The sequence below is a fragment of the Caenorhabditis elegans genome, chromosome V (assembly GCF_000002985.6).
Source record: "Caenorhabditis elegans chromosome V".
NCBI classification, from domain to species: Eukaryota; Metazoa; Nematoda; class Chromadorea; order Rhabditida; family Rhabditidae; genus Caenorhabditis; species Caenorhabditis elegans.
Window position 1 is genome coordinate 1313233 of NC_003283.11, and position 251820 is coordinate 1565052.

A 251820-nucleotide genomic window follows, 5' to 3' on the forward strand; every position below is an offset into this window, starting at 1 on the left:
AAATCAAAAAGTTCAGTGATCTTTCGGGTGGCTAGCCAATCTATCCAATTACAAACTCGTTGTGTTCAAAAACAAAATTCTACTGAAATAGACATTTAGAGCAGTCTGAGACTATAAAAAAGTCAACGAAGAATAGAGTTTCAGAGTGAAAAAGATGAAGGAAAATGGGAAGACGCTTTCAACTTTTTGGGGGTGGGGGAGCACATGAGAGGGAGTAGAAGGAGTACAATGAAATTAGGGGGCGACATAATGAGAAAATTTGGGCAGTGGAAGATACTGGATGCATTCGGAGGACTATTCGAGAAATGCTAAATGAAAAAGAATGTGTATGGTTTTTTTTTTGGAATTGTAACTGTTCACACTGTGGGAAAAAGTTATATCCACATGATTGTGGAGCATATGGATTTTGTCGAAATTGATGTGTACTCACAATTGTTGATAGCAATATCACTTATTAGTGAAGACAATATGAGGACTGGTGAATACAAGAGGACCATTGAGCAATCGCTCAGTGGCTAGGCATTGGGACTTGAATCACTTCCATTCATAATCACCTCCTACACAGGAGGGGGAGAACAACAGAGAGTAGGCGAAAAGAAGGTCTGTCGCCCTATACCGGCAGACAGGCCGCATAGTTCAAACTGTAGATAAAACATCTAGTGTACACAGGACCACACAACACTAAATGCTCTAAAAATGATCCAAAACAACCGAACATCACAATAAAACACTCCAAAAAAATTTAGATTGTTCATAATTTCCGGTCGAAATTTTGGCAAATTTTGGCAAATTTTGAAAAATGTGAGCTCTTGACGAAATCCAAAGCAACGGCGCATGTCCCGACCCCTACAATTTTTTAATACAATTGATTAAAGGAAAATTACAGTAGAAAAAATGTTTTAAAAAAACAATTTTTTTTACCGACTTTCGATGTTTTCAGTGGCAAAAACTGTGTAATTGTCACTTTTTGACAGTCAACAAAAAATGTTCAATTTTTTTTTGAAATGTTTTATTATGGCATTCTGTCATTTTTGCACCATATTAAAATCTAGAATTTCGTCCACTTTTCTTTTTTGCAGCAGCTGGAATTAATTTTTTCTAAAATTAAGACCCAATAATCCATATTGTGGTAATTTATCCCGCGAACAGTATAAAATTTTTTTTGGTTTTGGCCCACTTTAAAAATGTTTGGAAATTTTTTTGGGAAGTCTCATTGAGAAACTTGGTAGTTTTATGCCTGTTTTGGGTCTTTTTAGGTTTAGTTTAACAAAATAAATCGACAAAATTTTTAGACTTTTTTAGGCAATTGCCGGATGTGTCTTAATTGCGAAAATTGTGAATTGCCAATTCAACGAATGAAAGATCAAAATCTGCACATTTTTATGAGTTGGTCTAGTATAAATCAGTTTTTCCTCCTTTTTTTGGGGATTTTTTTTGAAAATGTGTGGAATTCCAGAAAATTCCGAAAACTATGATTCTCGAAATTGCTAATTTTTTCCAAAAATGAATTTATTTGGCGAAAGGTATTTTCGAGAAACTAGATTTTTTGCCAGCACTGTATAGCGATGAAGTTGATGGGAATGAAATTCCAAATGCCAATTATGGTAACACGACCTGCTGTTAGAAATTCTCGTATATCTAGAATATCGTTCGTTCAAAAAAATCTGGTTAGTTTTTGAAACAAGTCCGCAACAATTTCCCAGACCATGATCAAGACCAGTAATTGTTGATAACAAATATTGTGCTAAATCCAAAATCCTGCCGCCAACATGAGTCTCGTGTGGGCACGAGTCACAGCTAAATAAACGTGAGGTGCAGGTGTCGGAGCCCCTTGACAGTCTGTATAAAAGCATAAATTTTGATTCGTTGTTCAACTCCCATTGATCATGTCTAAAAATCTGATATTTTCATTAATCTTGTCAACAGTTTTCATTGCAAAAGTGTCCGGCGTGGTTGACGATGCAACTCGACAAAAAGTTCAAGATGCTCTCCTAGAAGCATTGGCTAAAATCAGCTCTGTAACAGAACCATCAGTTCCAGAAGGATCCATAATCTCATCGCAGAATGCAAATGAAGACTCCAAGAAGTTGCAGTTCAACTCTGAAGTTTTAGAGTTAGCAAGTCAAATTCTTGTGGAAAAGTATGGAGTTGAAATACTAGATGCAGCAAACGTAGTGCTCCAGGAGCTTCAATCAGAAACTACCACCGCTGAAAGCAAGTGACAAAGATTCAACTTTTTTGAATTAAAGTAGTTTGTCTGATGCTGTTAATGAATAGATTCACGATTGTAAACTGTATGTTGAATTTTTAAAAAAAGTAAAATTTTTAAATCGGCAGTTTGCAGTTTGCCAATTTGCCAGAACTTTTTGAAATCCTTTTTAACCTCAAAAAGTTAAAAGAAAAGCCATTTGAAAAGTTTTTAATTCCGATTTATTTCAGTCAATATTACAGACAAATTGTGTACAAGACAAGTAACAATGCCATAAATACAAATGACAAAGTACATAAGGAACCCGTATTTCGATATCTCCATTGATTATGTGAATAAGAAGAAGAGTACTGTAGTCGTTTGGCAATGTACGAAGACGCGTATTCTCGTGAGCCAAATGGTGATGAAAAACAGTCTTCTGAGTTACATTTCTCCGTGGCACAAAAACACCAATGTTCCGTTATGTCGAACTATAATTATTGTTAATTGAGTTTTCATTTTCAAATTCAACTTTTAAATATTTTTGACAAAGTTTACCTCTTTTTCAACTTGAAAAACTTAAAATTAAACAAAAGATTTATGGAAGAATACAGATATTTATAGAAGTTTATAGGAGTTTTTTCATGTAGAAAATTTACAGATAGACATGTATAGAAAAGGTATAGGCATTTATAAAATTTTATAGAAAATTTATAGACTTTTTTCAGAAGTTTACAGTTTTTTTTTAAATTTTCTTGAAAATTCTTAAAATTTATAGAAAATGTATAGAAATTTATTGAAGTTTATAGAATTTTTTTCATATAGAAATGTAGTAGATAATTATAGAAATGTATAGAAAAGGTATAGACATTTATAGAAATTTATAGAATTTTTTAGAAGTTGACAGATTTTTTTCTGAAACATGTTTCAGAAAAGTTTTGCAGAAAATTTATACAATTTTTTAGAAGTTTACAGAATTTTTATTTATTTTTTAAGCTATTAATTAAAGTTACAGTATTGACCAATATTTAATTCAGTTTTGAGTATGCGATAATCTTTCGAGTCTCTCAAATGAGTTTTACAGCAGAACATCAAAGAAAAACCAAGCACGAATAGTCTATTGTGTACTTCTTTTGCTACAAACTTTTCTGAATAATAAAAAAGTTGTGTTACCTGATCGAAATCATGCGGTAGGTATTCTCCAACATGAGACGGCCGGGAATGAGCGCCTAGCCCCAAATGAAGATGCTGATCATCTGTTAGAAAACTTGCAGAACATCCTCGGCCAACACCTGGAATATTAAAAAATTGTTTTCACAGCTCATGGAAAATGGAAATTTCAAGAATTGTTTCGCAAAAAAATCGCATAACAAATAAACGCACCGAGAACTTTTGTGTGTCCAGTTTCCTTATTGGTACCATTCAGGTAAAATACAAAACACGTTGAATGGCAACTTTGTGTGAGATCGGAGATATAGTCTCTGAAACCAGTGAAACTTCTGATTAACATGATTAGAAAGAGGGTGGTCGCCACGTGAAATACCTGCTTGTACATTCAGGATCACTCGTTGATATGTCGTAGTTTCGTTTTAGGAAGAAGTGACGCCATTGCTGAATTATTCACTTTTTTTGAAACATCTTACTAAGTTTTGTAGCAAAACCTATGTATGAGTAATTTTAAAAAATTATCCCCTTTTCCAAAATTTTTTTTTTCAACATAAATTTTCCTTTCAGTTTTCGGTATTTATGTTTTTTTTCTGAATCCTCGAATTTTCTTTTTTTTTCTCTTGCTCTCCTCGGCCTAAGACTAAGCCCGAGCCTAAGCCTAAGACTAAGCATAAGCCTAAAAACAGGAAAATCCTAAGCCTAAATAGCTAACGCTCGCCACTGACGCCACGCTGACGCCTAATCCTAACCCTGAGCCAAAACCTAAACCTAAGCCTAATCCTAAGACTATGACCAAGCCTAAGCCTAATAACCCTAAATAGCGTCAGTGCTAACGCTCCCCCACTGACGCCAAGCCTATGCCTATGCCTAAGCTTAGACCTAGAGCTAAGCCAAAGCTGAAGTCTAAGCCAAAGCCTATCCGCACTCCAAAACATGTTCAATCGTGTTTAAAAATTACAGTGAATTTTTTTAAAAACAATTTTAGGCAATGATGGTTTTTGAGCAAAAAAAAAATTTGACAATGAAAAAGTAAATGAGTATTTAAAAAATGATAATGGCTTTTACTATTCTTAAGGTGAAATATTACAGTTTGGGCCTGACAAAATATGCTTTGATCTATTCAGGTTTACGACAAACATTAATATTGCAGAAAATGTAATATTTTATAAAATTTTTCAGAAACTTACCCAGACAATAAAATCATTTGCACATGAGTAACATTTTATTGCGTGAGCCGTATGCCACGTGGCAAACGTGAAAAATAAAAAGACAAGCCGGATCAGCGGAGATATTGCGCTCCAAAAGAGCATTGGAGCATAGCCAGAGACGTCTGAAAAAGAAAAAAAGAGAAATGCACTTTTTGTGAATTCGAGTGTTAATTTTGCAAAAAGTTTAGAGTGTTCGAACTTGATGTAGAATAATACAATATTTTGGAAAAGCCTGAATAAAAGAAGGATGGATAAGGCTAAGAGAAATAAAAACCTAGCGATTAAGTAAGGCGAGTAGTAGGAGTAGGAAGCACTGGGAGAGAGGGGGGGGGGCGGCTGAGAGAAGAGTATAATTGCATTTTGGGCTCTTCTCATCAACGCCTTTTTGTCGACTGCCTGTGATATGGATTCAGCGAAAATAAAAGAAACACGGATTTCGTTTTTGTAAATATTGAAAACTTAGATAAATAACTTAAAATCACGACTGTAGAGCACCTGATACGCGGAAATCGAAAAAAGGTACGCCGTTTTTAGTAAGAGATTATTCAGTGTTCAAATGATAGACTTAAGCTTAGATCTTGAAAAGTTAACATTTTGCAGCATTATATGTACATTTCAAGCGTTCATTATTAGTTTTTTTAAAATTTTTATTTCTTTTTTTCACTATTTGTGTGTGTGTGTGTTTGTGTGTTTTTTTTGTGAATTGTTGAATTATCTGAAACTTTTTTTCTCTCTCTTTCTCCAACTGCCCAGCCTATGCCTAAGCCTAAACCAAAGCCTGAGCCTACGCCTAAGCCTAAGCCAAAACCAAAGCCAAAGCCAAAGCCAAAGCCAAAGCTTCAGCCTGAGTCTAAGCCTCAGCCAAAGCCTAAGCCTAAGCCTAAGCCTAAGCCTAAAACTAATACTAAGACTAAGCCTGAGCCTAAGCCTTGGCCTAATCGCGTTGATCGGCCAACAGGAACCCCCTTAAAAATTTAAAAAAAAAACCGGAAAATCCTAAGCCTAAATAGCGTCAGTGGCGAGTGTAAGGCTACGCCCAAGCCAAGCTTGAGGCAACGCCTAAGCCTAAGCTTGAGCCTACGCCTAAGCCTAAGCCTGAGCCTAAACCTAAGCCTAAGCCTAAACCACAAAAAACATGAACATTTTTTCCAGTTCTAATTCCCAATTACCATCAATTATATTGCCGTGGTTCGGGAAAAAAATTCAAAAATAGTCCACATGTGTCAATGACGAAATTTCGATTCTTGAGCTTTTGATTTCTAAAGTTGCCTAATTCAAATATTTTTGGCAACTGACAATTCCGAAATTTAAAAAAACTATGCTTCTTCAAAATTTTGAATTTCCATCTAGCTGAGTATAAAAATATAAATATCTCAACTTAAATGGATGACACGCAAAGTAAGCTCAAGTGAAATGTCAAAAGGGTACTTGAATCCTTTTTTAACCGCCTATCGGCTATTATTCGTGCAAGCGTCAGAGGTCCGAAAAAAATTGGGCAATGAGTTTTATGACGGAAGAGCTAATCTGAATGCGGGAGGCCTCACAGAAACAAATTTCGCCCCAGCGAAAGTGGTGTTCATCATTCCCCACTACTAGGAAGAATATGTGTTCTCATCAGGATGTACTTGACACGCCAACGATTTACTACGAGAAATGAGTTTTGGAATGTGGCTGAGAAAATAGGAATATTATAGAACAGAAATAAAGTTTTGTGCAAAACCAAGATATGGGCGGAGTCGGTTTTTGAGCATTTTGTAGGTGGAGCTATATATAATAAGAGAAGGTAAAACCTCACTGGATTTTTTTTTAATTCTAAAGAAGAAACGGGAAATGTTTCAGAATTTGAAAAAAAACTATAAAAAAGTGAGGGAAGAGCTAAAAGAACAAGGCGAGGGGGGGGCAAATACGTCGATTCACGGGAGCCGTGAAGCGGAACATGATAGGAGAAGATGAAGTAGTAGAAAAGAGCAAGATGGAGCTCAACTTGGGACACACAAATGGACGCCCGAACCTCTTCACCGGAGCTGCTCCGCGTTCAGTGACGTTTTGATCGAATTGAAAAGACAGACGTGTGTAGAATTGGACTCCTGATGGATGCCGTTTTTGGTGGATGGCTGGGTAGATAGAAGGAATTTATTTTGATGGAAAAGGAGGAGGTATTATAAAATTGTGGCTTACATGCCAAAAAGGGTGAGTGGGAATGGGAAGATGTAATGAGAAAGATGTCCAAAAAGTGACCGACACTGAATATGGAAAATATTCCACTGAAACGGTTTTTCTAAATTTTTTCTAAACTAAAGTTATATAATTTTGCTTAAAAAAGGGTTTTTTGACAGTTCAATCGATTTTTTAGAACTTTCCAAGAAATGTGAACTTTTTGAGTTAATATGAGCATTATTGTAGATTTAGGCTTAGGCGTTGTCTTAGTGTTAGGCTCAGGCTTAGGCTTATGCTCGGCGGTGGAGAATGGAAGATAAAGAAATTCCAGAAACCTTAATAATTCAGAAAAAGAAAAAAATGAGACATTCCAAAGTCGGACAAAAAAAGCCATTTAAAAAATTGTCGAAACGTAAGCCTGGGAAAACTGCGAAAAGGCGAAAATTTCATAGAAATTTCTTCGGAGATTTTTTTCATAAGGTTTATATAAATTTTATCAGAAAATTATAGAACGATTTAATTTTTATTTCAAAAAAATATAATACATTTTCTCGTTGTTTTTCGCACGAAAATTCAATTTCAGGAGATTCATGACAGACATGACAACTTTTTGTCATGTCTGTTCACGACAGCCATGACAAAAAAGTTTGTCGGAATGTGGCGGTGGCAAAAAAAAGAAGATAAATATAAAAAGAACACACATAGCACACACAAATAGGCAGCAAAAAGAAGCAAAAAGAAGGTGTCACGGTGAGCGCACCGAAATCGTCGGAAATGCATGAAAAACTGCAAGGGAAAGTGTGTGCATTTTCATATCAAACCAGGGGGGGGGCAGAGCTCCAGTAGTCAACTCTTAGGCTTTTCTTATTTCGCCTCCGCTCTTTCTCCTTTTTTTGCCAACTGTTTGAAGTGAAGGAGGGTAAAAATGTTGCGCCGCCGGTCACTATGTCCTTGTCTTGGAATTTTTGATGAGCCAGAGAAATTTGACGGACGAGGGGGGAAAGTGGCTATTCGAATTTTTTATTCACCATTTTTGTTAAAAAAAATACTGAAGACGTTTTTTGATAATTTTGATAATTTTTCAAACAATTATAACTCCGAAACTAGAAAGGCTATCAAAAAATTTTCAACTAACAAAATATTTTTCATGACTCTGTCCATTTGTTTTCATGATTTAAAATTATTCATTAAAATCATGGCAAGATGTAAAGCGGCCGACATCTCGTGGGTTTATTATTGAGAATAATTACTTAAACGAATGCCTATTTATTTTTGAACTTGTTAGCCAGTGGGAATTTTGTCTAAATTATAATGATCCAAAACAACCAAATATCATTAAAAAAACACTCCAAAAAAATTTAGATTTTTCATAGTTTTCGGTCAAAGATTTGGCAAATTGCCAAAATTTTGAAAAAAATATGAGCTTTTGAGAAAATCTAAAGCATGTTCCGACCCCTGCAGTATTTTAATACAAATAATTAAAACAAAATTACAGTATAAAAAATGTAGGAAATAAAAAATTTTTTGTCGACTTCCAAAATTATGAGTGGCAAAAACTGAGTAATTGTCACTTTTTGACGGTAATTGAAAATTTTTAAAAATTTTTAAAGCAATTTATTCTGATATTTGGTCATTTTGGCACCATCGGAGTAGTTTTTAACACTTTTTTTTAAAACACAAATTTTTTTGAACAGTTTTATTTTGATATTCGCTCATTTTTGACATAAAAGTCCCAGCCTTGATTCAGCAAGTAAAAAAATACTCTAGAATTTTGAAACGAAAAGTTGTAAATTCTCCATAACTTCAGAAAATTTGCCTTAATCGTATCGGATCGATATAGGTATCGAAACTTATAATGCTCAAAAAATATTCAAAAAATTAAAATCGTGTAGTTCGTAAAGCTCAACAAAAACGAAGCGATAAGAGAACCCGAAAGATACAAGACAGAGTAGCCGCATTTCAAAATCTGTGACCATCAGTGGCATGCGGTAATTCAGTTGACTATCGTCGGGTGTCGAGTTGACAAGATTTCAATGTTTCTAAGGCAGGAGGGCAAAAAGAGAAACGTATGAAAAAGAAGGGAAAGGAGCAAAAAGTTTTGAAACTCTCTCTCTCTTTCCTCGTTTTCTCCAATACCACCGAGCCCCCCTTTTACATAGGTCCCCCACACCCTTCCCTTTAAACGAAAATCTTCTCCAAAATCTGCACTATTTTTTCATAGAAGCGGCATGCACACGCAATAGAGGGAAGGCCCTCCCATTTTCGATACATTTTGGTCATTGAAATGCGTTCCGGATGTCCGATAGAATTTGAGATTCTGTACGTTTTAAGAAGTGCCGAGCCTCCCTTTGAAATATTTCAAGTGGTGGTGGTGGTGGATATATAATGACTTTTTTTGAGGAGATAAAATGTGTGCAATGTATAAAATGGCTTTAAAAAAAAGCTGAAACCAAAACTTTTGTAATAGAATTTATGTTAGCGCCGGTTTATTATGCTTCGCTGGGATTTCAGAAACTGACTGGAATTTCGTAGAAATTCATTTAACAACCTAAAAACCTTCTCCATCTGTTTTCAGAAATTGCTGTTGATGCACTTAGAACATTTAGACGTGGTGTCAGAGTGTCCCATCCAGTTTGATCTACGTAGATCTACGAGAATCACGGAAATTTAAACGCAGACTTTTTAACTGATTTCGCATCATTAAGAACGTGCTGACTTCACTTCTTTTTTTGGGGAAAAATTATCGATTTTTTGTAGATCGAACAGTAATGGGACAGCCTGACACCACGTGCACTTGAGGGTTAATATACAATAGTGTGATAAAGCGGGCGAAAAGAGGATACGCAAAGAAACTAGTGTCTAATCGGTTCAAAATTAAAAAGAAAACATTACAAAAGAAATGTATATTGAACATTATGATTTTCACCTGATAAATAAATATATTGTTTATTCACTTACATTTGGCATATGTTTGAAAAATTTAGGATAAGTTTTAAAAATATTTATATTTTTTAAAAGCAAACATTCTCTAAACTCAAAAACCAAACAATTACGGCGAAGCCTACACACAACATTTTCTAAAGTTTCAGACACAAAAGAACAACAATGGCTTCCTCATACTCTTCCTCACTTCCCCTTTTTTGAACGTCGTTCATTTTGAAAAGAAAATAAAAGACGGGAGGCTTTTTGAACGTCACTGATCGTTAGGACTGGAAGACCAGAGAGCTATTTTTTTGAATTTTTTTTTTGAGAAAAAGTTTATTTAAAAAACGCTTTAAAAGATTTTGCGAATTATTCATTATACAGAATTTTCGCTCTGTTCGAGAATTTTGCAAGTTTAAAAAAAACTAAATTATGGATTGATGTAATTCATATTTTTTCTAAACTAAAATAGTATAGCTTGATAATTCTGACAGATGAACAAAAAATAAAATAAAAATTGAAAAAAAAAACCGAAAAAATATGTAAGGACGTCCGGCGGCACATTTTATGATTTGTTGGACGGCGATAAATCTGAAGAGGAGGAGCACGACGCCCCAGAGCAATGGCCTTCAAGAACAAAGGATTACGGAGGGGTGAAAGGGGGAAGGAAATAGGATTATACAGAAACTAGGGGCAAGGAAAAAAATCTAGAAAGCGGTGGTGCTGGAACACAAAAAAGAAATTCGAAAACATGTGTAGTTTGTAAAATGTATAGTTGTTTGCATTGAGATAGATACCCTGCTTCCTCTCAACAAATCCGGCTTACATAGTCGCGGTGGAGGAGTTCTATATATGAAATTATTTCAATTTTGGCGGCGGCGGGATGGTCCCTCAGGAGAAGTTGATGAACCCGAATGTGTAGACTACTATGTATATATTTATTTATGAGAAGGAATAAAGCTAGTCACATTGAGATGTGTATGTGGGGATATAAGTGAGAACATGAACAACATGTTCCTATTTTTCTCGCATTTTTTAGAATTGTGTTTTATGTGTTATAGCTAGGAAAGAAACTAGGTCTGTCTGCCATCATGCCAGCCTATTCATTTTTTCATGAACTGTGTAGTGTTCAATTACTGATCGCTCGCAGTAGGGCCGTTGAAGGTAGGTTGAAGGCCAAAATTAGCTACCTTGAAGGCATGACAAAAACCTAGATATCCAAAGTGGGGGCAGACTAGGCGTTAAAGGAAGGTAGGCGCCTTTGCAAGATCTCCCGGAAGTCCCTGAATTCAAAACTGTCAGTTTGCAGGTGTGTAAGGTTTCAATTTTTGTTCTTTTGTCAGCTATCGAGCTAAATTCGTAGTTTGCACGATGAGCATATAGGATAAGTATAGCATGTCAGAGCTTAAAACAAGTCGTCTTGATGTTTCAGTTTAGGATTGATTTTTGAATCATGAATCAAGGGTGACTATCGTGTCAAATTTATAACGAAAAATGTTTTAAAAAAATTACAGACAATTTACACTGAAAATTATTAATTAATCAGTTACCGTTTATTCTCTAACGAGGAAAGTAGAAAGAATTCTTCAAAAATAGGGAAACCCCGAAAAAAATATTGACAAATCGAAACATGTAGGTTTTTTCGATATTCCTAAAAAACTGAAAAACCTACACCCTTGTTATTTATGTGGTGTTACAACATTGGGTATTAAAAATATAAAGGAAGTGTTTCAAATGTCAAATTTTAACAATGAATTATTTTTCAAATCTTAATCCATGCTATTTTCAGCTATTTAATTGTTATCTTTAACAAAAAAGGTACTATTCAACTAATCCCAAGAACGACGGAAGAAGTTTTGATAAAGGGAGTTTTTAAGTTTTCAAAAATCAAAGAAACGGCTGAATAAAATTTGAACTCCCGCTGAAGTTAGTGACGTCATTTTTGATAATAAAAAAATCATAAATTTTTACAGGTCATTACGAATTATTTTCTATCATTTAAAGCAAAACAATTTTGACTCTGCTCCACCTTTAATTTCGAAAAAAATTTCTTTGTTTAAAGCTGGAGTATGAAAAATGTAGGAAAAACATTTTTTTTTGGTCGACTTCCAAAATTATGAATGGCAAAAACTGAGTAATTGTCACTTTTTGACAGTAATTGAAAATTTTTAAAAATTTTTAAAGCAATTTATTCTGATATTTGGTCATTTTGGCACCATCGGAGTAGTTTTTAACACTTTTCCCACTGGCATTACTCCACCTTTGTTGTTTCAGCTATAGTACCATGGCAATTATAAGCTATGGTAACTATGGTAATTTATTTTTGGAAAGCAAAAACAAATATTGAGGACAATTTAAAATCTAAGACACGTACTCTATTGACGAAATATAAAAATACAATAAGAAGTTCGCAAAATTCAAGAAATAATCAAAGCTTTTAATATGAATATACTGATCCATTTTGAAAAAGGACAAAAAGCTGAGCACGAGATAAGTAGAAGTACGAGAGACACTAACACTCTCTTAACACTAATGAAACCCTATGCAACTGGCGCATTTAACTTGTGGCTTGTTCTTGAATTATTCATCTCTCGCTCTTGCTCTTTCTTAACTTTTGAGGGGTTAGTAAACGCAAAAATAGTGGCAAGTGAGCACTAGTGAACATGAAACGAGATAATTAAATGTAATAGTGGGACGTTAGTAGTGTTCAAATACGATTGTGAATTATTCAGAATGCTTTGAACAGAAATTCGGGGCCTGGCGACCACGAAAATAGGAAAAAAGAATAAACACCTGTTCAGGGAATTAGTGAACGAATTTTTCTGGCGAAGCTTGTCATTGGGAAAACATTGGGATTTGAGAGCGAAAAGAGAACACGAATGGGTATTTTGTCCGAGGGAAGAGTTGGATAATCTATAATTCCAGATTTTTCCATGAAACCATGAAACTAGAACTAAAATATGTTTTTTTTAATGTATTATTTTCTGGTTTGTGTATTTGTAGAAAAATTCAATTGTTTTTTTTTTGAATTTTCAATTAGCAACATTAAAAAAATTGTCCTTCATTCCGTTAAAATCTCCACAGTACTCTTAATTTTTTCCAAACTACTGCTACACGTTTGGCATTTCTATCCCCATCCAAAAAATCCACTTGTGCTCAGATGCTATATTTTTCTTGTCACTTGTCATTCTACCAATAAACAACACCCGAATCACTAGCTGTTCATCATTCTATGAACACACTGAAAATAAACAAAAACATCCGGAGTAAAGCAACAAGAAAACTGATGATGATGTTGTGTAAGATGAAGCCGTCTATATGGATGATTCTGAGCAACTAACAAGAAAGAAAACGAATTGAGAACACCTGCCTCCGCGAGATGAAAAGATGAGATGAGATTGACAAAACGTGACTGACAGGTTGAAAGTAAAGGCTCCCGACAAATTATTAAGCGATGCGTTGTGGTTTGGGTCCTCGGGGGACAAGTGGCGTTGGACAAATTATGGAGAAGTTTTGAGGGGAAACGAGAAACACCTGCCTTGGAGTTACCTCCGATCTAATTTTGAATATGGCTGCCACTCAACTGGTGGTTGTGAGAAAAAGCTGATTAGGAATTTGAATGAGTTTGTGGTCATAAATTTCCATTTCAAAACAGAAAATTTTTCATTAAAAATGTTTCGATTTACTTTGGCATTTAAAATTTTCAAACTTCAAAAAGTTTTGAACTGAAGTTTTTTTTAACTTTCAAAGTATTTTAAAATTCTTTATTTTATTTTTTTTGCAGGAAACAATACAAATTAGGGGTGGGCGGCAAACGATTTTTTTCCGGCAAATCGGCATTTTGCCGGAATTGCAGAAAAATGGCATTGCCAAAAATGTTCGGTAAACTGTGGTTTTGCACTTTTTTTTTTTGGAAATATAAGAATTTCAATTTTAATCGGCATCTATTGTGGAAAGTAAGCAAATTCTATGCAAACATCTAGAAAAAAACGGGAAAATAATTTCAAAAAGGCACAGATTTTTTGTGTTCCCGTCCTATAAAAATTCCCTCAAACAAAATTGACGGTAAATCGACAATTTGCAAAAAAAAAACAAAGTTTCGGGCAAATTGCCAAACCGACAATTTGCCGATTTGCCGAATTTGGTGACAAAAAAATTGCCGAACCGCAACTGTCTATATGCTATACATAATTGCTACACGTCAAATTGGCAAATTGCTGGTTTGTCCATTTGCCGAAAGCTTTGATTTTTGCCAAAAAATTGCCGATTTCCCGTTTACCGAGCATCAATTTGCCGGATTTTTTTTACGTGTGAAGAACTAATGAAAAAGAAAACATCACTTTTTTCAAAGACAAAGTATGAAACAGGTTGATCTCTAGCAGGTAATTTGATCTAACCTTTCATCTTCAATATTTTAAAAATAAGGATTTCAAAAAAAAAGTTTCAAAAAACTTCCTTGGCTCCACACATTGATCGAAATTCTCGGACACAGAGAAAAATGAAAAAGTGTTGTAACGTGATCATTTTGTGTCCCGAGGCGGTGGCGGTGATTACACATGTTTCCCGTCACCATCACCGCGTCCCGAAAAATAATGACATGAGCAACAGGTCGACGAGAGGAGAAAAAGCAGGAAGAGAATGAGGACACATCCATTTAACACACGGCTCCAGCGATGATGATGGAATGACATGTACACTTGTTCTTCGAGAAAAAGATAAAAACAATGCGACAAGTAAAGATATCAGGAAACAGGATGTTTTATTTTGACTTTGAACCCAGATAAAATTCAGAACACATGTTTTTAACTCTTTATGATATTAAAACTTATACGAAGAATGTTTGAATTTTTGAAAATTATTTACTAATAGAAAGAGGGGGAGTTTTGTGAACGCTTCTTGTTAAACGGACTACGCTCTGTGGGAAAATTGCTTTCAATCACGCCTTGGGGTCACAATGACCGAATATCATGATGAAAAAATTCAAAAAAAAATTCAATATTTTAAATATATGATTTTTTGAAAATTGATAAAATAAAATCTCAGTTTCCCCCCCCCCCCCCCCCCTAATTCCTATTTGAATTACCGCTAACTGATCTCGCTTGCGCGATTTTTATTTATTTGAATAATTAAAATTGTTTTTTATTTTAAAGGCGAAGTACCGAAATCTGGGAAATATTTTTAAATGACTCCAAATTTTCCCCTAATTCCGAATATCTATGTGAAAAAACTCAAAAAAAAAATTGCCTGATTTTATATTTGAGATTGAAATCGCGAGCTCAAATATAAAATCAGAGAAATTTTTTTGAACTGTTTCACTTCGGATATTCGGAATCAGAGGAAAATTCGGAGTCATTTGAAAATATTTCCCAGATTTCGGTACTCGATCTTTAAATGTTTGTTTATTTTATAGATTGCGTTTTAAACAATTTCCAAGATTTGCTCATTTCTTATGCAGGTTTACCCTAATTACTGTATTTCAAATTTTTTCGATACATTAAGCTGGCTGAAGTAACATGAATTCGGTTGTATGATTTAAAAACCAGAAAAATGTTTGAATTGGAAATTTTTTTTGTGAACAATGGGTTTTCAAAAGTTTTTACAGCAAAACGCATAGTTGGAAATAATCTCAGTCATTGAAATTCTTATGGGTTTTGTGATTTCTTATGAAACACATTGTTTACGAATATTGTAGTACTTAAAAAATTTATGTTATAACTAGAATTACAAAAAAATGGAGAACAATTGACATTTTGAATAATATGAAAATAATGCACTTTTCATTTAAAAAAAATCATCTTGCTTAAAAAAATCATCTTTAGAGTTATTCCATCTGAAAAACTTGTAAGTTTACCGAAAAACGCCGTTCATTATTTATGATCTGACTAACATCTTGATCTCCGCTTCCAAAACAGTTTACCTAATTCTAGATAAAAAATTATTAAACTGGAGAGTCTGAAAGAAAAAACAAAGAGATACAAAGGATATATGGCAAAGAGAATGTTGAATCAGGAGAATAGAAAGACGTGTATCCGATTTCAGGTCGCCGACCCCCTCTGAGGTAATCGGAGACATGAATCCGTCAAGTTGACTTTCTTTTTTGGTATGTATCACTCTGAATTTTGTTTTTAAAGAGAGAGAGTATTTTTTAGAGTTACTTGGAGTTTTTTGGAGTGGAAAACAATTTTTTTTGAATAATACGTGGAACCTAGGCCACCAAATATTCCAGGCTATATGTACAAAATTTCAAATAGACTCCAAGAGTTTTTGAGAACTCAAAATGGAGTTTGGATTTTGATTAAAATGACCGAATACATATAAAATTTATTTACATTTTAGAGGATTTTTTTTTCAATTTTGCAACAAAAAAATTTCAATGGCAAAGCTGACCATGGCCACTTTTTTATAGTTTCAGACAAATTCAGCGTTTTTAGGTTGTTGTGTTGTTTTAAATGTGACGTTTATAATTAAAGATGGAGTAGCGCCAACGATGAAATGTTTTAAAACATGCCTATGGTACCAAAATGACCGAATATCATGATAAAAAATTCAAAAAAATTTTCTAAATTTTATATGATTTTTTGAAATTTGACAAAATCTCAGTTTTTGCCTAATTTCTATTTGAATTACTGCCAATTGGGCTTGTTCGATGGAGCGCGCTTGCACGTTTTTGAATTTATTTATTTTATTTTTGTTATTTCCCACCGATTTTTAATGTTTTCGGTGTATTTTTGCTTGAATTTTAGAGAAAAAGTCGAAATAATTGCAAATTTTTGATTAAAATGCAAGCGTACAGGCGTAAAAATAAAAAAAGTAACGCGTTTAAACGATTTCGAACCTGAATTAATTAATTTCACAGATTTACGCCTGTACGCTTGCTTTTTAATCGAAAATGTGCAATTATTTTGAAAATAGTTGAAATCGCCAAGAGGAATTTCACCGCAGCGCGTGGAAAAATGTCTGCATTTGCGCGTGATGGTGTTTGCACAAAATACACCGAGGGGTCGAGCCAGAAACCCTTGCGAAAATATTAAAAATCGATGGCAAATAACAAAAAATAAAATAAATAAATTTAAAACCATGTAAGCGCGCTCCATCGAGCAAGTCCAATTGGCGGTAATTCAAATAGGAATTAGGCAAAAACTGAGATTTTTTGTCAATTTTCAAAAAATCATATAAAATTTAGAACATTTTTTTAAATTTTTTTTTCATGATATTTGGACATTGTGGTACCATACATACCTGTGCGGCATTCGGCATTCGGCATATGCCGATGCCGGCATAATGCCGGTTTTTGGAGCACGGCATATGCCGTTATGCCGATTTGAAAATTCACGGCATATGCCGAAAATGACGTTATGCCGAAAAATAAAATGACCGGCATAACGGCATAATGCCGACATTATGACGGCATTATGCCGTTTTTTTTTGCATTTTTGGCTTTGGTTTTTTTTTGTCAAAAACTATATTTTCACAATTTTCGTGTATCCGATGAAACATAAAGATTATGCAAATAGTAAGGTTTCTACGCAGATTGTTCCATTTTTGAGATTTCTTGAAGCTTTTTGCTCGAGCATTTGGAAAATTTCTGCAACAATTTTGGCTTGACTCGAAAATTGTCTGAAAATGCACCAATATGTTTCAAGGCGTGTACATTAAAGGGGGAGTAGAGTTTGTGGGTATTTTGTTTAAAGAGACTAAAACTGGTCCAAAACCACCGAATTTCATAATGAGACTTCGCAAAAAATTTTCACAAATTGCCGGTCAAATTTTCGAAAAAAAAGAGCCAAATTTTGCTAAAAGCTAAAATTTCGCACACTTTTCTTTGCCACAGCTGCTGGGTTTATGTTTTTCTGAAATTATCATCCTTTAATCCTTATTTTAGTAATTTATCTCGCGGAAATTCGTTGATTAAGACAACTTTTAGGCCGATAGCATCCAAAAATGATCAAAATTGGATGCCTAGCGGCTCAAAAGTTGTCTCAATCAACGAATTTCCGGCGAGATAAATTACCAAAATAAGGATTAAAGGGTGATAATTTCAGAAAAACAAAAATCCAGCAGCTGTGACAAAGAAAAGTGCGCGAAATTTTAGATTTTAGCAAAATTTGGCTCTTTTTTTTTCGAAAATTTGACCGGCCATAAAAAATTTTTGGAAATTTTTTGTGAAGTCTCATTATGAAATTCGGTGGTTTTGAACCAGTTTTAGTCTATTTAAGCAAAATACCCACAAACTGTACTCCCCCTTTAACATACTTACAATTTTTTTTGCACGTTTTCAGTAATTTCCATGATATAAAAAACAAACAGTACACTACCAGAGTACTCCATTAAATATTATTTTGAAAATGGAAAATTTAATGTTTTGCGAAGAAAATGAGAATTTTGTGTGAAATTCTCGAAAATCTCACTAATGATCCGTCAGAAGTTGCTCATTGGACTTACATATAAGATCGAATGAAATATATCTAATATGTAAGTCGCATGAGCACCTTCTGACGGATTCCTTGTCAGGGTGTCCCATAGCATTTGGACGGTCGACTTTTCAAATTTCTGCTCTTTTGCCTTCAATTTTGAAATGTAAGTATAAAATTGTAGATACAGAGGTTTTTTGGTATGCTGCATCCGATGTCAATATTAGTTTCCCAAAAAAGTTTGCAGATGCCCTATACAGCTCAAGTGGAGAGGGTTTCATAGCTGTTGGTCGCATTAAAGTACTCCTACAAAAACATAAAAACATCTAACCAGTAACCCCAACTCAATATCTTGTCAAAAGCCAAAAATTGTGCATGCCTGTAGTGCTACGTCACATACCAAAATCAGACGAATACTATTTTTTAGATATTGGTAATGATATAAAGCACATGAAAGTTTGATTGAAAACATTTAAATCTTGTTGATTTTTTTGTAACTGGAAAACAATAGTTAAAAATGCCGAAATGCCGAATGCCGAATGCCGGCATAATGCCGGTTTTTGGAGCGCGGCATATGCCGAAATGCCGATTTCAAAATTCACGGCATATGCCGAAAATGACGTTATGCCGAAAAGAAAAATGGACGGCATATCGGCATATGCCGATATGCCGAAAAAAAATTTTAGGCGGCATATGCCGTTATGCCGTTATGCCGAAAAATTCCGAATGCCGCACAGGTATGGTACCATAGGCATCTTTTAAAGCAATTTCGCCGCTAGCGCTACTCCACCTTTAAGTTGCTAATGAAATTCCAAAAAAAAAAACACGTGGTGTCAGGCTGTCCCATCGTTCCACTTCACATCAAAAACTTACCTGACGCCACGGTTTTTTAAAAACCTTTAAACTTGAATGGTGGCAATCAAAGTGATTAAATTATTCATTTGGAATCCCTTGCGAGATAAATTGAAAGAGCCTGTGGATTATTAAAAAAAACATTTCACCCATTTATTCAAATCAATCACCAAGTAAATTCACTAAAACTCCACAAGATTTGGAACATCGGCTAATAATTTTTCTGCAGAGTCATCAGATGTGTTGTTTTCCTCATCTGATCTTTCTTCGAAATTTGGATTTGTGTTGTCTTCTACGTCAGTGATCAGAACTTCAGAATTTTTGGCACTAATTTGTTTTCAGGTCTCTCCACAGAAATCAAATTTGCAATGGATGTTTTATCGACTAACACTTCGCATTGGTCAAACTTTTCCGTCGCTGTCATTTCATATTCTTCTCCAGCCACAATGCCACCATCCTCTTCAATGTGATCCAGTTCAAAATTTGGATTAACATTACGCAAATCCTCAATGTCTTCTGAATTGGCAATTTCTGGGGTTTCAACACTAGAAATCAACATTTGGGTGTCTCCTTCCAAGGTCGAATCTGATTGAATATCTTCCATAGCTTCTTCCATTTCAATTGCCACGTCATCAGCCTGTCTTCGATATTTGACTATTGGAGTGAAGGGATTTTGTCTGAAATATAAATAATCATTTTATAAGCTTTTTGGGAACATGAACTTTTGAATATTAATTTTTTACAGAACTCGATAACACCTTTTCAGGGTAAGAATTTTCAAACAGGGCTTCCATTCTTATCGTTTCTGAAGCAGATATATGAACCTAGTGATGAAACTAGTGAAATGTATACTACTAGATATACATAAACTTTGACAATATACTTGAACTCTAAGCAGGCCATCAATGCACTTACCTAGAGACCCTCAACTCCACATTTTGATATGCGTACATTCCTACTAAAGCTGCCAAAATTGAAAAATAAATTAAGCAAGCCACCACTTTGGACAAAGTTTGAATAGTTCTGTCAATTTTCGAGGAAAATATAGTGGCTTTGAACACTGTCTGGAGGCGGTTCGTTTTCTTCGTAACTGTCAGTCTTTCCAGAATTCGAGAGGACGCGGTTTTATGAAAGTCTTCATCAAACGGCACATTATGAGATGAACATAGAACTATCTGGAATAATTAAAAGTGGAGTACCGAAATCTGGGAAATATTTTTTAATTGACCCCAAATTTTCCCCTGATTCCGAATATCTATGTGAAAAATTTCAAAAAAACTTCCCTGATTTTATATTTGAGCTTGAAATTGCGATTTTCAATTTCGTCCCCATGAGATTTTTCAAACGCGCGCACAAATAAATTCTCATTAGAGCGCGTTTGCCTCACTTAATTTTCTCCATATATTTTTACTTCATAAAATACAACAAAATGAACGAAAATAGCTGAAAGAAGTAAAAATATATGAAGAAAATTAGATGAGGCGCTCCAATGAGAATTTATTTTGGCGCGCATTTGAAAAATCTCATGGGGACGCAAATGAAATTCGCGATTTCAAGCTCAAATATAAAATCTGGGAAATTTTTTTGAAATTTTTCACTTAGATATTCGGAATCAGGGAAAAATTTGGAGTCAATTAAAAATATTTCCCAGATTTCGGTACTCCATCTTTAAGGAATTAGGAACATGAAAAAAAAAGAAAAAAAACTAAATCTTAGAATCAGAAGCACAGAAATTGAACAAGTTCTGATAGACCATATTCAAAAATTTTAAAAATTTGTTTCCGTTTTGAGACTGAATAAGACTTTAATCTACTCCCTGTTGAGCTAAAAAAAAGCCCATCCACTTGTAAATTACCTCATATTCCGACTGCATTTCCCCTATCGCCGTTCTTTCAACAGTTGCAAAAACTTTCGATTCTGTCTCCAATTCAATAAGGACTTCAAACACGACAGCTTTCGCTTTTTGAATCTCCAAATCCATTGCTGCCAGCCAAATACGTGTGCCGCATATCGGACAACAATGCCCAAAAGGTACAAATGAGTCGATGCAAAGCTGCTCGATCCCTTGACATGTGATATACTCACAAATAGTTGATAAGGTCTGTAAGTGGATATGAACCTTTGACCTTTGAATTGATATTGATACATTGTCTCTCTAGAGCACACTAGATCCTTATCTTTATCCTCATATCTCTTTTCTACTATGTACGTGACAGTTTAGATCACATTACCCCCCTCCCAAGGTTTCCGCTACTAAACACACTAAATACATCAAAATTTGAACCAATTTTTTCAAATGTTAAGTGCATAATAAACAAACGACCGGCTCTCCGGGGTTCATCCGCTCTCGAGTCTTTTGAATCTGTATCAGTGTCTCGAGACAGTCTAAAGATTCTTTTTTATTTGGATTGAAATGTAGATGACTACGGTAGTTTTTTACTCTGAATCAGAAGAATTGTTTTGTAAAACATGACTTGTCGTAAATTATTTTGTTTGGTCAAAATTCAAAATGTTGCTTAAAGGTGGAGTAGCGCCAGTGTGAAAAGTGTTAAAAACTACACATATGGTGCCACAATGACAAAATATCATAATAAAACTTTTCAAAAAAATTTTGAAAATTTTGGCAGGCTGTCAAAACTTTGACCGGAAGTTTTGAAACATCTAAAAATTTATTATTATGATATTCGGTAGTTTCGGTTCATTATAAGTTCATTTAGGCAACATCCTCACTGACGCTACTCCACCTTTAAACTTATGGACTCGCCGGTATACTTTGGCAATAAAACTATGCAAACGCGCTCTACTTCACGGCCGAGGATTTTTCCTCGTCCGCGCTTTTGTTAGGCCATGTTTGAATTAACAAACGGAGTTTTCTAGTCCCCGGGCATTCAATTAAGGCCGCCAGCGAGCACGTGCTTATTACAAAAATAAATTAGAAAAACCCAGAAGTAAGCGATAATGTTTAATTTGTACGGAATACTAAATTTAATAATTTATGTATTTAAATTTCGATTGAGATGTTTTTCAATACATTAAAATCTCTTAACCTATTTACAAAAATTCACGTCTTCGTGACTTCCCTGCAGGCCTAAACGCATGCCTAGCGGACAGTAGGCACGCGTTTAGGCCTGCAGGGAAGGCACGAAGGCGTGAATTTTTGTAAATAGGTTAAGAGGTTAAGAGGACACACACATTGAAAATTCATACCAAAAATTACCAAATACAATGGCCGTTTTCCGATTATCTGATGTTTACTAATTTTCTAGTTAGTTGGAAACACCTAATATAGATGTCAGATAGTTTTCAATTTTCCAGCATTTAGGTTTCAGCGGGAACCTCTTTCTAAAAAAAAATTTGACGTCACAATCTTTTTTAATACAATTTAAGTTATAATTCTTGCGTGACGTCATGCATACTACCGAAAAATGTCTAGCTTAGTTTGCTAAATGTATCGTATGACATTCAATTACACGTGTTATAAAAAAGATCATGTGATCTGCAGTTTACTCGACTATTTGCGTTGAGCTTAAAAACCAATTTTTCTCAAATTCACTATTAGAAAGATCTAGAACATAAAACTTGCCTTAGAAACATAAAACTTGCCTTATTATTGGAATTTGAATTAACTCTTCCATGGGGGTCTTCCTCAAATCTCACATTTGTGACGGTAATCGCATCGTCAGCCAACATTCTCTGTACGCCGCCTTGATCACTCTCTTTCGCCCAAGACGGTGCCAAATTAATTTGAAACTGTCCCTCTATACTTCTGAGTAACAGGTTGAAATCATCAGTGGTCATTCTCTGAAAATAGATCAATCATATGACTTGAATTTCAAGTTGTTGGACAATTTTTCATCGCCAGACGATATGGGGGAGCCCGCTTTGTTTGACAAAACACTTGACTAATTTTGTGTTAACTGTGCTAGTTGTTGGCAACTTGTTAACTCAACTTTTTGATTTTTTGAACGGTTTGTGACATAACATCAAGCACGCCAAAAGACAGAAAATATAACTATTTTCAAATGGCGGAGTTGGGCTTGAAACTTATCTTTTAAAAACTACTACCAAATTTGGTAGCACGTGAACATAGAGGCGCATGTGAAATTGTAAGAGTTTCTTGGCACAGGGATTTGGAGTTTTTTTCTGGTTTTTTGGGATTTTGCTTTTTTTTTTCTTTTTTTTCCTTTCTTTCTTTTTTAAATTCCTTTTTTTCACTATTTTTTTTTGTTTTTTTTTCTGAACTCTTAAATTTTTTTGGAATTTCTGTTGTTTCTCTTACTCCCCCGCCCAGCCTAGGCCTAAACCTAAGCCTAAGCCTAAGCTTAAGAGTAAGCCTGAGCCTAAGTCTATACATAAGCCTGAGCCTAAGACTACGCCTAATACTAAACCAAAGCCTGAGCCCAAGCCTGAGTCAAAGCCTTAGCCCAAGCTTAAGCCTAAGCCTAAGCCTCAGCCTATGTCTGAGCCTAAGCCTAAGCCTTAGCCTAAGCTTAAGCCTAATAACCCTAAATAGCGTACGCTAACGCTCGCCACTGACGTCAAGCCTTAGTGGCGACTCTATCTGTTTAATGTGATTTTTCTTATCAGCATAAAATTAATTAAAAAAATTTTTTTTTGGCACTCTGACTACTGAGAACTACAGTGAGAACTACTGACATTTCTTACTTGTACCCCTCAGAATTAAAAAAAAAATTTCAACAAAAAATTTATACCTGAAATCGTTTCAATACACTTTTTTTCGGAAATCGAGGCCCGTAAATTTTGGTAATAAAGTTGTAATATTTTAGTGAGGTTCTGATTTTTTAAAATCGATATTCATTCGATGTCGACTCCAACTAACAAGTTCCTCCAAGTTCCAAATTGAATCTTCATCTTAAAATAGTCCAAGTTCATTTTTTCTCGTCTCAAGGGAATACATTTTCTTCCTTGTGCTATGTTTTGTTGATTTTCATACTTGAGTGTTATTCTCTCTATCTCATGGAATCACTAATTTTCTAAATGTTCCTTTTACGAACCGCCCGACTAATTTTTGTGACATCTGAGAAATGTGATGTTTGTTCTTATTTTTCCGAAAGAAGGAAGTAAAGATTTGTCTAGGGCATTTTTTAAGATGAAGCATGAAAAATGGGAATCCTTTTTGAGTTACATTAATTTAATTTGAATTACTGAACCCGTTTTTGTGGTCCAGATTTTTTTTTCGATTTTTGCTTTTGTCAGAAACATTAAATTTCGAATTCCCTGTAAAATGGTCAATAAAAATTAAATCTAAATAATGTATTGGGAAAATACATTTTTGAAATTCCCGTCAAATGATTATTATGCACAATTGTTTCAGCACCGTTAGCCTCCTTCATCACGTCCAATCAATTGCAACATGAACCCTTCCCTTTCGACCAATGTCATAAAGATTGCAGATGGGAAAAAATTTAAGATGTGCCAACTATGCTGTTTGGTAATTGGCACACCAGCATACTTGGTACATACAATTTCTACGTCACAACATCTAGACGGTTTTTCCCCACAGCTGGCCCCCACCATTCAAGGTGTTTGTCATTCTTACAATTTTTCGAAAAGACAACGCTTTGCCAAATTATTCGCGGCTTTTTCATTGAATGATTTCTGCTTTTCAATCGCATGCACATGTCCTTATTCTTTATCCGGGACCCGCTCTCCTTTTTTTTCTAAAAATTCTTTTCTTTTTTCACTCTTTGCCCTATGTTTACTAGTCTAATTGCTCATCTCTTTCTCTTTGCATCTCTCAAACTTAAAAACTCCCACTCTTCTCCAAAAACAATTGAATTTTACAATTCCCCTCATCTATCTTCGATGTTTCTTCTTTTCGAAGATCAAGGATTGAAATGTTTTATATTTGACAGATCACACAGTCTCAAAGCAAATTTAATGTAAAAATGTGTAAACATTTTCCGTAACTGCATTAGTATGGCATCTACATCGAAAAACTTAAATTCAAATAATTCGATGAAAAAATCACAGAAAAGCCAAGATTTGGGTGAAGGCAGTTTATTTTCCGAAATTACAAAAAGGAAAGAAAGCTAGAAACAAGATAAGTTTAAGCCTAAGCTTACGCCTAAGCCTAAGCCTAAGCCTAAATTTAAGCCAAAGCCAAAGCCAAAACCAAAGTCTAAGCCTAAGCCTAAGCCTAAGCGTAAACCTAAGCCTAAGCCTAATCCTAACCTACTTTGCATTTTTGGACCGTTCTTCCATATCTTACAAAATTGTTAATCACTGCTGGCAAGCTTTATTTTGGAAAGCCCATTCTTTGCGCTGGCTTGAATATCTCACAAAAGTGTAATCCTGCTAAAAAGTAGTCTACGGATTGATGTTCCCAGAATGCACATGACCCCCAGAAAACCAAAGAAAATGCAATTATGTTGCAGAGCGCCTCCCACCACATTTCCCGCCCGGTTCAAAGAGGTCATCATCTAGACCCACGTGGTATGGGATTTCATTTGGAATCTGTGTGTGGTGCACGCTAACCGCAAACAAGAAGCCCATCCGTTCCGCGTTTGTTCTATTTAAGGAATCATTTATTTTAGGCATAAAATTCAGATTTCTTTATGTAGATTGTGAAATTTGATTTTTTTCCCAAAATGGAATATTTTTGTTGATTTGTTGATTTTTAGGAAATTGAAAAATAACTTAAATTTTTGGTTTTTTTTCTTCTTTTAAAAAATATGTATTTTTTTAAATGTTTTTTGCCATTAACAAAAAAAAATGTAGCAGAAATTAACTTTAATGGTCAATTTTCTGAACTTTTTTTTTAAATTTTTTGTTATTCGATTTTCCCTTTAAAAAATCGAAAAATCAAAAATTGACACCATTTGCTTCACGTTTTAGCAGAAATGAAATATTAGAGGACAAATTGAAGCGAAGTCGAAAAACAGCCAAGATGTGGGCGGGGGTTTCACATTTAATCGTCTTCTTGGTTTTAATTATTTAAAAAAATTTTTGAAAACATAATTTTTTGCGTTCAATTTTCTACACTTTATACAATATTAATTTAGAAAAAAACCTTGTAAGGTGCCAAAAGTTGATAGAAATAAAAAAAAACGGGAAACGTCCAATAAACAGGTGGAGCTTAATTTTAGCGTATTATCTTTTTCAATAATTTAAATTTGTTTTGTTTTGCCTCTAAGATCTTAATGTTTCGATAATACATAAAAGTGATTTTTAATTCAAAATTCCACCGAAAACTAATTTTTCAAAAGTCTTAAATTAGATCTTAAATTCCATTCCCTTTGCATATTGTGCTCCGTATAAGGACAAAAAGTGCGAGAATAGTTGATGAATTATTAAAGATACAATTGTCGGACAATATTGAGTTACTAATTGGCACAAGAAGGACATTCGATACTCGTTGTTTCTCTTTCCTTCAAATATAAAGTTTTCTCTTCATTTTTGACACGGTTTCGTCTGCCAAAAGCTGTTTTTTTCACACCGGTTTTTAATCAATTCTTCATTTTCTTCATATCAAACAACGCAGCACAATCTCATTTCATGCAGTGTTGTTGTTGTTGTATTTGGAGGCCTCCGAAAATCTGAAAACCTCTTCCGAGAAGCACGGAGGTGCTATCTTCTAAATACGATCGGCGTGCCAAAAATAAAACTGCATTAGGGATTTAATTAGAACTAGAGTCTTTCTTGGAGTTCACCAAGTGCTTGTATTCAGAAATGTCTTTGCCAAAAATGACATTGTCATAGTCACCATGTCAAAACACTCTGTTCCCATCATAAAATTAAAATCACTGCCAGTATTCAATAAATTAAGTAATGTTATACGATCACCTCAATTAATAGATGCGGAACAGTGATGTATGGCAAAATTGCCAAATTTGCCCTGTTTGTCGATCTCGGCAAATTTCAGAAAAGTAAATTTGCCGAATTTGCCGAGCTCGTAGAAATATCAAAACATTTATCATTTTTTGGAGCTTGCTCAGCATGGCTAAATTGCCGAATTTGCCGAGTTTGCCGAGGTCGGAAAATTTGCCAAATTCGCCCTGTTTGTCGAGCTCGGCAAATTTCAGAAAAGTAAATTTGCCGAATTCGCCAAGCTCGTAGAAATATCAAAACATTTATCATTTTTCGGAGCTTGCTCAGCACGTCCAAATTGCCGAATTTGCCGAGTTTGCCGAGCTCGGCAAATTTTCCAAACTTGCCGAATTTTCCAACTTTGGCGAGTTCGGAAAATTTGCCAAACTTGCCGAGCTTGCCGAGCTCAACAAATTTTGAAATTTGCCGCACACCCCTGATCCGAAAAACTTTAATTTCCGAGCTTTCTTTCATTTTTTTTGTAATTTAAAAATAAAATAAAATAACTCAAGGACCTAATTTTTGACAGAACCGCGTATTTTTAATTTTTTAGATAAATCAATGTACTGATTCCGAAATGTTGCATACTTGAAAATTTTAATTTAGTATCACTTTTTTTTTTTGAACGCCAAAATTAATTTTGACACGGAAAAAGTTCCCATTGCTCTTTTCCGTTTCCTAGGGCATGCGTCATTTCAGGCACCAACGTTTAATTTGAATCAGCTTTCGCGTTTTTCGATTTTTTCGAAATTGAAAGACGAGACCGCACTTGAAGACGTCGCGAAAGACGTAGGAAGGAGTTGAATGCAAACTTTTAAAGTACGCTGAAATGTGTCGTTCAATGTACGTTTTTATCAGGGTTGGTGTGTTTTAGTGCGAGAAGGCTCTATGCCTGCCTACCTGCCCCTACCTACCGTACTTGTGCATTTCCGAGAATATGTACATAGATTGACAAATGTCTTAGTAGTTAATTTTTGAAGTAAGTCGACTGTACTCATCTTTTTCACGTTTACTGCACGTGTTTCCCCCGAAAAATTATATTTACATACAGATCACGTCATAATGAGAATGAGGGAGGATCTCTCATGATCTCGAGTTTCTCGAAAAATGTTATTGATGGCACATAAGTATGACGAAACTTGAGATGACCCATGAGCCAATTTCTTGACTTTCTATATGTTGCTCTCCCGCCATCTTAAGGTTGTCGGCTCTCAATTTCACCCGAGTTTCCTTTTTTGGCACGTTTCATTATGTTTAGCATCTAACGTATGAGTATATTACTTGTGTATATTATAATCCCTATTTTTTTTGAAAATGATTTGTAAAGCAAAATCGTGTCTCTTTGTATTTTAGGGATCATTTTTTGAATTTTCATTTTCTGGAAATTTTTTGTTCTCTCTTGCTCCCCCGCCCGGCCTAAGCTTAAGCCCCAGCCTAAGCGTATTCCAAAGTTCAAGCCTAATCCTAAGCCTAAGCCTAAGCTTAAGCCTAAGCCTAAGGCTAAGCCTAAGCCTAAGCCTAAGACTAAGCCTAAGCCTAAGCCTATTCCTAATCCTCAGCCTAAGTTTAAGCTTAAACCTAAGCCTCAGCCTAAGCCTAAAGCGAAGCCTAAGCCTGAGCCTAAGCCTAAGTCTAAGCCTAAGCCTAAACCTAAGCCTCAGCCTAAAAATGTGGGGGGTATTATATAAAATTACCGAATTATCAGTGTAAAATGCCATCTGTTGAGCAATTTTTTGCACCTCATAAACCCACTTCCCCCAAACCTTTTTCCAAATTAATAGCCAATAAACAATGATCAAGTGGTGCATGATCTACTGCTCCACATTTCTTATCACATCTTGGTTTAGAAACAACTGTTGTGACCCTCTGCCAAGATACACACACAGACACAGCAGAAGACATTTTTCACGCGGTTTTTCCTTGTTCTTCGAGGGGGTGCAAAGAAATTGAGAGAAGGAGCAAAAAAAAAACGCACCGAGGCAATGTCAAGAGTTTTACGGCACAAAAATCTTCACTTGTTCATTTCGGGGCAATGAGGCGACGACCTTCTGAACTCTTGCGAGTTCTTAGAACTCAGCTAACTTTTTGTTTTTCTTTTTTTTTTCTCACTTGGTTTTTGTGCCAGGATTTTGTATGAGTTTTCTAAGATTTTTAATTAGTTTACTAATAAGCAATGTGTGGGGGTTTCCTCAGTAGTTTCTATTTCAAAGACTTTTAAAAGTATGTGACGCCACCCTCAGAACTTTACGAGTAAGCTTTGGTCACACTGAAAAAGCACACTGAATTAAATTTGGTGCATTTTGATAGTTTATGATATTTTAAAATTTCGTGGGAAGCCAGGCATTCAAGCATATGTGCCTGCCTACCGCTTGATTTTTCTGCAATGTTCACGTATAATTCGACAGCAGGTATGCTCCGTGTAGCTCAATATTCCAATCAAGGCATTTTTTCGGCAAACGCACAAAACTGCTTATTTCATACATGATAACCCAATTTTTTTCATCCAAAGTTAATATAGAAATGTAGAAAAAGGTTTGTTCTATCTGAAAATAATATTTATTTTTGTTGAAAAACTTCAATAAAATAACCTCAAATAGTACCTGAAAGTTGTAGTTTGCCGAAAAATTTTCAACGGCATTTTTTCTGCAAACAGCGACTTTCAGGCACTATTTGAGGTCTTTTTCGAGCTTTTCAATAAGAATAAGTATTATTTTCAGATAGAACAAATCTTTCTCTACATTTCTATATTATTTTTTTGCTGAAAAAAGTAGGGTTTTCATGTCGAAAAAATGCCGCACAGCCATGTTTCCAATATCCCAGTGAATTCTCCAGTGCGTACTTTTTTTTCGAAAAACTTATTTCCTTCTTTGCCACTTCTGCAAGCCTTCCACTTCTACCAATGAACCATTGAATTTACATTTTTATTCAATTGGTCCGTAAGTTCTTTCGGGAAATGAAGTGCAAACCGAATTTAGACCCTTTTCTGGCACTTTTTCTCCCATTTTTCTTGCCTTTCAATTTTGCACCACATGAAACTTTGCAAAAAGACACCGAAGACCCACATGAACAAAGTCCATCGTGTTTCGTGTTCATTCACCAGCTCTAGACATACAAACATCTTTCAATTCTTAAATGTCAGTTGAAAAGGTGAAAAGGCGCGATTTTCAATGTGCCTCTGGCAGTTTATAATTGCAAAGAGCCTGAGAAGCTACTCTTTTTGGTCCGACTTTTTTAGAGGTCTAGCCAGAAAAAAACCTATGTTTTTTTTTTAATTTCTGATCTTGACGCGACACACCCTTATCAGTGTTGGGACGACCCCGGTCGTTCGCAGGAACGCCTTTCCTCACATATTTTTTATGTGCCCGACACTTGCAGGGTTTGGCGCTTTTTACGCTATTTTGGCTGTTGGCGCCAGCTGACAGCCGGCATTTCCTCATGAATTTTTCGTGCTCCATTGACAATCGCCTGCCGGACAACGCGTGGAAAATTGTCGTGTACTCCACACAGGCAAATACATTCAGCTTTACAACTAAAATCGAGCCGCGACGCGACACGCAACGCGCCGGAAATCTACCCCAGATATGGCCGAGCCAAATTGGCCTAGTTCGGCAAACTCTTCCATTTCAATTTATGAGGGAAGCCAGAAATCCGTGAGTTATTTGGCGATTAAATTGAAAAACAGCTATTCAAAATGCGTTGTGACGTCACATTTTTCAAAAATATTTTTTCCCGCCTTTTGTGTGCAGTGGAGCCACGTACAACAATATAGCTACTGGGCAGGGGTCATAGGATCTCACAAAGACAAAATCTTCTATCTAACTGTTAGCAGAGGCTCCATACTGATTTCTATGCAACACCAAGCATCACAACTCACCCCGATCCCAGATTTTCTCACTCCAAGTACATTTGACAAGTAGACAAATATACAGGCTAGTATATCTCTGTGTGTGTATGCTCAAAAAATTCAGCGTCGAGCTCTCTTTTTCTTGCTCTCTCGTACTGTGCTCCTGTGTCGGTGGAGCTCTTGGCGGCTTTTGGTACTAAACGTTGTATCCGCCGAACTGTAAACATAGACACTTTTGATGTCTCATTCTCTCTTGAAATAGGAGGCTGATTGGAAAGTTTCGAAATCCACTTGAGTGTTGTTTCGAATGTTGTAGCTAATTTTTCTTGAAAGATTTTTTCTACGAATAGAATTATCCCGTCACTTTTTATTCGCGAATTCTCGTACCCGAACCATTTTGAGCTTAAGCTATTATGACTCAATTATCACCCCGAGGCGAAAAATTCTTCCCGCCGTCTAAACTATTTTTCTAATCCGTTTTTTTCAAAGAAATTTACGCTTAAGCTGAGGAGAGTGTGCAACTGACATGAGCCTACTTTTCCTTTCCTTATTTCAATTATTTTTTCTTTTCGATTAAGCATTTGATTTTTTGGCTAAACCCACAAAAGTTCAATAATATAAAAACGACTAAAATTTGAACAGTTTGCAACGGCTCTATATTTGAAAATATTTTTTTTTGAATATCAACAGTACACACTTAATTACCTTTGTCTTACTTTCTTACTAGTTTTAACATTTCAAAATTATCTTCTCAAGTTCTGTTTTTTTTAATTGAACACATTAAAGGTGTACCGAAATCTGGGAAATATCTTTAAATGACTCCAAAGTTTTTCCTGATTCCGAATATCTAAGTGAAAAAATTCAAAAAAATTTTCCTGATTTTATATTTAAGCTTGAAATCGCGATTTTCATTTGCGTTTTTTCGAAATTTTCATTCATTTTTGTTGTATTTTATGGGTTTTTTTAGAAAAATATATTCTGAAATAAAATAAAAAAGAAATAAAAATTGATGGAGAAAATCGAATGGGGCAAATGCGCTCCACGGAGAATTTATTCAGGCGCGCATTTGAAAAATCTCATGGGTATGCAAATGAAAATCGCGATTTCAAGCTCAAATTTAACATCAGGGAAATTTTTTTGATTTTTTTCACTTAGATATTCGGAATCAAGGAAAAATTTGGAGTCATTTAAAAATATTACCCAGAATTCGGTACCTCACCTTTAAAGCATTTCTTCAATCCTAAACTTTTGAAAAATGCCAGGCTCTACAAAAATTGGTGTCACACCAAATTTTCGACGTTGAAAAATCAAAAAATCATGGTCCAAATGTGTTCTTTGAAAGCTGTGAAACTTTTGAAATTAGATATGGAATACGTGACAAAAATAACATTGACCTCTGGATTTAGAGATTAAAACTTCATAAAACAGTCCGAAATTGCTGTGAATTTAGTTAGTTGTTGTACCGCTACACAATTTTCCGATTGCTCCTTGAGCTCAGCTTCTCATATTAAAATTAAAATTTCAAATGCAATTTAAAATTAAAAATAACTACGATATAGTTCATTCATTTGAAAATTGACACCTCGTTGAGAATTCCCACTTTTAAAGATTTAAAGAATCTTCAAAAATCATTAAAACAACTTTGAGCAGAAAGTTGAAATTTTCGGTGCTCCAAATGAAAAATTCGAGTCAATTGTCAAATCTCTTAATTTACAAAAACGTCTTATTATCAATCAGTCATCCCAATTGGTACATTTCAAAAAATGCTCTTTCAATCTTTTATTAAAAGTGTATGTACTATATTCTAGCCCATCCATTTGTAATTTGACACCCTCCACTAACACTCCGAGATTTCGGAAAAAAACATGAGTATATAAACTTGAAAATTGTTCTTTGAATGTATCATAGATAGCCTTTTGTTTTAAAACCTTATTTTTGAATTACGTGTTTCTCCTCTCGTTGGTAAACCTACAGTACTCCTACCGGTCATCAATTTCATTCTGAAAGGGAGCTCCATAAGGTAGAAGCCCACTTAAGACGCAGCCACGAAAAAAGTGTGCTCCAAAATTATATCGTTGACAGCTGCTCATTGACGGTTCCTCACATTTTCCTTGCTTGGCGCGATAGATAGATTTTTTCTAACTCGTCACCTTAATCCTTATTTACCATAAATTTTTCTGACGTCAACAACATATAAGGTTCCATGAAAAAGGGAAATATTTGGAAAATAGAGGCTCCTATTCTTCATTCTTTTATTTCTTTATGTATTGTATTTACCAGAATCACTTCCAGTCATTTATTCCCAAATTGAATAGATAACTTTTTCACATAATTTTTCATTAGAAAATAGACATCTAAAAAACAGTGGCATTTGCTAACTATAAGTTTTGAGTGTACCTTCACCACTGTGAGCCCCTGGTGGCAATTCAAAAATTTAATTTTGCGAATAAAAAAATTTTGAAAAAATATAATTTTAGAACAGTATCATTTTCCAAATCTTTTGGGACAAATCATCCCATTTTCCCACTCCATTTCCAAACTTTTTTATTGCATTTTTTTTCTTGTCCTATTCTCTGCCGATTTTCGCCCATTTTTTCCCAACCGTCCCCCGCGTCCTTCTCCTTCTCTTCCTCTTTTCTTCCTAGCTCTCTTTTGCAAAATCTCCAATTTCATTGTTTTTTTTTTCGAGGAATTCGCACCCATACTCCCGAGTATTACTACCATTAATTTTTTGTTTTGCTTTTTGAAACAGAAATATGTAGTAATTAATTTCCTTGTCGTACCAAAAAATATGAAATTGCACAGTAATCCTATCTTGTTTTCAATTTGGTATTATTTTATTTCGATCTTCGTCCGTTCTGCGAAATGTAGTTTTTTTTCTTCGAAAAGAAATTATTATTGTAATATTGAATGCATCTTCCGCGTATTTCAATGGACACCATTATCTTTTTTTTAATTCACCCGAAATTGTTTTCGTAAACTCAAATTTTTTCAGGTCCGCAACATAATTTAAAGGCTCAGCGGAATGATTTCTCCAAAGTTCTTCGTTTTCTAAAATTTCTCAGAACGCATGCTACAATCACGATTTCTCATGGCACATTTTTTGGAATTTTAGTTTTCTATTCAATGTTGTCGTCCGTTTTAGTTTTTTTGTTTTGCTATCCCTTGTAATCTAAATTCTTGAAAAACAAGATTCGCCGGGCGTCTCGAAATATAGTTCGTTAGGATTAAAAAATTTCAGTGAGTTTTTTTGAGTTTGGATTGCGTAAAATTACTAGAGGTTGTAGATTCTGGAGTCACGGATATCTGGCTTCCCTCATAAATTGAAATGGTAGAGTTTGCCGAACTAGGCCATTTTGGCTCGGCCATAGCTGGGGTAGATTTACGGCGCGTTGCGTGTCGCGTCGCGGCTCGATTTTAGTTGTAAAACACGCAGTGGAGTACACGACTTTCCCACGCGTTGTCCGGCAGGCGATTGTCAATGGAGCGCAGTTGAAAATCTGGGTAAAATTTTGGCTGAGTTTTTCAAAGCTTGAAATAAAAATAGGAGTAATTTATTATACTTTTTTTTGAATTTTTTTGAGTACATTCACACAAAATTTTTGATTAAACAAAATTGGGCTACCTCGTATCCTCTCGCTAGAAGACCTATATAGAAGGAAAAGTGGCTAGAAACCCAGAAAATGTCGGCTGCTATGAAATGACAGTAGACAAAAAAAGCTGTCATTCATGCTCTCTTAATTGCATTTCATAAACAAACTCTTGCCTGATGTAATTCGAATTTTCCAACTTGTTCTCCCAAGTATCCGTTTCCACTTCCACCACATTTCCCGATAAAAAACTGAAAAAGCTGTTTCTCTCCAAACAGCCACCGATGACGCACGTCATTTACTACTCAGATGATCAATGTTTCCTTTTATCTAGTGAACCTAATTTCTAGGGTACATTTATATACCGTATTTCCTCTATTAGTATTTTACACGACTACTGTACTTTGAAAGGTTAATTTGAAATATATGAATAAATTATTAACTACAAAACTATAGGAAAAATGAACTAACAAATGTTTTGTCAGTTGAAAATTTTGGTAATTGTGTATAACATGTTGAAAGTAAATTTAATTTTTTTTAAAATTTATTAACTTGATCTTAACACATTTTTCCTTTTTATGTCCCGTTTTTTCTTGTATCTGGGCACAGACTTTCTGTGTTTTTTTGTGTTTTTCTTTCTTTTTGGATTTTGCCATTTTAGTCTTTTTTCTTAGAATTTTTACTCTTTTTTCACGGGTTATGTGTTTTTTTTCTTTTATCTTTTCTCAGAATTCTCGAGTATTCTTGATGTTCTATCTTCTATCTTCCCCGCGCGGCTCACCCAGCCTACGCATTAGCCTAAGCTTAAGCCAAAGCATAAGTCTAAGATTAAGCCTAAGCCTAAGCCTGAGCCTAAACCCAAGCCCAAGCCTAAGCCTAAGCCTAAGCCTGAGCCTAAGCCCAAGCCCAAGCCAAAGTCTAAGCCTAAACCAAAACCTAAGGTACAGTAAAACGCTTTTGTAAATGAATGCAAAACGAGTAAAAAAATAGTTGAAAAGTTTAAAGAAGTTAGACAAAAAGAGGCAACATACATATTTTTCAACAATTCTAAATTTTGATATCATGCTTCAGAAGGAAAACAAACAAAACACCATATCTATAGAATAGTCAGATTTTGACGTTTTCATTTTTTATAGAAGCTACGTCATCTAATGTCACATGAGGCATTTTTGTGACAGATTTCCTGAACATGAACATGAGACGCTTGAGCTTACTAGCAAATAACTTTTCAGACATGAATTCGAGAAATGGTATTTTTTCGTTCAAAATGGGTACAAGAAATACTAATATTGACACATCAGTTTCAGAATATATTTTATAACTTTTAATTTTGTTTACAAAAGTTTGACTTTTTAGCTTTAAAGTTTTCGTACCAAGTGCCAAGATAAAATATGACAACCAGCATTTTTTCTAACCTATAATTATTTGCCCTAACCCCTCACTCACTCAGTCAGTTACTCGAAAAAGTTTACACAGAAAAACACTAATTCCGACGTACCGAATTAACTGCTAACCTGTCAAATTCAGTCTTTTGCCATGCAGGCAATGCACTTTTCCCCAAGTTTTTTTTTTTTCAAAATTAGCTCTACAACTTTCATCCTCGTAAAGCCCCTTCCCGCAAATAGTTCCGCTTTTGAGACTTTTCAGGAATTCCGACCAAATTTTCCCAATTTTTTATGTATGAATAGAGATCGTGGCTAGTCTAAAAGTGTACGTTGATATCTGTCAAACAAAATTTGATATATTCGGATGGAGTCGGAAGATGAAAGATTAATTTTTGAAATTAGACAGTTTGCCACATCTTCGGGTACACTCTTCAAAAACACAAAAAGTTAATAATTTAAATATTTTTTTTGATTCTTGAATTTTCTGAAAATTCGTTAGTGTCTCTTTCTCAACCCGCACAGCCTAAGTCTCAGCCGAAGCCTTAGACTAAGCCTAAGTACAAGCCTAAGCCTAGACCTAAGCATAAAAATGAGGGGTATAATATACAATCAATAATTGGTAATTGTATATTATACCCCTCATTTTGAGGCCTAGGCTTAGACTTAGGCTTAGGCTAAGGCTAAGTCTTAGGCTTATGCTTAGGTTTAGGCTTAGAATTGGGCTGAGGCTTAGACTTAGGCTTAGGCCTAGAATCGAAGTTCATCCAAATCCGCAGCATATTTCATGTGGTCTGTTTTTTACAAAATGCCACTGTATACGGTCCTACTGATCTTCATTTCAAAAACCGACAAGGAACATAAATAAGTTGTTGAGAACAACTACGTGGGCACTTGAGAGTCAGACAACACAGTCTTTGAGCATTGGGGAAAGCCTTGACTTTTGTTTGAGGAGTCAAAAATTGTATAGAACGGTACAAAACTTTCCATCAAATTTCACAGTTTCCACTAGGAAATTTTTTCTACTCAACCAACTAAAATTTATGCATTAAAATGGCTTCAACCCAAAAAAAAACCAGTGGATTCAAATTCCAATCCTATCAGTTTCAACCTAACATGTCCTTTCCAATACACCTAATTGAATAATCCGTGTATACACATACACATACACAAACCCAATATCAACACAGGAGGCGGACGGACATTCATTCAATTTCACTCAATCTTCTTCTTTTCCTCTCATCCTTTTCTCTCTCTCTATCTCAATAGTCACAATGTGATGGTGTCCCCAAGCCGGAAAGGGCTCTGTCTTTCTTTTTTTATTTCCATCCCCCGGCGCCACCATCGCCACCAACACTTTGTTGGTGTGTTGACATGACAAAAGATGATGCCCCCGAAAATGAAAGCATCATTCATCAGCCGCGGCGGAAGCCCGGACATGTGCTCAAACCAGGAGCATTCGATTTCCTCCATTTTCCCATGTTTATGCTTTTGATTCATTTTATCATATTAGCTCGAGCTTACTATTTGTTTTGGAAGTTGTTATTTTAGAAAATTCTAGTATACTGTAAAGTCCACTAAGATCAAATTGAACAAATACAGTACCCACAGAGATATTTCAAAATGGCGGCTGCGCAAAAGGGAGAACGCTTTTAAGGGGACTTGAAATCGTCTGAAAACAAGTAATTTCATAATAAAATTTCTTGAAAACTTTTCAAAAAAAAACGTTATGGCGGCTTAAAATAATGACCTTAAATTAGTTACAATTTGAAATTTGACCGACTTGGTGATGTAGCAGCTGTTGGAGACTAACTTTTTTGGAATTACCGTCTAATTTTGGTTAATAAAAATCTTGAGTTTTCAAATTTATTTAGTTATTTTATTTTATTTTCGGTTAAAACAATTTCCCCACATTTTTTCGAAATTTTGTCAGCTAACTAGAAATGTGTTCGATTGCCCAAAATCATATTTTCTGATTGCCCCCAATGATCTTATATAAATTGTCAATTTCCAAGTGGGGTTCCAGTTGGAACCAAGGTCTATTTCCTGTATTCATCCATCAGCCTTCTATAGAATCTATTTTAGAATGATCTATGCAAAATGACTTTTCATACTCATTCTAGGCACAATTTTGTATCTAAATTCTTATTTTGAAGTTCCAGAGTAATCGGTTTTCTTTGTAAGATTGAGAATTAACATTGTTCCAATTAAAAAAAGTTGACTTAATTTTCGCCCTAACCAGAAAATTTCTAGACTCATCTATAATAAGTTCGTATTGTAATGACACTTTTTTTTTCTAATTTGAGCATTTCCCACTCAAAAAACTGAACCATTACCCGTGCCACCATGATCAATCATCCATAACTTTTCTTAGCCGAAACACCCATGTGATCTTTTTTTTCCTCATTTTTTATACTGGTCCCATCCCAGCCCATCTTCACCTTTTATTCCCTCTTCTACCGCACTTGCTCGCAAAATCCAATCGAGTTAGCTTCCCGTCCGCGAAAAGTCCCATAAACCGTTTTTTATTTATTTTACTTTAGCTTTTCAATCACCTCAAGCTCGAGACCACGAGACGTAGTTTTTTCTCAAGAAATTTGATTTATTCAAAAAAGTGTGAAACTTCTGGAGCGGTGCCAAGTCCATCCAATTAACTAGGTGCTTACATATTACATATTCTCGGCTTGCAGGATGTAACTTTTATTGTGTTGTTGGTTGAAAGAAGAGGAATAACTGAAGATTTTAGTCATATCGAGCATCCATGTTTGCAAAATTATTTTCTTTGCGTTAAACTGGAATGTTTAATAGATCATAGATCAGAGTTTGACATAATGTTTAGGCCTTTTTGAACTAACTATAAGACAACAAATATATAAATAATTCATATTTTCAAATTTCAAAAACACATCTGTACCCGGGCACCTATTTTACATATTTATTGAACCTTATTATAATTGCTCTTTCCCACCCTCAACTTTATCAGTATCTGTTTTGACCTGAAAATTTATGCTTTCCTCCTGCATTAAAAATCTTTTTCTCAGAAATTTGAACCGCCGGAAATCTTGATTTATTTGAAAATAACTTGCTTCCTTACTTCTTCATCAGACACTTTTTGAACGAGAACTTCGATGTCCTCAATTTAAAGTTGCACACAAAATGTACACTTGTCTCTGTCTTTTAATTTAATCCGTATCCCTCTTTGAGTTTTCTTCGGCTGCTACTAAAATTGGCAGAGCTTCTGGGTTCGGGTTTTTTTTTCTTCTTTTATAACTATATGTTTTCCTTCTCCGTCACATCGTCCTTAACTTTTCCAAAAAATTATCATCATAACTCATTTTACAGCTCGAAAAATGTGTCAACAATGAATGCAACAATGGCGCCACTCACAACGACTATATCGCCACTATATGAAGAACATGATGATCCATACATCAACTACAGTTTGTGCTACACACCATTGCATGACGAAACATATAAGTGAGCTATTAAATTGTCTTCTGGAGATCTTCTGGAAAATTCGAGAAAATTCTGGAATGTTCTAGAACCTCCTGGAAATTTCGAGAAAATTCTGAAATGTTCTAGACCCTTCTGGACAACTCGTGAAAATTCTGAAATGTTCTAGATTTTTCCGAAAATTCGAGAAAATTTTGGAATGTTCTAGGGCGTATTGGAAAGTTCAAAAAAAAATTCTGGAATATTTGGAACCTTCTGGAAAAATCGAGAAAATTCTGGAATGTTCTAGAACCTTCTGGAAAATTTGAGAAAATTCTGCAATGATCTAGAACCAACTGGAAACCTCAAAAAAATTCTTGAGTGTTCTTGAACCTTCCGGAAAATTCGAGGAAGTTCTGGAATGTTCTACAACATTCTGGGAAATTCGAAAAAATTCTGGAATGTTCTAGAACCTTCTGGAAACCTCTAGAAAATTCTGAAATGTTCTAGAACCTCTAGGAAAAAATGAGAGAATTTTGGAATGTTCTAGAACCTCGTGGAAAATTTAAGGAAGTTGGAATGCTCTAGGACGTCCTGGAAAATATTTAATTTCAATTTCATTTCATTTCCAATTTCATAAACTTGGAAGAACCCCTATAATTGTTTCTTGAAACAATTTTGACTTTGATCGGAATATTTATTTTCTCAACTTCAAAACGAAAAGTTTACAATTCTCATTTCAGACTTTGACCTTAGAATCAAATTTGATAAAAGCGCGGAAAATCAAAGCCAGGCACATCCGTTTCCGCATTATGCAAAATGCTTCCAATAGTCCAACTTTTCAACATTTTTCTAGGAAAAACTAGAAAAAAAAACAGAAAACTCTTTTCAGAACGTTCTCCGTGATTCTCAATGGATACATAACAACCGGTGTCATATTGTTCGGAACGATCGGAAATCTGAATGGTGTCAAAAGTGTGCATGTCACCTCGTTGGACAAGAACCGCGGAGTGGTTTTGGCAGTTTCCATGCTGGCGCTGGCCTTCTGGGATACTGTACTCTTGTGGTCCGCGTTTTTCTACTACGGTGCAAAGAAGTTGAACGTGTTGAACAATCTTTATCTGGATCGGCTCAACACAATTATTCCATACTTTCATGCACTGTCACACGTGGCAAATACTGCATCGGTTGGTTTACATTACATTAGTATTGAAGACAAATTCCGTACAAAAATAAAAAACAGTCAAGATGTGGGCAGGGATTATTATTTTCACTATATATTTTTTATTATATTTTTTTATAACAATTTTATAATAATTTTATTATATTTTTTTAGGAAAAAAAATTTTGATCGAAGCTGTTGATTTTGTTGCAAAAATTCTGGTAAAATATCATAAAATTGAAGTACTTTACATTTTATGCAGGCAAACTACACTAACCTTATTGAAAAACCAAACGTGTGCTATAAATAATTCAATAATTTTGGTGCTACAAAAAATATCAAAAATAACATGAATTTGCCGGTCTGAGGGATCTGGGGTCTGGGTACTGTAGGAGTACCGTAAGATTACTGTAGTTTTGGAAACATAAACTTTTCGTCTTTTGAAGGGATATTGGTCTGGGGTTAGTTGGGGGATATGGTCAGGGTACTGTAGTAGTACTGTAGGGGTACTGTAGGAATACTGTAGTAGTACTGTAGGGATACTGTGGTAGTATTATAGTAGTACTGTAGAGGTACTGTAGGAGTACCTTAAGATTACTGTAGTTTTGGAAACATAAACTTTTCATCTTTTGAAGGGATATCGGCTTGGGGTTAGTGGGGGGATATGGTCGGGGTACTGTAGTAGTACTTCAAGGGTTCTGTGAAAAAACTTTCTGGAAAAATCTGGTAACTTCTAGAAGTTTCTAGAATAATTTGGAAAGTGCTAGAATTTTCAAGGAAGATCTGGAAAGTTTAAGAATTTTCAATAAAAATCAAGATATCAAAACAAAATTTTCAACACAACAAATTTTCAGATATGGTGTGTTGTTGCAATAACGATACAAAGATTCATGGCCACCAGAGATCCCTTCCGAACTTCTCGAACAACGGTGATAGTTCAATCATTTCGAACTGAACGACGAATATCATTCATATACTGTGCAACATATCGGAGGCTATTCAAAATGCCACTCTATGTATCCTTATGTGCTCTGCTGTTCAATCTCCCGGCATTTTTCGAGATCCGAAGCAAGTCTTGTTTCAACAGGGATACCAATGAAACATTGGTGACTCTAAGTCCAACAAGGCTTCGAACAAATCCATACTTTACTGTGTACCGAGTCTGCTCGAGAATGCTTATGGTATCAGTTGGGCCGAATATTCTGATAGTGTGCATTAGTGCACTGACGCTTTGGTTCCTCAGGGGATCGAATCGATCGCGACGGCAATTGTTCCAAATGACGGATAACCTATTAGAACGATATGCTTCACGGGAAAGTATGAACACTATGATTTCTGTGATGCTTGTGGTGAAGTTCATATTATTCCGAAGCTTGACATTCTTCTTGGACATAATGGAAGTCACAGTTGTCATGATGGATAACTATTATATTATTGATATTAGTAATATCTTGATCCTGGTGAATTCTGCGACGAATTGTCTGATCTACCTTAAAGCGACCGAATGGCTGAATTCCCGGTTTGTAGAACGGAAAACTATCAAGCGAAAGAAGACTATATGTGATTCTGGGTAAGTTTGAGATGGTAATAATTCATTTTAACAAGATTAATAATTGTAGACAACTTCTCGGAGACAGGTTGTCCATTTTGAAGTCATCTTGGGAAAAAGCGAACGAGATGACAAATGGAGAAATTGGAGTGAGAGTCGCGTGGAACATGGTTCGGAAACATCCGAATTTGTGTAAAAACGATGTAAGTTTTATGACTGTTATACCCTAACATGAATCACTGTCGGCTTCTTGCTTGAATTCTCAACTTCCCTAAAATTTGTTGCTCTTTGCCTAAAAAATGATTGGTGCTCTTTATGCCAAATCGATCAAATATCGCATTTGCTTCGTATAGATTTGGAAATTTTCGATTAATGTACAGTGTGTGATAGGGGTACTGAAGTTTTACTTGGATGTTTGTCAGAAACTTCTTTCTTTTATATATATACTTGAAACCAGCCAGAAGGTTCTAGAACATTCTAGAATTTTCTCGAGCATTCCAGAATTTTCTCAAACTTTCTAGAAGGTTCTAGAACTTTCCAGAATTTTCTCAAACTTTCTAGAAGGTTCTAGAACATTCCAGAATTTTCTCGAATTTTCCAGAAGGTCCTAGAACATTCCAGAATTTTTTCGAATTTTCGAAACCGTTCTTGAACATTCCAGAACTTTCCTAGAATTTTCCAAAATTTCTAGAACATTTCAGAAATTTCTTGAGTTTTCCAGAAAGTTCTAGAACATTCCAGAATGTAAAAATTTTTAGGGAAAACTTTTGATAAACGCTCAGCGGACATGTATCCGGGTCTGCGGTGACCTACTCAAACCCCTATAGTAGGTCATTTGTCCCAACTTTCAACACTTCTATAAGAATGAGTGAGCGGTAGAAGTATCAGAGGGTTACTGTAGTTTTTGTACTAGTGCTCCGTGATAATCTTCCAAGTTAAAACTCTTTCAGGAACCCGAAAAAGTCTCCCTTCTAAACGGTTCATGTAAACGTAGTATCGATCATGCCAAGTTTCAAGAGATCGGAGGTCGAATCACCTCCTTCATATCAGAGCTGCTTGAGCTCATGCAAAATAATCAACCAGAAAGCGTAAGTATATCAAAGGTTTTACAAAAAAAATCTGTTTTTTTCAGTATATTGTTATGAGAATCCGTCGTGTCGGTGCGGTGCATTATGATAAGGGAATTGTGTTCACATCGTCCGTTTGGAAAGAATTCAAGCACACAATTCAGACGATCATATCAGAAGTTCAATTCTCGTCACCACAGGTAAGTGGAAGAGTTTCAAATTTGAAGCTGAAGTTTTAGGCTCAAAACATTTTCCACATTTTTACAGGAACGAGAAGCTGCTCTCGACGCATGGAACATCTTCATCTCATTCATAATACGAGAGATGAAAATGGGAATTTGGGCAATTGGTGACACAATTGGTCAAATGCCATGACTTTTTCCTAGATCTCGCTTGGTTTTCTTTTTTGCTTCAAAAAACTTGTATACTTCCTTGTAATTCTCCTCACATGTTTAGTCATTTATTTGTTTCTTTTTTGCCTTATCAGCTTTTTGTACTTTTGCGCTATTCCGTCACTCACCAAAACTGATCCCTTTTTTACGAGTATGTGCCATACCGAACCCCGACGCCATATAATAAAGCATTATTTGTTTTAAAAAATATTAGTCTTTCAGGTGACCCACGCCTGCCTACTTGTATTTGAGGACACCTATTTCACGGATTTCTGGCTTCCCTCATAAATTGAAATGGAAGAGTTTGCCGGATTAGGCCATTTTGCCTGGGCCACTTTTAGGGGTAGATTTACTGCGCGTTGCGTGTCGCGTCGCGGCTCGATTTTAGTTGTAAAACTAAATGTATTTGTCCGTGTATATTACACGGCACTTTTCCACGCGTTGTCCGTGTAGGCGATTGTCAATGGAGCGCGAAAAATTCAGGATGGCCAGAACCCCGTGCTATTTTACAACCTGTCCCGAAGACTAATTTCTACCAACACTAACCTCTCTCTCGTAGAATCGGAATGAATTTACTTTGACCGGGAGATCCAAGTACAGTTGAGCACTTGACATTGAGGAAATTGTCACGGAGTCCTAAATCTCGAATTAATGAAGTTTGCAACGCTCAAAACTTACAAACTCTGCTGGTACTTGATTCATGTGCAGGAATAGATTCTCATCGGGAACCCAATTTTCTGGGTTGTAAAAAGAGGTGGCATGGTCACCATATCGGGAGAAGAACACCTCTGAAATTTTGTTTTCATAAATATACAGATTTTAATGATTTTTAGGATGTTCAAGGGCCGGCAAACATACCGATTTTTTTTTGAAAATTTTTCTAATTTTCGAAAAAAAACAGGAAGTTTTTCGAATCCATACCATAACAAACCTTGAGATTTTTTTTCGAGAATTTAAAGAGAATCCCAAAAAAGTTCTGAGTGTCTGCCGGGCCCTGAACATCCTAACAATCATCAAATCATCAAAAAATTTACAAAAATTCACATTTGGAGACATTTTACGGATTAGCAAAAGTTTGATTTTTGAATAACGTCTGTGTGCTCGGTCTTCGTAAAAATCAAAATGAAAATCAAAAACTCAATTTAATGTTATTTAAACATTTAAATTTTAAACAAAAAATATTTCCCGCACACCCCATGATCTCACGTTTACCTTTTGGCTTTTCCAAATCGTTTTTGGCACATTGCCAATTAGCAGTTCCGCCCAAATCGACACCATTGTCAGTAAAAACTAGTAATCCATTTTTTGGTAGAACTATCGATTCCACCTGAATTAAAATTACAATTTTTTTCACAAAACATTTATTTAGATTACATTCACATTGTGATCCAAAAAAGCTACTACTGGCATTGTGTCGTCGAACCGAATTTGATCTCCTGAAATGTTCGATATTTTCAGAATAGTTTATAGAAATTGAAAATTTTCACAAATTTTACATTTGATTGCTTTTGAAGTTGCTTAGTTAAAGCCTAATTTTAAGCCAATGCCAAAGACAAAGCATAAGCCCAAGCCCAAGCCTAAGCCTAAGCTTAAGCCTAAAACAACCTGAAACAACTGTTTTGTGCGATGGTTTTATTTTACCTACCAATGCACGGAATTTCTTCATGCTCCCAGTTATTAGCATTACTTATTTCACTGGGAGCATTAAATGTGAAATGATTTCCAGTGGCCGTTCCAACACAAAAAAGTACTATTAGGTTTTCCATTGCGTGCTACAAAATTAAATTTCCAGTTATTGGTTCAAATAGTAATATTTATTAAAGAAAAAAATAAGAAAGAAAAGTATGAATTGTCTAAAACTTTTTAGATCACAAAATAGTGGAATGAATGGTTAGGAGTAATAGGAATGCGATGATGATAATTTGTTATTGGAAATTTGATATTCTGAAAAAGAAGAGAATGAGAGATGGGATGTATAGATTGGAGGGCAGCAATTAAATAAACAATCATGTCACAGAGTTGCAGGGGGGAAATTGATCAAAAGTGCTCATTCTAACACACATTTTCTAGCGATTTTTGTTCATGGATTCTGATTCTTGAAGCGATAATACATTTAGTTTTAGGCATAACTTCTAATATAAGAATTTTAAGAGAAAATCAAACAAACAAATATACTAATCATCATTGAAAGGAACTAGAGTATGCCATTGAGCAACTGATCGTCTTGGGGTTGCTAACATGTCATTCCATTGTTTTAAAGCCACGCCCGTGGCACATGTTCCAATAATTACCTGAAAATCATCATTTATATTGGGTGGAATAACTTTTTAAATAATTTTTAAAAAATACAATAATTTTAATTCTAATGAGCTTTTGGTTTTTTTAATCTGGGGTACTCTGAAAGTTTTCAGTCAACAATATAAGACCCTTTTTAAGACCGATTTTGTTATTCCACGTGGTGTCAAAGTGTCCCATCTTGGTTTGATCTTTGAGAAATGCGGGAGAAGAGTCGCAGACTTCTCAAATGATTTGCATTGTTAAGAGCGTGCTGACGTCACATTTTTCCGGGAAAAAAATTCCCGCATTTTCTGTAGATCAAACCACAATAGTATTCGTAAATTTCTTAACTTTTGCTATATCTTATTCATGCAAAATGCATAAAAACTAAAACCCCTTTTTGAAAATTTCAAATTATTTTGCAATTGGTATCGCGGGTTGTTTTATTTTCATCGGAAAACACTAGTGTGAATAGTGTAAAAGATATTTTTGAGAGAAAAAACAATTTCAACTCACCTGTCCAATTCGTTCATTGGAACCAACTCTATCGTAATCGGATACCGTCACATGAAGGTGGACTCGCTGAAATTTTTTCATTTCTGTTTTTCTTGTTTTGAAGAAGAAGCCAATTTTAAAGGTGGAGTAGTGCCAGTTGGGATTTTGTTTAAATACACTTATAATGATCCAAAACAACCGAATATCATAATATAACACTCCAAAAATTTTCAGATTTTTCATAATTTCCGGTCAAAGTTTTGATAAATTGCCAAAAGTTGGAAAAATATGCGCTTTTGGAAAAGGAAATCCAAAGCAATGTCGCATATTCCTACCCCTACAGTGTTTTAATACAAATATTTAAAACAAAATTCAAGTATAAAAAAAGTAGAAAAAAATTTTTTTTTTGGTCGACTTCCAAAATTATGAGTGGCAAAAACTGAGTAATTGTCACTTTTTGACAATAAATAAAAATTTCAATAAATTTTTAGAAAGTTTTATTATGATATTCGGCCATTTTGGCACCAAAGAACTGGTTTCAACAATTTTCCCACTGGCTCTACTCCATGTAATGTATCGTTTGTGGGAGTTTTCTGAATGGCATCTATACCAATTATTATTGTTGAAAAACATATAGTCTTCTTCTAGAACAAGGGTGTGCAAATTTGCCGAATTTGCCGAATTTGCCGAGCTCGGCAAATTTTCATATTTGCCGCTCACCCTTGACCCAGACCAGTAAATTGTTGCATTTATTTAGTGAAAAAGGATTCATCAAAAAAATTTTCAGATTTCAAAGGTTTTTGAGCATAACGGAAAAGATCAACAAGATAATAAAACTAAAGATTTTCAGTTATCCTTTTTGAATTTTAGAGCTATATAGAAAAATTGGATAATCAAAAAACAGGCAGGGTTCGACAACTGTGGCCAAGTTTTTTAGAATTGCTGAGCCCCCCCACCTGCATTTTTTCCGAAGTAACATCAAAACTGAATGATTCGTTATAATACGGATTCAACGTCTTCATCTTGATTGTCGTCTTTTTCTTCTCCAGTCGTTTAGTGCCCATCATCAAATATATCTTGACATACGGATCTGATAAGCCAAGCACGTCCATTTTTTTCAGATTTTTGCACTCCATTACTACCACAGACAGCTTGTTCTTGTTTGGCACGTATCTAAGGGCGAGACAAACTTCTCCAAGCCGATTTTCTGGCGGGGATTCTATTAAATCGGTTCGTTCGAGTGTTGCGGCTAGATCCACTTTTCCCAAGGGAATTGAAATTTGGCCAATCTGAAAAATTAAAAATGTTATGAAATAGTGAAATTTCTCTTTAGTGTTTTTTTTTTTGAAATTTGAACCAATGTATTTGATTGTTCATTTCGAATTCAAAGCAAAGGCAAAGGTATACGCATTGGTATGAAAAAAAAAGTTTTGGCATGTTGCCAATATTTTAATTACAAATAGTTAGAAGAAAATTACAGTTAAAAAATGTAGAACAAAAAAACTTTTTTTGGTCGACTTCCAAAATTATGAGTGGCAAAAACTGAGTAATTGTCACTTTTTGGCAACAAATAAAAAAATTTCAAAACCTTTTTTTGAAAAGTTTTATTATGATATTCGGTCATTTTGGGACCAAATGAGCGGTTTTTAACAATTTGCCTCACTGGCGCTACACCACCATAACCCTTCCCAGAATTTACAGTTACCTGGTCATGTTTTCCAAATCGATCAAAATCGAACACATTAAGAACCAAAGTTTGACCTCCAATTTCATTGAACGGAATCTTAAAATTATCTTTTCAGTATTTTTTCAATGTTGTGAATATTTCGCTAACTTACTTTAAATGTGAAACTCTCGTTAAAAACCGGATTCAACGACTTTCTCTGTACTTTTGTCTGAAGCTTCTTCTTTTTGTCGGGAAGCAGAAAAAGTTTCACGTAGGGATCCGAGGTACCACCCAGATCCATGGCAGGTAACTCTTCGGCTTGAATAATTACCACCGTGAGCTGCAAAAAAATGTTAGTTCATATTTTCTAAATCGGAAACTTGTTTTCTCTTACCGAGTTTTTATCAAAATCATAATCAAGTTTGTATTGTAGACGACCGAGGAACTTTTTCTCCTTGTCCTCGTCTTTCTTTTTGGACACTGACATACTGCAAAGAAAATCATTAGTACACCAACATAAGCTCACTGAATAATGAAAAAAGTGGCAAAGTTCAATTACAATGACTTTAAATTAGTGGTGATCAGGGGTGTGCGACAAATCTCAAAATTTGCTAACTATAAGCTCGGCTAACTTTGCAAATTTGCCGAGCTCGGCAAACTCGGCAAATTTGGCAAATTTGGAAAATTTGCCGTACATAACAAAATCGTAAAAATTCAATATTTTTAGCGAACAATTTTTCGGTGTGTGCGGCAAATCTCAAAATTTGCTGAGCTCGGCAAATTTGGCAAACCTCTTTTTTCAATATTTGCCGAGCTCGGCAAACTCGGCAATTTCGGCAAATTTGCCGCATACCCTTGTTGGTGATGTGAAATGCACAATATATTCACCACTAATAAAAGAAAAAACAAAACAAAACTGTGGGATTCACAAAGTTTGTTTAATCACTTCCTGGCGCAGTACTGCACTAACATTGTGAAGTCACAAGCCTCACTATTTAATTTATGTAGAAAAATTCAATTGAAGAAAATTGTAACAAACAAAAGTTCTGACCGTGAGAATCGCACTTATAGCCTGGAATAGCAAACAACAACAAAAAATTCATGGAATCATTTTCACTTTAACTCAACTCAAAAACCGCAAGAAATATTACAATTGGAAGATAAAAACACAAAACGAAACACAGAAACGTCAGTACTTAAAACGCATCCCACCCTTGCCCAAACAAAGGTTTTTATTTGAAAAAGAGGGTGTAAACCCTCCTGCCCGCCCATATATGTATTTTTACTCTTTTTGCTCTATTTGTGCTTCTCTCATTGACATTCCCATAAAGAATGCACTTTTTAGTCAGGGGGAGCCGCATGAGGCCGGAATAATTTTATTGGATTCGGCACAGAAGCCGATGCACGGGGGACCCGTCTCAACTTTTATTTAATTATTATTATTGGGAATATGGGTAGTATGACACTTTTTTCAAAAAAAGAAAAATAAGGTAGTGTTTGTTCCAAAGAGCCATTATGCGGGCGTGGCTAAATAATGTTGGGACATTTGAAATTTGATTTTGAATTATAATAAAATCAAATTTACGTATCCGTATGTAAAATCGTTAAACAAAAGCTGTGTGACGTCATGGCCAAAGAGCAGCCGACATCAATCGAGGTCCGCATATCTCACGCGGTGTCAGAGTGTCCCGTTTCGGCTTGATCTACGGGAATTGCGGGAATTCAGACGCAGGCTTCCCCACTGATTTTGAAAGATCGTGCAGACGTCACATTTTTCAGGGGAAAAAATTCCCACATTTCTTGTAGATCAAACTGTAATGGGACGTGCCTGACACCGCGTGATATCTTACAGTGCCGACAAATTTTATATTCATTTCAGGTGCCCCACGTTTGAACCGGTGTAATTTTTTTCCAGATGAAATCTAATTAAATATTATTAACGATAAAAAATAAGAAAATCAGTTATAGGCTAGATTTTTCATTTGAAAACCGTGATTAACTACACTACTTTCCAAGTTATAGCACGTTAGGAAAGAATTATCAAAAAAAAATCCCATTTCTTGATTTTTTGTGGTTTTGTATTGAAACTTCTTGTATTAATCGAAATAGTTTTTTTTCGCAATATTTTTACTAAAATTGCAAATCAAAGGTAGAAATCTAATAACTGATTTTCTAGCAAAATAATCACAGAAACTAATTATCGGTTTCCACTGAAACTTTTTAAGATGAAAAGCACATTGCTTCATATACGTATTTGCAACACGTATCATCTCACCGGAGCTCAACAACAACGATGGAAAAAAAGAACTAGATGTGGAAAGAGACCCCACTACTTCTACTCGTATTTCTCTGAAATTTCTAATGAGCAGGCATGGGGAAGTTACATTACACGGTGGAAATGAGAATGCATAACTGAGTTAATGAATAGTAAAAACTTCGTCAACGGGGAGTTTTGGCGCGAGACTGGACGTGCATTGTGTTGAAAATGGAATGAGAAATTCGGGATGTATATATGTATGTATGTATTAAAAGTTGAGTAGAGTCGTTTGTGGATTTTGCATTAATAATTTTTTCAAAAATGTTATGATTTTTTTTTCTAGTTCTGCAAAAAAGCTCAAATAAAAAACTTTTTGCAAATTTTTTCATGCTCAAAATTTTTTTTTTCCACAACCATATTATTTTCAAAGTTGCCACATGGTATCACAAACATGAGTAAAACAACGAATTCACAGGATTTCAAACACACATTTCCAATTCGTACTTATTTTTATAGTACAATGAAATCAACAAGATTCACCAATTTCACTGCAAACAAAACTTTACATTTCGGCACAATTTTACCAATTTCTCACATCAACTCTCAAAATAAATCAAACACACTCCAATACGTTCATATTATAGTTTTACACAATTTACCTGAAATCAGTGTCAGACATGGCTTTTTCTAGTTTGAGCCTGATAGAAAAACTTCAGCCCAAATTCTGAAAATTAATAAAAATGAGAATGTCGAAAAATTCAGCTACGATTAAAATACACAATTTAATTATTTAAACGAGTGTTTCAAAATTCAAAAACACTTTGAAATAACAAAATATTAACAACTTAACTCAGAACGTAACAGCCGACATCTAACGGGTTTGTTTTTGAAAGAATTGAAGTTACAGTTAAAAAACAAGCAGGATGAAAATTTTTACAAGATAAATTCGTGGGAATTATGGTACCTGAAAAATGTACCTATGTCGTATTTTATCTGAATTTAATTGCGGGTGTTCAATGATTGACCTGCCTGCCGGTACCTATTCGTCTACATTTTGGCTCGACGAGCTTAGGTTTCTATTAAAACAGACGGATTAAAATATTATGAAATCATAACATTCTTGATCTTCATTTACGTTACATTCCTGCAACGGAATAATGTTTTGCCTTCATTTAATTAACGATGCTTCAGTGCTCTTTCTGATGTATTCAACTGGACCCTATTAGTTATTCAAATAATTTTTCTGAGAAAAATTGCAAAAGATTCACATAATCTCAAAATCGAAAACCCAAAAGCGTTCGACGAAAAAAAAAATTTAGCTGATCACCATGAAGTTCCGGAAAAGACGAATTGAGAAAAGAGCAACCCGCGTATGTTTTTGGCAGCAGAAGAGTGAGGAGCTGTCCGTCAAGGGAGCATCTATCTATTCAAACCACTAATGTGAGCTCAGCAATGCGTAAATACTTCGTTAGAAAGAAAACGGGCGGCCCAAAAAAAAAAAAAGAAAACGGGGGAGAAAATAGGAGGAAGAAAGAAGATGAGTGAGCAAAAATTGAGTGAGCACGCGCAACACTACAAAGAAAATGAACAAAAAAAAACGAAGATTTTTTGAAAATCGAGAAAGGAATTCAAAAATTCCCAAGAGTAGTTCAGAGACCGAGTTTTAATTTTTTTTTTTCGAGGTGAAGTAGTGCCCGCTAAAGAGCATGCTCCAAGGCTTTTTGAATTTCCCGCCAAAAATTTTTCTCAGAAAATTTAAATTCCCAAGTTTTCTCCGAAATTTTCAAATTTCCCACCAAAATATTTTATTTGAAAATTTAAATTTCCCACCAAAAAAATTTTATCAGAAAGCTTAAATTTTCTACCAAAATATTTTCTGATTGTGAGAATATTTAAATTTCCCGCCAAAATATTTTTTTCAAAAAATGTAAATTTCCCGCCAATTGTTGTTGTAATTTTTGTGCCTGTGCGTTGAACCGTTAAATTTTGCAACTCAAATCAAACAGTGAGTTTAATACAAGATTCAATTATCAAAAAAAAGAAAAAAGCACCTGCGTGATTTGAAAATTTTGAATATCAGTTTTTGAAAAGTTGCCTGAATTTATTTATTTTTCAAGGAAAAAGAAATAACGTGGAACCGAAAAAAAACTACATATTTCAAGAAACAAAGCATAACCACCCCTTTCTCGACGTCAAAATGAAGAAAAAAAGGAAATGCATAAAATCTATGCACGAACTAGGTTTACAATAATGGGCGATAAAACGACGATAAAGTTTTTTTTTTCGATATTTCAAGATTTTCAAAATTTGAACGTTTTCAGAAAATCAAAAACTGAAGAGCAGGTTTTATGCCAGAAAACAGATTTCATAGCGTTTAGAAATATTTTTAATTGATTATTTTTCTAATAAAGACAACTGCTACTATACTGAAATTCCAATCTGAAAATGTTCAGTGCATTTTTTGTCGACAAATTTGGCAAACCGGCAAATTGCCGGTTTGCCCATTTGCCGGAAATTTTCATATTTGACAAATTGCCGATTTGCCGATTTTCCGGAAAAAAACATTGTTTTTTCCCCTTTTCATTAATATTTTCAAAATATATGTAGGAGCATCATAGGATGCGTACAATTTTACCGATTGAAAATGAAATTCAGAGATTTCCAAAAAAAGTGCAAACCCACAATGTTATTGAAAATTGTCATCAATTTCTAAATTTCAACAAAAGCTATAGTAAAAACGAAAATATGTCAAAAACAGACTAGAAAGCCTACTGTTAATCCTGGCAGTGACTTCTCTTTTAAAAAGCGGAGAGAAAAAAATTGTGGAGAGCTTGAAAGGGGAGAGCGCTCAAAATTGAATCGTTGTCCTATACAAGAAAAGAAGAAGAAGAAGAAGAAAAGAAAAAAGGGATGAGTTCTTTTCATGACAGCTAAAACGAACTTGTCAAGTGTGAAGGGGGGTCGGGGGATAGGATTTTTTAAGACGAGAAAAATAGGGGTAGAAGTCCAAAAAAAAACCGGAAAAAAACACAACAAAAATTTTCATTTTGAAACGTCCGAAAGACACGTTTCCCCGTCTTTCATTTTCATGTTGCTTCCTCTTTTTTATGTGCATGTGAATAGAAGTCGTCGTTGAGCAGTAGCCAGGAAAAAGACTACTGGAATATGTGAGCGTGTCAGACGGAATCGATAGGAGCACGAGGCTTGAAGACGTGAGACGCAGCGGGGAAAACGAAAAATGAAAAAGGTGGTGGCTCTTTGGATAATGCTTGGGGGCATTGTATCACGTGAATGATGCTATGTTACATTGCTAGATTGGATTAAAGAGAAAACTTCATACATACTCAATTTTTAATCGGATCATTTAGTTTGAGAAATTAGAAGTTAGTAAGGAGTCTGCAAGTTAGATTTAATATTGTATTCATTAATAGGTTCCCGAAAGCTTCTGGAATTTTAATCTTTAATTTTGCAGAATATTATTGGCACTAATATCAGTGACCACGATTGTTTTAAAGGTGGAGTAGCGTCAGTGGGGTTTTCCAATTTTGTGTAAACATACTTATAATGATCCAAAATACCCGAATATCATAATAAAACATGTAGCATGTTCCGACCCCTACAATATTTTAATACAATTTTTTTAAAGTATAAAAAATGTAGAAAAGAAAACAAATTTTTAGATCGACTTCCAGAATTATGAGTGGCAAAAACTGAGTAGTTGTCACTTTTTGACCGTAAATAAAAAAATTTCAAAAAAATTTTGAAAAGTTTTATTAAGATATTCGGTCATTTTGACACCATAGGAGTGGTTTTTAACAATTTCCCCACCGGCGCTACTCCACCTTCAAATACAAACAATGCATTGAATTTTGAAAAACGCGAATCATAAAAAACAACAACTTTTTTGGTCGACTTCTGAAATAATGATAGTTGAAAACCGAGGCTAAAAAGTTCATTCTTGACTATTTTTTGAAGTCTAAAAGTTATAATGTTCTCCTTTTTACAACAATTCTAAAAATGTAATTTTCATTTGTCAACTCTTACTATGAACAAAGTTATAGCGCTTTGAAGTTTTATAAGTCTCAGAAAATCGCCTTATTTGAATTATCAACCATATAGTGCACGTCGTGTCAGACTGTCTCATTACAGTTTGATCTACAAAAAATGCGGGAATTTTTTCCCATAAAAATGGTGACGTCAGCACGCTTTTAACCATGCGAAATCAGATGAGATGTCTGCGTCTCCCCTCCCGCATTTTTTAAAGATTAAAGCGAAATTGTATTTTCTGACTCCACGTGATAATGGAGATAATCTGCTAGTCGGCACATCGCCACCCCACCATAAAACCCTCAAACATATTGTCTGTGCACAAAATATTCTTGCCTCTGGCAACCAACCTTCATTGGTTAAATTAAATTTTGTATCAGAAATTTGATTTTACGTTTTTGAGTTTAAAAAAATCAATTTTTATTTTTGATTATAATTTTCTGAGGCTGCCCTTATAAGTCCACAAAACCTAAATTTTAGCAATTTCTTTTAATTTTAAGTTTTCGAAACGCAACAAAAAGCCGGAGACAAAAAAAAAGAGTTCTGTCAAAACTCCAAAAATTATTCAACAAAAACAATGGCAAAAGAGTGAGCATAAACGGTGGTGCATAAGTGGATTGGTGAATGGGGGCTGCCAATTTTAATAATATTCATCGTATTCTGGCATATCCATTCAGTCAACACAACGAAAAAAAACAAGCAATTGGTATGTATCTCTGCCTCGCACACAAGAATTTCCCTTTTTTATGCATTTGGACATACAAATAAACCAATTTCATTCAATTTCTCTTCTCCATTTTTTTGGATTTTTTCGGGAGTGAGAATGAAGAAGAAGAAGAAAAAATTGGAGCTAGAGAAGTGTCGGAAGCATTGATTGAGATGCATCGCCTCATTTCGAGTTTTTTTTTATTCAAGACGAGGGCGGCAAGAGCAAGCAAACGGAAGATCAGACAGCTTGTCTGGGAGAGAGAGAGAGAGGGTGGAATGGGTCAGAGATTTGGAAAAGTTGGTTTTTGACTTTTGGGTCAGTTTTTCAAGAGCGGAAAAAAAGTAATCAAATACAGAAGTTTCAACTAGGGCTCCCATGGAAGGCAGGCGCCACACGCCTGCCTCCAGCCTGCCCGCTTCTTGCCTCATTTCTGCGTTCCGGCGTGAAATCAAAGGCTTGGTTTTAGCCCCACGTAGTGCAGCGGCCGACATTTTTTGGGTCCAGCGCCGCACTATACAGAAGGCGCGGATCGGGGCGCCAGGTAGGCGGAGGTCGCCGCAAGGTAGGTGTTTTGGCGCCTGTCCTAGGTTATATTGGCAGCAAGGAAATTGTGCAAAACCGATTGTGGTGCTAAATTCAAATTTTTTGAGAAAACATTTTGGCGGGAAATTCAAATTCTGACAAAGAATTTTAGCGGAAAATTCAAATTTTCTGAGAAATAAATTTGACGGAAAATTCAAATTTTCTAAGAAAAAATTTTGGCGGAAAATTCAAATTTTCTGAGAAATTATTTTGGTGGGAAATTCAAATTTTTTGAAAAATAATTTTGGCGGGAAATTCAAATTTTCTGAGAAAAAATGATGGCGCGAAATTCAAAATTTCTGAGAAATAATTTTGGCGGGAAGTTCAAAATTTCTGAGAGATAATTATGGCGGGAAATTCGAATTTTCTGAGAAAAAAATTGCTAAAATGCCTAAAACTTGATGCATTTCTTCATTTATCGCATATTGTAATTTCGGCTGAATAATCTTGGTTATTGGAAAATGGAAGAAATTTTTTGCTTTTTCCAAATTGTGAAATTGAGCTCGTTTAGGAAAAGGAAATTAGGAGCATAAATTTGATTTCGTTCGTAGAAAAAACCTCATTAGAAAACCATGAATTTCGATCATTTGTCAGTATTTCAAAGGGTAGATATAGATTTTGAAAACGTGGGCTATAAAGTCATTTCAAGAATAAAATGAAACAAATCCGAATGTCATGGCGTTTTGGGAGGGATTAAGCGATGAAATATGGTTAGGGATTATCCGTGAGAACTCTTTTCCCCCATTCTTCAGTTTAGTTTCAATATCTTTATTGTTAGAGATAAGTCTGCCGTGATAAAAAAATGTACCTACGTGCCTACCTTATGCCTACATGTCGTACCTATTTGCTTTTGATTTGTTTATTTTATAGGCATAGGCAACAGACATACAAGCTTTTTCGGGCCTGTATTTTGAAACTAAAAAATTTCGCCAAAAAAAAACATTCGACGCCGTTGGTTTCAAAAACAAGCCAACGGGAGATATTAAGTATGGAGTGGTGTGTGAAAAATAGGCAAGTGACACGAAATCCGATACGTTTTCGGTTTTCCCATGTTTCCAAAAACGGAATGGGGTCGCGCAGACCCTATTCTCCCTGTGACCGCGAGCCAGATCCTGGCTGTCGTTAGGTAGACATGAAGTAGGCACGTAGGTGAAGGGAGTAGGTATATGTATCGTAGTTAATATTTTCGAAACTATATAGTCCATATAGACTCACTCGTGAATTTAAAGGCACATGCTAGTTTTTCGGTGGGTCTTCTCACAATTTTTAATTTATTTAAAAAAATAAACCTGAAAATTCTTGTGAACGTGGCGTGTCTGGTATACCCATGGGTATATAAGAGATTTTTATAGCGTGCCAACCAACATGCAATTCTAATAAAATAATAAGCATTCCTGCTTTTTTGAATTCTAAAATATTATGGACATGACGATTTTTTCCGGCAAATAGGCACATTGCCGGAATTGAAAATTTGCGGCAAATCGGCAACATGGCAAACTGCCGGAATTGAAAATTTTTCGGCAAACCGGCAATTTGGTACATTGCCGGAATTGAAAAATTCCGGCAAATGGCCGGAATCGAAAATTTCCGGCAAACCGGCAAACTGCCAGAACTGAAAATTTCCGTTAAATTGGCAAGTCGGCAAATTGCCAGAATTGAAAATTTCCGGCAAATCGGCAAGTCGGCAAATTGCCAGAATTGAAAATTTCCGGCAAATCGGCAATTGCCGGAATAAAAAACTTCTGGCAAATTGTTAATATGCCGGAATTGAAAATTTACGGCAAATCAGCAAATTGTCACATTGCCGGAATCGAAAATTTCCGGCAAATCGGCATATCGCCGGAATTGAAAAATTCCAGCAAATTGGCAAATCGGCATATCGCCTTAATTGAAAATTTCCGGCAAATCAGCAAATTGCCAGAATTGAAAATTTCCGGTAAATTGGCAAGTCGGCAAATTGCCAGAATTGAAAATTTCCGGTAAATTGGCAAGTCGGCAAATTGCCAGAATTGAAAATTTCCGGTAAATTGGCAAGTCGGCAAATTGCCAGAATTGAAAATTTCCGGCTAATCGTTGATACGACGGAATCGAAAATTTCTGGCAAACCGTTATTATAGCGGAATTTTAAAAAAATCTGCAGATTGTCGATTTGCCGAAAATGTTCTACACATTGTGGCTTTGCAAATTTTTTCTGGAACTTTTTTATACATTTCAATTTTGAAAGGCAAAATAATAATTCCGGCAAACCGGCAAACCGGCAATTTGCCGATTTGCGGAACTTGGTTTTTATTGAGAAACTATAAAAAATCGATGAAAATTTGAAAATTCCACACCAACAAAAGTTTGAAATTACAGTACCCTTTAAAGGCGCACACCTGTTAGCATTCAGCAAAACAACGAAAATTGGCATTAGAGCGCACATGCATTTTTTTTCAAATTTAACATATATTATTCAGAAAATGACTTTTATTCTACAAAAAAGACTTCACAAATGCTAGTCTAGTGAAAACTTACGAAAACATGGCGCACCGTCGTCGTTTTAATTCTCCCGCTCAAAGCCAATAAGTCGTCGTTCCGCAGAGCAGCAGTAAAATCTAAATTCATTTGAAAATTGAATTTAAGAAAAATTTTTTCTATTGCCAGACAACAAAAACACAGAAATTTCGTATAATCGAAGAAGAAAAAACGAGAGAAAATTGTTTGTGTGCTGGAATGAAGCGAGCACCTCGATTAATTAGAAAAGAAAAATAAACGACGATACGGGGTAGTGGTGAATCCAGTGGGGAGCAGCAGAAACAGCAAATAAATATCAACTAGAGCTCTTCTTCGCCTAATGATTCTGGCCAATTGGAAGAGCACACACACACACACACACACACACACACACACACACACACACACACACACACACACACACACACACACACACACACACACACACACGCTTGCTCATGAATTATTCTACTACTACCCTGCGGCGAAGTTTGCGCCAAAACTACGGTACCCGGTCTCGACACGACAAATTTCGAAAAAGGTGTGCGCCTTTGCGCCTTTAAGGATTACTGTAGCTTCAAACATTTTTTAATTTTCCATCGATTTTTTTTATCGATTTTTTAGTAGTCTTCCTACAAAAACACAATTACTGATTTTTGCATAGATTGTTTAGTATTACCGGAACACGATATTATGAGAATGCATTTTGCGCAACACATTTGACGCACAAAATATCTGATAGCGAAAACTACAAAAATTCTTTAAATGACTACTGTAGCGCGTGTGTCGATTTACGGGCTCGATTTGCGAAATTTTCGAATTAAAAAATCGATCTCGTGTAGTTTTCGCTACGAGATATTTTGCGCGTCAAATATGTTGTGCAATACGCATTCTCAGAATTTTGTGTTTCCGTAATATGAAAAATGTTTCAGGCTTTTTAAAAATAAATAAATGAATTTTTATCGATTTTTTATAGATTTCTTCACGGTTTGAATAAAAAACTGTAGGTTTTGTAATAAGCAAATATATTTTCAACGAAAAAATATGAAAAATCTATGTTTGAAGCTACAGTACTCTTTAAAGGCGCACACATTTTTCCAATTATCAAATAATTGTCGTGTCGAGACCGCGTACCGTACTTTTGACCCAAAAAATCGCACATTGTTGCGTCATGGTAATAGTGATTGTTACGAGAACACAAAATTCTGAGAATGCGTATTGCGGAACACATTTGACGCGCAAAATATCTCGCAGCGAAAACTACAGTAATTTGTTAAATGACTGCTGGTGTCGATTTACGGGCTTGATTTTCGAAATTTCAAAATGTTCAAATTTCAAAAATCGAGCCCGTAAATCGACACAAGCTCTATCGTAGTCATTCAAAGAGTTACTGTAGTTTTCGCTACGAGATGTTTTGCGCGTCAAATATGTTGTGCAATACGCATTCTCAGAATGTTGTGTTTCCGTTATATATAACTGTATGTTTTTTTTTTTTTTAATTTAGGTTTTCAATTTTTAAATGAATTTTCAACGAAATTTCGGAAAATCGATGAAAATTTTTGTTTAAAAAAGTGCATGCTTTCTAATAAATATATATATTTCCAGCTGAAAACTTTAAAAAATTGATGGGAATTCCGTAGTATTCACCGTAAGTTTGAAGCTACAGTACTCTTTAAAGACACACACCTTTTAACAAATATTTGTCGTGTCGAGACCACTTACCGTACTTTTCCCCCAAAAACCGCAATAACTAGTTTTTTAGATTAAAATTCAAGATTTTTTTTTTTAAAAGCATACTTCTACGAGGACAAAATGTTAGCTATGCTACAGCTTCATGATTAAAAATTCTTCAGACTTTTCGATTTCATGATAACCTGACTTCCGATGCTTTAATGCAGGAAGAGCCGCCTAAAAGCTTCTGGTTTTTGACCAAAGATTTGAGAATATTAAAGACAAGTGCACCATCTTATTTGGTTGGAATTGTTGAAATTCGCAACGTCATCATTGAAGTTAAGCGATGGGTAAAGTAAAGCACAATAGTAATAATAATGGTGGTGGTGTTGATGAATGATATTACATAAGGAGCAACACAAAAAATGGAGAGAAAAAATTGCGGGAAATTCAGAGAAAATACGAAAAAAAATAGGGAGTTTTCAGTGGAAATTGGAATGAAAATGAAGGATGGAATGAGAGGAAGGGGGGGGGGGGGGGATCGCGATTTTTCCCGGTGCCAAAGCCGTTTTCAAAAAACCCAAGAAAATGCGCGTGCCAGCTGCAAAAAAAGGAACGAAATTCAGGCAGCACAGCAAGCACGAGAGGGAGAATTCTAATTTCAATTCTAATTCTATGGAGATGTGAGACGGGGATGGCACCAGAAAAACCCAAATACTAATGGAAATATGTTGGGCAGCTGCCTGCCGGCAGAACTGAAAGTCAGAAGTTCGTCTAGTTAGAATGCCAAACTGAAAAACATCTAAAAGACGCAGCATATCTGACTTATAACACATGGTAGGGGGAACAAAAAATGCGAGATTTCAAGTACTTGAGACGTCTGGGGAGACACGGAGAAAATGGAGGGTGATGAGGATCATAGAATTGAGACAAAAATAGAAGGGGGGAAAAAATGTAGCGACCCATAATTCATGAAAAAAAAACACGCAAGAATTCAATTTTTTTTTTAGAAATGTTGTGCAGCAGCAGCAGCAGCAGCAGCATCGTTCGTCGAGACCCGTGAAGTTGTTGGAGTGGCAGTTGGAGTGCTGAGCGCCGAGTCCGAGGTGGATTCAGAGAACGCGGCATTCCGAAGATCCGAGACATCCGAAAAACGATCCGACGATGATTGGTGTGTATCATTGCTGCTTCGGAGTGATGATTGTGACATTGCAGACAATCGACCGCTCATCGATGTTTCGACGCGTTGCGAATGTTCGATTTCCTGGAAAAAATATTGGTTTTTTTCACATTTTTTCGCGCTCGCTCCATTGGCAATCGAAGGTCGTGTACTCCACACGGACAAATACATTTAATTTCACAACAACAAAATCGAGCCGCGACGCGACGCGACACGCAACGCGCCGTAAATCTACCCCGGCCGTGCGTGGTGCGTGGCCGAGTCAAAATCGCCTAGTTCGGCTTTTTCCACTAAATTACCTGGAAATGATTGACTCTGGATCGTACCAAACCGCAATTGTTACTCCGTAGAATTGCAACTGAAGGACGAGATTCAACTGACGTTTTCCTGGTTGGCAGCGCCTGAATTTGGTTTTTATTTGCAGAAAAAAAACAATAACTACAATATTACGGGAACACAAAATCCTGAGAATGCGTATAGAACAACATATTTGACGCGCAAAATATCTCGTAGCGAAAACTACAGTAATCCTTTAAATGACTACTACTACTGTAGCGTTTGTGTCGATGTACGGCCTCGATTTTACGAAATTATGTTCTTTTCGAATTTTGATTCATTTCAAATTTCGATTTCATTCAATTTTCGTTCGTTTTTTTTTTTCCGAATTTTTTTGTCATTTTTGTGCTTATTTTTAATATCGATTAATAAATTATTATAATTGAAAAACGACAAATATTGGCTTCATTTTGATGAGGAAACTCCTACAAACGTATATTTCACAACATTTCCCGCCCATTGCAGGTTTTTTTTCCAGATGAAACCCGGCAATAGACGGGAAATAATGTAAAAATACGTTTGTATGAGTTTCCTCATCAAAATGAAGCCAATATTTGTCGTTTTTCAATTATAATAATAATATAATTTATTAATCGATAAAATATTAAAAATAAGCACAAAATTGAAAAAAAAATCCAAAAAAAAAAAAACGAAGGAAAATTTTGAATATCAGTGTCAAAATTCGAAAAGAACTCAATTTCAGAAAATCGAGCCCGTAAATCGGCAGTCATTTAAAGGATTACTGTAGCTTTCGCAACTTACAAACTCATCAGTCGCCGATCTCAACGCATTTGTGTATTTTCCAAACTCGAAGTAATCAGTGGATGATCTTGGCGACAGCTGATTCGACGAAGATCCTTGAGCTGCTGGTGGTGCCGATCTCAATGCTGTCGGAGTTTCATCGATGCTCTTCGTTTCTCGAAGATTCGCTCGATTCGGCACCGAAAGCGTCGTCGACTTTGATGAGTGAGTGGCTTGCCGGGCAAGCAGCGGAGACACTTTTTTCTTCGGCGGCATCGGCAATTGCGGAAGCTTGAACTGTGTCTCATCTGGTACCCCAGCAGCAGCAGCAGCAGTGGAAGCAGTGGCAGGAAGCTCGAATCCATTGTCGATCGTCACAGATCGAATAGGCAGCTTCGGCGAGAACGGATTCGACACGCGTGGATGTGATGGAGGAGTTGGAGGCCGTCGTGCATGGCCGCCCGATATCGAGATTCGTTTCATCTCGCTGACAGCATCCAACGAGACTTTCGAGGTTCTTTGCGGAGTAAGATGGGGTGGCGAGTGTGGAGGGATCGGCGGCGGCGGCAGAGGTGTAGATCGCTCAATTTTGACGGCCAATGGAGAAAGTGTGTGTGATTTTGGAGTGAGATGATTGGTTCTGAAAAATAGGTATTGTTTCCAGAAAATAAGATGAAAATTGAGATTTTTCAAATTAAAAAAAAATCGTATAAAATTTAGAAATGAAAAAAAAAATTTTAAAACTATGATACTTGGTCATTGGCGCTACTCCACCTTGCTTTATTGCTTTATTGGACTCAAAATTGTCTGAAAACACCGAATTTCATAGTGATACTTCTTGAAAACTTCTCAAAAAAAAGTTATGACGGCTCAAAGTTCGGCAAAATAAGGCCCATTTTCAGCTAAAATCAAAATGTTTCCCAACTTCTAGGTGTCACAACGCCTGGAACTTAATTTTCATTTATTCACCACATTTTAATAAATATTGTGGTCTTTGGCGTTAGGCGTTTATTCGCTGATTTAAGTACTTTTATGGTCTTTGGGGCCCAAAATGTAACGTTAAATTGTGCCCCAAAGACCATAAATGTACTTAAAACAACGAATAAACGCTTAATCAAAGGCCACAATATTTATTAAAAAGTGACAAATAAATAAAAATTAGGTTCCAGACGTTGCAACACCGAGAAGTTGGAAAACATTTTGATTTTAGCGGAAAATGGGGCTTATTTTGCCGCTGAACTTTGAGCCGTCATAACTTTTTTTTTTGAGAACTTTTCAAGAAGTATCACTATGAAATTCGGTGTTTTCAGACAATTTTGAGTCCAATAAAGCAATAAAGCAAGGTGGAGTAGCGCCAATGACCAAGTATTATAGTTAAAAAAATTTTTTTTTTTTAATTTCTAAATTTTATACGATTTTTTTTAATTGAAAATTGGAAAAATCTCAATTTTCATCTTATTTTTCACCGATTTTGCATGTCTCCAGTTCGATTTTAACTGAAATTTGGAGAAAAATGTCAATATAAATGCACATTTTCAACTGTAAACATCATCAACTGTACAAGCGTAAAAAGTTGCATTTTAATCGAAAATATCCATTTATTTCGACATTTTCTCCAAATTTCCACTAAAATTAAGCTGAAAACATGAAAAATTGGGGAAAAATAAGCAAAAAAAAAAGGTTTAATTCGATGCAAATTGAGATTTTTTAATTTTTCAACAAAAAAAAAGGTCACTGCTGCTGCTCAAACGAATCCCCCAACCTAGGAGACGATGTGATCACTTGCGAAGGCGGCGAGTTGTTCGTTATCGTCACATGCTTCAACAGCGGCGACATCAGGGAGCCCGAGTCTCGCCGAACGTCGGATGATGGCATGTCGAGCGGAGATTCTGTGGCTTTCGAGTATGAGAGACGAGCTCGGCTCTGCCGTCGCGACAGGCTAGGCGTCCTCGTCACAGATATAACCTGTTTGGTTCCAACCCACGCGTGACCATTCTCGTGTGAAAGTTTCTGCAATTAATATATATATATATTTCTTTTTAAAGTTTCAAACTTTTGTTGGTGCGGAATTTTTTTAATCGATTTTTTATAGTTTCTCAATACAAAAAGGGGTGGGCGGCAATTTTCGCCGTTCTGTAAATATTTTTGTCAGCAAGTTCGGCAAATCGGCAAATTTTTCCGGTTTGCCGGTCTGCCGGAAATTTTTGATTCCGGCACATTGCCGATTTGCCGGAAATTTTCAATTTTGTTATATTAACGATTTGCCGGAAATTTTCAATTCCAGCAATTTGCCGATTTTCTTGAAATTTTAAATTCCGTCACCTTGTCAATTTGCTAGAAATTTTCAATTCCGGCAATTTGTCAATTTGCCGGAAATTTTAAATTCCCGTAGTTTGCCGATTTGCCAGAAATTTTGAATTCCGTTTATTAACGATTTGCAGGAAATTTTCAATTCCGGCAATGTGCCAATTTGCCGGACATTTTCAATTTTGTTATATTAACGATTTGCCGGAAATTTTCGATTCCGGCAATTTGCCAATTTTCCCGAAATTTTCAATTCCAGCAATTTGCCGATTTTCTTGAAATTTTCAATTCCGGCAACTTGTCAATTTGCTAGAAATTTTCAATTCAGGCAATTTGTCAATTTGTCGGAAATTTTAAATTCCCGTAGTTTGCCGATTTGCCAGAAATTTTCTATTCCGTTATATCAACGATTTGCCGGAAATTTAAAATTCCAGCAATTTGCCGATTTGCCCGGAAATTTTCAATTCCGTTATATTAACGATTTGCCGGAAATTTTCAATTCCGGCAATGTGCTGATTTGCCGGAAATTTCCAATTCCGACAATTTGCCGATTTGCCGGGAATTTTCAATTCCAGCAATTTGTCATTTTGCCGGAAATTTTCAATTTCAACAATTTGCCGATTTTCGTGAAATTTTCAATTCCGGCAATGTGCCAATTTGCCGGAATTTTTCAATTAATAGATATTATTTACCGTCGGCGTATCCATCACCATTGGCGACGTTGCCATGTCACAGAATTGCTTCATCCTCTTCACATCGTTCAAATCCTTTCTCAACACGACTTTCGGCGTGTTTTTTGGCGTCGTCGTCGTGTGTGGCGACGACTCTTCTTTCAACACATCCATCGCCACCAGTGGATCTGCTTTCAGCACATCCGTCGTCGATTCCACAGCCATCATCGATCCATTGAGCACCATCATACTTTCCGTGCTGATATTTCTCATCGCGGTGGTGGTGGTGGTGGCGGCCTTGTTCTTCCTTCCCGCTCGCCGTGACCTCGCTTCCAGTGCCTTCTGCTCCAGCAGCCACTCCGAATGATCCACATTGTTCGTTGCATCCAGGGTGTCATCAGTCGTCTCCTCGCAGTCCGCCTGATTCTCCTTCTCCTCCAGCGATGAGCCGCCATCTTTTCGATGTGGCAGGCCGGCGCCCACAGTGTTCGGCCGATTTCTGCGGAGCCTATTGTTGTTGATGGGAGCCGTGTGACGTCGGTTTGTGAGCTTAGAGGACCTCGACTTCTCGCCCAATATCACTGTATTGCGTTTCTGGATTTTACATTCTCGCTCACGTTGATGCTCGGATATGAGAAATTCTGAAAATTATTGCATAAATTATCTATTTATTGAAAAAAAAGGCCCATTTCGCTTTGATCTACGAAAAATGCGGGAGAAGAGACGCGCGCAGACATCTCATCTGATTTTGTATGGTTAAGAGCGTTCTGACGTCACAATTTTTCTGGGCGAAAAATTCCCGCATTTTTTGTAGATCAAACACTGCAATGAGACTTTTTGACACCACGTGTTAATTATTAATTATATTACCGGTACAGAGAGTGTAGATAGTTAGAGAGTGACAGACATCCGGAACCCAAAGGGGCGGGGCGCGCGGAAGAGACGATTTGTGTCGATTTACGAAATGATGGCAACGAGGAAAATTTCGTAAATCGACACAAATCGTCTCTTCCGCGCGCCCCGCCCCATTGGGTCCCGGATGTCTGTCACTCTCTAACTATCTACACTCTCTGTACCGGTATTATCACTACAACTTTTCTCGGTACGAGGGACGAGGCAATGCGGTTTCTAGGCCATGGCCGAGGATCCAACAAGATCTACCGGCAATTCATTTTTCTTCCTTTTCCACGTGTTTTCTTTTGTTTTTCACCGATTTTTTCCGTTTTTTTCTTATTAAAATTATTTAAAAAATTAAATAAAAATTTTTTGCAGATGCTAAAACAATTTCCAAGTGAAAAAAATTGTGTTTTCAGTCGGCCGGTAGCGGTGAAAGTGGTCAATGTAATATGATGGATTACAGGAATACCAAAACTCAAACTTTTTCCTAAACATGGTATATATGCTGCTTAGATGCTGAAACTACCTGATTTTCATAACGAGACCGCTGAAAAAGTGTTGAGATTTTCAAAATTCAACTTTTTTGGTGAAAAAGGCAAGATTTTCGCACAAAATGTTGAATTTTGAAAACCTCAAAACTTTTTCAGCGGTCTCGTTATGAAAATCAGGTAGTTTCAGCATCTAAGCAGCATTTATATCATATTTCGGAAAAAAGTTCAGTTTTGGTTTTCCCGTAATCCATCCTATTACATCGGCCACTTTCACCGCTACTTGCCGACTGAAAACACAATTTTTTCACTTGGAAATTGTTTTAGCATCTGCAAAAAATATTTATTTAATTTTTTAACATTAATTTTAATAAGAAAAAACGGAAAAAATCGGTGCCGTTAAATCTTGTCGGATCCTCGGTCAAGACCTAGAACCCGCATTTCCTCGTCCCTCGTCCAAAAAAAAAGTTGTTGCAGTGAGATCTAATTTCTCACCTGCAACACTCATCTGCTCATTGGACACCCGTTGTTTCGCAAATCGCATCGCATCGGTATTCTGATCGTTAGCCGACAGCCGTCGAAGAGCTCCACCACTGCTGGGGACAACTTGCTGCTGCTCGTGCTCAAACATTTTCGAAATCGTATTCTTTCCGCTACCACCACTTCTCGGTGCGGCGTTCGTGTTGCCTCGCCGATTCTGATGGCTTCTCGATTGTCTGCCAGACGCCGTTGATCCAGTCGACATGGTATTCGACTCGTTTCGCGCCACCTTTTTCCGATGATCCGTGTACAAATCCAGTGTGTCTGCTGTCAATGGCGGCTCGATGGCAGCAGCAGTGTGTCCAGTCATGAGTCGCTCCGGACTTGGGCTCTTGGCTCGCTTCATGTTCGACAAGCGATGTTTAAGGTCGCGGAAGCTCGGCAGAAACGATGCGGACCGCTTTTTTTTCGACTCCAGCAACTCGCCCTTCTTCCGCGAAGTCACTATTTTGTGAACAGCTTCCGAGTCTCGGCGGTGAATGGCGAGTGACGTCGACGGGCCGCCGGCTCCAGCTTCTCCTCTCTGGTGGAGCGCCGCTGCTGCTGTTTGAGCGATATTCGACGATAGACAATCCGCATCAGACGACGACGTCTCGTATCCACTGCTCATGCAACGTGGCATCGCGCTCGAGCTTCGGAGCATCGCGTTACTTGTCACGTACGGATCACGACGGACACCAATTAGATTGGCCTGAAATTGATAAGAAATTGGATTTTAAATTGTGATTTCGAATATTTTAAATGAGGACTAACGATTTTTGGACGATTTTGAACGAATTTCATCACGAAATTGATCAAAAATTCGGAAAAAAATACACTTATTCTTGCTAAAATCTCAATTTTTTGCCACTTTTCAGTGTAGCATCTGTCAGAAGTTGACTTTTTCGGAATTTTCATATTTTATTGCATATTTTAGTGGTTTATTCACTTAATTTCCTTTAAGGTACATTTAAAGGGGGAATAGAGTTTGTGGGTATTTTGATTAAATAGACTAAAACTGTTCCAAAACCACCGAATTTAATAATGTGACTTCTCAAAAAATTTCCAAAAATTTTTTATGGCCGGTAAAAATGTCGAAAAAAAGAGCCAAATTTTGCTAAAATCTGAAATTTTGCACTTTTCTTTGTCACAGCTGCTGGATTTTTGTTTTTCTGAAATTATCACTTTTTAATCCTTATTTTGGTAATTTCTCGTGAAAATTCGTTGATTTTTGGATGCCTATCGGCCTAAAATTTGTCTCAATCGACGAATTTCCGCGAGATAAATTACCAAAAGAACGATTAAAGGGTGATAATTTCAAAAAAAAAAACAAAAATCCAGCAACTGTGACAAAGAAAAGTGTGCGAAATTTCAAATTTTAGCAAAATTTGGCTCTTTTTTTTCGAAATTTTGACCGGCCATAAAAAAATTTTGAAATTTTTTTGTGAAGTCTAATTACGAAATTCGGTGGTTTTGGACCAGTTTTAGTCTATTAAGGCAAAACTCCCACAAACTCTACTCCCCCTTTAAATGTACCCTAATAAACGAAATTAAATGAGAGAAACCACTAGAATATGCAATAAAAGGTGATAATTCCAAAAAAAAAAAAAAGTCAACATCGGAGAGATGCGTGGGCAAATTTCGAGATTTTAGCTAAATTAAGTGTCATTTTTCCGAATTTTTGATCAATTTCGCCGCGATTTTTTCGTTCTTTTCAGCAAATTTTGAGCATACACGTTCAAAATCGTTAGTCCACCTAATAAATATGTGTTGAAAATTACATTAGTAATCAATAATTTAACCGCCGCCGTGTTCACACTCATATCCTGCCGCTTCTGCGCCAAAATATCCTCCTTCGAGCCACGACGGATCTGTGAAGTTTTGCGCGGATCGTGAATACCGTCACCGAAGACACTTCCGACGAGAACGATTGCCAAATTTTCAATCGACATCTTGTGCTGGTCACTGTGAGCGGCGATCTGGAAAAAGGAACCGAGTTTAAATGAAAAATTGCATTTTTCGCGCTCCATTGACAATCGCCCGCTCGGAAAGTCGTGTACTCCACACGGAGACAAATGAATCTAGTTTTACAACTAAAATCGAGCCGCGACGCGACACGCAACGCGCCGTAAAACTACCCCAAATATTGCCGAGCCAGTCGGCAAACTCTTCCATTTCAATTTATGAGAGAAGCCAGAAATGGAAGAGTTTGCCGAACTAGGCCATTTTGGCTCAGCCATATCTGGGGTAGATTCACGGCGCGTTGCGTGTCGCGTCGCGGCTCGTTTTTAGTTGTAAAACTGATGTATTTGTCCGCGTTGTCCGGCTTGTCAATGGAGCGCGAAAACGTCATGAGGAATGCCAGAATTCCGTGTCAAAAAATCAAAAAATCCACGAGTCACATACTCTGTACAGCTGTCTCATCACATATCCCAGCGTTGAAGCATGCACATCGGAGAGCAGCGGTGTCTGTTGCTCGATTGTGCGATCCTCCAAGTAGAAAATGTCTGCCATCTCGTCTCGCGTCATCAGGAAACTATCCGAAATTCTCGCTTGGCACGCTTTCTTCAGAAGTCGAGCTCGACACTCTTCTGAATCGAGCAGCGGTGGCTTCAGATCGCGAAGAAACCGCTTCACCATCGTGCAAACGTCGATAACACTGTAGTCGTTAGGAATGTCGCTCTGCCCTTTGTAGATTGCCTGTACTTCGGCGCGATTCAGCCGAACAGAGTTTCCTTCCTTGCGGAAAATCCCGTCAGTGTCCATTCCGTGCTTCGAAATGATGTTGAACGCGTGCACAATGAACTTGGGAACCTCCTTCAGACGTATTCTCGTCCAGCCGGTGCCGACGTTCACGTCCAGCGTGACATTTGTTGAGCATACCTGAAAAAATGCAATAAGTTATAGATTTTTTTGGAATGCAGGAGCTCCTAGTCCTTGCTGCGCTTCGCCTTTTTTGCCTTTCCACTGAAAATAGCTGATTTATCGAATTTTTAGCTTTAAAAAAACAATTTTCTCTGCATTTACCCACAAACCTTTTGAAACTTTTTTTGAAACTTTTTTTGTCCACTGGTGGTGAAATGGTTTGAATTTGAAGAAATCAACGGGATTTTTCACATTTTCTAAATATTTTTCTATTAAAATCGATTTTTTAAAAAAAAATCCCGTTGATTTCTTCAATTTCAAATCATTTCTCAACCAGTGGGCGAAAAGAATTTCATTTTAGTGATTTTAAATTCGATTTTAAAATATTTTCACTGTTTAACAAAAGGTTTCTTCGTAAAATGCAGAGAAAAAAATTTTCAAAGCTAAAAAATCGATAAACCTGCCATTTTCAGTGGAAAAGCCAAATACGGCTCTTTTCGGCTTAAAGGAGCGCGTGCTGCAGCAGCACAAACCTCTCCAAGAGTGTAGCTTAATTTATTGGATTTTGGTCCAGCGGCGGCGGCGCCGGCCGTCGTCGTCGAGCCTTTCCGATACACCGATGACGACGTAACGACACGAAAGTCGTTGTGTTCCATATAGTCTCGGTCAGCCTGGAGAAATAATAATTTTAGAATTGAAATATAATTACAACAACAAAAAAGTAGAGCGATACACACGTTTATTATTTTTGCAGAAATTTCGAAATGATTTAATTTCTTTGAAAATTGATATCGAAATGCAGAAAACTCAGGTTGTTCTATCTGAAAATAGCATTTATTTTTGTTAAAAAGCTTGAAAAAGTCCCGAAAAACTTTCAGAGGGCTTTTTCAGGCTTTTCAACTCGTTTTCTACATTTCTATATCATTTTAAGATCAAAAAACCTGATATAAATCAATTTAAGAGCACGGTTGAGTCGAAAAGCTCATCATTTTTCAAGAAAATACGCCAAATAGCATTAAAAATCACGGAGACGGCTTCAAAATTCGAATAGTGAGAACAGCGCGCCGAGTGAAGCGGGGGGAGAGGTCCGCAAACACCGGCACGCGAAAATGCAGAAATCCGTTTTTTTTCTCCAATTATTAATTAATTAATGCGATTTCTCATGTTCAGAGGAATAATTACTTGAAAATTGAACGTTTGTCGAAATAAATGCATAAAAGCCAAGCATGTTTAGCTAATTTCTGTGAATTTTTGTGGTTTTGAATAGAAAATAGAAAAGATTTCGGCGGGGAGATCTGTTCCGGAAGAGAGATTCTAGATTTCTCCCTTTTCTTCTGTTTCCGACACTCATAACCATCTGAACATCTGGGTGATCATCTGGGTGAAACGACATCTGCTTGGTCTCCCAGGAGGCAAAATATTTAGAAAATGGAATTATTTTAGCCGAAAACTCACCATATGTATAGTGTCGAGAACGCATGCACTTAAAGAAAGATGAGTCGTTGTTGAAATCTGAAATTTAGAATTTTAGTTGCAAAATCGATAAAATCATGGGAACTATTAAACAGTCGGAAGCGGTTAACAAGACGAGATAAGAGCGTGCTGCTGATAATCGCAAATAATATATATATTTATTAAGAATGAATATGTTTTGTGTTGTCGAGAACAATTTTTCAATTAAAAAAAAGAGAAAACCGTCATGTTTTATTGGAAAAGACGACACGTGCGATTCCAATCAGGTGCATTAAATTGATTAAAAAAATTACACAACTTATTACTTATGGAACACAAAACGCTGAGAATGCATATTTTGCAACATATTTGACGCGCAAAATATCTCGTAGCGAAAATTACAGTAACTCTTTAAATGACTACTGTAGCGCTTGTGTCGATTTACGGGCTTGATTTTCGAAATTACGAATAAATTAATATTTTTTACTTCAAAAATCAAGCCCGTCAATCGGCTACAGTAGTCTTTTAAAGAATTACTGTAGTTTTCGCTACGAGATATTTTGCGCGACAATATGCTGTGCAATACGCATTCTCGGAATTTTGTGTCCCCGTAATATGCAAAATTCAGGAGTTTGAAAAATAAATAAATGAATTTTTATCGAAAAATTATGGAAAATCGATGAAAATTCGAATTTTTATCGATTTTTTGAAGATTTCATTACGGTTTGTAAACACTGTAGGTTTTTTTAAAAAATAAACAAATTCATTTTCAACGAAAAACTATGAAAAATCGATGGAAAGTCCGCAGTAACAAAAGTTTGAAGTTACAGTACTCTTCAAAGGCGCACATATTTTTCCAATTATCAAATAAATTCGACGCGAAAAATATCTCGTAGCGAAAACTACAGTAATCCTTTAAATGACTACTACTGTAGCGCTTGTGTCGATATACAGACTCGTTTTTTGAAATTTCAAAAATCGAGCCCGTAAATCGACACAAGCGCTACAGTAGTCATTTAAAGAATTACTGTAGTTTTCGTAACGAGATATTTTGCGCGTCAAATATGTTGTGCAATACGTATTCTCAGCATTTTGTGTTCCGGTAATATGACAATATGTGCTCTAAAATGCTAGTTTTCATCGAGGCGGAAAATTGAGAATTCGTGATTCCACTGATTTCGCTCTCACCTCGTTACCCTCATTTTTCGGGTCATTAGGCTATCGTACACAAACACACACGTGGTGTCAGGCTGTCTCATTGCGGCTTGATCTACAAAAAATGCGGGAAAACACTCTTAACCATGGAAAATCAAGTGAAAAGTCTGCGTCGTCTTCTCCCACATTTCTCGAAGATCAAACCAAAATTGGGACATTTTGACACCACGTTTAAACCGAGGCGAATAAAAAATAGTGTCGAAGGACTAAATAATTGTTTTTTTTTGGCAATTTTAGAAAAATGCAAATCTTGTGACATCAGTTGCGACGTGCCTCCTACTCAATCCCAACTCCTTAGAGACGTCGTGTGGTCGGCTAAGTTGGTTCTTACTGATTTTTGGAAGCGACTTTTTTTGCAAAAATCTAGCTTCTGCAAGTGAGCAGTCTTTTTATATTGCTTCGAAAAAAAAAGAGAAAACCTGGGAAACTTAGAGTGAGAACAAAGTAGTAAATCGCGCCGTAAAACTCATTAATCTTTTTCAAAGTTCATCCATTCCGACAATCGGCGACTATTCGCCGGGCAGGCAAGCGCGAAGAAAAAACGGGATCGCTATTTGATTGTGGGAAATTTAAAATTATTAGGGGTGAGCAGCAATCGCTGGTTTGCCGGAAATTTGCCGATTTTCGACAAATTACAATGTTGCCGATTAAAATTGAAATTTTGAAATTTTGAAATTACCAAAAAAAACAAGTGCAAAACCAGAAATTTCCGGCAAATTCAGCAACTCGACAATTAGTAGGTTTGCCGATTTTAAGGAAATTTTCAATTCCGGCAAATAGCGGATTTGCCGGAAAATTTCAATTCCGGCAAAATGTGGATTTGCCGGAAAGTTTTAATTACGGCATCTTGCAGATTTGCCGGAAAATTTAAATTCCGGCATATTGAGGATTTGCCGAACATTTTAAATTCCGGCATATTGCGAATTTGCCGGAAATTTTCAATTCCCGCAGTTTGCCGAATCGCCGGAAATTTTCAATTCCTGCACTTTGTAGATCTGCCAGAAATTTTAAATTCCGACAATTTGCGCGATTTGCCGGAAATTTTCAATTCCGCCAAATAGTGGATTTGCCGGAAATTTTCAATTCCGGCAAATTGCGGATTTGCCGGAAATTTTCAATTCGATTTGAGCAACTCACTTTAGAAGATGTATATATTCAGTGAAAATGTAAAGTTCGAAAATTAGAAATAAACTATTTTTCTAAACACTTCAGAATTAAAATAATCGAATATAGATATAAATTTTCCACGTTTCTGTTCCAATTTTTATTTTTCACGGGATTCTGGCCTTCCTCATTGCATTTTTCGCGCTCCATTGACAATCGCCTGCCGGACAACGCGTGGGAAAGTCGTGTACTCCACACGGACAAATAAATTTAGTTTTACAACTAAAATCGAGCCGCGACGCAACACGCAACGCGCCGTAAATCTACCCTAGATATGGTCGAGCCAAAATTACCTAGTTCGTCAAACTCTTCCATTTCAATTTGTGAGAGGAGGCCAGAACTCCGTGTTTTTCGTTTTTAAGAAAAAAAAAACAAAACGACGACTATAATACCACGGAAACTGTTCATTGTGTGTGTGCGCCCCATAACACACGTGGAAACTTTTTGGCATTCTATGCAGACGGAAAAAAGGAAGAGAGAGAGACCAAAACAGCTGCACAAAAAATTGAGGAGCGTGGGTGTTCGAAAGTACTGAAAACCGAGACACACTTTTCTCCGGAAACAAGTTTCCATTAATCCTAGGATAATTGCCAATAGGCAGAGATGAACACTACACGATAGCTTACAACATTCAACACCATCAGATGAGGAACGATTAGACAATTTCGAAGTGGGGTTTCCTATGTGGCCGATAAAAAACTCGGCCACTAATTCACGTGGTGTCAGGCGGCTGTAGCATTACGGTTTCATCTACAAAAAATGCGGGAATTTTTTCACAGAAAATTCGTGGGTGGGCGGCAAATCGGCATATTGCCGGAATTGAAAATTTTCGGCAAATTGTGGTTTTGTTCTTTTTTTTTGGAAATTTCAGACTTTCAATTTCAAATGGCAAAATTCAACGAATCCTCTAAACATTTCCGGCAAATCGGCAAACCGGCAATTTGACGAAAATGAAATTTTCCGGAAAATCGGCAAATCGGCAAACCGGCAAATTGACACATTGACAAATTGCCGAAAATGAAAATTTCGGGAAAATCGACAACCGGCAATTTGCCGAATTTGTCGACAAATCAAATTGCCGAACGGCAATTGCCGCCCACCCCTGTTTGATCAACAAAAATTGCGGGAAATTTTTTCCAAAAAAAAAGTGACGTAATCAGTTGAGAAGTGTGCGTCCGAATTCCCGCGATTCTCGTAGATCTACGTAGCTCAAACTGACATGGGGCACTCTGACACCACGTGCTGATCAATTTGCCGGAAATTTTAATTTTCGGCAAGCTACCGATTGTTTGCCGGAACTTTAAAGAGGGATTTTTTTATAAGACGGAAAACTTAAACCTGTGCCTTTTTGAGATTTTTTTTTCGCGTTTTTCTAGATATTTTCATAGAATTTTCTTAATTTTCAAAATAGATGTAGGAACATTCATAGGATGCATACAATTTTGCCGATTAAAATTGAAATTCTGAAATTTCCAAAAAAAAAAGTTCAAAACCACGATTCGCAGTATTTTGGCAATTGGCCAATTTGCCGGAAAATTTCAATTCCAGCAAAATTCGGCAGTTTTTTACACTACTTATTAGGCAAAAAATTTCATTCTTCAATTATTCGCATACCATTTTTACTTGACTCCACAATTTTTGAAGATCTAGAAATGGAAGGAAGCTTTTTTTCAGACAATTCGCAAAAGTCAAAAGCAGCGCGTCGCCGTTGGGAATCAGAAACAAAACAAAAAAGGCTCCAAGGGCAAACTGTTATGAAATATCGGCTGGAAGAACAAAGAAAAAAGGAAAAAGAACGACGAGGAAAATATCGAAAATTGGATGAAAATGAGTCATCGGTGGTCACTGAGAAAAATCAACGAAAAATCAACGAAAAAGCAAGAAACTGTAAGAGAGAATGAAGGAAAGGTACTTCACTTTTCATTAAAAAGTTGACTGGGACATCACTAGAAAACAACTTTTACTTATAAATATCACTAATTTATATCATTGCGGTTGTGTAAAATGTTGCGTGTATATCATTATCAGACAAGTATTCAAGTTTTTCTAATCAGTAGAGTGCAATCACGTGGAACGATGAGTTCAAACTAGTAGAAGTTTCTGAAGATGTAGCTCCAATATTGTTCAAATAGAAAAGTGAAAAGGCTTTTCGACAGCGCGGGAAAACGAGAAGGAAAAAGAAAACATTATAAAAAAAAATTGAGACAGTATGATTCACAATTAGTCATCTCCAACTCAGTTTTTCGAAGAACACACACACAAATGTATATAATGTGTCTGTCGGGATGGATGGGGGGAGGGAGAATAGTATCGAAAATCAGGGAAAAATGCGAGAAAACATAAATATGATACGTTCCGGAGACATCATCTTCTCGATTTTCGCGTTATTTTCATTATTTTTTTTCAACTAAGAATATTCTAGAATGACTCATATATCTGATCTAAATTGGTATTTCTTATAGTTAGAATAACAGGTTTTTAGAAACGTTTCTACTAGATTTTTTCCAAATTAAAAATTCAATTTTTGCTGTGGATAATGTAGTTCAGGGGTGCTCGGCAAATTTTTCTCTCGACAAAAATTTGCCGGAAATTTTGCTTTTTGACAAATTGGCGATTTGCCGGAAATTTTGATTTTTGGTAATTTGCCGATTTGCCGGAAATTTTGATTCACGGCAAAGTGCCGATATGCCGGAAATTTTGATTTTTGGCAAAATGCCGATTTGCCGGAAATTTTGATTTTTGGCAAATTGCCGCTTTGCCGTTTATCGAACATTTGCCGATTAAAATTGAAAATCTGAAATTTCCAACAACAAAAAAATGTGCAAAGCCACAAATTGCCGGTAATTTTTATTTCTGGCAATTTGCCGGAAACTTCAATTCCGGCAATATGCCGATTTGCCGGAAATTGTGATTTACGGCAATTTGCCGATATGCCGGAAATTTTCAATTCCAGCGATTTGCCGATTTGCCAAAAAATTTTTGACAATTGCCGCTTTGCGTATTTGCCAAATTGCCAAAAATTTTCAGCAACTGCCGGTTTGCCAATTTGCCGAAAATTTCTATTTTTCAATTCCGGCAATTTGTCGATTTTCCGGAAATTTTGATTTTCGGTATTATGCCGAAATTTCCAATTCCGGCAAATATCCGGTTCACCGGAAACTTTCAATTACGGCAATTTGTAGATTTGCCGGAAAATTTCAATTCCATGCAATTTGCCGATTTGCCAGAAATTTTGATTTTTGGCAAGTTGCCGATTTGCCGTTTGCCAAACATTTGCCGATTAAAATTGAAATTCTGAAATTTCAAAAAAAAGTGCAAAACTACAATTTGCCGAAAATTTTCGGCAAAATGGCTTTTTTTTCTACTAAATTTTTCAAAATTAAAAATTCTATATTTGCTGTGGAGCGGATTTCAGAAACTAAAGTTCTGAAATTTTTTCTTCCAACCTTCTGGAGCAAAACACAAGCACCACTATCAGGTTTCCAAAATATTACACAATTTTTCAAACAAAAATAACGAAAAAAAAATCAAATTTTCCAATTCCATATTGTTTGTACAGAAAGGAAAAGTAATGCGTGTAGAACCATTTTTATTGTTCCTCGCACCTTTTTACGGCTTTTCGATAACGGAAACGATTTTTGGGAGGCATTTGGGGTATCGTTATCAGAGAATTAGCATATCAAAGAGAGGAGGAGATGACAGAGGAAAAAAACGGAGTTCAATTTTATTAATACATTGATCGGAGAGAAAAAATCGGTGAAGATAGAAATTTTTGGGGCCGAACTCTCATTCAACAACTGGACACACATTTTTCTCCGTCTATTTTGTAATAAGTAACACAGTGGGCGAGGAGTATCAGAGACGTAAGAAGCACATGTGCAACTGAGATGCTTCTCCAACATCTCAGAAGACCCGGCCGGAATTTTGAGAATTTTTGCTGTGTTCGTCGCCAGCAAAACAATAGGGCGAACCTCGTTTTCCCCCAAGGAAACGTGATTGATTGTGGGTTGTTTTGTTTTTTTAGACGATGATTTCTTTTAAATTTTTGATGTTTCTCGAACAGGTGGAGCTAAACATGTGAATTTTTGAGCGAAAAAAAATGGGAAAATGGCGCAAAACAAATCGAAAATCCAGGGCCCCCAGCTGGGGATGATTCAAATCATTGGTGTCACCCGCCATGGGAAAGTCGTGCATTGGGGCGCGTTTGCGCCGATCAGATTTGGAGGCAATGGTACATAGCAGGGCTGTGCGGCAACCGGCAATTTTTGGTTGCCGACGCTTCAGCAACTTTTCGGCAACCGGCAACCAGGTTTTAAAGTTTTTTTTTGTTGTTGAAATTATATTTTTGAGAGTTTTGGAAAAAAGTATGGTCGTTTTTTTTCGTTTACAGTGAAACTTTAGCATTTTTCAAACGCTCTGAATGCTTTTTTTCTGAGCTGCAAAATGCTTAACATTGATATCGGCAATTGCCGAAGTTGCCGAACTCTAAAAATTTCGGCAACCGGCAACTTTTGGTTGCCGAAACTTTGGCAAATTTTCGGCAACGAGCAACGCACAGCCCTGGTACATGGTCGCCCTTCCTATTTCACAGCAGATCACAATTTTGAATATGAAAATTACATGGCCCGTTTACTCAAATTTTCTTTCGATGCCGGCATATTTTTCATTGAGGTCGCCACAAATGTTGCTCAAAGTTGGAGAGACCTATTGCATCCTATTACCATGGTGGAATGCGATTCATGAGATTTAATTAGTAAATATTTTATTTTTAATGAAATTCAAATAAATTAATTCAGTTTTCTTTCATATATGTACAGAAAATATCACAATTGAGCGGCTACATTATTGACGGCGTTGTGGGAATCTGTAAATTCAAAAAATATTGGCAACTGTATAGAAACAACACGGATTTCTGGCTTCCCTCATTAATTGAAATGGAAGAGTTTGCCGAACTAGGCCATTTTGGCTCGGCCATATCTTGGGTAGATTTACGGCGCGTTGCGGCTCGGTTCTAATTTTAAAACTAAATATATTTGTTCGTGTGGAGTACACGACTTTCCCACGCGTTGTCCGGCAGGCGATTGTCAATGGAGCGCGAAAAATTCAATGAGGAAGGCAAGAACCCCCGTGAAACAATTAAATTCTCACCCTGGTGGTGGTGGTGGGAGAAGTCTCTTGAATTCGGGAGCCAAATTCTCAAGAACTCCGTGAATAGCAGCCTGTCTCTCCTGGAAGTCCAAGTTCTTGTCACGATGAATCGTCTTCAACTGAGCCTGAACTTCAGCTGGCAGCTGAGCAAATCCTGGTGGTGGAGGAATACGGTCGTGGACCTCCTCTGGGAGGTTCACCATAATCGTGTCAATTGCCTTGTGCTTCTCAAGTTCGGAGAGCGATGAGTCGGCGTGAATGGCCTCGAGGCGAGCAAGAGTCTCTGGAGGGAGAACTGCGGCAATTGGTGGTGGAACGGCCTGCAATGAAAAAATGTAAACAACTATTTGAAAAAAAAAACACAAGTTCCAAAAACTCACACTCATACCCGGTGGTGGACCACCTGGGAATTGTGGTCGAGCCAACACGGCTCCGACGAGGGCCAAGGCCAGAATCGAAAGTTTGGTTGAAGAGATCATGATGTTCTCTGCGTTCTTTCGGTTCCTCTTTCATACCTTTTATAGGTAGCATCAATGTTTACCCCCGGCTCGACCCCATATGTGTCCGCACAAGCGCCGCCCAAATACTTGTTCGATTAGCAAAAGTGCAAAACACCGAGATTTTTCTTCCGGGTAAACTTTGGAAATGTCTGGCTGTTATATAATATGGACCGCAATTAACGGTTATAAAATATTCGTAATTCTGTAGAACTAATGACCGAAAAATTCCACGTCAGTAGAGTGGTCGGGGTGGTTTTTCTTTAAGCCGCAAATAGCTGCCTTATGTCTTAATAAGTGTCTACAAAAGCAAAACTTCTTGTGCACGGGTGTCAGCTTGTCCCATCCCAGGCTGGCATCTGGAAATTGTTGCGCCACGTGGTTTTGATGCTCTGTGACGTCAAATTTTCAAAAATTTCGAATCCACGTATTTCCACGGCTCCATAGGCCAACAAAACAAGAGATCACGCTGATTACTTTTGCTCGTGCAACTGGTCCGTCTGGCCTAGTTTTACTTTCTCGCATTACTGTATACTATCATTTCTTGCACATGGTGTCAGAGTGTCCCATATTGGTTTGATCTACTAGAATCGCGGGAATTTAGACGCGTCTAGAAGCAGATTTTACACGGTTAAGTGTATGTTGACGTCACAGTTTTCTGGGCGAAAAATTCCCGCATTTTTTGTAGGTTAAACCATCTGTCTATGATCTACATCACATCAATGAGAAAAAAACCAAACGTTTTTTGAGTAGCCAAACAAACATTTCTTCTTCACCTATACCTCTCTCTCTCTATCCTCATATTTGCTCTTTTTCTCTAGCACACCTCTATCTCTCACTGACCACTCCATCACTCCGATTGCACTTCAACTCATTTTCTGTCCTTTTTTGTTCGAATCGAATTTGAGAAGCACGATTCCAATTGAGCCAAAAGAGCTCTATATTATTAATTCAGGTGTGTGTGTGTGTGTCGGAGCATCATCATCCAAAAATAGGCCATTATTTAGATATTTTGGGGCGTCAATAGGTCGCTTGAAAATGCAAAAAAAAATAGAGGATCGAGAAAATTTTCATTATAAATACATATAAAGCTGATAAGATCTGCAAGAGGTGGAACAATTGAGAAATAGGGAAATATTTTGAAGGATTTCCAAATAAGGGTTTCAACTTGAAACAAGCTACAATTTTTGAAATTAAAACGAATTTGCTCGTGGTTAATTTGAAATTTCAACTAATCACGATCTAGAGAGATATGACAACCGGTTTTGAATCACAGAGAATCATTTGTGAGGAATAAGAGAAATTTTTATTTTTTGGCTTTCGGCATGTTTTTGAAAGCCTCAGGAACCTCGGAGAGTAGGCTGTGCCATTGACCAACTGGTTTGTTTTTCTGAAAAAATTGTTTTAAAGGAGGTATTGCTGTATCAGACTCGAAATTGTCTGAAAACACCGAATTTCACAATGAAACTTGTTGAAAACTTCTCAAAAAAAAAGTTATGGCGGCTCGAAAAATGACCTAAAATTAGTTAAAATTTGAAGTTTGACCGACTTGTCAAGCGGCTGGTAACTAACTTTTTTTTTGAAATTTTAAAAATCTGATTTTAAGTATACAACATTTTGAAATGTAAGAATTTGCCGAACTAGGCCATTTTGGCTCGGCCATATCTGGGGTAGGTTTACGGCGCGTTGCGTGTTGCGTCGCGGCTCGATTTTAGTTGTAAAACTAAATGTATTTGTCCGTGTGGAGTACACGACTTTCCCACGCATTGTCAGGCGGGCGATTGTCAATGGAGCGCGAAAAATGCAAAGAGGAAGGCCAGAACCCCGTGATTTTGCGTATGCAAGTTAATTATCTTGCGTATTCACACGTGTCAGGCTGTCCCACTTGGTGTCAGAGTGCCTCATTTCGGCTTGATCTACGTTGATCTACAAAAAAATGCGGGAGTTGAGACGCAGAGTTCTCCACTGATTTTGTATGGTTACGAACATGCTGACGTCACATTTTTTGGTAACAAAATTCCTCATTTTTTGTAGATCAAACCGTAATGGGACATCCTGGCTTCACGTGCTGTCCCATGACGGTTTGATCTACAAAAAAATTCGGGAATATTTTTCCCAAAAAATGTGACATCAGCACGCTCTTATCCATACGAAATCAGTTGAGAAGTGTGCGTCTCTTCTCCCGCAATTTTTGAAGATTGTAGATCAAATCGAAACGGGGGATACTCTGACACCACGTGTTCTCAACTCTATTTAGGTACGTTTAAGGTCGACGGTGAACCGGATTTCGTAAAATTCGGTAACTTCTGGTGATCCACCAACCTTAAATGTACCTGAATTTAGTTGAAAATGCATGATAATTAACAAAAAAGTTAATTTCCAGCCGCTGCGACATTGACAAGTCGGCCAAATTTCTAATTTTAACTAATTTTGAGTCATTTTTTGAGCCACCATAACTTTTTTTGAGAAGTTTTCGATTTTATTCATCATAAAATTCGGTTTTTTCAAACAATTTTGAGTCTAATAAATCAATAAAAATAAAAATAAAAACTCACCAGCTGCCCCTCTTCGGGCACCGCATTAAGACAGTTGTCCCATTGAGTTTTACCATCAGCAGTCGGACTATCTTTGCCCAAAATACAGCAACCAAGAAGATCATCTTTTCCTATTCTGAAAAATCGTCGTAATTTATTATATTTTTCTGAAATTTGCACACTAACCTATCCCAGTCCATAACCTGAATTAAAATATTGGTTTCCGCAATTTGAGATGAAGGGATATCAAACACAAGGGTCTCGTGGAACACTGGATTCAAATTCGCTCGTTTTGTTGAAGATTTTTTCGATTTGAACCGTTTCCCGTTAAAAGTTTGCTCGATTTTCACATATGGATCTGCAAAATTTCATGTCTCACGTCACGCGCCAAAGATTCATTATTACCTGAAGCACCCGTTATATCCATTGGCCTTAAATTATAAGCTTTTGACACGTTGATATACAGCTTCTCCTCTTGATTCGAGTAGGTCAAAAAAAGTAACAAATCACCGTAATCGTTCTTGTTTTGACTTGCAACAATATGCATTGTATATTCTGTCCACGTGTAAAGATCGGACTTTTCGAAAAGATCTCGCATTATGATGTTTCCAATGAGTCCGTGGCGGGTGAACCGATCGAAATCGTAGACCGTGAACTGAAATCCGAAAAATTGTTTCTGAACATAATTTTGGTTTTTGCATAATTTAATTTTTCTTGAAATTTCGTTGACGTAGGTTTTTTAATCAGTAGGTCAGGAGTTCAACTTTCCAACCCAACACAATATTTTGTCACTATTTTTTTGTATCTGTTACTTTTTTGGGCATTTTTTCGGCGATGTATCATATTGGATTTTCCTGAATTTCTGTTTTTCTCTTTCTCCCCCGTCAAGCCTAAGCCTCAGCCTAAGCCTAAGCTTCAGCTTAGGCCAAGCCCACGTCTGAGCCTAAGCCTAAGCGTAAGCGTAAGCATAAGCGTAAACGTAAACGTAAGCGTAAACGTAAGCCTAAGCCTAAGCCTAAGCCTAACCCTAACCCTAAGCCTAAGCCTAAGCCTAACCCTAAGCCTAAGACTAAGCCTAAGCCTAAACCTACGTTAGGCATGTCGCCTCGAGGAAATCCACTTACTTGAAGCATCCTATTTGCCAAATTATTAAAAGAAACATCAAAGGAGAACATTTCATTAAATTCCGGATCATTCGTCTTTTTACATATTCTCGTTTTACAATGCCCTCGTCGCTCCGGTAACAAGTACATTTTCACGTATGGATCCACCGTGACACCCTTGTCTTCTACTGGAAGATTGTTGGCGCGAATTACATGTAACATTAGTACCCTGCAAACGTTGAATAGTTTTCATAAATAAAATTTTTAAAAAGTCAATTAAACAAACCTATGAATAAAATCATATCTAAGCGCAAAAGTGAGCGTTCCCCGAATGCAACCTCCATCGGTTTTATCGTAGAACCCCAGCTCATAATGCATCACAGATCGTTCGTCGATATCCTCCATCTGAAACATTGAAAATGAAGTCCGCATATAGAAGAAAAAATTGGAAGGAAATGGAGCCGACCATGTTTGCACTCAAATGGTTACGTGCCTAAACCCGCTAATTCGGTTTCGGGTAGATCCGATTACACTCGGGTAATTGCTCATTCTATTCATTGTATATTTGGCTATTTTCAGATATATTGATCTTTTACACTTACTTCAAATATTCGTAATTAAAAAGAGGAGATGAAATCGTTCAGGAAATTTTTTCTAGAACATAGTGTTTTTAAAGGTATTTTAAAGATGTATTCAATTTTTTCAATTACTTCATCAAACTCAAAATTGTCTGAAAATACCGAATTTCATAGTGAAACTTCTTGAAAACTTCTCAAAAAAAGTTATGATGGCTCAAAAAATGATTTAAAATTTGTCGGAATTTGAAATTTGACCAACTTGCCAATGTCATTGACAACATATTCTAGCATTGACAAGTTAATCAAATTTCAAATTTTAGCTAATTTCAGATCATTTTTTTAGCCGTCTTAACTTTTTTTTTTGAGAAGTATTCAAGAAGTTCCATTATGAAATTCGGGGTTTTCCGAAAATTTTGAGTCTAATAAAGAAATAAAAAAGTTTCGGCTACACCACGTTTAAGTGGTATTCCTATTTAAAATTACCTGAAATTCTTAATGAAAAAATATTTTTAAAATATTTTCGTTTAGGCTAATAATTTTGAAAACTGATTAAAATCATGGTCAGTGGTTTTTTAGTTGTGGGTTCAAAAATGAATTTCCGACTAAAAATTTCAAAAAAGTCTACAAAATATTTTAGTTGTTGAGTTCGAGTATATTTGGCAATTTTTCAGAATTTACTATCCTAAAATTGATAAAAATTTTTTGATCAGCTTTATAGACTTTCTGATACGAATTCGAAATTAATTAACGAGATATAAAACCAACCAATAAGAGGCTTAAATATATATTTTTTTTAAATATATAATAATAAATTTTTTTTCTTTTCATCTTAACTATGTTCATCCAAAAACTTACCTCATCTATAACCTCGGGGTTTCCATCGACATTAAACAAAAACATTGAATTTCGCATAGAAGATGCGGACCGTGGATCATCACCCAAAAGTTCACAGCTGTCAGATCTGAAACAATTGAGCATGTTATTGTGTTGAATGGGAGGGAGAAGCTGGCGAGCCGAGGTGTACGTACACCCCCACTCGTCTTCTCCAATTTCTATTCGCTAATTAGATTACTAATCTTTCGCGCCTTGTTCGTGTTTAGGCTGGAAACTACTGCTTAAAATTTATCTAATCAACAAATGAACGAAAATGTTTTCAATAGTTTCAGCAGTGATAAAAAATTTTATACACAAAATTGAGTTCTCGAAAGAAAAAAAAACGGCAAATGTTTTCATAAACCTCAATCGAGAATATAATTCGTTTTTCCCGAAATTTATAGTTCTCTAGACGTCAGCAATTCTCAGATCTCCATTTTATAGCGAGAAAACAGAGATTTCGAAAACTTTTTGAAAACTTGGCGTGGTTGCCTGGAAAATCAGGGTTTTTAATCTTTTTTTAACGCAGTTCATGGAAAAATTATAGCGCATGATCATGAGGTTTGGGGAGTTAATTTCTGAACTTTAAGCCAATATAGGTTTCAAAAATAATGTTTCTTAAAACGTGTTTATAAATATATAATAGTCACTGAAAACATTAAAAATTGAATAAAATGTGTAATTTATTGTTGAAAACCGTAGCCTTAATCCTATAGATTAAGAACAGAGCAAATCTGAATAACCTTTAAATAAATGTTTGCATATAAAACGTTTTCTTTTAGGAAATATGGTTGCTGATTTTTCTGATTTTTTTCTGATTTTTTTGAAATTTAAAAAGTTGTTAATTAACAATAGTTTTATCATAAGTTTTTTTTTTATTTCTAGTGTTTAAAAAATTACGAGTTGAAAACCACAATTTCTTCAGTTAATAAATCATAAAATGAAACAGCATTTCTTAAAAATTACACGGGGTTCTGGCCTTTCTCATTGACCTTTTCGCGCTCCATTGACAATCGCCTGCCGGACAACGCGTGGGAAAGTCGTGTACTCCACACGGACAAATACATTTAGTTTTACAACTAAAAGCGAGCCGCGACGCGACACGCAACGCGCCGTAAATCTACCCCAGATATGACCGAGCCAATATGTCCTAGTTCGGCAAACTCTTCCGTTTCAATTTATGAGGGAAGCCAGAAATTCGTGAAAATGAAATTACTTTTGAAAATTCCGTTAAATACTTTGAGAAAAATATAGTCAAAACGCAAGTATTACTCCTGATTTCAAATTTACATAGTTCATAGTAAAACTAATACTTTCCAATGCCACCTAAAAACTTACACAGGCAAAGAGTTAGTGACGTGGAGCATCATTATTTGAAGTTTGAACTGATAGAATGATATCACACGAGCAACTAAAACAATGGAGAGGATTATAGAAAGAAACAAGAAAAAATTATTATGTTTAGCCACAACAATGGGATGATGCGGAAGAAAAAAAAAATTCAATGTGAAAACAGAAGTATAAGTAAGAAAAGGGGAATATGGGAGGTGGTGCTTTATGAATGACTGATTTTGCTATATTTGCACAGAAAAGTTATATTAGAAGAAAGCGAAGATTAGTAATGGCTGGGTGGCTAAGGAATTTGTTAATGGGGAACTTGGTTAATTTTTTATTTTAAAAGAAATGCCAAGGAGAACAAAAAAAATCAGCTGAAAATAATATGTAACTTTGAACTTGAACTATAAAAAGTAACAGTCCCAAAAATGTAATCGATAAAAAAAAATTAATACCACTTTAAAACTAGACAAGGCTGCTCAAAATGAAGGATCAATGAGCACACCTTCCTAGCGCATCGAAATAAAATGTGAAACTTGATCTTTTACAACGTGATAAAAGATAGAGAGGCAGATATTTCGAATGAATACACGAAGGAAAGTTTTAACTATTTTCTGAGCATTCAGGCTTAGGCTTAGGCTTAGACTCAGGTTTAAGCTTAGGCTAAGGCTTAGGCTTAGTCTTAGGCTTAAGCTTAGCCTTAGGCCGAGGCTAGGTTTATGCTTAGGATTAGGCGAAAGCTCAGACTGAGGCTTAGGTTTAGGCTTATGCTCAAGCTGGGCAGGGAACAAAAGAGAAAAAAGAAATTCCAGAAAATTCAAGAATTCTGAAAAATAGAAAAAATCATAAAAGTTGCGAAAAGAATAATAAAAATTTTAATTTATTGGAATGGTTGGACACATTAATTGAGCTGAAAGAAAAAAAAATCCCAGAAAAAAATTTTCGTCGATAGTTATTTAATATTTTGCAAAAAAATAGCTAAACTTAAACAATATTTTTCCCTAATTTCATTACATACATTGCTTAAAATTTTGAAATAAATCAGTCAACCTAGATTCATCACGTGACAAAAAATGAGAGGAGAAGCACAGAGAGGTGATTACCCTCCGGATAATGTGTGTTTGGATGTCGTTTCCCTCGGATTTGTTTGAAAGTGTTTCAAGAGACTCGAGGCTTTTAATTCAAAATAAAAAACTTGAAAATTGGGAAATGAAATAGCAAAATCAATAAGGCAAGTTTGTGAGGTGAATTTTTCCAATTTTTATGATAGAAAAATGATAGACCGATTAGCTTTTGTTATTAATCCATAATGTGTTGTATTGAAAAGTTCAAAAAATAATCCATTTACAAAGATTAAAGGGAGCTCAGCAAAAAACATTAAAACCTTGTTGAAAATCCCAAAGCATCTACCTGCAAAATCAGTTTTGTTGCACCATCTTATTAAATAAACACTATAAAAAAGGAACTGACACAGTCCTAGTATTCAGAATAGAGAAGGAAAGTCCAAAGAATAGCGAAAAAACCATGAAATTTTGATACAATAATGAATTGATTCTTTTTTGAATTGGGTCATTTAAGCCACTTTCTAAATTTTCTAGAAATTTCGCATACTTTGCATTTAATTTTTCATTCACATTTTATAAACCAAGATGAGTAAACTAAAAATTCAAGTTTCCAATTTTGCCGAAAAGTTTTCAGCAAAAAAAAATTATTCAGTTTTTTTAAAAGCTCTACATTTTAAAATATGAGAAAAATTAAACTATAGTGTTGCAAGAAGAGAAAAGCAGAAAAAAAATGTTCGAAGATTGAGTTAGTCTCTCAAAAATTTATGAAAAATTTAGTGTTTTTCCAAATGCACTTGATGAGATTTTTCCGCGCTTTTTTATATTTTTGCTAGATTTATGACATAAAGCTTGGAATTCAGGAAATGAGCAAAAAAGATCAAGGTCTCAAAGCGCTCTTTTTCACGAAATTTGATATAATACACCTAGCTATCTTGCATTTTCACATTTTTTTGCAAAATCAATCAGAAGTGAGAAAAAATTTGGAAAATAGGGGAAAAGTCTTAATAGTAGTAAAGAAAGAAGTTCGGATGAATAAAAAATTAGGATTTTCACTTATAATTCAATGAGGAAGGGTTCTGGCCTTCCTCATTGAATTTTTTTGCGCTCCATTGACAATCGCCCGCCGGACAACGCGTGGGAAAGTCGTGTACTCCACACGAACAAATGCAGTTAGTTTTACAACTAAAACCGAGCCGCGACGCGACACGCAACGCGCCGTAAATCTACCCCAGACATGGCCGAGCCAAAATGGCCTAGTTCGCAAACTCTTCCATTTCAATTTATGAGGGAAGCCAGAAATCCGTGAGCACAGTAAAATATTTCCAAAAAATTTACTTTTGATCAAAACTATTTACATTAAAACGATATCAAGATAAATGGAAAAAAAAGTCTCTGGAGAGTGATTTTATTGGAGAAAACAGAAATTTGGTTTTTACTGGTTTTACTGGAAGCAAATAACAAGGATGTAATAGTAATGGCAGTAGTTACGACCACTAGATGTAACTGATATGAGAGGATTGATTTAAAACTTTGAGAAGAGAAAAGAAAAACATGACAAAGGATACGTGGAAAAAGTTTGTGAAACTGGAATTATTGAATTCCTAAAAATAAGCATGAGAACTTGGTATTTATAGGCCAACTTATTTATATCTAAGTACAAATTACTTTGATCAAGAAGAAAAATAAGGAGAATTTTGAGATAAATACATATGTATATACTTTAGACATTTCAAAAATATAATACTTCAAATCAGAAACGTATAATTTTATTTTATAACAGGCCTCCGGAGTCCGGACAACTACTAGACCGCTGAGTTAAAACAATGCGGGACAGAGAACACATCGAGCACATGAACTACAGTAGTTAGGATCTTGTTTATATATTCTAGCGGAACAACCGATCTTGTGGATTACATGCATGATAATCCCTTCCAAAACCGACGGTTATGAATATTAGAAAACATTTTCCAGAACTGCAGTAATTTTTATTTTGAGAACAGAACACAGATCGAGACAACCTACGAATTCCCCATTAAAAATGTTTTATGTTGTAGTAGAAAAATTTATTAAAGTTGGAGTAGCGAAATCTGGGACATATTTTTAAATGACTCCACATTTTCCCCTGATTCCGAATATCTTTGTGAAAAAATTCAAAAAAATTTCCCTTTTTCAAATTTGAGCCTGAAATCGCGATTTTCATTTGCGTCCCCATGAGATTTTTCAAATGCGCTCCGAAATAAATTGTCCTTGGAGCGCTTTTGCCTCATTTAATTTTCTCCATATATTTTCATTTTATTCGTTTTTTTTTGAGAAATATATTATTTCGTGTCAGTTAAAAAAAGAGTTTTGTGTAAAAAAAACTGACTACAATTTTGGAAAATTTCGAAGTTTCCCATATCAATGTTTTAAAATTGGAAATAGTTTTAGTAGTTTTTTTCTCAAAAATATATTCTTTCGTGTCAGTGCAAACGCGCTACAACGATAATTTATTTCAGCGCGCATTTGTAACATCATGGGGGCGCGATTTCAAATTTCTGAATTTTTTCACTTACAAGGAAAGGAAGTCAATCTAGTATCGGACTTCAAATCGAGACGTGTGTCATTTGAAAGCTTATGTTTAAACTAGATCACCACAAAAATTTCTTTCAGATGGCGCTTTCAGGGGTTCAGAGTTGAGTTCCGCCGCTGAAATTTTTGTGGTGATCTAGTCTAAACATAAGCTTTCAAATGACACACGTCTCGATTTGAAGTCCGATACTAGATTGACTTCCTTTCCTTGTTAGGTATTCGGAATCAGGGGCAAATTTGTGGTCATTTTTAAACATTTCCCAGATTTCGGTACTCCATCTCAAAACATATTCAACATTGTTCACGAATCTTTAATCAGAGTTCTCAAAAACTCAAGAAGATATAACTTTAGCAAAAAATCTCAAAATCTAACATATTTTGTTGTTGTAGCAGCGGGAAATTAGTTTTTATTTATTTATCACTCTTTGTTGCATATTTTAGTTTGTTATTATTGAACAGGTAAATTTTAGATACCATTTACCCGGCCCCAAAATGCCGACTTCATTTAACCATAATTTCAGACTTACGTTGAGGCGATGGCTGGAGACGTGCACGGCGAGCTCCTGGTAGATGTTTCGAAATTTCGATCCATCCAAGGCGGCGAGCATCCGTTTCTGCTGAGCACCCTCGCCCGGTACGATCCATTCATTTCTGGAAAAAAAGTGATTGATTACAAATTCGTAGATTTTCCTAAACAAGATAAACTGAATAATCGAAGAAACGACACGTGTCAGTTTTCAGTAGTTTAGTCAATCACAATGAGATGCGTACGTCCGTTTTTTTTTATTTTAAAAATTTTTTCAAAGAAAACATATGGAATTTTTTTTGTTGGAAAGAGTGTGATGGAAGAAAACAGAACACATAGACAAGTGCACAACAATGCACACATTTCATTTCAGAGAGACACTTTCTTTTTTCATATTTTTGATGTCACTTCACTTTATGACAAAATTTACGAGACAGCTAACAAACTTCCTTGAGGGTCCGGTTGGGACAAAAATTGAGAAAAGGGGCTTACTTTTTTCCCTATGGTCCCAAAATGACCGAATATCACTGTCAAAAAGTGGCAATTACTCAGTTTTTGCCACTCATAATTTTGGAAGTCGACCGAAATTTTTTTTTTCTACTTTTATTATATTGTAATTTTGTTTTAATTATTTGAATTTAAACATTGTAGGGGTCGGAACATGCGACATTGCTTTGGATTTTCCGAAAACTCACATTTTTCAAAATTTTAGCAATTTGCCAAAACTTTGACTGGAAATTATGAAAAATCTAAACATTTTCTGAGTGTTATATTATCGATTGTTATAGATTATTATAAATTTACCAGCCGCTGACCGCGCCTACGGCGCGGGCAACGACTGGCACCATTAAAAGTATTTGACACACATACACTTTCAGAATTTTCTCGATTTTTCTAGAAAGTTCTGGAACATTTCAGACTTTTCCCAATTTTTCTAGAAAGTTCTGGAACATTCCAGACTTTTCCCAATTTCTCTAGAATGTTCTGGAACATTCCAGAATTTTCTCGATTTTTCTAGAAAGTTCTGAACATTCCAGACTTTTCCCAATTTTTCTAGAGAGTTCTGGAACTTTCCAGACTTTTCCCAATTTTTCTAGAAAGTTCTGGAACATTCCAGAATTTTCTCGATTTTTCTAGAAAGTTCTGGAACATCCCAGACTTTTCCCAATTTTTCTAGAAAGTTCTGGAACATTCCAGACTTTTTTCCAGATTTTCCAAAATACAAAATTTTGGGTCTTACCACGATGGGTCTCACCACGATGGGTCTCACCACGATGGGTCTCACCACGACGGGTCTCACCACGATGGGTCTCACCACGATGGGTCTCACCACGATGGGTCTCACCACGATGGGTCTCACCACGATGGGTCTCACCACGATGGGTCTCACCACGATGGGTCTCACCTCGATGGGTCTCACCACGATGGGTTTCACCACGACGGGTCTCACCACGGTGGGTCTCGCTACGATGGGTCTCACCACGATGGGTCTCGCCACGATGGGTCTCACCACGATGGGTCTCACCACGATGGGTCTCGCCACGATGGGTCTCACCACGATGGGTCTCGCCACGAAGATCTCGCAGCAACATTTTTTTAAATTTTCCAGAAGGTTCTAGAACAATCCAGAATTTTTTCAGAATTTTCCAGAAGGTTCTGTAACATTCTAGAATTTTCGAGAAATTCCCAGAAGGTTCTGGAACATTTCAAAATTTTGCCGAAGTTTCCAATTTCCCTTCCCAAGACGGAAAGTCAATTTTTCCCAAACTACAGTAATCCTATAGTACTCCTACAGTACCTCTACAGTACTACTACAGTACCCCGACCATATCCCCCTACTAACCCCAAACCTATATCTCTTCAAAAGACTAAAACACAATTTTTCATAAACTACAGTAATCCTACCGTACTCCTACAGTACTCCTACAGTACTACTACAGTACCCCGACCATATCCCACTAATAACTCCAAACCTATATCTCTTCAAAAGACAAAAACTCAATTTTTCCTAAATTACAGTAATCCTATAGTACTCCTACAGTACCTCTACAGTACTACTACAGTACCCCGACCACATCTCACTAATAGCTCCAAACCTATATCCCTCCAACAGCCGAAAACGCCTTGCCTTTGTAAGCTATGACGTCACTTCTTAACAAACGGAAACTATTTTTTTATATATAGGTAATGATTTTGAAAAAAATTCCCACCTTAAAGGAACACTACAAACTCTAGATTTTGGTCTAGAAAAATCAATTTTCAGAAGGAAAGTTGCGATTTTGTTACCAAATAAATGACATGCTAATGTGAAAATGCTCTAACTGATAAGAATAAAGAAAAAGTGTATAGTTTTGCAAAAATGGAATGATTTTCATGGAAAAAAACCTGACTACAATTTTGGAAAATTTCGAAAATTCCCATATCAATGTTTCGGAAAAAAAATTGGAATTATTTTTAGTATTTTTTTCGAATTCAATCGATTTTTAAAAATTGATCAGGCTGCCCCATCACTCCACTACACACGAAAGGCGGGTAGATATTTTTTGAAAATTTGTGATTCCTTTCAAATAACTGTTTTTCAATTTTAGCGTCGATTTTTGTCAAATTGTTTTATCATTTTTCGAATAACTTTTTCATGTTAATCTATAAAATTGAAAATTTCACCGAAATTTCAAAAATTTAGCAAGTTAAGTGAAGAAATTTTTTTTGTAAAATTTTGTATAACTTTTCAAATAATTTTTTGTATTTATTGACATTATTTGTTTTTTTTAATGGCGTTTTGATTCTATTTCTTGACTTAACTTGCTACATTTTTAAAATTTCGGTGAATTTTTATAATTTTTATTAAAAAACAAAGATAAATCAATTTGACAAAAATCGACTTGAAATAAAATTATTCAAAATGCGCGTTACAAATTTTCAAAAAACATTTTCCCGCCATTTGTGGGCAGTGGAGCGATGGGACAGCCTGACACCACGTTTTTTTTTTCAAAATTTCCAAAATTGTGGACATTTTGTATGCTCGAAAAAGGAAGCAAATCTGGTATACTTTTAACATAAAATTGTCTGATACTAAAGGCTTTTTAAGGTACAAAACAATTATAGCGACCGACATTTGGTGGGTCAGAGTTTTTTTTTTTGATTTGAAAGTATCAAAAGTAAAAGGAGAATGGCTGAAAAAAATTAATTTGAGAATGCCAAAAAAATTGATGAGCTTAAAATTTGTCACAAGCACTAAAAAATCTAAATGTTAGTTCTTAGAAATTTTATGAATATTCAAAAAAATATATTTGTGAAAACTTTTCAATCAAATTTAAAGAGACCATCAAAGTTTTTGTAACTGAAAATTCCCTTTTTGTGACTTTCAAGTCAACTTTTAGCATGATCGCTTTTCACATGACCCTCTTAGGAACATTAAAAAGGATAAGAAAACGATGATGAATTGACGATGCCGCGAAACCGCGAAGAGGCGACTAATGAGCTAAGCGGCACAGCTTGAGCAGGCACAACGAGAGAAGGGGAAGGCGAAAAGAGTGTGAGCCCCCAGTGCCTTCAAGCACAAAATATATAAGAATGCCTCTCAAAACTTGACGCCCCTAATGATATGTTAGACGAGCCCGAAAGCGAAGAAATGTATGCGTGGAGGGAGGCGCGTGAGCAGCAAAAACTTTTTTTTGGACGAGATGGAGATAAACTTTCGTTTTTTTTTTTGATGTGGTGACTAAATTTGTTTTTATTGGAATGTTATGGCTGAGATGTGATTTATTGCAACGTCCGGGTTGCAGATCAATCGAAAATTTGAAAAATCCCGTGTCTAGCAGGGCTGTGCGTCTTTTTTTTTTGACGAACGCACGAAACTGTTTATCTTAAACATGATAATCCAACTTTTCCGACTAAAATTAATGTAAAATGTAGAAAAATATTAGTTCTATCCGAGAATAATATTTATTTTTGTTGCAAAGCTTCAAAAATTCTCAAATAGTGTCTGCCGTTTTTACGGCACATTTTTGGCAAAGGGCAAGTTTCAGGCACTATTTGAGGCCTTTGTTAAAACTTTTTAACAAAAATAATTACTATTTTCAGACAGAACAAACCTTTTTCTACATTTCTATGTTTATTTTGGTTTAAAAAGATGGATTATGATGGATGAAATAAGAAGTTTTGTGCGTTTACCAGAAATTACCGCATAGCCCAGGTATACAAGTATTTAAAAACACTTACTGCTGATGGACAGGGTGGATGCACTCTGCGGCACACTGACTTTGATCTCGGGCACCGACGTTGGTACTTCTGAAAGATAAGGATTATATGGTGATTACGTTTGCATTAAAACTATTTATAATCCTGTAGTTAAATATAGAAAAAAAAAATTTTCTGCAACAAGGATTTTCACACGAAATTATTTTGTCATCGAAGTGCGTAGGAACCTGATTTGCATCCATTTCATGACGTTTGGGATTATATTTGGGATATTTAATTCAAAAATATTTATATTTGAACAAAAAAAGTCAAATTACAGCATGGCGGGTTTATAAGCACCTGGTTTGCTAATTCTTCGCCAATATCGAGACATTTTCGAACAGCTTGTGTTTGAAACCTTTTGAATAATTCGAGACCACTGAAAGCAGATTTTCTAAATATTCATACACAACAAAATAGAAAATAATAGAGAGGCAATGAAAAAGGAAGGTCAAACGTTTTTTTTTATAACAGAAGCTCGGGTTTCAAAATTGAGATGAGGGATTACTTGAGTTACCAAATGATGTGCTACTCCAAAAGTCGAAAAATGAAAAAAATAATGATTTTCCAAGCGGGATTCCGAAAAACACATCGAAACTAAACCACTCTTTGCACCTCTGGGAAGGTTTCCAAAGGCTTATCCTTACTAAGCATTTCGGGATTATGAAAGAATTTTTAAAGGAAATCATAATGTCAGAATAAATCATACTTGTACGATTTTGATATAAAAATATTTATATATAGTGTTGACCTGGTTTCTGTTTGCTAAGGCAAATGACTTTTTCCGGCAAATCGGCAAATTGCCGGAATTGAAAATTTCCGGCAAATTGGCAAACGGGCAAATTGCGGGAATTTAAATTTCCGACAAATCGGAAAATTGCCGGAATTGAAAATTTTCGGCAAATCGGATAATTGCCGGAATTGAAATTTTCGACAAATTGGCAAATTTCCAGAATTTAAAATTTTCGGCAAATCGGCAAATCGATACATTGCCGGAATTTAATTTTCCGGCAAATCGACAATATTCTGAAATTGAAAACTTCCGGCAAATCGGCAATTTTTCTATGGAAATTTCAAAATTTCAAGTTTAATCCGCAAAATTACACGCATCCCGTAAATGTTCCAAATCGGCAAACTGGCAACTTGCAAATTTGCCGATTTGCCGAATTTGTCGAAAAAAATTAATTGTCGCCCACCCCTGGATTACATTACGCTCAAAAAAAGGATGAAAAAGTCAAGTCCAGCTCTGACTGCAGAAAATCACCGGCTACCACAAAATCGTTTGTTTAGATAATCTTCCCATCTCCTCTCAAAAGCATCACTATTTAATAAAAAAATTTAAACAATACAAAATTTAGTGCAACCATGTGCTGAGAAGAGGGGGATTTGGAAAATAATGGGATCAAGCTTGCAGGACTCCCAGTGAAAGCGTTTATCTGCCAAAATTTAAGCTGTTCTAAGAAAAAGTATTGGGAAAGTTCAAGGCCGCCCTCCAATTAGCTTCGATTCAACTTTCATCTCCCCTGGTTTTTCAACATTTCCTTCCACCCGATTTTCTTTCTGAAAAGGAGAAGCTGATTTTGAAATCTCCATCTTGCTAATTGCCTTTCTTGAAAATTGAAAAAAATTTCTTGAATATTCTATGAAAGTGGTGAAAGAAAAAAAAATAAGTAAAAAAAGGCAAACCAACACATGGATGTGCCGGAGGATTAGACAGGATAATTTTCAATAGAGGTGAGATAGAAAAGGCATTGAAAAAGATGTAGTGCTAGGATTTTTTAAGCGAGAAAGTCAGAAGGAAGTAGAAGGAAGTTGATACACCTGCGATTTTGTTGCGTTATATTCAATTTTTTGGTGTCTCAAAAATTAGATTTTGAACGTCATTTTTCTATGTCACTACAATTTTTTATTAGGTCTCCAAATAAGTTCCGGGTCAAAAATCATAACTTTGTTCGCTGTGTATCGATTTTTATGAAACTGTTGGAATTTATGTTATCAACCATGATCTTTCATTTAACAATGATCACAAAATTTTTTGACGACCCAAAGTGCTCTAACTCGGAGCCAATTTTTTCAGGCATTTTTCTGATCTCGCTTATTTTCAGCTTTGAATTGAAGTTTGTGTGCGGATTTTGCTTTGTTTAGAATACGTTATTAGAAAATGACAAAAGTTTGAAAAAAAATCGGTCCAAAAAATTTTTTTTGGTTGTTCGTCAAAAAATCTTCAAAAAAATTTTTGTCGAAAATTCTAGATTTTTTTTTACAAAAATGATGTACCCAAGTGTAAACTATTTTTACACATACAAAACATATCAGTTTAGTTTGCTAAACTAAAATGATAATAGAAAATATAATTTTTTCGGAAAATTTTTGAGTTTTTTGAATATTTCTTGAGATTCAAATTTCAAACTCAAATGTTTGGTATGTGTAAAAATAGGTTACACTTAGGCACATCATTTTTGTAGCAAAAATCTAGAATTTTCGACAAACATTTTTTAAAAGATTTTTTGACGACCAACCAAAATATAATTTTTTGGACGGATTTTTTTCTAAACTTTTGTCATTTTCTAATAATGTATTCTTAACAAAGCAAAATCCGCACACAAACCTCAATTCAAAGCTGAAAAGAAGCGAGATCAGAAAAATGACTGAAAAAATTGGCTCCGAGTTAGAGCACTTTGGGTCGTCAAAAAATTTTGTGATCATTGTTAAATGAAAGATCATGGTTGATAACATAAATTCCAACAATTTCATAAAAATCGATACACAGCGAACAAAGTTATGATTTTTGACCCGGAACTTATTTGGAGACCTAATAGAAATCTTTTAGATACCCTATGGAAAAATGAGCACATTTTATTCACACAAAAAAATTTAGATTTTTCAAAATTCACTGTGAAAGTTTGGCAAATTGCCAAAATTTTGAAAAATATGAGCTTTTGAGGAAATTCGAAGCAATGTCGCGTGTTCCTACCCCTAGAATGTTTCAATACAAATCTTAAAACAAAATTGCAAATGTAAATAATTTAGGAAACAATTTTTTTTGCTCGACTTCCACAATTATGAGTAGCAAACACTAAGTAATTGCCACTTTTAAAAGTTAGATTAAAAATTAATAAAAATTTTTAAAATTTGTTTGAAAAGTTTTATTTTGATAGTCGATCATTTTGGCACCATAGGAGTTGTTTTTAACACTTTTCCCGCTGGCGCTACTTCACCTTTAAGCTTATAAACATTCTCAAAAAATATGACTACCGCCGTCCCGCGAAATCACTATCCGAGTAATTTTTTTGTAGTCAAAAAGTAGTAATTTTACAAAAATAAGTATAAAGAGCACAAAAAGTGCGACGAGCCAAATGTTTCGATATTAAAAAAAGAGCATATCATTTCCAAATATCCCCCGCAGTTTTGGACAGAAGCCTTTGGATCCAGACTGACTTTCATTGTATGGCGAGACATTAAAGTGTATTTTTTTTTCAAGGTTATTTTCTAGTCTGTTTAATTCAGTTCCATTTAAAAAATTATAATAGAAAATTATTAAACAAAATAAAACAGTGAAATAAAATACAATTTATTGGAACTAATTTTAAGGACCCTATAAACTTGTTAAAAAGGACAATTTTTATTGAACTTGATTGAAAAAAAAAGATTTTCAGCAAAAAATCACCCTCAAACTTTCAAAATCAATATGGAACACTAAAACATTGAACAAAAATTTTTGCGGCAAAAAAACCGTTTTTGAAAAATCATCAAGCCTTTAAATCGAACATATTAAAAATCAACTGAAACAAATAGAAATGATGATCCTATAAGGTGTACAACATTCAACCCACATTATTAAAATTCAAGTTAAATTCAAATTCAAGTGTTATTTAATAAATTTCTCCCCTAATTTTGATTTTTAATTGAAAAAAATGTTTTTTTTTTCGATTTTTAACAGAGGAACTACCGGAACAGCCTGATTAGCTAACTATAGGATAGGATTAGGATTAAAGGAATCATTTTCTGTTTATTTTTTGCGTGTTTTTTGTTGCAACATTATCACGAGATGTGATTTGTGTCACGTCTTCAAAAGTATTCAATTCAACTATAAAACGTCACGTCATTCAGTCAACAATCCTAATGAAATTGATTCAGCTATTCTTAGATTGCTGGAGTAAGCCACGCTAGTTTAAAAATTACAGACTTTTTTGAAAACACACACTCATTCTATTTTTTGTAAATTCATGGAATCTGATAAAATTCAGTTCTCACCTAAACACAAAGCTTCTGACACCACTAAGCTCGAAATTATACCCTCGAAAATTTTGAATATAGGTTGAATTTTTGTTTACTACTGTTTGAATAACTGACACACCACGATTAAAAATGTTTTAATATCTACCTCAAAAATAAGAAATAGAATTAATTCGTCAGGTAAGTATAATATTAGGCATATAGGTATATAATTTTCCGGGCAGTAGACGAAAACGGGTTCAATAGTTATTATAATACTAACAAGGATCCCGAATTCATTGTAAATAAAACTTAAAATCTCAGCATTTACCCACCTGAATATTTGACTTTCCTTTTGATCTGTCGAACACATATCCTCGCTCCAAAATACAGAGCACAAGAGCTCAAAATCACCGCACATAGCGAAAGAATCGCCACCAGAACCCACCACCACCATTCGTCCATTCGGGTGATTCGAAGAAGACGAAAGTTCTCCTTGATAAGGTAGTTCAACAATTTTGCCTGAAAAAACTTGTTTTGAAATGTTTTCGAAATAAAAATGTTTGAAAAAAGTTAGAAAAAGTTAGAAGCTGACGGAAATAATATGGAAGCTATCTCAGGGTAGTAAAGTTTAAATAGTCAAAATTTGTTTTTTTGCTGAATTATAGTTCCCGAAACAAAACTACGTAATTTTCTGCAAAATCTGCAAACTCCCAAGACACCATCTACCAAAAAAACTTGAAGAAACGGGGCTCACGGAGCCCGAAGAGAACAAAAAAAAACGATTGTCTTGTTCGTGCTTCTCAAAAACGATTTGATTTAGTTTAGAATAACTGACAGGCCGCCGAAGTGAGCCGAAGTGGAGTTTCCGACACAAATCTCAAAAAACTAAGAAAAAAAAAGAGAAAAAATGAAGTGAGTGGTGGTGGTGGTGGTGGCAAGTGGTGATAAATCATTGAGGAATGAATGGAAAAAAAGGAAAAAAGGGAAGAGTTTCAAGAGCTCGAATGGAGCACTTTTGCACATAAATCTACCGTATGACCCTTCCCCACTTTTCTTTTTGCAGATTACGTACGCCCCCATCTAGAAAACTTATTTTTCCAAGATTTCTATTTTTCGCTGTTTTTCCTTTTTTTTAATGTGCAAAACTTGAATAGAAAACTTGATTTGATCCTATGATCTCATAAATGAAAAGGTGAAATAAGGTGAATGGATAGCCTGGACCAAAAAAAAAGGAGACGTGTGTGGCAGGGCACATGAATAAAGAATTACCTTACCGGGTCATTCAGTACAATTTCATTTTGAGCCGCCGCCGAGAGTACGAAAAAATAGCACAAATGGACGAGAACGTGGTTGTATGGGCTTAGGCTTAGGCCGAGGCTTAGAATTTGGCTTCGGCTTAAGCTCAAGCTCAAGCTTAGGCTAAGACTCATACTTAAGCATAGGCTTCGTATTAGGCTTAGGCTCAAGCTTAGGCTCCGGCTTTGGATTAGGCCTAGGCTTAGTCTTAGGTTTAGGCTTAGGCTTAGGCTTCGGCTTGGACTTAGGCTTAGGTTTAGATTTAGGCTCAGGCTTTGGCTTAGGCTTAGGCTGACGCTTAGGCTAAGGTCCTTCTGAAAATTTAAAAACCAAAAATGGTCGATTTTTAGAAAATCAAAATGTGGTGAGATATTTTTTTCTCATTTTATTTGATATAATTTGAGAACTTTGTTCCTTACTAAAAACCATCAAAAAGTTGAAAAAATCCAGATAGTCGTTAATTTCTTAGTCGAAACCATACGTTTCTGTTTAAAAAGTACCATTTCATCTAGTTTCAAGTCATCTTTACAATATAACATTTCTCAAAAAAATAACAAATTTCTTGCAATTATGTTATAAATCTCCAAGCCTAAACTTTGTCGGGCGCTGCAAAAATGTTTATACATTTTCATTTGTCCGGGAAGATAAGTGATAAATCTTATATTTTTATATGTAGGGATCTAATAAAAAAATAAAATCGAAATTGAAAAATGCAAAATATGAAAAAACAATTGTCGATAATTTTGTCAAAAAGTAAGTGTAAATTGATGAAACAAATTTCAGAGAATTATTTCTCAAAAAAACGCGTAGGTGGAATGAGTCTACACTAGACTTTTAGCCTCCATCCTCCACTGGCTCGGGCACGGAAATATAATGATTTGCTTCCGAACAAAAGAGCGGAATTCGGAATTGTGGATGTGATGAGATGACACATGAAAGTTGGAAGAGAAGAAAAGAAAGTAGTAGGAGGTATATGATATTATAACATATGAGGAAAATTTTTATTGGGAGCCGAGTGCCCCCATATTTGGGGTGGGTGTACGAGCCAGACATAATCATAAGAAGACTGGAAAACAAACATTGTGAGCACGCGGAGAATTAGAGGCGCTAGGCAGAAGGCTTGGGGAACGGGGAGATATTGAACCTGCTGAATATGCGACCACTTATTTTTTCAGGAAACAGTAATTGAATTTTCAAACGATAAGTGGGATATAAGTTCTAAAAATATTAACAAAAAAAAATAGGTCGCTTGTTTTTTTTATTCCGTACCACAACAATGACAATGTATTTGAGAAATTTAAATTTTCAGCAATTTTTTCTAGTCTTTTTGTAGTTTGTAGTTTTAGTCTGACTAATTTTTTTTTTGAAAATAATATAACTTTTTTTTTTCTTCAATGATTCGCCGTTACTAAAGAAAAATTATCGAATAAAAATCAAAAACTCGCTTTAATTTTTCCTCCATTTCGAAATAAATTTGAACATTTCATTTTCCAGTTAATCAGTCATCTTTATTTTTGAGTTACCATTTCTAATAATCAACAGGTCATGTGGTTGACACCGCTTATGATTTCATTTTCCTTAAAATATAATAATTTTTAAAAATGAGTGTGCTCCCACTAAACTGTGTTTTCTGAGTTTAAAGGCGGGGGAAATTGGGGTCACTATGATCGAATATCATGATAAAAAATTTTTTAAAAATTTCTAGATTTTATATGATTTTTTGAAAATTGAAAAATTTTCAGCTTTCCCTTAACTCATATTTCAATTTCCGCCAATTTATTCGTTCGATGGAGCGCGCTTTCATTATTTTTAATTATTTTTATACTACTCATATGATACCAAAATGACCGAATATCATAATAAAACTGTTCAAAAAATTTTTGAAAATTTTTTATTTACTGTCAAAAAGTGACAATTACAGTTTTTGCCACTCATAATTTTTGGAAGTCGACCAAAAAAAATTTGTTCTAAATTTTTTATACTTTAATTTTGTTTTAATTATTTGTATTATAATATTTTAAGGGTCGGAACAAGCGGTGCTACTCCACCTTTATGAAATTTTTATTTGTAACTAAAAAAAATTGAAAATTGAATTTTTGCACCTCAACCATTTTTCGAAAACTAGTCATGCAGTGAATAAAAAATTCTGCAACATTATAAAAAAATTTCCAATTTAGCTAGTTTTATATTTTCACTTCTAAAAATTAGTTAGAGAAATTCTATTAACATTTAAAAATAAATCAATATAAGCTCTCAAACATTATAAAACAACGAGTTTCTAGAGGAAGGAAGCTAAGAGTGTAATAGTGTGAAAAAATGAAGAAGAAAAAAATAGAAGCGGTACATACATGTATATTCATGTCATTAGGCGGTTTAGCATCTCCGGCGGAAATTTGCGTTAACTGGTCATTCCAAGAAAGAGACTCCTGAGAGATCTACTTCTGAGCTTAAAAAAAGGAAAGCAAAATTATAAGGATATATTTATAAAGAGCAAATAATAATTGAAGAGGAAGAGAAAAAAGGGGGGTTCTACAACACAAAACACTCGACACTCATTTTTTCCGCCTTTTCTTTGCGTTTTCGCGTCACTCTCGGCCAAACTAATACGATTATCTTGTGCTCTGAAACTGATGGGGCTGAAAATGCGGAAATTTCCGAAAAAAAAAAACCAGATAAGGGTGAAGGAGACATTGTTCGAACTTTGGAGTAGAGCAGAGGAATAAATGTTTTTATGAAAGACGAGCATTGGGAATTGAAAAATGAGCTTGACTCTTTTGGGCTCTCAGATTTGTTCTTTTTTCAAAGAAGGGCAGTTTTTTTTTAACAAAAGAAAAAACATTGTCAAAACCAAAAAGTGCACGTAAAGTTGTTGATCATTGATTTTTTGGAGACATTTTCAGGTAACTGATAAGAATGATTTTTTGAACGTTTTTATCAAGAAACTTTCATGTCTTTCGGGCGAAATCACTCTGTTTTTTCCAAGCCCCGTTTTTGCTGATTTTAGTAAATTTTAGACCCAGACCCAAATAGCTTATGTTTGTTTTCTAACCGGCCACGGATTTCTGGCTTCCCTCATAAATTGAAATGGAAGAGTTTGCCGAACTAGGACATTTTAGCTCGGACATATCTGGGGCAGATTTACGGCGCGTTGCGTGTCGCGTCGCGGCTCGATTTTAGTTGTAAAACTAAATGTATTTGTCCGTGTGGAGTACACGACTTTTGCACGCGTTGTCCGGCAGGTGACTGCCAATTGAGCGCGAAAAATACAATGAGGAATGCCAGAACACCGTGACCGACATCTCTAATTTTGTGGAGTTTTTTGAAACACTACAGTTCAAAAATCAAGCTTTTTGGATTCAGCTCCAATCCACAAAAAATTTGTCAACATAACACACAGAACAGTGCCAACATGTTGGCAGTAACAACCACAAAGAAAAGAGATTTCGTCTTGTCTTTTTGGCTACAAATTTGATCCCGAAATTGACATGTGTGTGCCGAGCACTTGAGACCTCCCTCCAACATTGGAGAATTGTTTAATTTTGTCATCTTTTTCTTTGGGGACAAGTCAGTGTTGTCATCGAATGAAAAACTTGGAAGATCTTTAAAACTGAGATTTTGTAGGTATTTTGAAATGTTGCTTTAAAAAAATTTGAATAAAAAACAAAAATACGGTAAACTCTTCCTCCACCCACCCAGCGTAAGCCTGAGCCTAATTATATGCCTAAGCCTAGGCCTAAGCCTAAGCCTGAGCCTAAGCCTAACCTTAAGCTTGAGCCTAAGCCTGAGACTGAGCCTAAGCCTAAGCCTAAGCCTGAAAAACCGGAAAATCCTAAGCCTAAATAGCGAGCTAACGCTCGCCACTGACGCCAAGCCTAAACCTAAGCCTAAGCCTAAACCTAAGCTCAAGCCTAAGCCTAAGACTAAACTAAAATTAATCCTAAGCATAAGCTTTAGCCTAAGCCTAAGCCTAATCCTAAGTCTAAGCCTAGCCTAAGCCTAAGCTTGAGCCTAAGCCTGAACGTTTTTGAGCGGGAATTCCTATTTAATTCAGATTCTTTTGATCTTTCAGAAAAGTTGAAATGCAATTTTTGAATAATTTTCTTGTTTTTTTTTACCAAAAATCTCAAAAAATACATTTCTAGACTAGCGGTTGCTCAAAGCTTTGCACAAACGTTTTTTGTTAAATAAAAAATTTAAGATTTCAATCAGATAAGCTACTGAAAATTGGAAAATTAAACCTAGAAAACCTTTCACACAGATGAGAAACCTAGTCAAGCGGAGCTAAGCGCTGAGATTTCGAAATACAAAAAACACAATTATAAAACAAAAAATTTGAAGGAAAAAGTTTTACGGGTTGCTTGGTGAGACTAGGAGTGAAGTAACATAGAACGTTTGTAAATGGTGAATGCAAGATAGAAAGTGAACAAAGTGAACGTTTTAGAAGAAAAAGAATAGTAGGTCAAATGAAAAGTAGGCACCGTATAGGCTAGACTTGGTGACGGCTATTTAAGGTATATGGGAATCAAGTTTGGTTGGGCCAAAGCAATGCAAAATAAATCTGAAAAATGAAAGAGCTTCAATTAACACCGAAAATGTGTCATATTTACTAACGTAACAAGGAAGTTGACTAGTGTTCCGATTATAGGAAGCATGTTACCCGTTCTCTAATTAGTAAGTTATACCATATTAACAAGCCGACTTTCTATAGGAAACATGGCTTCTGACGCAACTTGTTATTTTTACAATACACTGAAAAAAACACGTTTGGTGCAAAAACGGTGCAATCAGGTAAAGGAGCACTTGAATTATTAGAATAGTGGCGTACAAAATGCAAAAGTAAGGCCAATTACACGTGGCGTCAGAGTGTCCAATATCGGTTTGATCTGCGTAGATCTACAAAAATCGCAGGAATTTTCTAGGGGAAAAAATTCCCGCAGTTTTTTGTAGATCAAACGGTAATGAGGCAGCCTGACAACACCGCATGCAATTAGTGCTCGAATGGCTGATGAAAAATTGTTCGTTTTAATCGTTTATGTGCTCTGCGCTATTCTATCATATTTCGATAATTTTAAACCAAAAATTGCAAAAAGTAAAATCTCAATTTTTTTCAAATTGTGAGCCGGAAACGGTCAAACGCTGGCTCAGTATTCGAGACCAAACTGTTGACAATCCTGCCGGCGAATAATTATTAGTGTATCAACTGATTATATTTGAACGAGGTTGTTCAAATTTTAAATTTTCATTGAGAGAAGCTATTTTATAATTCTGTAATTTAGAACTAAAATGTTATTTTCCAGCCAGTTTTAAAAATGTTCTGACAGAGAAAATTTGGATTTAACTCAAAGTCCTATAAGCTTCAATTTTCCGAAAACTTGAATTTGCACAAACAGCTCTTGGAGCTTTGCATAAAAACAGCTGATTCATGAAAATTAGCGCGGAAGGAGGAAAATTCTAGCTGAAAAACAAAGAAAATATCGTTTTTCGCATCGAATCATCCCATCAGACGCTTTTTTTTCAGCGTCTTCAACAGCTTGAAGGCGACGACAAGTGACAAAATTGGGCAAATTAGTCTTGTGGAGACGGGGGGGGGGGGGGGGGGGGGAAGCTCTCAGTGAGCGAAAGAGGTGCAAGGCATCCAATTATCGGCTAACTACATGTTGCTTCCTTTTTTGTGACCCCGAGAAGAATTACAAAATGAACAAGGGGATGTGAGAAGACGACAATATATTAGCATCGTTTTGTTTTCTTAAAGTGGCGATAACTGAGAAATGAGAGGGATGAAAAAAAGATGAGTAAGTGAATGGTCAGTGGAGAAGATTTGCAATAAAAAGAAACTCATCGAGACATAGTTTATTAGTTTTCGTTTAAAAAAAAACTCAAACAAAGTCCAGGGGATTTTTTATAGTTTGATCTAGCAAAACGTGTTCTTTTCATATTCAGAAAAAAAAACAAATATTCACTTTTCTACCCCAAGTGTTCGCCGGCTGCTCTTTCAAAACGCAAACGCTGATGGCACGTGGTGTCAGGCTGTCCCATTACAGTTTGATCTACAAAAAATGCGGGAATTTTTTGCCAAAAAAAATGTGACGTCAGCACGTTCTTAACAATGCAAAATCAGTTGAGAACTATGCGTCACTTCTCCCGCATTTTTTGTAGATCTACGTAGATCAAACCGAAATGGGACACTCTGACACCACGTGTTATGGTAGACTCCTCTTGGACATTACATTTTATTTATGTGTCTTTTCGAACCTGTTTTTCTTGCACACGGGGTTCTGGCCTTCCTCATTGAATTTTTCGCGCTCCATTGACAATCGCCTGCCGGACAACGCGTGGGAAAGTCGTGTAATACCTACAAATACATTTAGTTTTACAATTAGAACCGAGCCGCAACGCGCCGTAAATCTACCCAAGATATGACCGAGCCAAAATGGCCTAGTTCGGCAAACTCTTCCATTTCAATTTATGAGGGGAGCCAGAAATCCGTGCTTGCATATTTTCAGAAAATTGACAAGATTTTCTAATTGATGAAAAACTACAAAAATAGGCAAAACCAAAAAAGAAATTGATGAAAACGCCGCAGAAAAATAATGAAATCGAAAAGGAAAACTCCGAGAGTACTACACGGTCGAGGATTTTTCTCGTCCGCGCTTTTGTTAGGTCATTTTTTCAATTGTCAAACAGAGTTTTCTAGTCCCCAGGTATTTAATTTAGGCCAGCCAGCAAGTACGTGTTTGCCCTGTAATAGCGGCAAGTATACGCGTGTAGGCCATCTAAGTCAGGTAAGTACGCACTTTTGAGCATGTGTGAAAATTAGGCAAACTATTCCAGAAATTGTTAAAAAATCATACCAAAGTTTATTTTCGATCGAAAATAAATAAAACTACTGAAAACTGAAATATTCTAAACTGAGATGCTCTCTGAATGACCTTTCAAAATAACCAGATGTGCTCAAAAAAGTGTGAAGCGTCAAGTCGATGAGCCAACAAAGTTTCAGAAAATCAAAGAAGCGGAAAGATGAAGACATTAAAATGAGAGGAATGTTGGTGAATGGATATGAACTCTGCACAGACAACTGCATAAAAGATTACGTGGAGAGAGAAGGGGGGTTCATTCCATCTCAGGAAATTGCAAATAAGGAAAGACTGGACTTTTTTGAATGGAAATGTGGAAGACGTTTTTTTTTTTTTGAAAAATGACCCCAAAACGGAAGATATTCAGAAATTTTAATGTGCTCTTTGTGATCCCACTATGTGATTTTTTTTAGTTTTCGATATATATAGCGTTTCAAGTGCAACTTGATATAGTTGTTTGAGCATCTGTAGATTAAAATTTTGAAAATTTGAAAAAAAAATATTTTGAAAAAAAATTAATTTCTCAACAACGCCTCTCCAGCAAAAACTATCTGTAAAGAAATGATTTCTAGCTGGTAAATTAAGGCAGGTGCTCAGGAGGTGTTGGAATCACCTGCATTTCATAAAACATAATTGATAATATTTTGATTCTGTTTTGCGAAGAGTTTTAGAGTTTTAGCGAATATTCGAGATGTATAAGATTCAGAGAACACCGCAAAGTTGCAAAAATTTACATAAATTTGTTAATAAATTTGTCAAGATGTCGGCCTAAAGATGTGTTTAGAAATTTCAGAAATCTTTAGAATTAGCTGAAAATGCAACTTTTTTGTATCAAAAACAATATACATAGAATAACAATAATTTTTAAACAACATTTTAAAATTGACAGCTAGCACTAAAAGAAGCAATAGATAAACCAAAAAGGTGAGAAAACTATCCATCAAATCAATCAAACAATTTCTGTTCGAGTTTGGTTTTGTGGTGGTAATTGGATTCAAAATCAACAAATGGTATCATTAGATTCAAATACGTCGAGTGAACGATACAAATTAGAAATTTCGAGGTCGTTCGTTTTTTGTTTGCAACATTCCGTGGTTTTGGAACGCAATGAAAACCCTTCGAAACTGTGAATTTGTTTGAGAAAAGTAGGAACTTGAAGAAAACCTTGTACGGGGAATAATAGTGAAAAATAAAAGAAAATATGAGGATACCAAGGCAACGCATAAATTACTAGTAACCTAATTTAAGAAAGTTGTGCTTTGCGATTTATTATTCTTTGACCAATTTTTATATCCTACCAAAAACATTTTTTGATCCCTTTGTGCATTTTTGACAAACCCCCACTTTTTAGAATTTTTTCTTCACACGAAAATCGATTTTAAAATGTTTAAAAGTTTTTGAGCAAACTTTGAAGCAAAATTCCGGCAAATATTTTTTTGCTGTACATTTTTTTTTCAATTTGTTTTCAATATCAAAGGTTTTCTGTTGATTCAAATTTCTCACAGAATATGAATATTCGAAAAAAGTTATTTAATTCAACAACGAATCTGCCATTGACACTTGAAGTTTTCCTAGACTTACCCTACTTGAACAAACTGCAAGAAATAAGAAATAAGACACAATTTCTTGGGAACAAAAAAAAAGGGAATTAATTGAAACTGATGAAAACCAATGGCCCATACTTTTTCCTCGAGGGCGTCTCCATCTTTCCTTTTTTGCGTTTATTTGTTCTCATTGTTTTATTTTTAGAAAACCTCCTCTTCATAATTTATTAAACAACACTAAAAAGGTTAAAAAAAAATGGCACAATAAGCTTTATCCAAAAAGAAAAGTTATAGGAAGCTCTTCTCACTTTCCACATCTTTCTCTAAATCTTACTAGAAAACCATTTGTGGTCAAGATAAAACTCAGAGAAAGATAAAAGGACCGACTTGTTATCCATTAGTAGAAAATAAGTAAAGAGCAACTGCAGAAGTGATCTTCGAGAACTGATTAAGGAGTAGTGGGAGGGTTTAAACAGTTGTTTGGAGGTGTACTGGAAACTTGTGAAGTTCCAAGACCTTAAAGGTGGAGTAGCGCCTGTGGCGATTTTGTCTAAATACACTTATAATGATCCAAAACAACTAAATATCATAATAAAACATCTCACAAAATTTTTGATTTTTCATACTTTCTAGTCGAAGTTTTGACAAATTGACAATATTTTGAAAAATATGAACTTTTGAGGAAATCCGAAGCAATTTCGCTTGTTCCGACCCCTACAATGTTTTCATACAAATAATGAGCATAAAATTAAAGTAAAAAAATATGTAGAAAAAAAAATGTTTTTTTGGTTGACTTCCAAAATTATCACATTCCCCACTGGCGCTACTCCACGTTTGATGAACAGTAATTAAATGTGGAGCAGAGTCAATTTTTTTTTGGGTTGAATGAGATAAAATAGACCTTGATGACCAAATATAACTGTTTGAAAATTTTTTTAAAGTTTTTTTTTATTTTTTAATGATATTTTTCAATTTTGCAAAAATCAAAAACGGCCGAATTAAAAAAAACTTAAATTTGAATTCCCGCATAATTGAGTGAAGCCATTTTTTTTTACATTTTCGCTTTTCTGGCTAAACTTGCCCGTTTTCAAATTTAATTCTGTCGTTTCTTTTTTTTTGCAAAATTGTAAAAATCATATGAATTTAGAAACTGCGCTTATTCGTGAGCTTATCAAAATGTTACCTTGAATCGTTTTATTGACGAAATAAGCTTGTCAACAGGTATGCTAAAATCAAATGTAAACTTTTCAATTAAAGAACTGGAAAATTGAATTTATATATATATATGAATGATATCAATCAAGAATAACAAATAACCGTCTTTTGTATATAGGTCTTTTCAGGGCACTAAAAAGAAAAAATGTTAGACAAATCTCCAAAAAAAAACAAATTGATTTTCAAAAAAGTTACCAAAAAAAAAGTGCAAGTCTAGAGAAAAATTTGCATGCCTAAAGTTCACAAAACTTCAACTCTTCTAGCAAGAAAACTGATAGCCGGAACCAATAAAACACATCCTCATGTCTTTATTGTGCACGGTTGGCTCGCCACCATTTTCTCCTCAAAATAGGTGGAGCGAGGCAGTGAGATGCATAAATGAACAACATTCCATGGCTCTTCATCAGGCCTTTTTCTTCACTCGCGTACGTACCTGTGTCTCAGAATTCTATGCGCTCTCTGCTCACAACAATCGAATTTGTGCGTGTGTGTGTCTTTGGTGAAGACATTGTGTGTCCGTCCTTTGGAGGACCCATCATCTTCATCACCTTCCCCAGTTTTTTTTCTCTTTTTCCTTTTTTCCCGTAGACCAAAATTTGGATGAGCAAAAATCTGGACAAAATTTGCGCTCATTGGTTTTGTTTTCTGGTTTTTTCCAATTTTTCTAACATTTTTTAATTGATATTTAAAAAATACTGGAGATGACTATATCAAAAAAATTTCCAATCAGCCACGGCTCCGCATTAATTTTTTTTACAAATTTAAAAACAATTCAAAAAAAATTGTTGTAAAACTATTTCATTAGAAACTCTATATCATTTTTTTTTTGATTAATAAATATTAATTACAAAAACAACAATAATTTACTACATTTTAAATAGGTAAGTCGGTTTTGAAAGGGTGGTGTCGGGGGGAAGCGATGTTTCAGAATTACATGTTCGGAAAAAAGCCGGTCTAATTCCTTTTCACGGGAACGATTATCAGCTTTTTAAGAAACAATCACAAATTTTGAAACCTTTTGGGGAAAAAAGAGAAGAGGGCAAAAATATGGCGAAACAATAGAATTTTGGTTTAAATCAATAGGAAAAAGTGAAAAGATATCGGTTTAGTATTGGTAGCAGATCTTGTATCCGCAGCTGGTCATACAACACGATGGCTGAGCCTGCAAATGAAAATATTAGTAATTTTGAGAGCAAAAATGGCAGAAAATGCCAAGAGATATTTGGAAGCATCGGAGCACATTCTAGCTTGAAGCAGTGCTTCGTGGCTTTTTTCATTTTTTTTTTCAGGGCCCCCCTTTTGAGCAGAGCTAGTATTGAAAAGTCCTAAAAGGTTGGAATTAGCCCCTTAGGCCTAAGCATAAGCCTCAACCTAAGCCTAAGCCTAAGCCTAAGCCTAAGCCTAAGACTATGCCTAAGACTAAACCTAAGCCTAAGCCTAAGTCTGAGCCTAAGCCTAAGCCTAAGCCTAAGCCTAAGCCTAAGCCTAATCCTAAGCCTAAGACTAAGCCTAAGCCCAAGCCTAATCCTAAGCCTAAGACTAAGTCTAATCCTAAGCCTAAGCCTAAGCTTAAGCTTAAGCCTAAACCTAAGCCTAAGCCTAAGCATAAGCCTAAGCCTAAGACTAAACCTAAGCCTAAGCCTAAGCCTAAGCCTAAGACGAAACCTAAGCCTAGGCCTATGCCTAAGCCTAATCATAAGCCTCAACCTGAGCCTAAGACTAAACCTAAGCCTAAGCCTAAACATAAGCCTAAGCCTGACCCAAGTGAATTTAAGGTCACGGCAAAGTAGGCGTTGATACTGTGTGGCAAGCCTGTCTTGAGTAAAAAGGTTTTGCGCCCCCCTGTGGTAGTCCCCCTATTAGCTAATTCCCCAAATCACTCTTGTTTCCCGTGAAGCTTGACCTACCGTATTCTCACGCCCCAAACAATCCTTATCACTGTTGCAGGCATCAGCGTGAGCAAACAAGCAGTTCAATCCGGAGTTGGCGTCAGCTGGGCAGGCTGGAGTACCAGTGACTCCACTCTGTCCACAGGTTCCTTGGCAAGATGAAAGGGATTGGAAGTTGTTGGCATTTCCTCCACATCCACTGTACATGAACTGATTACAACGTCCCGAGGAAGCGTCATAGTAGAATCGGACAGCTGGAGCGGTACAGGATCCAACGGCTAGGGGAAGGGAGCAGATTGATGTGCCTGTAAACGTTAAATTCAGTTTTCAATAAGACAATTTTTCCATTCTTACTAGCAATTCCAACTGGGTCTCTACAAATTCTGGTGGCCGAGTTAGTGACCGGATTCGGCTCGACACAACATTTCTGGATTCCTGGACAGTTCGAGTCCATCCAGCATCCGATAGTGTTATCCTGGAAGACCGAGATACCAAGTGGACGAGGGCAAGAGCCCGACTTCGAGTTGATCTCCGACGCCGGGATTCCTGAAAACACATTCATCTCCTGTTTGCCGAGAGTGCGCGGTGCGCGCTCGAGCAACGCAAAAAGTGTCATAATCTGCGGGAGGCACCACCCGCCTGTTTGTTTGAAGCATGTTTTGTTGTGATCTTTCGCGCCCTCTTGTATTAGGCCAACTACACCCATGCAACAAAAATAGCTTTTAAATTTTGAAATTTACGTCTCTTAATCAAAATTGATAATTACACGTGGTGCCAGGCTGTCCCATTACGGTTTGATCTACAAAAAATGCGGGAATTTTTCGCCTGTAAAAAAATGTGACGTCATCACGTTCTTAACAATGCGAAATCAGTTGAGAACTCTGCGTCTCTTCTCCCGCATTTTTTGTAGATCTACGTACGTAGAGCAAGCCGAAATGAGACTTTTTGACACCACGTGTACTTACAATTAGAATTTTAATTTTGAATATTTACATTTTATTTTTGACTACGTAGAAATATTGTTAAATTTTTTTTTTTTTGATAAAACCGAATAATAACAAGATAAAAGCTGTCAAATTTTAAAAATGAGATGCAGAGCTAAAAGTTAAGTTCTCTAATAAAAATTTAATTATAAATATCATAAAATACACCAGCTCAGTCGGTAGTGGCCGCCGCTAGCAATCTGGAGGTCACGAGTTCAAGCCCGGCCTCACCCCTAAGATCACCCAGCATCTTTTGGAAATGACTGGATTATCAACCAAAGTCCCCGGCAAGGACGTGTCTTGAATTATAGCCGAGCACCACGAAACCTGATGTCTGCTCATTATTTTTAAAAACAACCATCTTCAATTTTTAAAGTATCCCGACACAAAAAAAACATTCAAAAACTAACCAGCTGTCACAATTTGACAACACTTGTTTCCATCAGACTGAATGCATACTTGGCCTGAGAGTGGGCATGTTTGAGCATCGGCTGTGCATTGAATAAGAGCGGCCGAGCTAAATTCAAGACAATTGAAATTTGGGGAGCAAACCTCCAGACTTCCTACCTCGAGCAGAACCCAATTCTTGGTGCTGCGGTGGTGGGTGTTGGTGTCGTGAATTGGCGAGCGCATTCTGGATGCTCGTGGAGCTTACCGATATGTCTATAGTATTCGCAGATGTCAATGACACCGAACACACTGACAAATGTCTGAAATTTGAACTAGAACCCTCAGGAACGACGGAAATGGGGATTACCAGCGATGTAAAGATAATGGTCCTAATCATAATGTTGCAATATTATCACAAATCGGAAGGGGGATATGAATGAAATGGAGGCGAATGAATGAGCTTGTTTGACCGGAGACAGCCGGGAGAGAGCTCTAGGGGGAGGGCGGCTAGGAAAGGCGGTTTTCCGCCGGCGCCACCTCCCGAAATGCTCTTTATAACCGTAAGCGAGACGATATAGCATTGTGGGAGCGGAGAGCCAGGAGAAGCACCGGAAGAACAGAGCATGTGTCCAATTAGAGGATTAAGCGCTTCTTAGGTGTGGTAAGCAGGTTTTCGCAAATATTTGTTGGTGAAGTACTTTGGCAGATTTTGAGATGATTATCAGTGCAGCGATGTAGTTTGGCATTGTTTATTCGACACTGATGGTCACTTCACGATACGGATCAACAGCTGTTCTTGTTTCTTGTTGATATACACAGAACGATTTTTTGGTTTTTATCGTTCATTCGAAGAAAATAGAATTAAAAAAAAACTATTTTTTACTTTTCACAGCCAGAGTAGGCTCCAGACGGTATTAAGTCTGGAACAGGGGTGTGCGGAAAATCTCAAAATATGCCGAGCACAGCAAATTCGGCAAATTCGGCCAATTTGCCGTGCTCAACAAACTCCGAAAAATTTGATACTTTTTAATGCTTTTTGAAACACCAAAACTGCTGAATTCTGAACAAAAGTCTGGTTTCCGAATAAGTTTCGTGTAGTATGTCTGCTTAAGCATCTAAATAACTCAATTTCGTGTCATTGTACTAAATTTCAGCGACAAAATCAATAGTATTGGTCAGAATTGTACGGTAAAATTTTTGATGTGTGCGGTTAATTTCGAAATTTGCCGAACCCGGCAAACGGCAAATCCGGCAAATTTTCCGCACACTGGAACGTTTGGAACGTCGGAACATGGAACTTCTGGAAGGTCTGGAACGGGTATCTATTTCAGGTTCAGTGGGAGAATCTCTCTACGGAAGCATTTGCTATTCAATGACTCACTATTCTAACAATTTTCATTTTAAATTTCAGTACATCTGGAACAAGAGAAATTATTTAAAAATTCGAAATTAACTTTTTCTGGCCACAGGTTTAAGATTGAAAAAAATGGTCACCAGGTCTGTTCGGCAAATTTGCCAACTTTGCTGTTCGCCGAGCTTGACAAATTTGCCAAATTTGCCGCACACATCACAAATTGACTAAAAAAATTTGACCGAATTTATTGCTTTTGTTCGAAAAATTCTAGTAAGATAACTTGAGTTATTTCGAATTTTATACAGACCACACGGAACTTCTTGAAAAATCTGACGTGTTCTAAGAATTCAGTAATTTAGGTGCTCCAAAAAATGTAAAAAATAATGGCACTTTTCAGAGTTTGCACAGCACGGAAAATTTACCAAATTTGCCGAGTTTGCTGAGGTCTGCAAAAAAAACTTTTAAAATTTTTTTATGTATTGTCAAAAAGTAAAAATTACTCAGTTTTTGCCACTCATAATTTTGGAAGTCGACCAAAAAACAAAATTTTTTTTAACGTTTTTCATACTGTTATTTTGTTTTAATTATTTGTGTTAAAACATTGTAAGGTCGGATCATAATAAGTGTACATTTTCTGACAAAATCGTCACTTGCGCCACTCCAACTTTAAAACGTGCATCCCTTTACGTTCTTCACAAGCACTAACATTACGTCACTAGCGGTCAATGGCACACTCAACTTTGTGATTCCTCATGCAATCTCAGCACCACCGCACCTTTTTTCGTCACCCCCCTCGATCCAACTGTAAACTCGGCTTATTGTCCACTTCCGGAGAGCCTTTTTGCCGTGTGCGTCGATGTTTGCTTGCGTCGTCCTCTCCGAGACTTTCGCACAAATAGTCGGCCTGCTTGTTGGTGATGAATGGACGATTGGTCGGGGCAAGAAGTGTTTGTACAGGAAAAATGACAAGATAAATGACAGGTGCTCAATTGGCGGGGAGAAATCGAGCATGAGCATTTGCCGAAGATTTGTAGCAAAAGTATATTTATTCGAAATCAATTAAATACATAAATTTATTGCATTTTTACAGCTCGTCCTTGTTTGACGAATGCATGGCACTATTAGTTGGATCAATTAAATCAAATCCTTCTCGTTGGCGCAGTTCGTTCCAGAAAGCGAGAGGTTCTGAGAAGGAAATGCAATTAATTAAATTTTAAAATTTAAAACATTAATAGAAAATAAAACAAACCTTGGAAAAGACCATGCTCAATTGAGACCCCATCAGATCTGATATTCAAAAAGTTTACGTCGTCTGGATCGCTAACTGGTCTCCATTCTACATCTTCTATTTGGGGAACTCTGAAAATGTATAGTTAAAAAAATTTTTTTTTTAATCCTGACTGATAAAAATAGCTTGAAAAGGGTTGAAAAGGTGTGCGTTTTTTTCTGGCAAGTTGGCAAATCTGCAAATTGCCGTATTTGAAATTTCCGGAAAATCGGCAAATTGCAATAAAAAATAGGAATTGAAATTTCCGGCAAATCGACAAGTTGCAATAAGAAATATGAATTGAAGTTTTCGGCAAATCAGCAAATTGCCGTAATTGAAATTTCCACCAAATCGACAAACCGGCAAATTGCCGGTATGCCGAATTTGCCGACAATTTGCGGTAAGTTGTGGGTTTGCACATTTTTTTTTGGAAATTTCAGAATTTAAATTTTAATCGGCAAAATTGTAGGCATCTTATGAATGTTCCTGCACCTATTTCGAAAAGCAAGCAAATTCTATGAGAGTATCAAGAAAACATTCAAAAAAGCACAGTTTTAAGTTTTTCCGTCTTCTAAAAAAGCCCCCTTAAAGCTTCCGGCAAATTGATGTCGACAAACGACAAATTGTCAATTTACTGAGAATCTAAATTTTGGGCAAATAGGCAAATCGCGGAGAACTAAAATTTTTGACAAATCTGCAAACCGGCAGTTTGCCAATTTGCCGAACTTGTCGACCAAAAAAATTTGCAGTCTGCCTACCCATGGGTTGATCTACAAATTTAATTCCATAGTGAGTAAAGCACATAACTTTAACACTTGGAAAATTTTGCTATCCTTTTTAATTTTTATTTCTACAACTTACCCGGTTTTAGCAAATGAAATCACCATATCAATCAGATCATTTTGAATCCAACTGTCCGGTTCTTTCTTCATATCAATTTTTGCCATCACTGGCATATCAAATAGATAATGGTATTCATTAGCATGCGGAGAGCCTAAATTCAAACTCTTTGATGAATACCAATTAAATTTTACCTCTTGCTTGCTCTGGAATATGCTTTTTCCAAATATTTTTATCGTAGTGATCCATACGGTATGTCCAAACTGGAGTTTTTCTCTCAACTCTGCTAGTGATTTCACGAAGAATTGGCACGTTGAAGGTGATATCCGAGAGCAGCTTTAATAAACTTTTAAATTGCGCAAAAATTTTCGAATTTACTTTTAATTTGAAATTCTCAAAAATAATTTGACGGTCAATCCAAATTCTAAATTTGAGCCAATTTTTAAAGAATCTTACCTCTGAATATCGATCCACATAGAACCCATTGAGATCCTTCACTTCTGCCGGTTTTCCCTGCTTAACGTAAAAGTCTAGAATATCGTTCCAAACTTTTTCGCGATTTTCTCCATATCTGTTATTATAGAGAAGTTTTCTTCCGATGATCTCCGAAATGAATTCTTCATCTACTTTTGGCATATCTTCTGGTGACAATCCGAAATCGGCAATCACTCGTCCCATATTCAAAGCGGCTGAAAATGAATACAATGATTAGTAGATTTCATTTAAAGATGGTGTACCGAAATCTGGGAAATATGTTCAAATGACTCCAAATTTGCTCATGATTCAGAATATCTAATTGAAAAAATTCAAAAAAAAATTCCCTGATTTAATATTTCAGCTTGAAATTGCGATTTTCATTTGCGTTCCCCCATGAGATTTTTAAAATGCGCGCCGAAATAAATTCTCCTTGGAGCACATTTGCCTCATTTAACTTTCTCCATTTATTTTTACTTTTTTCAGGTTTTGAGCTATTTTCATCCATTTTTATGCTGGCAAAATGTTCATTCGACACGAAAGAATATATTTTTCAAAAAAGAACCGAAAAAATACGACAAAATGAATGAAATTAGCTGAAAACTGGAAGAAGTAAAAATATATGGAGAAAATTAAATGTGGCAAATGCGCTCCAAGGATAATCTATTTGAGCGCACATTTTAAAAATCTCAATGTGACTCAAAAATCGCGATTTCAAACTCAAATATAAAATCAGGGAAATTTTTTTGAATTTTTTCTTTATTAGATATTCGGAATCAGGAGCAAATTTGAAGTCATTTGAAAGTATTTCCCAGATTTCGGTACTCCACCTTCAAGATATAATTTTTTAAGAACAACCACCATATTCCTAAAACTTACCAAAATACGACCCTTCCTTGTTGCTCATTCCAATCAATGTTGGCTTTACTGGAGACTCCTTGATAAGCTCTTCAGGATTCTTTGTCATAAAATCTCCATCAATTACAGGGGACCATCTCAAAATATCGATTGTCCCAGTTGTCCATCCCTGAACTTCAATTGCGTCAAAAATTTCATGGAGCGATTTTTTCTTCATGCACTCCTTTGCTCCAGGCCATGGACACCCCAATATTTCTGCGAGTTGCTTCGAAGTTTCCACGACGTTTGGACCGGTGGCCCATCCGACAAAAGAGCTGGCCGACATGATAATAGCCTTCGAGTATGAATCTCTAGTATACGGGCTCATAGTGAGCTGAGAGACACTTGCTGCTCCTGCACTGTATCCCCAAATTGTTATCTGATTCGGGTCACCACCAAAATTTTCTATATTTGATTTAACAAATTCCAGAGCGGCAGCTTGATCAAAAAGGCCCCAGTTTCCTTGAACATCAGATGTTCCTTCGCTGAAGAATCCTGAACAGTATAGAAAATATAGTGACAAAAAGGACCCTTCAAAATTGAAACTATGTGCTTATGAAAAAAAAAATTAAAAAAATCATTTTAAAAGTCTTGTTCTGATTTCTGATTATTAAAGGTGGAGTAGCGCCAGTGGGGATTTTGTCTAGATACTCCAAAACAAACGAATATCATAATAAAACACTCCAAAAAATTTCAGATTTTCCATAATTTCGTTTGTGGCAAGTTGCCAAAATTTCGAAAAAAAGGTTTTGAGAAAATCCAAAGCACTGTAGGATGTTCCGACCCCTACAATGTTTTGACACAAAAAATTGATACAAAGTTACGGTATAAAAAATGTAGGTAAACACTTTTTTTCGGTCGATTTCCAAAATTATGTATCACAGTGAGTAAAAAAATTTCAAACTATTTTTGTATAATTTTTATATGATATTCGGCCCAAGGATGGGCGGCAAACGATTTTTTCCGGCAAATCGGCAAATTGCCGGAATTGAAAATTTCCGGAAAATCGGCAAATTGCTGGAATTAAAAAGTTCCGGCAAACAGGCAAACCGGCACATTGCCGATTTGCCGAATTTGCCTAAAATTCTTGACAAATTGGGGTTTTGCACTTTTTTTGTTTGGAAATTTCAGAATTTCAATTCCAAATGGCAAAATTAAACGCATCCTATGAATGTTTCTACATCAATTTTAAAAAGTAAGCATATTCTGAAAAAATGAAAATATGTAGAAAAAAACTGGAAAAAATTCAAAAAGGCACAGTTTTTAGTGTTTTCGTCTTATACAAATTCCTCTAAACATGTCCGGCAAATCTGATATCCGACAAACGGCAAATCGGCAATTTGCCGAAAATGAAAATTTCCGGCAAATCGGCACACGGCAATTTGACGATTTGCCGTACGGAAATTGCCGCCCACCCCTGATTCGGCCTATTTGGCACTACAGGAGTAGTTGTTAACACTTTCACCACTGAAGCTACTCCACCACTTTAAAAAATTTCGGTGAAAAAAACCAACCCATGAATCCAAGCCGATACTGAACTGTAGCCACAATAACTCCTTGTGAAGCATACCTCTTGGCGAAAAACTCGTAACCATGTTGACTAGCCGAACCGATTTCATATCCACCCCCGTGAATCCAGAACAGAACTGGCAGCTTTTCAGCCTTTTTGGGCTTAATGATATTCAGTGTGAGACAATCTTCACCGGAATAGCTAGAGAATTGAGCGACTAAACGATAGTGAGGAGTGCAATCGTTTCGGTATTGGGTTGCTGGGTAGACATCTTCCCATGGATCAGGGGCGACTGGCTTCTGAAGCAATTTTAAATTAAAATGCTAAACTTTTAAAATTATGAATTGAAATTTTAAACACCTCACCTCAAATCTCAAATCATCGACTGGTGGCTTGGCAAACGGAATTGCGAGAAAAACTTCGGCTCCTTCATATTCTATTCCCTCCACTTTTCCGTAGTTTGTTTCAACAATTGGTCCAGCCCAGCAGGCATTTATTAGTATTACAGAGACAAGGAATATCCGCATCTGAATTCAAAGATAAGATATGTAATAGATTTTTGAAGCCTGAAACTGTAAGACGCAGACGAATTATATGAAATTTTTTAAAATTAAAAATTAAAATCTTTGGAAAAGTTTAAAATGAAGTAGCGCCAGTGGGGAAAATGTTAAAAACTACTCCTATGGTGCCAAAATGACCAAGTAACAAAATAAAGCGTTTCAAAATTTTTCAAAAAATTTTCTATTTACTGTCAAAAAGTGACAATTGCTCAATTTCTGCCACTTATAATTTTGGAAGCCGACTAAATTTCCTCTTCAAAATTTTGGCATTTTGTCAGATCTTTGATCGCACATTTTGAAAAATCTTAAAAATTTTGGAAAATTTTAAGTGTACTTAGACAAAAAAAAACTTTTTTTTTGCTAATAGCATGAAAAAATATTTCTAAAATAAAGTAAAGGTTTCGTAGAGCTGCGATCACGTTCTTGTAGTCAATAGATAGTGCGAGACACAGACAGGAATTATTGAAGACACAAATACACACACACACAATAGTTTTTGATCGGTGTGTGGTCAATTTTGCCAAAATTCAACTTGGAGAGATAGAGTGGGGTGGATGGGAAACCCTGCAAACCACGTGGAAATGAAGATTCACAAATTTTTTGAAGATGGTGTGTTGTTTCGTCTCTTTATGTGTGTGTGGGTGGCAAACGATGTTTTCCGGCAAACCGGTAAATCGCCGAAACTGAAAAATTCCGGACAATCGACAAACCGGCCGATTTGTCAAATTTGTCAAAAAAAATTTTGCACATTTTTTGAAAAGTTCAGAACTTCGATTTTAATCGGCAAAATTGTAAGCGTCCTATAAACGTTCCTACATCTAATTTTAAATGTAAGCTAATTCTATTGAAACATTGAAAAAAATTCCAAAAAAGCACAATTTTAAGTGTTTCCGTCTTATAAAGATCCCTCTAAAAAATTTCGGCAAATTGATGTTCGGCAAACGGCAAACTGGCAATTTGCCAAAAATCAAAATTTCCGGCAAATCGGCAAATTGCCGGAATTGAAAAATAAATGCTAAATACACGAAACACAAAACGAACTACGAATGTGTATGTGTTTGTGCTGGCCACTGAAATTTTGACCCTTATCAGTTTTGCTATCAGTTGCATCAGTGCTGATCTGCATAAACCTTGATGTATGTTCACTTGTTATTTGCACATTTTTCAAGCAAACAAGTTTTGTGAAAATATGAGATGCAAAATTAACATTTAATATAAACTCAAAATAACAAGTCAATTTTTTGTTCCTGTGTTCACTGTATTCATGCCAAAAGCTTAAACTGCGGTTTTTCCCAAATCGCGGGAAATTCAATTTTTCAGTCCAGCATTTTTCTGGTGAAACCAGAAAAGAATATTAAAGTCGAGTTAACATAGAAATTAAAAAAATGCGTCACTTGACAATGATGTATGAGACTTAGATTAGTTGATTAGAATTCTGAAATAACTTACCCCGGCTTAGCCTTATTGGTAGCGCCCGAAGGCTGCGCAAAGACGCGAAGAAAAATGGTACTGCAGCCATACCAATAGACAAAATACGGCAGTTATTTCGAATGCAAATTGATGCATTCTTCATAATTGTTTATTTCAGAGAGGATGGAAAAGTATATTCACTATAGGATCACATCGGAGCGTTTCTTCTGAAAATAAAAACCGAATTATGATAATTGTCAGATCAATTTTTGGTTGTAAATGACGCAAATTTTTGGTTGTAAATGATGGACAATGATAACAAACTAGATTAAGAAAAAGGTAGAAATCCGATAATTACAAAAAATGCCAGCTAATGCGAGTGCACCATATATTCCTCGGCATACCCCGGATAAAATCTCCTGATTACACGAGCTTTCTTACCATTTGATTCCATCTTAAATGTGCTTTCAAGTGACTGCGGGCTATGCAGAGTTTTCAATTTCACAATAAAATGAAAATTCAAGAAAACATTTTTTCGTCATCATAGTTCGGAGTTTTAAGTGATCTGAAAGAGAGCCAATATGACTGTTTCGATATGGCTGAAGTGGCTGAGTGGCTAACAGTCTTCTCTTTAAGCACAAAAAAAAATCAAAACTGAAAAAAAAAACCTATTGAAAAACTTAAGTATCAGTTTGAAATGCGATTCCTTTGAAATACTATTTATTTTTTGAGTCAAAAAAAAAGAGAAAGGAATTAAAGTTCAATTTTCACGAGTATTCTTTGCAATCTTCAAGTATGTCGGAGACACCACAACGGTGATGTCAGCGTCGCCGAGTTTAATGTTGACTCTGTGCACGGCCTCATTGACTTCCGGGACATCAGCCATCCCCTCTTCCTCGTCCTCGTCCTCCTCTTCCTCGTCCTCCTCGTCCTCCTCCTCCTCCGCCCCCACAGCCCCCACGAGCTCCTCCTCATGCCAATCGTCATCCAAATGAACTTCTGGACCATCGTCCTTGTTAATATCCATGTCACCCAAAACATCCACATCATCACGATGAATGTGCGTTCCGAAGATTTTTGCAGTTTCCATTGGGTCCGTGATGTTGGTACGGATCATCCCCATTGTGAAACTTGCGGATTCGAGAACGACCAGTAATTATTTTAAAATAATGTTTTTTCAACTTTTTATTGTTCACTCACATTTTTGATCTTTGCGACATCATCAGTGGAAAGGTGGATCACAGAAACGTCGAAGTGTGTCATGTGAAGAATAGCATCAATCGGAATGGAAACCGGAGAAGGCGAAAGCACTCTGATCTTTTTTAGATAAATCCAATGCTCCGCGTCGATGATTTGAGAGATATCCGAATCAGCAACATTGACATAAAGTCGTGTCAGGGTTCCTGGTGAGAAAGATTGCAAAATCGTTGCAATTTTATATCCCCTGAATCCAACGAACGAGATTTTAGCAACCTTCGAGTTCTCAACCTTCTTGAAGAATTTTTCCAGACAATTCCATCGTTCGGTCCTTTCTTCTTCGGTAAAATATCGTAAAGGTTTTATCCAGAATTCCAGGTACTCCAGCTGATGATTCGGATTGTTGAGCTGAATTCCGAGCTCTCTAACAGCTATTTCCGTATGGTCTCCATCGTCCTCTCTTTTCTTATACTCCGTTTCCGAAGATTTGTAAGAATATTCGATGATATTGTCCCAGTTATAGTCAACTTCGACATCGTCACTAAAGGTATTGGTGAAGACGCCGCTAACACTCAAGTTCATTTTAGTCGTTTTCTTAAAAGAGTTGTCGACAATTTGGCGGATTCCAGTAGAAACATTTCGAATTACTGATCTGAAATAAACTTCATTAAGCTTAGAATATTTGGCTTTGAAAAAGTAGTGGATGTGCGGAAATTACTGAAACTGACACAGTACGAGAAAATTTAGGTTAAGTGGCGGAATTTAGGAACATTTTTTTGGTAACGTTTTGATTCTCCAAAAATTAGTGTGATAAGTAGCTCGAAAACTTCGGCGCAAACTTTACTAAAGACTACATTAAGTTATTAAATATGTACACCACGTTTCAGTAGTTTCTCCAACGTAAACTACTCCTTTTCAAATACGAAACTGCTAGTTTACTCACCTCCTCTTAAAATCAAGCTCCCCAAAGACTCGCTCAACTAGGCCAAGTGGAAGATCGCAAAATTGCTTGCTCTTTGGGTCAAACCTGAAACATCTTTGATAAATTTTAAAGTGTTAAGCTTGACAGTTCGAAAAAAGAAGAGACGCAGACAAAAATTGTTCCCCGCAACGAAAACACGCCGACGCCACGTGGTAGCGTTTCTCAAATCTTCAGGTGAGACGGCAAAGTAAAAAATCGAAAATGAATGGAAATGTAGATTTCTTATCAGACACGCCTCACGTTTTTGTTGGATTTTATTTATTTATTTGTTTGTTTTTCCCCAAAAAGAGGACACGTGAAATAACAGAAATAACAAACGTTTCTTTGTTTTATAATTTCAAACATTTTTTCGTAAAGAACACTTGCTAACCTGATAAAAATTTGCCGAAACTCTGAAACGGAGGCGTGCGGCAAATCTCAAAGTTTGCCGAGCTCGGCAAAATCGGCAAATTCGGAAATTTGCCGTGCTTAACAAGCTCGGAAAAATCTGATTTTTTAAAATGTTTTTTGAAGCACCAAAACTACTGAATTCTTAACAAATATCTGGCTTCTGAATAAGTTTCGTGTAGTGTGTCTAGTTAAACATCAAAATAACTAATTTTTGTGCCATTTTACTAAATTTTTGGCGAAAAAATCAACAGTTTTGGTCAAAATTCGATTGTCAAATTTTTGGCGTGTGCGGCAAATTCGGCAAATCTACTTTTTTGAAATTTGCCGTGCTCGGCAAATTCGGCAAATTCGCCGACCTCGACAAACAGCAAATTCGGCAAGTTTGCCGCTCTGAAATTAGCCTAAAAATCGATTATTCAAAATTAATTTTAGCTTTGCTTTACGGGAAAATGTCGATTTTTTAAATTAATTTATTTTTAAATAGAAAGAACGATATTTCATTTTAAGTGACAAGCGGATTCGAAAATATATTGCTCATAATTGGTTGTAGGTGTTTAAAGTCTCAAAAAATCTTCAATTGAAAAAAGCGATTTTATCGAAAATTTCAAAAATTCATCTAGCTCAGTCGGTAACTTCTCGGGCATGTGGGTGGTTCTACAAACACGGTCACATTTTTATCAATAATTTTTTATAATTTTTTTTACAAACTTTTTACAAATAAAACTTCATATGATTTTCCCGTACTTTAAAAAATTGGAAAATTTGACCAACTGGAAAAGTCCTAAAATTTTCTAGAAACATGTGGACAGTTTTAGAATTTCCTAAAAAATTCTGGAAAGTTCTGAAAGATTCCGGAAAAACATTTTGGAATTTTGCAACATACAGCTTTTGACCAAACATTCCAATTTTTCTAAAATATGTTCCGTACTAGCTAGCATTCTTTGTTTGGTATTTTTTAACAGAAGTAAAAATTCTGATCAGTTTTATGAAAAAAAAAAAAGGACTTCCTGTAATTTTCCCGTATTTTTGGAATTTTTGAAAAATACAGCTTTCAGACAAATATTGCAATTTATTACAAATATATTCCGGACTAGCTAGCATACTTTGTTTTGTATTTTCTGGTAATACAAAACATAATTTTGAGTTCAGATATACATATGTTTTCTACGTTTACTTCCTTCTACATTTCCAACTGCTTTTTCATTTCAATTCACATCTAATGATGAATCGTCATCAAGTCTAACAGGAACATGGTCTCATTCTCTTCACAGCAACAGACGTCATTAAAATGAACCAGTCTCTGATTTCAATCTTTTCATTTTATTTTCGTATGAATCTCTAAATCTCCATATTATTTTCCAGTGAGTGTCTACTTTTCAAACCCACAATTTCATTAATACTTCATTTTTTGTCTAGCTTTGTCTAGAAATCAACTTTTTTTTGAGAGTTGAAGTTTTTGTAGTTTGATGATTTGAAATCATAATTTGCCTAGTTTGAATGTTGCCATTCACAGTTTGAAATCATGTGGTATAATTTTAAACCGGAACTGCAAAGCTTTGCATAATCTGGCTGACTGATTGAGTGAATTCTATTGTTTGTTTGTTTAAATTATTTCTGTTCCAATACAATTTGTGAAAAATGGATCAACATTTTCTTTTAAATGTTTTCACAAAAAATTGATCCAGTAAAAACATGATTTTATAAATATTTTTCAAGCTTATTATCATATTTGTTTCTGTTTTTTTTTTTTGAGTTTTGTTAGCATATTATTAGCCGGTGCTCCTTACGCCTTTCCCCAAAAATATTTCTTATACCACACAAGCCAGCGTGAGCTACCCCGAAATTTTTTTTTTTCACTATTTTTGAATTTGTTGCTTTTTTTTGGCACTTTTCGGACAATTTTCATGACTTTTTGTAGGGCTTGAGAATGTCTCATTTTGAGTTCTTTTTGTTTTTTCTGAATTCTTGAATTTTCTAGGACGTCTTTTTGCACTTTCCCCCGCCACGTCTAAGTCTGCAGTCTCACCTTAAGCCTAAGCCTAAGCTTAAGTTTAAGCCTAAGCCTAAGTATAAGCATAAGCCTAAGCCTAAACCTATACCTTTGCCTAAGCCTGAGCCTAAGCCAACAGAGTCCTGAGACGCAGCGTTTTTTTCTAATAAGAACCATATCGTTTTCGAAGATTTCCAATCATCTGTCCACGACGTGACAAATTTGACCATCTGTCGCAAGTCCTGATTGAATTCGACCTGACACTTATTATCAAAAACCCTAAAAAACCAGTTTTCCGTCTTTCACAAATGAAGACGTTACAAGAAAAAATATACTCACTTGGAAGTGATACAAATTACTTCCTTTTTGATACAAATTACTTCCGAGTTTTTATTTTCTTAAATTTGTTGATTTTTTGCACGTACTCTGAACGAGTGTTTCTGGGACGTCTTTTTGTTTTCTTTCCCCCGCCACGTCTTACTAAGTAAGGCTGAGCCTAAGCCTCATCTTAAGCCTAAGCCTAAGCCTAAGCCTAAGCCTATACCTAAAAGTAAACCAAAGTTCCTGTGCATAAATCGATTCCATACTGGAATTTTAATAATTTCCAGTAGATTTTTTTTGGAATTTTTGGCAACTGCCAATATCAGTTTGAAGAGGCACTCGAAAACCTTACTGAAAATGACTACAAAAAATCCGTCAAAAAATTTACATATTTCTCAATAATTTCATGAAGTGACCTTCAAAAATGTTTTAATTGTCTTCTACATTTTGATATTACTAGCCGGGATCCACACTGATGAAGTGGAAAAAGAAAAAAAATTGTAACCGGTTTTCAGTCTTCAGTACAGTACTACAATACACATTGTTAATTCACGTGGTTCTCAAAACCTGTGAAAACAAGAAAAAAATCTTGTCCCGTATCAGATGATTGATAATTTGATAACCACACCTGTCTGACACCTGCAATCGGCTGATCCTTCCTTCTTTGCCCCCGCTCATTTTTCAAAAGACAATTTTCCACTGAGACCCTTATCATTATATTCAATTTTTTTTTTTTGATTTCAGAACAAAGGCTAGACATTCTATACAAATATCGCAACTCTTTTGTGTTTATTTATGAACGCCGTTGTTGCCAGTCAAAATAAAAATGATAGGTACAAGTTGAAATGTATGTTTTTCTGAAAACCTTGTAATTTTTTCAGAAGCTTCAGTAATATGGAAAGCGAAAGCAGCAGTAATGTAGAAAAGTCTGAAAAAGAAAATCATCATCAGAGCTTGCCAGATGTAAGTTTGTTTTTTTCTTTCAACTTGTTAGGTGCCTATGGAAATTTAGCGTAAGAAATGAATTCACAATTGCACAGTATTGCATTTAGTTATGGACTGCATTTATTTTTTTATTAATTTTTCAATGCTCAAAAAACATAATTATTCCGACTGGACATGCATTTTTAAAGATGGGGTACCGAAATCAAGGAAATATTTTTAAATGACTCCAAAATTTTCCCTGATTCCAAATACCTAAGTTGAAAACTTCAAAAAAAAATTCCCTGATTTGGGCGCGCATTTGAAAAATCTCATGGGGACGCGAATAAAATTTTCGATTTCTCAAATATAAAACCATGGAAATTTTTTTGAATTTTTTCGCTTAGATATTCGGAATCAGGGGAAAGTATGTAGTCATTTTAAAATATTGCCCAGATTTCGGTACTTCGCCTTTAATGACCTAGCAGGCCTGACAAATAAATTTGAATTTTCAGGAAAACTGGACGCCCTTCCTCTTCTTTTGTATCTCATCAATAGCACTTGCATCATTTCAAGACGGGTTTCAAATAGGGTGCATTAATGCTCCGGGTCCCCTAATTATTGACTGGATCAAAAAGTGTCATTTCGAATTATTTGGAGAAGTTCTTTCACAGTACCAGGCTGATTTCATATGGTAAGCTAACTGTTCTATATATAAGCTGAAGTTCAACCTTTCATGTTTTTAGGTCAGTTGCCGTTTCCATGTTCTCTGTTGGTGGAATGTTTGGAAGTTTCTGTTCTGGTTTTCTTGCTGATAAAGTTAGTAAATTGAAAATGGTGACTTTAATTAAATGAATATATTTCAGTTCGGCAGAAAATCGACTCTACTCTATAACAATATTCTCGCTTTACTGGCAGCAGTTTGTCTTTCAACTTCAAAATTGTTCAACTTTTACCCAATGATCGTGTTTGGCCGGTTCCTTGTAGGACTAAACTGTGGTATCACATCTGGCCTGGTGCCAATGTTTCTTACCGAGTTGGCTCCAGCGAACCTACGTGGCAAATGTGGATCCTTTCACCAGTTGAATATATCTGTAGCGATAGTTCTCTCGCAAGCTCTTGGTCTTCCGCAGATTTTTGGAACACAAGTAGGATGGCCATACATTTTTGCATGTGTGGCTATTCCAACATTCCTGCAACTTGCGACGATTCCATTTTGCGTGGAATCTCCGAAATACTTGATCTCCAAGCTTAACGACAGAGAAGAAGCTCGTCGAATTTTAGAGAAACTGAGAGGGCACACAAAAGTCGACGAAGAGCTCGAGCACATGGTGCAGGAGACAATGGTAACTGTCGAGCCATTACATCAACCTGGATACGTGTCGTTGTTCAAGGGAGATAATCAGTGGCCAATGATTGTTTCCATTTTGATGATGTTCAGTCAGCAGTTTTCAGGTCAGTTATGTGTTTCGTTCAACTACAGGTGTTCAAGCTTATAACGGTGATTAGTTCAGCCAGTTGAGACTTTTTGCCCTAAAAAATGTGACGTCGGCACGTTGTTAACCATGCCAAATTAGTTGTAAACTATGCGTCTCTTCTCCCGCATTTTTTGTAGATCTACGTAGATCAAGCCGTAATAAGACACTCTGACACCACGTGCGGCGTGAGCCTACGCTCTCACATGAAAGCCTTGGTTTAAGTTGTAGCAAGGGCTCTTGCGCATACTACAAACTACGAAGCAAAATTTTTTGAACCTTATATGTATTCCATTTTCAGGAATCAGTGCCGTCACCTTCTACTCTACCCTCATTTTCAAAAGAAACGGTCTATCTGGAAATGAGCCAATGTACGCAACTGTTGGCTTTGGATGTATCAAGCTTATTGCCACGTTTGGATGTTTATTCCTAATAGATCATCCTAAATTTGGAAGAAAACGTCTTCATATCGCTGGATTGTCTGGAATGTGCATTTCATCCATTCTCATTGTGATCACTTTGACATTATCAAATGCCGGATACCACTGGGCGAGCTACATGAATGTGCTCTTCATTTTGTCATTTGTTGTCACATTCGCATTTGGGCCTGGGCCAATTCCATGGTTTTTCACATCAGAACTTTTCGACTCTGCGACACGTGGAAGAGCTGCTGCAGTGTCGGCCACGAGTAATTGGGTGGCCAATTGGATGGTTGGACTCACATTCTTGCCAATAAATGTGAGTGGAATCTTTAGAACTCAAGAGGAAGTGATTAAATTAAAATATGCATTTTAGAACATTATTCACCAGTACGCCTTCCTCATGTTCACTTTCTTCACCTTCACATTTGCCATTTTTACTTGGAAGTTTGTTCCGGAAACAAAAGGAAAATCACCGTCTGCTATTAGAAAAGAGTTGGCTTTCATGAGAAAACGGATATGTTCATAGTCGGGATTAGAATCAATCATGCTTTAACTAGACTGTTAATGTTAATAAAATTTGGGTAATTGTTTTCAAACCAACACCTTATACCTTCTGCACTCATGGCAACAGTCATTGCCAAACAATCAAAGTTCCCGCCAAAATTCGGAAAATAAATTCGGAAAGGTTGGCAGGCATGAAATAGGCACGTAGGCATGAAGGCGGGTCTTCGTACCATGAATTTACGGTACTGTTTTTTAAACACAAATAGCAAAATTTGTTGAATTTCTATTCGAAAATAACGAGTTTTAACTGAAAAAAAAACTGTTAAATTATTTTCTGAAAATTCCAGTCAATTAAACTTACAGTATAGCAACAATTTTTGTGCTTGGCAAGATCTACAAGAACCGGGAAATTAAGTTTTAAAACGTACTAAAAAATTTTACGACAATGTTAATGAAGAAAATGAAGAAAACTTTTGCAAATATGCCAGATTTTTTCTACAAAGAAATTTGTACATTCAAATGAAAAATCGAGAATTTTATTTTCAAGTATTTCAGTTTCAGGTTTAGTAAAATCTTTAAAAGTTATCAAATACCTCCTCTTCGCCAAATTATTTTCATCGACCAAAAATCCAATTAACGCTTTCCACTTAAGAATGCCATGTGTGTATGTTTTCGTAGTGTCTTCAAAGTAAACAAAATAGTTTAGCACCTGACATTGTTGTCAAAATGACGTCTTCTAGATATTTACACGACTCACGTCATCTGGAATTCAATATAAAAGAAAAGTCTAAAATTTTGAGAAGATAGTTCTAAACTCGATTTTCCTGTGTTTAGTCTTCAAAATGCTTCGTTTGATTATTCTTCTCCTAGTCGCCCTTCTCGCACTTTCTTCAGCCCAATATGGTGAGTTTTGCCTTTTAAAGTCTTTTTTCTATATAAAATTATACATTATAGGATATGGGTACAACTATGGCTACGGAGCACCAATGTATCCTGGATATGGTGGATATGGTGGAGGACTTCTCGGGCTTCTTATTGGAAAGAAGTAGGACGGAGAGAGGAATTATTTGCTGACTTTCTTTATTTGATTGTGATATAATGTACAGATTTTCGTAATAAATATTAACCCTGAAATTTTCGAAAACATAATTCAGAAGATCTTTGATAATTGATAACTTATTTAATAATTTGATAACTTTATGATAACTATATTATGATATCTATAATTTATGTTGACTATTGTTAATTATGATAACTATAATTGATAACGACTTTGATAATTTTTTTGCAGACGCTCAGAAATACTTGCTTGCGTGTCAGAGAATCGTGTAATCTCAGAATAACTTGTGGTTTTTTTGTTGAAACTTTGATAACTCATACACAGTTAATTTGCGATGGTCACACAATGTCTCACTCAGTCAGTGAAGCCTCCACAATGATATTTCTGCGAGGTTCCTAATGGGGCATTCTTAAAGGTGGAGTAGCGCCAGTGGAGAAATGCACTTATAATGATCCAAAACAACCGAATATCATAATAAAACACTCCAAAAGTATTTAGATTTGTCATAATTTCCGATCAGAGGAATGGTGGTTCTCCTAACAGGGGAAGGATCTCGAAGAGTCCTCAGAAATCTGTTACGTAATAACGTATGTTTGATAGATGATGATTACAGATAATTACTCCAAAGAAATTAGCTGTTTTAGAGCAAGCTCCTTCCCCTGTTAGGGGAACCACCATTTTTTTCAGAACTACCTACATTTTCTCAAAAACTAGACATGGAAAAATTTTAAAAATATGTTAGTATTGTAACCAGACATCTAATTATCAGAATGGTAAATTTTTAAAAAAAGTTGTGGACCCAGTGGTCAGTTAGAGGACTTTTCTTGGCACAAGATATACATACTTTGTCGTAGTTTTTCTCTATTACAAAATGTGTTGTTCTAGTTTATTTTTTATGTCTTCCTTGAAAATGAAAAACTGAAACAAAGCTGAAAGTTGGCTGATTTAAAACAGCTAAAATCCATAAAAAACTCAAAAAATGCCACGTGTCACGCAATGGTTAAGAATGAGTTAATTCTTGGAACATGTTTTTTTGATTTTTTTGTTAAAAAATCCACACCGTTCTCAATTATCATTCTCAAGCTATTTTTGAAACACTGGAAAATAATTTGAAACTCTGTGTATTTTTGTCTGTTATGAAAATTATTTATTGTATTTATTGCATTTACATGCAAATATTTTCAAAAAAAAAGAAACAATTTTACTTCTTCTTTCCAAGGAACATCCCGAGAAGACCACCTCCACCATATCCACCATTCATACCGTATCCTCCATACATTGGATATCCTCCATAACCACCGTAATTACCATATCCATATGAGTTATATCCTGTATAATTAATGTTTTTTTTGCAAACTTTTGAGTTTATAAACTAACCCCATTGCGCAGAGGAAATGGCGACAATGGCAACAAGAAGGATGATAATGAAACGTAGCATTTTTTGCATAGAATTCGAAAATATCTATTCCGAACCTCCTCTACACCGCTCATTTTATACTCTCGCTCATATGACGTTCCATCAAAACTTTGACGAATTGGAGGATCGTCAATACAGACAACATTGTCAGGCGCAGATTCTGAATTTTAGTTTCTGACTCATTTTCGGGAAGGAGGGGAAGAAGGTGAACGCCTTGTTATTGTTTGGATCTATGATTTGTTTTCATTTAATTAAAATTATTCAGAAAAATGGAAAACTAGTAGATCTAAAAAATTGACAGAACTCTGGAAAACACCTCGGACCTTGGACAAAAAGTGGGTAGATCGGCAGATCTCGAGACATCGTGGCGACACCAATCGTGGCGTAAATTGAAATTTCTTCAGAAAAATCTTGGCGGGAATTCAAATTTTTTAGAAAATTTTGGTGGGAGTTCAAATTTCTTCAGTAAAATTTTGGCGTATATTCAATTCTCTTCTGAAACATTTTTGCGGGGAACCAAACTTCTTCAAAAAAATTTTGCCGGGAATTAAAATTTCTTCCGAATAATGTTTGCGTACATATGATACACCTGTAACGCTTTATTCCACTTTTACGTTTGATTGGCAGTACTTGCTGCTTTACAAAAAGTACTATAATTGACAGGCACTAAAGTTTCAAACTGTTCAAAACTATCAAACTGGTTTTGCATATTTTTGTAAAGCTTGTGCTAAAGTTTCAATGAATTCAAAAAATTTGCTTATTGTGAGACAAAAACTATTAGGAATGTGATTAGCAGTAAACTTTGCCACGTAAAAAATTTTCTGAACTTCGAAAAAATGTTCGGCTTTGGTGTTTGGTGTCTTAATTTTGTTTTCCTACAGTTAATAGTTTCTAATATTTTAAATTTCCACAAAATAAAACAAAGATCCGTACAAGGAGTCGCGTGTTTTTCTTATCATAAGAGATTAAGAATCAAATATGATTTGATGCACCTGAAAATATTGTCCGATGTTCGTCAAGTTTCAGATCAACGTCATCTTGGTAGTAGTACTATAAAAGCCCAGCTCAGTTATTTTCAATTCACTATCAGTTCAAATTTTGAATTGATTTAAATACAAAATATGCTTCGTTTTACCTGCATTCTTCTTCTAGCAATGCTCGCTCTTGCTTCTGCCCAATGGGGTAAGCTGTTATTCTTATAAACCACGTGTTGCCAGGCTGTCCCATTACGGTTTGATCTACAAAAAATGCGGGAATATTTTATCCAAAAATGTGACGTCAGCACGTTCTTAACCATGCAAAATCAGTTGAGAACTCTGCGTCTCTTCTCCCGGATTTTTTGTAAGTCTACATATATCAAGCCGAAATGAGAAATTCTGACACCACGTGATTAACTAAAGTTTGGAATTCAAATCAAAACTTTTCAGGATACAACTCATACGGTGGATATAATAGTTATGGTAATTATGGAGGGTATGGTGGAGGATACAATAATGGGTACGGGGTGAACGCTAATCTTGGCGTTGGTGGAAGAGGAGGTGGTCTTGTTGGAGGACTTCTTGGACGGAAATAAATAACTTTTTCGAATATTATTTTAAACTGTACCAACGTTATTTATAAAATCATTGATATTTTAAATTTTTTTGAGAATTTTAGCGCCGCTGTTATTTCTTGTCAAAAAAGTGATAGATATATATAATCGCGGCAAAGTGCATCGAACGTGATTAAAAATAATTGCCTTGTATCTTGAAAACTGTTCTTTAAACAATGGTCATAAGTATTTGTGTATAGACGTCCGTGGAACAAATGTTTATCAACTGATCAGTCAGATATCAAGTAGGCTTGTTTATTTGATAGGACATTTTGTGAACTGGAATCTAGTTTTGCAGATTTTTTCAAAATCAGAAGTGCGAAAATGATACATATATTCCATAAGTTCTCCAAAACAAAAAAGAAGCATTACTCTGGAAAAGAATGTCAAAACAGCTTGGTCACGTGGGACTAAATACACTCTTGCAAAACTGGGGAGTAATACTTAATGGTGGTGTAGTCAAATTTTTTATTGCCTTGTTAGACTCAAAATTGTCTGAAAACACTGAATTTCACATTGAAACTTCTTGAAAACTTCTCAAAAAAAAGTTATGATGGCTCAAAAAATGGCCGAAAATTAGTTAAAATTTGATGTTTGACCGACTTGGCAATGTCACAGTGGCTGGAAAATATTTTTTTTTTGAAATCGCCGAAATTTCACCGAATTCGGTCCGACTTTAAATGTACTTAAATTGAGTTGAAAACGCAAAATAATTAACTTATAATAGCCAAAAGTAGACGGTGATTTCAAAAGAATTTGGCTCAAGCCGCTGCGACTTTGACAAGTCGGTCAAATTAAAAAATTAAATGTTAACTAGTTTTAGGTCATTTTTTGAGCCGCCATAACTTTTTTTTGAGTTTTGTTGAAGAAGTTTCATAATGAATTTCGGAGTTTTTAGACAATTTCAAGTCTAATAAAGCAATTTTTAAAAACTTCGACCACACCACCTTTAACGCAAATTGAAAGGCCTGACCTTTCTGATTGATTGTCTTCCTGCGTATCATTTGGCGTAAATTCAGGGTTTCTGGAAGGTGTACAGTGCATATTCATGTATATTTTAGTCTCACTTCTGAGATTCTGAAAATTTCGATTGAAAAAATTCAGAATCAAGTAGTTTTGATTTTTTTTTTGTTTTTAAATATAATCTAATCGAGCTTTACAACGTGCTTTTCACGATGATTCATTTAAACTTTGGTACTTTCAGACAAAACAGGTGAATCTCTCACAAGAAGAAGTCTCATGTTGATGTTCGCCTTATCTTGATGCATCAACAAGGCGCCGCATCTTCCACCAAAATGACATCATCTAATTCGGCAAAGTTGTCACGTCATTTTTGAGAGTATTTAAGGGAAACGGTTTGAGGCTTAAAACAACAGTCTCATTTTGAACTGAACCTACTAAGTTGAACACAAAAATGCTTCGCTACATTCTCGTCCTTCTTGTCGCTATTATTGCCATGTCTTCTGCACAATGGGGTCAGTTTTTTTTTTTTGCTGGAATATTTATACTTTCATTTCAACTTATGCAAAACTGTCTAAATGGAAACTTTTCAGGCTACGGTCCATATGGCGGGTATGGTGGTGGATACCCTGGAATGTATGGCGGATACGGTATGCGTCCATATGGAATGTACGGTGGCTACGGAATGGGAATGTACCGCCCAGGGCTCCTCGGAATGCTCATTGGAAAGTAAATCGTCTTCTGGAAGGGAGCAAATGACACAGAGATCTCTCAGCTCAGTGATGATTCCGGTTTTTACATTCATTTTTCATTGTACATCATAAATAATTTTATTTTCATTTTTTTCATAATATTTCTTCATTAAAAATTATTCAAGGTTATAAATTTCATTAAAATGAGAAAAAAATAGGCGTCCTTGCCTACCTAAAAGCTTCAACTGATAGTGAGAAAACGTTAGCATTACTTATATCAAAAACCGACCAGTTTGTTCACAGTTTTAATTTTATAATTAGATCCCATCTGCGTTAAAATGCTAGCCTTTTTCACATCCATCCCCTCACACGCCCAGACAAAACCTGACACGAGATTTAATACCCTTTTTCTGTCAAATTAGGAAAAATCAAGACCATTGTTCATATGAAGAGACAGGAAGAAGGAGGAGGAGGATGGAGAAAAAGGAAGGATAGCCGGTCAGTTCGCCAAATCTTCTCGACGCGACATCTGCATCGCCGATAAATCGGTTTCATTTTTTATCCAACATACGTTTCAAGAAAATGCTACGTTCTGTTTTGGTAATCCTTGCTCTTTTGCATGCTTGCGTCGCTCAGTATGGTAAGTTTTATGTTAATTTTTTTCCAGGATAGAACCATTATTAAAACAATACATTCTAAGAATTTTTTTCAAGTAAATGTTTTTTTGGTAAGGTTCATTCTCAGAAGCTACAATGAACATTGACAAATCAGAATTCTTCTCTCTTGAATTACAAGAATTTATTTAGAGATTAAGATATTTTTGTATTTATGATGTATGTATGTAGTTTATAATGTATGTAGTGCAGTGGTTCTCGACGCCCCAATTACATCTCCATATACGTATATACTGAGTATTCATTAATCCAGCAAAAAAAATTACCAAACAATTGAAATTTTGAGTCTCTATGCATTCCAAGTTTTTTTAGGATACGGCCCAATGATGGGAGGATATGGACCAGGCATGATGGGCGGATACGGGCCAGGCATGATGGGAGGTTATGGGCCCGGAATGATGGGAGGTTATGGGCCCGGAATGATGGGCGGTTATGGTATGTCCCCAATGTACGGTGGATATGGAATGTACCGCCCGGGGCTTCTTGGAATGCTTCTTGGATAGGGAAGATCTCAGGAAAATCGATGGCGGGTCAAATGCGATACTGAGAAGTAATTAATAATAATTTTATTTTGATGAGTTTTATCGGTTTTCAATAAAAATTATTCGGTACCCAATAATGCTTAATATTATATTTTTTTAAAAACAGAATTCTGAATCAATGGTAGAACTGGATTTCCGTTCACCAAAAACATTTTAAAAAATTGATTTCCTATCAGTGTGTCTTCTGGCAGATCATTTTACAGTTAAGAGTTAAAAAAAGATAGAATTTAGTTAAAGGTGGAGTAGCGACAGTAGGAAAATTGTTAAAAACCACTCCTTTGGTCTCGAAATGACCAAATATCACAATAAAACGTTTCAAACAATTTTTTGAAATTTTTATATTTACTGTCAAAAAGTGACAATTACTCTGTTTTTGCCACTCATAATTTTGGAAGTCGACCGAAACAATTTTTTTTTAACATTTTTCATACGGTAATTTTGCTTCAATTATTTGTGTTAAAACATGGTAGAGGTCGGAACACGCGAAATTAATTTAGATTTCCTCAAAAGCTCATGTTTCAAAAACTTTGACCGGAAATTATAAAACATCTAAAATTTTTTGGGGTGTTTTATCATGTTATTCGGTAGTTTTAAAACATTATGAATGTATTTAAACCCAATCTAAATCGCTTAATATTGTCTGTAATGAAAGTTTTTAACTTAATTGGAACAATAAATAAGATGAAATGAAATGAAATAAATCTTTTAATGTCTTTAAATGAGTTTCAACATCTTTTTTGCACTTGATAAATTTTGGTAGCTGTGAATGTTTTTATTTCACACCGGACAGCCCATAGCAAAGTTCCGTGATTTTTTTCCGGGTTAGGTTTTTATTTTCTCACAAGTAAAGAGTCTCACGCTCAGAGTATATCATAGTAGTCTAGTACACACAATGTATTTTTTCCAGGACATTTTTCCAATTTGAATTATAACTCTTGTAACTCTTCAAGCAACAAAACAAATTTATTTTCAAGTTAATTTCCATAAGAGATCTAATAAAGCACTACCATCACGGCAACATTGGAATGTAGAAAAAGTGAGCATTGCAAAAAAGAATGAAAAGAATGAATGATTACTTGCCCATGAGCATTCCAAGGAGTCCAGGGCGATACATTCCCATGCCTCCCATGCCCATACCGTAACCCATTCCATATGGACGCATTCCGTAGCCGCCCATCATTCCTGGATATCCTCCATAACCTCCCATCATTCCTGGGTATCCTCCATAACCTGAAATGTTTTTATTTTTATTAAAAGTTTACTTGGACATAGGCTATGAAAAATGAACTGGGAAAAAAATCTATTTTAAAAGTTTCAGTCTTGTGTGGGTGAATGAGTCTCAAATATATTTGCAGACTATTATAATAGAACTGTTTTTTTAAACTGAAAGCTTACCATATTGAGCGGTAGAGAAGGCGATGAGAGCGACCAAAAGAATTAGGATGGAACGAATCATTTTTGATTTGAAACTGATTTACAAACCGTCGTTCATACTCTTTTATACCGATCCGATGGTGGTGATCTATTCCATTGATACTCACAACTGATATGTATTTGACGAACCAAATGATGACGTCGATCCGTGATTTGAAATCGAACTACGGCTACTTATCATTAGTTTGGTCAAGGGGCTTTGCGTCATCTTGATAGATGAACACATGTGTTGTCTGTCTTGCATAGGGTTCAGTTGGTCACAAATTGTATGATTTACCGTAACCTGACCAGAAACCGCCCACAGTTAACGAAAAAACACGTGAGTTATACGATCGTTTCCACGTGTTTTACATTGTTTTCACATGACGTTTGTTTTTCAAAATGAGCCAAAATTGTTTGGGCCAATGAGCAAAGGTAGGAGTACTGTAGGATTACTGTAGTTTTGGAAAAAATGAGTTCTTGACTTTTGAAGGGGTATTGATTTGGGTTTAGTGAAGAGATGTGGTCGGGGTACTGTAGGCTTACTGTTGGGGTTTCTTGGCGGGTATTCAAATTTTCTAAGTAAAATCAAAATATTCGCAGGAAATTAAAATTTTTTGGGAAAAAATTTTGGCGGAAAATTCAAATTTTCTGATAGTGAGAAAATTTTTTGCCGGGAATTCAAATTTTTTGGGAACAAATTTTGGCGGGAAATTTAAATTTCCAGAGAAAAAATTTGTCAGGAAACTGAAATTTGGTTTGGAAAAAATTTGGCGGGAAATTCAAACTTTGTGAGAAAAATTTTTGGCGAGAAATTTAAATTTTCTGAGAAATATACGTATCTTTGAACAAACCTTGAAGTTTTTTGATATGCAATTATAAAAAACGGTATGTTAATAATTAGTAAAACTTCACGGTATAGTGGTGTTTAGCAGTACCCAAAAGTTTTTGGTTCCGCGATTTATTCTAGAACTGATATTTAGAGAGTAGGTCGCCTTTTATGTAGCCTTGCAGAAAAATCTATCCTTTCAGGTAAGGCTCACAAACTGGGTCGCCTGAGAGGAACAAACCTCTTTTTTATTAAATTTTCCGACTTGCAAATCTCTTCTTCCAAAAAAAAACTCTATTTCGCTAATTGAAATTTTCTAGATTTTTTGTATGTTCACATGAATACATTCATTGAACTATTTATTATTTTTAATAATGGGACAGCTTAGAGAAGTAGAGGGATACATATAATGTTACTTGAGCTCTCCTTGGGGATAAATTAGAAAAATAACAAATGTCATGTTTCTGTGAGAACAGAAATAAAAAATATATGTTTATCAATTTGTCGCTGAAATTTTTATTGTACGGCTACTAGACTACTTCACAGACAGGAACCACTAGTTATTTCCGGAGTTGTCAAAAATGTATAGTCACTTTGTATAAAAACTATATTATGACTTCAGACAACAGCTTTCAGGTTTTCCAAAAGTAACCGATCATTCACTTGGTCTCCAATGTATACCAGCTGGGCTCATCACTATGTTCCAAAGTTTAATGGATGCTGTGCGTTTTTGGTAAACCCGCTGTTCATTTTTTGCATCCTGAAAGACAACAAACTGCAATTGGGGAATTATCGATGGCTACTACTTTATTTTGCAATTTTCAACATGGCTTGTTCTTTGTGTGACATGCTTGTTCCTGTGGTAGGCTATATTCTGAACCATTTATGTAGATACAATTATTTTTCAGTGTGTTCACAATTATCGCTACGCGTTTTCAGTTTTTACAGCTGGCGGACCATTTCAAGAAGTAACTTGAATTTATCTGACATTTCTACAATCAATCAAAACTTTTCAGTATTCGGAGTTCAACCAGTTCATCATCGCGTTCAGATGTAGTTTCATCGCTGCCACGTATGCAATTCTACATGCTCACTTCACCTATCGCTTCATGGTTTTGTTCAAGAACAAGGCTCTCGCCAAATATTTCATGCCGTACGGCTTGATTTTAACAGTTCTTTATTGCATTCTTCATATGATTTACTGGGTGATTGTGAGTGTTTTCTATAATACATAGCAGGGGTGGGAGGCAATTGCCGTTTGGCAAATTGGCTATCGTTTGTCTATTTGCCGGAAATTTTTTTATTCCGGCAACTTGCCGGTTTGCCGGAAAACCCGTTTGCCGCTCACGCCTGATACATGAATAGATGTCATTTTTCAAAAAGATTGGAGAGGGTTTCAGACATGCTACGTATATATTGGTGCGGATATGGAGCGGAAGCTGTACATGCATGATACAATAATGGATGTCTACGGTGTGGAGTCAACCAAGCTTAACATGATAGTGGCACTTTATCGGGTGAGTTGTTGATTAAGTTTGCGTGTGATATTTGATGCAACAGTAAGGTTTTAACCCCAAAAATCAACTTATTGTACCAAGTGTAGGTGTGTGTGTGTGACGTCACATTTTACAGTGAAAAACAATCGCCGAAATATGTGGTGATGATCAAACGGAAGTGTGATATACTCTGAGTAGGCTTAGGCGTAGGCTTAGATGTAGGCTTACAAGGCGGTGGAGAAAAAAAGAAAAAAAATCCCAGAAATCCAAGGTTCAGAAAATTTTATGGAAATCCAAAAATGAGGCTGGCAGAAAAACCATGAAAAATTGTCCGAAAAGTGCCCAAAAAGGAATAAATTGAAAAAATAGTGACAAAAAGTTTTGCGAGATTGGAACATGACAATCTCATTTCTGAAGGTGTGATCCCAAGTTCATTTTTCTGAAGAGATTGCATTAAAAGCATTATTATCAAAAACGCCATACTTATATTCTCTACATACAAGTCTGTTATAGGAAGGAAGCCAAAATGTGATCAAAAAATCTATAATTGGACTGGTTGCCAATACCATATCTTCAGTTTTTTGCGTTTTTGTTTATGTTACGCTCGGTATATTGATCATCAAGAAATTAGGCAGCAATAGTTTAATAATGAGTAAGAAAACCAAAAAACTGCAAACCCAATTGATGAAGGCACTTATTGTTCAATCGGTTATCCCGACATTTGTCAGTTTTGCTCCTTGCCTGGCGTCTTGGTATCAACCAGTATTCGGTTTCGAATTAGGAAGGTTTGTTCAAATTCATATTTTTGCTCCGATTGAAAAACATGCCATTTTTAGCGCAGAAACTTACAATGAAAGTTGGTAGTTCTGGAAAGTTTCTAGAATTCTCTGTTTGATATCCAAAAATTTTTCAAAGGTGGAGTTGCGCCAGTGCGTAAAATGCGTAAAAAACTACTCATATGGTACCAAAATGACTCAATATCATAAAAAAACTTTTCAAAAAAATTCTGTCAAAAGGTGACAATTGCTCAGTTTTTGCCACTCATAATTTTGGAAGTCGACCAAAAAAAATTGTTTTCTAATACATTTTTTAAACTGTAATTTCGTTTTATCTATTTGCATTAAAACGTTGGGTAGGGGTCGGAACTTCGACCGGAAATTATGAGAAATCTGAAATTTTTTATAGTGTTTCTTACGATATTTGGTAGTTTTGTATCATTAAAAGTGTATTGAGACAAAATCTCCACTGACACTACTCCACCTTTAAGCTGTCAGAAAATGCGGTGTCACCAGGTAAAGTTATTTAGTACTCGGCATTTGGCTCTAGCTTCTTGCCAAAGTTTGGCCCAAAAAATATAAACTTGAATCAAAAGTTGGCAAAACTTGGATTCAGGTGTCATCAAAGTTTAACCCAAGTTTCACCCAACTCTTGCCAAACTTTGGCCCAAACTTTTCTTGTTTCGCTTCAAACTCAGGTAGGTTTTTAAAGAGTTGGGTGTAACTTGTGTTAAACTTTGGTAAAGCCTGAATACAAGTTTTGCCAAAGTCTTGCCTATCTTTTGCCCAAGTTTAGCCAACTTCTGATCCAAGTTATTATTTTTTGGGCCAAACTTTGGCAAGAAGCTAGAGCCAAATGCCGAGTAGTCTCTAAAAAAAACAATTACCATATATTACATCTATTATACATTTCAGAGCAGTTTATCACACTTCTTCCGTCCTAGTATCCGCATTTCCATTCTTCGATCCCACCGCCATCATTTTCTTTGTTCCAACGTTCCGCAAGCGATGCAAGGAATTATTGTGTTTCAATTTTCCCATAAAATCAGCAGCTAACAGCAATGCGAAAGAGGAAATTGTCAATGTTTCAGCACAAGTACCAAGCTAATTTTTAGGTTTTATATATTTTTCCTTGATTTTTTAAAGATTATATTTATTCAGTGAGTCAATAAATATTTTATAAATCTTTTACGCGTAATAAGCGTGTCCCTATTTTTTGTTAAACTCTGAAGCCGTGGTAATACGTGTAATTGAGCATTGTTTGAAATTTTTTTTTTTGGAATTATTTTTTTCAATTTCAACTTCCGATAATTGATAGTCAGCAAAATATATTTTTTAATGTATGTTTTCTCTTTTTTTAAATAATTTTTAACTGCGCAAAAAAACTGGCTTATTTCAACATGATAATCCAACTTTTTTGATTTAAAATAAATATATAAATGTAGAAAAATATTCGTTCTATCTGAAAATAACATTTAATTGTGTTGGAAAGTTTGAAAAAGTTCTCAAATAGTGCCAGAAAGTTGCCGTTTGCCGAAAAAATGACGTTAAAAGTTTTTTGGCGAATGGCGACTTTGGGGCACTATTTGAGGTCTTTTTGCAGCTTTTCAACAAAAATAAATGCTATTTTCAGATAGAACAACTCGTTTCCTACATTTCTATATTAGTTTTAAATGAGCCAGTTTTGTGCATTTGCCGTAAAAATGCCGCACAGCCCTTCTACACACTAATCAAATCTCCTTACAACGATGCTGTTGAAAACGAGCAGGTGAAATGGTCAAAAACGCTCAGATCTTGTTGATATTGAAGAATAATATATTTTCGAAAATATGTATTATAGACTTGCAGTACAACGATTTTTCGATCATTTTTCGACAAGCTCGATGATTCTAAATATTCTTTTATTATTTTTCCCGGTGGTTAGTTTTTTTTTTTTTTTTTTTTCACAAGTTAAATTATGGATGAATAATATAAAATATTCAGGTTTCTGCTGAATTCGACTTCAAGGATCTAAAATGGCAACCTGATTTAATCACAAAAGAATCAATTCTTCAAAATAACGGGAAATTAACGGTGGAGCCACTTTTCGAAGGAATGACGCAACTTGCTTTTGTCACACCGGTGGGTGTTAAAAGTTATTTGAAAATTTGTGTGCGCCGCTGTGTGTGTGTGTGTAGCGAAGTGCAAAATCTGGTTTTTTAGAAGCGGCCGACACGTTCGGGGTTCCGCGCCGCACTATGCATGCGGCGTGGGTGACGCCGTGAGGCCGGCGGAGGCTCCGTGCGGCAAGTGCGGCGACCTCATGGGAGCCACAAAAAAATCAGTTTGCAGTGGAATCCACGTGGCTTCATGCTTGCTCGCAAGCGAGCCGCCCGTCTCACATATATTAGTCCTGTTTGGTTTCGTGTTCATCCACTATTCGATACGGACCAAGAACTATCAGACGTGGGAATCTACGGCAAAAAGGATATCAATCCCGATTTTATTCGAGCACTACGAAAATCGAATCCTGACATCAAAATTGTGCCACGTTTCTATTTCGACGAGTTCAAATCGGCGATCTTAAAGGAATTTGTCGTTAAAGAGGCGCTGGCTCAAAAAGTCGGACAAACTCTTGCCAACTTCTGTCACAAGCACGGTTTCGATGGATTGGTCATCGATTTGTACAGCACATTTGTCGATGTGATCGCAAATTCGGAATTCAGATTGTAAGAAGAATCTAAAATTTATTATATTTTTTCTAGAGAAATAAATAAATTTCAGAGACGCGCTGGAGACTATTGAGCACATTGGAAAAGTTATTAGGAAGAATGAGCTCACCGCAATTCTATCCTTCCCTGCAGTTGTTAACGTCATTGAAGAGGAAAACGGAAGCCCGTTGGTTTTTCGTTATCCTGGCTTTGAAATTTTATTACTTTCAGAAAAAGCGTCTTCTTTATTAGTTCAGAAGAATGCAGTGGCTTAGTTGCTGCCTATTATCATCTCCAGCTTTGGACGTACACGGATGCACTGAAAGGAAGCCGAAAATATGTCAACGACGAGTTCATTTATCACAATCTTCATCACTGCGGATTCTCGCCAAAACTCATGATTGGAATCAACTTCTATGGAATTGAGCTCAATTTGAAAGGCGCGACTACAATCACAGCTAAAAGGTTCTTACAAGTTCTTAAGGGGGAGGATTCGGTTTTCAAGTTCAATGAGGAGAGCAAAGAGCATATGCTACTTTTTGAGTGTGGTTGAAATAGTTGAAAACTGAAAAAAAACTTATCTTCCAGACGCAATAAATCCACAATAATTTTCCCGACTCTTACAACTCTGGAGCATCGAATCGCGTTAGCAAAAAAGTTCAACGCGAGTATCTCCATCTGGGATTACGGACCAGGACTGGACTATTTTACTAATTTGGTTTAAACTTCAAGCATCGTGTAAATTGTATAAACTTTTCATAATCATATGAATAATATCGTCCTAAACCGGAATTACTGCCCTGCAAACATCAATTGGAAATAGTGGTGCGATCACCCCATCTTCAAAAACCTACCGTAACCCGTTTCGAACACGTGAACAGTCTGTGCTCTGCGTGCTCTCTGGGTGGACGGCCGGTTATCAATGGGCTCTAAAAGTTCTTTAAGCTTTGTTTGTGGTAGATCAGAGATTGACAATTTGGGGAGTTGAGTTTTGAGTGTTCTTTGAGTTGATTTTTAAGAAAAAAAGTTTAGGAGATGAAGTGATAAAAGAAACACAGATGTCAGTTACTAGAAAAAAATCTTCGTGAATTAATTCAGCATTACAATTTACAATCAGACCATACTAGGCATAGAAATGCGTATTTATCAGTTAACCATGTGGCGATCAGACCATTTTCATTTGGCGAGGAGCGGAAACAGTGAGTTGGGTGTTCTCTGTGGAAAGATTCAATTTTTGATGAAAAAAATATTTTTCAATAGTAAAAACCGGGGCCCAAAAAAATCGAAAACCGAGATTCTAGAATTTTCACCACTATGATTTTTTTAGCCGATTTATCAGGTCGTCCCATAAGTTTTTGTACTTTTTCAAAACTTTTTTAACAAGTTCTAAACTGACAGAACAAAATCGAATCTTTTATAAATGCGCATGTATAGTATGTACTACTTGTCAAAAATTTTATGCGTCATTTGAAGATCCTCCTGATAACAATCACGGAAACCGGAGCCAAAAATAGCGACATACCCAAATAATGGGAGGTGTTTTCCTTCGTCCTGCTATTCACAGGGAATTAATCAATGAACATGAAAACGTAGTATTAGTAAAGATAATGGTTCAAAATACATGGTCAGTATAGTTAAAATTATCATTAGCACTTATTAGCCGTTTTGGACGTGGACTATTTGGCTCATGTTTATCAACCACTGAGTGAACATCTTCATGGAATAATTTCTCACTAAAAGTGATGGGATTATTTTAATTTTTGTTTCTTATTTTATATAACAATACTTGCATAGTACAAATATAAACTTTGTTTTACTTGCTGATTTCTCAACCATAAGTTAGAAGCCCAACACTATAAATGCCGGGTATCACATGAGGTTGGCCATGTAGATTGTTTGAACGAAGAGGCCACCAGTAAAGTTTTTTATTTTATTTATGATACATAGATTCACTTCTAAATAACACTAGACTTAATTATCTATCTTTCATTCCGAGGACTAAATGGACCAATATATGCTTCAATCACTCCTATAGCCAATTGTTAAAAAGTACAAAATAGTGTGGTTACAAAATTCTCAATTATAACATTTCCCCATGACTGAAAAAATTAAACTTTTTTTAAATTTTGACTGCACATGATGTGCACTTATCGTAAACATAAACAATGCACCCGTTCCATTCTCAGCGGCTTCGCAGGAATCAAAAACTCGGACGCCCTATTTAATTGGCCTCAACAATTGTGTTTAGCTACAGTAGTTTTTCCGGAATAGTTATACTAAATTTATAATTATTTAAAACAAGAGTGTGGAAGCATCTACTTGACAGTATATATTAACCATTACTTTAAGCTATGGATGGTGTAGAATAAACTCCAGAAGGAATGGTGTAAAAAGCTGATTCTATAGTTACTCGTTTTTCTAAAGAACCGCGGGGGCCTGGGATGTCAGAGTTATGTTGCATTAAGGTGACAAGTTGGTGACATGCTACCATAAATATAAAATCTTAGAATTGTCCGAAAAAGTTTTGTGGATAATTCGAAAAAAAGTACAAAAACTTATGGGACGACCTGATACAAAGGCACAAAGCACATTTTTGAATAGTTAACAAGCGCTCAGTCATGATGGTATCGTTTGAATTGGAATTAAAAGTTTTGAAGTGGCCTAGAAAAAGCGAAAACTAGGCCAAACCTCAAAAATGGTATTAATTCAAACATGTGATTAAGAAGCAAGTTTCAAAGTGTCACTGGGGTTTCTTTAAAAATTAGAAAACCCTCGGTAATTAACAACGAATGGGATCATTAGCAGAAATTTTTTTTTTAATCTGTGGTTAACTCGGCCACCCATATTTTTTGAGGCCGGCCACGGGCCGAACTTTATCTTACAGTTTAATGAAGTCAAAGGCAGAGTAGCGCCAATGGGAAAGTTTTGCAAACCTTTCCTATGATGCCAAAATGGCCAATGTGGCAGTTACTGAATTTTTGCCACTTTTTGAGAAATTTATAGCATTGTCGCTTGTTCGAATACTAATATAAAATTCAAACTTATTTTTGATTGACGACGTATAAAAAAACGAATTAATCGAGTTAAAAACTTCTCGAAAAAATTTTGGCACTTTTTTTTGTGCAGTAAAAAAGTAGTGAAATCTCAGCAATTTTAAGTGCAAAAATATATTATAAAATAGAAGTTTTTCAAGTAGGAACTCCAAGTCTAATTTTGGAACAAATAATTTCAAATTTTTGAGAATGTCGTGTAAAATTTTAACTTGTTGAATGCATTCATAGTGTAATTAATCAAAAAAAAATCGTTCAGTTTTAAGCCACCATAGGTGTTTTAAAAAATTGCATTGCCTCTTGGAAAAAAAAAACATATTGTTCAGTTTTTAATTATTTGTTCTACTAAAACAACATAGTCTCATTGATTCTTGAGTCTAGTTTCCATTGGAACTACTACAACAAATGTAACCAATTGAAATTGTCATCCCGATGGAAATTGCTCCCAATTGTTCAATGTTTTCCGATCTTCTTCTGCAACGTTTTCAAAGCAACTACTACTACAACAACGATGTCAGCTGACTTTTGGAGTACTTTTAGTCATCAAAAAAAAAAGTCTTGAACCATATAAACAAGATGACAAATAGATCAGAAGCTCCGCCCCACGTTTGGGGCAATCGCCATAACCGAAGAACCAACAGTCTCCGGAACCGAAAAACGGGAAACTCCCCCTTTTTCAAAGCACTCATGATTTTTTCTGGAGTCTTATCAGCAACTTTTAGAGCAACACGTTATCTTTGTAAAACAGCCCACTCTCCTGTTCACATGCCATTTTTTGTGTATAAAAAGACGACTATTCCTCTAGTTCTTCGATACTTTTGTAATAAAATTGTCTAGTTTGTGAAAAATAGTTTGCAATCATTTAATTTCGTTCATTTTTAACCTTTTTTGTTAACCACTTTTTAAAATCGAATTTTTAAGGTTCGGCCAATTTTTTGTTGACAAATCCGGCAATTCGGCAAACTTCCCGTTTGCCGATTAAACTTTCGTTTCCGGCAAAAAATTTCCCGTTTTTTCTAGATATTTTTAAAGAATTATAATTCTATAGCGCACTTTTGAAAATAGATGTAGGGGCATTCAGACAATTTTGCCGTTTTTATCGGCAAATTCGGCAAATTGGCAATTTACCGGTTTGCCGATTTGTCGGAAATTTTCAATTTTGGCAATTTGTGGATTCGCCGGAAATTTTCATTTCCGGCACAATGCCGATTTGCCGAATTGCCGGACTTTTGAGCTTCAGAAGCTCAATGGCTTTTTCCACTTGACCGCGAAAATAGAAAATTAAAAAAAAACCGTTTTTGACAATTTATTTATCATTGCATAAAAAATTGCTCGACTTTTATCCTTTTTATCAAAACATCCATCATTTTTCTTAATTCAACATTTCTCTTTTCAGAAATTTTCCCCCACAAAACATGGTGCAATCCGGAAACGAAAACCCAAAGCCCCTGGTGGCAATTTTTGGCGCCGGAATGATGGGAAGCGGCATCGCACAGGTCTGTCTTCAGGCAGGCTATCCCGTCAATTTGTACGGTAGAAGCGAGAAGAAGCTTTTGGAGGCCAGAGAGACTATCAAGAAAAATCTAATTCGTGTCGCTAGCAAGAAGAAGACCGACGTTCCGATGGAACCAGCAGCCTTGGAGGAAATTGCTCAGATTCAACTTGATTTGCTCCAGATTCATACTGATGTAAGTCTTAAGTTTAAGCTTAGGCTTAAGCTTAGGCTTAAGCTTAGGCTAAGACTGAGGCTTATGCTACACCTTAGGCTGTCTACACCCGGTCTATAAAATCTGGAAGTAAAATATTTCAGATTCCGTCCGCTGCCGAAGATGCTGCAATGGCGATTGAGGCTGTGGCCGAAAACTTGGATCTGAAACTTGACATCTTCCAGACAATTCAGAAAACTTGCCCACAGTGAGCATTAAATTTTTTTAAAACATTTTTATAATTTTTTTTTCAGAAACTGCATGCTTATCACGAACACCTCGTCTCTAAAACTGTCTCAAATGCTCCCAGTTATTCAGAACCCGGCACTATTCGCTGGGCTTCATTTCTTCAACCCTGTTCCAGTGATGAAGCTTGTAGAAGTTGTATCAACTGATGAAACTTCTCCAGAGACCACAAATTTCTTGTTCAACTTCTGCAAAGAAATCAAAAAGCTGCCGGTCGCCGCGAAGGATACTCCTGGATTCATTGTCAACCGGCTATTGATCCCATATCTTATGGACTCCATTCGCATGCTGGAACGTGGAGATGCAACTAAAGAAGATATCGATACAGCCATGCGATTTGGAACTTCTTACCCAATGGGACCAATTGAATTGTGTGACTATGTTGGACTTGATGTTCTGCAGAGCACTTTGAAAAGTGAGATTTACCAACTCCTTTTCTAGGTTTTATTGAACCCTTTCTAATCTTTCAGTCTTCCGCGAAACCATCCCTGGTGACGCCCGTTTTGCACCAATCCCACTTATGGACAAATTGGTCGCTGAAGGAAAGCTTGGCAGAAAAACGAAGCAGGGATTCTACACGTATTGAACACTTTTTGAGCATATTTTTTGTGTACACTACTTGCCAGCTTTTTGATGTATATTTTGCTTCTTACAGGTCATAGTTTCAGAGAAATAAATATTTACATTTGAAGTTTTTGATAATCTAGAATTTTTGTAATAATGTCCATAACATGGAAAATGTCTAAATTGGCACATTGAAGTAATTCCCAAGTTGAAGTAAGTTGTCTCAGGAAAAGTACACTACCGAACTGGTGCAACTCTATATTTACTAAAAATAAATTTCTGGAACAGTTTTTTGGTATTTTTCAAATAAGCTAATATATTTTCTTTGTAATATTCAAGAGCGTATCTATTAAATTTATGTTTTCAAATGTAAATTAGAAATTCTTAAATATTGCCAAAAAATAATTTAAAACAATTTTTTGAAAAACGATTCAAAGATTATTCACAATAAGATTATTGAAAAATATATGATAAGACGTTTGTAAAGTTTAGTTTCAGATCAATAATAAAAATTGTTATATTTTGCTCATGAATTATTTATTTGCTTATAAAAAAATCTTTTAGATAAATTCATCTATAACCTCTCAAATTCTTCTTTCTCTTCTTTTTCCTCCTTCTCTGGTAGTTGTGACAATTTCCTGCCAACCGTTGATAAGCTATTGGTTTTCACCAAGTAATAAATAAAGAACATATGACCACAAGAGACGAACCCGTAAGAAATAAATATACAAATTGCAAAAGTTGCCGGTAATGGGAGAATAATGACTAGAACATCTTTTAAAACGGAGAACGTTTGGCACAACGCGTTGTGCATTCCGAATACTGTATTTCGTTCTCGTTCTGGGATGGTGACTTGCATTATGTGAGTGATAGCCAGATCCAGGCACCACAATCCTGAAAATTGATTATTAAAATTAATTTTTAAAAAATTCCTGATTTTTTTGACATTTCCTAATATGTATTAGTTAAAACTTGAAATTTGACCGGCTTTTCAAGCGGCTGGAAACAATTTTTTTTTTGTAATTACTGTCAAATTTTGAGTACAAAATGTAATTATGTTGCGTTTTCAACTTGAGATTTTTAATTTTTTTAAACCAAAACTTGCCGTCCATCGACTTTAAAATACCTATATGAAGTTAAAACACAAGATAATTACATTGTATACTTAAATTTTGACCATGGTTTCAAAAAAAGATAGTTTCCAGCCGCTTGACAAGTCGGTCAAATTTTCAATTTTAACTAATCTTAGCCCATTTTTTGAGCCGTCATAACTTTTTTTTGAGAATTTTTCAAGGAGTTTCATTATAAAATTAGGAGTTTTCAGACAATTTTGAGCCTGATAAGGTAATAAAAAATTCGACTACACCACCTTAAAAAAAACCCAAACTCACCATATCTTGCGGATGCAATCGCAATCAAGAACACAAAGATGCTGGCCAAACTGACACCATCAGACGAAAAGTGCTTCCAATCAACATGTGGGTCCAAGTTTGTAGCGTTATTCCCGTCGAAAGAGTGAACCATATCGTGCCACCAAGTTCCCATAGTGAAGTTTCCAAAGTATCCACCAAGGTTCATAGGAGATCCCGGGAGGAACACGGATATAACTGCTAGAACCGCAAAAAACTGCTGAACAACCAATCCCAGTAGTCCTGAAGTGGCGACACTGTATCGCTTTTCGAAGAATGCGTAGGAAAACGCTCCAAGGATCGCAGTCACGGATCCATAGGATCTGAATGCTCCGATAACAAATTCCGGAAGCCCTACACTTGAGCCATATCCTACAGCTAATCCATCAAATCCCATCACTGTCATGAATAGAAGACTCATTCCAAATGCAGCTGGGAATGAGATCTGGCACCAGTACGTGTAAACCACAGATTCTTTGAGCCTTGAATTGGCGAATGGGTCTAGCGCTTCATCTTTCTTGTCTTTCTTCACTTGAAGCAGAGGATTGGAGATGTAGATTGCTCTAAGGAAAATGGTTTTTGAAGCCATTGAAACAAGAGAGGCTATACCAAATATTCCAACTGTTTCACGAAGACCAACCCAGGTCACCAGAGCCTTAACTTAGTTTGTTTTTACTTTGGAATTAAAAAGCGAACACAGAACTAACACCAGTTACTAACGGTGCAATAACATTGGTACATTGATCCAATGTCAACAGAGTTGCGTTCATATTCGACAGTGTACCATCATTTCCGAGTACCATAACCCAATCTCTGCCTGTGATGAACTTTTCCGCGTTCAGGAAAAGCCGGTTCACCGCGCATATGCACATTGCTAGAACCAGGCAGACTATGTACCACGGTGACGTGGCATCGATAGACAGACAAGCTTAAAATATTTTAGCTTCGAGTACCTACATCAGTGTCAAATTAGAACTCACTGATAATAAGAGCAGCTGCAGCACAAATACTCAAATTGTTCAACGGTACGACGGTCATGATTGCTGAAATTGAAAACTTGATTTTCTCTTACAAATACTCACGAAATAAGTATTTGATTGTAGTTTTTGTTAGGTCAATGTGATACTTGAACAAATCATTTTTGCAGTAATCGAAATTTGTAAAAATGAATCGTTCACGTGGAGTCAGAACGTCCCATTTTGCTGTGATCTTCGAAAAATGCGAGAGAAGAGACGCAGAGATCTCATCTGATTTTGCATGGTTAAGAGCGTGCTGACGTCACAATTTTTCTGGTAAAATATTCCCATTTGTCGTAGATCGAACCGCAATGAGGCAGGCTGACACCACGGGATCGTTTAGTTGTCTACCGTACCCCGTTTCCTCGAGAGCCCGTCGAAATGCTTTCCTAAATATCCGCTGAGAAACATTTGCAAGACTCCCTCGAAAAGCTGCTCAATGGAAACCACTCTCATACCACCCATCAGGTCCATACAAAGAGAGACACAGAATGACCAAGCCCTGTCTTCCTGTAAATAGTATCGAAAAATTGAATGTTCATGTTTTTCCACATTGAACTAAAAAACAATTTTGAAGTTTATAAAAGTATGCGAATTTCTTTTTTTTTCTTCCTAGTTTTAAATTCCCTCTACACTCACCAAGCATGTCGAAATATAGGCACAATACAAAAATATGCTCGTTTTCGAAAGGGTGCCACTGTTTCGTCGATTATTCGGTTGTTGAAAAGTCATTGTCACAGGAATCAAACTGGAAATCTCTGCACTTCCATCGCCCGCGACACACTTACTGATTTCCATGTTAGCGATAACCTCTATATATTCTGTGATAACGGGCAGGAAGTTCAACAAAGTGTTGGTGCACATACATCATGAATTTTTTCTCTTGTCAATCAAAGATTATTTGAATAGGCCACTCGAGTGCACTGCTCACCGTCTCTTTTTTTTTCATCTTTGCTCGTCTTACCGAACACTTTTTCACGCGATAAATTGTTTGCCGCGCGGCATGAGAAGGCGGAAGATGGTTGGGATAGTTTCAAGCGAGATGGTATATAAGCCCACAATCAAATGGAAATACTCATCCGATACTTTCGGCTCTAATCATGCGCTTCACCTCCCTCGCCATTGCCTTCTTCGCCTGCGCCCTAGTGGTGTCTGTAAGTTGTGCAAGATCTAAAAATTTGAGTCTACGAATATTAATTTTCAGGGCAATGTGCTTCGTGAGAAGAGACAATGCGGATGTGCTCAACCCCAGCAGAGCCAATGCTCGTGCCAACAGGTTCAACAGACTCAATCGTGCTCGTGCCAATCTGCTCCAGTTCAGCAACAATCCCCATCATGCTCTTGCGCTCAACCACAACAAACCCAGAATGTTCAGGTTACTAGCAAACTTATGCTATAGCTCCAAAGAGAGACTTTCAGGTCCAAACCACTCAATGTGCTCCAGCTTGCCAACAGAGCTGCACCCAACAATGCCAGGCTGCACCATCGGTAGCCCAGTGCCAGCCACAATGCCAACAGCAGTGCCAATCCCAGTGCGCTCCAATGTACAATCCACCAGCCACCACCACACCAGCTCCAGTCGTCCAATGCCAGCCAATGTGCCAACAGCAGTGCCAATCCACCTGTGTTCAGCAACAACAACCAGCTTCCCAATGCCAGCCACAATGCCAGCAACAGTGCAACGTTGCCTGCGATGCTCCAGCCACATCCACTCAGGCACCACAAGTAGTCCACATCCAACTCGAGATCCAACAGGCTCAAGCTCAATGCCAACCACAGTGCCAGCAACAGTGTCAATCATCCTGCACCCAACAACAACAGCCAGCTAACCAGTGCAATTCGGCTTGTAACAGCCAGTGCTCCAACATTTGCCAACAAACTGCTCAAGCCACTCAACAGGTCTACAACCAGAACTCTAACACCAACACCCAAATGTACAATCCATACAACAACAACAACCAAGGTTCCGGATCCGCCAACTGCGCCCCAGCCTGCCAGCCAGCCTGTGACAACTCCTGCACTTCTCAGACTCCAGCTCCAATGTACAACCCATACGATGCCAGCACATCCGCCCCAGCATCTTCCCAAGCTGTGATCCAAATCGTTCTCCAATCCTCCGTCGCCCAGTCCTCCCAGTGTACTCCACAATGCGAGCAGTCGTGCCAGCAGCAATGCGTTCAGCAACAACAACCAGCCGCTCAGTGCCAGTCTGCCTGCCAGGACTCGTGCTCCAGCTCCTGCCAAGCCGCTCAGCCAGCGACTACGGCTTGCCAGCAGAGCCCACAAAGCCCACAAAACTCGTGCTCCTGCCAAGCTAACTACTCTCCATGCGGAAATGGACAGTGCTGTAGAAGAAAGTGAACGGACTCTGAACAATGACTTCAAGTTTTTGTATATAATGAAACCAATTAGTTTCACAAGAACTTAATAAACAACTTTGATATTTTAATTGATTTACATTATTTGGTTTTTTATTGTCTAGAAAATGAACAATGACTACAAAACTTATAGCTGGCTCACAGTTTATTGACTAGATTAGCACTAAAAAATAACATGGCCGCTTTTCAAGGAAAGGTTTTTATTTTATTTTATTTTTTAATGTCAGACTTCAAAACGAGACAAGTGCCATTTAAAAGTGTTCCATAAGGATATATTACTACAAAATTTTAAGCGGCAAAGCTCCACTCTCAACCCCTCTAGCATCGATCTGAAACTGTTACAGTGCACTTCTTCACTACTTTGGAGGCCTGTAGAATTGCTCCAAATTTTTTTTGTTGCAAACTTTCAATGTTTTTCAAAACGGTTAAAAGTAGGTAAGCATTCTGGAAAATTTTTGAAAATTTTTAAATTTTTTCAAAAAATCTGAAAAATTTTTGAACCGAGTGGAGTGGATTGAGGAAATTTTTAGATTTTTTTTTCAAAAATTTTTTAAAATTTTTAAAAATTTCCCAGAATGTAAACTTATTTCTAGCCGTTCTAAAAAACATTGAAAATTTGCACAAAAAAAATCAGGACCAATTCTACTGGCCTGAAACAATTTAAGATCGAAATTTTTGGGGTTGAGAGTAGAGCTTTGCCGCTTAAAATTTTGCAGTGACATAGCCTCATGAAACACTTTCAAATGACACATGATGGTTGCATATTACGAAAAAATGTTTCCTATCGATATGTCTCGGTCACCATAGAACCAAGTCTAATGTGAACACGAGACCATAAGAGACATAGAGAGTGAGACGCATTGCATCTTGTGAGTGAAGAGACCTCTGTGCCTCTTTCTCTCTCATCTATCGATTTGCATTTTGACTTGGCTTTATTTTCGGGGTTTTGTGGATTTTTAGAACCTGAGTTTTGTAGCTTATTTGAAATATCATATTTAATATTTAAAGGTGGAGTAGCGCCAGTGGGGGTTTTGTTTAAATGCACTTATAATGATCCAAAACAACCGAATATCATAATAATAATAAAACACTCCAAAAAATTTTAGATTTTTCATAATTTCTGATCAAAGTTTTGGCAAATCGCCAAAATTTTGAAAAATACGAGCTTTTGAGGAAATCCAAGGCAATGTCGCATGTTCACACCCCTACAATGTTTTAATACAAATAATTAAAACAAAATTAAAGTATAAAAAATGTAGGAAAAAATAAGTTTTTTGGTCGAGTTCCAAAATTACGAGTAGCAAAAACTGTGTAATTGCCACTTTTTGACAGTAAATAAAAAATTTTCAAAAATTTTTTGGAAAGTTTTATCATGATATTTGGTCATTTTGGGACTATAGGAGTGGTTTTTAACAATTTCCCCACTGAGGCTACTCCACCTTTAAATTTGAGGAATCAACCCCCACTGCTCTAATATGGAACATCGTGACGACGACTTTGAATTTGGACATCAATTTGGCGGGGACGAGGAGGAGGAGGAAGAGGAAGAAGCGATTGATGTGGATAGTCCAGATGAGTTGGATGTTGACGCCGAACCTGATGACGACTCTGATATGGAAGTCTATCATATGGAGACGAATGGAGCCGCCAATGGAAATGGAAGACAGGTCATTGGAGAAACGGGTGATGAAGAGGAAGATGATGACTATGATGAAGAAGACGCAATGACTTGGGATTCGATGTCAACAATCAGTGAAGTTGAGGTGGAAAAGGATGATGACGAATGGTATCCATTGATGAAGAGAGATAACGTGTTTCCGAACTTTGCATTACCAACTACCACGTGAGTTTTTTCTCTACGGTTTTTCAAAAAATTGATTTCCGGCAAATCGGCAAATCTCAAAATTTACCGAGCTCGGCAAATTCGGCACAATTGCCGTGCTTAACAAATTCCGAAAAATGTTATATTTTTAAATATTTTTTGGAGCACTAAAAGTACTGAATTCTTAACCCGCGTCTTTTTTTTTTGATTAAGTTCCGTGTGAAAAATGTAAAAATGACTCAATTTTGTGTCATTTTACATAATTTTTGGGGAAAAAATCAATAGTGTTGGTCAAAATTGTATTTTTAAATTTTTGATGTATAGAGCAAATTTCAAAATTTGCCATGCTCGGAAAATTCGACCAATTTGCCGCACACCGGCAATTGTCAAAACTTTTCGGCACGTTGTGGTTTTGCACATTTTTTTTGGTAATTTCAGAATTTCAATTTTAATCGGCAAAATTGTAGGCATCCTATGAATGTGCCTATATCTATTTTGAAAAGTAAGAAAATTCTATGAAAATATCAAGAAAAACAGGAATAAAATAGGACCAGTTTTAAGTGCTTCCGTCTTATAAAAAATCGCTTTAAAAACTTCCGGCAAATTGGTAATTTACCGAAAATGATATTTTCCGGCAAATCGGCAAACCGGCAATTTGCCAATTTGCCGAATTTTCTTACGTTTCGATTTTTCTCGTGCCGAGCTTCAGTTCATATCCCTATTTTAACTTTATTAGTATTGCCAAATTTCATATTAAAAATATTAAAAACAAAAAAATAGCCACCCACGATTTTAACTTGAACACATAAATCTCAAAAATTCCAGACGCGCTGCTTTCCGCATCGGCCCACAGCCGATCGCATCCGCCGATCCTTCATCAACTCCTGGCTCATCAGAACACCATTCAGACACTGAAGACGTCGAATTCAATGACTACAAAGAAGTGATGCGTCCAGATCCGACACGTGAAGAACTCCAACAACTCGTGATTGATCATTTTCTCCACCATGGATACTCGGAAGTTATAGAGACTTTCAGCAAAGAGGTGAATATTGTGGTTCCCAAGAAAGATATCGATAATATGAACGCGAGAAATGAAGTTCGCCGCTTGATTTGTGTTGGCGAAATGGAGAGTGCTATTGAAAAAATGACGACGCTTTGCCCGACTATATTGGAGGATGATGAGATCAACTTTATTGTTCGCAAGCAGCATCTCATTGAAATGGTCCGACAAAAGCTGACGAAAGAGCCCGTCGAATATTTTAGAGCTCATTTAATGAAGAACGGGCAGCGTCCTTGTGACGAGAAAATGGATATCATCGAGAGAATATTCACTATGCTGGTATTCAATTTGGAGGATGATGTCGAGTTCAACGTGTATTTCCAGCAATCCGAACGAGAACAGGTTCGTAATATAATATGATTACACATTCACAGAGCTATTCTCATATTTTCAGACGGCCAAGGAGGTGAACAGTGCTCTGCTCGCGATGAATGGAAAGTTGAAGTCGTCCCGCCTCGATCTTCTCGCCAAGACCATCGCTTTTACGGGATGTTCGCAGATGCGCTCCTCATCGCCAAGTAGAAAACATGCAACCATTGCTGAATTTTCGGAGGAACATTATTCCAAGCCGTATGGATTGTGAGTTGTTTTAAAAAAATGTTATTCATTTTTTGAGCACGGTCGAGTTTTCTTTTTCGAGGCCACGTCACAAAGCACGTGTATTCAGCTCGACCACCACCTCGAAAATGTTGAAAAAAAGGCCCGAATTTCTGGCTTCCCTCATAAATTGAAATGGAAGAGTTTGCCGAACTAGGCCATTTTGGCTCGGTCATATCTGGGGTAGATTTACGGCGAGTTGCGTGTCGCGTCGCGTCTCGATTTTAGTTGTAAAACTAAATGCATTTGTGTCCGTGTGGAGTACACGACACTTTTCCACGCGTTGTCCGGCAGGCGATTGTCAATGGAGCGCGAAAAATTCAATGAGGAAGGCCAGAACCCCGTGTGGTGTGGCTGCGAAAAAGAAGTCGGTCACCGAGTTTTCCCAATTTGTATTTGTTTTCACAATCGTTCCGAAAATTAATCGCTGAAAAGACTGTATCCGGTCTCGACACGAACAACTTTTGCTAAATCTAAAATTGTGTGCGCCTTTGAAGAGTACTGTAACTTAACACTCTAGTTGCTGCGGAATTTTCATGGATTTTTTACAGTTATCGTACATAAAAATATATGTATTTAGTGAAAACTGTAATCAAATTTTTTAGCAAATCGTGAAAAATATGAAAAATCAATTAAAATTCCGCAGCAACAAGTTTGAAATTACAGCACCCCTTCAAGGTACACATATTTTCGCACTTAACAAGATTTTGTCTCAAAAAAAATTGCGTCTGGGTAATAGCAAAACCCAATTTATTGCATTTGAGTGGAATTTATATTACAGAAATACAAAATTCTGAGAATGTGTATTGCGCAGCATATTTGACGCTTAAAATATCTTGTAGCGAAAACTACAGTAATCCTTTAAATGATTACTGTAGCTCTTGTGTCGATTTACGGGCTTCAATTTCGAAATTAATTAAAATCGTCGATTTAACGATGAAATATTATCACTATTCGAAGTGAAACTCATTTCAAAAATCGAGCCCGTAAATCGACACAAGCACTACAGTAGCCAGTTAAAGAATTACTGTAGTTTTCGCTACGAGATATTTTGCGCGTCGAATATGTTGCACAATACGCATTCCGGGTTATAGAACATTTCGAATTAAAAGTAATACTAATTTACAGAGCCGCCGAAACAAGTTCTGCCTTTCGCGGTGAAGTCGACCTAACCCAGGACATGCGTTGAACGGAATTTGTACATTTTTTCAAAAACAATAATCTGATTCTATTCGTAATTTTCTAATTTTCTCTTGAAATATAATTTTCTTATTATGATTTATTCACATTCTCATTTCAATTCTAAACTAAATAAAAATTGTTCAGTTTTTTTCTCACATCAGTATTGCCAGAAAATCCCGTTGCTCGCCGAGCTCTAGGAGTTCCACCCCCGTTTTCCTTCTTCCCGATCTCCCAACCGATTCGCCCCCACTGTACACAAAAGAATTCTCTGCACACACACACACACACAAATACACAAACAGCTGCCTATCTCTCTTCTCCTTCCCGCCGGGGGATCCTCTGATTTTTCAGCGATATTTCGCATCTTCTTCTCTTAATGTGAGCCTAGTGCTCGACGAGCAATTTTGCCGATCATTTGCATATTTTACACTTTTCCCTGCGCTGCGGAACTGGTTTTAAAATTTAAACTTTTCTGTTCGGATTCCAAGTTTCGATAAGATTTCAACATTTTAATGTTAAAACAAATTTCGCAACATTATAATGATGCTCACGTGTGAGATCACAGTTGCCGCCTTCTGTTCCCTCTGTGTGTGAGAGAATTCAAAGATTTTGTGTAATTTTGTTATTTGCGTCAGGCAGTTCAGTTGTCGAAAAGCTTTTAAATTTTTTTTCTAACATTTTTCGCCAGAAATTATCCGCAAATTGCCTGAAAATCGATTTAGAAATTAAATTAATTTTAATTTTCGCTCTAAAAATCTTTCCAATAAGGATTAACCAAGTGCGCTCCACCGTTAATTTTCATCGGGTCTCGCCACGAAATCAACATTTTTGAATTCAAATCCGCTGAACACTTTTTTGTCATCTTTTTTTTGTTTCTCCGTCAATTTTCGCAATTTAAACGCTTTTTTTTTTCATTTTTTAGCGGGAAATTTATTCGAAAATTGTTCTTGTCTGCGGAAATCATTCACTTTCCCCATTTTCCCCTTTATTTTGCTAGTTCCTCCCGTTCTCTCTGCTTTTTGTCGAGTTTTTCATGAAATCTTCGCAGATTGCTAAAAAAATTGCACTTTTTTATTTTATTCATCATTGAAATCCATTGAATATGTTCAGCTTTCGTCACGTCTCACTCATTTCCGGTGTCTCCTCAAATTGTTTTTTTTTAGTTTCTGTTTCGAAACCTCCACTTTTTCTGTTCGGGTCCCATGGCTATTGCGAAATACTAGAAATCCCCCTAATTTTCAAGGACCGACGATTCAGAAAGAAGGCGCAGCAGCGGCAGTGACGAAGGCGACGGCCCATTGTGTCAATCGATGGGGAAAACGAAAAAAAAAAACGAAACGGACAGGCGGCGCGCAGCGCGGGCGCTCCGCTTCTTCACCGCTCTCTGGGTCACATTTGAATGAATCAGTCGCGTTTGGGCGCAACATCGGGACGTTTTCTGTTCGTTCGGTCTATTTTCCCCCGTTCTGTGATCGCTTTCATGTCTGAAAAATATATGATTCATCACTTTTGTTCTGTATTGTTTTAGATTCCAGAATTTTCATGTGTCATCATCCATTTCTCGTTGTCGACCTTATTTTTCTCCATTTGAATTTTTCCTCTATTGACTGGGCACACCAACAGCCGGATGGACGGGGACACTCTTGAGAAGTGGGGTCGCGGCGGCGGTTGTGTAGTGTAGTTGAGGAGGACACTGCAGCAGTGCCGGAAGATGCGACGATCAACGACTCCGTGTGTCGCACATTACAACATCTGGCACTTCGACATATTCCTCAATTGATTCTTCTATCCTCTCTCGTTTTGAGAAACCATTTGACTGGCCTTCGTCGTCTGACGAACTGAGCCCGGCGACGACAATCAATACATGTGTCTGTCTCCATGAGAAGTGTGTGAGTGACACATCGTTCAAACACAAGATACGCAGTCGTACTGTCCTTGAACAATTCTCACAGTCGTTCGTTTTTTCATAATTTTGTAGCTAATCATCAGTTTTCCAAATATTTCGGCTGCTTATTGGGAGACCATTTAAAGGGGAAGTAGAGTTTGTGGCTATTTTAATTAAATCGACTAAAACTGGTCCATTATCCAAAAATGTTTATGGCCGGTCAAAATTTCGAAAAAAAGAGCCAAATTTTGCTAAAATCTGAATTTTCTCAAACTTTTCTTTGTCACAGCCGCTGGATTTTAGTTTTTCGGAAATTATCACCCTTTGATCCTTAATTTGGTAATTTATCTCGCGGAAATTCGTTGATTGAGACAACTTTTAGGCCGATAGGCATACAATTTTTATCATTTTTGGATGCCCATCGGCTCAAAAAGTGTCTCAATCAACGAATTTCCGCGAGATAAATTACCAAAATAAGGATTAAAGGGTGATAATCTCAGAAAAACTAAAATCCAGCGGCTGTGACAAAGAAAAGTGTGCGAAATTTCAGATTTTAGCAATAGTTGGCCATTTTTTCGAATTTTGGCCGGCCATGAAAAATTTTTGGAAATTTTTTGTGAAGTCTCATTATGAAATTCGGTGATTTTGGACCAGTTTTTGTCTATTTAAGCAAAATACTACAAACTCTACTCCCCTTTTAAATTAAATCGTCCGAGTTTTCTTGGACTATTTAATATTTTTGCATACGAAAAACACTGTCTTGAAATACACTGTCAAATTATTATACTGAGCGACTAGAAAAGATTCTAAAAATAATTCTCAAGATGACTAATTCATTTTTTTATTTCTGAAATGAGCGTGTCTTATTGTTTCGCAATTGCTAATGACTTTGACTCCTCCCACGTCGTTGGCGTTTTTGTTCGTTCCTCGATCAATTGGTGGCTCCCTCACAGTCAATTTGCCCTTTCTCTACGCCCACGCAAACCATCTGAACACTTCTATGCTAATAATGCTCATTCCGACTTGAATTCAAGGAAAATGATATGTTTTTTTTCTCACTGAACTTTCACCCGATGTTGAAATAACCCGAAAGTAGAGAATATGTCGGGGGGGGGGGGGGGGGTAGTAGATGGGCGGTGTAGTTGTCTGCGCGTACGCTAAGTGGAGATTATACGCTTCGACTGTCTCGTAGCACCGAGTTCCTTTCGCTAATTACTCTCATCAACTATTGTTTCCACTGTGTGTGTGTCCTCCTCCGGGTATGTCCTTTTCGTTTGCCCCTTGTTCAAAGCCGAAATCGATGTTGTTTTCAATATTTTTAACGTCTGGAAACAATTCAAAAATTGTTCCAAACCCTCTCCGTCATTCTCGTACCGCCATGCGCTGACTCATACACCGTCGTCGTCCTCCTCGTTGTTGTGTACAACACAAAAACGGGTGGTTTTCTAATCTTTCTCCTTCCCAGTTGATACCATAGTGTATATAACGTACTCCTCGATGCTGAATGATGATTCATACGATCAATAGCAGTGCATTCCTACTTTTTTCTAATTTTGTCAGTACTTTCTAGAAACTGAAGCCCGGGAGAAAGTGCAAACGGATTCACCACTAGGTAGTCCGTATCTGTTTTTTTTTGGTATTTCGGGCAGAGCAAGTAAGGTCGGGGGACAATGGTGTGTGTGTTGCACATGGCGAATGTTTGCTCGGTTCTCGCTATTTTCTCTCTTCACTCTCTTCTCTACCAGCTCTTCAGATCGTTCACTCTCTCTCTCCGGGAGGGGACGGAAAAGATGACCATTCGGGCTGGGTGCTGCTGCTGCTGTTGCTGCCCGTTTCATTTTCTCTCCGCTCCCTCTCCTCTACTTGTCACTATCTCGCTCTATCTCTTCGTCTCTTCATTTTCCTCGTGTCCCTCGTCCTCGTCTATCTAAGCGGACGCGCTCGCACAGGCAAGCACTCTGACTGGCGGTTGTGTTGTTGGGGCTGGGGGTTAGGCCGAAGGGACGGCCCCGTCTCTTTTTTTTTGCGTCTTTCTCATCCTGCTTCTGTGCCAATCACAATGGACTTTCTTGGCTCTTGTTCTCTCTCTCTCTCTGTTTCCATCACTTTACCAATTTACCTCACACTTATGACCCTTATGACTCTTATCTGGGTTACACTTTTTCTTTGTGTTGAGCTTCTTCACTATCGTTTTTCCCTTCTCGTGATTCGATTATTGATTGATTAAAATCATTTTTTCTTGCAGGAAACTCAACTTGATTCTATTTCCCCACCACAAACCAACAACAACATCTCAAAATGGTGAGTTTGAGATTTTAATTCGCTTCAATATTTTTAAATTGAAAGAAATTTGGAATGTTATGTTTGGCGTGTTTTTTTTTCATTGAATTTCCAAAATTTCACACTAAAATGGAATGGTTTTCTCTTCTTTTTGCCTAACCTAACCTAACCTATGTGTGCCTGTTTTCTAGAGTTCCGGTGTCATGGTCGACCCAGATGTGCAGACATCTTTCCAAAAGCTCTCCGAGGGACGCAAGGAGTACCGCTACATCATTTTCAAGATCGACGTGAGTTTTTAAAAAATAAAATCTGAATCAGATCAATTTAAAAAAATTTCGTGCCACTTTTTGTTTTTTTTGTTGAAAAATTTGAAAAATCCTCAAATTAATTGTTTTAGATGAACATTATTGATTTCCCTATTAAATTGCAACATTTTCCAGGAGAACAAGGTGATCGTGGAAGCCGCGGTGACTCAGGATCAGCTCGGCATCACTGGAGACGACTATGATGACTCTTCCAAGGCCGCTTTCGACAAATTCGTCGAGGACGTGAAGTCTCGAACCGATAATCTGACCGATTGCCGCTACGCCGTTTTCGACTTCAAGTTCACGTGCAGTCGTGTTGGAGCCGGCACGAGCAAGATGGACAAGATCATCTTCCTCCAGATGTAAGCGCTTGATCCTATTGGTGAATTATTGTACCATCTAATTTTTTTTCCAGCTGCCCAGATGGTGCTTCTATCAAGAAAAAGATGGTGTACGCTTCGTCCGCCGCCGCCATCAAGACTTCTCTCGGAACCGGCAAAATCCTTCAGTTCCAGGTGAGAAATCTCGATAATTTTTACAATTAGAAAAAAAAAATCAAATTATTAAAATTTCAGGTGTCTGACGAGAGCGAGATGAGCCACAAGGAACTCCTCAACAAGTTGGGCGAGAAATACGGAGATCACTAGATACACGGGTCTCTTCCGAAGTCGTCGTCGCCGTCACATCCTCGATTATTCTCGTCTCTGTCTGTCGCATTTTCTCCATTGCTTGATGATTTCTGATCGTTTTCACGTGTGCTCTTTGAATGTGCTAGTGCGTTGTTGTGGTGCTTTTTTCTTACCAACCTCACTACTTGTTCATTTTTTTTGGTGTCCTCAAAGAATCATCCGTTGAAAACATGACTGCGGCGATGTGTTTCGATGATGTTTCTTAAGCGTCTTCTTCACATTTTCACCTCTTAACATTGCTAATTTATCCTCTATTTTTATCTGTTTTTTTCCTGATTGACGATTGTTTTTTTCCTGGGGGCAAGTGATTGTGTGTGCCCACTAATTTAATACAATGTGCCGGGTAACCTTCCGTACTATGAAGAAGTTGAGACATCCCCTCAGATTCTCAGTATCTTTATTGTTTAGTGAAATGCGTGGTAAATCCCTTCTCATTTACGATTATATTCTCTCTCTCTTGTAAAGCTTTCTATATTTATATAGTGTACTTTCCCCCACTGGAACTCTCAATCTCCATCTCCTCACCATTCTTTTTTTTTCAAATCTTCTATTGCGTATTCATTTCCCTTCTTACTTTTTTCCCACCCTGCCCGATCCCCTTGAAGAATCACCCACCAAACCGTTCATGTGCTGTGCTTTTTAAGATTATCACAATGAAATCAAGTTTGGAGTTTCTAACAATTGTTTTAACACGCGTGGAAAATTTTGAAAGGAAACAAAAATTGACATAAAAACCAGAAAAATATTACAAACACCTTTGAGTACAGGCTTCCGGAGTCAAAGTTGATCCATCCTGCAAGAACGCCTACGATCTTCTCCACAACAAGCATCAGCACAGCTACATCATCTTCAAGGTGAGTTATTCTGCGAAAAAAAAAATGCGTACTGCACAACACATTTGACGCGCAAAATATCTCGTAGCGAAAACTACAGTAATTCTTTAAATGAGTACTGTAGCTCTTGTGTCGATTTACGGGCTCAATTATTGCAATTTTCTTTATAAATGGTTTCCGTGAATCGACACTAGCGCTACAGTAGTCATTTAAAGGATTACTGCAGTTTTCGCTACGAGATATTTGATGTATTTTGCGCGTCAAATATGTTGTGCAGTACGCATTTTCAGAGTTTTCTGTTCCCGTAATAATTAAATAATTTTCTAAATTTGATTTTTTAAAAATTTAAAAAATAAATAAATCGAAAAAAAATAAATCAAAAAATAATCAGATTGACAAAAATGACACCGCCATCGTCGTCGAGAAGGTCGGAGAGAAGAATGCTCCGTACGCCGAGTTCGTTGAGGAGATGAAGAAGCTTGTTGAGGACGGAAAGGAGTGCAGGTAAGCCTAAGCCTGAGACTAGGCCTGAGCCTAAACCTGAGCATAAGCCTAAGCCTAAGAATAAGCCTAAGCCTAACACTAAGTCTTAGTCTGAGCCTAAATGTCGCGTGTATTCTACGCGAAAAGTTGTGTTTTTGCGCCAAAATACGGTGCTAGGTCTCGACACGACTAATTTTTACTAGTTAAATGAATGCAGAGAAAAGAAGGTGTGCGTCTTTAAATAGTACTGTAATTTCAAAATTATTGTTTCCATGGAATGTTTTATTATCGAAAAAAATTCACATAAATATTAAGAAACTGTGAAACATTAATGAAAATTTGGCAGCAATGGAATTTTGAAACTACATTACTCTTTAAAGGCACATATGATTTTGAATTTAACAAAAAAGTTTCGTGTCGAGACCAGTTGGTGCAAAAAAACCGCAAAATTTCTTGTCTGGATAATTATCAAACAACAAAACTCGTCGGAAATCTCGATTCAATTCATCCTTTTTTGCAGATATGCTGCCGTCGACGTCGAGGTTACTGTCCAAAGACAGGGAGCCGAGGGAACCAGCACACTCAATAAGGTCATCTTCGTTCAATAGTGAGTTTCAACATTGAAATATTACACATACACGTGGTGCCAGGCTGTCCCATTGCGGTTTGATCTAGAAAAAATGCGCGATTTTTTTCCCAAAGAAAATTTGACGTCAGCACGTTCTTAACCATGAGAAATCAGTTGAGAACTCTGCGTCTCTACTCCGGCTTTTTTTGTAGATCTACGTAGATCAAGCCGGAATGCTCGAAATTGTCCGCATTTTTGCGTTAAAAAAACGGTAACACTATAATTTCGCAGCAACGAATGTTTTAAATTACTGTACTCTTTAAAGGCGCATACCTGTTTGAATTTAACAAAAATTTGTCGTGTCGAGACCAGATAGCGTAAAATTTCGCGTCTGGAAAATCTAGAAAATCGTCCAAACAAAAAACCAAGAAAGTTGATAAAAATGAACGAATTTACTGAAATTCTCGTTGGAAAAGTCGGCCATCAACTAGGAAGCCTCGGCCACCAAAAAGTCGGCCATAAACTAGAAAAATTCGGCCACCAAAAAACCGGCCATCAACTAGGAAACCTCGGCCATCAACTAGAAAACTCGGCCATCAACTAGAAAACCTGGGCCATCAAAAAGTCGGCCATCAACAAGGAAAAGTCGGTCATAAACTAGAGAAACTCGGCCATCAACTAGGAAAACTCGGCCATCAACTAGAAATACTCGACCAGCAACTAGAAAAACTCGGCTATCAACTAGGAAAACTCGGCCACCAAAAAATCGGCCATCAACAAGAAAAAGTGGGCCATCAACTAGAAATCCTCGGCCACCAAAAAGTCGCCCATCAACTAGGAAAACACGGCCATCAACTAGAAAACTCGACCATCAACTAGAAAACCTCGGCCATCAAAAAGTCGGCCATTAACTAGAAAAAGTCGGCCACCAAAAAGTCGGCCACCAACTAAAAAACCTCGGCTATCAACTAGGAAAACTCGGCCACCAAAAAGTCGGCCATCAACTAGAAAAACTCGACCATCAAAATGTCGGCCATCAACTAGAAAACCTCGGTCATCAACTAGAAAACCTCGGCCATCAACTAGGAAACCTCGGCCATCAACTAGAAAAACTCGGCCACCAAAATGTCGGCCATTAACAAGAATCTCTTTAAAAAAATTTCCATGTATTTCCACATTCCACTTCCCAAACTCCTATTTTCAGCTGCCCAGACAACGCCCCAGTCCGCAGACGTATGCTCTACGCCTCCTCGGTCCGTGCTCTCAAGGCGTCCCTCGGACTCGAGTCCCTCTTCCAAGTACAGGCCTCCGAGATGTCGGACCTCGACGAGAAGAGCGTGAAGAGCGACCTGATGTCCAACCAAAGAATCTAAGCCTGTCCAATTGAATCCCAATCACAAATTACAATTTCTTTCTGGTACTACTAGTCTCTCGGACCATCCAAGCCCGTCAAAAATGTGCCTTTAACTTTTTTTTTCTTGTTAAATTATGACTTTTCTTGTCTGTAATTCTGATTTCCCATTTTCTCTGGAATTTTTAAAAAAATATTTTTCTTTTAATAAATAAATCCGTTCCTTCAGAACATGTCAGTTGTTGTTTTCCATGACGTCCAGACGACAAAAAACAATAAAATCAATTACCCATTTTTTCCAGAGCCCCCAAGAGCCCTCAGATGTTATAGAGCACAACACACCCCCCGAGAGCATCTCTTTACTTTTGACCTGATGCCACTCGACTTGTGCTCACCGGCTCTCGGAGCACAAGCAGGAGCACAAGTTATGCTACTTTTCTTCGAATTTTGTTTGTTTGTTTCGAAACTTGAAACGAACAGCACGAAACATTCTTTTCTTTGGATAATTTTTAAAAATCGATTTTTTTTCGAAATCCAACAGAGTTGGCCCACGGGGTTCTGGCCTTCCTCATTGAATTTTTCGCGCTCCATTGACAATCGCCAGCCAAACAACGCCTGGGGAAAGTCGTGTACTCCACACGGACAAATGCATTTAGAAGTAAAATTTCTCACGACGCGACACGCAACGCGCCGTAAATCTACCCCAGATATGGCCGAGCCAAAATGGCCTAGTTCGGCAAATTCTTCCATTTCAATTTATTAGGGAAGCCAGAAATCCGTGAGTTGGCTTAGTTTTGTTCAAAAATCAGTTTTCGTAGTGTTCTGAAAACGGAAAAAAACATCGCGTTCCATTTGTTTCCCGTTGTTTTTAGATTCGTTTTTTTTCGCAAAAAATAATGGGAATCCTTTTCAAATAAATGTTCTCCAGATGCGGTTTTTCTGCATCATTTTTTCTAAGAAGAACACATAAATCTGATGTTTTTTCTGAGTAGATTTCAAGGTTTTTTTTTGCCATTTTGTGGGTTTACTTTTTTCTCTTGTCATCCTCCAGCCAAAGCCTAAGCCTGAGCCTAAGCCTAAGCCTAATTCTAAGCCTAAGCCTAAGCTTGAGCCTATGCCTAAGCCTAAGCCTAAGCCTAAGCCTAAGTATAAGCCTATGCTTAAGCAGAAGCCCAAGTCTAAACCTATGCCTAAGACCTAGCCTATGGCTAAGCCCAGGCCTAAGCCTAAGCCTAACACTAATTTCTTCCTGACTATTTCATCAAAGAAAACTATTGAAAAATGGTTGGCCGTGTAATTCCACGACCATGAATTTCGAGAACTACTGTACTTTTTTTCAGAGATAGTTGTTACGTGCTCTATCCGTTCGGCTCTTCAGTAAACAATACATATCGCAATATCCGTCATATTTTCAATAGTTCGGCTCTTTTCTGTGTACCGACATGCCTTCTTCTTATCCGATTGAAAGCTCAGACACTCTCGCAACACACACACACACAACCATTTCAATACGGATTTTTGATTTCTTAACATTTTTTTTTCTCGCTATCTTATATTACTTCCCTAGTATTTTCTGGCACTGGGCCAAGTGATGCTCGTATGATGAGCACAACATAGTTTTCATCCGTCCCCCCCCCCCATTGAGTTTTATTTTATCTTTTCGTTTTTCGTTTTCCATGAGCCCCATTCCCAACAACAACAGCTGACTTTTCGTCAAAGTCTCTCCGGATCTAGTGATCTCTAGGGCTTTGTTGAGGTGAAAGGTCATTGAAAGTTAAATTTTGTGGGAGAAAAAAAGGGTCTTGTGACGAAAAGGGATGACTAGGGGAGGTATCAGTTCTTTTGTTTGCTTTGGTATATATTTTGTGATTGTTCATTTAACGATTCTCATCTGGATCGGCTTTGATCGTTCACAAATTGAGTTTTGATGCTTTCCAGGTTGACACCTTATTTATTTGATACAAACATGCTAGTTTTCCTCAAAAACGTCGTATGCCATGACAACCTTGCGTCCATTCTTTTTGATATCTACCAGCTTCTATTTTAAAATTACAGAAAGTTTTTTCAGTGAAGCAAAACTAGTGTTACATGCAACCTATTTTTCCTCCAAACTTCAAACGATATATGTTTGATTCTAATTTATCACGATTAACTAGGTTATGGAAAACTTTTTGTCATTTTGTTTGGATCTGTTGCTTTTTTTTTGGCAATTTTCGGGCAATTTTACATGAGATTTTACCAGATTTTGGTTGTTTTATTTTCATTTTTTCAGAATTTTTTAATTTTCTGGAATTTCCTTCTTCTCTCTTTCTCCCAACGCCCAACATAAGCCTGAGCCTAAGCCTTAGCCTAAGCCTAAGCCTAACCCGAAGCCTAAGACTAAGCCTCAGTTAAAATTTAAGCCTAGAAATAAGCTTAAGTCTAAGCATAAGCATAAGCATAATCCAAAGCCTAAGCCTAAGCCTAAGCCCCAGCCTGAGGCTGAGTTTAAATCTAAGCCTAATCCTGAGCCTAAGCATAAGTCTAAGCCTAATTCTAAGCCTTAGCCTAAGCCTAAGCCTAAGCTTAAGCCTAAACCTAAAACTAAAAGCCAAGTTCCTACTTAATGAGAAACTTCACAGCTTGACCGTTATTTTCCGAGCTCTTACAAATAACTTCCTATTTACCATCGTTATTTGGCAAACGTTATTCCAGAAACAAAATGTCCTTCGACCTTGAAAGTTGCGAAAACTCCGAATCGTCTGGGTGCTCCATCGAAGACAAACTGCCCTCAAAAAATTGTCTTATTCGAGGCAAAGACAGCGTCTACGCAGTTGGCAAAAAAGTTGCCCAGGGCAGGTATGGAGCCGTTTATGAGGTGCTCCGAAGGTCAGACGGTAAGCCGTTTGCATGTAAATTGGAAATTTGTGAAGCCCACTCACACGGCCTGGATCAGGATTATAGTGTGATGACGAAAGCTGCAAAACGGGGTATGAAACAGTTTTCCACGTTTTTTTCGAACATTGCATTTTTTCAGGCGCGGAAAACCTTGTCAGAATGATTGATCGTGGCAAAATCGAAGAGCATTTCAAGTTCATAATTATGCCTCTGGTAAGTGTGCCTGCCTGCCTTCATGTCTTACCTGTGCCTACCACCAAGCAAGTTGTTCTAAAATTCTTAATGATAGCAAATAAAATGAAACAATGTCTAGAATAGGCGGTAGGCGTAAGTAGGCAGACATAGGCAGGCGCTAAATTCAGCTCGGTGAGAACCTGATGAACCTACGCTTCCTCTTCGAAGATGGCCGCTTTTCCCTATCCACTGGTCTTCGTCTTGCACTTTTCGCAATTCAACCGATTCAATCGCTGCATCAATTGGGATATGTGCACAGAGATATTAAAGTTGGTTTAGTGAACATTGAATGGACAAAATTTTTAAAATTTAAGGCCTCGAACTTTTGTATCGCGGACCCACAAATGCTTCATCAAAATCCAGAAGCACTGAAATTGTGTCTAATCGACTATGGAATTTGCCGATCATTTAAAGATAAAAGTGGCGAGTTGAAGACTCCGAGGACCGATATAAAGTTTCGTGGAACTAATCGATACGCGTCCCTTGCTGCACATTACGGAGATGAACAATCAGCGAAGGATGATATGGAGTCATGGTTTTATATGATGATTGAACTGATATCAGGTAAAACTTTTTTGTTTCAACTTTTCTGATAAAGAGGTGGATTGAATTTCAGGAAACCTCCCATGGTCATTTATGCATCGTGATCAACATAAAGAGGTTGCATCAATGAAAGAAGCATGTAGAACTACTGATGGATCTCTGATAATGATGAAGTTTTGTCCAAGAGTGAGTTGTCAGGTCGATCCAGCTTAGGCTTAGGTTTAGGTGTTGGCTTAGGCTTTGGCTTGGGCTTAGGCATAGGCTAAAGCTTAGGCTTAGTGTTTGGCTTAGGTTTAGGCTTAGGCTTAGGCTTTGGCTTAGGCTTAGGCTTAGGCTTCTGCTTGGACTTAGGCTTATGCTCATGTTTAGACCTAGGCTTAGGCTCAGGCTATGGCGTAGGCTCAAGCTTCATCTTAGGTTTAGGCTTAGGCTTACGATTAGGATTAGGGTTAGACTTAGACTTAGTCTTAGGCTTAGATTTAGGTTTAGGCTTAGGCTTAGGATTAGGCTTTGACTTAGGCTTAGGCTTAGGCTTATGCTTAGGCTTAAGCTTAGGCTTAGACATAAGGTTTGGCATAGGCCTAGGCCTAGGAGGGGTAGGAAAACTGGAAAAAAAACTTATTGAAAATGTCACAATGTCAAAAAAAAGCAGAAAAACCCTGTGCCCAGAAACTAGAAACAAGCCATATCTTGGAGCATCGTAGAGCTCTTTTTCAATACACCTATCAATTCAAATGTTCAGGTGGAATTCCATCGCATACAGGCGTACCTGATGGGTTTGAAGTATCAAAACACAGTGGACTACACATTTATATCCGAGATGGTACAGCTCGCAATGCGGAACAATGGCGTGAGGATGAATGAAAAATTTGATTGGCAGGAAGATTAAGCTTCTCAAAATATTTTCGATAATATTTATTGACACTCATTTTTATTTTGTGCTTGATAAAATTCTTCTATAACTCGGTCTTCAGACGCTTACTATAGCAATCAAAACATGTTCTGATCTACTGGTCTCCAAAGAGGGAACAAGTGATTCAGGTTTTTCGTAATATAATCAGAGTAAATGCTCAATAATATATTTTTCTTTTCATAATTTATGGTTTCAAATAAATGAACTTTGATTGATGATGATAAAAATTAACAACAAAAAAAAAGAGTTTCTTGCAAAGTTTCTTGGAGAATATAGAATATACGACTAGTAGCACAACTTTTAGCATAGGCCTATTAGAGCAAATTGCTGATTTGTCGTTTTGCCGGAGATTTTCATTTCCGGCAATATACGATTTGCCGGAAATTTTGATTTTCTGCATATTGCCGGTTTGCCATTTTGCCGGAGATTTTCATTTCCGGCAATATACCGATTTGCCGGAAATTTTGATTTTCAGCATATTGCCGATTTGCCGTTTTGCCGGAGGTTTTCATTTCCGGCAATATACCGATTTGCCGGAAATTTTGTTTCTCTGCAAATTGCCGGTTTACCGTTTGCCGAACATCAATTTGCCGGAAGTTTTTAGATGGATTTACTATAAGACGGAAACACCTAAAACTGTGCCTTTTTTGAATTTTCCCCGCTTTTCCTAGTTATTTTCATAGAATTCGCTCACTTTTCAAAATAGACGTTTTCATAGGATGCGTAAAATTCTGGTTTGCCGATATGCCGAAAATTTTCAATTTTTTCAATTCTGGCAATTTGCAGATTTGCCGGTTTGCCGCCCATCACGTTCAGAGTATGCATATCGCAGATTTTCGTGTCTTTTTTCTAGTTTAAATTAATTTTTTTCAGAGTTCAAAAATAAATGAACCTTTTTTGTGTGCTTTGGTAGAAATTTGTTAATTTTCATTATTCAAAATCAATTCATAACCACTAAACAGAATAGAAAATAAATCTAAAAACCCGTTGGCTACATACAAATTACCCGACTAAATTTTGGGCGTTGTTTGGTTTGGAATATTGAGGGTTCAAATATATACAGACATTAAAAAAATTATGACGTGATTAGTGTGTGTGTGTGTGTGATACATATTCTTCTAGCAAATATCTTCACGATGGTAAATGTCATCACGGTGGTACACAATGGGGTCCAATGGTGGAGGTCCCTTTTCTAGTCCCGGGTACGGCGGTGGTGGCTCGGTAGGTGGAACGATGAAGTTTGGCGGGTAGCACTCGTCAAGATAGTGCATGTTGTAGTATCGGGAGAGATCCGGTTCTGGAAAAAATTAATTTTTGTGTGAGAAAAAGTGTCGATGTAATTGTAATTTTTGGTTAGATTGCTTTTGTCTGACAAGTTAGAAATTATAGTTTTTCTCCGATAGTAGTCTATTTACGGCTTTACGGCTCCTCAGAAAGGAAATTGAAAAAAAAAAGATTTACCTGTGATAGCGAAAATGTTATCTGTTCGACATGTCACAGCCTCACCATATGGAGGGGCTTCCTCATTCACTGGAGCTGTTGGAATAGGTCCTGAAATTCACATGGTACATACAAGATGATGGTTTACTATTGATCTACTTACCCAATTGTTGTGGTGGGAATGGATAGCCAACGTTCATTGAGCTTCGATGTCTTCGTTTTAAAATATAAAATATATACACGAGAAGGCTAAAACTGATGACTGGTACGGCGATGTAGAGTAAAGCGTGTTCGAGGAGCATCTGAAAAATAAAAATTGAACTGATAAGATTGAGAGGATGGCTGGCGGCAAGCAGAGAGAAAATGAAGCCTCATAACAAAATACGACGAAACCTTATGATTGCTATATATTTCGTGATATCATAAGAATACGCAAAGGGACCTTATGAGTAAGAAAGTCTAGAAGAAGGTAGACGACTCTTTACCCAAATTGAATTGAGACAGACACTCTAAATTTTTGGAGCACAACTGAAATCTAAGAAGAATGCTTTCAAAAAATAATAAGAGAAAGACGTTCTGAAAATGACCACATCTAGCTCCCCCTTATAATCCCTGGATCACTCTCTAATAACTACAAAGCGCTCTCATGTTATTTGTGGTCTCCACCCTATTTTCTGATTCATGTCTACTGAATAGGTGTGTGTACCTAGCGCGTTCGAAAGTGCAAGTCCATACATAGCAGCCTATTGTCCTGGAATTTCCGACCAGACTTCAGGAGGTCATCCGAAAAGAATAACCTCCGATGAAAAATGCGGGGATGAGATGCGGGATGAGGAGGAAGGAATGACGTTGAAGGGGGGACGGTAATCAAATTTGGATGTGTTAGAGTGAGTTTTTTGAGCAGGAAGAGAGCATGACGATAAAATCTAGGTGGTCAGAGAACGAAAACTATGGGTAGGAATGTTTTAAAGAGGTTATCAAACATTTGTTTTCAGAAAATTTTGGTTTTCTCGTTTTCCAAAACAGAAGTAGAACCGAAAACATAACACAAGGAACTATTTCTCTTTAAATTGAAATGCGAATTCAGAGCTGAAAACCTGAGAATGCCGTGGCACTTGTCACATAGGCTTGCAGGTGTTCTAGCCGCGATTTTTCAGAACATCTACATCTCCCTAATGATTTCAAATTTTGAATTGCCTCTGACGCACATGTACTGAAGGTTTTCACGTTCACGCGGTTGTCTGATAAATTATGAATAATTAGAATAATCGAAGACCATCAAGCTGAGGCTTAGGCTTAGGCTTAGGATTAGGCTTCAGCTCAGGCTCAGGCTCAGGCTTATGCTTAGGCATAGGCTTAGGTTTAAGCTTGTGCTTAGGCTCAAGCTCAGGCTCAAGCTTTGGCTTAGATTATATAATGAAACATAAGTTTTTGAGATTCTGTTTATTTAGATATGAGAGGAGGATTGTATCAAGAAAAGAATAAAAAAATATTTTGGTACTTTAACAGCGTTCGGTTTCCTCTCCTAACAAACCATAGATTGCCTCTCTAGACACAAAATCAGTTGGCGGAGGACGGAGGGCTACAATTGGAAGTTAGATGAGTGGGGGGTGGTTTGCCATATGACAAATTGAATCGGGTAAATGTGTCACCCAGCAGAAAAGCGTGGTTTGAGCTGCTAGTACTGCTGGACTGAATCACAGTTTAAAGCACCAGGGGAAGTAACTTGACAGAACAAAAATTGGGTTCACTGGAAAAACGTGTTTTGTGCCAAATTGAAAGTGACATTAAGAATATGCCTGAATATTATGTAGTATAAGAAAATTCAAATAGTTACTATTAAACAATTTGAGAGGAAACAAACAAAAAATGCCAAAAACGTCAGTGACAATATTTCAAAAAGAAGGAACAAAAATATAAATTCTAAAAACGTCACCTATCACTCAGAATACACTGGCAAGCAGGTGGAAACTTCACATATGATGAATTCTACAACACGAAAAATTGTGTGGCGATTGGTCAAAATGATCAGACTACTCGAAAAATTCTAATTAATATCAAATTTCTAGACAAGAGAAAAATTCCGAGCACACACTCGGCTAAATATAATTCCTGGAAAGGACGTGAGAAACTGCAGAGTTATTGGAAAGATAAGAATAGATAAGAATAATTATGAGAACAGAACAAAAAAGCAGAGCTATATGGACTTTGGCTCAAAAGCTTAACCTCTTGAAATGGCGAACAAAAAGCTCTCACTGAAGAAAAAAGTGAGTCAGAGGAAGGAGGAAGGCTTGTTATTTTCACCAGAGTAAGAATGAAATGAAAATTATTAGAAAAATGTGCAATTGCATGACAACGTTCTGATATTGTAATATTATCATCTGCATTGAATGTCGCCTGATTTGATTTAATCAAGCGTTTATTAGCTGATTTCTGGATTTTTTCTGTTGGAGATTGTGTTGATTAGAGAATAAAGAACTGTGTTATTGCATTGAGTCAAAAAGTTGGCAAGAAAAATATATAAATTGCTCGATGTTTTGGTAGTTGCAAACTCTTATTTTTTTTGGTCAAATAGATCAATAAAAATGACCCATTATTTTTTTTTTTTTTTAACTTTTTTTTTTGAACAAATTTTTTTGAACTCTGAACTCTCGAGTTTTCTGGGATTTTTTCTCTCTTGAGCCTAAGCCTAAGCCTGAGCCTGAGCCTAAGCCAAAGCCTAAGCCTAATCCAATCCTAAAAAACGCCAATACACACTGGGCAATCCTAAAAAATAAATAGGGTAAAAATACATACTGTTTAGAAGCTAATAGTAAAATGAATTGAGAATTACGAAAAAAAAAATCAAATGTTGGATTTTAAAATTTAAGAAAATTGGCACAAACAAGATGGCAAACACACCAAAAAATTAGTAAGATTTTTTTGTGAATAGGTAGAAAATAAGAAAAACATTTTTTGAACAGAATCTAGTGAGTTGTATCAAAATACGAAATGAATCATCTTTGGAATGCCATGATTCACCGCAAGAATCAGAACACACTATATATTCCCACAATTATTAAAAGTGTAAATTATCTTAGTTATGAAAGTTTTCTGGTCACAGAGCTCAAGAGCTACGTCAACGAATCCTACGCTTCACAGCGCAACCCAAACCCTATTCTTATACTAAATTAGTAGGTTAGGAACCACGAGAAGTTCTTCTACGAAAATTGGACAAAAAACAACGAAACCAAGAAATCAGAGTGGTGAAAAAATTAAACCGAAAAAAAGCTGAAAATATCAACACAGAGTTCCCACAATCTAAAACGAGCTCTCCCGGAATAGCGAATTTTGAAATTAGAACCAGAATTTCTATTTTTAATTAATTTTTCGACTCGAACCAAGTTGTTTTTCACATTGAAAAACTAAGAAAAAGACCTTTTCAGAAAGGATTAGACTCCCGGAATTAGAAGAGATGATTAGAAAATGACGCAGACTTATATGTTTCATGGAGTCTCATAAAATGATTTTGAATTAGTAAATCAAGATCGAACCAACAACCAAATGCTGGGGGAAGTCAAATTTCCTAGAAGAATTTCCTATCAACGACAAATATGATTATAAACATAAGAGCTAGGTCAGAGTATTATCGAGAGGTTATGAATCACAAGTTTACTTGGAAAAATCATATGATCTTCACAAATTATGGGATTGGTATTGAGCTTTACCCAACTTGAAACTTTGATAAAAATTCTAATTTCGACATCAAGAGTAGGCTTTGGTTCAAGCTGAAGTTAGACAAAAGTGGTGTCATATGTCTATCAGATTATCAGTTGTTAAAAGTCTATTGCTTTGCCTGATGTGTCTCGTAGTTCAACCAACAAAAGGTTGATAATTAGGAGTCTCATAGTCAGCGAAAAGATGTTTGAGTTTTCGAGAACAAAAAGTCTAACCCAACAAAATTAAAGGCGCAGTGCAGGCTTCTACCGTCAGGCACCTACTTAATTTTTGAAGATCTTCTCTAGACAAGAATACTTGACATCTCAAATTGTTCAAAAAATTTTAGCCCGAATCTGGAAAATTAACAAACACCTCTAAAAATATACATTAACACGGAAGTTTCGAAAAAAAAACCAGCTAGACCAGCTTAATCTAATTAAAAGAAAATCACCTGCATGAGAGGCAGAAGTGGAGAACAGTTAAAATATCCAGCGGAAATTGACTGAAATCTCAATAATTTTCTTAGAAAAGTGATGATAAAGTGCAAAAAACCGAAAAGTTCGTGAGAGCCAAAATTCTAAAAATAAGAATTTTCAGTGCCCGTCGAAACAGAAAAAATTTTGACACAGACGGATAATCACCAAGTTTTGAAATCAGACTTGAAATGGCAGTGAACCGAGAAATTTTGTGCAAGCTGCTCGAAGCTTGCCGAGGTGGACATAAAATCGGAAAAAAAGTATTGGCAATATCATTATAGAGTTTTGGAGCCGGAAATTGGTTTTCTAGTCTGTATATGTCTGCTAATTATTATAATAGTCGCGTGAACATTATTTTATGTTTATGTGGTGTGGTTTCTGATTTTCAAAAACATTTTAACACAGCCGAGACATTTTGGAGGTGACTTGGAATATGTAGAAAAATTCGGAAAACGCAAAAAAAAATTTATAATTTTCATACCTTTGCTCCTAGATCTACAACATCAAAGTTCACTTCGTTCACTACCTTCTCAGTTCCGGAAAAAGCTAGCGACCTAAATAAAACAAACGAAATTAGAAAGCGGTGGTTAATAAATTTCCAGTTTCACCTGTCTGGACAATTTTTGGTTCTCGTGTGATTTGGTGAGCCGTTTAGGCCTTTTCAGACACCCCCGCACCTATCAAATATTTTGGTTTGTGCCCTAGAACACGGTGTGGTAGAGTGTAGCAACTGTAGTTAATTAAGAACTAAATGTGACACATAAAAAAGGAAAAGTATTTAGGGAAATTTTTTGTTTAGCAAAAATCCAATTTTAAAAATTTAATCAAGCTGCAAAAGCGGTGCTCTTTTTTTGAAGAACGTTCGTACACTTCAGTACTGACTTGGAAAAATTTTAGATTTGAACCGCGCAGTGTCGAAGTAGACATCTCAAAAAAAAATCAATGCATAGAAAATTAATGAGATTCTGTTAGAAAGCAAAAATAATCAGAAGAAAAAGTGTTGAAAAAGTCAGAAAAAAAACTTGAGAATTTTCAGATTAAATGAGCAAAGTGCAATAGAGCGTAGCATTGGCAAGTACTCGCACGTTTCCTTGGAGCCATATGAGCTTTGAAGTTTTTGACGTTAAAATTTAGGAAAATAACATATGGGAAGAAAAGATGATTTCAACATGTTTATGATGTTTTGGAGAAAATGAAGAACTTTGGTTATTGGTTTTTCGAAAGAGAATTTAAAAGAAATTGCAGGTCTCTTCATAAATGTCATGAATAAACTGACTTTAATTATTGTGCAACCAGACAAAAAGTTCTGACACTTTAAAGTTTTTAAACGCATTGTTCATTGAAATTGAGGCTTAGGCTTAAGCTCAGGCTCAGGCTGAAATTGAGGCTTAGGCTTAAGCTCAGGCTCAGGCTGAAATTGAGGCTTAGGCTTAAGCTCAGGCTCAGGCTGAAATTGAGGCTTAGGCTTAAGCTCAGGCTCAGGCTGAAATTGAGGCTTAGGCTTAAGCTCAGGAACCTAAATTTAGACATAGGCTCAGGCCTAGGCTTAAACTTATACTAAGGTTTAGGATTAGGCTTAAGCTTAGGTTTAGGTTTAAGCTTAGACTTAGACAAGCTTGGGCTGAGGCTTAGGCTTAGCCTTAGACCTAAGCTTAAGCTTAGGCCCAGGCTTAGGCTTAGGCTCAAACGTATGCTTAGGCTTAGGCTTATGTTTAGGCTGGGGGGGGGAAGATAAAAAAGAAGGTCCAGAAAAATTCAAGAATTCAGACAAAAGAGAAAACAAATTAAAAAAAAAGTCATTTCAAAGTCTGTCAAGTACCATGAAAAAATGCCCGAAATGTGCCCAAAAAAGCAACAGATTCAAAAAATACAGGCAAACAGTTTTGCGGGGTTGGAGAGAAAGGCCCGTGAAAGTTTTATTACAATACTGAACATAAAACTATAGTAAATTTCCAATTAAAAAATTTTCCTCACCTCCATAGTCATTTCCTCATTTTCCGAGTCTTCCGTGGTAACTCTGGTGCTCTCTCCTTCAAATCGACGGAAATAAATGGAGTTCCAGACGCCTATCATCTGAATTAAATCTTTTTTTCATAAAAAAGAAAATAAATTCAATAGTTATCAGATCAAAATATATTTGAATGCCTGGAAAAGGTATTATAGTAAAGTATTTATTACTATGCAGAAAACAAATAATTCGGAATAGAAAAATACTGAAATTCAATGCCAAAATTTTTTCTGGAAATTGTGAATGAAAAAAAAGGAAAAGAAAATGAAATTGAGCAAGCGGGCGTTTAATCTCCTAGACCATTTTTTTATGAAGAATATAATGTGACTCACTATCATAATGTTACTCTAGCTTTATAGGAAATTAACAACCTTTTGAGCTCAATGAGCATCTTTTGATTAGGGCATAATTCACAGTAGACAGTGAAGTTCAGCATAGAGTTAGAGTTCTTAAATCAGTGTTTGATTGTGTCTTCTTAACTTTAGTTTTTTAAAAGAATTCTAGCTTTATTTAAAATACTTTGCAGTTTTTGATATAGTATAACATCAAAGTACATTTTTAAAAGTTCTGGCAGAAAAATACATTTCGTTCTTGTTTTTTTTAAACACTTTTTATCCGATTTTTAAACACATGAAAGTGGCTGAAATTATCAGAAAAGTGGAATGAATATTGATTTTTTCCGTTGAAAAACATGATATTTGGTGGAATTTTAAAAAAAGAAGAAAAATATAGACTTTAGAATTTCGCATAATAAATAGTGTAGTCGAAATTATTAATAGTACGTATTTCGGTCTAGATTGATCTCGCTATAAAATAGTTGACAAACTTTAGAATAGCTTTATTAGACTCAAAATTGTCTGAAAACACCAATTTTCATAGTGTAACTTTTTGAAAGCTTCTCAAAAAAATTTTAGCGCCTCAAAAAATGACAGAAGTTTTCGAGAAGTTTTATTATGAAATTCGGTTTTTTCAGACAATTTTGAGTCTAATAAAGTAATAAAAAATTCGACAACACCCCCACCTTCAACAAATTTTCTGAAAAAAACAAGCACAAACTCTTCCAAGTTTTAAAAAAATTCTGGAAAGTCAAAAACGGATTTAATTTTAAATTCCAAAATGAGATTTGTAAATTTTCAGATTATCTCACCACAAAGTACAAATATTTTGAATTGTACTGAAAGTATAGTTCAAATTGTGGAGTGAGTCAAAAATTGTACTTGGTGAAGCTTGCCGTTTTTCAAGACTTCAAAATCAAAGAATTTTAAAGTGATTCATTTTTTAAGTACAAAATTAAAGATTTCAACTGCAAGACGCATTGGAACTTTTAATTTCCAGTCACATGCAAGGTTTCAAACATTTTTTCCCCATTGGATTTGATTCAAACAACAAAAATAATGATGCACTTCCGGTGCCATTCATTTTTGCGCAGAAGGAAAACGGAAAAATTTTTATTCAAGAAGGCGAGAAATCTTCTTCTTCTCCCAACGTTTTTCATTCACGTGTGCGCGCGAATTTTTCTAATGAAGTGCCAATTCATTTGTCAACGACGACGAGACAACTGACTGACTGATTACTGGTTAAGAGGACAGGAAAAGTGGTGGGGGAAATTGAAAAAGTATTGTGGACGGAAGGAAAAATGCGGATGGGGAGGATTTGAAGGATTTATGGAGTTTTCAAGCATTCCACCAGAAATTCTTTGGCGTTGGAGCTGAAGTACTTTTCGGGACAATTGAAAACTGGATCCGGAACTGCAAAAGTGGAAAACAACAAATTATTTATGTCCTAAAAACTTCAAAACTGTTACGTTTTTTAGCATCAAAGTTGCCGAAAACACAAAAAAAAAATTTTGGTAATTGGTAATTTTGGTAAATTACTTGCCACAAATTTTAAAAATATGTTAAAGATATAAAAAATAATATTATACATATACCTGGGGATTTGGTTTGTACTTTTAAGCTAACAGGTAGACTTTAATTTATTTTCAAAATGTTTTCATGTGGAAGTTGGTAAAAGCTGGAAAAATTTGAAGGTGGAGTAGGTAAAACAGTGGGTAAATTATTAAAAACCACTCCTATCGTGCCAAAATGACCAAATATCATGATAAAACATTTCAAAAAAATTTTGAAAATTTTTTATTTACTGTCAAAAAGTGGCAATTACTCGGTTTTTTTTCCACTCATAAATTTGGAAGTCGACCAAAAAAAATTTTTTTTTCCACATTTTTTATGTTTTAATTTTGTTTAAATTATTTGTATTAAAACATTGTAGGGCTGGAAACATGCGACATTTCTTTAAATTTCCTCAAAAGCTCATATTGTCCAAGGCAATTTGCCAAAACTATGATCGGAAATTATGAAGAATCTAAAAAATTTTGGAGTGTTTTGTTGTGATATTCGGTTGTTTTCAATCATTATAAGTACATTTAAACAAAATCCCCAATGTCGCTACTCCACCTTTAATCATTAAATTTATAATTTTTTTTTGCAAAGAATTTGCAGAGAAAACTTTTAGCTGCATAAAAAATATGAAAAATATGGTTATACAAAGACTAAATCGTTGAATTGGTGACAACCAAATAATTTCATTCCTCAAAAAAAAAACCGGCGAAACCCCAAATAGGACCCCAGGTTGACTGGGTTCCTCTGAGACAGCTTCTCATCACTAATCGCATAAATATTTCAAGAGCCACATTTCTCCATCTTTTCCTCGTTTTCTCTTCCCATTTTCCAAGACGTTCTCATTTCCGATTCCTGCTGCAAAAACCTCACATGTTTGTAATTTTATGCACATTTTCATTGCTAATTTGTTTTCGTTGCCCTGTTGCTTTAGTTTCTACGAGGTCACGGGGTGTCAGAGTGTCTCATTTTGGTTTGATCTACGTTGATCTACAAAAAATGCAGGTGAAGAGACGCAGAGTTCTCAACTGATTTTGTATGGTAAAAACGTGCTGACGTCAAATTGTTTTGGGCAAAAAATTCCCGCATTTTTTGTAGATCAAACCGTGATGGGACAGCCTGGCACCACGTGCGAGGTAGGTAAGAAGGCAGAACTTAGGCACCCAACTATGTTCTATAAATACACACATTTTCAGATGAATCATTCAAATATTACTTTCTCTGGTAGATCAAATTGTAAAAAAATATTTTGTCCAGTGGTGTAATTTTAATACCTTTAATCCCCTACTCCAACCCTGATTTGTCATGAACAACTTCAGTATAAATCTATTCATTTTTCGAACAAAACAATAATTTTAAAATGTCGTCTTTCCAAATTACACTGCTATTTTTAACTATTGGAATTTGTTTGGTGTCTAGCCAAAACGGGATCCCGACCAGTAAGTTGATAATTGTAGGTTTCATCCTTGACAAAACTAAATTGCAGGCGAGGAATCGATTGACAATCTAGTTTCAGCAGGGGTGTCTGAAAACGCTGCAGCTGGAATTGTGAAATTTGACAAAAAGTTCCAGGAACCATTTGAAATGGAGAAAACGGACCCAAAAGGAGCAAAACAGTTGGAACAAGTGTTGCATAAGAATTTCAATGAATACATTGACAATATGAGCATAGATGATCAAGCTGCATATCAAAACTTTATCAAAAGCCAGCGCACATAATTGTTAAATATTTACAGTTGGAATAAATGTTATTCATATGCTGTGATGTTTGATGTTCAGTACCGGGGGTGAAAGGCAACTTTGCCGAATTTGCCGAAATTGCCGAGCAAATATCAAAAAGTTGATTTGCCGAATTGGCAGCGTTCGATTTTTTGAATTTTCAGAAAATATAGGTTTTTCGAAAATAAACATTTCCAAATTATCGATTTATCAAAAATTAAAGAATGCATTTTATTGATTTTTAGGTAATATAAAATTTCAGCTTACCAATTTTTCAGGAAGATAAAAAGTAAAAAAAAAACTCCCCTTATTGATTTTTTCTCATGAATTAATTGGTTTTTTTTTGTATTACAGTCATCTCAATTTGAAAAAAATCAATATTTTTCGATTTTTTAAAATCAAACATTTTTATTTAAAAAAATTAATTAAATAAAAACTCTTCACGTGTCCCTTTGTTATTCTCAACAACAACAAAAAATCAATAATCCGTGAGATTGATAATATCGATAAATTTCAATTATTTCTCACTTTCATACTCGTCAACACCTCATTTACTACTCGTCGTTTATTCACATTTTACAAATGAACTGCAGACAATCAAAGGTGAGGTGCTCGAGAAGCTGTCGTAATTCTTGATACCGTATACTTTTCAGAAATATTCTCACATCTGGGACAACGTCTGTACCGCCGGCACCACTCGTCATGACCCGTATTACGTCTGCTGTTAGTTTGAGAGCTGAAAAATCGATAAAAATCGATATTTTCTCAAAAATCGATACTTTGAATATTTCGAAAATATTGATTTTTAGTAAAAATCGATATTTTCAAGTTTTCGATTTTTCGTTGCAAATTTTTGAAAAACGATATTTTCACCTTTTCTTGATTATTGATTTTTTGCAGACGACACCACCGGCTCCACCATCTCAACACTGTCAATTTTGGAAGTTTCACGTGAACAAATTACCTTAGTGTCGCCACGTGTCAAATGTCCCCCCAAGGTGAGTTGGAAAATAAATTCATTTCGAAAAATACTCGCTGTACAAAATGCCATTTTTAACAACTATCTATCGTCAAATTCCAACGGGCAAAGTATTGATTTATTGTTTTTTCGGCAATATATATATTTTTATTTTTAATTTCAGCCAAGAGTTGTGGAAAAACCAAAGAAGAGGGATGTATACGTTACGAACTGGGATCGTGCGGCGGCGGAGCAACCGAAAGCGCTTTCTACGTGGATTTATCAGCCATTTGATAAGAAAAAGGTTGGTCGAAAATTGCGCCAAGGCTCTGAAATTTTGTTGGATTGTTGCGTACCTATCAGGAAGCCACAATTAAAATTACAGCTTGGCATGACAATTTTGAGCAAAGTTACGAAGCTTTGAAATTTCTCAAGCGACCGCGACGCAACCGCGCCGCGCGGCCAAGTTTTTCAATAGCTGTAACTTTGCTCCACGTGGTGATATTTATATGTAACTCTGTGTATTGATGTGTATTATTACGTACATTCAATTCGAAAAAAAAACTTATTCAGTACAACAACCGCACGGCATCCGAGGCCTTCGACGCCTACCAACACCGCCTGAGACTGAAAAAACTGCCCGAGACGAAGCAAAAATTCACAAAAACCACCAAAAGACACGTGACTATTATCGAAGCGGCGACGGAAGTTGTTCAGGATAGGTGGTGAGTTCGCTCGAAAAATGGGCCAAAGCACAAGTTTTGCGTCAAGGCAGAAGAATTTGAAGTTTAAAATATTTCTGAGCTTTATGAAAATTTTGAGCAAAGTTACATAGATTAGAAGTATTGAGAAAAACCGCGACGCGACACGCGACGCAGGCTAAAATTTTCAACACCTGTAACTTTGCTCTCACTGGCCCAAGAACTCCTTGACGTGTTTTTCGTGCCTTGGCGCAATTCTTGATTATTAACCCTAATTCTCTAATTTTTCTAAGTTTCAGTCACCCCCAACCGAAGTCCTACCAAAAAATTCGCATTTTCAATCATCGAGATGATGAGGTGAAAATCGATAATTTTTCGGCTCGTCGAGCTCCAAAACTCCGCGACGATGATAGTGACGAGCTCAACGTGGATGTACCAGCTGAAGATGATGATGATGTGGAACTCGATGACGTCATCGTTGCTCAAAATCCGGCGTTTTACGGCACAATTGAGGCGGAGAAGTGTGCGGAACGAGTTGCTGCACATCTTTCGATGGCCTGTGAGAACATGGAACGTCTGCAATTTGTGAGCGAGGCCGTGTATCCACAGAGTGCTGATCATTTGGTTGGTGATTGCGAAATATGGAAAGTTTGTATTGATTTTTTGCAGAAGAAACTTCAAGAAATCGATGATGACGTCAAGGATTTCAATTGGCAGATGAGAGAGCGTCGTGTCAAGGCTTCAAATCCAGCAGTATGTATTCACGGGGTTCTGGCCTTCCCCATTACCTATTACAATTTTCGTGTTCCAATGATAATCGCCTGCCGGACAACGCGTGGGATAGTCGTGTACTCCACACGGACAACTTCATTCAGAGTTTTACACTAAACTGAGCCGCGACGCGACACGCGCCGCGCAACAAAGTTTTTGAGAAGCTGTAACTTTGCTTTCCGTACTGCTCTCAAATTTTTTGTGCGTGCTCTCCATACAATAGTGAACTTGTTCGTGTCTTAGCGCATTTCTGGTGCTTTGGCGCTTTTCTCGTGCAAACACCAAAACCTCGTAAAAATATTTTATTTTTCCAGGGAACAGCCACAAAAGTTGCACACTTCATTATCCACGACAATTGATTCCTCGACTTCTGTGAATGAAGAATTTATGAATTGAATTTTCAACTTTTTTATTCTTTTTCATAAATATTTCTGCGGGAAATTCAAAAACCTTTCAGGAAATTCCAAGAAAATTCTGAAATGTTCTATTAGAAAATTTTTTCCTTGTTGTTTTTTTAGAGAAGCGCAAATATTGAATAGGCACAAGAAGAATTGATTATAAGCACATCTATGATCCTTGTGGTTTTTAAACTTTTTTTTTGAAGACTTCTATGCACTTTATTTCAATGCTATGTTTTTTTGTCTTTTTCTATGTTTTGAAATTAATTTTATAATTAGAAGAAAAAAAAAACAATCCAAAATAGTTTAGACTAACTTTCGTATCAATTTTAACACATATTGTGAAAAATAACAACATATAGGTTATACTACTGAACATTTTCGTATCAAATGTGACGTATGCTGCTTATTTACCAAAACATTTAGATATATGCATCCTTTAAAAATCAGAACATGAAATCTGAAAAAATTTTTGCATTTTAGGAAATTTCGAAATATTAAAAAAAAACAAATTTGGTTGACCACTTCTTCAAAAATTTGAACCTAAACTCCGAAAATCGGAAAATAATCTAGTTTTTGCACACACTTTACCTAATTGCGCTTTTTGTGTAGTATATAATTTTCCCAAGCGACATTTTGTTGAACATAATTGCACTTCGCTTGGACTAGAATAACCTCACCATACATATGAGTTAGTGATGAAGAATTAAACGTTTAAAACCTCTCTTTTTTCTAAAACGAAACTACTATGTACTATATCCAGATTTTGGAAAAAATATTTTTTTTGGCAAATTTAAATTGTAATGTGAAAACCGCCATTTTTTTTTTAAATTTAGACGAAAACTGGATCAAATAATTTTTATTCAAATTTTTCATTTATTGAATTTGTTTGCGGCAAACTCAAAATACAACTTCAAATAATATTTTTGGAAAATTTTTGTATCGTCATGCTCTCTCTAATAGTATAGCACTTGCTTGGCCGATACAATTTTTAAAAAATATTTAAACTATATTCAATGTAATTTACTTTACAGTTAGTTCCAAATTTACTTCAGTTTTGATAACCCAAGAACATTTCCGTCTTCTGTTTAAAAAGTCGTTTTCTAACTAAAAACATTTTTCATTTTCAAAATTTGGTCTACGAAATGTTTTTTTAAAATTAATTGTAAGAAAATACTTTTAAGAATAATGATATAAATTTTTCTGATGTTTTTTTTTTCATCTAGTTAATCTCTAAAAACGTTTACCCAAAATGAGCATATTCATTTTGATCAGCTCTACATTCTCGGAAAATGAACTTTTTAACAATATTTTTATTTGACGTTTTGTGTACGCTCTCAAGTACGCGAATGGACGACAGACACCATTACAATTATAATTCGGCACATAGACAAGTTATAGATTTGGACATCCCCCATGAGTGTTTCCTGACTCATTTGCTTTTCATTTTGACTGACAATGACGATTTCGACAACTTCTCTACCGATACTCCCCGGAATTCATGGAAATGAAACGTTTATAAATTTTGAATTTTCTTTCTTCACTCTTCCAATGTTTCTGCTCATCTTTCCAGTTCTATACATGCCCATCACTTTTATCGTTATGCTACGAATTTTAGTAAAGTTAAAGTATGCGATGAGAGATAAAAATATAAATGTTCCTTTATTTACTGCAATAAGTATTTCACAATTAACGGTAAGTATCTTTGTTTGATTTCAAGACTGAAAATTATTTAAAAATTTGCTTTTTCAGTGTGTCTTGTTTTTTATCTTCGATTTCGTGTACATTCGTCTTATGACTACCGGAATGTTTACCAGTTGGTGTGCAAGTGTTTCACCAAATCATTATCTTATGGTACTTTATATTTCCACATATTATGTGAATTATGCAAACATGATATTCCCTTTTTTGGTGTCCACAATGAGATTGGTCCTAATAGCTTACCCTCAAAGACAGGAAAAGGTGAGATAATTTAATTGTTTTGCAATTTTGAATACATTGTAATCTAAAACACTCTAGATTAATCGAGTTATACTAAAATCAGCGCTTCCGTTCATTTTAATTTATCCAATGTTCTTCACATTCTTCATGTGGCCGGCAGTTGGTTATTGTGTAGCGGCACAGGGGCCGTTTCCACACGGGTCTATAATTATCGGTTTTCGAGAATCCTGGTTTGGGGTAAGTAGGGGTAAGTCTGAAATTGGAACGTTGTAAAACAAGATCTTTCCAGTTGAAAAACAACTATTTTCTACTATTCAATAATCTTTTCTGGTTGTCGGCAAGTTTGATCAATAACTCGGTTCTTCTCGTAAAGCTTGCACATCTTAAGTCTACTACAGCAGCCCACACAAGATCCCAAAAGTCTCACAAAGCAGAGGTCTCTCTCACAGTCACCACTGTATCTATGATTTGCTCATATCTATCAAACTCCATGATTGTGGTAACTCAGACTATTTCCGAGAACAAAAACATATATATCAAATTGTTAAGATTGCTGCTCAACTTGGAATTGAATATTCCTATTACGCCATTATGCTTCGACCTTTTGGAAATGACCTGGAAACATGCATGGTGTCATGGGTATTCTACTTGACGCATCCAGTTTTTCGACGCAAGTCAGTGGCTGTCGTACAAGTGTCTCAACATGTTAGATTGAATTCTCCGTCAAAAGTTGTTAAATTTTAAAGATAAAGTTTTTTTTTAAATTTATCATATGAGCCAATGATTTTCATTGTGAGAAAAGAAACTTCTAAAAGTCACGGCCTCTGACGAAAATTCAAAGACAATGATTACTAGTATTCTGATAAGTTCTTTGTCTAGACGTTGTCTAAAAAGTAGAACCCGGAAAAAATACGCCTATATTATTAGACAATAGAGAAATTACAGAACAAATATTTTGGTACCTTCAAAATAAGATGAAAGTTCATCTAAATTCGAAAATCGGTAATTACATATTTGAGAAAACTTTGTCGTTTCTGACTGATTATCATTAAAAAATACTTCCAAAATCCAAAGTGTCGCAAGTGGGAACAATTCTGGTTGGAGTGTTGGTGATCAATAATTTTCATGATATTTTCCTGTTGATGCGATAAAATTTTTAATTTTTTTCTGAGATAGGCGTCTTGGAGCAACTTGAAAAATGTGTCAAACCATAGACAGGCCTCATGGGGAAACTAGTATGAATTCAATATAATTTTGTCAGGACCAATTTGATGCCGAATCAAAATTTTTAGCGTTCAGAATAAATCATGTTAACTGTCTGAAGGTACTGTCTGAAAATTTCATACCGTTCTTTTCAAATTCAAAGCCAAAAACACTGTCAATGATAGACCATTTATTGAAACGAACATTCTACTAAAAAGAAACTCGAATAGAATTATTGTAGTATCTTTTAATGCGAACTGAATTACGTCTTCCATTGGCATCAAAGTAATAAAATCAAGCGCTGTCCTCCAATTTATTGTTCGACACAAAATCCGAATCCCAAACTTTGAATAATCCAATTGGGTTTTCACAATTCTTGACCTCGATGAAAGCTCTGTGGCGGCCGGGATTCTCATCGAGCATCTGGAAAATCACTTAGTTCTTGTATTACGTTTGGCGGGCGCGTATGTTGGGGAAGCAGAAAACCAATAGGTCTACGTATATCCAGACATTTTCCGGGATACGCATTCAACTTGAAAATCACACGCAAAATCATAGTGATACGCGGGACCCGGAAACTATCGTGAATAGGGCTGACAAATTGGGGATAAAAACCAAGAACGTTTTTAAATATCTTACCTTCATAATTTGTTCCATATCATCCGTTGAGAGCGTCCAAAGAAAAACTGTAAAATCTTCAAAATGCAAGAAATGACCAATTGGAATATTGAGCACGGCACGTGATCTGAATTCCCGAATCTTCTTCCATTGTTCTGATCCAACAAGTTTTTCGTATTTGTCATCGTTGGAACCTTGTTTCGGACTATAAACAAGCTTATGGACAGAATGGAACATTGATATGAATTCCTCCAGTTTGGAGAATGTTCGGCTTGAGATATCAATTTCATGAGCAGTCAGGAATTGTGCTGGCTTTAGAATGTCATCCATGTCGTCCATACATTTCTTCCGAAATTCAACATCTTCCATATCCCAAATGTGATGTTTGAAGTTTTTAATCTCAAGATTTCGATTTCCAACGATCAATTTTAAGTCTCGTTTGGCTATCTCCAAGTACGTCTCGTCTTGCACAAATTCATCTTTTTCGACGTAGTGTTCTTTTGAAAAGTGATCTTGGAATTCATCTTTCATATCCGATGGTATGTACCATTTCTTGCTGACATTAACTCCATCTGCCATTGGGAGGTACTCCACGAAAAAATCGGGATCGAATCGAATCGTCGCAGACTCTTTTCGATGAATCACTTCTAGATATTCAAGATTCACTTTAGCTTTTCTCGAGACAGCGTCTTTGAACTTCCGAGAGACTTTGTGGAGTGCCAATCTGAAAATTGTTTCTTGAATTATTTGAATGTTCCCTAATTAAAGATGTTCTCACGAGTCGGGAAAATCCACGTGGCTAACTATTTTATCGTAGACTGTATGCATCACATCCTGAGGAGACTAGTCCACTAAGTCGAATGGGGATTGGTCGGGGCTGAAATATATATTTGTCATATTATTGGGAAATTAGACCATGTGACTTTTTTTAAAATTGCAAGCATTGCGCGAGCTATGCCATAAACATCCATTGGACTGTCGGCGGGCAGTCACAGAGTCGCTTAACGGCCGGCTCGAGCTCACAATTTTTTTTTGATTTTTACGGTACCTTCGTTCGATTTTGGCGTTCTTCACGGTTTTCTTCGTTGAGTTTTCTACATGCCATATGAAATCCTCTACAGTCTCGCAATCTTCGAAGCCCATGCGCTTAAACACTGTAAACTTCTGAGGACTTGGCGGTTCTGAAAAACATCGAAGAAAACTTATAACGCTTATCGAGTCGGAACTTACCAGAATTATCAATAGACACGATTATAGAAATCCAAGTTGATGTCAAGCAGATTTCAATCGAGAAATTTCTGGCGTCTGACGTTTTGTACGTAAACTCCGCCAAATTATCTTCACCGTACGAATTGAAGCACGGGTCGAAAACTCTTCCAAGTCCGATCGGGTCTTTACACTTGTTGGCTTTGATGCGAACTTCTCTGAATTTGGGATCTTCTTCAGCCGTCTGGAAATTTAGTTAGTTTTTCATTATGAGCATAATTCGACTTGATTAGTCTTTGGTGGGGTACACCTATTGTGCTATACACTATTATTAGACCCCTTAAATGTTCATGTAAGCAGAAAACCATGCATCCAGTTTGTCAACCCATGTTGTGAGTTTTGGGAACAAGTTTTGAGCTAAAACTATTGACTTAGTCGAAAATATCCCATAATTTTTCTACATATAACTTGGAAAATGTCGAGATCGGTACTGGCAATTGGGACGCTTTCATAACATTGCCAAATACATTTTAAATATCTCACCTCTATTATTTTACACAAATCCGACGGTGTAAACGTTGCAAAACGTAGATCAAAGTCCATGTGTAGGAAATATTCGATGGGAAGATTGATAGTCTTCGCTTGCTCAAACAGCACAAGATTTCCCATTTTTTGAGTGAAAAAAGTTTTTGAAATCCAATATGATCCGGATCCAGTTTGTCACAACAGAGATTGATGATCATATGGAGATTCTGTAGCATTTCGATAAGCTCGGATACTTTGATGTAACCGAGTTTCAATGTGAAAACCGTCAAAAATTCGGCAGACTCAAAAATTTCATTTATATCGTCGATACATTTAATCCGGAATTCCTCATTTTTTTCATCGTCTTCAATTTCATGAGAAAACTCCTTTATCGTCACATCTCTGTTCTCCACTATAAATTTAAAGTTTTTCTTGAGCAACTCCATATAGTTTTCTCCTTGTAGAAAGGTCTCCTTCTTGACGTGTAATTTTCCTCGGGACGTATATCCATGGCAGAGGATCGTGACCCCAGCTTTCTCCGGTCGATAGTCGATGAACTTATCCGATTTAGAGCCATCCTCTGATTTGATACAGATAGTCGCATAGCTTTTCCGGTGGATTACTTTCACATGTTTTAAATCAACTCTCTTTGTTCTCAAGAAAGTTTCTCTAAACTTTCGAGAGACTTTGTGAAGAGACAGTCTGAAAATAGTTTGTTGAATTATTTTAATGTTTCCTATCTAAAACTCACGTGTCATTGAAATCCACGCGGCTCACTATTTGATCGTAGACTTCGGCATTGCTCAGGGCTGAAATGGTTGTCATATTATTAGGAAATTAGAGCAAGCGAGCTACGTTTGGGGTTCTCTCAGACCACGATATGTTTCCTGCGAATTTTAAAGTCATCACAAAAAAAAATCATACTTTACAGTTTTAAAATACTAATTAACTGTCTTTAATGTACTGGAGCATTCCAGTGGGATTTTCGGAAGTTTAACTGTTTTTCGTTTCATTTTCTGTTTGGTGGGGGCAGGATAGCACAGGCAAACCGCATCATGCGAGCAACACCGACCCCGTTTTCTAAAGCTGCACGTACACTTTCTAATCAGCTGGCAAGTACGTGTAAGGTAAGATGTTCGTGGTTCATTTTTTGTTTTTAGATTTAACTGAATCTGAAGAATATTACCTTTGCTTCGATTCGGCGACCAACACAGCTTTTGTCATCATCTATCATTGCCTGCTACACGGGACTTCTTTGGTGGTGGTGGATCAGCTTTGCACTTGTCACATGGACACTCTGGTGGTCCGCCGATAAAGTTGCGGATAAGTACGAACATCTCGTCGAGCTGTGCTCCGTGCTGTCTGATCACCTTCCCATCGCAGGAGAACCACGCCTCCTCGGTCTTGCTGTTCACGTAGCCGAGCAGGCTTCCTTCGACACGCTTCCAAAAGATAGGGAAGACGTCTCCGCAATGGACGAGCTGATGCGTGTCGTTGAGCTTCTCATAACGGTTTTTGTATTGGATCCACTGGTACCAAAAACCTGGAAATTATTTAATTAGGTATTGAAATTCGTTTTAAAAACTAACCTTGGTCGTTGTGATCCCCAAGGTACTGCAGAATCTGAATATGTCCTCCGAGTTGTTGGTTGGTGGTCACTGAGCATTCCACAACTCCGTTGTTGCTCCACGAGCGTCCAAAGATTGGGCTTCCGTGCTCGTACCAGAGAGCTACGTGCATATTCTCCTCACACATGCATTGGACTGAGCTCGGCGGGAAGGGTGCTCCGATTGGCAGGACAGTCCAAGAATCCTCTTTTGGTGGCGGGTTCGGCATTGCTATATGGAGAAATAAACAAAAATTTATCGATTTTTTGAGTTTTTTCTTTTTGCAAATTTCTTATCTATTGTCATCTTTCGTGGCTATTTTGTCACGTAAAAAATAATTATTTTTCTAGAATTTTTATTTCTCAATTTTGAAATTAAACAAATTTTCTTTCATTTTGGGAAGTAACGTGATTAATTTTTTAATTAATTTTGAGACTTAATTTAAATTATTATTTTATTTCTGGAAAATGTTGTTGTGCAGTTGTCAGGTGGCGCCTGAAATTTCATAGAAAGTTTTAGATTTAAAATTTTTCTCCGAATATCCATGCAATTAAGAAAAAAACTTAGATTAAAAAATGAAACTTTCAGAATTAAAACATAAATCCAGCGTTAACTCGTTTGTTTTCTATTAGTCACCGTTTTTTTTCTATTTTTACACCCCCACCACTTGCTCGCTTTACAAACAAGTCTTTAATCATAGCCGGTAGACCACTTTCTCCAAAATTTGCACCTAAACCAGTAGAAGCAAAAACTAATCTAGTGTTTGCAAATATTTGCGCCTTTTGTGTAACATGAATATTTCCAGATACACCAGAAAATGAAATTTTGTAAGACATAATAGCACTTGTCGATGTGGACCGGAGTAACTTCAAAATATTCAGAGGTAATTTGAGATCATTTAAAGGCCTTTTCCCATATTTACAATTTTTTTATCATTCGAAAGTAGTACTGGATAATGTAGTCAAAATTCTCGAACAAACCCCCCCCCATTTCGACAGCTTCTCTTTATTTTCTCCGAAAACTTTGTGATTTTCATCTCTATTTATCATATATTCATACTTGGAAAATCTACTCGTGAACAATATTTTTCTACGCTCTCAAGTACGCGATTTGACGACAGACACCCTTACAATTAGAATTCTGCACATAGACAAATTATAGATTTGGATATCTATCTTCCGTCTTTCCTGACTAATATGCTTTTCATTTTAAGATGTCGCTGACGATTTCGCCAACTTCTCTACCACTACTTCCCGGAATTCATGGAAATGAAACATTTATAAATTTTGAATTTTCTTTCTTCACTCTTCCAATGTTTCTGCTCTTTCTTCCAGTTATATACATGCCTATCACTTTTATCGTAATGCTACGAATTTTAGTAAAGTTGAAATATGCAATGAGAGATAAAAATGTTAATGTTCCTCTGTTCACAGCAATCTGTATCTCACAATTCACGGTAAGTATCGAGCTCTAAACTATTCAAATTTATATTTTAGTGCCTCTTATTTTTCATATTCGATTTTGTGCACATTCGTCTTATGACTACCGGAATCTTTACCAGTTGGTGTGCAAGCTCTGCACCAAACCATTATATTATGGCACTTTATATCGCCACTTATTACGTGAATTATGCAAATATGATATTTCCTTTTTTGGTTTCCACAATGCGATTGGTCCTAATAGCTTATCCCCAGAGACAGGGAAAGGTATGAAACGTCGTTTTTTTTTCATAAAGCTCTGAAACAGGGATGTGCGGCAAATTTGCCGAATTCGCCGTTTGTTGAGCTAGACAAATATGCCGAATTTGCCGAAATTGCCGAGCTCGGAAAATTTCAAATTTGCCGCACTCATCAAAAATTTGACAATACAATTTTGACAAAGACTCTTGAGTTTGTCTCCAAAAATGTAGTGAAATGGTACAAAGTTGAGTTATTTTGATGCAGACACACTACAACTTATTCAGAAAACCAGATTTTTGTTCAGAATTCAATAGTTTTGGTGCTCCAAAAAACATTTTAAAAATATCAAAATTTTCGGAGTGTGTCAAGCTCGGCAAATTTTGAGATATGCCACACAGCCCTGTTCTGAAGCCTGTGAAGTTTTCAAATGTTTTCAAGTACATTAGAATTTTTTACCGTCACATAAATTGTAAATCTTATAATATGAAAATAATAAACGTAGCCAAACTTGTAGCCCCGCATTCATAAAGAATGCAAGTAGCACTAAGACATACTTGTCAGTAAGGTAATTTTGTAATAAATGGAGTAGTCCCTTCAAAAATCAACTTGATGAAAAATTGAACCAAATAACTTTTTGCCAACAAGGTTGCACACAGCCTAGTGTTTCTTTCTGAACAGTTTATTTGTTACAGATCAATCGAGTTATACTAAAATCAGCACTTCCGTTCATTTCAATTTATCCAATTTTCTTTACATTTTTCCTGTGGCCAGCTGTTGGTTACTGTACAGCGGCACTGGGGCCGTTTCCATTTGGGTCAGTAATTCTCGGATTTCGAGAATCCTGGTTTGGGGTAACGATTGACTGAAATCAGAAAAAAGGCGAATCAAGACATTTCCAGTTACGAAATAATTATTTTCTACTATTCAACAATCTTTTCTGGTTGTCGGCAAGTTTGATCAATAACTCGGTTCTTCTCGTAAAGCTTGCACATCTTAAGTCTACTACAGCAGCTCACACAAGATCTCAAAAATCCCATAAAGCAGAGGTGTCTCTCACAGTAACCACTGTATCCATGATTTGTTCATATCTCTCAAATTCCATGATAGTGGTAACTCAGACTATTTACGAGAACAAAAACATATATATCAAACTGTTAAGATTGCTGCTCAACTCAATTCAATTGAATATTCCTATTACGCCATTATGCTTCGTCCTTTTGGAAATGACCTGGAAACGTGCATGGTGTCATGGGTATTCTACTTGACGCATCCAGTTTTTCGACGCAAGTCAATGGTTACTGTACAAGTGTCACAGCATGTTAAGTTGGATTCTTAATCGTTAATTCTTCATTTTAAAAATAAATGTGCTTATTTTATATTTTAGTCATTTTTTCATATTCAGCAAACATGTTTTTAAAAAAATCACATCCTCTGACTCAAAATCTAGACAGCGATTACGAGCATTCTAGTAAGTTTGTTGTCTAGACGTTAAGCTCAGTTCCAAAAAATCTGAACCCGGAAAAGAATCCAACCTCTAATATTAGACAAAAGAGTAGTTGAAATTGCATACTTTCGGAGGCAAATAATTATTATCTCAAAGACATGAAAGTTCACCTAAAATTGGAAACCGGTAATTTGTGTAAATGTTTAAGTGAGTAATCTGTGTTGTCGTTTCTTCCTAGACTTTGAACCAATACTATAGCTTTTGTCAGGGATCTGCGTTGTTTTGGGTTCCTCTAAAAACTCTACCTTTTCGCGTTATTAGGATTTCGGTCGACTTTGTTCGGAATTCTATTTTGTGCAATCGACATTATTAGAAGCAAGCGATGGCCCACAAATGCACAAATGCTAAAATTTTGCAATCACAGCATTAGGAAATGGGTAGTCATTGTGCAGCAAAACATACAATTTTAGAAGTTCGGTGAAGTGTGCCTCATGTAATGAGGGCGTTATGACTACTCACTTTGGTTTGAAATTTAAAAGTAGAATTGTTGTACACATATTTCAACTTTTTGAAAATATTTTTAAGCAACATTCCCTAACATTGAAAGGTTTGAATAGACCACCACGCCGCCGCTGATTTTAATCTCCGAAACAGTCTCCAGAAGAAAATTTTGCAATGTCACGGAAATCGTGATTTGTACCCAAATTTGTTTTGCTGAACGTGTTTCGTTTGAACGGAAAGGTCTTATTGGGCACGAAGAACATAGATTGTAATTAATTTGTTCCTGTTTTCTCCATGCCACGTATAATATCGATTAGCAGATTTTTGGAGCAACTGAGCAGCTGGCATCGAGCATGATAAAGAATCATTTACACCCTCGTGTGTCTCAGGTTAACTGCGGTTTATCGTCGACCATTCACATCTTTATTGGCTGGACTGCTGTGTATATTAACATACTCCTTATATCCAAATATGAATATCGCTATTTTATTGATTGTGTAAAATGGTCCCGAGTTCGTCTTAAACAAAATCAATTCAGTTCCAATAGGATCAATTAAATTATATCGCCGAGACATTCCACGTCTTAGAGAGATCTAATACCCAGATCAAATGCACATCGCGATCTGGAGAGGTGACTGTTTTCATGAGCGAAGCTCATTTCGCAGTTGCTATCGAACATCACGCAGACTTCCAGGCCCGCCAAGATGTTGAAAATGCGAAGAAACACACTTTATTTCGGTACCACTAAAACATTTTAAGCGTATTAAGTTTGCCGTTTTGCCGGAAAAAATCGTTTGCCGCCCACCCCTGATCTAATCATTACGTCCACATAGTATCTAGGAAGTTCAATAAGTCGTCGACCAACAAAACCGGGTTATGATCAATCACACTACATACAGCCCGGATAAAGAATGGACAAACGATTTTTAATTGATAAGATTAGTTCAATACATCATCACAAGGTTGTACATGAGAATATGACGGGGTGGGCAAATTTTGGTCAAAGTTATTTGTAAGTTGTAAACCATTGTATGAGTAAATGACAAATTCTTATTATTAAAGTTTTTGGAACACTCTACCGACCATAAACGGTGGAGTACCAAAGTCTGGGAAATATTTTCAAATTTCTCCAAATTTGCCCTTGATTCCAAATATATATGTGAAAAAATTCAATATCTTTAATCCATCTTTAATCTATTAAAAATCATGTTGTCAGTAGGTTTCAAATACAGATTTTGACATATAAAATACATTATTTTTTTATTGGTACGTTAACAAAAAATGTAACCCGTCAAGCATAAATATATTGCACAAATCTTCAAGACAACAAAATATCCCTTACAGTAGGATCTAGTTTCATGAAATTGAAGAGATCCGAGACACGTGTTTGATTATACATGGCTTTAATTCCACAACGAATCCCGCCTAACAACAGCAGAATTTCCCCAAATCGTTCGGCTCCGCTCTCGGGAAACTTGCTCATGCAATGATCCATGAGCTCTTCGGTACATTTTGTGTAAAGCCCCGCAAGCACACCTTCTTGACCAGCATAGATAGCTCGCTTGGTGCATGAAGCTGAAATTTGGATAAAGTATTTTCAGAAATTTTTGGAAAGTAAAAAAAAACGACTCACGGGTCAGTAGAAGAATGATTTTCAACGCGGCACACTCGACATCGTCAATTTGAAGCCTGCGGAATGGGGTACCCAGGCAGTTTATCATTTCGGTAACAAAATTGTGATGAAGTCTGAAAATACTCCTGTTAAAATCTGAAATCTCTTCACAAAATGTTAAAAAAAACTTACTGTGTTTTGAGCTTCATACTCTCCATGTTAACATTTGTCACGTTCAATCCAAAAAAGTAGTCGGGATGCATAAAACTACCATTTTGAAGCAACCAAATCCCCAGATCAGCTTCCTTCGAAGTTTTGTATCCCTGATCTATCAAATTGAACGCGAGACAATATTCAGCCATCATACTCTTTTTTGAATCTACCGGCAATTTTTTAAAAGGCTTGAGACGACTTCCCCACTCGGATGCTTGTTTCAGGCAAAGTTTCAGCATAATATTCACGTCATGAGCGCGAGCACGACGGCGAAATTTCACGATGTTCTTAAAATATTGTAATTCATGAAAAATATTAAGAAATCAATAAATAATAATCCTCACCGATTGGTCCTTATGGAATGCTACATCTACTTGATGCTCCGAAAAGTATGGAAGATGCTCGGAGAACTGTTTCTTTTGGAAGCTTGCGAATTCTTCAAGAAACGTTTCGTATTGATCTGAAGCCTGGAGAGATTTAAAAACCGAAACAAGTATGAGACTGTACCTTCGAGTACTATAACGTCAGGTAGGGAATCTCCAGACAGCTTACGAGGACCCACTAAATCCCTCCTTTGAATTGAGTTTGGGCGCATGCCAACATTAAGACACTTTTGAAATCTACAATATCGGCAGGCACACCGGTATGCTGAAATTTTTACATATATTTTTGATCTACATATCAGGGCTGTGCGGCAACCGGCAACCAAGTTCCCGGTTGCCAAAAAGTTGCCAGTTTCCAAACGTTTTAGGGTTCGGCAACTTTGACAATCGCCGCACAACCCTGCTATATATACTCTGATCTAAATCTTTGAAAAATAATTTTTTTAAAAACCTACTGAATGAAATAAGACACTTTTGTTCTCTCAAGCACCTATACTGCATCTTATTTACAACAGCTCTCCGAAAAAATACAGTACACCCAAGACACGCCGGCGCGCCATATCTACTGTTGTTTGATCGATCTTCACAAACTTTGCATCTTTCAGTTAGGCACTTTGGTATTGAAGAGGGAGACGACGATGAAGGTGTCGCTGTGGAAGGCAATAGGAGCGCATCTTCGGATGTTACCATGTCTAGGTGCATTTCGAATGGGGACATTTTGGCTGGAATTTTGATTTTTTTTAAATTTCAAGGAGACTTTCAACGATAAAAAGCCAAGTTTGCCAAAAAATATTCTGTCAATAAATGAGATTTTGGTAATTTAAAGGTGGAGTAGCGCCAGTGGGGAAATTGTTAAAACCACTCATATGATGCCAAAATGGCCGAATATCAACATAAAACTTTTCAAAAAACAATTTTTAATTTTTAATTTACAATCGTGACATTTACTCAGTTTTTGACACTCATAATTTTGGAAGTCAGCCCAAAAAAAAAAGTTTTTTCTTCAATTTTTATAATGTAGTTTTGTTTTAATTATTTGTATTTAAACATTGTAGGGGTCGGAACATGCGAAATTGCTTTGGATTTCCTCAAAAACTCAAATTTCATCAAAATTTTGGCAATTTGCCAGAACTTTGACCGGAAATTTTGAAAAATCAATACATTTTTTGGAGTATTTTATTATGACATTTAGTCGTTTTGGGTCATTATAAATGTATTTAGACAATACCCAACTGGCGCTACTTCACCAAAAAAAAACTGAGAAAACATGTGACTTCTGATGCGAGATTACAAATAAAATTTAAAATGTTTGCGCGCGGAACCTTCTGAAAATGGAAAATGATGACAAAAGGACAAGGCTCCTTACGCAGAAGATGCATATTCTAAAATAAAAAGGCGGGAGACAGGGAATGTGTGACTTCGGAGATCTTATCGTGTCGCTTCGCCTTTCACGGCTTGAAAAAAGTTCAATAAGTCAGGGTGATCAGCAACACATGGGTACGGTAAAACACACTACACACACACAGTTGAGATGATAACTGGACGGACGATTTTTAATTGATTTGATTAGAAGGGAATGGAAAACATTTTACGGAGAAAATCTATTGTTTGCTGGATGCTTTATCAGTGCATCTTTTTTGATTTTTTGTTTTTTTTTTCAATCCAGACGCTATTTATACGCTATAAATAAAGATATTTCATTGAACCATACGATTTCAGATATTCAAATTTTTTACTCAGACATACGCTATAAACTATATAGAGATTCAAATCTTCGTGTCTTCTATTTTTCCTTACTTCTCCGCACCCATTAAACGGAAAGATGACGCAGAGAATGTACGTACATCAGACTATATTCATTGCAGCTGATAACGGCTTTCAAACCAGGATAAGTGAAATCACCTTTTCTATGCGCTATACGTTTTGTGTCACACACTGGAACATTGAAGCATAGCCTACCGTACCCCCAATTGGCGAGTTTAATATGGGGGATATTGTTTCAAATTTTCAAAAAGTATACAGAACGCTGAGGGCAGAATGAAATAAATGCGGATCCGGATCAGCTTTTGTATCTTCTCAAGTTTCACAAAAACCAGCTTTAAAAACTACTCCAGTGGTGCCAAAATGACCGAATAAATATCATAATAAAACTTCAAAGAATTTTTGAAATTATATTTTGTGTTTTTTACAAGGTGCCAATTACTCAGTTTTTGCCACTCATAATTTTGGAAGTCGACCAAAAAAAAAATTTTTTTCCTACAATTTGTATTCTATAATTTTGTTTTATTAAAAGTTAACAGTATCCAAACATTGTGGGGGGTCGGAACATGCGACATTGCGTTTTCTCAAAAGCTCATATTTTTCAAAATCCTGGCAATTCGCCAAAACTTTGACCGGAAATTATGAAAAATGTAAAATTTTTTGGAGTGTTTTATTATGATATTCAGTTATTTTTGATCATTATAAGTGTATTTAAACAAAATCCTTTGGGGAATGTTTTTTTTTGAAAAAAAAATGTTCAGAAATTTAGCTAGAAAATATGATTTTTTTTTAAATCTAATGTTGTTCATATAGCGTACAACTGTTTTTTTCAAAAAGAAGAACAATGACCAAAATTTTAAGATATTTTTTTAAAAATCGAACGTTTTTTTTTAAATATTGGAAGACCGAAAATCGCTAAAATAATGATTTCAAATAATAGTTCTATCCCAAAATGCGAATTACTCGGTAAAAAATAGCACAGGGCATAGAGAAAACATAGAAAAAATAAAAAATAAAATATTGTTAGTTGATCGTTTTTTAGAATTTTTTTTTGATTTTTAAAGTAGTAATTTTTTTAAAAATTTCGAGAAACCAATAACAAAAAAAGAGCCGTGATATTTTATGGAAAGTTAAGTGAACTGAAGTTTTTTAGTTGGAGTATTTTCGAGCTTTTGTGCTTGCAAAAAATTACGTAAATTCCCAATTTTTCTACATGTAGATTTTTACTAACAAAATAAACACCTAACCTTAAGAATAGATGATTACTGTTTCGTATATTTTTAATTATTATTGGTAAAGCGTATTCAACAATGTAAATAATATTTTGCCTTACTGGTTTGAATATTCAATAATACAAAACATATTTGTATCTATTTTGGGAAAAAAAAACCAGGAAATGTAATTTAGGAGAAAAATATGAAAAACATTATCTGATAAACCAAATAACAGATAAACGATAATGTTTGTTTTGATATGTTTTGAGTTGTTAAGCACATAAGGAGATTAGATAATTTATTTTTATTTTTATTATTTATCAGAGAGTCAGTCACCAAAAAGAATGATGTGTCGGTTTTTAGTAAAACTAGCTCGAGATAAGGTACGCAAGCATTAAAAGGCGGAGCCTTGTTTGATGTAATTTTTGGTGTGATTTGAAACGGGTTTGAAGGAGGACTAACAATTTAGACGATTTTAAACTTACATAGATACCAAACATGGGCTTAAATTAAGGAATTTCATAATGAAACTTCTCAAAATGTTGAAAAAATTTCACTGATTTCAGCTAAAATCTCGAATTTTGAAAACTTTTCCGTGTCAGATATGTTCGAAGCTAATAAATATTATGGCCTTTGATTAGGCGTTTATTCGTTGATTTCAGCACATTTATGGTCAGTGCGGAACAAAATGTGACTTTTATTTGTGCCCCACTGACTGAAAATGTACTTAAATCAACGAATAAACGCCTAATCAAAGACCAAAATACTTATTAAAAAGTGATGAATAAATAAAAATTAGGTTCCAGACGTTGCAACACCGAGAAGTTGGAAAAAATTTTGATTTTAGTTGAAAATGCGCCTTATTTTCCCGAACTTGGAACCGCCATAACTTTTTTTTTTGAGAAATTTTCAGAACGTCTGATTACGAAATTGGTAGTTTTAGACCAATTTGGGTCTAAAAAAGCAAAGTCTCAAATTTCGGTACTCCACCTTTAACTAAATCGAGATTTTTGCTAAAATCGGTGTAATTTTATAGAAATTTTGAACTGCCATAAAGAATTTTTGGAAAATTTTTTGAGAAGTTTTATTATGAAATTCTTTAATTTGAGCCCGTTTTGGGTCTGATATCTAAACTAAATGAAGTGAAAATTGTCCGTTACAAAAATTGATAATAAAATCTGCCAATATCTTGTTTTTTTTGTTTGTAATAACCAATTTGCACATACCTCTTGAATTTTTTTTGGTTTACTGTTTATATTCTTATGTTTACTTATAGATAATGACAGAATAAAACAATACAAGCCAATAATCCCACAAGTGAAAAGCCACGCTGAACAGGATAATGCCCAAACTCACATAGTCCAACTTTTACAAAGATGTCTGGTCACTGGGAATGCAAATCTCCGATATTTTGGAAATGAGGATACTTTGCACGTAATTTGTGAGAACAGAGAGAGAAATAGACAGAAGACACCAAGAAGTTTGTTTCTAGCGTGAACAGACCCCCGGCTGCGGAGATCATAATCCGGTCGGTGTACTTGTCGTTAGGAGGAGAGAAGACTGATTCCACACAAAATTTTAAATGATATGTATGATAATCAGCTATATTTTTAATGTGAGAACTTGTTTTGCTGGTTACTTGGACTCCTGATCTATTAGATATTTGCTCAAATACAGAAACAGCAAAACAGCTCAAATAAAACACACTTTGCTGAAAATATCTATGCAGAATGAGAAGTTGTTTTTTTTTCGTTTAATTAGGAACACATATTTTATTTGGCAGCGGTTGTAAGCGAATTATAGGAAACTTATAGTGAGATTATGCAGAATTTTTCAAAAAAAAAGTTCTATAGACATTTTTAAGTGAAAAAATTATGATAATGAAAATTTCGATATATCTAAAAAGTTCAAAAAGTCGTTAAAAAAGATCAACATTCGGCCAGCAATAAAAAATTTGTAGAAAGAGATTGTGGTTTCAAGCAAATGTTTGTGTGTTCTGCATACAAATTTTGAAAAATCAGAAAGTTGAAAACTTACCACAAGTTTCGTTCTGAAATTTTGCAACGAAAATGTTTTTTAACCGTTTTTTCCATTAAAGGTGGTGTAGTCGAATTTTTTAAAAATTGCTTTATTATACTCAAAATTGTCTGAAAAAACCGAATTTCATAATATGAAACTTCTTGAAAACTTTTCAGAAAAAAGTTATGACTGCTCTAAAAATGGCCTAAAATTAGTTAAAATTGGAACTTTGACCGACTTGTCAATTTCGAAGCGGCTGCTCTTCTTTTCTGTCTTAGGTTGAACAATTTTTCCCCTTTCAGTTAGATCAAGATATGAACGTTAATTGCACTCAATAGTCTTACACGATACTATCAAATGACCGACATAGAAGAGAAAATCGATCCTAAAATTTGAAAATTAGCATTGCTGGCCGGCCAAAAATCGCGTAGCAACCAATGCTATTTTTTCAATTTAAAAAGTTATTTGAAAAACTCAAATGTTTTAGAAATACTAGAATTTACATTTGCTATAAACACCTGAGACTTTCTCAAAAAATAAAAATAGAAACTATAAAATGACACAGCCATCTGGTATTGAACTGTTCAGTTCAAATGATCATTCAGTTTTTGGAAACTAGACAAGATTTAACAAACACTACATACCACGAAAATTTGGACGAAGTACCATATTTTATATTAATCTGACTTTATATATGTTTTATAGCTGAGGCTCAGGCTCAGGCTTAGGCTTAGGCGTATGCTTAGTCTTAGGCTTAGGTTTAGGTTAAGGCTTAGTCTTAGGCTAAGGCTCAGGCTTAGGCTTATGTTTAGGATTACACTTACGCGTAGGCTTAGGCTTTGACTTAGGCTTAGGCTTAGGCTTAGGCTTAGGATTAGGCTTGGGCTTAGAGTTAGGCTTAGACTTAGGCTTAGGCTGGAGGAGGAGAGGATAAAAAAGAAATTCCAGAAAATTAAAGAATTCAGAAAAAATATAAAAAAATACTTGCTTGTTTGATACATTTTTTATTGGGAAAACACTAGCGATAAATACAGTAAAAGTATTCAAAAAATGGCAGAAAAATGTATAGCCAAAGAGTTAGCAAAGCTGAAATCCAACAATCAAGTGATTGACCTTGAGAAAATTCAGACAACAAACTATCAAGGGACTTTTACATAGGGGAAAAGTAATCGACTTCAAGTTACAAAAAGGTGGGCTTCAACCCGTACCGCCGCTGCTAACGAAAATTTGCAAAAAATTCAATTCAAACACAAAACATAGAATCGTTTTCATAAAATCAAAATCAAAACCCAAAGACAAAACTCTGATCTAACAAAATATTACCTCCATCCTAACACGCGACTAAAACAAACTACAATTTTGTAAGGACAGACGATGTTATCGCTGGGAAAAAGTGCAGCCAAGAAAACAAACAAGGCAATTTTTGATTTTTTGGCCATCTCGTTCCACCGTGCTCGTTCGGTGTGCTAGGTCTGGACTCAGGGCTCGGGTACAAAGTATGCGGGTGTACAGATACTCGACGTTTCATAGTGTGCGGCTTCAATGTGTTGTAGATCAGAGAAGGTTCTATTTGATCAAGAGTACCAAAAAATCAGATTTTTTTTAATTGCAAAGCTATGAAGGGAAGTCTGTTGGAATTAGGGAAGATTAAAGGATTGAAACTTAGACCATAAGAGATACATAGAGTATAGTTACAATGTTGGCACTGAAACTAAAAACTAGTTTTCAATAGCATTAACAGGATTTCTTGAAATTTGAAATCGTCAAATTTTATCAAAAAAATATTCTGCCAAATTTACAAAAACAATAACTTCTTAGGACAATGTTAGGACTTTTGCAAAAAAAAAAAAAATTAAAAATTGCAGTACTAATTACCGTATATTCTTTATTAGTCTTGCACCCCATTGCTCTATATTGTAGGCGCGTAGAGGCATGAACACAGAACTCACCTAGAACTGTTTCTTTGATCTTTCCTCAAACTATTTTTTATAACAATGAAATCAGTGAGCAAATAGTGGGCGATCGTTGGCTCTTCAATATACATAGACATCTTTCTTCACAAACCCGGCCAATTTCCGATACCTATTTCAATTTTCGCGCATCATCCCAATTCGCATTAGTCCACAAAAAGACTGAATCACTAAAAACTTGATGTTACAAAACGAGGAGATCGCATTCCCTACTTTCCGACTCTGATCTTTTGAAATGGCTTTTGGAGAGGTAGTATCAACAAAAAGTTCAATTTTTATTGGTCTTCCTGACTACAATTCAGGGAAGATTTATAGTAGTATATGTGAAAAATGATAATTTAGAATAGAAAAAGTGTTTTTTCGTAGCTTGATCATTGACTTTATTTGTGAATGAGCGAATGAATGAGCAGCCACCATCGATTGTAGTCCGCGAAGGGCCATGTAGATCTATATTGTTTTCAGTGCTTCAGATGTGCTTCAGGTGCTTCAGGGTGGGCGGAGAACGGTGTTTTCCGGCAAATCGGCAAAGTGGCAAATTGCCGGAATCGAAATTTTCGGCAAATCGGAAGATTGCTGGAATTGAAAATTTCTGGAAAAGTGGCAAACCGACAAATTGCCGATATGCCGGATTTGCCAAAAAAAAAGTTTCGGTAAATTGTGGTTTTGCACATTTTTTTTTGGAAATTTCAGAACTTCAGTTTTAATAAGCAAAATTGTACGCATCCTGGGAATGTTCCTACTTCTCTATCCAATAATTAGCAAATTCTATAAAAATATTTAATTTAAAAAAAAACGGGAAAAAAAAATCCAAAAGGCACATTTTAAGTGTTTCCGTCTTATAAAAAATCCCTCTAAACACTACCGGCAAATTAATATTCGGCAAACCGGAAACTTGCCGATTTGCTGAATTTGTCGACAAAAAAATTTGCCAAACGGAAATTGCCGCCCAGGAACTACGAGAACCAGGCAAGATGGCATTTGCATTAAAATTCCTGGTATCAATGCTTGTAATACTAGCGAATTTAAGAGTTGCATTTGAATAGTATGGTACTGTTTTGAATTATGAAATACATGAACTAGGGACTCCATATTTTGGTAGCTCAGAATGGCGAAAATAAATATCGTAAGCATAGAAGTTGTCACTAAAATTAGAATCAAGAACATTCCGACGATATGTTTTGAATTTAGTTTCTCAGTTTCATTTCCGCTTGTTAGCCAATAATTAGGTCCCATGTAAGTGATATCAGATAGGTTTAAGCCGCGATCCAATAAATATGAGTTTCTGAAAAATTTAACAATAAAATAATGGACAATAAATACGGACAACATTTTATCATGGGCGACCAACAATTTTTACGGTAAATCGGCAAATCGGCTAGTTGCCGGAATTAAAAATTGCCGATTTGCCGAGTTTGGCACAAACACGCGATTGGCGAAATTTGCTTAAAATATGGGTTCCTTTTTTTAAATTCAGAATTTCAATAGCAATCGGCGAAATTGTACGCATCCTTTGAATGTTCCTACATCTATTCCGAAAAGTAAGCAAATTCTATAAAAATACTTAGAAAAAAACGGAAAAAGTTAAAAAAAGGCATATTTCAAAAAAAAAAATCCCTCTAAACATTTCCGGTAAACCTGATGTTTTACACTTAAATCGACAACTTTCCAAAATTGAAAACCCCAGACAAATCGGCTAATCGGCAAATCGGTAAATTTGCCCATTTGTCGACGAAAATTGCAATGTCTATGAAGCAATTGTTCTGGAGCGACAATAGAAAGACAGTAAAAAATTTACATCAGCACTTTTTCCGTTTCTTCCTGCGGAAAAAGCGTCAAGACAATAAAAATTGACCAAATAAAACCATACAAAATTGGAATCAAAAACCAAATCATCAGTTTTCCAGCAGATTTTGTGTTGATTAATGTGTTTCTGAAAACTAAGCTTTTATTATATCGATGAAAAAATGCCCGGCTGTTAAGAAAATGACATGATTATGTCTATGTCCTGTCTACTGCCTAATATAGAGTAAAAATAAATTTGGTTTTTCACTTGAATTTTTAGCAACACATAAAAACTTTCAGCAACTTTTCCACTTAAATAGCGATCTTGCCAAGATGGTCGTTTTTGAAAATTTAAAATGTCAAAAAAAATGTCCCGAAAAAGTCAGCATTTTTTTTTAAATTTCTGTCACAAAGTTTGTGCATTTATAACTCGAGTCTTAGTGGGCCGATTACCACGATTTTTGTCTCTCCCTCTTCCAAAAAAATTTCCGTTTACGGACATCTAAACGGGGGTCGATGATTTTGCTCGTGGAGCCCGTGGGAGCCGGCGTCCCTGGGAAAATGTTTTAGTTTGTTTTAAAAATATGTATGTGTCTAGTTGTATGTTGACGTCAGAAATGTTTGGCTCAGGCTTAGGCTTAGGCTAAGGTTCAGGGAGGAAGAGATGAAAAAGCGATTCCAGAAAATTCAAGAATTCAGAAAAAAAAACGAAAGATAAAACATGAAAAGTCTGGCAAAGAACCCATGAAAAAACAAAAAATTTTGCGGGGTTGGAAAGTTGAACTTAACAATAAAATTAAAAATTAAATTGATTTTACAATTTTAACAGATTGTGATGTTGTTGCTATAGGAGTTTCTTGTTGAACGGCGTAGATCTTCTTCCGTGTACAAGGTTCTGAAATAAAAAAGTTTAAAAAATTTTAGTTTGCAGCATTGTGATTTTTGTTTTAGACTGTGTTTTGTTTTTCAAAGTTGCTTGAGCGGTGATGTCTGAATGTTTCACTCTAGAAAAAACTCACTGAACAAAGCATTCCGAAAATTCTTGATAATTATTAAGGTTGGCAGTGGATCCAAAACTGGATACAACGCCACTGCAATTCCAAGTACTGCTCCAGCCATCTCATTTCCTTTGTGAAATATTGGTGAAGTGAACGCAATAAAAGATGGGAGTTGCATCAGAAAAACTGGAATTAGTGCTTGCAAAACTAATGCATTCAAAAGTTGAAGTTGCATCGAGTGATATTGTTTTGAGTTGCTCGTGTTTTTGGCAAAAGAAGCCACTGCTCGATAGCTAAGTGTCCCGAAAATTAGCATTGTGGACGATGATAAAATCTGAAATAATTTGAGAAATTTGAAAAAGTGCATAAGAACACGTGGTGTCAGAGTGTCCCATTTCGGTTCGATCTACGTAGATCTATAAAAAAAGCGGGGCAGTTCTCAACTGATTTTGTATGGTTAAGAACGTGCCGACGTCACATTTTTTGAGAGAAAAATTCCCGTATTTTTTGTAGATCAAACCGTAATGGGGCAGTCTGGCACCACGTGCAAGAATACAGTACCACTGTAAATATAGGAACTGCAATTCCAAACCAACTCATCAAATTTATAGCCACGTTGCCCTTCTCATCAGTGAACCAATAATTTTGCCCTATATAGATTAAATTTTCCACTTTCAATGTTCGATTTGATAGGTACGTCTTTCTTCAAATTTTGTTTTTAAAATTAGTTCCGAATAATTCCTCACCTTAAAACCATATTAGTCTTTTCATTCTCGCTCAGTGTAAATTCTATGGCTGTTGCGTAGAAAATTCCATAAAGAATCGGGGAGAAAAACCACACAAAAGATTTTCCAAAAGAATACGATTTTACATACGAGCTCCTGAAATTTGTAATCTATAAAAATATTTTGAGAAAGTTGATAGGTTACCCCGAAACTGCCAAATATCGGTAAATAAAATGAAGAGCAAATATGGCCATGGAAACTGCGAAAAATGTGCAAAATACTACATTTATCACCTTATATATCCACCTAGGCAGACTACTGTTCTCATAGAAAGTAATGACAAGAAACATGGAATCAAAGCAATACAAATCAGGTGCTGATATGATATCAACAATAGCGTATATCATCTCAAAAAGAGCAATGTAGATCATTAAGTATTTGTAGAAGCCCAGAGATTTTGGAGAATGACGGAGAATCAAATATATCAGTAGAATATTTATCGCAAGTGCGAGAGGTGCACATACCTTTTGAACCAGCGCTTGAACTTCACCAAGAGTTGCCATTCTCGCCGATCTTGAAGGATCACAATAGGTTACCACTGACAGATTAAAAAAATTAACAGACTTTTGAAATGTGTCTGGTCTGACTTTTTAAACTAGGAACTAAACTAGTATGTCTGATTATTAATGAGACAAAATTTGAGGTGGCCGTGAGAGTTTTGTAGTGTAGATATACTTTGTTTTTGTTCAACGTGGTTTGTGATTCCTTTTCTCATGCATAACGCTATTTTCTTTGAACTTTATTTGGCGGGCAAGATATTTTTCTGATGATGATGGTGATGTTTAGTCTCATTAAAGAATTTCAATAAGTCGCATTTTTTGAAAGGAGATTAGTCTACAACTGCACTACTACAAAATACAAACATCACTTTGTGCTTGGTTTATCGGAAAATTGAACTATTACAGCAGATCAACTTTTTATGATCTTCAATTGATCAAAAAACGTATTGACTTATCAAGAGTTAATTAAATTTAGCATTGTATGATAATAAAAATCTCAAAAATTATTTTAAAATTCAGGTAGACATCCCGGCTCACTGGCCTCCCTAGTAGTGAACGTGTCACAATGTTGCTTGACCTCACAAGGAATTAGCAAATAGTGTGCTACGAATTTCATGAAAATTACTAGAATATTCATGCATATTGGAATAAGTTTAGACACGTATTATACATCTTCATAGAAAATTTTGTTTAAATATCAAAGAGCACTTAGTTGAATAGCAACTTTGATTACCTCAAGCACGGAAACTTTTCACCACGAGTGTTAGTTTTCAAGAGTTCAACATTCTGTCTAGTATACTCATATTCATTTTTTTTATTCATCAAGCAACATCTCCTTAAAAATGAGCTGGACAAGTGTTCAATGTATACTCCAAAAAGTCTGTACCCCCATTGCAATAATAATTAACATTATTTTAATTCAACTAATTTGGCACAGATCACCAAAAGCTATTGGTTTCTACAAATACTTAATGATTTACATCTCGGTTTTTGAGATTCTCTACTCGCTACTTGATATATTAGCTGCTCCCGATTTTTTCGGTCATGATTCCATTTTCATCGTAATAACTTCGTCTGAAAAAATGATTATTCCCAAAGTTTTCCAAGTTCCGTTCACAAATATATTTTGTGCAATGTTTGGAGTTTCGCTGGCAAATTTTGCAATTCATTTTATCTACCGATATTTGGCTATTATTAAGTAATGGAGTCGAGAATAATTTCTTAATACGACATTTTACTTCAGAAGCCCTTTACTAGAACCTTCTGTGAAATTGGCAATTTGGTTTTTTATTCCGATTATTTATGGAGTCACGTGGTCAGGTTTATTAATTGCATTCCTTCATCCTTTTGAGGAAACAGATACAATTTTGAGGTAATTTTGAGGTCCAGCTTCTTGCTCAAGTTTGGCCTTAAAATATTAACTTGGATCTGGCTAAATTTTGGCAAACGTTGGGCAATATTAAGGCAAAGTTGGAATCAGGCTTCACCAACGTTTCCCCCGACTCCTGCCAAAACTTTTACCCAAGTTCGAAACGAAACAAGAAAAGTTTGGGCCAATGTTTGGTAAGAGTTGGGTAAAATTTGGGCTTAAATTTTGGTGCAGCTTGAATTCAAGTTCAGCCAAAGTTTAGCCAGCTTCTTATCCAAATCAATATTTTTGGGCCAAACTTGGGTACCAAGGTATGCCGCGCAGGTCCACAAAAAAGAAGTTTACAGGAAAACATATTTACTCGAACGCAATTTAACGTTGTCTGACATAACTTATGTTGGAACAAACTATTGGATTCCAACTGATAATGGGCAAGAAGTTCTAAATCTAAGAATCGGAATCGGGATGACTCTAATTATGTCATTGGTTACCAGTTCAATAGTTACAATTTTAGTTTTTGCAACACTGTGCTATCACAAAATTGAGTCTCTTGTTAAAGTATCCAGTAACTCCACTCAATATCGACTTCTTCAATTACAACTGCTAAATTCTCTAGTCGGACAGGCGCTGATCCCAGCTGTATTGATGCTTGGCCCTAGTTCCACTGCATTCGTCTCTCCATTTTTTCACGAAGGAAGTGAATCAATAGGTGCATTATTTGGAATTACAATTTCGTTGTATCCAGCATTGGATCCACTTCCGACAATGTTTGTGATCAAGAGCTATCGAGAAGCAATATTCGGTTGGTTTTCTAAATGATACTGGTTTTAAGTAAATGTACATGTGTTTTTGAGGATGCTGCCGGAAAACCACAAGAGTTCACGCATCAAGGACCTCTACAGCAGCTTCTTGAGTGTGGAGTAGCGATAATGTATAAAAATTTAAAACTGAGAAACAATGAACATAAAAGAACTTCAAACTCTGGCTAATCTCCCAAATTCAAATTTCTACAGCAACTTCCTTGTTGGTTCTGTTGTATTTTCAGTCTTTCTCATTGGAGTCAGTTTTTCCCTCAGCTCATTTCCGGCATTTTATTTTTTTTACACGTCTCAATTTCTGTAATGTTGCTCATCTCAAAACAGAAAGTCTGATACTAACATATTTTTTTATATTCACCAAAAGTATTCACAATGATAGAGACAATAAAGTTTGAGAATTCGGAACGAGTTGTTCAGCTGGTCTGCATGCCTCTTGCAATTTTAACTAATTTAATTTTAAATTTCCTCGTATTTTGCAAATTAGATAAGAACTTGGGACTCTAGAAAAGCTTGATGATATATATTGCCGTTTTCGAGTTAACGTATTCAATTCTAGAATTTCTCGCTGCACCCGAGTTTTTCTGTAATACGACCGTTTTCATAATAATTATAAGATCAGACAGAATCCTGCTTCCGTCGTATTTCAAACACTTCGCGGTTAATGCTTTTTGTGCTGTATTTGGAGAATCGTTGGCAATTTTTGCTATTCATTTTGCTTATCGATATTTGACTATTACTGGGTAATTCACTTGTCTGATATATTATTTAAAGGCTCTGCTTAATGATTTTTCTCATCTAAGCATCCATATATCAAAACTTCATCTTTTCATAAAACTTCTGCATTGTTCCTCATTACTATTTTGTTCGGATCAATATGGTTACTTACACTGAGCGTCACGCTCGCATCCAATGAGGATACCAATGAAATTCTTGAGTAAGTCACCTAAGCAAATACAATACATAGTAAGTTATATAGTTTTTTAAAGAAATGATTACCTTGGAGTTAACTCAATTAGTCTCACTGAACTAACGTACCTTGGCCCCAACTATTGGAAGTTCGACAGTAGCGGAAATGAAGCTATTAATTGGAAAACGACTGGAGGAATTCTTATTCTGTCTGTTGTGCTTTTTGGGTCTTTTACCGTGATACTTGTTCTTGCAACGTTGAGCTATAAAGAAGTGTCAAAGTTACTAGCGGTATCTACAGCTTCAAAAGAGAACCGGTCCATCCAATTGCAACTCTTAAACTCATTGGTGTTCCAGTCACTGATTCCTTTATATCTGATACAAATACCTTCTTCATTCTTCATTTTGTCACCGCTTTTTCATCAGGGAAGAGCAGATTTTGGAAAATTATTTGGAATCTGTGTATCATTGTATCCGGTGCTCGGTCCACTACCAACAATTTTTGTCATCAAAAGTTTGCGTAATGCAATTTTTAGTTAGTTTCATGAAAACAATTTGAATAAAAAACTATTATTTTTCAGATTGCTGCCGGCAATCAATAAAACTCAATATATTGTCACAGAACAGCCCTGTAGTTGCACCCATGTCCTGATTATAGTTTGTATTCACTTTCAAAGCCATGATCTACTTGTGTCGTTGCTCAAAATTTAACTCAAACATGCAAACATGACACAACTTTTTTCGTTAACATAAACTATTTTCCATTCAATAATTTTTGAATTTTTGACCATAAATGCTCCGCTGTAGACTATGAAAATGCGCCCCACACGTGACGTCAGAGTGTCTCATTTCGGCTTGATCTACGTAGATCTACAGAAAATGCGGGAGAATGGACGCAGAGTTCTCAACTGATTTCGCATGGTTAGGAACGTGCCGACGTCACATTTTTTTGGGCAAAAAAATCCCGCATTTTTTGTAGATCGAACCCTGATGCCTGACACCACGTGGCCTCAACGCAAACGCTGATAGTGGACTCCTCTCGGACATTACATTTTATTTATTTTTCTTTTGATTAGTTTTTTGTCTATTTTCAGAAAGTTGACAAGATTTTCTATTTGATGAAAAAAGGACAAAAAAGGACAAAAATAGGCAAAACCAAAAACAAAAGAAATGCCGCAGAAAAATAATTAAATCGCAACAGAAATCTCCGAGAGGACTACACTGCCGAGGATTTTCCTCGTCCGCGCTTTTGATAGGCCATTATTTGATTTGGCAAATGGAGTTTTCTAGTTACCGGGCATTTAATCTAGGCCAGCCAGTTTTTTTTTTGAAATTTTGAATGGTTGAGAAGAAATAAACAAATAAAAAAAAAGTACAAAAATCTCAAATTAAAGAGGGCTGTTGTAAAGTTAGACGGGGTGTAGTCAGGCATCAAAACTGAAAAAATGTTTCGATAGCATTTCAAATGTAATCATAGAAACTTGCCTGAAATTTGAATGATTTCGCAATGATCGAGCCCAATGCTTGCCGATAGTGTTGTATCATAAGCAGAGTTGGTAAAGGATCAAGTACTGGATATACGGCAACACCAATACAAAACAACGCACTTCCAACTTCATTCCCATAGTGCAGAAATGGAGTGATAAGTTGAAGTGAGGCGGGAATGTGCATTAGCACTGCCGGTATGCACACTTGAGCCAGTAGCATGTTCAACAATTGCGATTGAAGTTTCTTGTAACCTTCAGAATGATTAGACTCCCGTAAAAGCTTTCCAACTCCTAAGTAGCATTTGTAGGCAAATATTACAATTGTGATAATTGAGATTAACTGAGATTGTTGATGGACTGGGGCAAAATCTTGATAGTATGCACTTACCACCATCATAACAATCACAAACATCCCCGCACAAACTGTCACGTTGAGAACTTCTATTCCCTTGGAATCAAATATATAATAGTTCGGTCCGATGTAAGTGATTTGATTCAATGTTAGATTACGATCATGTAAGTAATGTTTCCTGAAAAATATAGTTTAATTATTCAAGTTTAAGTTAAATATTTACAATAGGAGCATGTCGGTAGAGAGACTAGGGACCAGAGTTGTAAAAATTATAACTGGCCATATCGATCCGTACAAAATTGGAGTGAGGAACCAGACGCAGAATTTGAAGTTTGAGTCCATCTTGACAAAATTGCTCCTGGAAAAAATTACATTAAAGGTGGAGTACCGAAATCTGGGAAATATTTTCAAGTGACTCCTAATTTCCCTCTGATTCCGAATATCTTTGTGAAAAATTAAAAAAAAGATTTCCCTGATTTTTTATTTGAGCTTGAAATTGAATTGCGATTTTCATTTGCGTACCCATGATATTTTTCAAATACGCGCCCAAATAAAATTAAACTGAAAAAAAATTAGGCAAACGCGCTCCAAGGATAATTCATGAGGGCGCGCATTTGAAAAATCTCTAGGGGACTCAAATGAAATTCGCGATTTTAAGCCAAAATATAAAAGCAGTGAAATTTTTTTTAAAGCTTTCACATAGATATTCGGAATAAGGGGCAAATTTGGAGTCAATTTAAAATGTTTCCCAGATTTCGGTAATCCACCTTTATAGGCTCTATCCACTTTTTTTCAAAACTTACCCAATAATAACGCAATATCTGTAGATAAAATGCAACGTGAACATTGCCATCGACATTCCAAACATACTGCAAAACATCGCGTTTGACGTCATAGTAAACGCCACTGGTAAGTTCCATCGGTCAGTTCTAGCAATCACGAGATACACCGAACTGTAGCTAAAAAACTCCTGAAAAACTATGGAATGTCCGAATCATTTTTCAGAATAAAAATCTTACAGGTTGAACTATCAAATCCAACGTCGCAAAGATAAGCTCAAACACTGAAATATAAACCATCAAATACTTGTACATCCCAATTCCTACAGGTGAGCGGAACAGAACCATCTCAATAAGCACCCCGTGTATCAGGAAAGACAATATTCCGCATGTAGTTTGCGTCAAAGGAACGATTTTTGTGAGTATATCCATTGAATTAATAATTCTAGAAGTAATAGTTTCAAGCCAATATTCGTATATTTTCGTCTGTTCGAGAATAAAAGGGTGTATATTCGCATGTATAGTTAATTTCCTTTGGGGATCGTGTAAGGAAATAATACGTATACATATTTTTTCTGATGCGTTTCTGTTAGGGTTATGGTTAATATAAACGAAAAATATAATAAGTACTTCTTTATTGAAAGTTAAAAAAAAATGGTAGTAGCTTTATTATTCAAATCAAGGGAGCGGGGCGGAAATTTCCGTCCGGCAAATTTTTTTGTCAACAAATTCGGCAAACGGCAAATTGCCGGTTTGCTGATTTGCGGGAAATATTTAGAGGGATTTTTTTACAAGACGGAAACACTTAAAACTGTGTCTTTTTTGAATTTTTACCCGTTTTTTCTAGACATTTTCATAGAATTTGCTTACTTTGCAAAATAGGACGCGATCATTTTTGCCATTTGAAAATGAAATTCTGAAATTTCCAAAACAAATTGGAAAATCATAAATTTGCCGAAAGTTTTCGTCAAATTGCCGTTTTTCCGGCAAATTCGCCAAATCGGCAACTTGCCGGTTTGCCGATTTGCCGGAAATTTCAATACCAGGAATTTGCCGATTTGCCGATTTGCCAAAAAATATGTTTGCCGCCCACCCCTGATTCGAATACATAAACTCGTGAAATGACCCGAATTCGAAAAACCAAAATTAAAAAAAAAAAATTAACGTCCCCTAATTGTAGCATCCTATGTTTTTCGACCATCTCGGATTCTTATGATAGTGAAATGTGACAGGGGTCATAGAAGGTCCTGACTTATAGTCTGCATCCGAGTGAATACAAGGGAGGTCGGAACGTTGAGGTATCTGTAATTGTTCTATATATTCATGTTGCGTTCAGAAAAATTTCAAAATTTACCAAACAGTCTTCTCCATTTGGGCACGTGTCATCCTGAGCATTGTAGTATTTTTCGTAGTAACATCGAAACAAAATTGGAAAATAGTAAGTATTTTTTGGTAATTTGGCAGTTATTTTTTGATAACGTGATGAATTCAGAACTCTGAAAAAATTTGAAAAAACTGCAGCTTACTTCAAACACTCTTACTTTACAAAATCCTCTTGAACTGGTTGCATAACTGATGCATTCAATTTTAAATGCTTGGCAATCGAGAAAGATCTCATCTCGTAAGTGATCGGGTCCTGGCCATCAGTATCAACAGGTCTCTGTAGATGAATGAAAAAGTTGTGACTTACAACTTGAAAGTTTTTATCCGGCACGTTGAATGATCGGTGAATCCACATAGAATTCAGATCGCTGGGCCGTGCCACAATTTTTCCTGTTGCCTGTGTGTTTGCAAACCACGAATGACTGAACTGTTCTATCATGTGGAAGTCAGAAATATTAGGCTTGTTATGGAACATCATTTCTTGTTTTGGGTATTGAAATGTGCGAATATTTGGGTGAAAGTAGAATAGTGACGCGAATTCGTGGAAATATGTCTCATATCCACGTGGAATTAGTACATCGTCTAGATCGGCAAACGTGATAAATTTAGCGGCTTCTTTATATTGTAAAAGGCAATCCGTATGTGCACCTGCTTGATTTCTCCATTCAACATTCGAGTTTGGCTCAGGCGAATTCAATGCGGAATTAGCGAAGTTGTATCTCATCCAAAAGTCCAACGTGACATATCCCAATTTTTCGTATTCTAGCACTAAATCGAAGTAGGACTCCAGCATACTAGTCACGTAAAGATGCAAGTGTCCACCGAAATTATGCGAGATATGCGCGTGAGCAACGAATATTTGCCATTGCTCTGCTACGAATTGCGGCGAGATGCAAATGATCACAGGTGCGGGAGCCGTGCTACGTGCCAGTTTTAATTGGATCTGCAAAAAAGTCATTTGAATTTTATCAAAAACAGAGTCACGATTTGTTCTTTTTAGCTGGTATTTAAAAATTAACGAAATTCCAAAGAAAAACTCCAATTGTCAAACTCACGTCAAACTTCGAGTCACCGCTCACCATCTCAAGTTTCTTTAAACTTGGCAAAGCTGTTACGTGAGCAACTATGTTTGAATATTCACAATTTGCGTAGGCTTCTCTACAAAAAATTTTTTTTTTTATTTAATTTAAAATTGCCAAAAAAATTTCAGAGAAACTGCTATTCACAGATGTCAGCTTTCAATTCCACCCAATAATCCTGTTTGAAATTCCTTACAAATAAAAACTGCCAACCTATCAACGACAGGGACACTGATTCGAATTGGAAGCTCACATCTTTAAAAGTAGTTTACTTTTTTTGGCTTCATAGCATATACTCACTTTAACAACTTAGGAACAACAGTCACCGAAGAGCCTGAACTATTAGTTGCTACTAGCTGCATTTTGTATTTGGTAATATTTCTCATGGTACTTCGATTCATCAGTAAAACCATAGCCAACGCATTATCTCCAAGACTTTTGGATGTTGGATAATAATACGTGTTGACAATATAGGCATCAGTGTTTGTGACAGGATCGCCGAAAAACTTTCGAGCAACGTCTTGTTTGAATGAATCATACTGTTGAAGGTATTGATCACCGTTTTCCAATATGGACGGAAGAATGAAAAAGGTAGTGAGGTAAATTGTTGTGGTGACCGAAAGAAGTAAGATTTTCTGAAAATTTTTGAGCTTAGCTTTTTCCATATTTTCTCGGTAATTTCTGAGTTTATAAACAAATTGTAAATTATTTATGTAAGTGTAGAAAAACATTGACTTGAATTGTTTAGTTACACACTTATTGATAAACTACCAGCCGCTCATTTTATCGAATTTTTCAGAAAGTTCTAGAACATTCCAGAATTTTTTCGAATTTTCCAGAAGGTTCTAGAACGTTCCAGAATTTTCTCGAATTTACCAGGAAGTTCTAGAACATTCCAGAATTTTTTCGAATTTTCCAGAAGGTTCTAGAACGTTCCAGAATTTTCTCGAATTTACCAGGAAGTTCTAGAACATTCCAGAATTTTTTCGAATTTTCCAGAAGGGACTATAACATTCTAGAATTTTCTCAAAATTTACAGAAGGTTTCCAGGAGGAATTAGAACATTGACCATTAAAATAAAACAACGAAGTGTACTACGAATATGATTGAATTTGATAAATCCTACCATAGTTTTGAGTTCCATACTGCCATTAGATGTACTGAAGCGGAACAAAACGAGACAAAATATCTAATTTAGTTATGACGTCTAAATGAAAATTTTTTCCAGCTTATTTGAAAATTGCGGAAAACTGGGAAAATAGTGAATCCTAGATGACACCGTTAGATTAAAAATTTGAACCAAATACACTGTATTTTGTGTATCGCTTAGATAAGGGGTTTTCATAGTGCGCACTGCATTCCTACAAAGTTGCTCATTTGACTCAAATTATCCGTACCTGCCTGCCGCATTCATATGCCTGCCTGCCGCCTTCATCCAAGCAGCCGCCCACATTTTTTATACTGCTGAAGTACACATAAACCGATTTTTATCGTTTTACATAAATCGTTTTTTTGTTCAAAAATGTTTTCAGAGCATTGATTGAAATAAAAATCTGAAAACTTCTCGAATCTACACCGTAAAAGTACCAAACTATTTTTTTTGTGAAAAAAAAATCCGGAACTGATTGATATCGGAAGAAAATTTGTATGTCGCTCGCGTTTAGTATAGGCAGGTCGGAAATTATCTGATGAAGAATAAAAAGAGTGTTTCCACGACACTCTATTAGGACGTTCTTGTAATTTTTCTTCAACGGGTAAGTAGACAATCCTTTTAATTTTACTTGAAGAGAGAGCGAGAGCCGAGTCAGAAAGTTCGACGAAACAAGAGTTTACTTTCATTTTTGCTATATATTTAGAGTTCTGATTATTCTGCCATGAAGAAAAGAAAATAAAGAATTGCGTTTGGAAAAAAAAATTTACAAAACTTTTATAATGTTTTCCACATGTCCCACAGCTGTTGACTGCTCCTGACACCTAATTCCCAAGGGCCAAAAAATTTCTGAAATAGTTACGTGAGCTTACTCATTATCTTAAAATTTTTTACAGTACTTAATATTTCAGATCGATAGCTTTTGACTATGAAAATTGTTGGAAGTGGATCAATAGCCGGGAATAATGCAATTGTCGTAGCAACTGAAAACTGGGGGAGCACAATATCAAGAAAACAGCATATGTAAAGTGCAGCGACCGGGATATGCATTAAAATGATTGGAACAGTTGAAAGTATATGTGCTCACTCGCCTACCTGAAACACCAACGCGACAAATAATTGCTTCTGAATTTGTTTCAGTCCGACGGATCGAAGATCCGTGTGATCTACCAATTTTCCGATACTTAAGTAGCAACGCAGGCCAAAAAATATGATTAGGGCAAATGAGGTGGTCTACAACTTTTTGGATCTTTGCATACTGTTTGTGAAATGAACTCTCACCGTTAATACCGATTGCAGAACAAAAGTCAGGAAAGCAGTAAATTGCAATGAATTATCGTGCGTTGAAAATATCAATGGCCCCGTATATACAACCTTATCCAATGTCGTATTCAGCTCATTTAACATAGCATCTCTGCAGTTATCCTTAAATCGTAATATTGTACAGTTTGCCCCACCTCACAACAGTATCCATCTCTGGAGAAGAGCTAAGAGGAATCCAATCCAACAAAAAACATATAATAGCATATGAAATGGGAAATGAAAACCAGGTTAAAATCTTGATGCCTTCAAACTTTTGGAGAAGTATGCTTCCAGTTGCTACAAAGTACCGATACGCGAATATAATCACGAACATGCCCAAGGAGAATCCGGAAAAAGCACAGTACGCACCTTAAATTATATGTATGTATATCTAAACATATTCATTTTTAGAACTTCCAGTTCAGAATCATAGCAATTTCTTTTCCGAAAAATCGTTCCTCATACGGAACCACTACAGCAAACGATCGTTTAATTGAAAGCACTGTCTGAAAAAGTCCGCAAGTTATACACACACCCCATATGTTCAAAATTACAGTCTCGGATACAAAATCCAACACTGCATAGAATATTTCGAACACTGAAACTCCTATCAGCAAATGCTTATAGTTACCCATTTGTGGCGGGGATTTTGAAATAATCAGCAAAGTAAGAATAAAGTTTGCGACGATGGAAAATGGAGTAGTGATTAGAAAAATTACTTTCTGGAAATGAAACATTTTTGATAATTTTGATAGTGAGGACGTTTAATGCAAGAATTGATGTAAATTAAAGATGCTTCTGATTTCATGTCAAACCTATCCCACCCACAATGAATCTCAAGGGAATCTCATTACAATATATTTTTCAAGCGAAACACTTGTTAATAATATTTTATACCACAATTGGCTTGGCTATGTATACTGAAAAATAGAAAAACAATATAGAAATATTTTAGAAGCATAGATTGTCTTAAGCCTTCCATTTTTTTGAAAATTTTTCAGAGCATTAATTGAACTGGAAATCTGAAAATTTTGTGAATCTACACTGTAAAAGTACCAAACTATTTTTTTTTGTAAAAAAAATCGGGAACTGATTGATATCGGCAGAAAATTTGTTTGTCGCTCGCGTTTAGTATAGGCAGGTCGGAAATTATCTGATGAAGAATGAAAAAGAGAATTTCCACGACACTCTATTTGGATGTTTTTGAAATTTTATTCAATGGGTAAGTAAATTGACAACTCTTTTTTTTTCATTAAAAATAACTTGAAGAGAGATAATTTGAAAAAACTGCTAAAGAACATCGCAGATAATTTAATTACCAGGTTTACTTTAAGCATTTGGCGACGATCTCCTTTGGATTCTTCCTTCCAACTTCAACATCTTTCCGTCCATATCTTGTTACTTCAGTACCGTCTGGCTTGAGGAATATAAGAGTTGGAATAGTGCTAACATCGTACTTGGTGGAAAGCTTCCTGAAACATCAGTTAAAAATGTGCTAATAAAACGTATTGAAATTTACTCTTCGGCGTCATTTCCAAATGGAATATAATACCAGTTTCCGTGGCACTCCTCCATATAATTTTTCAGGTCACTCTCGCTTTGATCGGAAGAGGCGAAGACGATCTCGAAATCATCTTGAACCTCTTCATAGAAATCCTAAATCGTAAATGCTGTATTTCTAAAGTTTTAAAATTATTTCAATACCTTGAGAACCGGTGTGAAGTTGCGGCATGGTCCACACCAATGAGCCGAAAAGTAGATTCCAACGATTTTTCCGGCAAGAGCTTCATTTGCGTCGACCAACGACTTATCAAGTTTTTCAAGTTTCATTCCAGCCAAAATATCCATATTTTTCCCTGAAAGAAGAATGAGCGTTGAATAATTGGCAAACGGGTCAAAAACGTGCCATTTCAAGTTTACCAGTGGGGTTTTTATACTAACATTTTGAAAAAAAATCTGAGGAATTCAAAATGGGAAGGATAAGCCAATATCTCAGTGATTTGAGGAACAAGAGTGATGTTTCAAAATCAACAAAAGTAAACATTTTCTTGCAATGAGCAAGGGGTAGTTTTGAAGTTGGCAATCAGCCACGTACTCCCTGGCTGGCCTAAAAAGGTTTCTTAAAGGTGGAGTAGCGCCAGTGGGGAAAGTGTTAAAAACTACTCCAATATTCCCAAAATTACCGAATATCATAATAAAACGTTTCAAAAAATTTTTAATTTTTTTTAATTTGCTGTCAAAAAGTGACAATTAGTTTTTTTTTCTTCAGTTTTTGCCACTCATAATTTTGGATGTCGACAAAAAAAAGTTTTTTCTACATTTTTTATACAAAAGTTTTTTTATTTATTAAAGTATTAAAACATTGTAGAGGTCGGTACATGCTGAATTGCTTTGGATTTCCTCAAAAGCTCATACTTTTAAAAATTTTGGAAATTTACCAAAACTTTAAAACTGTTTCAAAAAAACAGGAAGATTTTTTGAAAACTTTGCTTTGTTTCATTGTGAAAATCATATTTTCAAAAAAAAAACATTTTCACTGATACCATAAATTCAAATAAATAAGTGAATACAAAATCCATCAAATTGAAATAAATGACAATGTACATACACCGAAAGATTTTTGTAAAAATGAAAGCCACGTTTTTTGAATAACCCGTCAGAAGTCCACTTTTGGCCGTTGTTTGAGATCCTCAATTTCAGCTGAAATGAAATGTTAAGCATATGCACTGTGAAGGCAACCTACGCCTACTATAAATGTGAATCAAGCCTACACCAAAAAAATAGGCGCGGGTCGCTTTTCAGTCAAGTGAAGCCCAGACATTCAAACATGTGGGAAGCTCATAGAAATTGTTAAAACCTACAAATTTGAGTCTATAGTTTACTAATTGAAAGTGGTGTAGTCGACTTTTTTCATTTCTTTATTAGACTCAAAATTGTCTGAGAACACCGATTTTCATAATGAAACTTCTTGAAAACTTTTCGAAAAAAATATCGCGTTTTCAACTTGATTTAGGTACATTTAAGGTCTATGGATCACCAGATTTGGTAAAATTTGGTAACTTCTGATCCTCCATCGACCTTTAATGTACCTAAATCGAGTTGACAACGCAATATAAAAACTTCAAAATTTAAAATTTACCATTTAATACATCGATATGCTCCAACGCTGCATCCAGCTTCTTTTTGAGCTCATTACTGATTCTCTTCTGCTCTTCCATCTCTCTTTCCAGACACTCCTTCTCTTCATTCGAATAGATGGTTTTGCAGTCGAGCCTGCATCGATAATAATCACACAGGGCTCTATGTTTGACGTTCATTTTGTTGAGCTTCTTTTTCATCTGTTCAATCTCTGCAGTTGCATACATGTCGTTCACAATAAAGAATGACTTTTCATACGACTCATTGTCCAACTTGAGCTTCTCCAATTGCTCTAAAACATATTTTCGTTTTCAAGAAGCTTGAAAATTCAGTCTACCCTTCAATTAAAAAATTAAAAAGCTGAATTGCTTTTCAACATTTTTGCAGAAAATGTAAAGTTAAAATTTTGTTTCAACAATGTGTTTCAATTTAGAAAATGAGATCTAGAGAAATCCAAATTTTGGGCTCATGGTGCATCGATTCGGTACAACATCACTCACTTTTAAGAATTTCGATTGTTTGGTCCTTTTCCTGAAGAAGACGGACATTTTCATCTGTCATACTACTACCTGAAATAATCAATTTAAGAACTTTCCTAACATATTCAAATATACCTTCGTCAGAACCAATCGACTGATCATCGCTGATTGTGGGGCTAGAATAGGCCACATTTTCATTCTGACAGTGAACAGCTTGGAGCTGAGCTGCAACACAAAAAAAATAAACTTAGAGATTCAAAACTGGGAAAACCAACCTTTCAATTGGACAATTTCTTCATCTTTCTTCTCAAGGTCAACTGAAATTCTTCAAAGTTTTTGGAATACTTCTGAACTTGCCTACCTTTATAAGCTTCCTTCAAATTTTTCACAATCAGTTCCAGAGATTCTGTCTGCTCTTGGGTGTAATTTGGCACTGAACATTTGTGTTGTTGACATGGACTTGCATAAGTGTTTAAAAAAAGTGTTTAAATTTTTATAATCAGTTTTAGGCTCAGGCTTATGCTTAGGTTCAGGCTTAAGCTTAGGCTTAGACTTAGGCTTAGGTTTAAACTGGACGAGGTGGGAGAGAAAGAAAGAAAAAAGAACTCCAAGAAAATTCAATAATTCAGAGAATTATTTCAAAAAACACGAAAATGAGACATTCCGAAGTCAATAAAACCCACAAAAAATTGTCCGAAAATGGCTCAAAAAAGCAAAAAAGTTTTTAGTAACATATCGATAAAATCAGAATTTCAACTATGTATAAATACTCACCAAATTTTTGCATGAAATACATGATGCCGCTCAAATAGACATTCGGATATTGTTTTTGATGATCGAAAGGAGTCGAGGCCAACATCAGAATAGCATCCATTCTTGCGGAATTTTTTTTTCTGAAAAGAAAAGTTGAACGCAAAATATGCAATAAAGTGATACGAAACTTTACACAGAAGCGGAAAAGTTCATTCGACTGGTGGGAATTTAAAAAAAACATAACAAAAGATTTTCAATTTAAGATTAAACACACTTGTTTTATGCTTTTGAAAATATAAAACGTTTTGAAAATTCGGAAACCTACCACAGAAAGGATCAAAATTGTTGCCCTCAACTTTTATGACCCATTCTTAACTATTTGCTCGGAGACGCAGAAAAAACAGGTGCCGGTCATACAAGACACATTTGTTACTCCCTTTTTGAAGAGAAAGACGGCAGAAGGAAATTATAAAACTCGAAAAAAAAAAAGAAGAGGCCACGCGTTGGTGTGTCGCACACGTGGTCGTTGGCTGTCCTTTTGCATAATTTTGAAGCAAACGCGCCTCATTGAGAATTCACGTTGGCGCCAACTCTCGCTATCCATTGGGCGTGAGAGACGCAGATACTACTTTTTTTCTCTGGACGTGAAAAACGCCAAGAATAACCGTTTTGCCGTCTGCGTCTCTTCTTTCACACGCTATTTTGGCTGTGGACGAGGAATTCTCCTCTTCCAGGATTTTCTAGGCCATTTTCTCACATTTCTCAAGTTTTCTCGTCCGCGAGAAAACGTGAATTTTGAGACAGCCAGCGAGCACCTCGCAACAATCTGGGGCTATGTTTCCGTAAGAAAACATGAGTTAACCAACAAAAAGAAATCAAAATTTTGTGAAAACTAGCTGGTGTAGTCAATTTTTTGTGTCTGAAAACACCGGCTGGAGTTTAACTTTTTTGAAATCACCATCTAACTGTTTTTTTGATTTTCAGTTAAAAAAACTTTAGTGGGAATTAAAATTCTTTGATAAAAAAATTGGCGGGAATTCAAATTTTCCGAGGAAAGATTTGGCGGAAATTCAAATTTTCAGTGAAAAATCTTTCGTGGGAATTCAAATTTTCTAAGAAAAACTTTGGCGGGAATTCAAATTTTCTGAAAAAATCTTCGAAATTTTGAAGTATTAGAAACTTTGAAGTAAAAAAAAAAAAAAGTCTCAGAAAGTTTAGAATTACTAAAACAACTTGGAGTACGCCAGCCAGAGCAAGCCCTTGCGAACGGCTGGTAAAACAATAAAAAGTTCGACCACAAACTCTACACCCTCTTTTAAGGCTCAAAGGATAATAAAAAACTAAAGTTTTCAAACTAAAAAGAATTGTGGCGACATGAATTACGGGAAAAAAAAGTTCCAATGAATGTGTACAATAAAAATTAATAATTTTTATTTTAAACAGAGATCGTAATAAATTTCAAATAATGCTCGTTTTCATTCTATTTTCCAAAAAAATCATAGCTTGCAGCTTTGAATTTTCCCCGTCTCCATATCCTCGTAGGATGCTTCTGTTTCCTCAGTGATTTTTTCCTTGAGACTTGTTTTGGCAGGTGGCATTTGAGATCTTCCAACTAACGATTCGATCAACATTTTTTCAAGTCTGAAGTTATATTGTATGTTGCTTGTAGAACAATTTTTAAGCAACTTACTTTAATATTGGCATTTCGAAAAGACAACTCCAGAAGAAAGCAAACACAAATGAGAGGACTGTTGCAGGAATTGAAATATAGAGAAACTGAAATAGACATTTTTAGTTGATGACAAATATATTTAAAAAAAAACACTCACCACGTGCCAAGCAGACGTATAATGTAGAGCTCCTCCAACATTCAAATAAAAGTACAAAACCATCCAATGAACAATATAAGCACAGTATGATAACCTTCCAAACGGTTGCCAAATTGGATGTGACATGAAAGTATCAATAGGTCCACCCCATCCCATATGGTTTGCTCCAACGACCCAGCACACGAATACTCCCCAACCTAGTCGATGAAAATTGAAGAATGTGGCTCTAGAAAACGTGCTCCACTGCTCTCCCTTGTCATAATCGTACGTTGAAAATATACAGAATCCAGCAACCACAAATGCCACAATCCAAACACCAATCGAGACTGCCCAATTCAATCGGATCCTTCTAGTTCCATAAGTAGCTAGCAGGTACCCAGTGAGAAGTCCCACTAGATATGGTGGGCATCGAATCCAAGGTTTCGAGTAGCCAATTCCGAAAAAATACCGGTGATCACCATTACCAAGTGGATCAGCGGGAACATCATAAAGATCGAAAAGAATATATGTAGCAATGATGCTTCCAACACATCCAGCCACTATAATTGCAGTTCCAACAGCAAATGAGAAAAACAAAGCGATAAGCACAATTGGTGCAAGAATATAAAGTTGAGTGTCTACAGCTAAGTACCAAGTGATTGCGTAGCAGGTGTTTCTTTCTCTATGTTGGCTGTTGTCGAAGTTGTTGATGTAAAGAAGATTGTGCCACCAGTAGTCTTTGCATGCCTCGACTTGTGGAAATTGAACATCTGTAAAGAGGTGTTTTTGCCGTATTTGCCATTTGCCGAGCTCGGTGAATTTTAAAAAAAGTAGATTTGCCGAACTTCCCGAGCTTGTGCAAATTTTGAAATTTGCCACGAGGGCTCCCATTAGGCCGTCTCATGTATCCAAATTTATAATGCGGCGTGGTACCCCGAACGTGCCGGCCGCTCCAATTAACTATATTTTCGCACTACGTTGCGCACACACTAAGCTACTCGTTTCACGCCAGGCTGTGGAACCCCGAACGTGTCGCCCGCTCCAAATAACTATCGTTCAGCACTACGTTGCGCACACACCAAGCTACGGAACCCCGAACGTGTCGGCCGCTCCAAATAACTATCGTTCAGCACTACGTTGCGCACACACCAAGCTACGGAACCCCGAACGTGTCGGCCGCTTCCATATAAGTACCTTTTCGCACAACGTTGTGCACACACTAAGCTACTCGTTTCACGCCAAGCTACGGAACCCTAAACGTGTCGGCCGCTCCAAAAAGCTACCTTCTTGCACTACGTTGCGCAGACACCAAGTTACTCGTTTCACGCCAAGCTACGGAACCCTGCATGTGTCGGCCGCTTTTCATAACTGCCTTTTCGCACTACGTTGCGCACACACCAAGCATGATTTTGTTCTAGAAATTGTAGTAAAGTAACATAAAATGGAGTTATTTTTAATTTTATGTAGACCAACACTCCACACGGAATTTATTCAAAAATCAAAATTTTGCTTAGAATTCAGAAATTTTGGTGTTTCTATTTAGGAATATAACAATTTTCTCATTTTTTCGGAGATTGCTCATTACGGCAAATCTGCCAAATTTGCCGAACTCGGCAAGTTTACCACACAGGTTGTATAAATAAACTTACTTGAGAACGAAGCTGCAAACGGTCCTTGAACATATGGAAAATAGACAGTAAAAAATCCAATAAAAATCATTACTGTAGGAGTTAACCGTAAATATCGATGAACGTAGAAAAGAATCCACGTAACTGGGCTTGCGGCCATTTTTATATTGGGCTTCATTTTGAAAAATAAATAAGCTACCACAATTCCAGATAATGCAAAAAAGGAGTCAACGGACACCGGTGCATTTATGATCAAATGGTTCCAGAACTGATTTTGGAATTCCATAACCGGCTTCATTGTGTCCGCTTGCGTCATGTAAATAAACGAATGTCCGGTTATCACCCAAAATATCGATAAGCCTCGAATACAGTCCAACGATTTGATGAACCCTGGCTTATGCTCTTTCACAGAAAGAATTAACTCAGCATTGGTCCAGAGGGAGAAGGTCAGTATGATTTTTATGAAAATGTTCTTCTCTTTGAGGTTGCTCAATCCTAATACAGCATCTTGGACGTAATCCAAAAGCGTAGCAAATATGGCAACAGCAATTACTATAGTTAAAAATACCCTAAAATGATAAGAAATTAGAAATTGTGAGTGCAAAAACTCACGTAAACCCCCAGAATGGCACATCCTTCTCAACAGTATTCTTCACACAATATGCATCACAAGCAGTGAATGGATAAGGCGACAGTTGATTAAAAATATTAATCATATCCTGATGGCTGCAGGAATCTGGAAGACACACAGCCATCCGCAAAGTTACGTTGGAATACACGGAAGGTGCCGAGCAAGATATGTTTTTCCCAAAATTGAGAATAAGATAACAATAGTTGGTTTTGTATCTTTCGCCATCAATACGGTCGCATTCTTGATAAGACCCATCATAAAGGGTTCTGAGTTCGAGTAATCCAGGAGTTGGGAATTCTCCAAATGCGTCGAGTTCTGGAATTTTATGACTTATAAAACTAGGGTACAGATTTGCAAAAAGGCATTTTGAAAAATATAGGAAGACAATCTATATGATTAATTAAAGCAATCTTGCAAAAAAAAACCAATATTAAAAAGTCTCCGTTTTTGGATTGAACACTTCTGCACTTTTACATTTAAAATTGAAAAAATATCTATAATAAGAGTGATAAAGTTTACGTTTAACTGCATACAAATTCTCGTCTAGAATTTTTGATTCCTGCGTTGTACAATTGTTCAGTGTGAGACATTCCACTGATACCGTCGAAAAAATTTCCAGCGATTTAAGCCATGTATCCGTGTCGTTTAGACATTTCTCTGACAAATCGTGAAGGGGCTTTGGATCGAAAATGTCTTTCCAATTGGAATTCATTGTCGAAATGCAGTGGGAGAAGGGTAGGAATAAAGATAGAACAAGAAATAATAATCGAGTCATAATTGTGTGCTTTTCATAAAACAATATGTTCTATGTGTCTTTTATAATACACTCAAGGGCATCTTTTAATATTTTTAAGTGACGAGTTAGGCGAGAAACATTGAACTGTTCTGATAAGAATGACGACAAGAGTGGGTGGGTAACGATTCATAAAAACAGTCAAACTCAAAGGTTGGGCAAAAGTTGTTTGAAAAATTCATGTTTCAACGTAAGCATAAAATATTGCGGTTAGTCACCCCAACTTCAAAGTGAGTTTTTGAATTTTTAGGAATGCAGGTAATATCGAGAAAAAGGTCAATAACTTTGGGTTCTTACTTTGTTTTAGTAGTGTTCTAAAAAATGTCTTGTGAAGAAGGTACGGCGTACCTTCTTCACAAGTTTCTACATTTGTCTATAAAATTTTATTGACTTTACTAAATATTAAACACCATACTGTCAAATTTATATGTGCTTGGCTTTACTCAAAAAAGTTTTGAATGGAAGTTAATTTTTGAATTTCAATCTAGACTGTGAATAATTAACATCTTAGTAATAGGCTTAGGCTTAGACTTAGGCTTTGGCTTAGGCTTAGCCTTAGGCATAGGTTAATGATTAGGCCCCTCCTCCGAAAATTTTTTTGTTGATAGATTACAGTTTTTATTTTCCTAAAATTGAGACTTTGGTTCAATTAGAAATTCAAAATTTATCCAGGTGAAAAATAGCGAGATCAGAAGAAAAATTCTTGTTCTTAAAAAACTTCAAATATTGATTCTCAGAGCTTCACACTGAACTTTCTCGTTTTCAGCTTCCTCATCAGGCACTTTTCCAATATTTTTTCCAAGATCTTCAACTTTCAATGAAGTTCGTCCACCTCCTCCGATGAGCTTTTCAATGAGCATTTTTTCGAGTCTAAATTAAAACAATAAATTTACTATGAACTATGAACACTAGATACTTTAAAATTGGAACTTCGAAAAGACAGCTCCAGAAAAATGCAAGAACATATGAGAGAAGTGTAGCTGGAATCGCAATGTAGGTAAACTGAAAAAAAGTTGATTAACGGTGGAGTAGCGCCAGTGGGGATTTTGTCTGAATGCACTTATAATGATACAAAACAACCAAAAATCATAATAAAACACTCCAAAACATTTTAGATTTTTCATAATTTCCGGTCAGGGTTTTGCCATATTGCCAAAATTTTGAAAGATACGTGATTTTGAAGAAATTTAAAGGAATATCGCATGAGGAAATTTACAGAAATGCCGCATGTTTCGACCCCTACAATGTTTTAATACAAATAATTTGAACAAAATTAAAACATAAAAAATGTCGAAAAAATATTTTTTTTTTGGTCGACTTCCAAAATTATGAGCTTCAAAAACTGAGTAATTGCCACTTTTTGACAGTAAATAAAAAATTTTCAAAATTTTTTGGAAAAGTGTGATAATGATATTTGGTCATTTTGGGACCAAAAAAGTTGTTTTTAACAAATTCCCCACTGGCGCTACTCCACCTTTAAGCAAACATTCTGCTTCTTAAATTGTGCTCACCACTTGCCAAGCCGATGAATAATGGAGAACTCCTCCAACATTCAAGTAGTAATACAAAACCATCCAATGAACAATATAAGCACAATATGATAGTCTTCCAAACGGTTGCCAGATGGGATGAGACATAAATTTATCGATAGGCCCACCCCATCCCATATGGTTCGCTCCAACAACCCAGCACACAAATACTCCCCATCCTAGCCGGTGGAAATTGTAGAATGTGGCTCTAGTGAACGTGCTCCAGTGTGCTCCCTTATCGTAATCATAAGTTGCGAAAAGACAAAATCCAGCGATTACAAATGCAGTTATCCATCCAGCGATGGCTAATGCCCAGTTCAGCCGGATCTTCCTAGATCCATAGGTGGCGAGAAGGTATCCTGTGAGAAGTCCCACAAGATATGGCGGGCATCGAATCCAAGGTTTTGAGTATGCAATGTTAAAGAACTTTGTTTGATCTCCATTCCCAATGATATCTGCTGGAACATTATACACTCCAAATAGAATGTACGTGGTGATGATGCTTCCAACGCATCCAGCAACAATTATAGCAGTACCTGCAGCAAATGAAAAGTACAAGGCAACCAAAACTATTGGAGCAACTAGATAGAGTTGAGTATCAACTGCCAAGTACCAGGTGATTCCGTAACAAGTGCTGTTTTGACTGTTTCCGTCGTCGAAATTGTTGATGTAAAGAAGGTTCTGCCACCATAAAGTTTTGCAAGCCGCAGCTTGAGGAGCCATTTGGTCTGAAAATTGATTTAGTTTTTGTAAAAATTCTATGTTTATGTAGAAATTAATTGGTTTGGAGCTTCTTTAGTATGACATCATTGGGCGGCACACAACTTTTTTTCCGGCAAATGAGGTGGGTCAAATTGACAAATTGCCGGAATTGACAACTTCCTGCAAATCGGCAAACCGGCAAATTGCCGATACGACGAATTAGCAGGAAAAACGGCAATTGTCTAAAATGTTTGGCAATAAGTAACTAAGTAAGTAAGTAACACATTTTTTTGGGAAAAAAGTTTCAAAACCGCACAGTTTTGTGTGCTTCCGTCATATAGAAAAATCACCCTACATAATTCTGGCAAACTGATGTTTGGCAACCCGGCAATATGCCGACTTGCCGAATTTGTCGGCAAAAAATTTGCCAAACGGCAATTGCCACCCCTCCCTGATCTGATTTAAAATATTATCAAATTCTGAGCTTGGTACTTACTCAGTTCAGATGCTGAAAATGCTCCTTGAATATACGGTGTATAAACAGTGAAAAATCCAATAAAAAGCATTACGGGAGGGGTTAACCGTAAATATCGATGTACGTAGAATAGAATCCACGTCATTGGGCTTGTGATCGTTTTCTTCGTTAACTTTGTCTTGAAAAATAGGTAAGCCACCACAATTCCTGACAGAACAAAGAAGGTGTCCACGGAGACAAAAGCATTCAAAAGTAGGTGATTCCAAAAATAAGTTGGAAAGTCCAAGACAGGTTCCAAAGTATCTGCGAGAATCAGGTAGAGAAATGAGTGACCTGTAACAACCCAGCACATTGAGAGAAGTCGGATGCAGTCAAGTGATTTGATAAATCCTGATTTTTGCTCTTTGACGGAGAGAAGAAGTTCCGCGTTTGTCCAAAGTGAGAAGGTGAGCAGAATTTTGAAAAATGTATTATTTTCCTTTTGACTCGATAAGCCATAGACAGTTTCTCTTACATAATCTACTATTGATGCAATAGCCGCAATGACAACCATAACGATCAAGAATATTCTGAAAATCAAACAGTGGAGCCAAAATTAAAAACAAAAAGCAACTCACGAAAATCCCCAGAATGGAGTGTCTTTCTTCACCTCATTTTTTGTGCAATAGGCACTGCACGCTGTAAAAGGATACGGAGACAATTCATTGAAAATGTCAATCATATCCTGATGATTGCAGGAATCGGGGAGACAAACAGCAATTCGTAATGGTAACTGGGAATACAAGGATTTTGAGTTTGAGGGAGCGCAAGAAGACACATTTTTTCCAGGTGTGAGAAGCAGGTAGCAGTAGTTGACATCGTACTTTTTCCCACTGACACGCTGACATTCTTGGTAAGATCCATCGTAAAGAGTTTTAAGTTCCAGAAGGCCTGCTCCAGGAAACTGTCCAAAAGCATCCAGTTCTTAAAATTTTCGAGTTTAATTTTTCAATTTCACTGATAAAAACTTACGTTGAACAGCATACAAATTATCCCTCAACACCTTCAACTCTTTCGCATTACACTTTTTCATTATAATACACTCTGCATAAAGTGTTCCGAAGATCTCCAACGAGTTTATCCAGGTGTTCGTATCATTGAGACACTGAGCTGATAAATTATCTAATGGTTTTGGCTTGATAACATCTTTCCACGTGGCAGAAGTTGTTGGAATAATATTCAACAGCAATATTATTAAAAATATTAATTGGGAAATCATTTTTTTTATTAGTATCAATAAAACAAAATTGATGCCTATTTCCTGTACAACAACCTTTTTATAGTATTTTTATGATAAATTTCGAATGACGAGTAAGGCGATAATAATTGCACTCGATTTGATAAGACTAGCAGCTAGACTAATTCAAAAATTCAGACCACAATATTCGCTGCTTTATCACTGTTTTGCTGAACTTGATAATCATAAAAATGTTATAATCTCCGAAAAGCGTTACAATTATACAGTCTGTTGGAAAATTGCACAATATTGTGATAGCTCATTTGATGTATATATTCTACAGTTATCACTACGCTTTTGTCACACTTAAAAAAGGCATGGTGTGCGGAAAATTTGGCGAATTTGCTTTTTGTTGAGCTATGCGAATTTCAAAAAAGTAGAGGTCGGCAAAATTTATCAATATAATACAATTTCATTTTTCGGAGTTTATTAGGCACGGCAAATTTGCAGAATTTGCCGGATTTGCAGTGCTCAGCAAATACTGGAAAATAGATTTGCCGAATTGCCGAGCTCTGCAAATTTTGAGATTTGCCGCACATTCCTACCATCAATCTGAATACTTGTTAAGCATTTGAACGTGGTTTAGAAGTGAAGTTTTATGTCTGGTAGTACTTAATACTATTAAACAATTTTTTTTAGATAACGGGAAAATATAAATATTCAGAGTTTCCATAAAATTTCTTTACTTGAATCGTTCAGGAACTTGAATGGTTATTCTCTACCCGAATTTCATTTTCAATTGTTTTTCAGATTTTGTCCACTCACTGAGTAATGTTTGCAATAGGTGTCATAGTCGCCTCTATTGTCAAAACATCCTAACAATAAATAAACTTTGGAACGAGATTACCGACTTTTTGTGGCTCACTCACCTGCCCATTGTTTGACTTCCCTATCACGACGAAAAGTGTGTTGAAGATACGATTTGTCAACTGTGACCATCGGAAACAAATTGTAACTAACTCCAAAAAAAGTGTGCAACCTTAATTTCGACTGCATACCCGGAATAAAGCTACATATCTGAGCATTCTACATTTTTTAAAAAAATCAAATTACAGATTTTTTAGAACTCCAGAGGATCTTTTTTCCTTTGAAAACCAAAAAAACCAATTCGTTCACCTCGTTGAATTGTATTGGGTATAAATTCAGTTCATATTACAATGTGTGTATAATAACGTGTTTTATTTTCTTTCAGACTATACAATAACGACTTCAAGTTAGTTTGACACCTTCAAGAAAAATCATTTGGATTATAATTGCGTTTTCCAATTTCCAATCTGCCCACTCGATACAAACTTTGACCTTTTTAATGAAAATGTTTGAACAGCTTTTGACTGAAGGGCGAATTATCCAAACATCGCTGAATGAATTTACAAAAAAATTGTAAAATTGATAAAATGTTTACTAGTTTTATTAAAACTAATTCAAGTGATTTTAAAGCTAATTTTAATAAAATATGAAGAAAAAAAATTGAGAAATTAATTTTTAGGAATTTTCAATTCTTAAATTCTATTTAATTTTTCATTTTACAGCTTAAAGACTTAATAAATTAGGTTCCGATTTTTAAAAAAATCAGAATAATCTGAATAATTTATAGAACCATTAAAAGAACTAAAAAACCTGTAACACTTTTTCGTATTTTATACAGTTTCACAGTTTTTTATCAGAATTTTCCTTTTAGAGTTTTTTCTGCATCTTTTTTAAATATTGACTATGATAAACACTTTTTGCACCCAGTTCTTCAAACAAAAATGGAATACAGTTTCAATATACCAAATATAACTATAAAAAATTATCAAAGGTTTCTTAATTTTTTATGTTTTTTTTTTTTAATTTGAAAAAAAAAATATTTTAAACAACTTTTTTGTGGAAAAAAATTTGTTTAATATTGCCGGAAAAAGGCAAAATTGCCAAAAATTACGTCACTCATTTGCGCGGAATTTCAAAAATAATTCAGTCATGTTTTCATTTCAAATTTTGAAAAATCATAAAGCTTTAAAAAAATTTTATAAATATGATTACAGTTATATTCGGTAAATTGGGACTGTATTTTATGCAAGACATGTAAAATGTGTATATATAAATTTTACATCAATTCATTATTATCTTCACAAGATTGTGAATTCCAATTTTAGAATGCTGACGACAAACCATTAACCATTATAAATCATAGACTCGACAATTAGTTCGAATTATGTCTTACACACTGTCTATTTGTCGAACATGTTTCATTGAACCAACGCTTTTACGCAGAGAGACGAACAGATAAAATAATAGGTGCTTTTCCTTTTTGCGTTTCTAATAACATCACTTTCACCTCATGTTTACTTTCTTTCCTTCCCTTTCCGCAACAACTTCGCTGCGCGGAAGCTTTCGTGCTCACAAGGAGTTCAACACCAAACCGTTATCCAAACTTTCAAAAGTACCTCCTTCTTTAGAAGTCTACCACAATCTCAGTTTCGGTTTCTTAAACCTGTCGCCGCATCACGATGAAGCAGAAAGTTGCGGACAGTGAGAAATCAGTGGATCCCGTTTTTCGAATAACTTCTGGACCGACCAGCTTGGAAAAAGATGAATCGGATAGTTCTCTGGATGCTAAAGAAGGTAAGAAATTTTTTGCAATAAAAATTGTTTTCTCAATTTTCCAAAATCTGTTGTTATTTATTAATTCGAAGTGAACCTTTTGTTTAAATTTTTAAATTGTTCAAATCTGATCTCAAAAATGTTAAAAAGTAGCAAGATAAAATTTTAAAAAATTCAGCATCAAAACTAGATAATTTTGAACATTTACTATTAATACAAGAATTAAATAGTGTCTTAAAAATGCTTTAAAACATGCTCCATGCTCACTTTCTGGTTACAGAATGCTTCTCGTTGGCCGACGAAGATGCCGAGGAAACTAACTGGCGACTGATCTACATCACTGCGGTTGTTTCTTTCCTGGGCGCAATTGAAGGAACTGCTGTTCATATGAGCGAATGGCCATACATGAGAGAAATCGACCCTGATGCCACTGTGAAATTTTTTGGAATTGCCAGTTCAGCTTCAAAAGCGGCTCATGCTCTTTTTGTTTTGATTTTTGCAGTTTGGAGTTTCAAGTATAAAACTGTAAAGTAAGTATGAAAATTTACTACGTTGACTTTCAAATCACCAACTTTCAGATGGCCCCTTATTGCGGGACGAATCATTGCAATGGTTGCATGCTTTATTTATCTATGCATCGAATATTTACCAACTGGAAGACGATACCTAATGATGTTCTGCTACATTCTTTTTGATATCTCAGGCAGTTCTCCTTCCATTCTCCGAGCCTATATCGCAGCTGTCTCTATGCCAAAGGACAGATCAAAGGCGTTTGCAGCAATGTCTCTTTCTATGACCCTGTCCATTATCTGTGGTCCATGTAAGTATTTTGAGTGCTCGATTGTTCGATAAATTGCAAAAATTCAGTAATTCAAATGGCCTTCACAACAATCCCATACCCTGGATTCACTATCATCCCTCATGTGAAATTCCACGTTTATTCCGCACCAATTTGGATTGCAAACTCTACCAATTTCATCTCAATTGCAATAATTGTTTTTGGAATGAAGGAACTCCCAAGAAAACCAAAAACCAAGAAGCGTAAGTAGAGGTTTTGCAAAACAAAAAACTAATTTTGTAAAACGACCTATGTTCAGCAAAGAAGCCATCGATTTTTGAGCTGGAAGGATTGAAGATGAGAATCCAGAAGATCAAAAAAGCAAATATTGATTGGATTTTAGTTTTCGTTGTGTGGATTGCCAAATGCGGAAAGACTATGACCGCAAGATCCATCGGAACGTGAGTCTCAGCATTATCCTGAGACCCCCCCCCCCCCCCCCCCAGTTGCATCTATTTCCAGACTTCTACCGATTCTCATGATGGTCCAATACGGATGGACTGGAATCGAGACCGTCAGAATCACCTCCTTCCTGATGGGCGGTTCAGGACTTCTGTCAATGTTTGTAATTGGAAGCTTCATGTTTTGCAAGCTCGGAACCATGTGCGTATATTAGTTTAATATTTGAACAAATAATTTCATTTTCAGAGTTCAACCACGCTTCATTTACCTGTTCTCTATCTCGCTGTTCACGATGCTCTACATTGTGACCTACCCGTATAAATCTATTGGAGTGGAAGTTGCAATGTACAACGCCACAGATAATACCGGTTGTGATCCGGACAAGTACTCGTGGTGTGAGGGAGGAATTGCTCCACAACCAATCTTGTTCCTATGTTGTATGGTATTTGTATTCGGAATGACCATGCCATCATCAGCTATTTCTCTGGATACAATTTACTCAAAGATTTTGGGAAATATAGACCAGGTTAGTATTAAACATCATAGTTGCGATAATTTGCATAATCAAAGTATTCCTACCTAGAAAAAAAATAATTAATTTTAATTATAATAGACAGAACATCATATTTTTCAGAGCGTCATGCAAGGAGCTGCTGTTATCTTGGACGACATCATGATGGTCATCACACCGACCTACGCATCGTAAGTTGATAGTCTTCATTTTCATCCCAGACTGCGATGTTTTTAAAGATACATCTACACGCTTCTTGGTCTGCAACCTCTTTGGATAATGAATGGATGCATAATGTCTTGTGTGGTTGGCTTGTGGATCGTTATGCTTCAGAAGTTCAAGGATTACTCGTAGAAACTTGGATAAATCAACGAACAACGGGTTATCAACACTCGCATATCTTTGTATGAACTGTATTTATTATCAAAAACATTGGGGATTTTAACACCAATATACTGATATTTTGGAGAGTGATTTATTTTTAAAATTTAAAATGATATGTACAACAATGTCTGAAATTCCAAAAAATTGTAATCAGCGTGATGTCTTACAGAAAAAAAAAATTAAATTTAAAGGCAATAAAATACAAAGACAAAAACAGCTATCTATGTATGTTTTATGAGATATTCAATAAGATTATCGATGCTTTGCGGGAAAAAATTGGCATTTTTTGGACACATTCCGGAATAGAGCTGGCATATTGAATTTTCCGATGGGTAAGTTTTCACGGCGGCCGACAATTTCCGAGTTTGGCCACTCACTATACTTAATCATACAAATTTAAAGTGAGTTGCTAAACTCGAAAATTGTCGGCCGCCGTGAAAGCCTACCCATCGGAAATCCGTTAGCAATCTAGAAGTCTCAAGTTCAAATCTAGCTTTACACTGTAAATTATGGTGTTACATTTATTCAAAAAGTTGTCAAAAATAATTGTCAATTATCACTTGGCGGTGTATTCTTGAGAGCGGTTGGAACCACCATTGTAACAGAAGGTCCGTAGGCTGTACAGTACATTCGAAAAAATCGTTTTCGATAATCTTTTGATCGCCATATTATTGTATAGAATGTATGAGTGAATGATATCATCGAGAAAATTGACTGAAAATTAAAATAATCTGATCAAGCTTGAAGCTGTCAGAAAAAACTCACGATGTTTCCAATGACTCCATTTAATTCGTCACCGGCATAACCATAAAGTATAAATGCGTTGATGACAAAAACGCTTAAATAGTTGGAAATAATAAATATTATAGCTGAGAACTTTAAATGTCGCATTGTTTTTGAGCTTTCATTGCTAGTTTTTCCTGAAATTTGGGCTTTAGTTTTTGCTCTGATGAGAGGTTATTTCTGGGGGGGGGGGGGGGGTCGCGGCAATTGCCGTTCGGCAAATATGTTTTGTCGACAAATTCGGCAAATCAAAAAATTGCCGGTTTGCCGATTAGCCGGAAATGCTCATTTCAGACAATTTGCCGATTTGCCAGAATTATTGATTTTCGGCAAATGGATAATTTACCGTTTGCCGAAAATCAATTTGCCGGAAATTTTTTGAGAGACTTTTTTATAAGGCGGAAACACTGTGCCTTTTTGACAACTTTTTCGCGTTTTTTCTCACTTTTCAAGATCAAGGATACGTACAGTTTTGCCAATTAAAATGGAAATTCTGAAGTTTCCCAAAAGAGAATTGGGCAAAACCACAATTTGCTGAAAATTTTCGGTAATTGCCGTTTTTCCAGCAAATCGACAATTTGTCGCCTTGCCGATTTGCCGGAATTATTCAATTCTAACAACTTGCTGATTTGTCGTAAATTTCAGTTCCGGCAATTTGCCGGAAGTACTCAATTTCGGCCACTTACTGATTTGCCGGAAATTACAGTTTCGGCGATTTGTCAATTTGCCGAAAATTTTCGGAAAATGCCGATTTTCCGGTTTAAGTTCGGCAAATTGGTAATTTGCGTGTGATTTCAATTCCGGCCTTTTTCCATTTTTGCCGATTTGTCAGGAAAAATCTGTTACCGTCCACCCCTTGGTCATTGTCTAATAGTGATGATTAGAATTGTTACCTTTTTTCCAAAAAATTGAGATCAAAATCACAAAAACGACCAGACTGAATGTATTTGAAATAACTGTCGCACTTGCTAAAACTCTTCGAAGAGGGCGCTGTAGAGCTGAAAATTTCAATTGTTTCATACTTTCATACTTTTACAGATATACCTATAAAATAATTGCATAAATGTAAAGTTGGATTTTCCTCAGCCTGGTACCCGATTGTCACTACAGCAGCGCCCCAGATAAACGGTATAGTTGACATAATCAGCACATATTTCAAGGTTCCAGTATTTCTATGGGCCACTGGGAATACTACTAATATCAGAATATCCAATAAAATGAAAAACATAATTGTTGACTGAACACAATAACAAAAAACAGTTGAGAATGTTATATTGAAACAAGTTTGACGTAGGATAACACTATCGGTTAGCATTAGATAAACATCTATACAGCTGTTCAAAATACAAAACACTTGAGCAAAGCTTTGAATGCATTGTAGATATGCTGAAAATGGAAATGTATTTGATATTTTAGGTCCCGATGCGTTTCTAGATTGCAGACAATCTGCTGAAGCTTCAATGTTACGGCAGTTTTTTAAAAGAAAGATAGTATTTTTAAAGCAAACTGTAACATACTAAACTTTTCAGTAATTTGCCTAGTTGGAATTCTTCTTCAAATATAATCACGCATAGAGTTAAATGCACTAGATGAACTAGAGTTAAAAATGAAATTTTCAGATGGTGAACTATTTTTTTTAAAGGAAATAGGCACGATTGAAAAAATGATTTGTTTGTTAGTTGTGAATTTTAACCTACTCACATGCTTTACTTCTGAAACTGGAAGTCGTCAGAATTATGTATATCAGGTGAATATTTCCGAACATCCCAAGCAATATGAATATTGATTTGTGTGAGGCTATGAATATTTGATTCCAGCGTTGCATCTGAAAACATTAAAATCTAAAAAGTGAAAAAAAAATTTTAGAAATTCACGAATAAAAAACTAAAAAACAAATCTCAAAAAATTACGTTTCCTAAAGCAGCGCCCACTTTTTCTCACATCCTTTTTTACTTCTGAATAATTACAAACTTTTTCTTTGTACCAAAACACGCTTTCCTACAATTCTCGGATGCACTATATTCGGAAAACAAGTTGTTCAAATAAAATATCACAAAAAAATTTATTTTTTAACAAAAAATAAAATCCCACTGCAAACTTATATTACTCATTTTTAAATAGAAAAAAAAACTTGTTTTGAATGAGCTATTATTATAATAAAACAAGCTCTATTAAATTTTGAATGTTTTGATCATAAGAAAGACTACAATTTCAGATTCGAATTACACGATTTGAAAACATAAAGATCTTAGAAATAACTCAAAAATAAAACCGACTTGATCAACGAAATTCTGAAATTTTTTTTTCCCGAAATGAAAGAGAACGATAGTGAGAAAAAATTTGTTCGTATATTTTCAGGATTCGAATCAACTGAGTTTTTGGTTTTTTCACCTTTTTCACCTTAATAAAGAATAGAAATTGTGTGAGCCTGAAAATTTAGGAAACAAAAGTTTGACAAAAATATTTTGAAAATTTGAAAAGAAATTTTTTTTAAACAATCTAAATTGTTTAAAAAAATTTTAGCATTAAATTTGTAAAATTTTAATTTAAAAGACACAATGCACATTGAAAATTAAAAGAACAAAAAGATTCCTAGATCTGATGCACTTCGGCATCGGCCCTTTAATTAAATTTTTCGTTCAAATAAAGAAAATTGAAAATCATGCCCAAATTGATGTTGATACGAAATTCATTCTAGAAAGTTGTGTGAAATCCCAGAGAATACAATTCAGTAATTTTTCTCATATTTAGTGTTTAGTTGTAGTGATGAAAAAATCTTTACAAGTTTAATTGAGCTTTTGGTAAATTTCTGAATCATAAAACGTGATGCTGAGCTAAAAGTGAAGGCGAAACCTAGTGTAAATGTAGTATAAAGGTTTCAGGACGGTGTTTTCTGGTGTGGTTTTTTTTAAATATATAAAATACGGTTTCTAAAAATTTTTATAAAATTTGACACATAGAACTTTAAGTTGCGAAAGTTTTTTCTTTTCTATAGTCTTCTTGAGATCTCCAAATTTCAATTGCATGATCATTAACAGCTCGGCGAGCTTTTCCATCTTTATGGTCCCCGCCTGTGTTTATATATTCAGGCGGTGCCGCCCGGCACCACCTCTCCGGACGCGTTACGCGAGGTGTGGACACCAAAACAACCGGAGCAACAGGCGGTCCGATTACCGCCTCATTTATTTCCTTTTTGCTCATTGTTTACCGGATTCATTTTGATTTTCAAAATTCAAAAGTTGCTTCTACATTATGTAAAATGTCATTTTTTTAAATAATCTGCCAGTTTACTTTAATTAGCCTTTAAAGGTAGAGTAGCTCCAGCAGATAAATTATTAGAAACTACTCCTATGGTCCCAAAATGACAGAAAATCAGAATAAAACTTTTCAAATTTTTTTTTGAATTTTTTTTAAATTTACAGTCAAAAAGTGACAATTACTCAGTTTTTGCCACTCATAATTTTGGAAGTCGATCAAAAAAAACCTACATTTTTTATAATGTAATTTTGATTTAATTATTTGTATGTATTTTTATTTGTATTTGTATTTGTATTATTTGTAGGGGTCGGAACATGCCCCATTGCTTTGGATTTCCTCAAAAGCCCATGTTTTTCAAATTTTTTTAAAATGGTTATATTTCAGTCTGCCAATTCAAAATCAATTGAAAATTTACTGCGGCACCCACTATTTTTCTAGTTTTTGCAAAAAAAATTTTAAAAATTAATCGGATGTTCCTCGTATTTCCATACTAATTTTTAGAGCATACATGCTAGGTGGGGAGCTTTTCGATTAACTTTTAAATAGCTGGAATAAATAATGGTCCGGGAAAATTTTTAACGAAATGCATTACTCCAACCTCCAAAACACAATTCAAATAGAATAATAATTCTTCTCATGACAACATTTTTCTGATAAGATACAGGGTTCCTTCAAGACTGTCCCTAGCAAAGTTATCACAACTATCAGTTGCCCTAGCCTGTGCCGTGTTTGGGAAGATGTTGCGCAACTACATTCAAACTCGTTTTTTCCTATTTATTGATGTTGCGTCAATTCTTGTTACCAACCTCCTAGAATACTGATAATTGCATTGGCAGGTATTAGACATTTATATATTGTTTTTTGTTGACCGGCTCAGAATACTTTTTGTGTTTTTTTTTGCATATTGCTGCACAAATTAAACAATTTAATTTTTTTTTCTTTTATACTCAAAGACATTTTTGAAATTTTCCTGAAAATGGAGAATCAGAACACAACAAGGTTTTTTTTGTTTTTTTTTGAATTCTGTAAGTATACAATGCAAACATACATCCCAGTCACAGCGGTCTTGTTTACTTTTTTCATAACATATTTTCCTGTTTTTTTCCGGCTCAAATTCAAATTCTCGTTTTCAAATCTCTCGTTTTCCTACTTTTCTCATAAAACCCCTCTCATTAGTACCAGGCAGATGGTAAAGATCTTTCTCTATGATCTCTCCGTTTCCCGTACTATTTTCCTATGACACCCTTTAATGAGCACCTTTGGAGCTGACGACAAACAAACTGCTCCCGGGGGGAACAAAAAAGGTAAATTGTTACCATGGCAGCGTCAGTATAACATTTGAAAATTGATTTGAAATTGAAGTTTGGAATGAGAGGGATAGGGTGTGGTTGCAAAAATATATATAAATTTTACTTATTAGGAACTATTCATTTGAAACGGGGAGTTTTCAGGGCACAAAAATCTAAAACAACAAAGAAAATATGTTTTAATTTTTTTAATTTTTCCAAAATAAATTTTATTGCTAAATTTTCCATTTGGACCCCAAAAATGCCTACCTACTGTCCGTGGTATCCTCAAACAATATGTTTAAAAATTTTACAGAAAATGTAAAATGTAAAATAAAAAATGAATATAATAGAGAAAAGCGGAAAAATCAAAGAAATTAAGTGAGTGAGTGATGTCGTTTTTTTGTTAAAATTTTTAAATTAAAAATGTTGCCACCACTTCCATTTCAAATTCTCTAAATTTTCAAAGTTATCCAAGGGGCAATGTGTAGGTGCATCAGATCTGGAAATCTTTGAGAATCGATAGAATGCGGTCCTCATCTACCTCTCGAGTCAACCCGTAATCTCGATGAGTGGCAAAAAACAAGAGGTCAGATGTCCGAAAGAGCATGGGATAACAGGAGAGACGAGAAACAAAGGAATGTGAGAGTGAACTGTTATGTAACCGACCCCGCGCACATTCGGACCTATGAGCCATTTTATTGATTTCACATATTTTTTAAAGTTACCTAACATTTAACTAAATTAAAGAAGGAAGTTTAGGAAATGTTTAGGTTTCAAACTGATCAATTTTTGAATTTTTTGCCACCTCATATTTTTATCTAATATGGTTTTCCTCAAAAGAACATATTTTTCAAATTTTTGGCAGTTTGCCAAAACTTTGCCTGGAAATTAGGTTTTTTTGTAAGGTGCAAAAATCTAAAATAACCAAAAATATATGTTGCAAATTGTTTTGCTTAATACATATAGTTTTCGAAAATAATTTTTCTTGCTTTATAATAAAAAAAAGGCCGTTTGGGAAATTTTTAGGATTCAAACTGATTAATTTTTGAATTTTTCGCCACCTCATATTTTTTATCTAATCAAGCTCCCCCAACACCATTTCCTGTGAATCTCATCACTGCCGCCAACGCCAAACCCAAACACCAAATTTTGCCTATTTTCCCTGTCAGTCTCTTTGTTCTTCCCACCTACTGTTTCTAGACACCAATTTGAATTGCTCTTATCAAGTTTGTTGTGCAAATTTTAAATTTCAAATTACTATTCCAATTTGTTTTTTTTAGGAAAAAAACTACATTCGAGGGTTGTTGCTTTTTGTAGATGCGATACAATTTCTCACAACATTTTTTTAAATTCAAATGGGAAATTTCTACAGTAATCAAATTCAAATTTGTCATTGAGAAAGAGGGTTTTAAATTTCTAATGTTATAAGGTAGCAATAACTACAGTTAACATTAAACTGAAATATATTCGATTAACCTGGTTTATTTTTTAAACATCTTGATTAAAAGAATATATCAGAAATAATTATTTCAAGATTTTGATTTTGAAAAAACCGAGCTTTTCCCTTTTATAAATGATTCCTTATCAAATAAACAATCTATTAAATGAAATCTCCTTAGATTTCAAATTTCAAGTCAAGTCACTCGGTTCCATTGGCCATTATCATGCCTATCACAATCAGCCATTATCGCTGATGGAACAACGGTCTCAAAGACGAACGCACACGGGGTAAGGTGGTTCAAAGTTGGTGGCTGGCACGAACCATGTTTGCCTATCAGCTTTTGTTGTATCAATTGTTGAATAGGGCACTTCACACTTTATGATTTTAGGTTCCGGTTTGAATTTTTTGGGTTCCAAGTTTCTTATATTTTCAAATAGATTAGTACCTTATTTTCATTTTTGGACAAAAAAGAAAGTGGCAAAAATCTTTTCTCCATTAATTCTAAAAAAAACAAAAAAAGCTATGATTAAAAAAATAATTTTTCAATTTTCGAGCTCCTTGAGCAGTCTATAAATACATTTAAGTTTACTTTAAAAAAAATTAAATGACAATGTTTTTTTCAGTGGCAATTCTGTCAGCGTTTGATTCGATAACTCACTGAATAATCTTAACAATTAAAAAAAAAACTTCAATTTTTACACGACCATTTGAGTAGAGTTTGATAAATTTAAGTATTGTTCTATTACGTTCTTGGATTTTTTCAGAAATATATCTGGCACTATAAATAAATGTAGTTAGAGAATCATTTTCAATTATTATATATATATATATATATATATATATATATATATATATATATATATATATATGATATGATGTTCTTCAAAATTTCCATTTCCAAGATCATGCGCTTTTCAAATTTCGAGCACCCCAATCAAATTTCTGCTCTCACAATCGCATTACTTCTACTACTATTACTATTGTATTTACTACTCTGTGTTTGTGTTTGAATCACTTTTCGCGCTTATCAGCATGTTTCCTATGCTATCTATGTATTTTCATTTTACTTTCAAAGTGGTAACAAAAGAATGGGCGGTCTAAGTGACAGGTTTCTGGTAGTTGCGACTTTATTGGATTATTTTTTGAGTAGGTAGTTAGGTAGCCTAGAAATTGTACCAATAGCTTTTTTCATTTGGGGTTTTCGGTGGAACTGGGGCAAAAATGTTTTGATTCAAAAGTTTGAAATAGAAAATATAAATTTTTCTGTAAACTTTCCACACAATCCCATTCCAACAAAGGGTGTCGGTTTTTCGATTTTTCAAAAAATTGAATAACGAAAATTTTTTGAATTTTTCGATTTTTGAAAGAAATACAAAAAAGCGAAAATTTCATCCTTTTTGATTTTTTTAAATCGAAAAATCGAAAACTTTCGTTTTTCGTTTTTTTTTCAGATTTAGCGATATTTCGAAAATTTTTTCGATTTTTCGATTTTTGAAAGAAATACAAAAAAGCGAAAATTTCTTGTTTTTTGATTTAAAAAAATCAAAAACTTTCGTTTTTCGTTTTTTTTCGGATTTAGCGATGGAAATTTTTTTCTATTTTTCAAAAACTTGCTTTAAAATTTTGTAATTGTTCTTCTTTTTAGAAAATGTTTTTAAATGTTTTTTTCCTGATCAATATAAACAAAATTAGATTTGAAAAAATCATATTTTATGCATAGTTAATTTTCATAAAATTGTTTTTTCGATTTTTGGAAAATCGAAAAATCAAAAAAAAATTTGTTTTTCGATTTTCAATTTTCCCTGAAAAACATCAAAAAATCGATCGCCACATCAATTTTTTTGCCAATTTTTTAAACATCACATCGTACAGTACTATAGACTTCTACTCCTCCCATCACGTCTAATACAATCGAACAGAACCGCCCTATATTGCTCACCTAACGACATATCTAACATTTACCTCTTCTTTGTTTTCTCTCAGCTTTTTTTTCTTCTTCTTCGTGTTCTCTTTTTCCCTCTCTCTCGACCCCGAACCTTCGTGATTCAGCCAGCCAGCACCCCAGTCCCACAACTTTCTCTCGTTTAGTACTGTTTTTATTCCCATTTGAGCATTATTCAGCTCTCTTGGCGGTGATTTTATATGACCTCGAGAACGTGGCCCTATTACAAGATGCTGCCCACATTTTTTTTTCACCGTTTTGATTGCATGACATAGGATTTAGATTTCAAGGTGATCTAGGGGGTGACCACTTGTTCTTTGTGTACCTATTCTTATATCCTATAATCAAGGTTACCGGTTCTACTCGCCTCAAAAGATTTATGACATGTTTGAGGACTATAATCAACCATTTTTTTGCCTGGATCCGCAAACTTGTTTTTACTTCTTGGACCACATAGTTATTGAGGTTTCAAATCAAAATTCAAAAATATTCCCCTTCTTCTCAATTCCATTCTGTCATTTTATGTCAACGACCACATGCAATTGTCATGTTCTCATAGTGGGTTAGTGGGTCGGGTGCGGTGCAAGTGATTCATGACAAGATGGTTCACAGAGTCCGGGTAGTAGACCGCCTGGGTTTTATTCGAGTGCATTTGAATCTAGAGAAGAGCATCAGTTGCTCACTCGTGGTTTCGAGGAGAAACTTTCTAAAAAAAATAGGGGAAATGCATAGCTGTTCACAAAAAAAAGGTGTAAAAAAAGTTTACTCAATCTGAAAATGATATTTATTTCCGTAGAAAAGCTTCAAAAAAGCTTCATCTAGTGGCTGAAATTCGTCGCTGTTCGACAAACTTTTAACGGAATTTTTTCGGGAAACGGCAACTTTTAGGTACTATTGAAGGCTTTTTTGAAGCTTTTCAACAAAAATAAATATTATTTTCAGATAGAACAAACCTTTTTCTACATTTCTATATTAATTTTGGATAAAAATCTGCCAAGCAGCCTCTAATAAATGCCGAGTGTGGCGACTCCGCCCCTTTTTCGCGTTATTTCGCGTTTTTTTGGCTTGCGAAAAAATGTCACACTTCGTTTTCATTAATAACTCCAGAGCCGTTTGACTTTATGTTCTAATATTTGAAATCCTACTAGAAATATTTTGCCCCACGGTGGAGCAAAAAACGGCACTAAGTTCGGAGCAAAATTGAGCCCAGGGCGGCTTTCCCCAGTTTGAAAAAATTTTTTGTTGCTCTTTTTACCCCCAAAAAAGCATGTTTTAATTGAATTAAAATTCGGGTTTTGCTCGGTTTTGTTCCAAATTTTTGTGCAAGATACTACTCAGAGAGACTGATTTTTTGAAAAAAAGTTTGAGTTCATAAGTGCAAAAGAAAAAAAGTTGTGATAAAACAAAAGGCCAAAAAATGACATTTTGCCAAAAAAATTTTTTTTTCCGAAAAAGTAGTTTTTCGTCATTATCTCAAGTTCTACTACATCTTTTTTGATATTTTTTTTGTTTACCCCACGTAAAAAAGTAGAAAAAGTTCTATGAGTTGGCCGAGCAAGACGAATAAGTGCCAAATTTTGCACACTTTCTCATTTTCGCGAATCTACTTTTTCAATCATAACTCGGTCAGTTTTCAATTTTTCTTAGTTTTCCAAAAATTGACGTGTAGGTCTCATCAAGACGCATCGAGAAATATAAAATTTGTAAAAAGTTCAGTGGGAAAATTTTTCAAGAAAAAAATAATTCAAAAATTTAGTACTGGGGGGAGTGGTTTCCTGGGTCTCCTGAACATTTTTTCCACTAAAGTTTTGCGGAATGTTTTTTTGATACATAGTTTTTGATTTTATTTAATGGACGATGAAGTTTCGTCGCATTAGAAATACTCTGCCAAGAGATATTATTTTTATTAATTTTCAGGCCAAAACTTGTTTTTTTTCTATACATCTGTCTGTGTACAAGATATAGCCCTCAACTGTACGTCTCCTTTTCGGGAATTCAATAATGAGTACAATCCTGTAATAAAATTTTCAAAAATTCGTTTTCCCGCTGACATATCAGTAATAAACGGTTTTCGAACGCCTTTTCTCAAAATGTAACTATTGAAGAAAGCGGAATCGAAAAACGACTCCCTCCAGAAATTTCTCTTCCCTACATCTCCATCTCGGCTTCTCACGCATGGCCGAGTGGTTAGTGCGTATGTCTGCAGAAATTTTGGTAGTTGGTTCAATTCTACCAAGTGATAAATTTTTTTGTTTTTTGTGAGTAATCGGGATTCGAATAGAAATACTCGATTTTATACAAAATATGGGTACGTCTCCCCTAATATAAAGCCTCCTCAAACTTCAATCAATCAAAACTCAGCTTTAACTGATTCATCGGGTGCATCTGTTTTTGGTCAAACCGAACTCAAAAATTAAGAAGACTCCCATTGACATACTGAAATTTTCACAAACCCTCTACCAGGTTCGAGGCGAAGCCGAGAGCCTACGCCCGGCAAGGGGACTCGCCTTACACCCCTTACAACTGGCGGGCCCGCAGGGCCCGCTAGTCTTAGATTATTATGTATTAATTGAGCAATTTTCCGGTAATTTGCATCATTCTGTTAAGTCATTTTGGACAGTGCCCTTCTTTTCAACACTTATATGTACGTACAACTCCAGTATTTGTAGTTAAAAATTGGCAGTCTCAAAATTCAAAAAAAAAAGATATCCTAATCCTCATGCAGCCAAACTGGCCGATTATTCAATAATTAGGAAAAGTACAGTATTGGACAAATAATTTTTGTGAAACCGATTTTGGAAATCTAAGAAGGCATCCGTTTTATTTGGTATCTTTGTAATTGTTAGCTCTATAAAAAAACTTGCCTACCAAAATTTGCCTACCGCAGCTTGTAATTTACCTCCCTAACACCCCAACCATTCATCACACTTCTCCTCTCATTTTTGTTCTCTGGCACATTTACCACTCTTCTTCTCAACCGGTTTTCCTAACAACCCAATCTTCGGCGGTTTTCCTCTTGTCGTGCCAAAGGTTTCAAATCGTCTTTTTCTCATAGTCAGTGAATACAAAACGAACAGCTTCATGGGCTTGGGGAGAGTGTGTTGGAGACGAAGAGACGCAGTGGCGCCGCAGCTGTAGAACTAATTTATCGAGCAGACAGAAATTGAATACCAAAATTTATCAAAAGCTTTAGTGCTCTGATTTAAAAATGTTTTTAAAATTAGTGCAGCTGGATGTTGTATTAAAAAAATTAGAAAATTGTGGTAACCAGTTGTGGTAATTTTTGTAAGACAACTAGAAGTTTGAGATAATTTGCAACAGTGTCAAAATTTGGGCGGAATTATTTCAAGGCATTTCCTGAGCTCAAATAAATATTTTAAAACATTTAACCGAAGCCTGTTTTCAACTGGATCAGCCATATCACTTTATTCTGATTATGTGGTGATGATTCAAATTTAATTTCAAAAGAGCACATTTATATCAATTTCCTATTCTCGTCTTGCAACAAATTCAAACGAAGACAGACAAAAAGAAGATGGCGAGAGGAGACGCACCTTATTATACACCGGCTCTGAATCATAAATGAATAATAAGTGCGGTACCTGGTACCCTGTTGCGCTTCTTTTTCTTTTTCAACCGTCTCCGTTTGAATTTTGTGCAGTACCACCGAAAATGTTTTTTTTATTCTTTAAAACTCAAGCTCTTAGCCTTCACAATCAGGCTTTGCTGAAAAATTAGCTGACAAAAACTTAAAACTGAACATTTTGGAATATTAAAACTGTGAAACCTAGAAATCCGCTCAGCTGTTCATATTATTTTAAAATAAGTAGTCCTCATCTCCAGATTGATTTAATTTTATAGTCACATTTTGCAAAAAAAATAACCGTTGCAGTTCAGTTAAAATTAAATTTTTTGTAAATGTCATGCGCCACCAAGCTCAAACACAAAATGTTACTTCACACTGCCATTTTCTAAGCGCGTTTGTTTTGTCATCAAACAAGCGGTCATGTAATTATTGTAAGATTCAAAAGTTATATAGACAGTGATGCTGGGAATGTTGGTGGAGTTACAGTAGTTTTTGAGTTTTATTGGTTTTTTATTCTTCTATTCCAGATGAAAGTTTTCAACTTATGTAGTTATGTAGTTGAATAAAACCTTTTAGACATGTAAAATTGTTTTCAATTAAGTAAGTTAGAGCTGCTAAAAATATCCCAAAAAATGCTCCTTTGTATTTGCTCTTACCTGGAATATTTTTTAGTTGATCAAAAATTGTTCCCTTTCCTTTTTTAAAGGTGGAGTACCAAAAATTGAAACTATGCTTTTTTAGACCGAAAATGATCGAAAACTACCAAATTTCGTAATGAGAAGTTCTAAAAATTTCTCAAAAAAAAGTTATGTCCGCTCAAAGTTTTTAGAAAAAATGGTTTATTTTTTGCTAAAATCTCAAATTTTGGCAACTTTTCCGTAACGCAGCGCTTGGAACTTAATCTCTATTTAATTAACATTCTTTAATGCATGTCTTCACAATTTATTACAAATTAAGTTTCAACCGCTGCGACACCGATAAGTTGCCAAAATTTGAGATTTTAGCAAAAAATATACCTTTTTTTTCTAGAACTTTGAGCGGTCATTACTTTTTTTTGAAAAATTTTCAGAACGTCTAATTACGAAATTTGGTAGTTTCGACCATTTTGGGTCTAAAAAGCAAGGCCTCAATTTTCGGTACTCCATCTTTAAGTAGGCAAAATCTAAATTAATGATGATAATACTCTAGAAAACAGCTTCTAAGTGAGGTGCGACACATTTTGCTCAAAATTACTGCTTCAAGTTTTGAATATTTTAGAAGCACTCTACATAGATAAAAAAAAATATCTCTTTGCTTTTCTACAACTCCAAATTTTTTTTCTATTCGATCTTGGTTTGCAACTTTGCTTATCGAGTAAACCGGAACACCCATTACCAATCCAATTTTGTTCGCCTATCTTTCTCTCTTAGAATTACGCCACCTGACCACAACACCATTCAAAATCATTTCGCTTTCTCCTTCCCTTTCTACTTTTTATTCTCACTTTCGCCATTCATCATTTGTCAGTTTTTTGAAACATTGCTGGGGGTGAGCGCCCTTTCATGCTAAGCAACACACATCACGGGAACCTTCCCAATGCTTTTCCTTCTCATTTGTCTGTTCCGTTCCTCTTCTCTCTCCGTTGCCCAAACAAATTCAAAAAGTTGCCAAACCTTAGGTGGTTCCTGTCCGTACCACTGCCCTCCTTTTTCGGATGACTCGCCAAAAAAGATATGTGTCACATAAGGAAACAGGACGTCCATTTTTTTTGAGCTCTTCATCATTTTTTTGAACGGTACTCTCGAACTTTTGAATTTTTAAAGCTAACATTTCCTCCTAGTCCGTAAATAGACATAAGTTTTTGTTCATATTAAGAAATCTTTCTAGCAAAATTTAGTGTTTAATTTCAATCTATATTTTTATATTTTAAATCTTAGAGCAAGGATGTTGATGTCTTGACTTTTTCGGAAAATTTGGGCGGCAACCGATTTTTCCAGCAAATCGGCAAATCGGCAAATTGCCGGAATTGCAAATTCCGGTAAATAGATAAATCGGCAAAATGCCGGTATTAAAAATGTCCGGCAAATTGGCAAACCAGCAAAATGACGATTTGCCGAATTTGTCGAAAGTTTTCGGCAAAATGTGGATTTGTACATTTTTTTTTTAATTCAGAATTTCGATTTTAATCGGCATGTTCCTACATTTATCTTGAAAACTAAGCAATTTCTGTGAAAATTTCTTGAGAAAACGTGAATAAGTTTCAAAAAGGCACAGTTTTAA

The 251820-nt window shown here is 35.9% G+C and overlaps 42 protein-coding genes, 10 non-coding genes and 5 pseudogenes across 79 annotated transcripts; 28 read left to right on the forward strand and 29 right to left on the reverse strand.

Moving 5' to 3' along the window:
* Positions 1-1886: 1886 nt before the first annotated feature.
* On the forward strand, positions 1887-2222 carry F16B3.2 (uncharacterized protein; the record flags this gene model as incomplete). Its single annotated transcript, NM_071002.9, has 1 exon — positions 1887-2222. One exon carries the CDS (start codon positions 1887-1889, stop codon positions 2220-2222), a length of 336 nt encoding a protein of 111 aa, NP_503403.3.
* Positions 2223-2410: 188 nt separating this feature from the next.
* Positions 2411-4689, reverse strand: F16B3.3 (Homolog of Odr-2 (Two)). Of its 2 annotated transcripts, none has more exons than NM_001269068.4 (5): positions 4543-4689; positions 3732-3799; positions 3572-3687; positions 3362-3480; positions 2411-2679 (listed from the first exon to the last, which is right to left on the reverse strand). In NM_001269068.4, the coding sequence occupies exons 1-5, from the start codon at positions 4663-4665 to the stop codon at positions 2446-2448; spliced, it is 660 nt and encodes a 219-aa protein (NP_001255997.1). In that variant the 5' UTR covers positions 4666-4689; the 3' UTR covers positions 2411-2445. The 2 variants fall into 2 exon arrangements, with proteins under 2 accessions (NP_001255997.1, NP_001255996.1); NM_001269067.3 differs by having other exon boundaries at positions 3572-3669; positions 4543-4687.
* Positions 4690-13217: 8528 nt separating this feature from the next.
* On the forward strand, positions 13218-13306 carry Y75B7AL.9. Its single transcript, NR_102008.1, has one exon. It is a non-coding gene; the product is annotated as a small nucleolar RNA Y75B7AL.9 (small nucleolar RNA).
* A 5737-nt stretch (positions 13307-19043) lies between these two features.
* amn-1 (Protein amnionless) lies at positions 19044-44919 on the reverse strand (the record flags this gene model as incomplete). 2 transcript variants are annotated; one of them, NM_071003.6, is made up of 9 exons in its annotated part: positions 19044-19582; positions 19821-20080; positions 20761-21006; positions 22509-22706; positions 43700-43789; positions 43832-43941; positions 44366-44480; positions 44528-44589; positions 44799-44919. In NM_071003.6, the coding sequence occupies 9 exons, from the start codon at positions 44917-44919 to the stop codon at positions 19210-19212; spliced, it is 1575 nt and encodes a 524-aa protein (NP_503404.3). In that variant the 3' UTR covers positions 19044-19209. The 2 variants fall into 2 exon arrangements, with proteins under 2 accessions (NP_503404.3, NP_001300287.1); NM_001313358.4 differs by lacking the exons at positions 43700-43789; positions 43832-43941; positions 44366-44480; positions 44528-44589; positions 44799-44919 and having other exon boundaries at positions 19084-19582; positions 22509-22703.
* Y75B7AL.6 lies at positions 25047-25103 on the forward strand. The gene has a single exon (NR_068602.1). It is a non-coding gene; the product is annotated as an Unclassified non-coding RNA Y75B7AL.6 (non-coding RNA).
* Positions 25047-25103, reverse strand: Y75B7AL.8. The gene has a single exon (NR_068603.1). It is a non-coding gene; the product is annotated as an Unclassified non-coding RNA Y75B7AL.8 (non-coding RNA).
* On the reverse strand, positions 34965-35017 carry Y75B7AL.7. The gene has a single exon (NR_068604.1). It is a non-coding gene; the product is annotated as an Unclassified non-coding RNA Y75B7AL.7 (non-coding RNA).
* On the forward strand, positions 38894-43358 carry glb-33 (G-protein coupled receptors family 1 profile domain-containing protein; the record flags this gene model as incomplete). 2 transcript variants are annotated; one of them, NM_001313356.4, is made up of 7 exons in its annotated part: positions 38894-39028; positions 39876-40170; positions 41000-41715; positions 41765-41897; positions 42645-42782; positions 42827-42961; positions 43029-43358. In NM_001313356.4, 7 exons carry the CDS (start codon positions 38913-38915, stop codon positions 43134-43136), a joined length of 1641 nt encoding a protein of 546 aa, NP_001300285.1. The 2 variants fall into 2 exon arrangements, with proteins under 2 accessions (NP_001300285.1, NP_001300286.1); NM_001313357.3 differs by lacking the exon at positions 38894-39028 and having other exon boundaries at positions 40012-40170; positions 43029-43136.
* A 35-nt stretch (positions 44920-44954) lies between the features above and the next one.
* Positions 44955-50573, reverse strand: snt-3 (C2 domain-containing protein). The gene is made up of 7 exons (NM_001392474.1): positions 50508-50573; positions 47986-48079; positions 47764-47931; positions 47631-47708; positions 46882-47214; positions 45947-46012; positions 44955-45444 (listed from the first exon to the last, which is right to left on the reverse strand). Exons 2-7 carry the CDS (start codon positions 48076-48078, stop codon positions 45328-45330), a joined length of 855 nt encoding a protein of 284 aa, NP_001379881.1. The 5' UTR covers position 48079; positions 50508-50573; the 3' UTR covers positions 44955-45327.
* A 7459-nt stretch (positions 50574-58032) lies between these two features.
* Y75B7AL.5 lies at positions 58033-58131 on the forward strand. The gene has a single exon (NR_068605.1). It is a non-coding gene; the product is annotated as an Unclassified non-coding RNA Y75B7AL.5 (non-coding RNA).
* A 1756-nt stretch (positions 58132-59887) lies between these two features.
* On the reverse strand, positions 59888-70024 carry rga-4 (Rho-GAP domain-containing protein; the record flags this gene model as incomplete). Of its 7 annotated transcripts, none has more annotated exons than NM_001047736.4 (9): positions 59888-60614; positions 60830-60931; positions 61629-62247; positions 63370-63617; positions 64604-65223; positions 66463-67198; positions 68268-68465; positions 68893-69369; positions 69885-70022. In NM_001047736.4, 9 exons carry the CDS (start codon positions 70005-70007, stop codon positions 60357-60359), a joined length of 3381 nt encoding a protein of 1126 aa, NP_001041201.1. The 7 variants fall into 7 exon arrangements, with proteins under 7 accessions (NP_001041201.1, NP_001300288.1, NP_001300290.1 ...); NM_001313359.5 differs by having other exon boundaries at positions 59899-60614; positions 63343-63617; positions 69885-70024; NM_001313361.3 differs by lacking the exon at positions 69885-70022 and having other exon boundaries at positions 60357-60614; positions 68893-69252.
* Positions 70025-77921: 7897 nt separating this feature from the next.
* Y75B7AR.1 (DUF148 domain-containing protein) lies at positions 77922-79768 on the reverse strand. The gene is made up of 3 exons (NM_071007.7): positions 78711-79768; positions 78331-78650; positions 77922-78046 (listed from the first exon to the last, which is right to left on the reverse strand). The coding sequence occupies exons 1-3, from the start codon at positions 78807-78809 to the stop codon at positions 78025-78027; spliced, it is 441 nt and encodes a 146-aa protein (NP_503408.1). The 5' UTR covers positions 78810-79768; the 3' UTR covers positions 77922-78024.
* A 111-nt stretch (positions 79769-79879) lies between these two features.
* snt-5 (C2 domain-containing protein) lies at positions 79880-98327 on the reverse strand (the record flags this gene model as incomplete). 4 transcript variants are annotated; one of them, NM_071008.5, is made up of 10 exons in its annotated part: positions 79880-80217; positions 81383-81497; positions 81548-81719; positions 81767-82016; positions 82486-82693; positions 82751-82869; positions 83898-84003; positions 89410-89533; positions 93630-93698; positions 98198-98327. In NM_071008.5, the coding sequence occupies 10 exons, from the start codon at positions 98325-98327 to the stop codon at positions 80134-80136; spliced, it is 1377 nt and encodes a 458-aa protein (NP_503409.1). The 4 variants fall into 4 exon arrangements, with proteins under 4 accessions (NP_503409.1, NP_001300174.1, NP_001300176.1 ...); NM_001313247.3 differs by lacking the exon at positions 98198-98327 and adding an exon at positions 93948-93981 and having other exon boundaries at positions 80134-80217; NM_001313245.4 differs by lacking the exons at positions 93630-93698; positions 98198-98327 and having other exon boundaries at positions 79882-80217; positions 89410-89531.
* A 1047-nt stretch (positions 98328-99374) lies between these two features.
* Positions 99375-99470, forward strand: R12A1.5. The gene has a single exon (NR_068606.1). It is a non-coding gene; the product is annotated as an Unclassified non-coding RNA R12A1.5 (non-coding RNA).
* A 10084-nt stretch (positions 99471-109554) lies between these two features.
* On the reverse strand, positions 109555-112562 carry R12A1.3 (the record flags this gene model as incomplete). Of its 2 annotated transcripts, NM_071009.6 has the most annotated exons (6): positions 109555-109936; positions 110682-110968; positions 111018-111209; positions 112057-112163; positions 112214-112356; positions 112404-112562. In NM_071009.6, the coding sequence occupies 6 exons, from the start codon at positions 112431-112433 to the stop codon at positions 109880-109882; spliced, it is 816 nt and encodes a 271-aa protein (NP_503410.3). The 2 variants fall into 2 exon arrangements, with proteins under 2 accessions (NP_503410.3, NP_001300177.1); NM_001313248.3 differs by lacking the exons at positions 112057-112163; positions 112214-112356; positions 112404-112562 and having other exon boundaries at positions 109880-109936; positions 111018-111117.
* Positions 112563-114420: 1858 nt separating this feature from the next.
* On the reverse strand, positions 114421-118905 carry ges-1 (Gut esterase 1; the record flags this gene model as incomplete). The annotated part of the gene is made up of 8 exons (NM_071010.8): positions 114421-114575; positions 114640-114749; positions 115519-115651; positions 115692-115833; positions 115954-116186; positions 116851-117363; positions 118383-118677; positions 118744-118905. 8 exons carry the CDS (start codon positions 118903-118905, stop codon positions 114475-114477), a joined length of 1689 nt encoding a protein of 562 aa, NP_503411.1. The 3' UTR covers positions 114421-114474.
* Positions 118906-121106: 2201 nt separating this feature from the next.
* Positions 121107-122572, reverse strand: fbxa-195 (annotated as a pseudogene). Its single transcript has 2 exons — positions 122489-122572; positions 121107-122197 (listed from the first exon to the last, which is right to left on the reverse strand). Coding segments are annotated over exons 1-2 (1175 nt in total).
* Positions 122573-125972: 3400 nt separating this feature from the next.
* Positions 125973-128635, forward strand: R09B5.11 (Facilitated glucose transporter homolog). Its single transcript, NM_071012.8, has 7 exons — positions 125973-126061; positions 126110-126191; positions 126665-126843; positions 126896-126968; positions 127016-127604; positions 127926-128362; positions 128420-128635. Exons 1-7 carry the CDS (start codon positions 126024-126026, stop codon positions 128570-128572), a joined length of 1551 nt encoding a protein of 516 aa, NP_503413.2. The 5' UTR covers positions 125973-126023; the 3' UTR covers positions 128573-128635.
* A 474-nt stretch (positions 128636-129109) lies between these two features.
* On the forward strand, positions 129110-129685 carry cnc-11 (CaeNaCin (Caenorhabditis bacteriocin)). The gene is made up of 2 exons (NM_001083278.3): positions 129110-129453; positions 129505-129685. Exons 1-2 carry the CDS (start codon positions 129393-129395, stop codon positions 129597-129599), a joined length of 156 nt encoding a protein of 51 aa, NP_001076747.1. The 5' UTR covers positions 129110-129392; the 3' UTR covers positions 129600-129685.
* Positions 129686-130811: 1126 nt separating this feature from the next.
* On the reverse strand, positions 130812-131048 carry cnc-1 (CaeNaCin (Caenorhabditis bacteriocin); the record flags this gene model as incomplete). Its single annotated transcript, NM_071013.3, has 2 exons — positions 130812-130939; positions 130988-131048. The coding sequence occupies 2 exons, from the start codon at positions 131046-131048 to the stop codon at positions 130812-130814; spliced, it is 189 nt and encodes a 62-aa protein (NP_503414.1).
* A 1100-nt stretch (positions 131049-132148) lies between these two features.
* On the forward strand, positions 132149-132600 carry cnc-5 (CaeNaCin (Caenorhabditis bacteriocin); the record flags this gene model as incomplete). The annotated part of the gene is made up of 2 exons (NM_071014.1): positions 132149-132209; positions 132455-132600. The coding sequence occupies 2 exons, from the start codon at positions 132149-132151 to the stop codon at positions 132598-132600; spliced, it is 207 nt and encodes a 68-aa protein (NP_503415.1).
* A 1362-nt stretch (positions 132601-133962) lies between these two features.
* Positions 133963-134475, forward strand: cnc-4 (CaeNaCin (Caenorhabditis bacteriocin)). Its single transcript, NM_071015.7, has 2 exons — positions 133963-134093; positions 134172-134475. Exons 1-2 carry the CDS (start codon positions 134033-134035, stop codon positions 134309-134311), a joined length of 201 nt encoding a protein of 66 aa, NP_503416.1. The 5' UTR covers positions 133963-134032; the 3' UTR covers positions 134312-134475.
* Positions 134476-134771: 296 nt separating this feature from the next.
* On the forward strand, positions 134772-135560 carry cnc-3 (CaeNaCin (Caenorhabditis bacteriocin)). Its single transcript, NM_071016.5, has 2 exons — positions 134772-134910; positions 135257-135560. The coding sequence occupies exons 1-2, from the start codon at positions 134853-134855 to the stop codon at positions 135445-135447; spliced, it is 249 nt and encodes an 82-aa protein (NP_503417.1). The 5' UTR covers positions 134772-134852; the 3' UTR covers positions 135448-135560.
* An 872-nt stretch (positions 135561-136432) lies between these two features.
* On the reverse strand, positions 136433-136957 carry cnc-2 (CaeNaCin (Caenorhabditis bacteriocin); the record flags this gene model as incomplete). Of its 2 annotated transcripts, none has more annotated exons than NM_071017.7 (2): positions 136433-136716; positions 136882-136957. In NM_071017.7, the coding sequence occupies 2 exons, from the start codon at positions 136940-136942 to the stop codon at positions 136559-136561; spliced, it is 219 nt and encodes a 72-aa protein (NP_503418.1). In that variant the 3' UTR covers positions 136433-136558. The 2 variants fall into 2 exon arrangements, with proteins under 2 accessions (NP_503418.1, NP_001300172.1); NM_001313243.2 differs by having other exon boundaries at positions 136437-136686; positions 136882-136942.
* A 1444-nt stretch (positions 136958-138401) lies between these two features.
* srj-23 lies at positions 138402-141108 on the forward strand (the record flags this gene model as incomplete). Of its 2 annotated transcripts, NM_001028902.1 has the most annotated exons (6): positions 138402-138590; positions 138637-138696; positions 138745-138939; positions 139129-139245; positions 139738-140009; positions 140916-141108. In NM_001028902.1, the coding sequence occupies 6 exons, from the start codon at positions 138402-138404 to the stop codon at positions 141106-141108; spliced, it is 1026 nt and encodes a 341-aa protein (NP_001024073.1). The 2 variants fall into 2 exon arrangements, with proteins under 2 accessions (NP_001024073.1, NP_001024072.1); NM_001028901.3 differs by lacking the exon at positions 139738-140009 and having other exon boundaries at positions 140916-141086.
* Positions 141109-141709: 601 nt separating this feature from the next.
* On the reverse strand, positions 141710-141730 carry 21ur-14524. The gene has a single exon (NR_068607.1).
* Positions 141731-141829: 99 nt separating this feature from the next.
* On the forward strand, positions 141830-143414 carry chil-14 (Glyco_18 domain-containing protein; the record flags this gene model as incomplete). 2 transcript variants are annotated; one of them, NM_071019.5, is made up of 6 exons in its annotated part: positions 141830-141919; positions 141984-142121; positions 142332-142708; positions 142764-142877; positions 142922-143233; positions 143279-143414. In NM_071019.5, the coding sequence occupies 6 exons, from the start codon at positions 141830-141832 to the stop codon at positions 143412-143414; spliced, it is 1167 nt and encodes a 388-aa protein (NP_503420.3). The 2 variants fall into 2 exon arrangements, with proteins under 2 accessions (NP_503420.3, NP_001300171.1); NM_001313242.3 differs by having other exon boundaries at positions 142922-143155.
* A 3722-nt stretch (positions 143415-147136) lies between these two features.
* hacd-1 (3-hydroxyacyl-CoA dehydrogenase) lies at positions 147137-148381 on the forward strand. Its single transcript, NM_071020.10, has 4 exons — positions 147137-147428; positions 147551-147654; positions 147701-148107; positions 148163-148381. The coding sequence occupies exons 1-4, from the start codon at positions 147156-147158 to the stop codon at positions 148276-148278; spliced, it is 900 nt and encodes a 299-aa protein (NP_503421.1). The 5' UTR covers positions 147137-147155; the 3' UTR covers positions 148279-148381.
* A 397-nt stretch (positions 148382-148778) lies between these two features.
* Positions 148779-151467, reverse strand: fpn-1.2 (Solute carrier family 40 member). Its single transcript, NM_071021.3, has 6 exons — positions 151321-151467; positions 151038-151191; positions 150646-150708; positions 150373-150593; positions 149648-150320; positions 148779-149150 (listed from the first exon to the last, which is right to left on the reverse strand). The coding sequence occupies exons 1-6, from the start codon at positions 151411-151413 to the stop codon at positions 148831-148833; spliced, it is 1524 nt and encodes a 507-aa protein (NP_503422.2). The 5' UTR covers positions 151414-151467; the 3' UTR covers positions 148779-148830.
* A 290-nt stretch (positions 151468-151757) lies between these two features.
* Positions 151758-153128, forward strand: pqn-54 (Prion-like-(Q/N-rich)-domain-bearing protein). The gene is made up of 3 exons (NM_071022.6): positions 151758-151835; positions 151886-152056; positions 152101-153128. Exons 1-3 carry the CDS (start codon positions 151782-151784, stop codon positions 153040-153042), a joined length of 1167 nt encoding a protein of 388 aa, NP_503423.1. The 5' UTR covers positions 151758-151781; the 3' UTR covers positions 153043-153128.
* Positions 153129-154511: 1383 nt separating this feature from the next.
* On the forward strand, positions 154512-157873 carry gid-8 (CTLH domain-containing protein; the record flags this gene model as incomplete). Of its 2 annotated transcripts, NM_071023.6 has the most annotated exons (4): positions 154512-154902; positions 155707-156286; positions 156339-156523; positions 157670-157873. In NM_071023.6, 4 exons carry the CDS (start codon positions 154535-154537, stop codon positions 157728-157730), a joined length of 1194 nt encoding a protein of 397 aa, NP_503424.2. The 2 variants fall into 2 exon arrangements, with proteins under 2 accessions (NP_503424.2, NP_001300116.1); NM_001313187.3 differs by lacking the exon at positions 154512-154902 and having other exon boundaries at positions 155828-156286; positions 157670-157730.
* Positions 157874-161853: 3980 nt separating this feature from the next.
* Positions 161854-163552, forward strand: F53E2.2 (Actin-depolymerizing factor 1, isoforms a/b). The gene is made up of 5 exons (NM_071024.9): positions 161854-161909; positions 162080-162175; positions 162329-162555; positions 162609-162708; positions 162769-163552. The coding sequence occupies exons 1-5, from the start codon at positions 161907-161909 to the stop codon at positions 162838-162840; spliced, it is 498 nt and encodes a 165-aa protein (NP_503425.2). The 5' UTR covers positions 161854-161906; the 3' UTR covers positions 162841-163552.
* Positions 161854-166344, forward strand: unc-60 (Actin-depolymerizing factor 2). Its single transcript, NM_071026.11, has 5 exons — positions 161854-161909; positions 163650-163736; positions 164107-164219; positions 164719-164805; positions 165971-166344. The coding sequence occupies exons 1-5, from the start codon at positions 161907-161909 to the stop codon at positions 166137-166139; spliced, it is 459 nt and encodes a 152-aa protein (NP_503427.2). The 5' UTR covers positions 161854-161906; the 3' UTR covers positions 166140-166344.
* A 2465-nt stretch (positions 166345-168809) lies between these two features.
* C38C3.4 (non-specific serine/threonine protein kinase) lies at positions 168810-170892 on the forward strand. 2 transcript variants are annotated; one of them, NM_001028532.3, is made up of 6 exons: positions 168810-169086; positions 169134-169207; positions 169357-169497; positions 169543-169792; positions 169845-169957; positions 170514-170892. In NM_001028532.3, the coding sequence occupies exons 1-6, from the start codon at positions 168819-168821 to the stop codon at positions 170658-170660; spliced, it is 993 nt and encodes a 330-aa protein (NP_001023703.2). In that variant the 5' UTR covers positions 168810-168818; the 3' UTR covers positions 170661-170892. The 2 variants fall into 2 exon arrangements, 1 of the variants encoding a protein (NP_001023703.2); NR_132501.1 differs by having other exon boundaries at positions 168819-169086; positions 169134-169497; positions 169845-170660.
* Positions 170893-171595: 703 nt separating this feature from the next.
* Positions 171596-178378, reverse strand: C38C3.6 (the record flags this gene model as incomplete). Of its 2 annotated transcripts, none has more annotated exons than NM_001380599.2 (4): positions 171596-171981; positions 172146-172235; positions 172288-172426; positions 178274-178378. In NM_001380599.2, 3 exons carry the CDS (start codon positions 172424-172426, stop codon positions 171803-171805), a joined length of 408 nt encoding a protein of 135 aa, NP_001367645.1. The 2 variants fall into 2 exon arrangements, with proteins under 2 accessions (NP_001367645.1, NP_001368561.1); NM_001380598.1 differs by having other exon boundaries at positions 171803-171981; positions 178274-178372.
* Positions 178379-181536: 3158 nt separating this feature from the next.
* On the forward strand, positions 181537-182221 carry spig-7 (Secreted RxLR effector peptide protein). The gene is made up of 2 exons (NM_001392475.1): positions 181537-181641; positions 181689-182221. Exons 1-2 carry the CDS (start codon positions 181563-181565, stop codon positions 181919-181921), a joined length of 312 nt encoding a protein of 103 aa, NP_001379792.1. The 5' UTR covers positions 181537-181562; the 3' UTR covers positions 181922-182221.
* A 180-nt stretch (positions 182222-182401) lies between these two features.
* C38C3.3 lies at positions 182402-184758 on the forward strand. 2 transcript variants are annotated; one of them, NM_001269069.2, is made up of 8 exons: positions 182402-182524; positions 182575-182644; positions 182822-182919; positions 183064-183183; positions 183453-183604; positions 183880-184204; positions 184250-184333; positions 184666-184753. In NM_001269069.2, exons 1-8 carry the CDS (start codon positions 182504-182506, stop codon positions 184708-184710), a joined length of 915 nt encoding a protein of 304 aa, NP_001255998.1. In that variant the 5' UTR covers positions 182402-182503; the 3' UTR covers positions 184711-184753. The 2 variants fall into 2 exon arrangements, with proteins under 2 accessions (NP_001255998.1, NP_001255999.1); NM_001269070.2 differs by lacking the exons at positions 182402-182524; positions 182575-182644; positions 182822-182919 and adding an exon at positions 182941-183010 and having other exon boundaries at positions 184666-184758.
* Positions 184759-186207: 1449 nt separating this feature from the next.
* Positions 186208-187445, forward strand: sru-27 (Serpentine Receptor, class U; the record flags this gene model as incomplete). The annotated part of the gene is made up of 5 exons (NM_071030.4): positions 186208-186444; positions 186502-186711; positions 186769-186927; positions 186980-187189; positions 187240-187445. 5 exons carry the CDS (start codon positions 186208-186210, stop codon positions 187432-187434), a joined length of 1011 nt encoding a protein of 336 aa, NP_503431.1. The 3' UTR covers positions 187435-187445.
* Positions 187446-188187: 742 nt separating this feature from the next.
* Positions 188188-192078, reverse strand: C38C3.8 (annotated as a pseudogene). Its single transcript has 9 exons — positions 191832-192078; positions 191429-191785; positions 190994-191051; positions 190261-190944; positions 189742-189961; positions 189560-189692; positions 189290-189388; positions 188533-189235; positions 188188-188316 (listed from the first exon to the last, which is right to left on the reverse strand). Coding segments are annotated over exons 1-9 (2630 nt in total).
* A 984-nt stretch (positions 192079-193062) lies between these two features.
* Positions 193063-194864, forward strand: sru-28 (Serpentine Receptor, class U; the record flags this gene model as incomplete). The annotated part of the gene is made up of 5 exons (NM_071033.2): positions 193063-193305; positions 193346-193555; positions 194221-194379; positions 194428-194637; positions 194688-194864. The coding sequence occupies 5 exons, from the start codon at positions 193063-193065 to the stop codon at positions 194862-194864; spliced, it is 999 nt and encodes a 332-aa protein (NP_503434.2).
* A 1782-nt stretch (positions 194865-196646) lies between these two features.
* On the reverse strand, positions 196647-198405 carry nhr-260 (Nuclear Hormone Receptor family). Its single transcript, NM_071034.3, has 6 exons — positions 198137-198405; positions 197806-197946; positions 197643-197758; positions 197278-197585; positions 197107-197219; positions 196647-197048 (listed from the first exon to the last, which is right to left on the reverse strand). The coding sequence occupies exons 1-6, from the start codon at positions 198396-198398 to the stop codon at positions 196792-196794; spliced, it is 1197 nt and encodes a 398-aa protein (NP_503435.1). The 5' UTR covers positions 198399-198405; the 3' UTR covers positions 196647-196791.
* A 7098-nt stretch (positions 198406-205503) lies between these two features.
* Positions 205504-206575, reverse strand: K02H11.8 (annotated as a pseudogene). Its single transcript has 2 exons — positions 206441-206575; positions 205504-205927 (listed from the first exon to the last, which is right to left on the reverse strand). Coding segments are annotated over exons 1-2 (559 nt in total).
* A 535-nt stretch (positions 206576-207110) lies between these two features.
* On the reverse strand, positions 207111-208713 carry str-240 (Serpentine receptor class r-10; the record flags this gene model as incomplete). Its single annotated transcript, NM_071035.2, has 5 exons — positions 207111-207322; positions 207447-207759; positions 207987-208128; positions 208172-208306; positions 208355-208713. 5 exons carry the CDS (start codon positions 208711-208713, stop codon positions 207231-207233), a joined length of 1041 nt encoding a protein of 346 aa, NP_503436.1. The 3' UTR covers positions 207111-207230.
* Positions 208714-209552: 839 nt separating this feature from the next.
* Positions 209553-210992, forward strand: str-243 (Seven TM Receptor; the record flags this gene model as incomplete). The annotated part of the gene is made up of 4 exons (NM_071036.1): positions 209553-209908; positions 209954-210082; positions 210427-210881; positions 210934-210992. 4 exons carry the CDS (start codon positions 209553-209555, stop codon positions 210990-210992), a joined length of 999 nt encoding a protein of 332 aa, NP_503437.1.
* Positions 210993-211269: 277 nt separating this feature from the next.
* str-239 lies at positions 211270-212455 on the forward strand (annotated as a pseudogene). The gene is made up of 4 exons: positions 211270-211638; positions 211698-211831; positions 211884-212338; positions 212385-212455. Coding segments are annotated over exons 1-4 (1029 nt in total).
* A 779-nt stretch (positions 212456-213234) lies between these two features.
* str-236 (Seven TM Receptor) lies at positions 213235-214853 on the reverse strand (the record flags this gene model as incomplete). Its single annotated transcript, NM_071037.2, has 6 exons — positions 213235-213240; positions 213289-213630; positions 213679-213820; positions 213866-214000; positions 214446-214612; positions 214662-214853. The coding sequence occupies 6 exons, from the start codon at positions 214851-214853 to the stop codon at positions 213235-213237; spliced, it is 984 nt and encodes a 327-aa protein (NP_503438.2).
* Positions 214854-215591: 738 nt separating this feature from the next.
* Positions 215592-218027, reverse strand: gtnt-33 (Glycosyltransferase family 92 protein; the record flags this gene model as incomplete). The annotated part of the gene is made up of 6 exons (NM_071038.2): positions 215592-215723; positions 215776-215917; positions 215963-216747; positions 216860-216962; positions 217184-217518; positions 218010-218027. 6 exons carry the CDS (start codon positions 218025-218027, stop codon positions 215592-215594), a joined length of 1515 nt encoding a protein of 504 aa, NP_503439.2.
* A 770-nt stretch (positions 218028-218797) lies between these two features.
* On the reverse strand, positions 218798-220072 carry str-216 (annotated as a pseudogene). The gene is made up of 7 exons: positions 219890-220072; positions 219753-219841; positions 219491-219703; positions 219315-219447; positions 219129-219266; positions 218933-219016; positions 218798-218882 (listed from the first exon to the last, which is right to left on the reverse strand). Coding segments are annotated over exons 1-7 (925 nt in total).
* Positions 220073-220659: 587 nt separating this feature from the next.
* On the reverse strand, positions 220660-221183 carry trx-5 (Thioredoxin domain-containing protein; the record flags this gene model as incomplete). The annotated part of the gene is made up of 3 exons (NM_071039.2): positions 220660-220807; positions 220855-220991; positions 221040-221183. The coding sequence occupies 3 exons, from the start codon at positions 221181-221183 to the stop codon at positions 220660-220662; spliced, it is 429 nt and encodes a 142-aa protein (NP_503440.2).
* Positions 221184-221991: 808 nt separating this feature from the next.
* On the reverse strand, positions 221992-223847 carry K02H11.9 (FRIGIDA-like protein; the record flags this gene model as incomplete). The annotated part of the gene is made up of 7 exons (NM_171436.3): positions 223727-223847; positions 223314-223385; positions 223228-223269; positions 223088-223177; positions 222974-223042; positions 222475-222765; positions 221992-222035 (listed from the first exon to the last, which is right to left on the reverse strand). The coding sequence occupies exons 1-7, from the start codon at positions 223824-223826 to the stop codon at positions 221992-221994; spliced, it is 708 nt and encodes a 235-aa protein (NP_741509.2). The 5' UTR covers positions 223827-223847.
* A 1274-nt stretch (positions 223848-225121) lies between these two features.
* Positions 225122-228654, reverse strand: oac-31 (Nose resistant-to-fluoxetine protein N-terminal domain-containing protein). Its single transcript, NM_071040.5, has 6 exons — positions 228292-228654; positions 227754-228087; positions 227163-227710; positions 225535-226283; positions 225396-225481; positions 225122-225346 (listed from the first exon to the last, which is right to left on the reverse strand). Exons 1-6 carry the CDS (start codon positions 228545-228547, stop codon positions 225202-225204), a joined length of 2118 nt encoding a protein of 705 aa, NP_503441.2. The 5' UTR covers positions 228548-228654; the 3' UTR covers positions 225122-225201.
* A 425-nt stretch (positions 228655-229079) lies between these two features.
* On the forward strand, positions 229080-229131 carry F52F10.8. Its single transcript, NR_068608.1, has one exon. It is a non-coding gene; the product is annotated as an Unclassified non-coding RNA F52F10.8 (non-coding RNA).
* A 78-nt stretch (positions 229132-229209) lies between these two features.
* oac-32 (Nose resistant-to-fluoxetine protein N-terminal domain-containing protein) lies at positions 229210-232551 on the reverse strand. Of its 2 annotated transcripts, none has more exons than NM_001313185.4 (6): positions 232283-232551; positions 231889-232234; positions 231293-231840; positions 230077-230822; positions 229482-229567; positions 229210-229435 (listed from the first exon to the last, which is right to left on the reverse strand). In NM_001313185.4, exons 1-6 carry the CDS (start codon positions 232527-232529, stop codon positions 229285-229287), a joined length of 2124 nt encoding a protein of 707 aa, NP_001300114.1. In that variant the 5' UTR covers positions 232530-232551; the 3' UTR covers positions 229210-229284. The 2 variants fall into 2 exon arrangements, with proteins under 2 accessions (NP_001300114.1, NP_001300115.1); NM_001313186.4 differs by having other exon boundaries at positions 229262-229435; positions 231605-231840; positions 232283-232537.
* Positions 232552-234910: 2359 nt separating this feature from the next.
* Positions 234911-237482, forward strand: F52F10.2 (MFS domain-containing protein). The gene is made up of 9 exons (NM_071042.4): positions 234911-235148; positions 235408-235657; positions 235706-235947; positions 235995-236168; positions 236225-236366; positions 236428-236568; positions 236614-236893; positions 237002-237069; positions 237118-237482. Exons 1-9 carry the CDS (start codon positions 235034-235036, stop codon positions 237230-237232), a joined length of 1527 nt encoding a protein of 508 aa, NP_503443.1. The 5' UTR covers positions 234911-235033; the 3' UTR covers positions 237233-237482.
* A 293-nt stretch (positions 237483-237775) lies between these two features.
* srsx-8 (G_PROTEIN_RECEP_F1_2 domain-containing protein) lies at positions 237776-239872 on the reverse strand. Of its 2 annotated transcripts, none has more exons than NM_071043.5 (5): positions 239747-239872; positions 239090-239431; positions 238939-239043; positions 238028-238182; positions 237776-237976 (listed from the first exon to the last, which is right to left on the reverse strand). In NM_071043.5, the coding sequence occupies exons 1-5, from the start codon at positions 239868-239870 to the stop codon at positions 237812-237814; spliced, it is 891 nt and encodes a 296-aa protein (NP_503444.4). In that variant the 5' UTR covers positions 239871-239872; the 3' UTR covers positions 237776-237811. The 2 variants fall into 2 exon arrangements, 1 of the variants encoding a protein (NP_503444.4); NR_132502.1 differs by having other exon boundaries at positions 237812-237976; positions 238028-238100; positions 239747-239870.
* A 4974-nt stretch (positions 239873-244846) lies between these two features.
* Positions 244847-244913, forward strand: F52F10.7. Its single transcript, NR_068609.1, has one exon. It is a non-coding gene; the product is annotated as an Unclassified non-coding RNA F52F10.7 (non-coding RNA).
* Positions 244847-244913, reverse strand: F52F10.9. Its single transcript, NR_068610.1, has one exon. It is a non-coding gene; the product is annotated as an Unclassified non-coding RNA F52F10.9 (non-coding RNA).
* Positions 244914-251820: the final 6907 nt, after the last annotated feature.

Coding starts and splice junctions, on each gene's coding strand:
- srsx-8 (NM_071043.5), bottom strand. CDS start 239,870: ATGCAACGCTGGAATCAAATATTCATAGCCTCACACAAATCAATATTC. Junction 239,432..239,746: donor CAGTTTCAGAAGTAAAGCAT/GTGAGTAGGTTA, acceptor TTCCATTTTCAG/CATATCTACAATGCATTCAA. Junction 237,977..238,027: donor ATGGAGTCATTGGAAACATC/GTGAGTTTTTTC, acceptor TTTAATTTTCAG/TCAATTTTCTCGATGATATC.
- nhr-260 (NM_071034.3), bottom strand. CDS start 198,398: ATGTCCCCATTCGAAATGCACCTAGACATGGTAACATCCGAAGATGCG. Junction 197,586..197,642: donor CATTCCATAAGGACCAATCG/GTGAGGATTATT, acceptor CAATATTTTAAG/AACATCGTGAAATTTCGCCG. Junction 197,220..197,277: donor AGTATGAAGCTCAAAACACA/GTAAGTTTTTTT, acceptor GAGTATTTTCAG/ACTTCATCACAATTTTGTTA.
- F16B3.3 (NM_001269068.4), bottom strand. CDS start 4,665: ATGCTCTTTTGGAGCGCAATATCTCCGCTGATCCGGCTTGTCTTTTTA. Junction 3,800..4,542: donor CAAATGATTTTATTGTCTGG/GTAAGTTTCTGA, acceptor TGAATAATTCAG/CAATGGCGTCACTTCTTCCT. Junction 3,688..3,731: donor GATCCTGAATGTACAAGCAG/GTATTTCACGTG, acceptor CATGTTAATCAG/AAGTTTCACTGGTTTCAGAG.
- oac-31 (NM_071040.5), bottom strand. CDS start 228,547: ATGACTCGATTATTATTTCTTGTTCTATCTTTATTCCTACCCTTCTCC. Junction 225,482..225,534: donor ATACGTCTGCTTGGCACGTG/GTGAGTGTTTTT, acceptor TGTCTATTTCAG/TTTCTCTATATTTCAATTCC. Junction 225,347..225,395: donor TTCGAAATGCCAATATTAAA/GTAAGTTGCTTA, acceptor ATATAACTTCAG/ACTTGAAAAAATGTTGATCG.
- F52F10.2 (NM_071042.4), top strand. CDS start 235,034: ATGAAGCAGAAAGTTGCGGACAGTGAGAAATCAGTGGATCCCGTTTTT. Junction 235,658..235,705: donor TTCAAGTATAAAACTGTAAA/GTAAGTATGAAA, acceptor ACCAACTTTCAG/ATGGCCCCTTATTGCGGGAC. Junction 237,070..237,117: donor ATCACACCGACCTACGCATC/GTAAGTTGATAG, acceptor ATGTTTTTAAAG/ATACATCTACACGCTTCTTG.
- C38C3.4 (NM_001028532.3), top strand. CDS start 168,819: ATGTCCTTCGACCTTGAAAGTTGCGAAAACTCCGAATCGTCTGGGTGC. Junction 169,087..169,133: donor GACGAAAGCTGCAAAACGGG/GTATGAAACAGT, acceptor GCATTTTTTCAG/GCGCGGAAAACCTTGTCAGA. Junction 169,793..169,844: donor GATGATTGAACTGATATCAG/GTAAAACTTTTT, acceptor ATTGAATTTCAG/GAAACCTCCCATGGTCATTT.
- pqn-54 (NM_071022.6), top strand. CDS start 151,782: ATGCGCTTCACCTCCCTCGCCATTGCCTTCTTCGCCTGCGCCCTAGTG. Junction 151,836..151,885: donor CCTGCGCCCTAGTGGTGTCT/GTAAGTTGTGCA, acceptor ATTAATTTTCAG/GGCAATGTGCTTCGTGAGAA. Junction 152,057..152,100: donor AACAAACCCAGAATGTTCAG/GTTACTAGCAAA, acceptor AGAGACTTTCAG/GTCCAAACCACTCAATGTGC.
- cnc-3 (NM_071016.5), top strand. CDS start 134,853: ATGCTACGTTCTGTTTTGGTAATCCTTGCTCTTTTGCATGCTTGCGTC. Junction 134,911..135,256: donor TGCTTGCGTCGCTCAGTATG/GTAAGTTTTATG, acceptor AAGTTTTTTTAG/GATACGGCCCAATGATGGGA.
- oac-32 (NM_001313185.4), bottom strand. CDS start 232,529: ATGATTTCCCAATTAATATTTTTAATAATATTGCTGTTGAATATTATT. Junction 229,568..230,076: donor ATTCATCGGCTTGGCAAGTG/GTGAGCACAATT, acceptor ACTTTTTTTCAG/TTTACCTACATTGCGATTCC. Junction 229,436..229,481: donor TTCGAAGTTCCAATTTTAAA/GTATCTAGTGTT, acceptor GTTTTAATTTAG/ACTCGAAAAAATGCTCATTG.
- snt-3 (NM_001392474.1), bottom strand. CDS start 48,078: ATGTCAGTGTCCAAAAAGAAAGACGAGGACAAGGAGAAAAAGTTCCTC. Junction 47,215..47,630: donor GATTTGGAAAACATGACCAG/GTAACTGTAAAT, acceptor TTAATTTTTCAG/ATTGGCCAAATTTCAATTCC. Junction 46,013..46,881: donor TTACTTCGGAAAAAATGCAG/GTGGGGGGGCTC, acceptor AAAAAATTTCAG/CGAGTCCACCTTCATGTGAC.
- hacd-1 (NM_071020.10), top strand. CDS start 147,156: ATGGTGCAATCCGGAAACGAAAACCCAAAGCCCCTGGTGGCAATTTTT. Junction 147,655..147,700: donor ATTCAGAAAACTTGCCCACA/GTGAGCATTAAA, acceptor TTTTTTTTTCAG/AAACTGCATGCTTATCACGA. Junction 148,108..148,162: donor TCTGCAGAGCACTTTGAAAA/GTGAGATTTACC, acceptor CTAATCTTTCAG/TCTTCCGCGAAACCATCCCT.
- unc-60 (NM_071026.11), top strand. Junction 163,737..164,106: donor ACAGCTACATCATCTTCAAG/GTGAGTTATTCT, acceptor AAAAATAATCAG/ATTGACAAAAATGACACCGC. Junction 164,220..164,718: donor GAGGACGGAAAGGAGTGCAG/GTAAGCCTAAGC, acceptor CCTTTTTTGCAG/ATATGCTGCCGTCGACGTCG.
- Y75B7AR.1 (NM_071007.7), bottom strand. CDS start 78,809: ATGATCTCTTCAACCAAACTTTCGATTCTGGCCTTGGCCCTCGTCGGA. Junction 78,651..78,710: donor GTCCACCACCGGGTATGAGT/GTGAGTTTTTGG, acceptor TTTTCATTGCAG/GCCGTTCCACCACCAATTGC. Junction 78,047..78,330: donor CTCCCACCACCACCACCAGG/GTGAGAATTTAA, acceptor TTGAATTTACAG/ATTCCCACAACGCCGTCAAT.
- cnc-4 (NM_071015.7), top strand. CDS start 134,033: ATGCTTCGCTACATTCTCGTCCTTCTTGTCGCTATTATTGCCATGTCT. Junction 134,094..134,171: donor CATGTCTTCTGCACAATGGG/GTCAGTTTTTTT, acceptor GAAACTTTTCAG/GCTACGGTCCATATGGCGGG.
- spig-7 (NM_001392475.1), top strand. CDS start 181,563: ATGTCGTCTTTCCAAATTACACTGCTATTTTTAACTATTGGAATTTGT. Junction 181,642..181,688: donor CCAAAACGGGATCCCGACCA/GTAAGTTGATAA, acceptor ACTAAATTGCAG/GCGAGGAATCGATTGACAAT.
- C38C3.3 (NM_001269069.2), top strand. CDS start 182,504: ATGAACTGCAGACAATCAAAG. Junction 182,645..182,821: donor TGACCCGTATTACGTCTGCT/GTTAGTTTGAGA, acceptor GATTTTTTGCAG/ACGACACCACCGGCTCCACC. Junction 183,605..183,879: donor GAAGTTGTTCAGGATAGGTG/GTGAGTTCGCTC, acceptor TCTAAGTTTCAG/TCACCCCCAACCGAAGTCCT.
- F53E2.2 (NM_071024.9), top strand. Junction 162,176..162,328: donor ACATCATTTTCAAGATCGAC/GTGAGTTTTTAA, acceptor AACATTTTCCAG/GAGAACAAGGTGATCGTGGA. Junction 162,556..162,608: donor AAGATCATCTTCCTCCAGAT/GTAAGCGCTTGA, acceptor TTTTTTTTCCAG/CTGCCCAGATGGTGCTTCTA.
- cnc-11 (NM_001083278.3), top strand. CDS start 129,393: ATGCTTCGTTTGATTATTCTTCTCCTAGTCGCCCTTCTCGCACTTTCT. Junction 129,454..129,504: donor ACTTTCTTCAGCCCAATATG/GTGAGTTTTGCC, acceptor TATACATTATAG/GATATGGGTACAACTATGGC.
- R09B5.11 (NM_071012.8), top strand. CDS start 126,024: ATGAACGCCGTTGTTGCCAGTCAAAATAAAAATGATAG. Junction 126,844..126,895: donor TACCAGGCTGATTTCATATG/GTAAGCTAACTG, acceptor TCATGTTTTTAG/GTCAGTTGCCGTTTCCATGT. Junction 126,969..127,015: donor CTGGTTTTCTTGCTGATAAA/GTTAGTAAATTG, acceptor AATATATTTCAG/TTCGGCAGAAAATCGACTCT.
- fpn-1.2 (NM_071021.3), bottom strand. CDS start 151,413: ATGACTTTTCAACAACCGAATAATCGACGAAACAGTGGCACCCTTTCG. Junction 150,594..150,645: donor TGCAGCTGCTCTTATTATCA/GTGAGTTCTAAT, acceptor AAATATTTTAAG/CTTGTCTGTCTATCGATGCC. Junction 150,321..150,372: donor TTGCACCGTTAGTAACTGGT/GTTAGTTCTGTG, acceptor AACTAAGTTAAG/GCTCTGGTGACCTGGGTTGG.